Source organism: Halichoerus grypus, chromosome 14, assembly GCF_964656455.1.
Source record: "Halichoerus grypus chromosome 14, mHalGry1.hap1.1, whole genome shotgun sequence".
NCBI classification, from domain to species: Eukaryota; Metazoa; Chordata; class Mammalia; order Carnivora; family Phocidae; genus Halichoerus; species Halichoerus grypus.
In genome coordinates this window covers 83,675,725-83,916,057 of record NC_135725.1, presented here as the reverse complement: position 1 = coordinate 83,916,057, position 240,333 = coordinate 83,675,725, and the positions used below count along the sequence as shown (strand labels likewise).

The following is a 240,333-nucleotide window of genomic DNA, read 5'->3' as shown; positions in this document are numbered from 1 at the left end:
GGCACCTGGGTGGCTCAGTCGGTTAGGTGTCTGCCTTCGGCTCAGGTCGTGATCCCGGGGTCCTGGGATCGAGCCCCACATTGGATTCCCTGCTCCTCGGGGAGCCTGCTTCTCCCTCTCCCTCTCCCTCTGCCCGCCGCTCCCCCTGCTTGTGCTCTCTCTGTGTCAAATAAATAAATAAAATCTTAAAAAAAAAAAAAAAAGAAAAGAGAGAGAGAAAGAAAGGCAAGTTCTGGAAGGCCTAGGAAAGCCATATGGTCCTGACACGTTTTAGAACCCAGAACTGAGGCTATGACCCAGAGGATCCATCTCCTCTGCCCCCTCCCCCTCACACCACACTAAAGGCTTTCCTCCCCCCATCTGGGGCTGGGGAATGGTGGTAGGGAAGCAATTAGCTCAACAGAGCTGTAAGGGAACGCAGACAGGATCTAGATTAGATGTCCCCTGGTGGGAAGTATTTAAAAACATGTCCCTGAGGATATATTTGAACAGGATCTTGAAAGATGAATAGGAGTTTGGGAGTGGGTTGGATGAAGCCAGCAGAGTTCCAGCTTGAAGGAGCCAAGGTTCAGGTTTTGATGTCCGACCCACTAGGGTCAAACTCACTAGGTTTGGAATCCCCATCACTGCTGGGTGACTGCATCAGTGTATCATAGAAACAATATTGGAGCTACCTCATAGAGCAGGTGTAAGGTTTAGACAACATAGTTTTAATGTAAATCTCTCAGAAAAGTGGCCAGCACTTTTCTGATTAAAGATACAATACAGGTTAACCAATGTCGGTAACAGCCACCTTCAAAGTGCAAGGAAGCGTTGCAAAACATCCTGTGGAGCAGGTGAGGGAAGGGGTGTGATGAGAAGCGTGGGCAGGGGTCAGACCAGGCAGGCGTGTGAATGCCAGGATAAGAATTTTTAAAAAATTAAGCAAGGAATGAGATGAGGCAATGGATTGGTAGGGCGGGATTCAGGGGTGGTGAGGAAGGGGCAGCCATGAGGAAGCTGTGGCATGACCCGGCAGAGGAGAGGCGGGCAAAGCACCAGAGTTCTTGTTCTTTGTCTTCAAACAGGCTAGGTAGGGCTTAGTTACACCTGGGGCGGCAGCCAGGATGAGTCCTTCCCTGAGAGGGTCGCCGAAGGCGGTTCCCCGGGCAGGCCCAGAGGCTGGTGGCCGCGCGCCACCTGGTGGCTGCAGAAGTTAGGCTCAGTCCGGAGCAAGGGAGACCGCAAAATCCGGCATTTTGCTCTGGGAAACTGAGGCGGGGAGCGGGGCGGGGGTAGGGTGGGGTTTGTGATATTTCGATTGGACTTCGTCCCTATTCTAACCCCATTTTACAGATAGGGTAACCAAGGAGAAGGGAAGGCGAACAAGGCTGGGTAAGGAGTTTCTCAAGCGGAGCGTTTCAAGACACCAGGAGTCAAGAGCCTGAGAATTTCTTTAATGGCATCAATGGCCTGGAGGTTTATTTTCCATTCTGTTGGGCAGGGGAAAATGAAAGAGGAGGAAGAGAAACCGTTGTCTTTCCCGCCCACCCGGAGGTAAAAGGCTTTTAAGAGTACCCCGGAAAGCAGAGTTTTATAGATTCCATTTGCATACGAACGTAGTCACCTGGAGTTAAGCTCCGGCCCTTTAATCTCTGGTCCAATTTGTCCCGAAGCCGCGGAGGAAGTCCCTCGTGAATACCTCCAAACTCCGCCACCATCTAAGCCCCGCCCACAGGGCTGGGCTTCATTGCACGTGCTCACCCAGCTCCTTAGCGATCCGCCCCTAGGAAAGACTCATTGTCTAGGTGGGGGGATACGGGTAGTCGTAGGGTACTTTGATGTTGGAAAAATCAAATAAAGAGAAGGGCCCTGAAGTAATCTTTGTTAAATTTCCCCCGAAGTTTTTATCTCGGTTCATGACATTTACAGGCCTTGGCCTTCACTTCTCAGCGCCGCTTATCCTTCTTTCCACCCCTTCAATTGGTGGGGTCCCGCGTGGCCGGCCTCGCCCGGCGGACTTCAATTCCCAGCGTGCCCCTCAGGCCCTTGCGTGGCAGCGGCGCGTGACGTCGGGGGAGGGAGCTGGCCAGTGCTGAGGGGGCGCGGCGCGGAGGGGCGCGGAGGGGCGCGGAGCCGGGCGGCTCGGGGCCCAGAGAGCGCCGCGGCCGGGAGCCCGCCGGCCCCTGACAGCCCCCTCCCCCCGGCGGACGACGACGACGAGAACGAGGGCGCCGGTCATGGCGGAGCAGCGAACCGAGCGCGGGCCCTGAGCACCACCGCATGGAGCGGGACGAACGGCCGCCTAGCGGAGGGGGAGGCGGCGGGGGCTCGGCGGGGTTCCTAGAGCCGCCCGCCGCGCTCCCTCCGCCGCCGCGCAACGGTGGGTGAGGGGCGTGCGGAACCCGGGCCCAGGAGGAACCGAGCGCCTGTCCCTTGCCCCTGGGGTTCCCTTCCTCTCAGCCGACTCTCTGGGAAGCCGTAGCGGCTCTGGGTCCCCTCAGCGTGGACCTTCACCCCGGTCCCCTTAGCGCGGACCCTCCCTCCTCCCCCGTGTTCCTCAGTGTGGACCCTCCCCCTCCTTCCCCGTTCCCCTCAGCGCGGACCCTCCCCCTGTCCGGTTCCTTCAACCGGGACCTTCGTTTCCCCCTCCCCCATGTCCCCTCAGCACAGGCCTCCCCTCCCCCCGTCCCCTGTGCGCGAATCCTCCTCCCTCCCCCCAGGTCCCCTCAGCGCCGAGCCCTCCCCTTCCCCTGGGTCCCTTCAGCGCGGACCCTCCCCGGCCCCCCACCTCCGGTCCCGTCAGCGGGGGCTTTCCCTTCCCCTCGGTTCCCCTGTGCTCCTAGCCTCCCCTTTCTCTCCTCGGAGGGTCCCTTCAGCGCCCTCCCCTCCCCCCCCGTCCCCTCGGCGCCCTCCCACGCGGGTGCCGCCTCCCTCCGCGGACGCCACACCCTCGTCCCCCGTCGTTCTCTGTGCCCTCACCTTTCTGGAGCCGCTTTCCTACTCGTCTGCAGTCCCGCGCTTCCCCTGCCACCCCCGGATGCACCGCCAGCCTCCCCCTCTGCCCCGACCCCCAGTTCGTTAGCTACCCGCTCAGCGCTTCATTTTCGGACCTCTCGGTGCCTGCTCCACACCCCATTCCTCTGCTTCTGCCCCCGCCCGGGCTTAGCCCCCTTCTCTGCTGGATCAGATCTCTGGCCCGACCGGGCGCTCGGGACACCTGCCTCTTCCCTCCCTCTCTCCCTCCCTCCCAGCCGGCCGTCCCGGTCCGCGCTTTCCCAAGCTCAGCTCTCCCCTTTCCTCTCGCGGTCCCGGACCCGCACGCTGAGAATTCCTCACCTGGCCCGGCCCTTCCTCCCGCTCTCCCCCTGCCCCCACGTCCGGGCCAAGTCCTCGGGTTCCTCCGGGCCGACTTGCCCTACCCGCCCCCCCGCCCCCCCCGCCCCCCCCCCGCCCCGGCTCCTTTTCTCTGCGGGGTGTTTTATTTGTATCTGTTTGATATTTTCCCCCCTCGGTGTTTGCCGCGGAATGTTTTTATTGGTAACGTGTAAGGAGCTTTTGTGAGGTCGTAAAAGGTGAACTTTTGAACTTGGAAAGCGCCCTGGAGCAATTAGCGCAGGCGATAGCCCCGGGAGGCCTGCATTACAAAGGGTGCTCGTACCGGCCGGCAAACGCTCCGGCTGCAAACCCGATTTATTTATTTATTTGCCCTGCCTTCCACCTTTCACATCTCCTCATTTCCGAATAAAGGGCAGGCTCTCGGAGATCGGCGCCTCCTCCCCTCTCTGCGCCATAAACTCGCAATTCTCTGAAAGATCTAGGACCGAACAGTGTCTAACAAGTAACAGATTTCAAATTGAATGCAAACACCCGGGACAGTTAGGAGGCACTAAAAATTAATTGCTTCAGCAAGAAGTTTCTCAATCGGGACAGTGACCTGGCAGGTGTGAGGAAAGTAACCTGAAAATAGGTCATTTAGGCGCTCAGTTGTTCAATGAATGAGGAGTTACGGAAGGGGAGAGATTTGGGGGTGAATCTGCGCCTTCGTGTACTTACAAATTCATCAGACATTTACTGCCAATTCAGTAGATCTGGTATTTTTACCAGTTAAGGGAAAAGTCGGTTTAGAAGAGAGCCTGGTTAATTTCACTTGCTGTTGCTGCCCAAATAGTGGTATGTTTCAAAAGCTCTTGTCCTTTTTTAAGATGTATGTGATGTGTGGTATCTAGGTGGCTGGCAGTCTCGTGGGATGTCTTTGGAGAATAATTTCTGAATGTGAACATGTTTGAGATCAATAAAATCCCGTGTCACAAAGGAGGAGGCTGGAATCCATTGAGTGTAGAAGAAGACAGTATCATAGGAACAAAGGATTTCTTTAACGCTTTTGACTTTTTAAGCTTTTTTAAGTGGAGATTTGTTTTGGTATTGATGTATGAACGTTGTAAATCCTGATCTAAAATTTATTATGCTGATTTTTTACCCAACCTACATCTATCTTATAGCCCATATTAAGGGCATGTATTTTCATGATGTCTTTCTACGTGTGTGTACTTCCTGTACCCACCTGTGCATAACATGTAGATGATCGATTTTACTGCAGACATTACTTTCAATTCTACTTGAGAATGTTGTAAGAGAAGCCTAGGAACTGCATTTGCTATTAATTATTCATTAGTACATTTTAAAGAACTCAATGGTAATTTTAACTCTTAATCAAATTTCCCATTCATAGTCTCATTTCCTCAATTGGTCAGAACCATTTAAAAGAATGTTATTGAACATTCCATTTAGGCCAGGGTGGCTTTAATATTTTACATCAGTCCATTTTAGTGCTACAAATATTTCCTTTTTGTTGAAAACACAATGGGACTTTGGGCAGTTTGGGCTTAAAAGAAAATACACGAAAAGTTAGACTGCTGTGGGATGTTTTATTTTTCACTGAGCATTGTGTATTGTTTTACAATTTATGTTCATTATCTCTTGCATTTTAACATGCTTACAGAAGAATTACCAAAGTGGAAAAAAATAAAGTTTACCTTTGGAATGGTGGGGACTTTTTTTCCCTTTTATACTTACTAATATTTTTCTCCAAAGCAAATGAAACTGCTTAAGTTCTAAGCAGAGTAAATGAATTCTCCTGGCTTTTTATCCTAATGACTGCTTTTCATTTTGTATGAAATATTTGCCATGAATAGCTATCTAGATAGGACGTCTTTTGGTTTGGGTCATGAAGAAATAAACTGGAGGTGGAATTTTAGAAATGTTTTCCTGCCGGAAACGCCATTAATGCTGAATGTACAGTCTTTTAGATTTTTTTTTTAATTATTCTATCAGAACAGAGTTGCTAGCCTTTTGATGCACCATCACCCTTTCAGGAATTTCATGTGCTGGCTGCACCAGATATTTTCAGTTGTTGCTGTAGGTTTTCATAACAAACACAAGCTCATTTAGTCATAATAGAAGACTGCTCCCTTTTTGGGGTTTCAAAGGAAGATGATTTGAGGAAGTATATGCTGAATATTACATTTGTTATATTTTAACAGAATGAAGTAGTAGTCTTTTCGATATTTTAAGTAAAAGGAAGGTTAATAAGCCATTATCAGTAATTAAAAGCATGTTTTATGTAACTATACTTGGGAGGAAATGGGGAGAAATTCGCTAGATAACTTGATGCCTTTTTCCTGCTATGACCGTGTCATGAAAATCTGAAAATATCAGAAAAATATCCGATATTTTCCATGACAGTTTAACTTTTAGTTCTGTGACTTTAAAAGTTAATTCTGAGTCACCTCAGAATTTTCTTTCATTGGAAAAAAAACAAAAAACATACTGTGGTATTGTTGTTTACAAAGGGCACATAGGTATTTTTAGTAAGTTCTGTGACCTCAAAAGAACACTGAAAGGCAACAGAGAATGAACAGATTGACTGGTGATTTTGAGCACTTGAGGTGTGAGATGACCACATTTCGGATCTCATATTTACCATCCATCAAAATCTTTGTGAGCATTTCTGTTTCTTGTAATGAAAATATGATCGTGACATGCTTCATAATCTGTAAATTATTCTGAATTACATAGCAAAAAGGTATGTGGTGTGTGTGCATGCGTTAGCATGTGAAAAGAAGTTAGATGGGGAGCTAATGAAATAAAATGGTAGATTTCCTAAACTGTGGCCAAATCATGCATTTCCATTTTATTAATAATTTCTTGGTTTTTCTTTTTTTCCCCCCTTTTCCCTGAGGTTTTGGGGCAAAGGTAAAAAATAAGCTTTAGATTAAAATACCTAATTTTAGGTTAGCGGAGGATAGGGGTTAGAAATGCCAACTGCTACTGTGATATTGATAAAGAAGTTTTTTATTTTTTATGCCACTTGTAGTGCTTGTTGTGCAAGTTGCCTTCAATTGCTAATGAATGTGTGTTTGGGGGCCTGGGGCTGTGTAAGTGTGTTTCATCTTGTATTAAGACACCATCACTTAGTTTTTATAACTAGGTAGATATTTATTGGTTTATGTTGTATAAGCTGGTCCGTTGATAAATTGTGTTCAGGTCGCAACCTCTGGCTTCAGAATTTCAAAAGCCAGGATGACTCCTTCTATACCAGGAGACTTAGTTTTCAACAAGCTCATTTAGATCTTTTTGGGCCCTTGTCATAATTTTTAGTTTTATATTTACCTTTGTGTTGTAGCCAAGTTAAAGGACACTGTCTCTGTTTAAGTATTTGTTTCCATGTATATAATTAGGTTGAAAGTTAAATTTGAGAAGATGCCCTTTAAGAGTTCTACATTCTTGGTCATATCCTTTTAAAGTAGGACAATAAAAATGTCTTATTTTGTGTGAACCAATCACCTTATATGTGAAAATGGGTCACAGTCAGAAAAATTAAAGTTCTGAACAACAGATAAACAAAACTTGCATTTCTGCAAAAAAAAAAAAAAAAGTCCTTGAAACAATTTTAACAGAAGGTAGCTACTAAATATGCCTATTACAAATACCTAATTCTTTGCAGTGCTTTGAAAGTATTTCCCAAACCAAGACATTGTAAAAGAAAGTGTTTTGTTTCAAACTTTTTTTTTTGATTATTCAAATTTGTATTTTTAATGTCAACTTTTCCTGGCTCAGGTAATTTCTTAAGGATTTATGGATGCTTTTGATTGATAACTAGAGTTCAGAAATCCCAGAATTATTAAAAGTCGGCAAGAAGTCCTGAGCAGGTAATTGATTTTCGGGTGTTGAGCCCCTGTTAGAGCCAAAGTTTCAGATTTATCTGAGCTTAACCTTAAAAAAAAAAACAAAAACAAAACTCTGGGTGTAACTTTGATATATACGGTATTACTAGAATCAAGCCCAGTATTTATTGCTTATTTTCCAACACGGCTTGTCTTTATGAAAAAGATAAGGCTGTTAGACTACAGATGATGGAAAATTAGAAGAAAACCATTGTGACATGTCTTACCTGCTGCTTTTCAGTATGGTTTAGAACTAATTGTAAAAGAGAGAACTTTGTTTGAAAGAATAAAATATTTCCGACTTTATTTCATCCTTCCCTTACTACCTGCTATTAAATAGAAGTCTGTGTAGAATAGCTTCTCAAGAAAACAGTTTTTTGCTAGTTATGATTATTTAAATAAGACTTTACTATGTAACTCGGTAATTCTAATTAACAGTGATTTAGTTGGGGAGCGAACCAGGATTTCCTCAGCTGGCTGCTGGGGAGCTGAATTGCTTTTTTCACCACCCCCAGCTGCACCAAATCTTTTGATCCCTAAGCTACAGTGGTTGTCATTTGAGAACGCAAACTGAGAGAAAATATGTTGTGAATATAGCCTACTTTGAGGCTTCACTTGCACTTTTGAATTTTTGTTTTTGAAAAAATTATAGGGATAATTGAACCTTCAAAATTTGTCTTGAATGGAGCAAATTCTCATGTCTAAGTAGAAAATTCCTTAAAAATACATTTCTTGCTTTAAAAATTTGGGGGTTGTTTTAGTATTGACAGTCACTATTTCAAAAGAGAAATTCTAAATTCACAGGAGACATTCAGGTGTTTTGAATTTCTTTAGGAATGCATGGGTGTTTGGGGAAAATGAGCCTTTATGCAAGGGAAAAATTTTCATTCAAGGTAGTTTGTGGTTTCTCTATCAGTATTAAATAATAATTCAAATAGAGAATCACAGATTCTTATTTCATATACTAAATAAACTCTACAATTTGTTATATTAAGAGTTAACCTAAAAAATATATTCAAATAATGAGGTCTTTGGTCCTAATTGCAAACTGTACACCCTTCAGTTGTTTATATCAGAGAAGCTATTCAAGCATAAACCACAGATGGCAGTAGTAGCATATTTTTCTATTTTCTGGAGGGATTCTTGCTTTTAACTTGGTGTCAATTCTGTGGGCACTGTTGATAAGTCAGCTGGCAAGTGTAATGTTTCCAAAACCCAATTCCCTAGGCAGCAACATGTAATGTATTCCGGAAACAAATCCGAGCATTTGATTTGAAGATATACTCTGTGGGTGGTTGGAACCAGAATAGTGACTTTGTCAAAGGGGGAAATTATAAAAAGAAGTTGTTAATAATGATAGAGGGCATTGTTTGAGTAATAAGCACATTGGAACTGTAGCTGTGGTATTAGCAAAAGATATACTAACCATAGATATTTGCTTGAACAACTATTTGCATTGGAAACAATTCATAATTCATTTAAGAAATACTCAAGAATTATAATTTTGAGAGAAGTGCACAACCAAATTCCTCATGTGGAAGAGGTAGCTAGCCTTCTCAGCTTTTATTTACAACTTACTACATTTCATATTATCATGGAATTCTAGTCTGTCTATAAAAACATTTCAGAGGTCTATGAGTGGCTTCTGCTTGCTCTTCTAGTCGATCACCATAGTGTCAAGATTTCTGTGTTCTTAATTTTCTCCTTTAAAAACACTGATTGATAAAGGACATAATCGATTAACCAAATTTTTAAATCTCCTATGATATTTCGTCTGAATCCAAAGGAAACAGAGGTATAATCACATAGTTTAAGACTTTGGAAACATTTCAGTAACAAATCTGTGCCAAAATGAAGGACAGGCTGATTCAGTGAAGGGAACTGCCTTAACCTATATTTAGTTTTCATTAAAAAAATTAATTTTATGTAACTCATGCACACATTTCAATCCTGAAGCTGTGTCATTTTGGAAGGATTAAAAATTCAGTCTTGTTACCCATTTTTGTTAACTTCTTATAGATCAAATGCAGTGTTCTTTGTATCACAGTTAACTCTATTCAATTTAGTTTTTCTCACAAAAGAAAAAGAGGACACAACACTTTTATGAAGTCTTACACATATTCTGCTTCCTCATCTCTTGCCTTTTAAAATTTATAAATGATTAATGACATAGTACTCAGTTGGATTGTATTATTTTCTATCATTCATCATTTGTTGATCATTCATTACTGGATTGTTTGTTCCAGACGTAATTTCTTCCCATTCATTGAGTCCTTAACTCCGTTATTTATTACATTATCTAAACCAGTGGTTTTCAAAGTATGGTTCAAGAACTTCTGGGAGAGTCCTGAGACCCTTTCAGGAGGTTCTTGAGGTCAAAACTACTTTTATGTAATATTGGCATTATTTGCCTTTTTCACCATGTTGGCATTTGTACTGCTGTTGCAAAAACAGTGGTGGATAAAAACTGTTTGAGCCTTAGAAGAAATCAAGGCACCAATTATTATCACTAATATGTATAATATATATAATAATATAATCACTATTAACTGTACTAGTAGTCATTGTATTTGTCACCTCCATGCACTTGTATTATTTAAAAAAAAGCCATTTCACCTAAGTCTGACTTTGATGAAGGGGTAAAAATGATTAATTTTGTTAAATCTTGACCCTTCAGTACACATGTTTTTGATATTCCATTTGAGGAAATGGCAAGTAGGCAAGCACACACGAAGAATTTCTGCTGCATACCAAAATAGAATACTTGTTTTAAGGGAAAGTATTTGTGCAGTTATGTTGTAAGCTGAACTAGAAGCTGCTTTTTAGTGGAACACCGTTTTCACTTGAAAGAAAATTGACAAACTATGGTTTATTTAGACTTAGGTATTTGGCAGTCCATTTTTTTTTTGGAAAACGAACAGTGAGTTTGTTACATCAAGGAAAAGTGGCAGTATTTGTTGCTGGTGAGTAAAATCTGAGCTTTCAGATGACAATTAGAATTTTGGAAAACTTGTGCCTGCCACTTGGAGCTTGACAGCTACCCAATATTTAAGTCCTTTTCTGATGAAGAAAAGTATCACTATTAACAAATTTGATTTTTCATTGATATTGTATACTGAAATGTGCTAACATTTTGAATATCATATTTCAGTGAAGGAATATTTTCCAGATCACTGGTGTATGATACAAAATCCTGCATGAGTAAAAGATCGGTTCAAAATGTCAGACCAATGGATTTTAAGTGACAGAATACACAAAGTGCATTGATACAGTTTTATATTTCACATTGAACTAACTTTTTTTTTTAAAGATTTAGAGTGCGGGGGTGGGGAAGGGGCAGAGGGATTCTTTTTTATTTTTATTTTTTAAAGATTTTATTTATTCATGAGAGTGAAAGAGAGAAAGGCAGAGGGAGAAGCAGGCTCCCTGCTCCAATGCGATGTGGGGACTTGATGCGGGACTTGATCCCAGGACCCTGATCATGACCAGAGCTGAAGGCAAATGCTTAACTGACTGAGCCACCCAGGTGCCTGAGGGAGAGAGTGTCTTAAGCAGTCTCCACGCAGAGCCGGATGTAGGGCTCCATCTCATGATCCTAAGATCACAATCTCAGCCAAAACCAAGAGTTGATTGCTTAGCTGACCACGCCACCCAGGCACCCGTCACACTGAACTAACCTTTAAGAAACTACTTCCAAAACACTTACTGAGTTTTGGTGGATTATCAAAGAAAAATATCCACAATTATTTTAATAAGCAAATACTTCTTTCTTTTCCAATTATAAATCTGTGAGGCCAGATTTTCTGCCTATACTTCAAAATGGTTTATCACAACCTATTGAATGCAGACACATATAGGAGAATTTAGCTGCCAAAATTAAGCCAGATGTTAAAGAGATTACCAAAAATATAAAACAATACCATTCTTCACCAGTTTTTTTTTGTTTTGTTGTAAAAGTTATTTTTCATAAAAACGTTACTCATGTAACATGTGATGGGTTTGTTACTTTTAAATGAATAGATATTTTTAAGGTTTCATAGTTTTCTAGCATGATAAATTATCGATCAGTAGCTATAACCCACATATATATTAGCTCTTTGAGGTCCTCAATAATTTTGAAGAACGTAAAAGGGGTCCTAATCGCTCAGACCCAAACTGTGTGAGAACCCTGTTGTAAATGAATGAATCTAAGGTGTAAGAAAATGGTAACCTCACAAGATCCTATTGTTAGTGCTTTGTTACTTTGGGTTGTCCTTTCCTTGCCCTTTTTTTTTTTTTCCCTGCTGAGGGGAAAAAAATGAAAGAGCTCATATTTTAAGTTTTCTTTGCTTGAGACTAAATGAAGTGTGTCATAGTTCACCCTCACTGAGTTCTCTGATAAGGCTTTTGTTACCTGTTACATGAAACCTGTTGCTTAACTTAATTATCTTGTGGTAGAAATTTTCCAACAGAACCTGTTTCCTCACTAAGGGGAGATTTATAATTGTGGAAATAAATCTTATGACACACAAATACTTAATAAAGAGTCATTCCTGTTAAAAAATGGAATATTTATGTGGGATTTAAAAAGATCCTATCTTGCTTTTTAAAACTTCCAACAATAGCTTGCTTATTTGCTTTTAGACAAATTTGGCTTTCATTGAGTCTTTTAAAGTTGTGATTTTGGCAATGTCATTTTGTAGATTGGTTTGCCTTTTAACCAGGTTTTCACTGAGAGAGGTGGTAATAAAGCCTGTATAGAAGAAGCATCTCCTCTTCTGGTCTTAAGAATACCCTTTCCTAGTGTGAGTAACATTTTAGTGTAAGTCAATTACTGTGTTGTTAAAGAGTTAGGGATTTACTCCTAAGGGTAGTTGCTAGGTAGAACTCATTCTGTAGTGAGCTTGCTAGCAGAAGAAATGTCACATAACAATGTGAATAACAAGGAGTTACTGGATCAGAACTTATGAAGCTTGGTGGGGGATGAAAGATCAGTGAGATATTTGGGCTTCCTTCCTTGAGAGCTCTGTAATTATCTTGATGTTCTTGGAGTTTCACGTAATGTACCTTTTATTTTTTTTATTTTTTAAAGATTTTATTTATTTTTATTTGACAGAGACAGGAACACAAGCAGGGGGAGTGGGAGAGGGAGAAGCAGGCTTCCCGCTGAGCAGGGAGCCCGATGTGGGGCTCGATCCCAGGACGCCGGGATCATGACCTGAGCCGAAGGCAGACGCTTAACGACTGAGCCACCCAGGTGCCCCCGTAATGTACCTTTTAAAGCATTTTTGTATTCTGTGGGGGTTGCAGCTTAGTCATAAGATATGTCTTCCCTTTTTCATTTTAATACTTTATTTCAAGTTTCAGATGAAAATCTTGAATTCATCCTTCATTAATTGATGTAAATTGTTTTAATTACTAAAATTAATAACTGAGGCAGATTAATTTTTCTTTCATATTCTTGCTTTACCCTTGAAATCTAACCTATCGGGAGACTTCCTCTCTAGCCTTAACAATCCTTCCTCCAAAATCCCTTTTTAGCAGGATAATAAACCACCTGGGGGAAACCCCCCACTGATAACTATTTAGAGGGCTTTGTTTTTTGGAAGTGGCAGTAGTTTCTGTCAGGGAGGAAGGATTTTGGTTAGATGGTGTGAGAGGCAAAGAGCATGGACTCTGGAGTGTGGCAAACAAAGATCACAGCTATGTGACTTTGTCACTTGACTTCTCTGAACTTTGGTGTTCTCATTTAATAATTATAGCAGCTAACATTTATATAATATTATAAGCACCTTACATATATTAACTCAGTTTATCCTCATAACTCTATGAATTAGGTGTTCTGTTATCCTCTCCATTTTGCACATGTGAAAATTGAAGCCTATAGAGGTTAAGCCCCAAATTTTATAGTTAGTAGCATTGTAAATAATTGTTTCCTAGATTTAATTCCTCCCCACCTCCAGGTTATTAAGGGTTAGTGACAAGGTCTGTAAAGTGCCAAGAAAAATGTCCCAAAGTAGACACTTGTGAATCCAGGCCATTTATAGTTGTTGAGGAGGCCCAGAACTCAGCTTCCTGTATATAGTCACAAGATCCACTTTTAGAATACCAAGTGACTTTTTTCTTTCTCTCATGTTGGCTTTAAACAGTATTGTGGAGTCAGGGACAATCCTTGGTGGCCCTAAGGGGTGCTAAGGAAAGAAAGGGTTTTGAGCTACTCAAGGCAGGGATAACATATCTTGTATCTGTGTCTTCAACACTAAGCACAAGGAATTGGTGTTTTATGGATGTTGAATGAATGAACGAATGAATGAAAGAACAGTTCGGTCAGGAATCTGAGTCTTGATTTTATCAGAGACCTTTGAATCTGAGTCCTTTGCTGGTAGAGAAAGTCTACAAAACATACGGGAAGAGAATGATGTGCTTCTTAGTCACTTGGGAAGATTGGGGCCAATATCTTTGTCAAGCAGTGTGTTAAAAAGCTAAATCCAAAGTTTGATGGGCCCTCGAACCAGAATGTAGTTTGTCTTTGGAAATGTGGCTCTCCTTGTAACTAAAATGACTAGATACACCGGATTAAGATGAGATGGCCAATAAACTCCTGGCTGTTTGTTTGACTGCATTGGGGGATTCAGTTTAGGAAAAGATGGCTTTGTCCTTTGTACCTTTTTTACTTCTGCCACACAAAAGCTTGCTGTATGGAGGAGAGGAGAACCAATCCAAGAAGGTTGATGTAACTCGTTGAAAATGGAAGTATAAGATAGCCAGTTGTCCAAAGCTTATAAAATATAGAAAGTGATTTCCTAGCAAAGAGAGATACAGTGAGAAAAATGTGGCAATGTGGGTTAATAGATTATGGTAGCAGTATGGTCTGAGTAGGAAAGGATTTAAGAGGCCAACCAACCACATTATTTGGGGAGGTAGGATGCCCAGGAACTAGTTGATAAGGCCTGGGTTTTGCCTGGGTTCTGATTCTAACTTGTTACAAAGTCATGTCTCTATGTCACCTATAAAATGAAGGAGCTAAATTAGATAATCCCTAAAGGAATTTTCCAGCTTTATGATGGAATGAATTGGGTAAAACAGGAAGTTGCAATTTAGGAAAGCCCTGCCTAAAGCAAATAGCTATGATATAGCACAGATTATCTGGGAGGATTTTGATTTCCGATACTGTTCAGTCATCCTTCAACGTTTGTATTTACCATACATACTCCTGTTTCCCTGTTTTGATTTTAGATCACCTGGCTGCTTTAAAGTCTGTAGGATCACATAATTTACATGCAAATTCCATTCTCTGTGTGCACTTTTATACAAATGTTTACAATTAAAGTTATAATGCTACAATTTGTAATGTAAACTTGAAATTAGATGTAGTTTTTTTTTTTTTTTTTTTTTTTTTTTAAAGATTTTATTTATTTATTTGAGACAGAGAGAATGAGAGAGAGAGAGCACATGAGAGGGGGGAGGGTCAGAGGGAGAAGCAGACTCCCTGCCGAGCAGGGAGCCCGATGTGGGACTCGATCCAGGGACTCCAGGATCATGACCTGAGCCGAAGGCAGTCGCTTAACCAACTGAGCCACCCAGGCGCCCTAGATGTAGTTTTTTTTTTAATATGATCACTTTCCTTCCCATTTATAACCCTTCCATGTTACACTTTCTCTTTTTTAAGTACAATTGCATTCATTGAGTCAAACCTGTAGTTAATTTCAATTTTTCCCTCATTCCTTGTAAATGGATTTTTATCTGCAAAACTAATTCAGCTGTCTTGTCCTTTTAAGATTAAATACCTTGCATTTGAGAACTTGGATTCATTAAGGAAAATTGCGAAACCTCCTTAAATGCTGTAGGTCTGTAAAAAGGGAACCCAGCAGGAAAGGGGCAGTAATGCATGGGGGAGGGGAAAATGGGGGGGGCAGTAAGCAAAGGAGCTGCAGTTGAAATATTCATCAATCATTTTACTGGCACCAGGAAACCAATCAGCCTTTTAGAGGAGAGAACTTAATCAATCACCTAATGTGGGAAATTACAATTGCTTCCCCCCCACACACAAAAATATTCTCTTACTTGCTGACAGGTCAAATCTGAAAGATAGTTGGGCTGGCCAGAATCCAGAACTAACCGAAAGTACTACTGTGATGAAGAAATGCATTTAACATTTGAAGATAGAATTTCCTGTCTGTTTTGACATATTTCAAAAATATTTCAACATGAGTTTGCTTTTCATACAGAGTGTTCCATTAGTAAGAAACAATTACTGAGCACATATGGGTAATACAAAGTGTGTGAAATACTGTAGATTTATTCTCCAGTGCTAGTTTAAGAAGCATAGATGGGGCTCCTGGCTGGAGAATACCCAGTGTTTCCAGTACCTCATTTGGAAAGCAACTTTAGAGCATTGTCTAAGTGACACATCCTGGGGAACACAGTTGGAAGTGCTTGCATATAAATAAAAGCAGGAGGGATTTAGCTGTATCTTGCATTTAGATTTTAAGTGGTGTGATCCCTGAACTGTGTGCTTGAATTGCCTATGGCCCTTAGATACTCAGATGTGAGCTGCCTGGAAATCTAATGTTCTTAAAATTCGAAATGCATGATCATTGTAGAAAATACAGAAAATGAGGGAAAATTACATATATTAATCTTGCCTCCAAGTAACTTTCATTAATACTTTATTTTTCTTCTAGACTTTCTTCAAATCCTAGTTTTTCGCTTGTTGGAATCATACAGTGTATACCGTTATGTTTTATGCTTCTTGTTTAATTTTAAGCTTTTTTCTCATGTTAATAAACTTTACTCATTCAACATGAATTAAAACTGTTAATAGTATATCACAGCCTATTGTTTTTAATTGCTGGACATTTCTCACTTCGTAACAATACTGCTCGGACAATTTTGTGCTTTAATTTGGCTTATTTTGGAGGGATAGATTTTTAGAGGTATATATCTACCTCATTGTATCTTCTTCAACAACCAGTTTCATTTACAGTAAGATATCTTGTATGCTGACATCTAGGTCTGTTAGCAGTCCTTTTTTTTTTTTTTTTTTTTGCCTGGTGCTCAAGATAGAATTGAGACACTGTGATAGGCTATTCTGTTCTCATTTTTTAGAAAGAAAAGTCATTCCCAATGCCTTTTGTCTCCTGAATCTTTTAGATTTCTGGCACCAGGCCTCCCATGCACATTGCTTTCCACCTCCACCTCCACCCCAGTATCTCCAACTTCATCAGAGGAGTGTTTAGGGACCCTTCTGAGGCTGCCTTCTTTCTCTTATAGATTATTAGGGAATGGGTAGCAGACACTTTTGGAGCTTTCACTGGTTGCCTCTAAAAATCTCTGAAGGATGGATTCGTGTGTGTGTGTGTGTGTGTGTGTGTCCCCCTTTCTCTCTATTCCAGTACAACTATATCACTCACCTTCCTCAAAGTCTTGAATAGATCTGGAAACTTACAACTGAATTTGATTAGAAACACAGGGAAAGAGAAGTTAAACTTGCAATCCTTTAGAAATCTGCGTAATCCTCCTGGGTTCCTCAGTGACTTTTATCCTGATCCTGCATAGGGTTTGATGGTGAAAAAGACCTAAATAAATTTTGTGCTAATTTGAAAGGCATTGGCAGTTTTTAAGAGGGCTGGTTTCAGAATGGAAATAGTAACATTTTGGGAGGCTGACTATCTACAAATTTTGAATTAAAGCATAAATCGTATTTGCGGAAATTAAAGAGTTTTCCAGTAATTTGTAAAATTATGTTGATTGAGGGTAAACACAAATGTTTGAAGATCATTTGCTCTGCTTCTTTGTTCTCACCACTGGTGGTCAGAGAACTTGCAATTTGCCAAGACACAGTTTTTATAATGCTTTTTAATAAGAAAGTGAATAAGCCAGCTGCTCTTTCCCTTAACTATACCAATTCCAACCTCCTCCAGTCCTGGTTAGTAATTAAAAGCCTTGAGATGACCTTGAATCTAACTGAACCACAAAAAGCTGTATTGAGTTAAATTTATAGCTTTTGTTGATTTCAAAAGAGATTAGGAAGAATCGCATTCTATTTGCTAAAAACATTAAAGGTAGCCTTGGGTGGTGTACATTGAAGATGAGAAATAATAAGAGGCACTATTAAAGTGCAAAAGAGAGGCCTGCAGTGGACTAAAAGAAAAAAAGTAAGTTTGTCATCTCTTCGTTGAGCATTTAAAATATGTACTTGAAAAGGTTTAAGATAGGTTGGCATTTTTCAAACTGTCAGTTTGTGCTATTCAGATTTGTTAGAAGATCTGTTCCGCCCCCATCTTAACATCAAAGAGATGTTTGAACCCAATGGGAAATCAGAAGAAATGTTTAATGCTTTTTTTTTTAAAGATTTTATTTATTTATTTGACAGAGAGAGACACAGTGAGAGAGGGAACACAAGCAGGGGGAGTGGGAGAGGGAGAAGCAGGCTTCCCGCGGAGCAGGGAGCCCGATGCGGGGCTTGATCCCAGGACCCCGGGATCATGACCCAAGCCGAAGGCAGACGCTCAACAACTGAGCCACCCAGGTGCCCCTGTTTAATGCTTTTTAAAAGTAACGGTGTAATTGGTTCTTTTTTTTTTTTAAGATTTTATTTATTTTAGAGCATGAGAACATGAGTGGGGGGAGGGGCAGAGGGGGAGGGACAAGCAGATTCCCCGCTGAGCAGGGAGCCAGATATGGGGCTCCATCCCAGAACACTGGGATCACTACCTGAGCCGAAGTCAGATGCCTTACCACCTGAGCCACCCAGGTGCCCCTGTAATTGGTTCTTAAAATATTTTACAGGAGTGGGAACTTTGTCAGTAAAAGTTTGATTATACTGAGGTGCAGTGTAAAAGTTAAAAATATTAATATTTTAAAAATGCTTTATATAATGGGCCATATCATAAGATCTATGAATAGAGAACTGTTCTGCCTACCAAAAAGGGCAGAATACATTTTTAGTTGTTTAAAGAGCCTTAAACTACTATCTTATTGATAAAGGAAGCTTGAAATTGTCACTGTTAAATCAAGTTTTATATGTCAATTGGTGAGATAAGACATGTCTTCTAGCATCAAAAATGTGATAAATCCGTGAAGAGTCTAGTCATAAGGCAAATAGTTTGAGCAAGCACTAATGTCTTATATGGATCTTATAGATTTTAGGATTATTTTGGTTTTTACATTTATTTAATGAGACTAGCCTACAGTTTGATCAAAATAATTATAAAATTGTATACTTCTTTGTGCATGTGTGTGTGGGGGGGAGACAGACGCACCAAGATAATTTAAAGTTGTACTGTACAGTAGTGATGGCCAGTCTGGGATCCTTAGAGATGGTAATGGGGATTCTCAAGCAATTGCAGTTATTTAAAATTTGATCTGAAATCATATGAGAAATAAAGTTGTCCAGGCTAAATAAATAATAAAATCTTTTGACTTTTGCCTGAAATTATTCCAACTTAGTCTGGCAACACTACCACTCAACTGTTGGATAGCAGATAGAAATTTTTGTAGAAAAGGGTAGAGCAAGTATTGTAGTATGGTAGACAAACTGCACTGATAATTAAAAATGATTTCAGTGAACTATTATTGTGATGTAGTGATAAGTTAGGTGTGTTAGAGCTTGAGCTTCAGAGTTAGACCTGGCTTTAAATCCTGTCTAATCTACTTTTTTTTTTTTTTTTTTTTTTAAGATTTTACTTATTTGAAAGAGAGCAAGAGAGCTGGGTGAGGGGCAGAGGGAGAAGCAGACTCCCCGCTGAGCAGGGAGCTTGATGCCGGGCTCCATACTGGGACTCCAGGATGGTGATCTGAGCCAAAGGCAGATGCTTAACTGACTAAACCATCCAGGCACCCCTAATTTACTTTTGTTGGGGTTTTTTGGGGGGTAGTGGTGGTGAAGGAATGTTAGAATCACCACACACCAGATTACTGGTGAATGAAATGATGTTGTTTGAAGAACCTAGAGTATGGCTGTATTACTTTAGGAAAGTTATTTAACATTTCTCAATTTCCTTATCTGTAAGTTTAAGATCATCTACTTCATAGGTAGGCAGGCAAGTTCACCAAAATCTAAGTCATTGAAACTAGTTTGCCAATGTCCAGTTTACCCAATATGAAATTCAATAAAAATCAATTTGCTCAATCTTATTTGTAGAACTTACAGAATTTGTTGTCACTCTCATTCTCCTTAATTGCTGTCTTACCATTTTTCCTTATTCTCCCCTTTTCCTGTACCATATCTCTCCCCCATCATCTGCAGCCCAGACCCGGGCTGTATCTTTCCACCAGCAGAGGTCCCCTCTCTGCCCTAGTTCTTTGCAGCCACAGCAGCAGAGAGCTGGGGTAGAGACAAATTAAACATTATTGAAAATGCTGCTATCCTGTCGATCTTAATTTGGCAGAAATATTTAAAAGCTAATTAAACCATCCCATTAATACGAATTGTTATAAACTGTATAAATAGTTAAAACGAGTTTTTGGTAAATTTAGAGATTTGGCCATTTGGTGAATTGACTTGGAACTACCTCACATGGATGTTTGGAGAAATTAGGGAATATATGTAAGAAGTGACTATTACTACACAGTGGTTGGACTTTAGTAGGTACTCCGTTGGGGTTTCTTTTCCCAAAGCATTTCTACTCAGGGAACTGGAGCCATGCTCCCCACCCCCACCAGCCCCACCTGCCCCAGTTTTCTCACCTGTGGGTTCTAGTTGGCCAATAGCAAGTGATGAAGTGATCGAGTCTGGTTTATGGACCACCTAGTGACTTCCCTTCAACTTAGTCTGGCAACATTACAGCATTGTTGAATTTGCCCAAATGAAATACCTTCTTTTAGCTTGGACATCTGTTATAAAATGGCCTTGCCTTTGGTACCCTCTGTGGTCTCATTTCTCATTGATTTAAGATATGTACCACTTTTCTGAAACACTTTATTCCTAGTCATTTGTAACTAGAATTATGAGCCTTAGAGAGTAAACTGTAGCCTTATCAGGGTAAAATGCAAGGCCAGGTCCCTGGAGGTTCTTGATGGGACATATCATGATTAGAGCAAATGCTCTTGTCTCTAATTCACAGGAAGCCTTGCTTGCCCACCCCCTATCCCAAGCTTCTCTAGAGGTCTTTAAAAAGGCTTTCTGGTAATACCCTTAAAAAAGGAAGGGAAGACTGGGGCATCTGGGTGGCTCAGTCGGTTAAGCATTTGCCTTCAGCTCAGGTCATGATCCCAGGGTCCTGGGATCGAGCCCCTCATTGGACTCCGTGGGGAGTCTTTTTCTCCTCTCTCCCTCTGTAGCTCCCCCTGCTTGTGCTCTCTCACTCTTGCAGATAAATAAATAAAAATCTTTAAAGGAAAAAAAAAAGGAAGGGAAGAAATGATTGTTGAATGCTCAGTGTGTGCCAGGCACTGTACTACACTGTCTAATGTAATCCTTTCCATAATTTTTCGTTGCTGGATGGTGACAGTCCCATATTACAGATGAGTTAACTGAGGTTTAGTGTTGAAAATAACTTACCACTACTTATACCACTACTCCACCAAACCAGTATTTTCCAGACTTTAGTCTTTTTTGTATCATCATCATGATTTTTGTCATTTCGTACTATATTGTTCACTTAATATTTTAAATATTGTGTAGTTTAAATACTTTGCAACCACAATTTATTTTAAAAGGAAATTTTGTTACTATTCTAAATGGAAAAATATTTGCCATAAATAGAAGGTAACAGTAAAAAGTAGTGGAAATAATACGGTGTTAAATTCTAGCTAAGAGATTGTCTGCCCAAGTCTCTCATCAGGCCTTTGTTAGAAAGGGAGATTAGCAAGCATTAGAGAGACAATGGACAAACTAGTAAAACTGAGGTTTTTTTCCTGATGTAATTAGAAGGATTGAAAAAATTGAAAAGGTAGCATACAACTTTGGAATGTTTTAAAATGCTTTCTGTTTGCACCACTTAAAATCTTCCAGTGATCTCCTCATTTTGGGAAACACTGACTAGATGATGGTATGCTCATTTTTTTTTTTAAAGATTTTATTTATTTATTTGACAGAGAGATAGTGAGAGGAGGAACACAAGCAGGGGGAGTGGGAGAGGGAGAAACAGACTTCCTGCCGAGCAGGGAGCCCGATGTGGGGCTCGATCCCAGGAAGCTGGGATCACGACCCGAGCCGAAGGCAGGCGCCCAACGACTGAGCCTCCCAGGCGCCCCGGTGTGCTCATTTTCTACATGAGTAAACTGGGGAGGAAATTTGTTCAAAGTTGAACCCGTAGTCTCACAGACCTTGTCTAGGCACCCATCCCCACCACCCCTTTCCTTCTCTCCTTCCTCTTTTCTTCTCCATCCTCTAGGAGACTTCAGAAGATTTTTTTTTTTTTTAATTAACAAAAAATGTTTTTTAGATTTTATTTATTTGAGAGAGAGAGACGGAGATAGTGAGAGAGAGCACAAGTGGGGAGGAGAGGGAGAAGCAGGCTCCCCGCAGAGCAAGGAGCCTGATGTGGGACTCGATCCCAGGACCCCGGGATCATGACCTGAGCCGAAGGCAGATGCTTAACCGACTGAGCCACCTAGGCACCCCTTCAGAAGATTTTAGATGGATTTTTCTGATTTTTTTTCTGAATAAATCTAAAGACATCATAAACCTTCCCTTGACTACTAATTAGATAATGTTGGAAAGGTAAGTTTGAAAAAAGATACTGCCAGTAGTTTTGAAACAGGTATCTCAAGTGCCAATAAAAGGCAGTTTCTTTGATTTTTGTCTTTTATAGTTTTGTAATTTACATTTACAATAATTATAAATTTAATTAACATTTTATTACATTATGTTCCCATGGAGACAATAGGTACTTGATATAACTGTCATAACTGGAGTCTAGACTATGGTTTGAATTTTTTAAAGTTCATTTTAAAAAGATTGTTTACATTTTAATTTGATTTTTATTTAACTCTCTGAATAAGAAACTTTTTTTTTTTTTTTAGGATTTTATTCATTTGAGAGAAAGAATGAGTGAGTGAGCGCGCATGAATGGGGGTTAGGGGCACAGGGAAGGGGAGAAACAGACTCTCCTGCTCAGCAGGGAGCCCAACGTGGGGCTCGATCACCCGAGCCAAAGGCAGACACTTAACCAACTGAGCCACCCAGGCGCCCCAAGAAAAACTTTCTAATACCACTTTTCTCTTATTTAATTTTGTATTGTGCCAGTTGCTACAAAAGGAATTTTGTAATCCTATTGTTGAAAAAGTTTGTTTCACTGCTTATTATACAAGAAAAATACTTGGTTCTGAATTATTTTGTTTTGTTTTATTTTTCAATAATCTCTACACCCAGTGTGGGGCTCAAACCCACAACCCTGAGATCAAGAGTTGCACACTCTTGGGGTGCCTGGGTGGCTCAGTCAGTTAAGTGTCTGACTTTTGATTTCCACTTAGGTCATGATCTCAGGGTCGTGGGATCTAGCCCCGTGTCCGGCTCCAGGCTCAGTGTGGGGTCTCCTTGAGATTCTCTCTCCCTCTGCCCCTCTGGCTCACTCTCCCACTCTCTCTCAAATTTTAAAGAAAAAGAAAAAAGAGTTGCACGCTCTACCGACTGAGCCAGCCAGATGCCCCCTGAATTATTTTAAATAGCATCTTTAAAATTCTTCATGGAAACACTTTGTATTTGGAAAGAAATTATGAGGAATTTTCTTAGAAATCACAGTTATGAGGGGCCCGTGGGTGGCACAGTCAGTTGAGCATCTGACTCTTGGTTTTGGCTTAGGTCATGATCTCAGGGTTGTAAGATCGAGCTCTGCTTGGGGCTCCGAGCTCAGCGAGGAGTCTGCTAAAGTTTCTCTCTCCCTCTTGTTCTGCCCCTTCCTGTGCTCACTCGTGCGCTCTCTCTCTCTCACTCAAATAAATAAATCTTTAAAAAAAAATCACACGGGGCGCCTGGGTGGCTCAGTCGTTAAGCATCTGCCTTTGGCTCAGGTCATGATCCCAGGGTCCTGGGATCGAGCCCCGCATCGGGCTCCCTGCTCTGTGGGAAGCCTGCTTCTCCCTCTCCCACTCCCCCTGCTTGTGTTCCCTCTCTGGCTGTCTTTCTCTCTGTCAAATAAATAAAACCTTTAAAAAAAAAAAAGAAATCACGGTTATGATAATTCACAGATCTAAAATCATAGGCAGAGTTTACTTGGTGACTTGATTTTCCTATATCTTTTATTGTACTTTATGTAATGTCTTAGAATATTTACTATGGATTCTTGATAAATCATCGTGTGACACCTATTCCTAATAGGTGTCTAATCCCAGGGACCAGGCTGGTGTAGTGTATGGCAGGCCAAACTTGGTTCAATGGATATTTTAATGAAATTTTTCTAATACTTGGTATAACCCAAAATCTATGATTCACTGCTCTATGACATTTTGAATCCAGGGTTTTAACCCAGGGCTTAGCCCAGGGTAGGATATGTCTTTGTGTTCAGGTATATGAAGTAATGGAAACTTCAGACCAAAGAGTTTGAAATTTTATTATTAAGCTCAGATGTGCTATCATTTAGGATTTTACCACTTAAATTTTAAATAACAAAAACTTGATTTCTCTCTTGTCTAGAGTATACACTGAAATATTTGTGTTCTTCCTGTTAAAAAGAAAACTCTTTGTTTCAGACTGATTTCTTAGCTGAATTGTGTATTCATGTGTAAAATTGGCCAAATTAGTACTTAATTTGTGACCATTGTCTTTCTCTGAAAATTTTATAGTTAAGGGTTTTATTTTTTCTCAATCTGAAGTTTATTGTGTGCTCTCTTGGTGCTAATTATGTATAGCAGTCTTACAAGGGAAGTAACATTGTCATTTTTGCAGATGAGGAAACTGAGAGCATTTAATGTGACTTGGCCCAGTCAGTAGGAGAGTTGGGATTCAAATCCAGGTCTAATTCCAGCACTCACACTCTTGGAATCTCAGCACTAGCTTCTGGTAGAGGAGGATCCCAAGGGCCATTTGTATCCTAAAGAGTCGAATATTTAGTAGACGTTGCTTTAATAGTGGATGCAAAAGTTAGAACTAAGATTCAGGGGCACCTGGGTGGTCCTAGGATCGAGCCCTGCGTGGTAGTGGTGGGGTGTCCCTGCTCAGCGGGGAATCTGCATCCCCTGTGGGCCCCTCCACCCCACACTCTGTCTCTCTCTCTCACTGTGCTCTCTCTCTCTCAAATAAATAAATATTCAAAAAAAAAAGATCAAAATTCAGAGTACTGCCTCCATTTTTTCAGGCATAGGGGACAGGTGTGCTCTTTGAAAATTACTTGCTTAAAATTCTTAACCTTTTTTTCTTAATTGGTCATGATTTTTTTTTTTTTAAGATAACTTTATGTGTTTCCAAGGAAAAGAACAAAATCCAAAGCCAACTTGTGGTGTTAAAGAAGGATGTTATGGGGTTTAAGACAAATCCTTGCCAATAGGGAGGCAGTGCTGGCTGTGGGCATGTGACACAGAATCAGATCTCTCTGTGTGTAATGGGAGGGAATTTTCATACTTAATGCCTTTTAGGATATAAAGCAAAATAATATTAGGCTACTTAAATATTATTTGGAACAAGATAAAAAGTGAATAATGTAAACTAAAAACATGACGACTAACATGGTAGAGACTGTAAGTAACCAGTGTGTCTACACAGCTTCAATTTCCAGGTCAGCTTGTATTTCAGTTCTGCTTTGTTGACCTTACAGATATGCTCTTCTCATTTGACATGGTTAGCCAATACTTGCTTCTGAATACTATGGTCATTTTGACTTATTCAGGAATGTCAGGCATATTCAGAGAGGATTGCTAATGTCAGATCAGAACAGCTGTATACCAAATAATGGGCTCTTCCTCTGGAAGCCTGAAGTTCTCAGTATTTCACTTAGTTTTGAGCTATATGGAAGTAAGAATGCTACTTTAATATTATGTTTGTGCTAATGCATATGCATGATAATGCTAGAAGAGGAACTTTACCTCTAAGCTGATAGAACTTCCAATAGGTATCAAAAGCTATAAGGAAGGGTGCATTATACAAGTAGAGTGTGATTTTAGTAGGGCAGGGTGGACTAGTATCTGTAGCTCTTAAACATGCCCCAATCATTTATTTCATTCATCTGGTGATCTGAGATCTTAATGGTTGACACAGAGGTCAATTTTCACATGAATGCTGTAGCCTCACCAAGAAGCCAACATTTCAGTAATAGTGCTGAGTGGTGACTTAATAAAAGGCTCTATTCCCTGTGTATGTATAGAATGGAACAATTTCCCTAGAGCTGCTGCAAAGTTGTTTATATTTCTTAATAAAGAAGTCTATTTTCCAAGTATCCTTGTATTTAAGGTTTGGAAGGTGAAGATTAGAATGATTGTACTTACCAACTCTGATAATGATGGATAACCCTTATTGAACATTTACTGTGCACCAGATAATCTCTTGAGTGCTTTAAAATTTTTAAATTTCATTTAATCGTCTCAACAGCCCTATGATGTGTAAGTACTGTTGTTCCCATTTTCTGATAAGGAAAATTCTAAACCCTCTAGGACCATGATTAGTGTTTATTTTATTTTAATTTTTAAAGATTTTATTCATCTATTTGAGAGAGAGAGGGAGCATGAGCTGGGGGTGGGGGAGGGCCAAAGGAGAGGGAGAAGCAGACTCCCTGCTGAGCCAGGAGCCTGATGACCAGGAGCACAAAGATGACAATGACGATGATGGGACTCGATCCCAGGACCCTAGATCATGACCTGAGCCGCAGGCAGACACTTAACTGACTGAGCCGCCTGGGGGCCCCATGATTAGTGTTTAAGTCGCAGATGTTACTGTCTTTATACAGCTTCTCCTGTCTGTAAAATGGAGGCTAGGATGGGATGGTAGAGATTAGGGATGGTTTAAAAAAAAAAAAATCTTAAGAATCTTGGCAACCCCTCAAGTGTTAACATATGATTTATGCGCCCTAGAACATACAACTGAAAATTTTTGTAAACTCACAGACTTTAAAGCTGATAGGAATATTAAGAAAATTGGCCAGACGTCCTCCTTTTACTGAAGAGAAAATGGAGTACAGAGGGAGTGATACCAGAGCAGGGTTGATGTAGAGGTGTCTTGCCTCCCTTGTGTATTACTTTATTGCTGTCTGAATATTAGGAAATTGCTTTAACATCAAAGTTGATAATAGACATTTTTAAAATCTCTATAAAGAGAGTTTGGAAATAGGAATTTATGTATTAATTACCCTTTTCAACCTTCAGGATGTGTCAGGGAAATAAAGGTTGCAAAAAGTAGCTTTCCAGATTTTGGATTTATTCCTATAACTTAAGGCCATGAATGTCATGCTAAAGAGTTGAAAATGGGGAGCCAAAAGAGGAATTTTAAGTGGATTAGAAAATCTAAGTTCTAGGAAGTGAGAAAAGAAAGGTAGCAGGGAGAACAGTTAACAATAGTCTAAGATTCTAGTGTGGTGAAAAGGCTTGAATTAGGTCTGTAAGAGATTTGAGAGAGAATGAAAATGCTTTGGTGATTCAGTAGATTAATTGGGGTGGGGATGTGGGGGAAGAGGATGGTAAAGTGGCAGGGATTTTTGGCTTAGGGGATGAGAGTTGGTGTTATCTGGAACTTGGTACAGGAGTGGAAACACAGAAAAAGCAGGTTTCAAAGAGAACATAATAGGTTCAATTCAACATGTTGAATTTGATGGAGCCTATGGGGTATCCTGGTAGATATTGACAGTAGGCATTTGGATAGGTGGATCTGTGTTTTAGGAGAATAGTCTCATCTGAAATCGAAAGTTTGAGGGTCATCAGTTGGGAAGTATAGGTGAAAATGTGTGTGGATGAGACCATCCAACCCAGGATGAAAGGTTAGTGTATGTGTTGAGATAGGTCTTTCTTGCCCTCTTGACTTCATTTAGGGAAGAACATGTCTCAGACAGGACCTTTATAATCTTCATCTGTTAGGATATGACTATTTCTCGGGGAAGTATTTGCCAGCAGAGTGGGTAAGGACATCTAAAAAATATACATGGCTTACTGAATATTATTGACAGTCTGTCTATTTACATTCTCCCTTTCCTTCCTGACTAGCCTGATTCAAGTGTACCACTTGCCATTAAAGTCTTTTCCAGTTCCCGCTAGGAAGAAATAAGTGCTTTTTGGCCACTGGCGCTAGTTTCTCCATTAGGACATTGCTTCATAATTCCCTGTATCCAGCCAGTTATCTATTTTTCTTTTTAGATTTTAAGAATCTAGGGGTAGCCAGCTTCATTCGTTTTTGTATCCCTTATGTAATCTAGCACAGTGCCCTATACATTCAAATTGCTAGGTAAGTATTTGTTGAATTTAATTTTGGGATGTAGGAAAGTTTAGATCTGAGAAGCAGCAGGAGGGCGCCTGGGTGGCTCAGTTGGTTAAGCGACTGCCTTTGGCTCAGGTCATGATCCTGGAGTCCCGGGATCGAGTGCTGCATTGGACTCCCTGCTTAGCAGGGAGTCTGCTTCTCCCTCTGACCCTCCCCCCTCTTCTGCTCTCTCTCTCTCTCAAATAAATAAATAAAATCTTTAAAAAAAAATAAGCAGCAGGGGTTTTCCACCTATAATCCTATTTATGAAGTATCCTTTGTATTTATGTAGTGCTATAAACATAGGTTGGTTGTTGCTCTTTTATCTTGACTTGAAGTTTGAATAATTTTTAAATTTCTTTTGGGGTTATCGATATGATTAACTAGATTTGCTTCAGGTTTGAAAGATCCTGGGGTGAAAGGTTAAAGATATTTTATCCCTTTGTTGTCACACAATGGATTTTTGAAGTTGGGAGATCAGAGATGGTACTGAGCTTTAGGCATTAATGACTAACTAGTATGTCAGAAAGGTTAGTGTCCAGAATTGTGTTTCTAATAAAAAGTAATTTAGAAGTCATTTAGAGAGGGGCACCTGGGTGGCTCAGTCGGTTAAGTGTCTGCCTTCAGCTCAGGTCATGATCCGGGGGTCCTGGGATCCAGTCCCACATCGGGCTCCCTGCTCAGTGGGGAGTCTGCTTCCCTCTTTCCCTCCGCTCCTGCTCTGTCTCTCTCCCGTGCACTCTCTCGAATAAATAAAAAAAATATTAAAAAATAAAAGTCATTTAGAGAATGTCTGGTAGGTTTTTTTCTTTTAAGTGGTCAATTTTAGAGAATTAAGCCACATTATTTTGTTTTTAGGATTTCTTTAAATGTACATTTTTCTGTTTATAAAAACAACTTATTTTCAATCAGAAAAGTAGAATGGAGGGAAAAAAATCAGACATAATTCCCACACTTAGAGATAATCACTGGGATAAAATAGACTAAAATGTGCTTTTTCATGTATGCATGTATCAGAATAGCTGAGCTCATTCTGAGAATACAACTTTACATTTTTTTAAAGTGGCATTTGCCCATTATAAAATCTTGATAAACATTTAAAATGCTCGCAAAATACCCTCATTGGATAGGTGTGCCATAATTTAATTAGTAATTCTCCTATGGTTGGATTTTTAAATGGCTTTCTATTTTGTACTATTTATTTCTGGCCCTTTTCTTAGGATATATTTCCAGGATTGATCCAGAGGGATCAAGGCCCTTCATGCATCCATGTTGTTCTATTTTTATATGGGGGTTTTCAAAGAGAATAAAGAAAAGGTACATTCTGCTGCTTGTGGGCATCTCTTGGTTGCATCTGCTTCTTACTAATGGATTTCCTGAACAGAGCTGACTTCTACTGTTCCATCAAACCATCTGTTGAGGATGGTATGAGACACTTTCTAAGATGACCTCAAAAGCTTTCTGACCACGTTCAAACAAACTCCTTGGTCTGTAAGACTCTTTTTCAATTAGTCAAATGAATGAACAAAAAAAATCTGTCACTCTCCCTACTCTTGCTGGGAGCAACTTAAAATTTTTCAAAAGAAGCTAGTTCTTGCCTAATTATTTATTTATTCATTCATTTAAAGTTTTATACTTTGGGTTTCACCTGGTTGGTAAAGTTACTCTAGCTGCTTCTGACATGGACATCTTGGATTATTCAAGAGGAAGTTTCTAAGTGGATCCATCTGAGGTGTGGATTTCTTGGACTCTAAGGCCCTGCTGTTTTGGGAATGTCAGGGTTTATTCTTTGATAATGTCCATTTCCCATCTATCTGGGTGTTGCAAAGCACATAAGTGCAAAGGTAGGGTTTTTATTAGCCCTAATGCTCTAAATACAAGTTCTTTTATTTTGCCTTTGTCGCTCTTTCCGTAAAGAGTAACAGAGTACGATAATCTCTTTAAATCTAGAAGATGGAGATAATACTAGCTACTTTCAGTAAGAATTCATATAAAGCACCAAGCCATTGCCTGGAATAAAGATTCAATAAATGACAACTGACAGATTATTTTACATATTTTCTTAAATGTATGCATTTTGAAATTTCTTTAACTTCTAGGCCGAATGAAGAGTTATCAATAATCCTTTCTGTTACTTTAGAGAACCAGAAATTGTAAAAGAAAAATGTCAGAGGTTCATCAGTACATGCGGTTTTCTGAGAAATGCCTGTACTATATTTCCATAGAAACACTAGTGACCTCTGACTTCTCAAATCGAATTGCCTTCCTAAACTGTTTTCACCTTCTGATTCTGTGGCCACAGCCTTGAAGCTGTGTGTACTGTTGTTATTTTTTTAAAACGTCATAAAATTGAAATGTCATAATCTTGGGCTAGATTTTCTGCCTTCAGTCTGGTTTCAAGGCTATAATTACAAAACTAGAAGCCTGAAAAACTATGAAAGGTGATGCAGGTCGATTAAATGGAAGTTACTAATGTTTCCATAGAAATATAGACACTTCTTGTGACATTTAAGCTGAGCAAATATGTGGGTACAATAGGTTATATAATTGAGAATCCTTGGCTTCCCTTCCCCCTACTCTTTTTTGCCCCTAAGATTTCACATTAAAATGATGTTGGGAAAAGGGCATTGTTTTTGTTGCAGTTTTTAAAATGTGACCTTGACATTTGTAGGTGGAGAAAAAGAAATACGACTTGAAGCTCTGCCAGCCAGCTAGCTTTTGCTGTATGGACTTGTGGTGCTATGTCCCTGCATTCAAAAGCATTTTCTTTTATTTCTGAAGTATGGTTTGTCAGGTTGCCTATGAGAAACAAAAGCTAATGGCCCAAGTGGCACTCCGCTCACTGGATAGAAAGGAAAGAGGCAGATGTGAATTTAGGCTCAGCCAATTCAAAGAAAAGTGTTTCGGTATCTGCTTAGGTCTGGGGCTCGCTTACAGGCTGCAAACCTGGTTGTAGGGCAGGCCCTGGTCTCACTAGCTAATGTTTGCTTATCTCCTCCTCCCCCTGCCACCCTCCCCAACACACACATTTCTTCTCAGCTTCTGTCCAAGCCATTCATTGTACCAAAAGGAGCCTAGAAGAAGTTGGGCAAGAACCCTGAAAAAATGAGAAGAGTTCCTAGAATTTAAGGAGCTGAGGATGGTTTATCATGTTTATGTTGGCTACCCCTGCAGAGCTCTTTTTAAAATTTTTTTAATTTTTAGGGGCGCCTGGGTGGCTCAGTTGTTAGGCGTCTGCCTTCGGCTCAGGTCATGATCCCAGGGTCCTGGGATCGAGCCCCGCATTGGGCTCCCTGCTCGGCGGGAAGCCTGCTTCTCCCTCTCCCACTCCCCCTGCTTGTGTTCCCTCTCTCGCTGTGTCTCTCTCTGTCAAATAAATAAATAAAATCTTTAAAAGAAAAAAATAATAAAATATTTTTAATTTTTAAAAATTCCTTGCACTTTTAGTTTCCTGGTTACATTTTTAAATTTTTATTTATTATTATTATTATTTTGGTTGAAATTTTAGAGCCACTGTATTGAAGTAGTCAGAGTTGGGCTGGCATTGACGAACTTCCTAGGTATATACATATATTTCCTTTCCTCAGTGACTCTTTTGCCTGTAGAATAAAACCCCAAACTCCTCATGTATGGCAGTTAAAATCCTTTGTGATACGGTCCTGGCTGGGGCTTCAGTCAAATCAAGTTACCAGGTAACATTCTGTTTCTGCTCTCTCTGTTCATGCCGTTTACCTCCAGCTTCCTTTGCATATGTTTCTCAGATAGCCCCGTTTGTCTGGTGAATGCTTATTCCTTCCACATGCCTCTAGCCCCATGGATGCTGTTTCTGCTCTCTCACTAATATTGATCACAGCTATCAAGCACTTTCCACTGACCTAAGTGTATTATCTCATTGAATCCTTACAACAATCTATAGATGAGGAAATTGACTCAGAGGTGAGGCCACTTCCTGAGCTAACATAATTAGTAAGTTATGGTACCAGAACTCAAATCTATTCTGTACCAAAATTCTCTGTACTACTTCCAGTTGCATATTGTCTGTCTCTCTCCATCTGTCTGCTACAGTGTGGGCATGTACTTAATGACATTTGAAGGAATAAGTGTATTTACAGGCTGATGGAATTATTTTTCTGATAATATATATACTTATAAATTGAATAGTAAGTAACACTGGCCTACACATTTCTGTATTTTGGTTTCTTTAAAGCTGTAACAGAATCCAAAAGGTGGCATAACAAGTTTAAAAGGAGGGATGACATCTTTTTAGCCTTTTTTATTAAGATTGTCCATCTTAATAGGGACTGGCCTTATTAACTACTTTAATTAAAATGAAATAAAGTTTATGGGGCACCTGGGTGGCTCAGTCATTAAGCGTCTGCCTTCGGCTCAGGTCATGATCCCAGGGTCCTGGGATCGAGCCCTGCATCGGGCTCCCTGCTCTGCGGGAAGCCTGCTTCTCCCTCTCCCACTCCCCCTGCTTGTGTTCCCTCTCTCTCTGTGTCTCTCTCTGTGAAATAAATGAATAAAATCTTTAAAAATAATAAAATGAAATAAAGTTTAAAATTCAGTTCCTTAGTCACACTAGTCACTTTCCAAGTGCTTGGTCAAATGTAGCTAGTGGCTACTGCATTGGAAAATAGAGATAGAGAACATTTTCATTATTGTTGCAACTTCTATTGGACATTGCTATTCTACATATTAAAGGCAATTTTTTTTTTAAAGTGAAACTGTGTTCTCTCAGAATTTGCTATTGTAAGAAATTCATTGTTGTGGCACTGTGGTTTAGTACTATTGCTTTTTGGAGAAAGAAGCAGTTCCTCAATATTTACTGTGCAGCCTTTCTTGAGATCCAGGGACATGTCTCAATTTTCGGGCTAGAATATAATTAGGGCTGAGACCAGATCTGACTGAAAGAAGGACACAAGTTTCATTGGGCACCTATTCGTGATCAGAGGAGACAAGACAGATGGGAAACGGATACAAATGACTAGAGCTGGTTGGTTCAGAAAGGAGCAGTGAATGACTGTTATATATCAGTACAAATCCTGGGTAAAAATTTTTAGCTTTTTGGTGGGGACTGTGGAGAACAATTTCTCTAGAAGCTGAATCATGATGTGCTGTTGGAAGCACAGAAATCTGGAAGCGCAGAGTAGAGACATTAACTAACCAGAGCAATTTCAGAACCCTTTTAGACCCCTCTGACTTCCTTCTGGAAGTTCTGTTTCATTTCATATCTTACATTTTTTTTTTAAGATTTTGTTTATTTGAGAGAGAGCGCGTACGCAAGCAAGCAAGCATGAGCGGGGGGAGGGGCAGAGGGAGAAGTAGATGCCCCACTGAGCAGGGAGCCTGGGCTCCATCCCAGGACTCAGATCATAACCTGAGCTGGAGGCGGATGCTTAGCCGACTGAGCCACCCAGGCTCCCCCATATCTTACATTTAAAACAATGTGTAGAACTTGAATTACAGTTGCCTGAAAAAAAAATCAGATTTATTTATTTATTAAAACATTTAATGTAATATTTGCTCTGTTTGTTTGTTTCTTGGATTTTGAAGCCAGTTTTTTTCTCCCCTTATCTTCAAAGGTCCCTGAAAAGCTCATAGATTCAGTCATTGTGTCTCTAGTGCCTAACTTGGACTTGAGTGGGTGTGGGAGAAAGAGGGGAAAGGATTGGAGACCTGACCTGAGCCCTGACATCATAATGGTAAGAGCAGGCTCAGGTGGAGAAAACTGTGTGCAAAGGAATGGAGACTAAAGGTAAAGAGGATGTTGAATTTAGGGAGCTACAGTATAGTACCATGTGGCTGGAATGTACTCTGTTGGATGGGATGAGAAGCAAGAGATAAAAGTTGAAGTGGTAGGCAGATCATGAAGGATATACATGTTTCCTGTTTTGGGGAAAGATGTGATGTTTGGTTAGAGTTGTAGAATTTTGCCTTTTAAGAGCCTCACCTTAATTTTGCCTTGTGCTGCGGAGGCTTCAGAATAGACTGAGTGACTGACATGCAGTCATATTAAATCAAAACATTCCTAGAATATTTAACTTGATTTTGTAAAAGACACATCATAGATTAAAATTGACTACAATTTCACGCTTCAGTTTATTTACTGGCATTACCCATAGCTTTTATTTGTTCACATTTGGATAAAAATGGATACTGATAGTTTATTTAGGATCCTGTTGTGGTAAATACATGATTTTATCCTCAAAATGGTAACTAAAGAAAAAGATCAGTAACTTTATAATTTGTCTTTGTAGCCAGTCAGATTGAGGAGTCACTGATCTTTTTCTTTTCGCTAAATGCCTGTTGGAGAAAAGCTTGTCAACTGGATCTTCCTTTGTATAAAAGAAAATTCCTAGACTTAGAGCCATTTATTGATGATTACTTGCCACGAAGTAGGTAATTTATGGATATTCACCAAATCTCATGACAGTTGAACAGGAGGATTATTTTTATCCTCAGGAAATAGGCCTAGGGTAGTAAATTAAATAAAAAGAGCGGCAAATCCGGGATTTGAATCCAACTCTAACTCAGACCTATGGTAAGTCAATATAAGCTTTGCCCTAAATTTCAGATTGCTGTGAGCACACTGACTTGGTGATTCATACTGTCTTAGGAACCGATCTGTTTCTTGTCCCTTTTTAAAACAAGTCAGTAGCCAAAGGCCTTGGATTTCTCAGAACATTTCCTAAATTTGTTTACTGTGTTATATTTTGTGAGGCAGATGGTTTTGGGGGGTATGTTCATGTATTTATGTGACTTAGGAATCTTTTTTTTACTGAAAACTCTGATATCCTTTGCTGTTGTGTTGAATGCATTGAACATATATTGGGGTTATTTCCAGCAGTGATTTGGATTCTTCTAGCTAAAAATCATTTTGCTAGCTAGATCTGGTTATTGAGAATGTGGGCAAGACTCTGAGAATGGTAGCCAGATGCAGCCATTCATTCCATTGACTTGTTGTCAGGAGGTAGGATTAACATTGTTTCACGTATCTCCTCAGGCCTCCTGCACTAGTGATGATCTGCAAAACCAGAGACAACATTATTAGCCAGTGGTCTCAGGGCTGGATGGAGGGAATGTAGATACAATTACTGACATCCATAATCCTTGTGACCATTGGAGGAATTTGTTTTAGGACAGATAGAAAGACTCCTCCTTTCCTCAGGGGGTAGCATGTATCTGGAATTGCTGCATCAAGCACTTTACAAGCTCAAAATATTAAAAGGTTCAAGAATCACAGCAAAAAAAAAAAAAAAGTAACTAAAGTGACATTACGGTTCCATCCCAGGGCTTTGAGGATGAAGTCATGAATGGGTCAGTGGTTCTGCTCTTTGCTACCACGGACACAGCACTGGATTGGATGGACCCTAATGATTGCTTAGTAGTAGCTCACATATGTTGAGCTCTGACTTTGTCAAGTACTGTAAAAGCCTTTATTTATTTATCTTGTTTTATTTTTTAAAAGATTTTATTGATTCATTTGGAGCGGGGAGAGAAAGTGCGTGTGCACAAGCAGGGGGAAGGGCAGAAGGAGAGGGGGAGAGAATCCTCAAGCAGACTCCCCGCCAGTGCAGAGCCCAATGTGGGGCTCGATCCCAGGACCCCGGGATCATGACCTAGGCAGAAGGCAGATGCTTAACCATCTGAGCCACCCAGGCGCCCCTCATTTATTTCTTTTAACAGACCTATAAAGTAGATCCTGTTGTTAATCCCAATTTATAGCAGGGCTAGGGGCAATCCTCCTTGGGTCATATGGACTGAATGTGTAGAAGGGATAAGTCTCCAAAGAAAAATCATGATGCCATTAACAGAAGAATGGGGGGAATGATTGCTACGCAGATAAAAGCAGTAGATAGCCACTTTAATGATTTTTGTTAGTATTTTCTTTGTTTTTTTGACCCTCTATTTGTGTTTGATCTAGTTACTTTGAGTTCAGAATATTGTTTTCAGCAAATGCATTAAGTTTTGTCCTTTCTTGAGACTGCTAGTATAGTTCATTTAAGATTCAGAATCTGAGGTCCAGCATAGGGAATGTCTTGCCTAAAGTCATATCACTAAATCAAAAGAACTTAGGAGAGACCTAACTTTCCCATTATACTACCCTGCCCTCCCATGCTTTTCTCCTGTTTTCGAGTCAGTTTATATTAAGTAAATACTTATTCTCAGTTTCACTTCTGGCAGGATGTCCTGTATTGAACCCATGTGTAATGCTAAGTTATAGCCTTATTGCCTTGCATCTCTCTACAACTTTTCTTTTTCTTTTCTTTTTTTTAAGATTTTATTTATTTATTTGACAGAAATTGAGAGAGAGTGCAAGCTGGGGGGAGAGGCAGAGGCAGAGAGACAGGGAGAAGCAGACTCTCCACTAAGCAGGGAGCCCAATGTGGGGCTCGATCCCAGGACCCCGGGATCATGACCTGAGCCGAAGGCAGACACCCAACCGACTGAGCCACCCAGGCACCCCTCTCTACAACTTTTCTGATTCCCATCACCTTCATGTATGTAGAAACGCTTTGAAGTTACTTTGAGGTGAGCCTTCTCAGGCATCTTAGCCGCTTTTACAGCTTCCAAACTGCTGTCCCAGGTCCGATTCCCTTATTCAGACCTTCCACACAGTTTTTGTGCTAGGCTTAGATTTTCTAATTCTGTGACTATGATGTAGAGGTAGGGTTGTGTTTTCTGTTTAGTTCTTCCTGCATTTGAGCACCTTCCATAATGTATTGGCAACTGTTCTGGGCATAGAAGCAGCCTTGCAAATGGTGGGGCATGGTTCCTAACCTTGAAGAGCTCACTATCTCGTGGAGGAGGCAGTTACTGAAATTGTTCCTGGGGGGCCTAGGTGGCTCAGTCGGTTGGGTGTCTGATTCCTGGTTTTGGCTCAGGTCATGATCTCGGGGTCCTGGGATCAAGCCCATGTTGGGCTCTGCGCTCAGCATGGAAATCTGCTTGTCCCTCTCCCCTGCTCCCCCCAACCCCTACCCCTCTGCTTGCGCACATGCGCTCTCTCTTACTCTCTCTCTCTCAAATGAATAAATAAATATCTTTTAAAAAATTATTCTTTTATCCTTTCGTGAATGCAGGATGGGCCTCTCGTGTTTTCCATGTTTCATAGTGGTGGTTGATATTTGAGCTGGATCTTGAAGGATGAATAGTTCTTTACCAAGTGGAGGGAGGAGAAGGAGGAAGCACAGGTAGGCAAGAAGAGATGTGGCATGTTTAGTGAATGGTGTGACCCAAACAGGACTATAGAAGACTTTAAAAGTTGTGGTGCTTAAATGGTGTCCCTGCTGTTTGAATACCTCTTTTCCACATGACTCCCAGTGGCTGGTCTGGCTTATGATGGCCTAGATACGATGACAGAAAATGCTCTCATAGGGGGTAGGAAAAAAAGGAAAAAAATAAAAAGAAGAAGAAAAAAAGAAAATGCTCTCGTTTCTAGTTCTAGTTCTGCTCCTTTTGTTTTTTTTAAGTAGGTTCCATGCTCAGTGTGGAACCCAATGAGGGGCTTGAACTCACAACCCTGAGATCAATAGCTGAGCTGAGATCCAGAGTTGGACGCTTAACTGACAGCCACCCAGGAGCCCCTGCTCCATTATTTTTGAATTGACCATTGAGATATTATAGTTGATGTTTATTGAACAGCTTTGTGCTAGGCTTGTGAGATAATTTGGATATAGTTGTGAACAAGACAGGCCAGGTCCCTTCTTCTGTAGAATAGTCTCATAGTGGAGTTAGACATTGAGCAAGTAATTTCTTGTTGATGAGTGCACAAAGTGTTATAGATAATTATAATAGGGTACTTTGACCTTGTGTAGGAGACAAGGGTATAGGAGGCAAGAGAAGCTTTTCTGAGGAAATATTTAAGCTGAGGATGAATAGAAAGCAAACTGGAGAGAGTTATCAGTTACATATAGAACACCTACAGTATGTTTGCTCTTCACTGTGCTTGATTTTTCTCCTCAGTGTGATAGCTACACACCAGTCAGACAGATATAGCTCAGACTTTTTGGGCCTGAAATGGGCTTTGAGAGGTATTTATTCCAACCTGAACTGCATACTTACTAATGGAAAATTGCTTCCATTTGTGTGTGTAGGTAAAATTTTCAGCATTTGTGAAAATTTTAAGTAAAATTACCCTGTTGATATTTTTCGTAAGTTCATATTTTGTATATTTTGCTTTCTTTTGGAAAATAATTGATAACATTAAGTAGAGCATGTCAGGTATTTAGTAAATTGTAATCTTTCTATGAATTTTTATTCCAACTAATATTGACATGCTCACTCAGGCCTCATCACTGCCTTGTGGTAAGTGCAGTTACTCTTTCCATTTTTTCATATAATGTTGATGAAATGGAGGCTCAGGGAGGGATATAAAGTAGCTAAATGTAATAGAGGTAGGATTCAAATCCAAATTTGACTTCTCAGTCTGAATTTTTGAGTGACCTTAGAGTACTTCATGAATTATAATCTTTTTTCCCTATTGTTTTCTCTTTAGGTTTTTGTCAGGATGAATTGCCAGAGCTTGACCCAGGCACTAGTAAGTTCTGAATGTTCCCCAGTGTTCGTGAGTAAGAAAAAGACATGTGTGTCCTTTTAAATATATAACTTGAGGGTGTCATTGGTGGTCATATTGACTCAGATCTTATTTCACTTTGGTTTATAATTATGGGGAGGACATTCTATCTTTTCTTGTTATGCTTTCCTTTTTTTCTCATTATTCAGTGGTCAGAAATGTAATCATTTAGTAGAAAATTGGTTTGCTAAAAATTTCTATTTAATATTAATCTCCTTTCCCTGTTCTCCATCCTCCGTGAAACCAACAACAAAAACTGTGCTTTCATTTATGCATACATACAGCCATGTAATATATTCATAATCACTTCTCTAAAGTACTGACTGAGTTCGACATAATTTTTTTTTTTTCTGAGGTGACAGAGGGGTTGGGGAGGAGGACATAATTTTTTTAAAGGAGGGATTATGCTTGGTTTAGGTATTTATACTCAATGACCTTTGCACCACAGTTTAATTTCTACACCACCTTTATCTACATTAAGGTTAAGGTTACGGTTATGAGGGTGACTGTTTCAAGGTCTAATTAAATGATGCTTTTAAGGTCTCTGTCTTGATCCTAATCATCAGTGTTTCCAGTTGCTCTCAAAATGTGGCATGCACCATTCTGGGATATGGTTATAACTATTAGAAATAGGACATGGGAATATCCAGTTATAAAGACCTTGTTTTGCTATAATGCCGAAAGGTTGAATGATAATTCAGATTTGAGAATTCATGAGACTATCTAGAGTTATTTTTTCTAGTTCTAGTACTTTTTAAGGTCATGAGACTGGCTATTTGTCACCAGTCTGCTGTTGATATAAGCGGTAGAGTTTACCTTCTCACCATCCTAGCTAATATCGGCTCTCTGAGGGTGTGGACCTTTTCATATATTTTTCCCACGTACCTTAACAGTATAAAAATTCATGTCTGTTTAACTAGTAGTTAGTAATTGCAAGACAAAAGAAGTCCTATAATGCTTATCAAACAGCAGGAAAATAGAATTGTCTTTCTAGAAATCGTAAAGTTCAGAGTCAGCTTTGTAGGTAGTGTAGGCTGCCAGTACCAATGAGTGAACAAAATATTTTCTCTTTGCCCTTCTCTTACGAATAGCCTTCATTTAGGAGGAGGAGGAAAAAGGTAAATTCTTCAGTCACTGTCCTTTCTTGGATTTTTTAACATAGGAAGGACATTGAAATGCTCTGAAATCTTTCAGACAGAACTACACAAAAAATGTGCAAGATAATTGAGAACTCTGCAAAACATTGCATGATGTCTCTACTCCAGGCTTAGTTCTAGGTTCCAGAGATACACAAACAGGTAAGTCTGGGTCCTGTCCTCACATATTAAGTTTATTGGAAAGTATTTACTTGTCTGGAATTACTTGAAAAAGCATTTTTTAAACCTCTAATTTAGTACATAATACTCAAACTTATTCTCCTTTTCTGCACTTAATAGCAGTTGAAAATAGCTCCTGCCCATTTTCCAGGAAAGGCCCTCATTAAGATTATTATTGAATTATTCTTCCTTCTGGGCCAAGTAATCCTAACTCATTTAACATTTCTGCATAGAATTTCTAGCCAGATGTGATTTCCACACCTCTCCATTCCATGAGAAAGAACAGATATTGAATCATAATTTTATATATCAGTGTAGAATAGGAGTCACCTAAAAAAAATCACTTTTCTTTTAAAAAGTGTGCTTAGCTTATGTGGGCAATATTCTCGATAATCCCCATTTATCTTGGTGAAATTAATAGTGTTTTATTCCTCTCTCTTTTACAATATTATTATAATACTATTATAATAACAAACGTGCAGATGTAAAAATTTATCGTCTCTGTCTCAGCCATCTTGGGGTTCAAATGAGCATGACCAGCCATAACAAGTGATAGGAGACCTCAAGACTGATACAGACTGTATGCGTTGTCTTAAGTTGGTTATGAGTGTTGATACTGCAAATTCCATGGCTTCTGACTGGGAAGGAATAATATTTTCTATGTTAATGTTTTAATGACCATTAGATTGAGAACAATAGGGATTTCTCTCCGATGTCTCTTTGGAATTTAGAGGCCCCAGTGTCTCCTCTACCCCTCAAATTCTTGATAGGGAAGGGCTGCTCATACTTGCTTATTTTCGAACAGGAAATACCATTGTTGCTGATTTCCCATTGTGGTTGGCAGTGGTTGTAGATAGCAAGTTTGGGACAACAGGTAGGATGTGTTGGAACATAGATGAGGGAAAAATTTGATTTTGTCTTATTCAAATGGCTTTTTTCCCCCAACCTTTTCTGTGATAGAGCAGATGGGTAGCCATGCTTAGAATATGGGCAGCTGTTCACACTCTGGCTGCCTTCTTATGATTCCTGGGCTTCCTGGAGTCCAATGTTATGGCACAGGTTCAGGCTAAGTTCATTTCTACAAGAAGCATCTCTGTACCCTGCCCATTAGCATAAGCTAGGGACAAGGGCAGTCAAAGGTCAAGAAAAGTTCAAAACAGCATAACCTTTCTGTGCTTCTGTTTCCAAATAACCCCAGTCCGCCCTGCTCCCCAAGTTTTTTCCTCAACCATCGTGTTTACCGTGTAGTTGTAAAACTCAAGAGAACAAGGACTGACTTGATACAAGGGAAGTTAGAGAATAGAAGTCATTGTTGCTTAAAACAGGAGAAATAATTGATTTATGTTTGGGGGCCAATTAGGCTATAAAACAGGAACAGTAAAGGGACCTATGACTTTAGGACAGCTACTTGCTCTGATTTCTGTCCCACAGACAAGGAGCTCCCCAATAAAGGCTGTCAGCTTTCTAGGCTAAATTATTAATTCCTTTCATGCCTCTCAGGGATTGTAAACAGCACATAATACAGGAAAACAATTGATACTGTTCAGTTATTGGCCAGATAGAGGGTCAAAGGGTAAATAGTTGGATTAGCACCAGCTGTTCTTCCTCCTCCAGTCAAACTTTTGTTCCTTATTATCTGTTTCAGCAAAGTACTTCCTTAGTTTTTGGCCTCTAAATAGTTAAATCCATTTCTTTTCTTGTAAATAATTATTGATCAGAATTGAAAATGCTCATATTTTAATTCAGTTTCCAAAGTTGAAAATGAGCATTCTTTTTGGTATGTGCTGACTATGTTGTTTGATGTTCAAAAGGTATCATCCAGAGGAAAGTAACTACTTGGAAGTTAGATTAGAAGTTTTTTAGCTATTTTTGCCAACTGCTTGAAGATCTTGGTGTAGCTTGATTAAAAGAAAAAAGTTGCCTTTGTTTAAACTGATAGTAGTAGGATAATGCATGTTCATTGTGGAAAACACTAAAAGAAAAATATAAACACCCCTGATCCCACCATCTGGAAACAACCATTGTTTCTTATTTGAGATTATGTCCTTCCAGCTTGTGTCTGAGTTTGTTTTTTACATAATTTGGAATCATAATATATGTACAACTTTGTATCTTGTCTCTCCCCTCCCCCCCCATCATTACATTGTGAGCATTGGTCCAAGTCATGAAACATTTTTCATAAATATTTTTTTTAAAAAAGATTTTATTTATTTATTTGACAGAGAGACAGCAAGAGAGGGAACACAAGCAGGGGGAGTGGGAAGGGAGAAGCAGGCTTCCCACCGAGCAGGGAGCCCAATGCGGGGCTCCATCCCAGGACCCTGAGATCATGACCTGAGCCAAAGGCAGTCGCTTAGCCAACTGAACCACCCAGGCGCCCCTTTTCATAAATATTTTTAATGGCAGGATAATTCATTGTAAGGGAATAACTTTACCATGATTTATTTAACCATTCTTCTGTTGTTGGGCATTTAGGTTTCCAGGTTTTTCTACATTCTGTAATACCACAGTAACATGTTTTTGTATAAATTTTTTGTCTGCATTTCAAATGAACCCTTTAGCATATAAACCAAAACTCTTCTGAATTAAGAGCATGGCCTCTGGCTCAAGATTATTTGGGTTCTTTTTGGCTTCAGTATTTACTAGGTCTGTAATCTTGGCTAAGTTATTTAACCTCTCTGGGCCTCAGTGTTTTCATCTGCAAAATGGGGACAATAAAAATTTATTTCTACTTTACAGGGCTGTTGTGAGGATTAAATGAAGTAATATATACACACACATATATTTCTATTTACATTTAAAACCATGCTTGGCAAATGATAAACACTGTTAAGTATATGCTATTCTAGGCTGTGTAACATAGTGTTGAAATTCTCGGTCTTTCTGTATTAATGGGCTGTTGTAATTGCACTTTATTCAATTAAACTAGCCTATGTTTCTTAATGACACAAAGATAAATCATTCCAGATGTTAGCAGGTGTAAGTTACTGCTTCAAGTAAATAATTCCCTCAGAGGAGCAGAGCTCATATATTGCTGACTACTTTGGCCAAGACTGTTCTTTACCATCTGGTTGACTGTTAGGGCATTTTGGTCCCCTTCCCCCAGCCAGCAGCAGGTAACCTCCCAAGTGACCATCTGCCAGCCCATTTATTTAACCTCTTAGGAAACTAAAGAAGTTAACCCTCTACTTATTTAAAACACATACTCAGATTATGTACTCTTTGGTCAGTACCATGCTTATGTTGGGGAAAAAAAATTTATACAATTAAAAACCTAACCATTAGTGTTTTTAAAACACTGCATCCTTGGGTTTCTTGCTGCCTCAGACTAAAAAAATATATACGTATATATACATATATATATATATTTCCCCCTACTGATCAAGGATCTAGATATAGATAAATGAGCATTTAAAAAGAGACATGAGGGGAGCGCCTGGGTGACTCAGTCAGTTAAGCGTCTGCCTTTGGCTGAGGTCATGATCCCAGAGTCCCCAGATCGAGCCCCACATAGGGCTCCCTGCTCAGTGGGGAGTCTGTTTCTCCCTCTCCCTCTGCTCCTCCCCACCCCTTGTGCTCTCTCTTTCTCTCTCACATGAATAAAATCTTTATTTTGTGGTTTTTTTTTTTTTTTTAAGATTTTATTTGACACACAGAGAGAGCATGCACACAGGCAGGGGGAGTGGCAGGCAGAGCAGGCTCCCCGCTGAGCAGGGAGCCCTATATGGGTCTTGATCCCAGGACCCTGGGATCATGACCTGAGCCAAAGGCAGCCTTTTAACCAACTGAGCCATCCACGCACCCCTCAAGGAGACTTTTTGTGGATCCTTCAGACTATAAAAGAAGAATGTGCTTCTCAGCTAGAGTCCTCTAGGTTCTGTCCAAAATTCCATTATTCTGTACCATGTCTTAATGGGTTCATTCCTAGTTGTCAAACTATATGTCACAGTTTTTGATCTCAGAAGACACTTCATATGAGCCCAAGTATGGTCTGCAGAGAGTGAATTTAAGGCTGGGTGTTAGAGATCAAGGAAGGAAAGAAAATTAACATTTACTGGGTATTCCTTCTGTTCCAGGCATTTTGCATATTATCAGTAGGAATGAGGATTATATCCTATAAAATTATCTAATTTTAAATTTGACTCTGTAATACCTAGTCTGTTGTTCTTTTCTTCCTTCCCCACTTCTCTTTTTCTCTTTGATGTGTGTGCCAAGTTATGACAAGCTATGACACAGTTCATGCCCTGAGGGACTCTGGTTTAATCAGGAAAACAGACACGAAACTTGATAAGTGCCTTCTTCTACTACTACTACTATTACTACAACATCATCATCATCGTCATCATCATCATCACTAATATTTATTACACGCTAAATGCTTCACATGCAAGCACTCATAAAACTTTTGTTTAAAAAAGATACTATCGGGCGCCTGGGTGGCTCAGTTGGTTGAGCGACTGCCTTCGGCTCGGGTCATGATCCTGGAGTCCCGGGATCGAGTCCCACGTCGGGCTCCCTGCTCAGCAGGGAGTCTGCTTCTCCCCCTGACCCTCCTCCCTCTCGTGCTCTCTCTCATTCTCTCTCTCGCAAATAAATAAAAAAATAAATAAAAAAAATTTAAAAAAAAAAAGATACTATCCTGGGGGCGCCTGGGTGGCTCAGTCGTTAAGCGTCTGCCTTCGGCTCAGGTCATGATCCCAGGGTCCTGGGATCGATCCCCACAGAACCCCACATCGGGTTCCCTGCTCAGCGTGAAGCCTGCTTCTCCCTCTCCCGCTCCCCCTCTTGTATTCCCTCTCTCGCTGTGTCTCTCTCTGTCAAATAAATAAATAAAATCTTTAAAAATAAATAAATAGGGGCGCCTGGGTGGCTCAGCTGGTTAAGCAGCTGCCTTCGGCTCAGGTCATGATCCCAGAGTCCTGGGATCGAGTCCCGCATCGGGCTCCTTGCTCAGCGGGGAGCCTGCTTCTCCCTCTCCCTCTACTGCTCCCCCTGCTTGTGCTCTCTGTCAAATAAATAAAATCTTTAAAAAAAAAAAATTAAAATAAATAAATAAATAAATAAAAAGATACTATCCTGATCTTACAGATGACAATGTTGAGGCCTGGAGAGGTTAAAAGACTCACGCCAAAGTATATAGTGGAGAAATATCTGAGATTTGAGAGCTGTTTTTTAAAAACTTATTTTATGGGGGGATGGGTTAGCCTGGTGGTGGGTATTAAAGAGGGCACATATTGAATGGAGCACTGGCTGTTATACGCAAACAATGAATCATGGAACACTACATCAAGAACTAATGATGTAATGTATGGTGATTAATATAACATAATAAAATAAAATAAATAAAATAAATACGAACAAACTCGTGATTACCAAAGAGGAGGGAGTGGGAAGATAAATGAAATAGGTAAAGGGGATTAAGAGCTACAAAATTCCAGTTATAAAACAATTAAGTCACAGGGATGAAAAGTACAGCCTAGGGAATATAGTCAATAACATTGTAATAACCTTGTATGGTAACAGTTGGTAACTACACTTATGGTGGTGAGCACTGAGTACTGTATAGAATTGTCAAGTCGATATGTTGTGCATTGAAACCAATATAACATTATATATCAGCCATATTTAAATAATTTTTTTTCAAAAAAATTTTATTTTATTAAAATTCAATTAATTAACATAGTGTATTATTAGTTTCAGAGGTAGAGTTTAGTGATTCATCAGTTGCATATGACACCCAGTGCTCATTACATCAAGTGCCCTCCTTAATACCCGTCACCCAGTTACCCCATCCCCCCACCCTCTCCCCTCCAGCAACCCTCAGTTTGTTTCCTGTGGTTAAAAGTCTCTTATGGTTTGTCTCCCTCTCTGATTTCATCTTGTTTTATTTTTCCCTCCCTTCCCCTGTGCTTCTCTGTTTTGTTTCTTTTTTTTTCTTTTTTTTTTTTTTTTTTTTTTTTTTTTAAAGATTTTATTTATTTATTTGAGAGAGGATGAGAGGAGAGAGAGAGCACATGAGAGGGGGGAGGGTCAGAGGGAGAAGCAGACTCCCTGCTGAGCAGGGAGCCCGATGCGGGACTCGATCCCGGAACTCCAGGATCATGACCTGAGCCGAAGGCAGTCGCTTAACCAACTGAGCCACCCAGGCGCCCCTGTTTTGTTTCTTAAATTCCACCTGAGTGAAATAATATAATTGTCTTTCTCTGATTGACTTAATTTGTTTAACTCCTCTTGTATCCTGTCTCTAGTTTTCTTGACTGTGACAAGTCTCAAATGCTAATGGAAGAGGTTAAAGCAGTATAATGATTTATAACATACGTAATGGGTTTTTTTGTATGCAGAAGAATATACTATTTTCTAAGTGTCATTTGGGCTCTTTTGCATATATTAGAATGATTTGGACACAAAGTCCTTTTGTGGAATAGGTTCCCAAAGAGATTTCTTCTGTGGCTCAGGTTCAGGGTTATTCCACTATTTTTCAGACAGGTTCTTTCCTGAAACAAATGAAGATAAATTCACAAATTTCCCTTGTTTTTCCCTTTGTGTTCCCTTTCCTTCACAATACTCGGTTAGTGATTTAGTCATTTCACATTCATAACTGTTCCAAGAGCCTACTTCCAAAACCAGCTGAATCTGCTAGATCACTGCTAGATCAGGTCTCCTGAATGTGGCCTTTTGCTGGGGAGTTCTTTTCTGATAAGGATTCTTTTGAACAGGGTAGGGGTGGTATGAGATTCAGAGCTTAGGCTGAGCTCTCATCCCCTTGACCTCTGCCCCTATTACAGAGTTTATACTGACTTGGTAAGGACTCCCTATGGAGCCAAGAGTTTAGGACTTGTTTACAATTGATGAAAAGATAGTTGCATTCAAAGGCTGTTGTTGGGTCCTTGGATAGTCATGGATCTCTGCCATTATCTCTGGTGGGTGTGGGGAATGCTGGGACATCTGGGTCTGGAGATTTGTAATGGATGACTAAGAAGGAATGAGCACAAACCAAAGCTAGATAGGTTGCTGCAGTTGTTCTTTCTATAGAAGCGGTATTTGCAGTAACATTTTGAGAACAGGGAAAGATTTGTGCAAACCTATACTTTATTTCATTTAAAAAAGCTGAAAGTGGTTACAATTCCAAGTATGATAATAAGGGAGATGTGTGGGAATTCTTCTCTTCCTTTTTGATACCTCATCAGAAAATTTGCTGTTAAGCAAATATATCAGGTAGTAGAGGGAAACACTAGATTATTATTTTTTTTTTTTTAAAGATTTTATTTATTCATTTGACAGAGAGAGACACAGCGAGAGAGGGAGGGAACACAAGCAGGGGGAGTGGGAGAGGGAGAAGCAGGCTTCCCGCTGAGCAGGAAGCCCAATGTGGGGCTTGATCCCAGGACCCTGAGATCATGACCTGAGCCGAAGGCAGATGCTTAATGACTGAGCCACCCAGGCGCCCCTGAAACACTAGATTATTAAAGCCATCTTCTTCAAGAGTTATATGTAGTTTTATAAATTAGTATTTTCTCTAAAATTCTTGTGGTGCACTAATTACGCTGGGGAGAGTATAGCAACTCAGTCCCAAGAGTCTTCATACACCTTTTCTGGCCACACTTTGATCAACTAAGATGACACTTTTTAGCCTCAATACCTGAAGGTACATATCTTTTTTTTTTTTGTCGTCTAATATTTGTTGTAGGTGTGGATCTGGAAAAAAAAAAAAAGACAAGCATCTTCCTTTGAAGGGTGCTGACAGTTACTATGAACCAAAATTAAATAAATACATCCTCTGTTGGTTAGCATAGGAAAACAAACTGCATGAATAATAAGATTCAAAGTGAAAATACGTGGGGCGCCTGGGTGCCTCAGATGGTTAAGCGTCTGCCTTCGGCTCAGGTCATGATCCCAGGGTACTGGGATCCCCCAAGTCAGGCTCCCTGCTCGTCAGGGAGCCTACTTCTCCCTCTCCCTCTGCCTGCCACTCCCCCTACTTGTGTGCGCGCTCTCTCTCTCTCTCTCTGCCAAATAAATAATCGTTTAAAAAGGTGAGAATACAATGTTATATCTTTTTCATCTCAGCACAAAATTCCATGTGCTAAATGTAGTCTGGCCTTTGGATGTATTTTGTTTGACTAACCAAATATTTAAATAAAACATTTTATTATTTTTTTTTTTTTTTAGATTATTTATTTGACACAGAGCACAAGCAGGGGGAGCAGCAGGCAGAGGGAGAGGGAGAAGCAGGCTCCCCTTGGAGCAGGGAGCCCGATGTGGGGCTCAATCCCAGGACCCTGGGATCAAGACCTGAGCCCAAGGCAGCCGCTTAACTGACTGAGCCATCCAGGCGCCCCTAAATAAAACATTTTAGTTGTCAACATTTAAAACCTGCAAGATCTTCATAAAAATTTGGAGTTTTGGCCTTCTTGATAAATTGGAACTAGATTTCTACATGACATCTGTTGACTGGAACAGAATAGTGGCTGCCCTCTTGATGTGAACATGCACTCTCAGGTTTGTCACAGATCCAAATGGGCTCCATCCAATTATGTCTCCTGCATCTTCTGTAGGCAATGGAGTTTGTAGCTCCTGTACTAAAGAATAGTCATTGTCAGTGCAGATGAAGGTGTGGGAAAATGGGAGCTATTATGAATATAATCTAATAATATCTGTCAAAGCTGAAAATGTGCAGGTTTACTTTTGCAGATTTAGTGGTTTAAAATTTAAAAATTAAAAATTACAGATGTAGGGGTGCCTGGGTGGCTCAGTTGTTGAGCATCTGCCTTTGGCTCAGGTCATGATCCCAGGGTCCTGGGATCGAGCCCCACATCAGACTCCCTGCTCGGCGGGGAGCCTGCTTCTCCCTCTCCCACTGTGTCTCTCTCAAATAAATAAAATCTTTAAAAAATAAAATAAAAATTACAGATGTAGCAATTCACGTCTCAGTCTTTATCCTGTAAGAAATGACAGGTATGCAAAATGTATAGTCAAAATATATTCCTTTCAGCAATTATAATAGCAAAAAAATTGGAAACAGCTCAAAGTTTAATAGAGGACTACTAGTTTAATGGATTGTGATTATCCATGCAATGGAGGACTATTATAGAATTGCTAAGGAAAAGGCAGATTTTAGTCTGGAAGGATACACTGAACTGTTTGTTAACAGTAGAGTATCTTTGGCCAAATGGGATCATAGGGCAACTTTCATTATTTTAATTTTTAACAAAGCTCTTTTATTAAAAAAATACATATTTTATTTTTTGAGAGAGTGCATGCATGGGGAGAGGTGGGGCAGAGGGAGAGGGAGAGAGAGAATCTTTTTTTTTTTTTTTAAAGATTTTATTTATTTATTTGACAGAGAGAGAGACAGCGAGAGAGGGAACACAAGCAGGGGGCAGTGGGAGAGGAAGAAGCAGTCTTCCCGCTGAGCGGGGAGCCCGATGCGGGGCTCGATCCCAGGATCCTGGGATCATGACCTGAGCCGAAGGCAGACGCCCAACGACTGAGCCACCCAGGCGCCCGGGAGAGAGAGAATCTTAAGCAGGATCATGACCCAGTGTGGAGCCCAACGTGGGGCTCAATCTCACGATCCTGAGATCATAACTTGAGCCGAAAAAGAGTTGTATGCTTAAATTAACCCACTGAGCCACCCAGGCATCCCAAAAGATTTGTATTTTATTTTATTTTACTTTATTTTATATTATTTTATATTCTTAAAGATTTATTTATTTTAGATTGAGAGCAAGTGAGCATGTGGGGGAGGAGCAGAGGGAGAGGGAAAAAGTCAAGCAGATTCCGAGCTGAGCATGGAGCCCAACCAGGGCTGGATCTGATGACCCTGAGATCACAACCTGAGCCAAAACCAAGAGTCTTAACGCTTAAGCAACTGTGCCACCGCTACCAAATTGAGCTACTCATGTTCTAGTTTCCCACCTTAGATCACAGATTTTTACATTCAGAATTCTCTTATCTTGAAATTGCTCTAAGGAAAGGGAATCAGTATCCTCAAGTAGCAGGAACCATCTCGAAGCCTGAGTACAGGGTAAAAGCCTAGAGCAGTGTTTTCAGGCTTCTACTTGCAGGTCTCCCTCCATTCACAGTTAAGCTATCAAAATTGACCTGCTTTTCAGCATCAGGATTGGCATACCATACTATCGAGAATAAAGGGATCCTTAATCGCTTCTCATTTGATTGTGTTGTCTTGGCAGTTGCAGGGTTACATTGCTGGAAATGACCTTAATGGAAGATAGTATGGTACAGTGGAAAAAACATGAGTGAGAGTTTGCATCTTGACTTTTGCCACTTCTTTGCTGAGTGACCAGTTTCTTTATCCATAGAACAGTAATTATCCCTGTTAGGGGTTGTTTTAAAAAAATAAGTGAGGTAATATATAGGTGAGTTCTCCAGCATCTAGCTGCTCTAGCCAATCCTCTATGTTTCTTTACTGAAATACATTAGGAAGGGTTTCTAACTTTTTTGGGTAATATTCAGTGAGCATTTACTGTATGCTAATGGTTTTAAAACATTATCTCATTTATTCTTGCAGTTCTTATGATGTTTTCAACTCTTGTTCCCTCCATTTTACAGATGAAGAAACTGACAATTTAACACTTGGCCAAGGCCACACAGCTGGTAACTGGCAGAGCTGGAGCTTGTGTGATTACAGAAACAATGTACTTTTTATCTTTTTAAAATAATGGCATGATTTACATACAGTGAAATGCATAGACATTAAGTATAAGGTTCAAGCACTTTTTACAAATGCATGCGCCCTTGTAATCCATGTTCTGTCAAGATACAGAACATTGTCATCCCTTCAGAAAATTGCCTTATGCTTTTTTCTCAGTCAATTGTACTGTTCTACTCCAAGAAGCATTAACTTCTGATCTCTGTCATGTGATAGATTGGTTTTGCCTGTTCTAAAATGTCATATGAATGGAATCCTACAACAGGTGCTCTTTTGTCTCTAGTGTTTTACAGCATAACGGTTGAGACTTACCCATGTTATTCCAGGTTTTAGTAGTTTATTTCTTTTTATTGCTACGTAGTATTTCATTGACTATATCACAGTTTATCTATAACACCTGTTGATAACCTGGGCTGTTTCTAGTTTTTGGCTATTATGAATAAAGCAGTTGTGAAAACTCTTATACAAGGTTTTTTGTGGCTATATGCTTTTATTTCTATTAGACATATATCTAGGAATTGTTGGATCATATGGTAGATGTATGTTAAGCTTTATGAAATTGCCAGTTTTCCAAATTGTTAGTATATTTTACAGTTCCAGTAGTGTAGGAGTTCTAGTTGTTCCACATCTTTGTAAGCATTTGGTGTTGTTAACTTTTAAATTTTAGTCATTCTAGTGGGCATGTAATGGATTGATTTTTTTTTTTTTTTTAAGATTTATTTATTTAAGAGAGAGAGAGAGCACATGAGAGGGGGTAGGGTCAGAGGAAGAAGCAGACCCCCCGCTGAGCAGGGAGCCCAATGCGGAACTGGATCCTGGGACTCCAGGATCATGACCTGAGCTGAAGGCAGTCGCTTAACCAACTGAGCCACCCAGGCGCCCCGATATTTTTTTTTTTTAAAGATTTATTTATTTGAGAGAGAGAGTAAGCACGAGTTGGGAGAGGGGCAGAGGGAGAGACTCTTCCGAGTAGACTCTCTGCTGAGCGTGGAGCCTGATGTGGGCTTGATCCCATGATCCATGAGATCATGACCTGAGCCAAAACCAAGAGTCAGACACTTAACGTACTGAGCCACCCAGATGCCCCATTAGTTTGCATTTCCCTAATGACTAATTATGTAGATCACCTTTTCATGCTCTTATTGGCCATTCGTATATCACCTTTTAGATACGAAGTGTCTATTCACGGGTGCCTGGGTGGCTCAGTTGGTTAAGTGGTTAAGCATCTGCCTTTGGCTCAGATCTTTGGTCTCCGGGTCCTGGGGGTCCTGGGATCGGCTGAGTCAGGCTCCCTGCTCAGCGGGGAGTCTGCTTCTTCCTCTCCCTCTGCCCCTCCTCCCGCTTATATGCTCTCTCTCCCTCTCTCAAATAAATACAATCTTAAAAAAAAAAAGTGTCTATTCAAAGTCTTTTGACTATTAAAACAAAATCATGTTCTCTGTCCTATTATTGAGTTGTGTTTTTTTAAATTAGGATACAAGTCCTTCATCAAATATGTGGTTTGAATATTTTCTCTCAATCTGTGGCTTTCTGTTCTACTTCATGAATATGCTTTTTTGATTAGCAGAAGTTTTACATTTCTAGGAAGTCTAATTTATTAATTTTTTCTTTTATCGTTAATGCTTTCCATGTTCTAAGAAATCTTGGCGTAACCTGAGGTTGCAAAGGCGGTGTTCTGTGTTTTCTACTAGAAACTTTTTAGTTTTTACATTTATGTCTATAACCCATCTCAAATTAAAATTTTGTATGGTATGTGATAGAAGTCCAAGTCTTTCTATATGAATATTCATTTGTTTTAGCACCATTTGTTGAAAAGAGTTTCCTCATTGAATTTTTGTTGCTCATGCTGAAAAATAATTTGATATTTATGAGTCTATTTATAGATTGTATTCTCCTCCATTAATCTGTCTTTTTACCAGTACTGCAGTATCTTGAATAACATTGCTTTATAATCAGTCTCGAAATCAGGCAGTGTTAGTGTTCCAACTCCATTTTCCCTTAAAGTTGTTCAGGTTATTTTGGCTATTCTACGGTGTTTTGTTTTGTTTTTCATTTCCCTAAAGATTTTAGAATCAGTTTGTCAATTTTTTCTTTTTTAAACAAAGAAGCCTCCTGAGATTTTGATTGGGTTGTATTGATCCTATCAATCTGGGGAGAGTTGTCATTTTAGAACTGAGTCTTCTATGAATTTAGTGTATCTTTTCACATATTTAGAACTTATTTGTTTTTTCTCATCAAGTTTTTGAAAGGTCAATGGTATTATTTTAAAATGTTGTTTTCCCATTGTTTGTTGCTAGTATAGAAAAGCTATTGATTTTTGTATATCAAATTTGTATCATATAACATTGTTAAGTTTGTTTCCCAGTTCTAGTAACTTTAAAAATAAATTCCTTGGGACTTTTTATGTGTATATCTTTGAATAAAGGCAATTCTGCTTCTTCCCTTTTGATGTTTATGAGTTTTGTTTATTTTTATTACTATATTGCATTGGCTAAGATTTCCAGTCTAATATAGTAGATAAAAGTGGTGAGAATGACATTCTTGTTTTGTTTTTGATCTTAGGGGAAAGAGTTCAGTATTTCACTCTCAAGTATGTTGTTAGCCATAGATTCTTTTAGATTCGTTTTCTTTTAGATTCGTTTTCTTTTAGATTTAAAAATTGTGATAAAATACACATAACATTTACCATCTTAACCATGTTTTAAATGTACAGTTTAGTGCCATTAAGTATATCCATATTGTTGTGTAGCCATCAGCACCGTCCATCCACAGAATTCTTTCATCTTGTAACACTGAAACCCTGTACCCATTAATAATAGTTGCCCATTCCCCTAGGCTCTGGCAACCACCATTCTACTTTCTGTCTCTTGTGAATTTGACTATTTTAGGTATCTTATATAAGCTGAATCATAGTATTTGCCCTGTTGTGTGTGGCTGGTTGCTGCTGCTTTTTTTTTTTTTAAGATTTTATTTACTTATTTGAGAGAGAGAGAGCGTGAGCAGGGGGAGGGGGCAGAGGGAGAGGGAGAAACAGACTCTCTGATGAGCAGGGAGTCCGACTCGGGGCTCGATCCCAGGACCCTGAGATCATGACCCGAGCTGAAGGCAGATGCTTAACCGACTGAGCCACCCACGTGCTCCATGTGTGGCTTCTTGTACTTAGCATAATGTTTCCGAGGTTCATCCATGTTGTAGCATGTGTCAGAATTTCTTTTTAAGGCTGAATAAATAGTCCGTTGTATATATATACTACATTTTGTCTATCCATTCATCTGTTGATGGATACTTGGGTCACTTACACCTTTTGGCTATTGTGAATAAAGCTGCTGCAAATATGAATGTGCAGATATCTTTTAAGTCCTTATTTTCAATTTTTTGGGGTATATACCCAACACTGGAGTTGCTGGAACATAAGGTAATTCTATTTTTAATTTTCTGAAGAGCCACCATACTGTTTTTTACAGTGGCTGTGTCATTTTACATTCCCACTAACAGTGAAGAACAGTTCTAATTTTTCTACATTGTCACTAATACTTATTTTCTGTGTGTGTTTTTTTTTTAAGATTTTATTTATTTATTTGAGAGAGCGAATGAGATAGAGCACGAGAGGGGGGAGGGTCAGAGGGAGAAGCAGTCTCCCCACTGAGCAGGGAGCCCGATGCGGGACTCAATCCTGGGACTCCAGGATCGTGACCTGAGCCGAAGGCAGTCGCTTAACCAACTGAGCCACCCAGGCGCCCTATTTTCTGTGTTTTTGATAGTAGCCATCCATATGGGTGTGAGGTGATACCTCACTGTGGTTTTGATTTGCATTTCCCCCATGAGTAATGATGTTGAACGTCTTTTCATGTGCCTGTTGGCACATGTATAGATACATGTATAACTTCTTTTGAGAAAAGCCTATTTAAGTCTTTTCATTTTTAAACAAGTTTTGTTGTTCTTTTGAGCTGTAAGAGTGTTTTGTTTTGTTTTGTTTTTGGGGGGAGGAACAGAGGGAGAAGGAGAGAGAATCTTAAACAGGCTCCATGCCCAGTGCACAGCCGAAATCAAGAGTCAGATGCTTAACTGACTGAGCCACCCAGGCACTCCTTGTAAGTTATGAGTTCTTTATCTATTCTGGATATTAGCCCTTTATCAGATAAATGATTTGCAAATAATTTCTCCCATTCCATGGATTGCCTTTTTACTTTGTTGATTGTGTCCTTTTATATACAATTTTTAATTTTGATGTAGTACAGCTTTTTTTTCTTTTGTTGCCTGTGCCCTTGGTGTCATTGGCAAATCCAACATCATTAAGCTTTTCCCTGTGTTTCCTCTAAAAGTTTTATGCTTTTAGGTCTTACATTTAGATGTGCTTTGAGGTAATTTTTGAGTATATGGTGTAAGGTCCACATTTAATTCTTTTGCATGTGGATGTTCAACTTTGCCATCACTATTTTTTGAAAGGATTGTCACTTCCCCATTGAATGATTTTGAAAACCTTGTTGAAAATCATTGACCATATATGTGAGAGTTTATTTCAGGGCTCTGTCCATTGTTTTGTCTGTATTATCTCTTTTTATGCCAGTACCACACTGTTTTGGTTACAGTAGCTTTGTAGTAAGTTTTGAAATCAGGAAGCTATGCATTTTTTGTAGATGCCCTTTATCAGTGTGAGGAAGTTCCCTTGTATTCCTAGTTTGCTAAGAGTCAATGCCTGGGTTAAGAGGTTCTTAACCTCAGGCCACTACCTCCAAAAGATATTTATTTAACTCATTATTTTGGACATATTCCTTTTTATTTTATTTGTGTGAATCTATTTTTTGTGTAGTCATAACCAACTAACTGGTTTTCTAGATTGGTTTGGGAAGTCTCTTCCTTCAGACTTGAAGTCCCCATCTAGTGGTCTTACAGAGGAGAACCTGTGGTAGTGCACTGGCATTTATTCCCACTTAGTCCACAAGGTGGCAACAGGCCCTAACTGAAGAGCCAAGAACAAAGAATCAGACTGAAAAATAGAAGAAAATGCTTGTAAAATTCATAATTAACAGAAAACCAAGATTTTGTGAAAAGTAATACAGCTAAACCTCAGAATCTGAGAGAAGGAATGAGTCTTTAGCTCATTGTAAAAGCATGCACGAAAACTCTAAAATATGTCAGAATCCATTTTGCTGCCTCCCTTTCTTTCCTCTCAGACTTCAAAATCTTGGCCTATTCAGTGGCTATCCAGTTGAATATTGGGGGCTTAGAGGAGTAAGGTGATAAAGCGAACCATTAATGCAAAGGGATCTGAGTTTGGGGAGTGGGGACAAGAAGGATGTGCACTTATATCCGAGAGTTGAAAATCTACAGGAAAATGGAGGAAGAGGCATTAATGGCTCCATGCTGTCCTTTGAGTCTAAGACTCCTTTCCTTGGGCATTAAAAAAGGAGGACTTTTTATGAATGTTATAGTTTAAGGTGTGGATTTTTCTTATAAAAATGGAAATTGGGAGAACAGAGATCTTCCTGGACAAGGAAATAAAGATAATGATGAAGGAAGAAAGTCCATTAAGGGGATATGAGATTCCAAGAAATCTTGGGCAAAATATATGGGGCTCAGAATATATGGGGTGAGTTTCTAATGGTCCTTGAGGTAGTTTAGAGAAGAAGTTTGGGAGGACTACTAGGCTGGAAGTAATGTGACCTGGCATCCTAGAGCAGCTTGCTTGGTTATAGCAGTGATGCTAGCTTTTTTGACCTCAGCCAACTTAGGCAGAACCCCATTACCTACTTAACCTGAATGTTCCTGTTTTGTATTGGAAATGGACTATTATGTACAAATAAATTTAGGGTAAGGATGATAAATGTGCTTTAACAATTGAGGTAGGACTCCTGTTTGAAACATGACATGAACACATCAAAGTCTAATCACTGGAAAATTTAAAATAAGGATACTGTTGATGCAATACCCATCGTCGTACACAACATGTATCAAACTGATTTGAAAATGACGTTGCTAGGGTGGCTCAGTCGGTTGAACGCCTGACTCTTGGTTTTGGCTCAGGTCGTCATCTCATGGGTCTCATGGGTCGTGAGTCAGGCTTCGTGCTTGGGGGAGTCTGCTTGAGATTCTCTCCCTCTGCCCCTCCTGTGCATACACATGTGCTCTCTCTCTCTCTCAAATAAGTAAATCTTTGAAAATGACACCGCTGAATGAGCCATAACTGAAGATTAAAAAGCAAGAATAGCAGCAATTGAAAACTACCACTAATTATTTCAACAGTGATAATGGAGTTCTGAGAACTGCAAGATTTCCAACTGATTTTATATGTTTATTTGCAGTAGGGTTTTTGCAACATTGTCACCCATTTTGTAGCAGCCAGGCTTCTTAATGGAATACTGAAGAGTCTTTTTTTAATTTTAGTGCGTAAACACAGAATTTTGTTAATGGTCAACAGTTTACTTAAAATAGCCTTTATTCATAAGTAGAAATAGTTGAACATCAGCCACTCATACGGTGAATGAATGTTGGATTAATTCACCAAGAGGATCTTTAAGTTCCAATCTTGAGAATCCTGGGGCTAAAAGATTGGGAAGGAAGAGGAGAAGGTAGAAAAATAGCCACAGGCTAGCTAGAAGGAGGCTCAGTGCAATGGGCCTCTGGAACTAGGTATGAAATAGAATAAGAGTGTTCTTCTGAGACTTAAAGCAAAATCTGACCATTGTGTCTATGTATGTATGTGGTCATTGTGTATGCACAGATGTTTATAATAATAGCTCTAATACTGTTGATAGAATTACTCCTCATTATGTGATCACTCCTGTTGACAATTATTATTTGTTATGTGAGTCTAAAACCAAATGATTTTTCTAGGAATTGTTTTTCCCTATGTTGAATGGAGTAGATCTGTATAATTGAGAAGGAAATAAAATCCTTTATGTAATGATTTTTGTGCTGGGACTTTTGTTGATTTGTTTAGCGTCTGGATTATTTAGCACCTCATTTGTCCAGGAATCTGTCAACATAATTATAAGATGCAGTAAAAGCCAAGCCCTAAATGTAATTTTTATCAAAATAACCTTAATTGTAATATTTAGTCTCTGTCCCTTTCTCTTTTTCTGTTAGAGGTTTTGTTAGACAAAAACTTCAAATTAAAATGCCTTATACCCTTTCCTAATAGTAATGTTAATTTTGGCCCTTGACTATAATTCACTAAAAATATAATCTCTTCACATAAGTTTAATAAATGTGATTTTTGACCACTTAGTTTCAATCTCTGACCTTTGGTTTTTTGTTTTTTTGTTTTTCCCCAAACAAACTGGTAAAAATATCAGTAAGCAAACAAATCTCATAAGCAGCATTGGTAAATTATTAAAAAAGATCCTACAAATGCAGGTGAAAGAGCACAGGGTCATTTTCAAAACTTCAGAAATACAATGGGACTAGAAACAAGTTTGGGAGAAATAGATGTTGATTGGGAAGTTGGTATGGCTGCTCACAAGTTGTGTATTAAAGTGCTATCATGTGAAAAGAATACTACCCAGCAGAAATTACTTTTGATTAGTCTTCTTGATATACTTGGTGTCTTTCAGATCTTAAATATTAGTGAAATAATTTTTACCTAATGTTCAGAATGTACAAGTTTAATTCATGTAATACTGAAAGAAACTACCTTTAGTGGGGCTTGCCATGTGTCAGATGATGTGACAAAGACTTTATTCTCACCTTATATAATTCCTGTCACAACCTTATGAAGTAGGTGGTGGCTCCTAGGTGAGAAGCTGAGGCTAAAAGGTGAGGATCACACTACCTCTCATTGCCAAAGAAAACTCCAGAGCTTAAAGAATAGGATCTAATCTTAGGGGTTTGTAAAGAATCTTGGTATAGCCAAAAAGACATGGGTTGAACAGAAGGAGCTGTGTGGTGGAGAAGTAACTGGTCTAACCAGAGTGTGAGTGATGTGGGTTTCTGGGAAATATAGACTGGTAGCCAGGGAAAAACCAGAGGTGTTGAGTAGTTCAGTTGCAAGGAACAGAATACCCTCCCCTCCCCTCCCTCTTAAGCTAGTTTAAAATGGGGACATTGGTGGAAAGTACAGGGTTTCTCTTGAGGCTTAAAGGACGGAGCATTCTTTTGAATTTCATAAAGGGTTAAGACCAGAATTTCTTTCCCATCTCTCCGTGGTCATATGGAATCTTATTTCTGCTTTTCTGGTGCCTCTGCTTCCTATTTTCTTTTCTCCTTCAAACTGATCTCTGCTTCTGTATCCAGGATGGAAAATGGCTGTCTCTGCCCTGCCTTGCCGTGTCTTTCCAGCACCCATGCTCAACACAGGCTAACTGAAGCATTTGTGCTCAGATTTTAAATGCTCAGGAAAGAGGATAAGCCCAGCTTGGGTTAGGTGTCCATTTGTCTTGTCGGGGCTGTAGCCCATTGACTACAGTAGATGGTAGAGATACATTTTAAGGAGAATATGAATAGAGTAGACAGATTATCTGACATAACTTCAGTCAGGTAGCGGGCAGGTTGGAGGTTGTGAAAATTCACCATTAAGTCTGGCATTGAGGGACAGTGTATAGGTAGGGCAAATTCAGGGGCATGGTTGATTAGGAATTATTTGTCAGCCCTGGAGTGGGAAGGCATGCGGAACTGGCAAATGAAGTGAGAATCCAGGCATTAGGTGATGCCTAAAGTTTGGCAAGTAGAATAATTTCAAACTAACCAGTTACTGGCTGGGAGTACAAGTATTAAGACTCAGGAGTTTTAGGCCTTGGGATGGTAATGACCAGAGGGGCCAAGAGTTAAGCCCAGGCTAGTGAGCAAGGGACCCATGAGATAGACACACCCAGGCATGCTATGGGCTTAATTGCAGTGGCCAGGGCCAGCTGTAGCACTCAGTGTCCTTCTTTGTATAAGACCTGTTTGAGTACCTACCTGGTGACAAGATCTGAGGCTGTCTGTGTACTCCTATCCTAGCCATGATTGGCTTTAGGATTGTTCAGATTGTATATACATGTACAGAGTACTAGTGACTCCAATAGTTAGGGCTTTTGGGAGGTGGGAACTGAAAATAACTACCTGATATTCAAATTTTTGTATTATTGTCTTCTGGAATTGAAAATAATACCAATATTCTAGAGTAACTTTATTCCTCTGCCTTCCCCAGGGAAGTTTTTAGTCGTATGTATATTTTTGAATTGAGTTGTATTTGAGCAGTTTAGGTATTATGGCACTTGGGTCTAATTCCAGGAAAACAGATTTGATTTCAGACTGTTTGGCTTTACCAAGCCTGGGATTTTATTACTTAAGAGATTTATAAAAACATGTCTGAGGAGATTCATTTCTGGCATGAGTAAGTGAGTAGGTCAACAAATCCTGCCCCCAATAAGCAACTATAAAGCTGGAAAAAACTGTCAGAAACAATTACAGGCTTATAACAAGTTGAGAAGTGTTTATTCATGAAAACCACTGAATTTTGTATAAAACACAAGTTTGTGATCTTACCCAGGATTGCTCCCTTTTTTTAGCCCTGATAGTGTAGTAGTTCTACTCGGGTGAGGTAGGCTATGAAAACGAGCAGCTTTATTACTCCTGTGGGAGGGGGCTCACTTGATTTGGAATATTATCAATTAAAAGTGATGATCTTGGTGGCGAGTGAAATAAGGAGAGCCAAGCAACTTTACTAGCCTAAAGTTACAGTCCTGTTTGGGGCAAACAGTGGAGCAGCAAGACTAGACAGGGCTTTAACAGAGAACTCTGGGAGGTGAGGCAACTACAGGAAGTTTGATAAGCTCTCCATGTATCCTGGGTTGCGTGGAGGCTTCATGCATAGTAGAAACAGTGCAAGCCCAAGCCATCTACCCATTTTTGGCCAGTGCAAAGGATGTGTGAGAAAGCCCAGCAGTAGGTAAAAATTATAGTAGACTTGAAGGCCTGAAGTGAGAGTATACTCCCCATCCCAACCACAGATCGATCAGCAGGGAATAAAAGGGCTCAAGGTGAGCACTGCCTCTGACCAGCCAGTAAGTTATGCAGCTAGAGGGGCGACCCTTAGAAGCCAGGCTTCAAAATAAAAACAAGGGAAAAAATCCTGAGGTACCACACATTGTAGGAGAGACACATTTCACAGATTTATTCCTGGAAAGTTAGTAAAAATAAAAACCCACCACCATCACAAAACCTTAGCTGAGAAAAACTCAGAATCTAGAGTTGTGAGTAGTACCTTACTTTATGTGTTCAGTATTCAACAAAAAAGTTAAAATACATGCAAAAAATTGAAGTGTAATCCATACTCAGGAAAAAAAAATCAGTAGAAACTCTCTAGTGATACCAGATGTTGGATCTGGCACACAAAGACTTCAAAGCCCCTATTAGAGATATTTCAGTGAAATAAAGGGAATCATGCTAAAAGGATTAAAGGAAACTATGATGACAATGAATGAATAAAGAATCTCGAAGAGAAATTTTAAGAGAAAATGAAAGTGCTTGATTTGAAAATTATAGTAACTGAAATGAAAAATTAACTAGGCTGGACTCAACAGCAGATTTAAGATGGCAGAAGAAAGAATTGGTGAACTTGTAGGCACGTCAATAAAAATTACTATGACGAACAGAAAAATGCTGAATAATGAACAGAGCCTCTGAGATCTGTGGGACAACATCAAATGTATACCTAAGAATATACATATATAAAAAGAAAGGAGTGAGAGAAGAGCAGAAAATACTAGAAAAAATAGAGGCCAAAATCTTCCCAAGGAGACTGTCCTTGAAAACAGCAAGAACAAAATGATTCATCACATACAAGGGAATAACAATAGGATTTACGGCTGACTTCTTATCAGAAGCAAGGAGTTCTGAAGGCAGTGGGATGACGTAGTTAACATGTGGAAAGGAAAAAAAAACATTAACCAAGATTTCTTTATCTAGCAAAACTCTTCTTCAAAAATGAAGGCAAAATAAAGACATTCCCACATAAAAAAAGCAGAGGATTTGTTGATAGCGGGACCTGCCTTAAAATACTAAAGGAAGTGACAGCAATGGTCACTCAAATCCATAAGAAGAAATGAACATTGGAAATGGTAAGTGTATATTAAATACAACTATATTTTTATATTATTCTTTTAATTTTTAAAATGACAAGATTGTCTAAAGCAATAATTATAATACTGTATTGTTGAGTTTATAACACATATATAAAAGAGATGGAATAGGAAGGGCGTCTGGGTGGCTTAGTTGGTTAAGTGGCTGCCTTGGGCTCAGGTCATGTCCTGGGATTGAGCCCCGCATTGGGCTCCCTATTCAGCAGGGAGCCTGCTTCTCCCTCTTCCTCTGCTGCTTCCCCTGCTTGTGCTCTCTCATACTCTCTCTTTCAAATAAATAAAATCTTTTTTTTTTTTTAAGATTTATTTATTCATTTGACAGAGAGAGACACAGCGAGAGAGGGAACACAATCAGGGGGAGTGGGAGAAGTAGAAGCAGGCCTCCCGCGGAGCAGGGAGCCCAATGCGGGGCTCGATCCCAGGACTCTGGGATCATGACCTGAGCCGAAGGCAGACGCCCAACAACTGAGCCACCCAGGCGCCCCAAATAAATAAAATCTTAAAAAAAAAAAGAGAGAGATGGAATAGAAAATATATTGGAGCAGGTTTCTGTATTTCCTGGAGTTAAGCTAGATTGTGATAAGTGAAAGATTTGTGATGCCTGGAGCAACCACAAAGAATATAACAAAAAATAATTGTGAAAAAGTCAACAGAGGGATTAAAATGGTATATATACCAGAAATTTTTCACACACAGAAAGATAGTAATGGAGAAATAGAGGCTAAAGACAAAGACATGAAATAAAAACAGCAAGGGGCGCCTGGGTGGCTCAGTCCTTAAGCGTCTGCCTTCGGCTCAGGTCATGATCCCAGGGTCCTGGGATCAGCCCCACAGAGCCCCACATCGGGCTCCCTGTTCCACAGGAAGCCTGCTTCTCCCTCTCCCACTCCCCCTGCTTGTGTTCCCTCTCTAGCTGTGTCTCTCTCTGTCAAATAAATAAAATCTTAAAAAAATAATAAAATAAAAAGAGCAAAATGGCATACATAAATCCAAACATGTCAATAATTATATCAAATGTAGATGGACTAACTGCCTATTCAAAAGGTGTAGGGATTATCAACCTGGATAAAAAGGCAAGATGCAACTCTATGCTGTCAATAAGAGACATACTTTAGATTTAAAGACAAATAGTTGAAAATAAAAAGATGCTAAAAAAATAGATCATACAAACAGTAACCATAGGAGAGCTGGAGTGACTATATTAATAACAGATAAAATATACTTTAAGAAATATTACTAGAGAGAGGGACATTTCATAAGGATAAAAGGATCAAGGTGAGGAAAATATAACCATTATAAAAATATACCTAACAACAGCACCAGAATACATGAAACAAAAACTGACAGCAATTAAGAGAAATAAAAAATTCAACAATAATAGTTACAGATTTTAATACCCGACTCTCAATAATTGATAGAAGAACTAGACAGAAAATTAGCAAGGTTACAGAAGACTTAACACTGGCAACCAACTCATATTTATTGAATACTCTGTGCAGAATATACATTTTTTTAAGGGCACATGGAACAGTCTCTAAGAATATTCTGGGCCATAAAATAAGTCTCAATTATTTTTAAGGATTGAAATCTTACAAGGTATGTTTTATGACCACAACAGAATTAGAGATCTATAACAGGAAGAAATCTAGGATATCTCCAAATATTTGAAATTAAATAGCATACTTATAAATAACCCATAGGTCAAAGAAGAAATCCTAAGGCAAATATATACATATATTTAAATATATTTTGGACTAAATGAAAATGAAAATATATTTCACGGAATGCAGCTAAAACAGCGCTTAGAAGAAAATTCATAACTTTTAAGTTTATAACTATATTAGGAAAGAAAAAAGGTCTCAAGCGTTAATCTAGGCTTCCACCTTAAGAAACTAGATAAAGATGTTCCTGATGTTGGGGTGGTGGGATCTGTGGAGTCTGCTTAAGTTTCTCTCTTCATCTCCCTCTGCCTCTCCCCCTTCTCTCAAGTAAGTCTTAAAAAAAAAAGAAAGAAACTAGATAAGAAACCAAACCCGAAGCAAGATGATCATTTTGGGATTTAAAAAAAATATATTTTATTAACATGGCATGGTACAAGAGGTCAACAAACTATGACATAGGGGACAGTTATTTTTGTAAATAAAATTATTAAAGAATTAAAACTTTTTACATAAATGATATAATCTCATATTTACAACATATTAGAAACAAGTGGAACTAATTGAGTTTAGCAAGGAGGTCACTCGAAAGAAGTTAAAAGGATTGTAAAGGAAAATCATGAACAACTTTCTCTCAACAAATTAGACAACTTAAATGGAGTGGACAAATTCCTAGACACAAATGCCTAAGGCACGAATTATTAAAACCAGCTTCAAGAGGAAATAGAATATATGAATAGACCTATAAAAATTAAAGAATTGAATCAGTAATTAAAAATATTACTGCAAAGAGGAGCCCAGGCCAAGTGGCTTCATTGGTGAATTCTATCAAACATTTAAAGAAGCACTGAAACTAATCCTTCACAAACTCTTTTAGAAAGTAGAGGAGGGAGGAACACTTCCCAACTCATTCTATGAGGACACTATTACCCTGTTAACAAAGCCAGACAAAGATACCATAAGAAAACTGCAGACCAATATCCTTTATGAATACGGACACCATAATCTTTAATAAAATATTAGGAAACCAAATTTAACAACATAGAAAAATGGATTATATATCATGATCAATTGGGTGTTATCCCGGGCATGCAAGGTTGGATTAGTATGTATAAACCAATGTAACATACCAGGGATCAGCAGATGTTCTCTTAGAGAAAAAGGCTAGTTGGTAAATATTTTAGGCTTTCGGACCATTACAGTTTCTGTTGAAACTACTCAGCTCTCCTGTTGTACTGCAAAAACAGCCATAGACAATATGTAAATAAGTGGATGTGCCTCTGTTTCAGTAAAACAAAATAGCTAGCTCACAGGTCATAGTTTGCTGTCCTGTAATAAACCGTATTAATAAAAGGTTTAAAACAAAAACCCACATGATAGTAGACACAGAAAAAGCATTTGATGTAATCCAACACTCATTCATGATAAATGTCGCAACAAACCAGGAAGAGTAGGCAACTTCTGTACCTTGATAAAGGGCATCTGTGAAAATGCTAAAGCTAACGTAATATTTAATGGTGAAATACGAACGCTCTTCCCCTAAGACTGGCAACAAAGTAGGTAAGAATGTCCACTTTTAAGTCTACTCCTACGACTTCTTCACTGGAGTGTTCTACCTAGTGCAATGGGGTGAGGATGGGGAGGCATCTAAATTACCTAAGTGATTCACAAAAAAAAACAAAAATAGATCTGAGTTTAAGCAAGGTCACAGGATACAGATACAGAAAAAATCAATTTTTTTGTATACTAGCAACAATCTAGAAATGAAAGTAAAAAAGAATTCCATTCATGATTGGCATCAAAAGAATAACATACTTAGGAATAAATTAACAAAAGAATTAACAAGATTTGTACACTAAAAACTGTAAAATATTGTTGAGAGAAGTTTAAAAAGACCTAAATAAATGGAGAGACATTCTATCTTCATGGATTATAAGTCTAAATGTTGTTAAAATGACAATTATCCCCAATTTGATGTATGGATTCAATGTAATCTCTCTAAAAAAAAAAAAAAATCCCAACTGACTTCTTTGAAGAAATTTAATCCTATAATTTATGTGGAAATGCAAAGGACCTAAAGTAGAATAGCCAATACAATTTTGAGAAAGCACAACATTGGAAGGACTTTCATTACATGGTTTCAAAAATTACTATAAAGTGGGGCGCCTGGGTGGCTCGGTCGTTGGGCATCTGCCTTCGGCTCAGGTCATGATCCCGGGGTCCTGGGATCGAGCCCTGCATCGGGCTCTCTGCTCAGCAGGAAGCCTGCTTCTCCCTCTCCCACTCCCCCTGCTTGTGTTCCCTCTCTCGCTGTCTCTCTGTCAAATAAATAAATAAAATCTTAAAAAATTACTATAAAGTAATAATCAAGACAGGGTGATATATTGGTGTAAGGGTAGGTACTAGAACAGGATTGAGAGTTCAGAAATATATCCTTACATATGTGGTAAGTTGATTTTTGACACAGGTGCCAAGACAGTTCAGTGGGGGGAAAGGGTAGTTTTTTCCAACAAATAATGCTGGGAAATTGGGTATCTACATGCAAAAACAAAACAGAACAAACAAAAACCCACCCAAAAACTCAGTCCCTTAATTTATACTAGACACAAAAATTAACCCAAAGTGGATCATATACCTAAATCTGAAACCACAAAATGTCTGAAGAATATCTTTGTGACCTTGGGTTAGGCAGTAACTTCCTAGGACATGACACCAATGGCACAAGCTATAAAAGAAAAATTTGGTAAGTTGGTTTCATTAAAATGTAAAACTTGCATTTCAAAAGACATTATTAAAAAAATGAAAAGACAAGCTGTAGAAAGATTTGCTTATCTGGTAAAGGAGTATCCAAAATAGGGGCGCCTGGGTGGCTCAGTCATTAAGCATCTGCCTTCGGCTCAGGTCATGATCCCAGGGTCCTGGGATCGAGCCCCGCATCGGGCTCCCTGCTCAGTGGGAAGCCTGCTTCTCCCTCTCTCACTCCCCCTGCTTGTGTTCCCTCTCTTGCTGTCTCTAATAAAATCTTTAAAAAAAAAAAAAAAAGTATCCAAAATATATAAAGAACTCTTACAACTCAGAAGACGATAGTTTTTAAAATTATTTTTTTAAATAAAAGTTATTTTTTTTCATGATTCCACTTACATGTGATAATTAGAATAGGCAAATTCATAGAGACAGAAAGTAAAATAGGGGAAGTGATTAAAGAATAGGTTGCTTAGGGGAAGTGTGGAATGAAGTTACTGTTTAATGGGTAGAGAGTTTTTGTTTAAAATTGTGAAAAGGGGCTCCTGGGTGGCTCAGTCGTTAAGCATCTGCCTTGGGCTCAGGTCATGATACCAGGGTCCTGGGATGGAGCCCCATATCGGGCTCCCTGCTCCGTGGGAAGCTGGGAAGCCTGCTTCTCCCTTTCCCACTCCCCCTGCTTGTGTTCCCTCTCTCGCTGTGCCTCTCTTTGTCAAATAAGTAAAATAAAATCTTTAAAAAATAAAAATAAAACTCTGAAAATATTCTGGAAGTATATAGGTAGTTGCACAGTCTTGAATTTAATGCCACTGAATTGTACACTCAAAAATGTTTAAAATGGTAAATTTTGTGTTATGTGTATTTTATCACAATAAAAATAAATGAAAGAATCAAAAACATGAGACAAAAGGCTTGAACAGACATTTTATCACATAAAGGTGTTCAAGATCGTTCGTTATTAGGGAAATGCAAATTAAAATCACAATGAATTTCTACTGCATACCCTCTGGAGTGGCTGTAGTCAAAACAACTATAAAAATGTGTTGGTAAGGATGTACAGGAACTGGAAACCTTGTGCATTGCCATGAGAATGTAAAATGGTACAGTCACTTTAGAAGTCAGTTTGGAAATTTGATAAACAGTTGCACATAGGGGCGCCTGGGTGACTCAGTCGGTTAAGCATCCAACTCTCAATTTCAGCTCAGGTCATGATCTCTGGGCTGTGAGATCAAGCCCTGTGTCGTGCTCCACAGCCTGCTTAAGTTTTCTCCCTCTCCCTTTGCCCCTCCCCCAATCCGTTTCTAAAAAAAGTTAAATAGAAACTTACCATATGATGCAGCAGTTTCACTCCTAGGTATCTATCCAGGAGGAATATAAATGTATGTCTACACAAAGACTTGTATATGAATGTTTATAGCAGCATTATTTATAATAGCCAAAATCTGGAAACAATCCAAGTGTCCATCAGCTGGTAAAGGGATAAACAAAATGTGGAATATCCATATAATGGAATGCTATTCAACAGTAAAAAAGAATGAACTACTAACATGCTACAACATGAATAAACTTCAAAAACATGCTGAATGAAAGAAATCAAACTCAAAAGGCTATGTATTATATGATTCCATTTATATGAAATATCTAGAAAAGGCAAATTTATAGAGAAAATACAGATCAGTGGTTGGGTCTAAAGGTAGGAGTAGAGTTGATTGGAAACAGGCTCAAGGGGAGTTTTGGAGTGATGAAAATATTCTAAAATTGGATTGCAGTCTTAGTTGCACAACTCTATAAATGAGTGAATAAAGGTCATTGAATTGTGCATTTACAATGGATCCATTGTATGGTATATAAATTAAATCTAAGTAAAGTTGTAAAACTAAAAAGTACCTAAGATTGGTTGGAGACTTTTGGAAAAAAGTGTTTTGTGGGTTTTTTTTTTTAATAAAATGGTTTTAAGTTTGTCAGGTGATGTCCTGTTGATTTGTGATGTCTCATATTAGTCTTTCACTTGGAGGCCTAGACCCACCCTGCTCCCAAAGACTTACCCTATGCCCTGTCTCACTAAAGTCCATCAGAAAGAATTTTCTCCTTGTTTGGGAGAAGTGACTCAACTGTTTGGAGTGTGGCTCTGATGGACTGTCTAGGCAGATGATACTTATATAGAGAAAAATGCTTACTTTCAGCCCCAGGTTATAGATTAGTCCCAGCTAGGCATCTTGCAAATATGTGCTGCAGATTGACAAGTAGGTGAGAATTTGAGGAATGAGGGTATCTTGTCTGCTGAAAGAGGATGGAGTGGGCTCACATACTAGGATGCTTTGGGCTGTATTGCTATGTCCTGTACTTTTCACTGTTTTTTTTTGTTTTTGTTTTTTGTTTGTTTGTTTTGCTGAGGCCTCACAATAATCCTGTGAGATAGGAGAGGTATCCTTAGTCCTCATTTTACAGAGAAGGAGGGTTTACAGGGTGACTCACTTGTCCAAGAGCACACAACTATGGCAGGATTGGACTTAAATTCAAGTTTTCTGACTCCATATCCTAAACTACATCTTTTATACTCTATGTTTTGCCTCAACTGTTTACTGGGAACAGGAGCAGAAGGGGCATGTGATTTTGACTGATTGCACATGTTTTCAGTAGATTTAGTCTGAAGAAAAGGAGGGGAAGTTACACTAAAGTGTAAGTTCAGGGGTTCTATAGCAAGTATAGTAATCAAGGACAAATCTGATATCTGGTGGTTATTAAAATTATACCTGGGTTGGAACTATGATTCATGGCACAGATGGTTTGAAGGTATCCAGTGCTTGGTTCAAGGAGCAGACCACTTCCTGAGTTTTAAATATAACTGTGCCAGAAATCATAAGGAAATTCATTTGACAAACATTTACTGAGTGTCTACTCCATGCCAGGCTCCTTGCCAAGATACAGGATCACAAGGTCCAGTTGGATCCTGTTGAGATACAGCCTGAGAGAACAGAAGTAGGCTGGAATTTCCTTCATCATTTTCATTCTCTGAGGCTGATGTGTCTGCCCTCCAAAGTGACCACATCCACATGGACCTGGAGCCTGTCACTTTCTACTATCCTTGTAGCTGTGCTTTCTACAGGTTCCCTTTCTTGATTAAAATAGTCCATCTTTTCTTCCTTTTCCACTGTGGATTCTTCCATCTGCTTTTCACCCAAACATAGGTAGATCTTGCATCTAAAAGAAATCTTTGCTTTAAAAAAAAGACATTTAAAAATAATTTTTCTTAATTGTTGAAATAGTTTATGCTTATTGCTAAATACTTGGAAGGCATAGATGAGTTATAAATAATAAACATAAAATCACCTTTAATTCTACAACTTAAAGATTTCAATGGTTAACATTTTTGCTTCTAGTCTGTTTGAACTTCAGTCTGCTTTTTACTTCCTATCAGTCAGTGTCTGCTTGTACATGTTTGTGTACGCACATTTTAGTGTTTTGTTGTGTCAAGCTCTGTGTGAAATAATTTACCTGTATTCTTACTTCACAAGTAGCCTTGTGAAGCAAATACTGTTATCGTATCTCCTATTTACAGATGAAACAGATTTAAAGGTAAGTACTTTTCCAGGTTTACATAGTTGATAAGTCATGTAGCTGGAATTTTTACCCTTATTTAGCTCAAGCTCTTCACCACTACCTTTCCAGAAATCTGTTTTCTTCTGTGACTATCACTCCAAGACTGTCAGTAACTTTTTAAATTCCTGCCTTATCCAGCCCCATTTCCAGACCTCTTCTCTATCTTTTGTGTGTTTCAGCCATATTTTCAGTTTGGTGCAAGTACTATGCGCCTTTGGCCTATAGGTATGCCATTCGTTCCCTTTGCTCAGAATCTTCACCCCACCTCTTTCACCCAGGTCATTACATTTATCCTTCAAGTCTTCACTTAAATGTCACTTTCTTGAGGTCACTTCCCAGGCCTTTCTCACCCTCAAGACTGGATTGGTTCCTTCTATTATTTGCTCCCATAGTATCTTGATTTTCCTTTTGCAGACCTTTTCACACTTGAAATTATTTGATCATTAGAATTTGGTCTGTTACGTACTTTTCATTTTCACTATGTACTTGGTTCCCTTCACATCTTCTGGCTTCAGTTGCAGTCCAGGTACATGGTATGTGTCCAGTAACTATTTGTGTTCGATAAAAGAAAAATCTTTCTTTCTGTACTTAGCTCATTCACTTTTAGCTTTATGCTTGTAAATCACAAATGTGCATCCTCTGTTCAAAAAATGAGCTTGTCTTTTTTCCATTTTAAAATTGCTCATTTCTTGGGACGCCTGGGTGGCTCAGTTGTTAAGCGTCTGCCTTCAGCTCAGGTCATGATCCCAGTGTCCTGGGATCGAGCCCCGCATCGGGCTCCCTGCTCCGTGGGAAAGCCTGCTTCCCCCTCTCCCACCCCCCCTGCTTGTGTTTCCACTCTCGCTGTGTTTCTCTGTCAAATAAATAAATAAAATCTTAAAAAAATAAAGTAAAATTGCTCATTTCTTAATGCAGTCCAGGCTCCTAATTAGTCAAGAAAGTTAGGCACCATTCTTGACTCCTTCCTATCTTTTCTGTTTGAGCCAATTCGGTCTATTGACCTGGAAAGATGGCCACAATATTTTAAGTGAAAAAAGGTTTCAGAACAATATGTATAATTTGTGCTATTTTCCTCTAAATACAAATACATGTATTTTCAACATCTCTGATATATCTATTTGGGAGGATATTATACATGCAACAGAATGATGGGAAGGGGCCAACTAGTGGACTTTAATTTTCTCTCTTTTGTATGACTTTTTCAGTGACCACATAGTACTAAAAAAGAAAACAAATCTATTTTGAAAAACAAAAAACAACCAAAAACAAAAGCAAAAATGCCTTTTGGAGATATCCTTTCTATTTTTTTCCACTCCTGCTGCCTCAGTTTTAGTTCAGCTCATTTGTGCAACAGATTTCTCTCTCTCTCTCTCTCTCCTTTCTCTCTCTTTTTGTCTCTGTCACATCTCTCTTCCTTTCCTCCCGCTTCATATACCTGGTCAGTCTTCTCAAAGTCTTGGTTTCATTGTCTCTTTTTGGAGCTCAGCGCTTAAAGTGGCTCCCTGTTGCACTAATTCTAAATATTTCTCCCTGGCTCACAAGGTCTTCTGTAATTTGTCCTTTTACCTTTTCAGTGCTGCTCCTCATGACTCCCTAACATAATCTCTGGACCATTCTCCTTATGTTCCCTATACATGCCACATGTTTTCTCTATTGCGTGTATTTATTTACAGTCTTAGCTGCAAAAAATACCCTTAAACTCACATAATTATTTCCCTTCCTGTAGCATTTAGTTTTTTGTTGTTTGGGTTTTTAAAAAGAATATTTTATTTATTTATTTGACACAGAGAGAGAGAGAGAGTGCACAAGCAGGGGTAGTGGCCGCCTGAGGGAGAGGGAGAAGCAGGCTCCCCGCGGAGCAGGGAGCCTGACAAGGGTGGGGGGCGAGGCTCAATCCCGGAACCCTGTGATCATGACCAGAGCCTAAGGCAGATGGTCAACCAACTGAGCCACTCAGGCGTCCATGTAGCATTTAGCTTTATCCAAGAGAAACTCCATAGGATTTTGGTGGCTGAAATGGGTTATTTTTTTATTGGCATATTTAAAGACTATTGATTCTCCTGTGTAAGTAAATAAGTGGCATGCTTGTTCAGGTATACATTTTTCAAAGAACGTGTTGGACGTTCTTTTCTAATGTTTTCAGAAAATTTGGAAGTAATTAATTGGTGGTTGAAAAATAATGCCTAGAGGGGCGCCTGGGTGGCTCAGTCGTTAAGTGTCTGCCTTCGGCTCAGGTCATGATCCCAGGGTTCTGGGATCGAGCCCCACATTGGGCTCCCTGCTCCGCAGGAATCCTGCTTCTCCCTCTCCCATTCCCACTGCGTTCTCTCGCTGTGTCTCTCTCTGTCACATAAATAAAATCTTTAAAAAAGAAAAATAATGCCTAGAATGCTTGGTATAATAAAATACAGATTCTAGGACCCTACATCAGGTCTAGGGTAGAACTCAGGAATCTGCATTTTTTAAAGCAACTAGTCTAGATGATTCTGATATACAACCAGATTGGGAAACACTGGCCTGAACCTTCTGTTTCTCCTGAATTCTTGTCATTTTTTTTGCATTTTCTCTTGGCTTTGATTTTCTTTTTAGTTCTTGTGTCACTACACCTGTACTTCTACTTTCTTCTTATCCCTGGTTTTGGACGCTAACTTGATAAGACTCTTTTCCTACTGCTTTATTTAATTTGACTTTTGCTATGAGAATCTGTTTTTCTCTCAGACTTAAGTGTATGATTAAATTATTGGTGACCAAGGTTTGTTTTCCTATCATTATCATGAAAGATTCAGTGGCTCATCTCATCTTATGTTATAGAAGTCAGAGAATTGGTACTACATTTTACATTTTGTTTAGAAAAATGATGGGCATTTCCCATTTCATTTAGGTTCTTCTCCTGTTTGAGGGACATGGTTTGCAAAGGTCAGAATGAATGAGCCTCATAGTTTTGGTCAAAAGAGATTAAGTACATTTGAATGATAATAACCAGGGCCTTCATACTGGGGCATACTATGTAGTCATTTAAAAGAACCAGTACAATATAGCAAGATTGTTGCAGAATGCTGTCTATAATTGCTGTCTAGTATAGCTGAGTGAAAAAGCAATAAATATAAAATGAGCTCATTTTTGTTTAAGTCACCTCTCAAAAGCCCCACAAAATTATAGATATGTATCCATTTGTATGTGCATGGATGAAGGTCTCTGAGGACATAAAATAAGTGTATAGTTTATGATATTTATTATTTTAATAATACTAGATAATATAAATAAGTTTATTATATTGATTATAACAAGTTATTAAACTTATTATTTATATTTATAGGTGATTTCCATTGAGGAAATGGAAGATGATGAAGAAAGGGATATTTAATTTTTACTTTATTTCAATATTTAAATTTTAAATAATGAGTATGTGATTTTTTTAATTTAGAAAATTATGAAAGCATTGGTTTTTTTAATACAGTGTGATGTCAAGGTATACAGTTTGTTCTTCCTATAAAATACCATTTCTTTTAACTCTAGAACATTTTTTTTTTTTTAAAGATTTTATTTATTTGACAGAGAGCACAAGTAGGCAGAGTGGCAGGCAGAGGGAGAGGGAGAAGCAGGCTCTCCGCTCAGCAGGGAGCCCGACGTGGGGCTCGATCCCAGGACCCTGGGATCATGACCTGGGCCAAAGGCAGACGCTTAACTGACTGAGCCACCCAGGCGCCCCTACTCTAGAACATTTTTTAAAAATAAGAAAAAGTAAAGCACTAGGAACTTAGAGTACTTATTTCATACTAGAATCAAAGAGAGCAAGAGAGGCTTTAGCTGGTGTGTTGGAGACAGCAGCAGCTCCCACCCAGCATGGTAGCTGATGCACTCAGGTGACTGCTTTTGCTTCCCTTAGGTTGTTTGGTCCGCAGTTTGCATTCATTGATCAGTGAGTTGATTCAGATTCAAACCCACCGACAGCAATGAATGTTGAGTGCAGCCATCAGTGTTTCCATTTGGTAGAGTTGCCTCGGCCCTCCTGGATTCCTGGCTCTTCTTTACCACACTGGTTCTTTGAGATCTGGTATCTCTCTTAGTAGCCAATGATTGAGGGCCCATATAATTATAGGTAACATTGATACTAGAGCTGGGAGATTCTTTACAATGAGAAGCTATGGTTCAGAGACTAGAAGGAGCTCATGGAGAAGCTAACAGGTAGCTCTGCGACCACACAGGCAGCGCTTGCATACCTGGTAGATACCAACAAGAGTTGAGGGTCCTAGCTCTTCCTCTCTGTTTTGGACTGAGAAATATGAGTACTTTTCAAGGTAAATTAGCACAGGTTTTGTTTTGGGTGAAATAATAATAGTAGTTTACATATATTGAGTGTTTGCTGTGTGCTTGGAATGGTACAAAGCACTTTATATATTATCTCGTTGAATCTCAAAACTCCATGAAGTAAGTGTTCTTATTATCTCCCATTTTATACATGAGAAAACGGAAACTCAGATACTTGCCTGTGGTCACATAGCTAGTTAGGGAGTTGAACCAAGATTCCTCCCAGATCTCTGACTCCAGACCTGACTTTTTACTTGCATTTAACAAACATTTATATAAGCATATGCATGGATAGAAATAGTGAGGCAATAGTTGCTTTCAAACAGCTCGCATTCTAACAGAGCTGTCAAAACTTAACCATATTAACTGTAATTGGAGGTAGAATGTGATAAGAGTTGTACAGACCTTAGACAGTTGTGTGCTGTTTTTGCTTATTAAATCCTTCTCTTGCCCTTAATTAAAGTTTTGAGGGGATGTGAGAGAAATGCATGTAAAATACTTAATTGGATTTCACTCAAAACCGAAATACATATTTTTAATGTCTCTCTTGCTATATCCTGTTTCTCACCAGAGTGACATATTTCTAGGGGACATTTTTAAGTACATTAGGTATTATAGTGGAGTTCTCCTTATCTTGTTGAAATGAAACACTTGTTTGTCAAAAACACAACACAAAGCAAGGAACAATGGGCAATAGAAATAGGGGGAGCTCTTAAAAAACTCACTGGACCACGTTTGGGGGACAGGCAGCAGGACTGGTTCTGGTGATCTTATGTGACATACAACCTGCTCCTTTGCTTCAGGAAATGTAGTGTTGTTTGTAAGGACCCCAAGGTACAGTCAACGGTCGGTGGTTTTTTCAAATCCCAAACTCACCGACAGCGTTGAATGTTCCTTGGAGTCCTCTGAAGGCTGGGTTCTGGCCCTGGCAGCCCTTCTTCAGCCTGTACCCATGTTCCAGGAGCCAATGAGCAGTGAAACCACTGCTGATAGAGGCTCTCATATTCTTTTCCAGGTTTCAAGTTGAGGGTATTTAGATTATGAAATCAATTTGTGTACAGCAGAGAGCTAATGAACTTAATGAACTTGTGAGACTGCAGTTATTTATACAAGCAGACTCCAATGGATGACTGAGAAAATGGCTTTGAATGGTATTATTTTTTTAATTCTGAAAATGTCAAGTGCCTCATTTTATAGTAGATTCATTATTAAAGGGCATGGGTAAGAAAGAAATTAACACATATTGTGGGCTCTGTTATGTGCTGGGCTTTGTATATTTTTATCTCATTAAACTCAAAACAACCCACTTGTACCTCATGAAAAAACTGAGTCTTAGATGAAGTGATTTGCACAAAGTTACATAGCTAGGAGTCACTATTTTAAGCCAGAACTTGAATACTGGACTTCATGAATGCACAGCTCACTGATCATATCACCTCTTTCCTTGTCCACCACAAAACTTACTGTTATATATCTGGAAGTAGCATCTTCAGTGAGAGCTACATAAAACTAGTAAACATTTTCTCCTGTTTGCCTGTATAAATAGTAGGTGGGTCTGTAGGCGAAGTTTTTCATAGAGGACGATGAAAAAAATTGACCTTCATAATTGGTGATCTCTCTAGCAGAGATCCTGGATCACTAAGTTGCCACAGAGGTTCAGTGGTAGTCTACAAATTATTTCCCATATTGAAAAAACAAAAACAAAAAATCCCATCACCTAGTAGAAAGCCTGTATTTCTCCTCTGTAAGGTCATAGTAACTAAAATGTCAGGTGTCTTTGCTTTGGCATAAAGAATATTGGTGCATTATAGACATACTGGTTATTTTTTATTGGCTACTGAATGTCCTTGATTAAAAATCTGGAAAATGAATTAATTATATGGGTAGGGATTGAGGATTTCAGAATGTAGGGTTTTATTATGGGATGGATCAAGGAGTGCCCAGTAGAAGAAAGGCTTACAGAACTGCTGGCTGAATTAAGGTTAATCTTTAATCAGGGATAGTTATTGTCATTTGCTTTGGGTTTAAATATTAAAGGTTGACTCTTCTCAAATTCATTTTTAAAGGAGCCAAATGGTACACATTAAAAGAAGAATCAACCACTGAGAATTTGGTTTGAATGTAAACTGTTTACATTCTACATCAATTTAATTATTTCACCCTCTGTCAAAACACTCCAGTTAGCCAGCTTTGTTGAGTTCTCAGTGTTATGACAGTGAATTGTATACAAATGACAACAAAAAATCAAGCAACTGTTACTATGTAGTAGTTTAAAAACTCTTTAATGTGTTTACTTTAAACAGTCTTCCCCTTGGTCTGATAGTATGAAGAGATGTGAATGCCTTACACCATTTGGACAGATGTTCAGACTTTAAAAAAATACTGACTTCTGCTGCTCCAAGCCATTAGATGTTTACAAAATACCATTGCTTAAATTCATGGCACTCTAAGAAGAATGCTTTTCATAGATTTGAAAGACCAGAGCAGAATGAAAGGTAAGTTTCTAGAATGACATAGGGGTATTTCCCATTGTGTTGGAGATAATTAATTTCCATGGCAGGGAAGGCCACCATCATCCTCACTCCTTTAATTTGCTTTAAGTCCTTTGAGTTTTAATCATCAGGCAAGTTTGAAGGACACACTGGGTATTTTAAATGAGTTTGCTAAGGGGTTTATGTATTTAATGCAAGGATAAAGTCTAAGGGTTAAGAACATTAAGGGTTAAGTTAGCCAAGAGTTATAGAAACTACAAATTTAATAAATTGGCCTATTTCATTCTTGATTTAGATTGGTTTTGAGTTTGTCAAAATTCACCATGCCATCTTTTACCGTTTCACTTACCTCTTTTCCTTTTCCAGAGGTACTACGAAATACTGAAACCCACATTGCTCCAACTTGGAGATGTAATTGTTTTCATATTCCTCTTGAGGCCTCTTGATATACTTGAAAGAAACAAGAATCATAAACTTAATAAAACAATATATTTGAGGGATTAGTAGCATAGAAGAGAGGAGGAGTTACTATTTCAGGTGGCTGTCTGTCCAGACACTTCCCAAGCATTATGCAGGGAGCATCTCTAGAAGTGTTTGGGGGTAATGCTACTAACTTTGAGGACAAATTCTTAAGTTATAAAGATGACAACAGCATGTCAGCATAAATCCATGTTTCTCTTAGCCAGACTGCTAGTGTTCTGCTTTATCCTTTTGCTAATTCGGCAGTGAAATCCTAGGATCCTTTCTCTTACATATAGCCCTTGCCATCATGGAGCCCAGTGTCTGCCCAGGGAACTAGACATAGACACAGCTGATAACAAAGAGAATGATTGCTATGCTGGTGGAAAGGTACAAATCATGTTAAGGGAGTTTAGAGAAAAGGGTTAATTCTGCCCAAAAGTGTCAGGAAAAATATATCTGAGGGTCACATCTGATCTGGGACTCAAATGTATAGTTGAATTTTTCTAGACAGAGAAGGACAGATATTCCAATAGAGGGAAAACTGCACAGGAAGTCACTCCTCATTACCTGATTACAGGTTACATCAGGTAATGATGAGTGGTGAGATTAACCTCTCAGCATCAGTTAACTCATCTTTAAGATGTGGGACAAATAACACTTGCCCTGTGCACACAGCTGTGAAAATCAAATGAGGTTGTGCATGTGAAAGTAGCATGCAAATATAATTTCTAGATTTGTCTTTTCTCATTGCTCTTGGTTCATATGTGCTAAAATAGAATATATGAAACATGATAGACTTTTCCAGATTGGATTCTTATTTGGCTTTTCTCTTTTTTTCCTTTAGAGTGGCCATAGTTTAAATTTTTCATATATTAAGTGTTTGGAGAAGTAATAGTATAGTAAAGAGTACAGATTTGGAGCCAGAATTTTGACTTTGCAGCTTACTAGCCATGTTACCTTGGGCAAATTACTTAACTTCTCTTTTTCTCTTTTTCCTTATCTATAAAATGGAGATAATGATAGTGTCTACCTCATAGAACTATTGTGAGGGACGCCTGGGTGGATCAATTGGTTCAGTGTCTGCGTTTGGCTCAGGTCATGATCTTGGGGTCCTGGGATCGAGCCCCACATCGGGCTCCCTGCTCAGCGGGGAGCCTGCTTCTCCCTCTGCTTGCTGCTCCCCCTGCTTGTGTTCTCTCTCTCTCTTTCTCTGACAAATAAATAAAATCTTTAAAAAAAAAACCTATTGTGAGAACTAAATGAGGTAATATATGTCAAGTGTGTAAAACAGCACATGACACATGATGGGTGCCTGGGTGGCTCAGTTGGTTAAGTGACTGCCTTCGGCTCAGGTCATGATCCTGGAGTCCCAGGACAGGTCCACATCGGGCTCCCTGCTAGGCAGGGAGTCTGCTTCTCCCTCTGACCCTCCCCCCTCTCATGTGCTCTCTCTCATTCTCTCTCTCTCAAATAAATAAATTAAATCTTTAAAAAAAAAAAGCACATGACACATGTTAAAATTTATATGTATTTCTATATGTTATAAAATCATTTACAATGTATTATGTAATTAATTACATTGTATTATACAATGTATTGTACAAGTAATATGTATTACATATTACTAATTTAAATTGCATATTTTACCCATAATCTGGTTTTAGTCCATATACACTAATGTAAAACCCTTATTTTATAGTTAAAATAACTTCTGAATAGCTATTACATTGCATATGTATATATGTATATGCATGTTTCAAAGACTTTTTTTTTTTTTTTTTAAGATTTTATTTATTTATTTGACAGAGACATAGCGAGAGCAGGAGCACAAGCAGGGGGAGTGGGAGAGGAAGAAGCAGGCTTCCCGCAGAGCAGGGAGCCCGACGCGGGGCTCGATCCCAGGACCCTGGGATCATGACCTGAGCCAAAGGCAGACGCTTAACGACTGAGCCACCCAGGCGCCCTCAAAGACATTTTTGAAATCAATTCTCTACCACTTTCTTTGTGACCTTAGGAAAAGTTTTTATCTCCCTTGAGCTTCAAAATCCTCAATCTGTTAAAATAAGAATAATAGTATAGTACTACCTCTCTCATATTGCTTCTGAGGATTAAATTAGATAATATAATTAAAAACTTTCCAGAAGTCTGTAGATTCTCTCCCTAAATAGATGCACATAAACACAAAATTTTGAAAGCAGTTTCAGTTACAGAATCCAAGAACCCATCCATAGCCTCCCTATGAACTTCAGGGTAAGAAATTCTGAACAGAGCTGTAGACCAAGATTTCACCATCTAGTCTTGTCACTGCTGTAATGTTGGTACTTTTACAACCTGTCACCATCATCTAGTCACATTGTTCCCTATGCTATAACCTGTGTGATATAACTGGACAGTGACAACTGAACAGTGATTATCCCTGGAAAAGTAGTTATCAGGCTTCATCAATTTCTGTACCCAATCGCAGATACCAACCATTAATTAGTAAATCTGCACTTACACAATTAGAATTTCTAAAAGTTGCCAGATGAGAAGTTACACAAATATTTGAATGAATTTAACTTACTTTGCAACAGTTCCTCTCCTCTCCCCACTTCCCCAGCAACCATTTTTTTTGGATCTGATCCCAGAACTATGACTACTAATTCTGGCCTTAAGTTAGGCTGAGAGAATGTGTTGTTTCAAGGCAGTGCTTACAACACACTGGCTTTTACAAAGCCTGCTGGATCCAGAGTGTTTACTTGAGTATTAGGGAAGGGGAAAAAAAAGAGTATGCTAAAGATTGCAGTTGTATATGGAATTATTGGACATTCTTATATTTAGCCTGCTTGAGGTTTTACCAGACAATTGAGAAGTAGAAAGAGAAATTTAAACTTTGTAGCTTGGAACATTCTACATTTTGACATGGCAACTTTATATCAGGTTATTTCAGATATTTTTATGAGTTGGGAAGACAAAAGGAGGTGAGCAGGCCAATTCACTGAAATAACAAATTGGCCTAGTGCCAAAAGACAGTATTTCTTTTCAAATAGGACATTTCTTTTCAAAACCTATCAAAATATTCTAAGGGCCACCTGAATTTTCCATCCCCTAGTTACAGTGACTTAATGTGTTTAAGATATTACTATTTTAGATTATTTTACAAACCCACGGGAAGCAGGACTTCACTTTTCCATGGTAAATTAATTCACAGGATATCTGTAATCAGTGAACAACTCTTCTAAGTAACTCTGTACTAAGAACTGTTGTTCAGCTGACCTGAATGAGTGAGTACATTAAGTGAGTTGGGAATATACAGTCATAGAAGAAATAGGAATCAAAATCATGTGGTAGTTAATATTCATGGGCATTAAGGAATGAAGTGGAAAATCTTGGGTTTTATTGCATGTGTGAAAAATGTTGGCAGAGATTTTAAAAGTCCTTGAAAGCCAAGAGGCATGTGTTTTGCAATAACTAGTTAATGAAATAAACAAGAACAGTGATCCAAGAAGGACTCAAATCTTTCCTTTTTCACAATGATGAAACCCTGATGATCTATCAATAATATAAGAATACGTATTTCTTCCTCTGACCTATTTTAGCTTATTGGGTTAAATTTAATCATATGATACTTTATATGCTTTAAAAACTAGATGTCTGGGGGCGCCTGGGTGGCTCAGTCGTTAAGCGTCTGCCTTCGGCTCAGGTCATGGTCCCAGGGTCCTGGGATGGAGCCCTGCATCGGGCTCCCTGCTCCGAGGCAAGCCTGCTTCTCCCTCTCCCACTCCTCCTGCTTGTGTTCCCTCTCTCACTGTGTCTTTCTCTGTCAAATAATAAAATAAAATCCTTAAAAAAATTAAAATAAAAACTAGATGTCTGTTTTGTTTTTTTTTTAAAAGTGGAATTTCTTTTTTTTTTTTTTAAAGATTTTATTTATTTATTTGAGAGAGAGAAAGCATGAGAGGGGGGAGGGTCAGAGGGAGAAGCAGACTCCCCGCCGAGCAGGGAGCCCAATGCGGGACTCGATCCTGAGACTCCAGGATCATGACCTGAGCTGAAGGCAGTCGCTTAACCAACTGAGCCACCCAGGCGCCCTAGATGTCTGTTTTTATAAAGTTTATTATTGTCTCAGGTAGATTATAATGTTGTGTTAAGACATTATAAGTTATAGGTAATTAGACATATTCATCCTATAACTAACTTATTATTTAGAACATTTAGGGAAAATGCTTTTTATCATTTTTGTATTATGTATGTAGGCTACACACCCAGCATGGAGCCCAACTCGAGGCTTGAACTCACGACCCTGAGATTAAGACCTGAGCTCAGGGGCGCCTGGGTGTCTCAGTTGGTTAAGCATCTGCCTTCAGCTCAGGTCATGATCCCAGGGTCCTGGGATCGAGCCCCATATCGGGCTCCCAGCTCCACAGGAAGCCTATTCTCCCTCTCCCGCTCCCCCTGCTTGTGTTCCCTCTCTCTCGCTGTGTCTCTCTCTGTCAATAAAATAAAATAAAATCTTTCAAAAAAAAAAAAAAAAAAAAAGACCTGAGCTGATATCAAGAGTCGGACACTTAACCAAATGAGCCACCCAGGTGCCCCTAGGTAAAATGCTTTTTAAATGTTGGTGTTCTTGGCTATTTTCAGCAAATAGTTGAATCTTTGCAAATATGATGTCTTAAAGGATTTATTTTTCAATGTATATTTTCTAGAAAAGCTATGTTTAGATCTACCTCATACTTTCATAAATAGTACTTTATAGATTGGGTAAACTATTAATATGTGGCATACTGGTTTTAGACTTATTTCTCCATTGCTAACCTGAAATTGGACAGTCCTCATATTTGCATAGGAATGCTAATCGTGGCTAGGGGAAAAATCCTGGGATGAAAGAATAGAAAATAAGTTCCAATCTATAGTTTTATAACTTTCAAAGCTATCAGGAGTCTTAGAGGTCATTTAATAGTGATTTCCAAATATGACTTTGCATCAGAATTAAAAGTGTGGTGATGGGAAAAGTGGGTTGATAATAATTCCTAGGCGTTGCCCTAAACTTAGTAAATCAGATACCCTAGGAATTGGTTTATAGTTTTCAAAATCCTCCAGGGTTTTCTGATATCGCCATTTCATGGACATTTGGGAATCTCTGATTTAGGCTAAGATTTCTAATTAACAGATGAGGAAATAGATTTAAAAAAAAAGATTTTATTTATTTATTTGACAGAGGGGGAGAGGGTACAAGCAGGGGGAGTGGCAGGCAGAGGGAGAATGAAAAGTAGGCTCCCAGCTGAGCAGGGAGCCTGATGTGGGGCTTGATCCCAGGACCCTGGGATCATGACCTGAGCCGAAGACAGATGCTTAACCAACTGAGCTACCCAGGCACCCTGAGGAAATGGATTTAGAAGGGAAATGAAGACCCGAAGTCATATAGTGGGTCAGAATTAAAATCCTTGACTGTGATATTAACTATATTAATAGTTTACCCAACCTGTGATTTTAGTAGTAAAATCCTTGACTAAATGTGACTGACACACACACACACACACACACACACACACACCTCTTTACTTATATGACACTGCCTCTCCATCATGAAAAAGCATGCTTTTTGAAGAAGTTTCCTTATGTCCTTTGGCCATCTGAAAAGTACTTCAAGTCTGTCTGCCTGGCAGGTCAAACATCTCAGCCTTAGGGATACACCCAGAACAAGTGCAAATGGACTTGAATTTAGCATCCTGACCTGAAGTATTTGACTAAGTAAACGATGCTGAGTGGTGTTGGCATAAAAACTGTCCATGGTATGAAATGAGGAATAGCTGTAAGTAATCAAAAGTCTATGAAGGCTCTTCAGGCTCTGACATTTATCAGCTGCTGCTACACTTTAACACTTTTCTCTAATCAAAGATGACTACCACTGGATGGAAGAGGCTTGCAGAGCCTCTGGCTGTTCTCAGGGGAGGAATTTATTTTAATTGCCAGTGAGAAGGTAGGAATGATTTCAGTAAAGATCAAGAACCTCAAACTCCACTTCAGCTTGGGCTCCTGGCCAAGTGTCCATCCTCTGGAGGGAGTTCGTGTCAGCTGCTGTCTTGTGACTTGAGGTATTTCAAAAAAGCCAAAGGCATTACAGAAGCTTTTCCTGAGTTGGCAGGCAGGAATGGCACCAAGAATCAAGGCCTGACACATGTCATCAGCCTGGAAAAAGTGGAGTTTGGACACTAATGATGGCTCTTGTCAAGGCTCAGTGTGATAAAGCCAGGAGGACTCAGCTTGGGGGTTTGTTTGCATAGAAGAGGAGTTAAAGCTTAGAGAACACCTGCCAAGAGTTTTCCCTGCCCCAGCTGTATGTCAGTGACAAATACTTCACCCTTGACTCCTGTCACTTCTTTTTAATGGGTGATGGTTGAGATGCTGGATGGGTAAGCAAGAGAGGCAGCCTAGTTATATCTAGCACATTTCCCTCTTTGCTTGTTTTCTTGCCATTCTCTATGTAGAACTAAATTTGTGTGGCCATACTCCAGGCTAGTGTTTTGTTCTGTCTATATCTGACGGTGTGCTGGGCCAGAGTCTCAGGTCCTTTATTTCCATAAATGCCGCTGCTGATGACCACACAAATGTTTTGATTGGCAGTTATGAGAAAGCTTTTTTGCTGATATATCTCTTTGTTAGAAGTGTTATTTTCAAATCCCAGATTTGCCATGTAGTAGCTGTGTGATTTTTGGCAAATGGTTTAACCTCTGTTTCTCATCTGCAAAGTGGAGGTAAGTAATTAATTGTACCTATACCACTGGGTTGTTGTGAGAACTAAGTGAAAGCAGGAGTATAAAAATACATGACATGTAACATTCAAATTTCAGTTATTGTTAATATTGTAATTATTTAGTTGAACTTCCTGCCAACTGGGAAGAATTCAATGAGGGTTTTCTTTCTTTTTTTAAGATTTTATTTATTTATTTGACAGAGAGAGAGAAAGAGCATACAAGCAGGGGGAGCAGCAGAGGGAGAGGGAGAAGCAGACTCCCCACTGGGCAGGGAGCCGGACGTGGGGCTCGATCCCAGGACCCCAGGATCATGACCTGAGTCGAAGGCAGCCGCTTAACCGACTGAGCCACCCAGGCACCCCTGCAATGAGGGTTTTCTAAACCATTGTCTTAGTGAATACAGGGATCGTGGTGTAGAATGAATGTAAAATTGAAATCAGGAGATCCAGATTCAAGTCTTGACTATGCTGTATGTTACTTCAATTTCCATATTTTTTTAAAAAATTATACCAACTAAAACAAACAAAATCAGGATCTCTGAGATCTCTTGCCACACAGAAAATAATTACATTCATAAAAATTGAGGTTCCCAAGAGCTTTTGTTTATGTGGGTTATACCTATCACCTTTCACTGTATTAGAAATTAAAGTTGAGAAATTTAAAAATATTTATTAATTCATTTAAAATAAAAATGATAAACCTGTTACATAGCAACATAAGTAACATTTTAAAGTAAAAATAACTATAAAAATATCTCTAGTTTCCCCCAAAAAAACCCAAACAAAAAAACCAAACCTTAGAGAGAAGAGTGACATTATTTTGTATTTTTGTAGGTCCCTTTAATGTCTGGCTTTGTAAAAGACAACTGAATTTTCGGGACACCTAGGTGGCTCAGTCAGTTAAGCATCTGCCTTTGGCTCAGGTTATGATCCCAGGGTTCTGGGATTGATCCCTGCATCCAGGGCTCGGGCTCCCTGCTCAGCGGGGAGCCAGCTTCTCACTCCCTCTGCCTGCCACTCCCCCTGCTTGTGCACTCTCCCTTCTCTCTGTCAAATAAATAAATAAAATCTCAAAAAAAAAAAGACAACTGAATTTTCATATCTGCATATATCTGCATCTGCATTCTATCTGTTTCAGTATGTTTTGGCTGAAGTATATGAAGAAAATCTGGCCTCTATACACAGATATATATGGAAAAAGAATTTTAATAGTTTGGATAATTGTGCATTTTCTTCTTTGATGTATATTAGATCTCAAAAGTTGGTAGTTTCTTAAAGGTTAGTTGCACTGTGGAATCTGAAACCATATCAATGAACTTTTCATTCTCTATTCCATTAAAAATCCCCTAGTCTGTCTTACAGTTTGCATGGGATTTTTACCCATGAATGATTTTCTAACGGCATGCTTTGGTCATTTGGAAAATACTGGTTTAACAAGTTATATAGATTTTCTAAATATGGACATATTTCATCATATAAAATCTAATAAATCAATTTTCTTAATATCACCACTAATCTCCTGGGAAGCACCTCCTGGGAAGCTGTGAGGCTCACAGTAGCAGATACAAATTTTCCAAAATTCTAATTTTTATTTAAAGGCTTAAATTTTATCACTGGCAACAAATACTGCCAGTTGTTTTCCTTGAAATGACATGCTCACTTTGTTCATTTTCAAGATAATAACTGTCAAACATCCAAGTCTGAATAACCATAATTTTCTGTCATTCTTTCAAGTAAAATGATGGCCCATGAAAAAATTCGCTAGTTTACCTTACAACCCAAACAGTAGCTTACAGTGCATTTCCTTGAGACAGTCAGTGTAGAGTAGTGCTTTAAGTGTGTTTTCCATTTTGTCACACAAAATATTAAAAAGTTGCATGGTCAAGGCATTGAGATTTAAAATCAGTAAATTTTACTGCTTCATCAAGGACATTCTTAAGTTAAAATGGCTTTTCTTTTCCCCTGTAGTGTGTAGTGGTGGTAAATACAATGACTGTCAATACATTTTGGTGGCACTGCTTTGATTAGTGCTAAAGCCAGCAATTTAACCCACATTGGCCTTGTACCATCATTGTAAATGTCAACATAGTGAAAAAGGCAAATAATGTCTTATAATTAGTACAAAAATAGTTTTGACCTTGCAGACTCTCTGAAAGGGTTTTGAAGACATCTGTAGATCACACTCCGAAAACCACTGATACAGAGTCCAAATGGTAAGAAACTCTAGACAGGGGTACCTGAGTGTCTCAGTCAGTTACGTGTCTGACTCTTGATTTCAGCTCAGGATATGATCTCAGGTTTGTGAGATCGAACCCCGAGTTGAGCTCTGTGCTGGGCATGGAGTCTGCTTAAGATTCTCTCTCTCCCTCTCCCCACTTCTCCACTCTCCCCCCTCCCACCACCACCGCTGTGTCTGTCTCCTTCTCCCTCTCTAATAAAACTCTAGGCAAATGGTTGAAACTTCCCTAATCCCTTAAGGGTTAAGACTCATAGGGTTGCAGTGGGCTGTAAGAAAGACAACCACCGGGGTATTGTTTTGGCATCCCCTTGGGGCTTAGCATAGTATTAAGGGGCTTGCCCATAGTGGAACCTCAGTGAAGGTTGACAGTCAATGCAGATTGCTTAATTATTGTATTTAGCAACTTTTTTCTTCTATACCTTATGAACTCAATTTTTTTTAATTTATTTTTTATTTTTTTAAAGATTTTATTTATTTATTTGACAGAGAGAGACACAGCAAGAGAGGGAACACAGCAGGGGGAGTGGGAGAGGGAGCCCGATGTGGGGGTAAATCCCAGGATCCTGGGATCATGACCTGAGCTGAAGGCAGACACTTAATGACTGAGCCATCCAGGCGCCCCCTCAATGTTTTTTTTTTTTTAAGATTTTATTTATTTGACAGAGAGATCACAAGTAGGCAGACAGGCAGGCAGTGGGAGAGGGAGAAGCAGGGCACAGAGCTGAGCACAGAGCCGGATGCGGGGCTCCATCCCAGGACCCTGGGATCATGACCTGAGCCGAAGGCAGACTCTTAACCGACTGAGCCACCCAGGCGCCCCTGAACTCAATTTTTTATGTTCTTGTATGTACCGTGTACTTTCTGAGTCTTACTGATTTCCTCTGTTAGTATTGTACAATATTGTTACTGTATATATTTTTTCTCCTTGGGGGGGCGGATACGAAGTAAATCACATGGCATTTGCTCTTTTATGATCTTGGGAATATAAAAGCAGTTAAACAACATACCACACAGTGTCCAGACGCAGAAGCACTATTAGCATGGCATAGGATTCAGCATTTAGTAAATGTTTGTAATAACTACCTCCTCTTGAGCATCCTTTCGGTGTCAGGCATTTTGATTTGTATATATGTAAACACACATATGTATATATAAATATATGTATATTCAATATAAGTATAAATCATAGGGGCGCCTGGGTGGCTCAGTTGTTAAGCGTCTGCCTTCGGCTCAGGTCATGATCCCAGGGTCCTGGGATCAAGCCCCGCATCAGGCTCCCTGGTCCACGGGAAGCCTGCTTCTCCCTCTCCCCCTCCCCCTGCTTGTGTTCCCTCTCTCGCTGTGTCTCTCTCTGTCAAATTAATAAATAAAAATCTTTAAAAAAAAAAAGTATAAATCATATATGTAAGTATATATATACTTAAGTGTATATATTTAAGTATATATATGTAGATAAAATATATAGATATATTTGTATACAGATATATGTATTTATATATGCAGATTGTATATATAAATTTATTTACATAAATAGAGAAATCATTCACATTTAATTTTCTCAACAGTCCTGCCAGGTATTTGGTATTATACTCACTTTGTATATATGTAATGAGACTCTAATAGGAGAGAGATTTGCTCAAGGTCACAGAACCTTGGTCCATCTGGTGCCAAACTTTTCAGTAAATGCCTAGGTGCTCAGAGGGGTGAAAATAATATGGGCTGGATTGGGTAGAATTAATTATTTTCTCAATGCCAGATCCTTCTTAACACCTTCCCAGATTTCTCCCCAACATCTCTTCTTTCCTCCTTGGTTCTATAGCATGTCTCATGGTGTACCTTATTTTAGAATTGTGTGCAAGGCTTTTCTACTCTAATATAAACTCAGTGAAAACAGACCCATTTTATTTAGATACACAGTATATCAGGCACTTGATAAATGTTAATATTAAACTGTAAGTGCATGTCCCTTGCTTTATTCATTGTTTATCTAAATAGTATATAAATGTCCTTTAAATATATCGATTTTAAATAAATGCAGTATTTCCTTTTGAGATGTGAATAATAACCCTGTAATCTGTCTATTCTAGAAATTGCATTGTGTATCTATTTTGGGGGGGTGTCAAATGTCTTATTTTCAGCTCCTAAGTTAGAAAATCAATGGAAAATGTGAACATTTTTTGTTCATATTATTGTTAAGTCGTAGTACCTCTTTGACTCCTTAGAGATGGCTCTACAATAAGAGGATGGGGGGAGCTGACTTGAGTTGATACATTTATTTTTTTAGATCAAAGCACATGGAAGAAAGTTGTAAAAGTCTAGCTCTTTTTAACAAAGGAGATAGTCAGTTTGCAGCTTATAAATCAATTTAGAGATCAAAGCATCCTCTGTAAGATGTCCATCACAGTAAAATCAGTAACTGGCAGGTGATTATTTCTGTTTTCAAAATAAACAATGATCAGAAGTAGCCAGTTATGATAATTGCTCTATTTTTGTATAGACTCTATAAAAAGATTATTTGAAGAGTAACATCTGTAAAAGGGACTAACTATAAATGCTTAGCTAGCATCTTGAGTGGAAACTTGAGATTTGAGTGTAGGAGGGAGAGTGGTGGTCATTTCTTGGTAAGCCACATGCAATTTGGGTACCTTTGCTTCCTGATATGCCCTCAGCATATCTTTTGTTTCTAGGAAGTTCTTAGGACTGAAGCTCTTCCCTTTGGGGCTTTCTTACCACCTTCTCAAATTTTTGTTTCCGCAATGGTGTCTTAATTAGGTTATGTGAAAGCAAACTCATGAAAGGAATTTATCCCAAAGTTCACTTCTTAACTCTTTCAGAGATATTTGGCTCACAAATGAATTTGTGAAAGTTTTGGCTGTTAGAAGTAGAATCTTTATTTGTGCTGCTTCAGGATATGGAGGTGAGGAGAGGGCATTTCTGTCAAATCACAGCTTAGTCCATGTAAGTTTAAGGGGATAAGAACTGCTGAGGAGGTGAGAAAAGTAACACCCTTTCTTTATGTTATCTTAATGCTCCCAACAACCCTTCTGATAAGGTAGTGGTTATTGCATTTGTCTCTATACCAAGATATTTTGTTCCACTCCATTGTTTTCCATGTACGAAAATAATTTAGTCACATGAACATATTAATTGAACAGTAGTACATATTGTTGAATGTATCAGATCAACTAGGTTGTGTTGTTTGATTCAAATATTAAATTCTACAGTTGCTGAAGGCACTTTACTCCCTGAAAAAGCTGCTGATTAGGGTACTTTTCAAATTTGTGTATGTGTACTGGGGCTAAGGTTATGTAGAAATCTGGCTCATTTAGGAAGACTCAGCTTCTAGGCATGGGAGCATGGCCTTAAAATGGTTGTAAACTTTAAAGAAAATATTTGGAGTGGGATTTATTCAGACACTGACAGGCAGTAAAAATTAACATATTAAGGGTTTACATTTTCGTTGAATATTATCTTAAATGTGGTTTAGACATGTATACTGATTACAATCTTTCTTATTTAAAATAATGCATTTTTTAAGGATTTATTTAAAAGTGAATTCACTTTTCCCCTTGGTCTCTTCTGTGGTACTCTTCTCAGCCTTTTGCTCCTTTCAGAATGTTGGGGAGAGAGGGGCTTATGTGCATTCTAAATATGTGGACTTTTTTTACTATGGTTTTTAGGTGTTTTGCCTGTTTTTACTATTACTACTGATATTAAGGTCTTATATAAACTTTTTTTTAATGGGGTGTATAATCAAAATAGACACTGGCAATCTAGGAAAACAGAAAAGTAAAGGCTATTATCTGATTATTAGTAGTAGAAGGAAAACCTAACAAAATAATGCTATCTGAGTTCAGAATAATAGACAGTTTGTGGGGAGAAAGGTCACATGAGGGAATCTTGTGAGCTGCTATAAATATTCCCTAATTTGTTCTGGGTGGTGGTTATGTGTTATGTATACATATGTAAAAATTCATCATACTTAAGATTTGTTTACCTTACCATATGTAAATTTTACCTCAGAAAATAAAATAGTTATCATCATATCTGAGGCAAATGTGGCAAAATCTTGATCATGACTGTATATGAGGGATGTTTCATTTTACTATTATTACTTTTTTTTTTAGATTTTATTTATTTTTTGACAGAGAGAGAGAGACAGTGAGAGAGGGAACACAAGCAGGGGGAGTGGGAGAGGGAGAAGCAGGCTTCCTGTGGAGCAGGGAGACTGACGCGAGGCTCAATCCCATATTATGACCTGAGCCGAAGGCAGACGCTTAATGACTGAGCCACCCAGGTGCCCCTATTATTACTGTTTTTATGAAAATTTGAAATATTTCATGATAAAAATGAAAAAAAAAATCCCGTCACTCTAAGCATGTCAAATTATACCTAATTCATGAGAGCTTAGGTTTTTTTTTCTTTTTTTCCTTTAACCTATCATTTTTCAGGTTTGGAATTTTGTCTTTTTCTTGGGTGTTACTGGAGAAGTATAGAAAATGAAGTCTTGTTTTTCTGATATCACTTGTTTAAAGAGGACAGATCCAATCTTGCTCTTGAAACCAGCTTATATGTAATTTTTTTCCATTCTTGAATCTGACTGGAGAAAAGCCAGATCACTTAGCTCTTTTAAGCATATGGTAGTTCTAATTAAACACCAATTTTAAAGATTTTGTCTTTCATAAGCCTACCTAACATTTATTGAAGGTTTGCCATGTACTTGATATTGTGAGAACTGTCTTGTAGGGTGATGTTACTATTTCATTTTGCATTTGAGGACCAGAGAATCTGAGTTCTCATGGATGAAGTAAGGAGGGCCCCCCATTCTTGGCCTCTAAAGGGTACCTAAGCTGCCAATGTCAGTATAAATATGAAGGTAATTATCATTTTTTGTAACTGACTCTTTATTGCCACAAATAGATCATCACTATTTTAAGAGACATTCATGTACTGTTTTAGAAGTCTTTTTAGAGCTTGTATTGAATGGTTTTTAAAATCTCAGAACTATTTCCAGCACTTTCTTAATAACTTAGCAACATGGCTTTGTCCTTTAAAACAAAATCTGGAGTAAAGAGAAATATTTTCTTTTTCTTGTTGTATGAAAAAAGGCTATTTGTAGGTCATCTTTTTTAAAAAGGCAAGAAATTCTCTCTCCAAACCACATTAGAACCCATGCCAACTTGGTACAGGGCCCTTACCAGAGTAATGATGTAAGAATTTGAAAGAGTACATAGTACAGCTGCCAAAGCTCACACTGTTTATATCAACACCGTCTGTCTTCCAGAGTCCACAGCTCCATATTTTTTTTCTGTATGTACTGACTTATAATCACATATATTTATCTCTTTGGGGGTGGGGAAATAAAGAGTTATTGTTTGATAAACTTAGTGCTTTCTGAGGTAATGGTGCTCTTTTGCTTCTCATGCACTTCTGAGCATTCCTCCTCGACTAACTCCCAAGTATTTATTCTCCTGGGTAGATTCTTCCAAAATGTGACACAGAGGGGCAATTCACACCTTGCCTAGTTTATGTTTTGCAAGGAAACCCTTCCCTTGCGTGGTTCTTTGTTCAGGAAGACCCACGTGCTACATTCCATCCATTTGCCAAGTCTTGGACTCTTATCCAAAGTACAGTATTTGAGTATGCAATTACACATACACGTACTGGCAACAGCATACTTTTTCCTGGCCTCTCTCAGAGAAAGCTCAAAGCCAGAGGAGCAAATCCAGATGTTCTTCAGTCTGGCATCCTCAATTCAGAATTCTAGATGGCAAGACTTCATTTGGAAGTGTACCAAGCTTACTCAGCACCTGCTTTTGCTAACCATCACATTTATATGACCAGAGATTCTGGAGTTTGCCTCCTTTGTTGAGCAGAAAGAACACCATATCAGAGCTGCATGCGAAGTGACTCTCCATCATTTGAGAGAAATAGTTGATTTGCTTCAGCAGGCATGCAGAAGAGGCTAGCCTTGCTGTGGGAATAAGTCTGGGATGAGAGCAGGTGCAACTGCAGCTGCAGCTTCTTCACCAAATCTGGCCTTGTTTAATTTTTAAATAGTCTAAAACATTTGGCATTAGTATAAGTGAACCATTATGGGCTCTCTGGCACCTAACATAGTACCTTGCACAAGGGGGGAGGCGCTCACTGACTATATCCAGTCACCATTTATTGAACACCTTCCATGTGTACCAGGCTATGTACTAGAGACTGGTGATGAATAAGATCTTTTTTTCAAGAACGCCACAGCCTTGGTAGGCATAGACTCTTAAACAGATAAATTACAATTCACCAATTTTATTTGTTGTTGATGCAGTTTAGTATTTTGTTCACTTCGTAAGTTAGCTACAGAAACCAATCCACAGGATTGACTTCATGACCTTGTAAGAACAAGCATGGGATTTCCCTTCCAATTCTAAAGTATGGTTACTTGCTTGCATTTTTGCCTCTCTAGATACCTCTTCTCACTTGTCCAGGGATGAAGATTTGTGGAATGTGGAAAGAAAATGCTAGTATAATGCAGGAAGACATTTCTAAGAAGTCTTCCAGAATTGGTTATTCTGTTCTAAGTGATGTTTCTTTTATATAAAAATGATGTGCAGTTGCATCAGTCCTTCTAGATATGTTGGTTATATGTAAGGTAAGACTAGGAAAAATGATTTCCTTCTTTCTGTGGAAAGTAGGCTTCCTTCATCTGAATTTTTGCATAATTAGGGCAGAACCAGAAAGCACTTTTTTTTTTTTCCACAACTGTTTTTGGATAGATGAGGTCACATTTATTTAGTAATGGTGTATTTCCTGTGTTTTAACTTGTTTTTCTTTCAGCCACCCCGCCTAAATTTTTGAGGATGAGTATATGAGTATTTCCATTGGGCTTTTCTTAACCATAAAAAAAATGTTAAATTGCTTTCATACAAACTAATTTTCTCATTTCTTTGATGGAAAACAGTCTCAGACAAACATGTACTATTAAAATAAGAAAAGCTAATACTTATATAGTACTTATGTCCTAGGTTTTGTTTTTTTAGGGCTTTATATATAAAGTACTTAAAAGAAGGGTTGTCTAATCCTCACGACAACCCAATAAGATAGGTACTTATTCTTTTTCCCATTTTACAGATGAAAACAGGAAGGCAGGGTAGGCCTGAGTGGCTCTCTCAGTTAAGCATCTGTCTCTTGATCTCAGCTCAGGTCTCAGTCTCACAGTTATGAGTTCAAGCCCCAAGCTGGGCTCCATGCTGGGCATGGAGCCTACTTTAAAAAAGAAAAAGAAAACAGGAAAGCATAGTGAGGTAAATAACTTGTCCAAGATCATATAGCTAATAAGTAGCAGAGTCAGGATTTGAACTGAGGAGTTCCAGACCCATTGTGTTCTTAATCAGTGCACTGTCACTTCATACTCAGTTTGACGTTGAATGATACAGAATTCCCTAAAAGTAGGGGACAATGATATCTACCATTTGAGTTCCTGCCGTGTAGCTAGGCATTACATGTCATTTTACTTCTTTTCAGTCTTATGGGTATGTGAATTGGTCCCATATTACAGATGATAATATCAGCTAACATTTATGGAGCACTTCCTATGGATCAGGCATTGTACTAAGTAGTTTACTTGTGTTATCAGTAATTGTTCACAGTTCTGTAGGTCATTACTGTTATTCTCAAAGGTGGAGAAGGTCACTTGCTTGTAGTCAGATAGCTGAGGAGGACAGAGTTAGGATCTGAATGTAGGTTTGCCTGACTCCAGACCCCAGGCTTTTAACTATCATGTAATATTTGGTGAGAAGGAGTACTTAGATATTCCAGTGATGAGGTGAGTCTCAGAAGACAGAGCCCAGCTCCAAATCTTGTTCCTCATCCTTAATCCTCATATATTGTGTTGATAAATAAATTGTGGTATAACCCATAAAATGGAATGCCACATGACATCACTCTGGGAGTGATAGATCTAGTCAATATCACTAGCTATCAGAAAAATGAAAATTTAAAAAAAAAATGAGGGAGTACTGCATACCCACCTGAATGGCTAAAATTAAAATAGCAAACAAATTGACTACTTGAAGTGTTGGTGAGAACAACCCAAATACTCAACCTCTGTCAGCAGAAGTGGAGTATAAATTGAGGCAAACATTTGAAAGCTCTTCAGTAATATCTATGGAAGTTGAACATAGGCAGTTTTATTTCTAGGCATATACCCAACAAAAATGGGTAAAGTATGAACTGAAAGACATGTATAAGAATGTTCTAGTAGCATTATTTGTAATAGTCCCAAACTGGAAACAACTAGATATCTCTCCACAGTAGAATGGATAAATAAATTGTGGTATAACCCATAAAATGGAATGCCACATGACAGTGATACCAACAGACTATCACAACATGCAGGAGCATGGATGAATCTCCTAGACAATATGTTGAACAAAAGAAGCCAGACACAAAAGATTACATAATGTGTGATTACCTTTATATAAAGCTCAAAAATAGGCAAAACTAATCTGTGGTGAAAAAAACAAACTAATCTGTGGTGATAGAAGTCAGAATGGTAGTTACTTTTACTGACAGAATATAATGACTGGGAGGAGGCATAAAGGAAGTTTCTGAAGTATTAATGTTCTAATCTTGATTTGGGTGTTGTTGATTCCACAAATGTGTTCACTTTGTAAAAATTCATTGAACTATATATACATTGGAGATAAATTGTGTTTTATTGTATGTTTATACTTGAATAAACAAATTTATTATTTTTAAAAGCTAAGCAGTTGCTTGGTTAAAAAGTTTGAGGGGAAGCACAGGTCTCAAGGACTTGTGTCAAAATACCATCTCTAGTTAATGGCTTTGGATTAGTCACTTAAGAGTGGCCTTAAAGGGGTGTTCTGGGTGGCTCAGTCATTAAGGTCATGATCCCAGGGTCCTGGGATCGAGCCCCACATTGGGCTCCCTGCTCAGTGGGAAGCCTGCTTCTCCTTCTCCTGCTCCCCCTGCTTGTGTGCCTTCTCTCACTGTGTCTCTCTGTCAAATAAATAAAATCTTTAAAAAATAATAATATTTTTTATCAAGCTTTAAAAAAAAAAAAAGAAGCCCATGACATCGATGGAGGAAATGTTAAGTAGCATAACAAGTAATAAGGTAAGATATTTGGTGCCATGCGGAACTTTGGTGCCCTACAAATCAGATCTCTTTTAGCCATGTTCATTTTACAACTTGGTACGATAGCAAGAGACACTGCTCAGAGGTTGAATAGAGCGAAATGTTAAACCAAACCAAATGAAACAAACAAAAAAAGCCTAGCCTCCTCTTTGCCTTTTTAAAAAAAATTGTGGTAAAAAACATATAAAATTTATCATTCAGTAGTGTGTAGTATATTTATAATGTTGATCAACAGCTCTTGCAGAACTTTCTCATCTTGGAAAATGGAAACCCTGTACCCATTAAACAACTCCCCATTTTCTCTTCTCCCAGCCCCTGGTCACCACTATTCCATTTCTGTTTCTATGAATTTGACTACTTTAGATAACCCATATAAGTGGGATCATACAGTATTTGTCTTTTTGTGACTGGCTTATTTCACTTAGCATAATGTCCTCAAGATTCATCCATGTAATAGCAAGTGACATCTTTATTGCCACTACTGTGGTCAAAATCATCATCTTTTCATCTGACTGCAACAGTCCAAGTGGCCCCCTTGCCTCTAGTCTTGCCCACCTCTAATTCATCTTCCACCCAGTGGCTAAATTCAAATTTGACTTGACTTCAGAACTTGATGCCCTGACTATCTTTAGATAAAATTTAAATGCTTTAACCTGACATGGCTTTCACTGTTGGGCCCTAATAAACTATTTCCTAAGCCACATCATTTCCTCATAGCTCCCAAACTAGATATACTCTCTGCTTCATCCATTCTGAATTTTTTCCTTGATCATGCTGACTGTTTTATGTTCTCAGTCAGTATTTGTTGACAGTGAATCATGAATGAATCATGACTTTTACTGAAGCTTACTATGCTTGTCAGCTGCCTCTGCATGGAACTAACTTAGAGACTTAATGTCAGAATGTAATAATTTAGCAATAAAATACAGACTTCCCATTTTTAGAGCTTTTCTCAACTAAAAATAGTCTGATCTGAAAACAAAAGAAACTTAAGAAATATGTTGACCAAATTTACATGAAGGGGAAAAAACGATAGGGAATTTTCTTTATATTAAAGTCTTCGTTTCACTTGGCCCTTTAATAAAGAATACATTAAGGCTTCTCTCTCTCTCTCACTGTAATTTAATTAAGTATTTATTGAGGACCTCCTATGTATTTAACCTGTGAGTCAACAAAGTAAAAGTCTGCCAGAGAAGTTTGCACATCTTGAGTAGCTATGCATATTTCAGTAATTACCCAGTTCAGATAACTTCTTTGGTTTCTCAAGTAGTATTTTCTTTTCTTTCTTTATTTTTTAAAGATTTTATTTATTTGAGAGAGAGAGAGACAGAGATAGCGACAGCACAAGCGGGGAAGAGAGGGAGAAGCAGGCTCCCCACCAAGCAGGGAGCATGATGCGGGGCTGGATCCCAGGACCCTGGGATCATGACCTGAGCCAAAGGCAGACGCTTAACTGACCAAGCCCCCCAGGTGCACCTCAAGCAGTGTTTTCTGACTGCTGGATGGAAAGTAGCTAGTGTTCGGAGTTCACATACCCATCATAAAACCAGGTATGTTGTATGGTTTTGTTTTTTTTTTAGCTAGTTAGATTGAGGAGGAACTAGCACATTAGACTCTCAAATGGGACTGAAATCACCCTCTTTACACAAGTTTAGTGAATTACTGCATGTGGCTGGAATGAGTGTCACAGCTTGAGCTTGACAAAGGAAACCCCTTCCTGCCTTATAAGCCTTCTCTATTCCCCCTGAGCTCCAGCCACATTGCATATATAGTTTCTCAAATATATGATTTGGTCTCTCCTGGCAGTGCTCTGCTCCTACTATTCCTTATGCCTGAAAAGCTCCATATCTTGTTCTGTTCTTTTCTACAAATTCTGTTTATCTTTCAAGACTCATCTCAGATGTTTCTCCTCCAAGTTGTCTTCCCCTTACCAGGTTAAGTGCTTTTACTTTCGACATCCATAAGCCTGGGCTTTCCTTTATCATATACTTAGAGCACCATATTATCTGGTTTTTTTTTTAAGATTTTATTTATTTGACAGAGAGCACAAGTAGGCAGAGAGGCAGGCAGAGGGAGAGGGAGAAGCAGGCTCTCCGCTCAGCAGGGAGCCCGACGTGGGGCTCGATCCCAGGACTCTGGGATCATGACCTGAGCCGAAGGCAGCTGCTTAACCGACTGAGCCACCCAGGCGCCCCGTATCTGTTTAAGGTTTGTCCCTACTACTAGGCTGTGAGCTCCTTTTGAGGTTTAAGGCATTTTTGTGCTTAGCTTGCTGCCGCTTAGGTGCTCAGTGATTCTTTGAATGAATAAATTGTATTGTTACTGAATGATTGATAAAAACGTGTGTGACTGAAGGAATAACAAAAGCCTAATCCCAAACCTACTAAGAAGCCAAGTGATTTCTAATCATAAGTTTTGGGCAATGCAGTCCTTGTTCCTATGTAGGCCTTATTCACCAGCAAACTTGGACATCGTCTGACTCTTACAAATCCCTAAAGGGAAGAGAACTAACAATAATTGAACACTACTTTGTGTTGGGCACTAGGGACTTTGTCATTTAAAACTTTCATTTAGCTGTTCGAGGAACTTAGTATTTTCCCTTTTTACAGCTAAGGCAACTGAGGCTGAGAGAATTTTAGTTAGAAATTTAGTAATGAAACTTTGATTAAACCCTTGTTATCTTACTGTCTGTGCTTTTTTCCTCCGCATTTTGCTGTCTGCCCAAAATTAAGGGTCTTATCTGGTATAGCCTAGTCATCTGTTATCAAAAGTTAACCACAAATTTTAGGAACTGTTTTAGTTTATTTATTTGAGAGACAGTGAGCACAAGGAGGGGGAGGGGCAGAGGGAAAGGGGGAAGCAGGCTCCCCACTGAGCAGAGAACTGGCCTCTGGGCTCCATCCCAGGACCCCAGGGTCATGACCTGAGCCCAAAGGCAGACGCTTAACCCACTGAGCCACCCAGGTGCCCCTAGGAACTGTTTTAAAGCAGAATGAATGCTTTAATAGAGTATTAATGATAATTTTACTTTACCATTTACGAAGGGCTTTCACATTCACATATGATAATCTAGAGATGCATTCTTTTAAGATATAAATTCTTACAAACAGCATTAAAATATTGGCACAGGGCATTGGCGCAGTGGAGACTGTAGTGTCTTTTAGCAAATACTGTATTTCTCCAAATTAGACTAAATTGTTTATAGTTCAATAAATTTTTTAAAGAAATCATACAGTTTTTCTACTTGAAGCCTAATAAATATATGATATCTAGCTATTTTTAGAAGTTCCATGCAAAATTTAGACTGTATATACTTGCTAACATCCCAGAAATCTATTTTCATCGTATGTGAAATTGCATTGTATTGACCCATGTTCTTGTGATTTTGGAAACTAGTTCTTCTGAAAGCCAGGAGCAGAAAAAATTTTATCTGGTCTCTGACAGGAAAAAATTTAAAGGAGGGAAAGTCCCACCAAACCATAGAAAATCAAACTGCTATAGTGAAATGAGCAGGTTCCTAAGAGCCAGTCATCTGCGTTCAAATTTGGACTCTGTTGTTTCCTAGCACTTTTGACAATGGACAAATAATTTATTTTCCAAGTTCAATATCTTCATCAATAAAATAGAGGCTAATAACAGTATCAGGTTTTTTTGGTGGTTTTGATTATGAAAGGACATGTTTAGAAAAGTATTGCATAAGGTCTGATACATGGTAGGCCCTTGATAAATGTCACTTGCTATTATTTGGGAGAGGGTGTATTTCTGAACCGTTTTAGGTATATGCAAGTATCAAAGTCTTTTAGCAGATGCAGAGCTTTCTCAGAAGGCAGAGCTTTCTCAGAAGTCAGACCTTTCATATTGAGCTGATCAGCTTTTATTTCTGGAGCATGAAGTTACTGTGACAGTTTCTCTCCTGTGTGGTACAAACATCTGCAGGAAACTGGGGGCATTATTTTCTGTTAAGGAGAAATCTCTCTTGTAACACTCAAATTAAGCAGGATTTACAGGGGAAATTACAAAGAAATGAAAAATCATACTAGTTTTATTAGTTATTTTGTGGAAAGTAGAAGGTATTTTTCTTCCTGTCAGTATTTGAATTCTTCTTGATCATAGGTACTTAGGTAAACATTATTGTGTGCTGGTATGAAGCCGTGTGAGTACAATCTATTCAGTTGGATTATATGACTTTGGTTGTTTGTTGTTATTGTTGTTGTTTTTTCCGTCTTAAAGAATTTTGATTTTTAAGTTGATCACTCAGTACAGTGTCCTGAAAGGTTTTCCTTTTCCAGCCATGGCCTGAGATATGTGATATTTCAACAATTAGGCAGGGCAAATATTACATGATGTTAGAGGGCCAGATTGTGAAGGATTCTAAAGGCAAGCTTTTTTGAGGAAAGAACTCTTCTTAACAGCTTTGGTTCTCTTACACATACAGTTTCTGAAACAAAGTTGTCATTCCATAAAGATTTTTTTGAATCAATTATATTCTTGATTATCTTGCCTTGGTAAGAATTTATAGAATTTTCTGTTACATTTGGGAAATCAAAAATATATATGCATATTTATATCTTTGCTCCTAAAATTTGAAAATAATTTCTGTGTGAAAACTGGTTTTTGTGCATCTTAATTTATCAGCACATTTTTCCATTTCGTTTTTATCCCAAAGGTGGAACTGATTCTTGATTCATGGTATTGTTTTCAAGTAATGAAACACATCCACGAGATTATTTTTGTTTTGTCTTGAATTGATTGTTTTTGTTTCTGAGACTTTTGAAATCTGATGTTAAACTTCCCTGTGTCCTCTTGAAAGGTTTTCAAGATTTCTGTCAACTCCTCAGCATGTTTAGGGATGTCTGTTTTATTTTACTATGGAGATTCTTCTATTTTCTTCCCCTATTTGAATTTTCCTTTAAAATTCTCTTCTCCTGAGGTATGTGTAGCTCAGTCTGTTAAGCATCTGACTTCAGCTCGGGCCATGATCTCAGGGTCTTGAGATCAAGCCTGTATCAGGCTCCCTGCTCAGTGGGGAGTCTGCTGGAGATTCTCTCTTCCCCTCTTACTCTCCCTGTGCCCCTCCCCACACTTGTGCACGCTCTCTCTCAAAATAAATAATTAATAAAATAAATTTTGGGGCACCTGGGTGGCTCAGTCGTTAGGCGTCTGCCTTCAGCTCGGGTCTTAATCCCGGGGTCCTGAGATCGAGCCCTGCATAGGGCTCGCTGCTTGGCGGGAAGCCTGCTTCTCCCTCTCCCACTCCCCCTACTTGTGTTCCCTTTCTCGATTTGTCTCTGTCAAATAAATAAAATCTTTAAAAAAATAAAAAATAAATAAAATAAAATTTAAAAAACAAAATCTCTTCTCTTTTCATTATTGAACAAACAACTTTATTGTATTTGGGTGGCAGCTAATTATGTATAGCACATTCTCAGTGTTTGTGAGCTTAGGGTGAGACAAGTGCTATCAGTCCCTGTTGGTAGGAGTATAGATTGGTCAGACCAAAAAAAAAAAAAAGATCAAGAATGTGGATAGCGATTTTTGTATAAATATGTTCGCTACAGTATTATTTATAATAGAGAATAGGTGGTAACTACCTGGTTATCTAAAAAGTCATTTTTTTTTAAGGATTTTATTTATTTCTTTGACAGAGAGAGACACAGCGAGAGAGGGAACACAAGCAGGGGGAGTGGGAGAGGGAGAAGCAGGCTTTCCGCAGAGCAGGGAGCCCAATGCTGGGCTGGATCCCAGGACCCCGGGGTCATGACCTGAGCCGAAGGCAGCCGCTTAACTGACTTAGCCACCCAGATGCCTCTCCCCTACCTCTGCTCATGCTCTCTCTCTCTCTCTCAAATAAATAAATAAACTCTATAAAAAAATAAAAAGTCATTTTAATGACTTTTTAAAAAAGTTTATTGGATGCGTATGTTTTTTCCTTTTTCTTTTTTAAGACTTTATTTGAGAGAGAGAATGAGCAAGAGGAAGAGAGAGCGCAAGGGAGCACATGAGCAGAGGGAGAGGGAGAAGCAGACTCCCCTGCTGAGCAGGGAGCCTGATGCAGGGCTCCATCTGGGATCCTGGCATCATGACCTGAGCCGAAGGCAGATGCTCAACCGACTGAACCACCCAGGTGCCCCCATTTTAATGACTTTTTAAAAATACTTACTTGTGAACAAAATAGAATATAAAACTATAGAGAATTGATTCCACTGTGTATGAACTACATCAAGATATTAATGAAGATTTTCTCTGTGAGTGGAATTGTGGATGACAAGTTTTCTTTATCTTCTTTATTATGTAGATTTTCTATATAGATCATGTTATGTATAATGACAGAACTACCAGTATTTTAAAAAAATCACTAATATATTAAATAACTACAAAATAAGACTAGACGGAATTTACTAAATGTTGACAATGGTTATCTTTAGATAGACTATGAATAGCTGTTTTTGGATTGTGAATAATTTTTTTTGTGTTCCTAGTTTTTGTGCTTCCCAGTCTATCTGCAGTAAGATGAGATGAAAAATAAGTTATTTTATAAGGTATAACTGCAGTCAGCTAGGAATTTGCCTTCAGAGAATTTTCTTTATGAGACTTTTGTAATAATCTTTAGAGGAAAGACATGCTTTCTTTGCCTTTTTTGGTGGCTATGGTAGATTTGATATTCTGAATCTTTTAAATATGTTTTTTCTGTACAATTTCTGATTAAATTGTCAAGTAGTAATACTACTAGTGATAAAGTGTCCTACCCTTTGAAATCTGTGTGATTGTGACCCTCCATTTCACTATTGATATGCCAACTTCAAAGTATTTTTCTTTTATATTCTTGCTATCTTGTATTTAGCATATGCAGCTAGGAGCTCTTTAATAACCAGAAGTAGCATTTCATCTATAAATGGCTTATTCTGCTAAGCTGTTAACACCTGAAACAAATATTTTAGATACACTTAAGCCTTTCAAACCTGATATTTTAAAAAACTAGAGTTATTCTCATAGATGAATATGAAAGCAGGATGGATAATAGTAATAGATATTTATAAAACTATAGCTCCTATTTGTCAAGCATCTTGGTGTTCTAGGCACTGTATCAGACACTGACAAACATTATATAATTTTCACAACAGCTCTGTGAAGTTGTATTACTTTACCTTTTTTCCCTGTACAGGAGGCACCTGCGGTTCAGAGAGGCAAATTTGTCTAGGGTCACACAATCAGAGAGTGCTCAAGCTGAGACTAGATTCAAGTCTTTGTGACTACAGTCCCAGGTATGGGACCTTTGTCTTGTTTCCTATTGTATATCTAGTTCCTAGAACAGGAGCTTTCATATGCTAAGCACTCAACATATATCCTTCGAATGAATGAGCTGTATACCTAGAGGCTTCTAAGTGGCCACCCAAAAGAAATTGTTCTGTTCTAGTAATACAGAATTATATAGAGAAGTGAGGCTGAAAAAATATAATGCTATTAGCCAAATGGAGGTACTTCTACCAAAATCTAGGTCATAATAACAAATGATCAGATTGGGATCCTCTTTTTTGATGTAACTGTCTAATTTCTTCTGAGTACATATGCTAGATCTCTTTTTTTTCACTTGACTTTGATATCCAGTGAACAAAGAAAAGGCAAAAGACATATGAGATTGAATCTTTACCAGTGAAAAAAAATCTGGGTGGAAACTCAGGTTCTATAAGTTTCAGAAAACTAGAATGGGAATTTCTTGATTGGGACATTGGGAACCTCGGTTTTTGTGGAAACAACATTATGCCATTGTGGTACATGGATATACTTTATTTCATTGGTAACAGTAACTTCTTTTTATAGTCCTATGACAGCGAAGACTAAATTCCATTGGGAAGAAAGGTTAATATTTAGACATCTTGTAAACATAAGTGGTTCTAGTTTTTAAGATGAATCGTTACAGAAGCCTAGTTGTGACTCTAACCTTTCCTTCTCTTTGTATTTATCATTCATGTCTCAAATATTCTTGGTTGCTAAGAACTAGCCGAGTCATGGGTTGAGTACTCTGAGTACATTAGCTGTGTAATCATGGTGGTCATAGCATGTGCCATTAAAGGAATGCTGGGTGCTACAAACATAATATTAGGGAAGGGGGTGAAGGCAATATGTATCACATTATATCTCCAGTGTATCATGATTCCTGGAATGTCATTCCATGCCTAGACCCCTGTACTGTCTCCCCTGCAGAAATTATCTTGTTCTTAATCATCCATCAAAAGGAGACTGAGTTTTTGCATGAGATAGTGGTTTACCACAGATCTGAGTAATGGTCATTTGAAACCAGCCTATGTGTTTGAAGGTATTTCATTTCCTTAATGGTTTAAAAACTATTAAGATCTTGTAGTTTAGTGTATCTCTTTGCTTGAATCAAACACAGCTGAGAGTGCGTTCTTCCATATTCTTATGGACTATGTTGGTTCAGCTTCAAAAGATGGCCAGGCACTTCTCCCAAATCACTGGGTTCGTTCTCAAAGTTTCTCAGATCCCTACCATTTTTTAAATGATAGGGCTCTGGCCATGGTTATCCTAGTTTATAGCTTGTCAGCCTCATGAGGGCAGCTAATGTATCTGTTTTGTTCATCACTTAACCTAGGTCTAGCACTGTGTATGATACATATTGGGAACTTAATATTTATTGGATGAATGACTAGAAAAAGAAGGCTCTGCTTGATCAGCATTTAGTAAGAACTCAGAAACACCTGCCTGCTGAGGAACATTTCCTTTGGTTACCTTTTGTGATTTCTTTATGTATGCTAATGGCGTCCATGGAAATCCTTGCAATCCATTCTTATCTATCTTTATTTAACTATCTTTCTTGTCTGTCTAATCTATCTGATTAAGCAGTCCTGTAAAACCTTTTATGGTAACTAGACTTTGCACAAAGAGACTAAATTTGAATACACTCCGGCCAGTCCAAATTTCTCACCTCTTAAGTGCTGTCTACCCTTTAGCCTCTAGTATGAATGGTTTTTTTTTTTTTTTTTTGGACCACTGCTGGTAACAAGGACTCAGAAATGACTTGTTAGAAGTCACCTAGCTAGGGGCGCCTGGGTAGCTCAGTCGTTAATAAGCGTCTGCCTTCGGCTCGGGTCGTTATCCCAGGGTCCTGGGATCGAGCCCCGCGTTGGGCTCCCTGCTCGGCAGGAGGCCTGCTTCTCCCTCTCCCACTCCTCCTGCTTGTGTTTCCTCTCTCACTGTGTCTCTCTCTGTCAAATAAATAAAATCTTTAATAAAATAAATAAATAAATAAAAGTCACCTAGCTAGATAGCAGCCGAGCTAGGATTTGATGTCCTCTATCTAATCTAGCCCGTTTCTTGGAGACAAATCTATCTTTTCAGATGTCTAACTACACCACACTATCTCCCTTATAGTTCTTCTTCTTCATCTTTTTTTTTTTTTTAATCTGCTTTCTGTACTCTGAAAGATTATGTGGCATGTCCAACATTTTTCAGTTATTTGGCATTAAGAAACATCTACTATTCCTAGTTCTACTGGATTATTTTCAACTTTAAAGTGAGTCTACAGATGTAGTAGGAAAACATCTTACCCAGGAATTCCTTCTATGGCTTTGATTTTAAAAGTAATGAATTTTCTTTCCCTTACATGCAGGAGGCTGTTTTCTTGATTGGGGGCAGTATTTTAGAACTTTCATATTTTTGTTCTAATCACCAAGAAGAATGAGTGGAAATCTTACTCCAAAAACAAATATTATTTCTTAATTTAAGGAAATGATTCTTACATATTTAATAACATTAAATTAGTATCAGTATTAAATTATATTTTGTAATATTAAAATCTGAGGTTCTACCTCACTTTTCAGATAATTATCCTGTATTTATTCAGTCAACTTATTTAATATCCATGTTCCTATTTTAAATGATTTATTTATTTTTAAAGATTTTATTTATTTATTTGTCAGAGAGAGAAAGCACAAGCAGGGGAAACAGCAGGCAGAGGAAGAAGCAGGTTCCCCACTGAGCAAGGAGCCAATGCGGGACTTGATCTCAGGGTCCTGGGATCATGACCTGAGCCCAAGGCAGATGCTTAACCGACTGAGCCACCCAGGTGTCCCGATTTATTTATTTATTTTAGAGAGAGCATGGGGGGCAGGGAGTGGCGGAGGTAGAGGGAGAGAGAGTCTTAAGCAGACTCTGCACTGAGTTCAGGGCCAGTGTGGGGCTCTCTATCTCACAACCCTGAGATCACGACCTGAGCCAAAACCAAGGGTCGGACGCTTAACTGACAGCATACACAGGTTCCCCTAATATTTATGTTTCTAAGACTTGAGACTCTTTGTGCAGTGTTGACAGCTTTTATCTTCATGTTTGTTTTAATTAAAATTTAAAGAAAGAATGGCCTGTGCTATAAATCAGCCTGGAACCCTTCTATTTCTATTTATGTTTGGGAAGAGTCAGACAGTGAACCAGACCTCAAGACCTTACTGTGTTTTCACAGAATTGACATTTCCATGAGTGGTTTCCATGTGCCAGGATGTTCAAGATGTTTTATGTATATGATCCTTGATCTTTAAAATGACTGGCAGGAAGGCTTTAATATTCATATCTTATGCATAAAGTGTCTGAGACAAAGAAAGGAATTGACTTATTCAGGATCACATAGTAAATAAGTAGCAGAAACAGGATTCCAACCCATGTTCACTTGACACTAAGACCCATGATTCTTGCACCTAGCAGGCATAGAATGGGTTGAGAATGATATCAAAATTTAAGAACCTCATATCCTTGTTTATCATGTCCAATTTATTTTAATGGTATATTTGAAAGTTAAGACGTGGTCATGAAGGAATCACTTGGATTTTTTTTTTTTTTTTTTTAACCACTAAAGACTTGGGGAGGCATCACTCATTGCATCTGGTCTTGACCAGATACCAAGTTCACAATAATTAAAGGCAATAAGGCATTGGATGTTTTACTGGTTCATTATTACTATTATATAATCTGAGTTACTTAAACGTTCCTTGAAAAAAAGCCTCAGTCCAATACTTGAAAAAAAGATTTTTATTTACAGTTTTTCTCTGTGCTTCAGTCATCTCAGCAAGGGAGAATGAGGTTTCTTATCATTGCATTTCTAAAATAACCTTTTCCAGGACACCTGGGTGGCTCTGTCAGTTTAATGTCTGCCTTTGGCTCCGGTCATGATCCCAGGGTCATGGGATTGAGTTCTGCATCGGGCTCCTTGTTTGGCAGAGAGCCTGCTTCTCCCTCTGTCCTCTGCCTGCTTCTCCCTCTGTCCTCTGCCTGCTTCTCCCTCTGTCTGCCACTCCCCCTGCTTGTGGTTTCTCTCTCTCTGACAAATAAAATAAATAAAATCTTAAAAAGAATAAAATAAAATAACCTTTTCCATTTTCTTGAACAGGCATCTGATTCCCTATTTGGAAGCCTTTTTTTTTTTTTATATATTCACCCAACAATGTATGCATCCCTTGGTAGAGTTCACTTTTTAGCTATAGAACACTGTCCTCCTATATAAAACCTAAGCTCAAATCCATAAATATAAGACTCTGAACACACAGGGACTTTGCTGGTTATTTGAGCCAAGTATGACATGAGATTGTTCTAGTATAAAAGCCAGGCTTCGTGGAGCAGTGTGGTCACATATTGGCTGGGGAAAGCTGTCTAGCATACAAATATTTCCATTTTATTCCAGCTGATTTACTGAATGGCCGGTGTTAGTATTTTAGGATACCTGTTTATGATAGCTTGCTTTGTGTGTTGAATAGTATTTGTCTATCTACAAGGAGTCACATTATAAAGATTTAGGGGGGGAATATATTAATAAATAATAGCTACCCTTTTTAAAATTCCCACTACCTGCCTGGCACCTTACTCTGGATGCTTTATATACTTTATTTTTTTAAAAGATTTTATTTATTTATTTGACAGAGAGAGAGACAGCGAGAGAGGGAACACAAGCATGGGGAGTGGAAGAGGGAGAAGCAGGCTTCCTGCTGAGCAGGAAGCCCGAGATGGGGCTTGATCCCAGGACCCTGGGATCATAACCTGAGCCGAAGGCAGCCGCTTAACCGACTGAGCCACCCAGGTGCCCCTGCTTTATATACTTTATTGTGAGTCCTTCCATACCTCATGCAGGTTGTCTATTTCTCCATTTTGTAGATAAGGATACTAAATCTCAGAGAGGTGGATTAATTTGCCTAATATTCACTAGCTAGTAGGGTAGGTACTAGTAATCAAACCCAGGTCTGACTTATTTCAAGCCCCTTGTTCTTTGCTGTTCCATATTGTCCATGACAGTCATGTGAAGGAGACCATAGAATTATTTGCTTCATATGTTTAGGAAGAACTTTCTTTTTTCTTGATTTTTATTTTTTATTTTTTTATTTTTAAATAGGCTCCACGATGCCCATTGAGGGCCTTGAACTCACGATCCTGAGATCAAGACCTGAGTTGATATAAAGGGTTAGACCCTTAACTGACTGAGCCACTCAGGTGCCCGTAGGAAGAACTTTTTGATACTAAGTACCATTCTGGAACATTTTAATTACTCTGGCAACTCTTACCTGTCTGCCACTACTGTCTTAATATTCTTCATAACCTCTTCATTGTGGACCAAGAAAAAAAGAAACCTTTGGTATCAAAATGCTTTTTTACACGTATCTCAAGTATCATGGTGCTAGCTGCCTTGTCATACTTGTCATATTTTTTACTTAGAGATTAATTTCTTTCATGTCCAGCTGGATGTGTAGTTGAAGATAGGTGTTCTGGATTGAGCATAGTCTAGATTATTGCTGTCCAGTAGTACTTTTTTTTTAAAAGATTTTATTTATTGGAGAGAGACAGAGCCAGAGAGAGAGCATGAGCGGAGGGGAGGGGCAGAGGCAGAAGCAGACTCCCTACTAAGCAGGGGGCTTGATGCAGGGCTCGGTCCCAGGATCCTGGGATCATGACCTGAGCCGACACAGACACTTAACCGACTGAACCACCCAGGCGCCCCCAGTAGTACTTTCCGATACAAATATCCTATATCTGTGCTGTCCAGTATGATAGCCACTCGTTACATGGGGCTAGTGAGTGTTTGAAGTGTAGCTAGCATGACTGGAGAAATGAAATTATTATTTTATTTAATTTTGTTTAATTTAAATTCAGATAAAAATAGCCCATGTAGCTGGTGGCTACTGTACTGCACAGCAGCACAGCTTCAGGTCATAACTAACGCTTGTGTTTGGTGGGTAATGATAGAATTTGAAGAGATCCAGTAATTGGTAGTTTAAAAGTTGCTGATTTGTTTTCCAGCAGCATTAAATTTAGCAGGCATTCGTCTTAAGGCCATGGGACCAGAGTAGAACAGTTCATGTTTCCAAGACACTTTTTGATCATTCGTGATCTCATTTGATGAATATTTCAGGTATGATACCATTTAGGATTTGTGTGTGCGAATGGATCACAGAAGAAAGGCTCAAGAACAAAACCATTTATAACATCCTTGTGTAGGGTCTCCTCCTGTTGAAATGGACACCATTCTGGCCTATTGGTGCTCAGGTTGCAACATGAGGGCCTGGATGGGAACCTATGCTCATTGATTGAGATTGGAGAAATACGTTTCTCCCTTCACCTAGAATGTCCATTAATTTTATTTTTTAGGTCTAAAGAGAGGGAAGTAGAGGCAATTTCTAAATTTAGCCATAGAGCTACAATAATTTGATAACCAACAAAAGAAAATGTAGTTTTCCTTTCTAATATGCCAAAATAAATCCTTAGGGCTTTGATTTTAGTTCTTTGTTTTGGAAAATACAACTCAGAACTCAGAAATATTCTATGTAAGATTAGTTTTTAAATTGATATATATCTTCTGGAGAAACTTTTGATTGAATTAAGTAATAGATTTTATATGATATTTTGAAGAAAAATTTGTTTCCCTGGAGTCTTGGTATATTTGGTTTCATTTTGATTGGTCTTATGAAATAATTTGTAAAAGATACTAATTTTATTATGTGTCACTTGTGTCACTAAGCATATTTTTTCTCTGACATTTTATTTGCAAAATATTCTTCTCCTTTCTATCAAAGCTTACAACTAATCAACTCTGGGTGCTTTTGATTTTTCTGACTGTGCCAGGGCATTGAATGAAGTTCCCTATAGTGAGAAAAGAGAGCACATGGGACTCGTGACTTTATGTACTCCAACAATAGAGCTTTTATGACATTGGAGGTGGTTAAAAAAGCTAGAAGTAGCTCTTAAACATGGCATCGATGTGTTGCCTTTTTTTTTTTTTTGTATTCTCAGAGCTGCCAGGAGTGTATCGGGCCTGTAATTTCCTGTTCTCTGAATCCCCCATCTTTCTGCAGCTCCAAGCTTTGTGTCCCACAGCCTGTGACTCTGTGCTAACAAATCGCTATTGTCCAGTGGGGCGAATGGTGGCTGGAACTAAAGAATTGCTGTCTGGTTTCTATTCAAATCCAGGTAGTGAGATATATGAATGGACTTTTCGAATCGTCATGTGAATAATGTCTGCTCGGCATGAAGGCTCAGAGCCACACTAGGAAAGATTAACTCCTAGGCTGACCACTAACATCCTTTGTGGTAGGAGGTAGAAACATTCCCAAGTATCATTTCATTCACACTTAATTTTCCATTTTATCCTCCAAAAGTAGGGTTAACCATTCAATTATTTGGCTACTTTTCTCCCAAGTTTTAGTGTTTCTGTTGATAGTATGGAAGTTTGGGAAAATGCTAAGTTGTTTTTCACTTAGAAACACTGTATTATTTTCTGTCAAAAGTTTTCTACCTTACGTTTATTATGGCATAAAGTTCTCTTTATAGTATACATACAAAAATGAGAAAGAAAGAGCTGCTTTTTCCAAGAAACCAACCCTTGAAACTGCTTTTTAACCAGTGAAGGGAAAAATCCTTTTTTTTTTTTTTTTGTGCATTCTACTTATTTACATTTTCCCCCCAAAGTCCAAATTTATACAAAGAAAATAGAAACAACTTCAAATGCAGTATACTAACCAAACAAACAAGCCTTATTCAAATTAAGAACCAACTTAAGCATTTGTAGGTATAGCAGAATCAGGATTTTTTAAAATCAGATTTGGAAGCCAGACTTGAAGTCATAATTCTCATTTATCCTTGGGAAAATATTATTTTATCTTTGTCTTGTATACCTGAGAAAATGTCCATAGGCTAGAAGGGCCATGCTTTTTTACACTCCTTCCATATCACAGGTACTATGGAACGGAGAGCCTTTTATGTTTCTTTTTGTCTTAAACTCAGACAGCTTTGTAAGCAGTAGTGTGTAGATTACAAGAGTTAGACAAAAGCAGGCGCGACTGAGAAGAGTTGCGGCGGGGGGGGGGGGGGGGGGGAGCTTGGGGCACTTCCTGTCACTCAACACATTCCAGATCACTAAAAAATTTCCACACCCTCTGCATTCCCTCTTGCCCACCCCAGATCCCAGTATTTTCTGATTCCATATGTTGTGGTATTCATCACACTCCTCTCTATCACTGGGCTCTGGCTAGACTGCTTTAGAGGAGATGCATTCCTTTAGATTGCACAAAGCATAGCTGGGAAAATGGCTGGCAGTTTCAGAATCTAGTCACGATCGCACGCATGAGCACCTCACACATCCATGCCCCTTCCCCCCCCCTCCCGCCCCTGCAGCTGGCTGACCTGTCTCACCCACTGCTGGCCTATCGAACGGCCAGGACTGTCTGGTTTTGGCTCATGCCTTTGTCCATGTCTGGCTTAGTTCCTCTCTGTCTACGCTTGCCACTACCCCCACCGCCCCAGGCAGCACAAGTGTTTGGCCACACAAAACTACAGATAGAAAAGGTGGTAAAGACTTCAAACTTTTTTCTCCAACAGTTTATTCTTTTGTGAATTTCTCCCTTTTTTATCTACTCTGTTTTAAGAAAACAAATACAAAATTAATTATCTAAAGGCAAAGAATGCAAAACAACCTTTGTGTTCCTTATAATAACTGACTTCATAACTCTCTCCAGCTGCGTTATGGGGTGTGTATAAAAAGCTTCTGTTCTGAGAACAAAGGAGCACGTGCAGAAATGAGACTAAAAAAATCCACTGACAGTATTTCACTACACAAATTACTTAAAAGATTTTAGTTAAGCTTCTCAACAGATTCAATGTTAAAATGGTTTTTAGTTTAAAAAAAAAAATTGAAAGTGCTTACCCAGTAAAAGAACCGAAGTAGTCCTGAACTGTTACGTAAGACTTTTTACAGTTGGATCTTTGTCAAAAGGGGGTGGGGGTGATGGGAGAAAGCAGCAACAACAATCAAAAAAGTTCGAGCTGCTGTGGCTAGAGGACAACTTCTGTGTTTCCAGATAGGATTCTTGCTGTAGAAATGGAACTTCCAGCCAGCACAGCATCCTGTCCCGGTAGAGAAATGAGTTTGTCAGTAAAAAAAATTAGATACTGGAACCCAGGCTAGACGAGGTATTGAACCGCGCCAGATTTCCTTGCAGCCCTGTCTGCTCAGCTCGCATTGAACTATATATGACCCAGATGATGGACAGAAGCACATTCAGTCATGTGCACTCTGGAAGAAAGCGGATTTGCTGGTCCCTGGCAGTGCAGGGGTTTGTCTTCTGATTGGGCTGTGCCCTGATCAGTGAAATGTGAAGCCCTCACCATTCAGAGGCCATAATTCAGGACTGGCAGTTTGAGTGTCTGGCTGCCTCTAGTCACTGAGAGAGACTTTGAAGGTGTTGCTTTTGTTTGGTGGCATTACCCACCCAGAGGTTCCTTACACCTATGTACTAGTGTCAGGAGCAGTGCCAGTCTTTCTGAAATGCGAGAAGGCAGCTGACTTTGCCTGAATCCTGTCATCTTATTGTTGATGAACTTGGCCCAAACTTAAACCAATTATTTGATGTGAGAATTGTTGTGATCCTAACCAAGGTTTATATCCACACCACACCCTGGCCTTTATTTTAGGGTTTGATAAGGTAAAAATAAAGGTGTATTTGACTTCCTAGATGATACAAATTGCTCTTAATGAAAATTAGATGGATGGATAGAAGAGAAGTTAAGTTTTGAATTCTGGAGTCTTGAACATACTAGGAAGAAACTTTATCTCTTATTATCCCCTTTGTGAAGCTGTCACTCTTATCCCAGTCCTTAGTCACATAGGGGACTGCTGGGGGGAAGCTTCCAAAGTATAGACCCCACTGAGCTGTGACATAGCCTTTAATCATGCAAGACAGCCAGAGTCTACTCTCTCCAGTCTGTCTGAACTAGGGTCCTTGGGATTTATTTACCATCTTTCTGGGGCCACTAGGAAACCGGGTCATTGAATAGTACTGTCAGTTGTGACATTTTTGTTTAGTATATAAAAGTTGTTTGGTTTAATGCACATTAGCATGATTTTTTTTTAAATTTCAGGCTGTAAAGTTGTGTTATGGGACCTTGGTACTGATATACGAAATCCACTCCACATGGGCCAGTCATTTTTTTTCTGGGGACTTATCTCTTTAGGAATTAGCTTATATAATCCTTAACTGGCTTTTAGACATGCAATACTTTATTTTTCGTTTCTTACACTTGTAGAAATAAACCTGTAGTCACTGTATAGAAACTGTCTATTTTGCTGTAAATTCTGGGTTTGGATGTTTGTGCATTTGTGGTTTCTTAGGTGTTGACTACATTATACAGGCTCATGTGTTTGAGGACTGCCCCAAATTCTTCTCATGTTTTAACCTGGGAAAAGCTGGCTTGATATGCTACCAGGTATACGAATGACCAAAGTCAGAGAACAGGGGATGCGTGCCCTCTCTCTTGCTATAAGTCATAGGACAATTATTCTTTTTTAAACTGTGGTAAAATATACATAACATTTACCATTTTTACCATTTTTAACTTTACAGTTCTGTAGTATTAAGTACATTCACATTGTTGTACAACCATCACTGCCATCCGTCACCAGAACTTTTTCATCTTTTTCCCCAATTGAAACTCTGTATATAACACTAACTTCCTATTCTTCCCTCCCCTCCAGCTCCTAGCAACCACATTTCTACTTTCTGTCTCTATGAATTTGACTACTCAAAATATCTCATATAAACAGTGCTTGTCTTTTTATGACTGCCTTACTTCCCTTTGCATAATGTCCACTGTGCTCCTCCATGCTATACCATGTGTCACAATTTCCTTCCTTTTAAAGGCTGAATAATATTCCATTGTATATGTACCACATTTTATTTATCCTTTCATCTGTCCATGAACACTAGTTGCTTCTACCTTTTGGCTGTTAAGACAATCATTCTTGACCATTCCTCTGACAGTCTTATGAGGGCTTCTTTACAGAGCTGCTCTGACCCATCTCGGAAGCTATTCCATTTTATAAGTTGGAAGGGTTTTGGTATACCTGTCAACTCTAGAGACTAACCAGGACCTAATATCAGGTTTGCTAGAAAAGGGCAGATTTGTTTCAGCCTTCCTGGATGAGATAATACATACTACACTCCTAGTAATTCTTTTATACTTTTTGTTTATGGGTTTATCTTTCCTATTACACTTTCAGCTCTTCATGGGCAGGACTGCAGCCAGTTCCTCTTGAATTGTGTCTGCGCCCCTGTGTAGGCTCAGGACCTATAATAAAGTAGACATTAATATTAGTTGGAAAAAAGAGAAATGAATGAATAATAATAATTTTTACTGGGTTTTATTATGTACCAGACACTGTGACAGGTATTTTATATACATAAGCTTATCTAATTTTCAAAATAATCCTATGGTATAAGTACCATTACCTTCATTTAACAGATAAAGGAACTTGCCTAAGGCCTCACAGCATGTAGAAGATTTAATGGGGATTTGAACTCTCTTTCAGCTCCAGATCCATTATACTAGAGGCAAATTTCATAGTCTTCATAGGTGATGATCAGTGGGTTTTAGCCTAAGCATTGATTCCAAGTCAAATATTCTTTCAGTGGACATCAGGAGCTATAGCCCTATGATCGATATAGTTCATGAGTAGATACTCAGAGGAAAGCTTGACCCATTAGTAACTTGGACCTTTTATAGATTTTTAGCTGAACAACTGCTTGTTGAACTCAATTCACAGATATTCCTGTGTATGAAAATTCTTTCTCATATTATTTTGAAAGTGCAGTTAAATGGAATATACTGGAACGAATGCACTGATGTTCTTCATTTTTCATTTGGCAGATACATACCCACAAACATGTATATAGGTATACATATACCATATGTTTATGGTATATATGTGTATATGTATATAAGTGAGTGAGTAAAATCTAGGTGCCTAAGGAGAGATCAAGAACAAAAGATTTTTTTTTTTTTAAGATTTTATTTATTTATTTGACAGAGAGAGACACAGTGAGAGAGGGAACACAAGCAGGGGGAGTGGAAGAGGGAGAAGCAGGCTTCCTGCGGAGCACGGAGCCTGATGCAGGGCTCCATCCCAGGACCCTGGGATCATGACCTGAGCCGAAGGCAGCCGCTTAACGACTGAACCACCCAGGGGCCCCAGATTCTTTTTTTTTAAGATTTTATTTGTTTATTTGAGGGAGAGAAAGCGAGAGACAGAGCATGAGTGGAGGGGGATGGGCAGTTAGAAGCAGGTTCCCAGCTGAGCAGGGAGCCCTGATGGGGAGCCCATCCCATGACCTGAGCTGAAGGCAGCTGCTTAACTGACTGAGTGACCCAGGCGCCCCCAGAAAAGATTCTTATGGAACTTATATTCTAGTGAGAAAACAGAAAATAAGTTAACAAAGTAAAATGAAGTAAAACAGAAAAGCATGCCATGAAGAAAATAAAATAAAGAATCTGAAACTGACCAGCAAAAAGGAACTTTCTCAGTATTTTTAAATAAGGTTGTATTCAGATATTCTGATTCTAATAAGATTAATTGCTAATATTTGGCCCACATTATTTTTCAAATTCTCAAATACTGTGAAACATACAGAAGATAACATTATACACACCTGATAGTCTCATTTTATAAAGGCCAATGGCTTTCAGTTTTTTTGACCATTTTCCACTGTAAGAAAGATTTTATACTGCAATTCATTATACACCTATTTGTGTGTATATATCTACATATGAATATATATATACCTGAAACCATAGTTTCATGAAATAGTACTTATTACATGTAGTGTCATTTTTACTTTAAATGTTATTTGCAAGCCACTAAGTTGGTTTTACAACCCACTGGAGGGGCAACCTGAACTTTGAAAAATGGCTCTGAGAAGTTACGACTTGTCCACTGTTCACATAGCAAGGAAGTGGCAGAGCTAGGACTTGAATCAAAGCTTGATTCTAAAGCCCTTATTTTTTCTACCACGTTATATAGCTTCCCTAGTGATACTAACCTTTAATGAAACTGAATGATAATAAACCACAAATGACCTTTAATAACGATTATATAAAATGTAAATTTCCCAAAGTAGAGGCTACAGGAAGGAGCAAAAATAGTATTCCTCTCATCGTTGCCTCTGCATTTTTCAAAGAGCTGTTGGCCACTTGGAGTTGTCTGTCCATATCTTGAACAGAATGCAGTTGATAGTACTCATTAGTTATGCTGGGAACCCACAGATTTCCAAAGCATTTGTACCTCATTACTCAGCCTAGCCCTGAGCTCATTGTGGTTCTTAAAATAATAGCAGTGTAAGACTTAGCTTCTGAGTGTGAGTGTGTGGCCTTCAAAAGTGAGGTGTTGCTGTGCGACTTGGAGTCAGGACTCATATATGGGAAAAGATACCTAGAGTCTGAGTTCAGCCCTGCCCTCTCTGACCTGGCTGTGGTACTGGTTAATTTTGTGCAAAGGAAAAATCATGCCCTCCTTTCTCCCTGGAACACAAGGCTATATCAAAGGGAGAAGGAAAGGGAATTAATACCTTTTGTCTACTGTGAGCCATGCATTGTACTCTGGGCGCTTCTGACAGGGGTTTTTAATTCTCAAAACAGTTCTGTGAGGGGAATGGCATTTCCCTATTTTGCAGAAAAGAAATGTTGAAAGAGAGGAGAAGTAATTTTTTTTTTAAAGATTTTATTTATCTATTTGAGAGAGAGTGAGAGCTAGAGAGAGAGAGAGCACACACACAGAGGGAGAGGAAGAGAGAGAAGCAGATTCCCCGCTGAGCAGGGAGCCCGACCTGGGGCTCTATCCCAGGACTCTGGGATCATGACCTGAGCCAAAGGCAGACGCTTGACTGACTGAAGTACCCAGGCGCCCCGAGAAGAAATGATTCTTTTTTTTTTTTTTTTAAGATTTTATTTATTTTTTTGACAGAGAGAGAGAGACAGCGAGAGCAGGAACACAAGCGGGGGAGTGGGAGAGGGAGAAGCAGGCTTCCCGCAGAGCAGGGAGCCCGATGCGGGACTCGATCCCAGGACCCCGGGATCATGACCTGAGCCGAAGGCAGACGCTTAACGACTGAGCCACCCAGGCGCCCGAGAAGAAATGATTCTTAAGAATCACAGTCAGGCAGTGGCTGAGGCTGGTACAGGAACTCCACTACACCTTAACTTTCCAAATCATACCCTTCACCTTAGAGCTAAATGAGAGCTCCAAGCTAATGAGACTGTGTAGACGGGATATTTGTAGGTCTTGGAAATGAAGAGTTATGTCATAAGATGGAAGCCTGTGAAAACCTAATTGTGTGGAAATAGAGCTGCTTTCTTACTGCTGTGCAATGTAGGGTTTGCCTTGCTAGTTTTTAGTCTTCATGCAGGGGCTTTTCAATGAAAAATAGGAGTTTAATCTGCTAGTTTCATTAACCAGCTGGATTGTTTTTTGGTTTTTTTTTTTTTCTCCTTTTTCTGCCATGACTTGGACATAGTTTTTTTTTTTTTTTTTTCCTTTTGGGGCAAATTAGGTTGGCTCTCCAAAGCTTCTGGACCTCCTTATTTCTCGGGTAGGCAAAAATAGGTGCCAGTGTCTGCTAGGGAAAAGGGTAAAATCACATGGGCAGGATTGGATTTAAGGCACAGACCATAAACCATTACTCCTATGGCTGCAGGAATATGCTCTTTTTTTTTTTTTTTTTTTTTTTTTTGTGAAAAAGAGACTGACCCAGTGTTAATCACTTGATTGTATAATTAAAGCCAAGGATTTTGGATAATTTCTTTAGATACATATATCTGAAGGCCTATTTTTTTCTCTTCCATCTTGCCTTCCCATGGATCACATCAAGGGTAAAGATGGCAATGTAGATTAGACAAAAAGAGACGAAACCACCATGGGCCAGACCCTATGGTAGGTGCTTTGCAAAACTGTTACTTTGAGTTCTTACAATATTCTTATTAAATTGGTATTGCCATTTCCTCTTTTTTTTTTTTTTAGATTTTATTTATTTATTCGTAAGAGACAGACAGAGAGAGGCAGAGGGAGAAGCAGGCTCCCCGCCGAGCAGGGAGCCCGATGCGGGACTCGATCCCAGGACCCTGGGATCATGACCTGAGCCAAAGGCAGACGCTTAACCATCTGAGCCACCCAGGCATCCTCCCCCCACCTTTTTTAAGATTTTATTTATTTATTTATTTGAGAGAGAGGGAGAGTGTGTGCACACAAGCCAGGAGGTGGGGGCAGAGGGATAAGAAGACTCCATGCCTAGCAGGGAGCCCGATGCGGGGCTCAATCCCAGGACCCCAGGATCATGACCTGGGCCGAAGGCAGATACTTAACCCACTGAGCCACCCAGGTGCCCCCCATTTCCTCTTTTATATAAATGAGAAAACTGAGATGTGGAGAAGTTAAATAACTTTTTCAGGATTCAGAAGACAGAACCAGTAATCTAACTCAGATTTTTTATAGGTGGTTTTATTTTTGTGGCTCCAAAGCTCACTTTTTTTTTTTTTTTTTTAAGATTTTATTTATTTATTTGACAGAGAGCATAAGCACTCGGAGCAGCAGGCAGAGGGAGAGGGAGAAGCAGACTCCCCGCCAAGCAAGAAGCCCAGTGTGGGGCTCGATCCCAGGACCTTGGGATCGTGACCTGAGCTGAAGGCAGACGCTTAACCAACTGAGCCACCCAGGCATCCAAAGCCCTCTCTTTTTAAGCCCTCTCTTTTTATTACCTGTTTACTGTCTTCACTAAAGCACTTCCATTTATCTCAAGGGCATTACCAGGGTTCAGAGAATGTTGGCGGTGATTATATCCCTTAGGACAGACTTTTCAGAGTTGGGTTATGATGACTTCATCATTTAAAATTCAGGCCATCAAGGGGCGCCCGAGTGGCTCAGTCAGTTAAACGTCCAACTTTTGATTTCAGCTCAGGTCATGATCCCAGGGTCATGATCTCAAGGGCATGAGATCGAGCTCTGCCTTGGGCTCTGTGCTGGGCATGGAGCCTGCTGAAGATTTCCTCTCTCCCTCTCCCTCTGCCCCTCCCCCTTCTAAAAAAATTCAGGCCATTAAAATCTTCAGGAGCTGATTATAATAACATGGATGGACACAGGGCCATTGAGACCACTTTGGTCTGATTTCCTGTTTGTAGTGGCTTCTACTAGGCCTCTCTAAGCAGCTCTATTAACCTTTTATACAAAGATCTTGTCCAGGAGATATGTGACACCAAAATTAACACACTTTCTAGAAGTTTACATGTTCACTATTCATGTTAAAATCACAAGTACCCATTGAGTAAGATAGCAGAGATTAATTAATTTAAGGAATTTTTAGGGAGCCATTTTTAACTTAAACATTTCTGAATATACAGTTTTCTTCTTTATAAAATTTGTAACCTCTCATTTTTCTCTAGGCTTCTAAAGGCAATAACTATTAATACTTGAAAACTTAGAAAATTGGTATTTTTTTCTTTCATACATATTTTAATTAATACATTTTATTTTTTTAGAGCAGTTTTAGGTTCATTTCAAAATTGAGTGTAAAATACGGAGACTTTTCACATACCCCCTGTCCCCAACATACATAACCTCCCCACTGTCAACATCAAGTACCAGAGTGGTGCAGTTGTTAAAACTGATGAACCTGTACTGACACATCATTATCACCCAAAATCCGTAGTTTACTTTAGGGTTCACTCTTGGTGTTGTGCATTCTGTGGATTTTGACAAATGTATAATGACATGTGTTACCATTGCAGTATCATGCAAAATTGTTTCACTGCCTTAAAAATTCTCTGTGTTCTGCCTGTTCATTCCCCACTCCCTCCTAACAACTGGCAACTACTACTATTTTTACTGACTCCATAGTTTTGCCTTTTCCAGATGTCATACAGTTGGAATCATATAGTAAGTATGTGACCTTTTTTGATTGGCTTCTTTCACTTACTGATAGGCATTTTAAGTTTTTTTCCATGTCTTTTTATGGCTTGATAGCTTATTTATTTTTAGCAATGAGTAATATTCCATTGTCTAGATATACCAGCTTATCCATTCACCTACTAAAAGACATCTTGATTGCTTCCAAGTTTTGGCAATTATGAATAAAGTTGCTGTAAACATCTATGTACAAGTGTTTGTGTGGATGTAAATTTTCAGTTCATTTGGGTTAATACCAAGGAGTATAATTGCTGGATTATATGGTATAAATATGTTTAGTTTTTTTTTTGAAACTGCCGAACTGTCTTCAAAAGTGGCTATACCAGGGGCACCTGGGTGGCTCAGTCAGTTAAGTGTCTGCCTTTGACTCAGGTCATGATCCCGGGGTCCTGGGATAGAGCCCTGCTCAGCAGGGAGTCTGCTTCTCCCTCCCCCTCTGCCCCCACCCCTGCCCCTGCTCATGCTCGCTCTCTCTCAAATAAATAAATAAAAGTCTTAAAAAAAAAAGTGGCTATACCAGTTTGCATTCTGACCAGCAAGGAATGGGGGAGTATTTATTACTCCATATCCTCATCAGCATTTGGCATTGTCAGTGTTTTGGATTTTGGTGTTTTGGATAGTAGGTGTATAGTGGTATTTCATTGTTGTTTTAATTTGCATTTCTGTATTGACATCCAACATTGAGCATCTTTTCTTTTGCTTACTTGCCATCTGTGTATCTTCTTTGGTGAGGTATCTGTTCAAGTCTTTTGCTATTTTTTTTTTTTTTAAGATTTTATTTACTTGCAAGAGAGAGAATGAGAGACAGAGAGCATGAGAGGGAGGAGGGTCAGAGGGAGAAGCAGACTCCCTGCTGAGCAGGGAGCCCGATGTGGGACTCGATCCCGGGACTCCAGGATCATGACCTGAGCCAAAGGCAGTCGCTTAACCAACTGAGCCACCCAGGCGCCCAGTCTTTTGCTATTTTTTAATTGGGTTGTTATTTACTTTTTGTTGAGTTTTAAAAGTTTCTTTTATATCTTAGGTAACAGTCTTTCATCAGATGTGTCTTGTGCAAGTATTTCCTTCTAGTCTATGGCTTGTCTTCTCATTCTCTTGAAATTGTCTTTAGCAGACGAGAAGTTTTTATTTTTAATGAAGTCTAGCTTATCAGTGATTTCTTTCATGGATCATGCCTTTGGTCACTGTCATACCCAAGGTCATCTAGGTTTTCTCCTATGTTATCTTTTAGGAGTTTCATAGTTTTGTGTTTGACATTTAGGCCTATGCTTCATTTTGACTTAACTTTTGTGAAAGGTGTAAGGTCTTTGTGTAGACTCATTTTTTTACATGTGGATATTCAGTTGTTCTGGCACCATTTGTTGAAAAGACTATTTTTGTTCCATCATATTGCCTTTACTCTTTTGTCTTAGATCAGTTGACTCTATTTTGTTAGTCTATTTCTAGGCTCTCTCTTGCATTCCATTAATCTATTTGTTCTTTTCCTAATATCACACTGTCTTAATTACTGGATCTTTACAGTAATTCTTGAAATCAGTTAGTGCTAGTCCTCTGACTTTGTTCTTCTCCTTCAATATTGGTAGTGTTGGCTATCCTGGGTCTTTTGCATCCCCATATCAATTTTAGAATCAGTTTGTCAATACCCACAAAATATTTTGCTGTTGTTTTTTTTTTTAAGATTTTATTTATTTATTTGACAGAGAGAGAGCAAACACAAGCAGGGAGAGCAGCAGAGGGAGAGGGAGAAGCAGGCTTTCTGCTATGCAGGGAGCCTGATGTGGGGCTCGATCCCACAACCCCGGGATCATGACCTGAACCAAAGGCAGACGCTTAACTGACTGAGCCACCCAGGCGCCCCTGTTTTTTGTTTTGTTTTGTTTTGTTTTGTTTTAAGACTTCTTTACCTATTTTAGAGAGAGAGAGTGGAGGAAGGGGTAGAGGGAGAGAATCCCCAAGCAGACTCCCTGCTGAGCACAGAGCCTGACAAGGGGCTCAATCCCACCACCCATGAGATCACAATCTGAGCCAAAACCAAGAACCAGACACTCAACTGACTGAACCACCCTGGCACCCCTTGCTGAGGTTTTGGTTGGGATTATGTTGAATCTATAAATCAAGGTGGGAAGAACTGGCATCTTCACAGTATTGACTCCTCTTTTCTGTGAACATTGAATATATCCCTGTTTATGTAATACTACTTTGATATTTTTCATCAGAATTTTGTAATTTTCTTCATATAGATCTTGTACATATTTTGTTAGATTTAATACCTAAGTATTTCATTTGGGAGGGAGTGCTAATATAAATGGTAATGTATTTTGTTGTTGTTGTTATTTATTTATTTATTTATTTTATTAACATATAATGTATTATTTGTTTCAGGGGTACAGGTCTGTGATTCATCAGTCTTACACAATTCACAGTGCTCACCATAGCACATACCCTCCCTAGTGTCCATTACCCAGCTCCCCTCCACTCCAGGAACCCTCAGTTTGTTTCCTGAGATTAAGAGTCTCTTATGGTTTGTCTCCCTCTCTGGTTTCATCTTGTTTCATTTCTCCCTCCCTTCCCCTATGATCCTCTGTCTTGTTTCTCAAATTCCACAGATCAGTGAGATCATATGATACTTGTCTTTCTCTGATTGACTTATTTCGCTTAGCATAGTACCCTCTAGTTCCATCCACGTCATTGCAAATGGTAAGATTTCATTTTTTTGATGGCTGCATAATATTCTATTGTGTATATATATATATATATATATATATATATATATATATATATATACACACCACATCTTCTTTATCCATTTGTCTGTTGATGGACATCTAGGCTCTTTCCATAGTTTGGCTATTGTGGACATTGCTCCTATAAACATTGGGGTGCAGGTGCCCCTTCGGATCCCTACATTTGTGTCTTTGGGGTAAATACCCAGTAGTGCAATTGCTGCCTTGTAGGGTAGCTCTATTTTCAACTTTTTGAGGAACCTCCATACAGTTTTCCAGAGTGGCTGCACCAGCTTGCATTCCCACCAACAGTGTAGGAGGGTTCCCCTTTCTCCGCATCCTTGCCAACATCTGTCATTTCCTGACTTGTTAATTTTAGCCATTCTGACTGGTGTGAGGTGGCATCTTATTGACGTTTTGATTTGTATTTCCCTGATGCCGAGTGATGTTGAGCACTTTTTCATGTGTCTGTTGGCCGTTTGGGTGTCTTCTTTGCAGAAGTGTCTGTTCATGTCATCTGCCCATTTCTTGATTGGATTATTTGTTCTTTGGGTGTTGAGTTTAATAAGTTCTTTATAGATTTTGGATACTGGCCCTTTATCTGATGTGTCTGTCATTTGTAAATATCTTCTCCCATTCTGTCAGTTGTCTTTTGGTTTTGTTGACTGTTTCCTTTTTTTTTATCTTGATGAAGTCCCAATAGTTCATTTTTGCCCTTGCTTCCCTTGCCTTTGGTGATGTTTCTAGGAAGAAGTTGCTGCGGCTGAGGTCGAAGAGGTTGCTGCCTGTGTTCTCCTCAAGGATTTTGATGGATTCCTTTCTCACATTTAGGTCTTTCATCCATTTTGAGTCTATTTTTGTGTGTGGTGTGAGGAAACGGTCCAGTTTCATTCTTCTGCATGTGGCTGTCCAATTTTCCCAACACCATTTGTTGAAGAGATTGTCTTTTTTCCATTGGACATTCTTTCCTGCTTTGTCGAAGATTAGTTGACCATAGAGTAGAGGGTCCATTTCTGGGCTCTCTGTTCTGTTCCATTGATCTATGTGTCTGTTTTTGTGCCAGTACCGTACTGTCTTGATGATTGTAGCTTTGTAATAGAGCTTGAAGTCCGGAATTGTGATGCCACCAGCTTTGCTTTTCTTTTTCAACATTCCTCTGGCTATTCGGGGTCTTTTCTGGTTCCATACAAATTTTAGGATTATTTGTTCCATTTCTTTGAAAAAAGTTGATGGTATTTTGATAGGGATTGAATTAAATGTATAGATTGCTCTAGGTAGCATAGACATTTTCACAATATTTGTTCTTCCAACCCATGAGCATGGAACGTTTTTCCATTTCTTTGTGTCTTCCTCAGTTTCTTTCATGAGTATTCTATAGTTTTCTGAGTACAGATTCTTTGCCTCTTTGGTTAGATTTATTCCTAGGTATCTTATGGTTTTGGGTGCAATTGTAAATGGGATTGTGGTAATGTATTTTTAATTTCAAGTACCATTTGTTCAGTGCTGGTATGTAGGAAAGCAATTGTCCTATTTATTAACCTTGTATCCTTTTTTTTTTTTTTTTTTTAAGATTTTATTTATTTGACACAGAGAAAGAGCAAAAGAGCAAGCACAAGCAGGGGGAACAGCAGGCAGGTGAGAAGCAGGCTCCCCGCTGAGCAAGGAGCCCGATGTGGGGCTTGATCCTAGGACCCTGGGATCCATGACCTGAGCCAAAGGCAGCTGCTTAACCAACTGAACCACCCAGGTGCCCCTTAACCTTGTATCCTGCAACCTTGCTATCACTGCTTATTAGTTCCAGGAGTTTGGGTTTTATGTGTGTATGTGTGTGTGTATGGATTTTTTCAGATTTTCTACATAGACTGTCATGTCATCTATGAACAAAGGCAGCTTTATTTCTTCCTTTCCAATCAGTATACCTTTTATTTCCTTTTCTAGTCTTATTACATTAGCTGGGACTTCCAGTACAATGTTGAAAAGCAGTGGTGAAAGGGGACATCCTTGCATTGTTCCTCATCTTTAAGTATGATGTCAGCTGTAGATTTTCTTTTTTTTTTTTTTTTTTTTTTAAAGATTTTTTATTTTTTTATATGAGAGAGAGAGAGCACATGAGAGGGGGGAGGGTCAGAGGGAGCAGCAGACTCCCCGCAGAGCAGGGAGCCCGATGCGGGACTCGATCCCGGGACTCCAGGATCATGACCTGAGCCGAAGGCAGTCGCTTAACCAACTGAGCCACCCAGGCGCCCCTGTAGATTTTCTTTACCAAATTAAGGAAGTTCCCCACAATTCCTAATTTGTTGAGAAGTTTTAGTAGGAATGGGTGTTGGATTTTGTCATGCTTTTTCTGCATCTACTGATATGATCAAGTGATTTTTCTTCTTTAGCCTTTTGATAAGATAGATTATATTAATTGATTTTTAAATGTTGAACCAGCCTTATATATCTGGAATAAACCCCACTTGGTTGTGATGTATAATTCTTCTTTACATTGTTGGATTTCAACTGCTAATACCTTGTTAAGGAGTTTTGCATCTGTATTAATGGGAAGTATTGGTTTGGAATTTTCTTATAAGGTCTTGGTCTGTTATTGTTATTGGCATAATGCTGGCCTCACGTAATGAGTTAAGAAATATTCGCTCTGCTTCTAAATCTCTTGTATATTCTGGAAAAGATTATAAAGAATAATTTCTTCCTTAAGTGAACCCATATGGGCTTGGTACTTTTTTGGGGGGGAGGTTATTAAATATTGATTCAATTTCTTTAATAGATAAAGGCCTCTTTAGATTATTGCTTCTTGTGTTAGTTTTGGCCGATTATGTCTTCAAGGAATTGGTCCATTTCATCTAGGTTATCAAATTTGTGGGCATAGAATTGTTCATAGTATTTCTTTATCTTTCTAATGTCCATGAGATCTGTACTGGTATTATACCCTCTTTCATTTCTGCTATTAGTAATTTGTGTCTTCTCTCTTTTTTTCTTAGTTAGCCTAGCTAGAGGCTTATTGATTTTATTTATCTTTCCAAAGAACTTGCTTTTGGTTTTGTTGATTTTCTCTATTGATTTCTTGTTTTCAATTTCATTGATTGTTTTTCTAGTTTTTATTATCTCTCTTCTACTTGTTTTGGATTTAATTTGCTTTCCTTTTTCTAGTTTCCTAACATGGAAGCTTAGATAATTGGTATTAAATCTTTCTTTTTTTCTAATATATAAATTTAAATTGCTTTAAATTTCCCTTTAGCATTGTTTTTGATGCAATCTACAAATTTTGATAAGTTGTATTTTCTAAATATTTTAAAATTTCTCTTGAGTTTCCTTCTTTGACCCATGTGTTATTTAGAATTGTGTTGTTTAATCTCCAAGTATGTGATTTCCCAGCTATCTTGCTGTTATTAATTTATATTTTAATTCCATTGTGATCTGAGAGCAGATATTGAATGATGGTTTCTGTTCTTTTAAATTTGTTAAAGTTTGTTTTGTGGCCCAGAATGTGTTCTGTCTTGGTGAATGTTCCATATGAGCTTGAGAAGAATGTATAATCTGCTGTTGTTGGATGAAGTAGTCTATAGATGTCAGTCATACCCAGTTGATTTATAGTGCAATTGAAATCAGCTGTGTCCTGGGGCGCCTGGGTGGCTCAGTGGGTTGGGTGTCTGCTTTCTGCTCAGGTCATGATCCCAGGGTCCTGGGATCTAGCCCCACATCAGGCTCCTTGCTCAGTAGGGAGCCTGCTTCTCCCTCTCCCTCTGTCTGCTACTCCCCCTGCTTGTACTCTCTCTCTCTGTCAAATAAATAAATAAACTATTAAAAAAAAAAAAAAGAAATCAACTGTGTCTTTACTGATTTTATGGCTTTTGGATATGTCCATTTCTTTTTTTTTTTCTTTAGATTTTATTTATTTATTTGATAGAGACAGAGAGAGAGCATGAGCAGAGAGAGGGAAAAGCAGACTCCCTGCTGAACAAGGAGCCCCATGTGGGGCTTGATTGATTCCAGGACCCTGAGATCATGACCCAAGCCAAAGGCAGATGCTCAACCAACTGAGCCACCCAGGCGTCCCTGGATATGTCCATTTCTGATAGAGAGGTGTTAAAGTCTCCACTATAATAGTGGATTCACCTATTTCTCATTGCAGTTCTATCAGTTTTGGCCTTACATATTTTGACACTATTGTTAGGTGCATATCTAATAAGGGTTGTTATGTCATCTTAGAATATTGACCCCTTTATCATTATATAATGTTTCTCGTCATCCCAGATAATGCTCCTTGCTCTGAAAAATGCTTTGTCTAAAATTAATATAGCTACTCCTGTTTTCTTTTGATTGGTGTTCCTATGCTATATCTTTGTTCATCCCTTTACCTTTAATCTACATATGGGTTTCTTCTGGCCAACACATTGTTGGATCTTGTTTTTGGATCCAAATCTGACAATCTCTGTCTTTTAATTAGTGTATTTTTTTTGAGGAGGGGAGGGGCAGAGGGAGAGGGAAAGAGAGAATCTTGAGCTGGCTCCACACCCAGTGTGGAGCCTGATGTAGGGCTTGACCTCACAACCCTGAGATCATGACCTGAGCTGAAGTCAAGAGTTGGACACTTAACTTACTGAGCCAGCCAGGCGCCCCATTAATTAGTATATTTAAACATTGATGTTTAATGTGATAATTGATATAGTTGGATTACTATCTACCTGTTTGTTACTGTTTTCTGTCTGTTGTCCTTCTTTGTTCCTGCTTTTGTCTTCCACACATTTTCTGCCTTTTTAGTTTTAATTGAGCATTTCATATGATTCTATTTTCTTTCCTTTCTTAGCATAACAATTATATTTTTTTTACCTTTTTTATTGGTGGTTGCCCTAGAGTTTGCAGTATACATTTACAACTAATCCAGGTCAGCTTCCAAATAACACTATACTGTTTCACAGGTAGTGCACATACCTTATAACAAAATATTTCTAATTCCTCCCTCCCATCCCTTATATCATTGTTGTAATTCATTTCAGTTATATATAAATATACATAATAGAATACAACAATAGAATACATTGTTGCTATTATTACTTTGATCAAACTGGTATCTGTTAGAACATTTAAGAATAAGAAAAATAGGGGTGCCTGGGTGGCTCAGTCAGTTAGATGTCTGAATCTTGATCTCAGCTCAGGTCTTGATCTCAAGGTTGTGAGTTCAAGCCCTGCATCGGGCTCCTTGCTCAGCAGGGAGTCTGCTGCTCCCTCTCTCTGCTCATGCTCTCTCTCTCTGTCTCCCAGCGTGGAGCCTACTTAACTTCTATTTTTCTTATTCTTTTTTTTTTTTATTTCACTTTCACCAATTCATTCTCCAGTGTTCTTCCTTTCATTATATAGATCTGAGTTTCTGACCTGTATTGTTTTCATTCTCTCTGAAGAGATTTTTTTTTTTTAAGATTTTATTTATTTGACAGAGAGAGAGCACAAGCCAGGGGAGCTGCAGGCAGAGGGAGAGGGAGAAGCAGGCTCTGCACCGAGCAAGGAGCCCGATGCGGGGCTTGATCTGCAGGACCCTGGGATCATGACCTGAGCCAAAGGTAGATGCTTAACTGACTGAGCCACCCATGCACCCAATTTTTTCTTTATCTTTAATTTTCTGAAGTTTGAATATGATATACCTAGGTACTTTTTTGGTATTTATCCTGATTGGTGTTCTCTGAGCTTCTTGGATCTGTAGTTTGGTATCTGACATTAATTTATGGAAATTCTCAGTCATTAGTGCTTTATTTATTTATTTTATTTTTAATTTGTCAGAGAGAGAGCATGAGAGCACAAGCAGGGGGAGCAGCAGGCAGAAGGAGAAGCAGACTCCCCACTGAGCAAGGAGCCCAATGCAGGACTTGATCCCAGAACCCTGGGATCATGACCTGAGTTGAAGGCAGACACCTAACCGACTGAGCCACCCAGGTGTTCCAGTCATTACTGCTTTAAATACTGCTTCTGGGGACGCCTGAGTGGCTCAGTTGGTTAAGCAGCTGCCTTTGGCTCAGGTCATGATCCCAAGGTATTGGGATCGAGCCCCACATCAGGCTCCTTGCTACGTGGGGAGCCTGCTTCTCCCTCTGCCTGCCGCTCCCCCTGCTTGTGCTTGCTCTCTGTCTGTCTCTCCCTCTCTCTGACAAATAAATAAATAAAATCGTTAAATATATATATATATTCTTATTAAATAAATATTCCTTCTGTTCCTTTCTCTCTTTTCCTTCTAGTATTCCCATTACATTTATATGATACCTTTTGTTGTCCCACAGTTTTTGGATATTCTCTTCTTGTTTGTTTGCTTTGGTCTTTTTTCTCTTTGTTTTTTAGTTTTGGAAGTTTCTGCTATCATATCTTCAAACTCAGAGATCTTTCTTTAGCCATTCCCAGTCTACGTATGAGCCCATCAAAGCCATCTTCATTTCCATTACAGTATTTTTGATCTCTAGCATTTCATTTTTATTCTTTATTAGAATTTCCATCTCTCTGCTTACATTACCCATCTGCCTTTCATGTTGTCTGCATTTTCCATTAAAGCCCTTAGCATATTAATTATAGTTTTTTAAAGTTCCTGGTCTGGTAATTCCAACATTCCTGCAATATCTGATTCTGATACTGGTTTTGCCCTTTTTTTTTTTTAAGATTTTATTTATTTGAGAGAGGGAGAAAGCAGCAGCATGGGTAGGGGCAGAGGAAGAGGGGGAAGCAGGCTCCCCGCTGAGCAGGAAACCCAAAGAAGGGCTCAATCCCAGGACCCTGGGATCATGACCTGAGCTGAAGGCAGATGCTTAATCAGCTGAGCCACCCAGGATGCACCCTGGTTCTGCCTTTTTAAACTGTTTTTTTGCATGTTAGTTTGCCTTGTGATTTTTTGTTGAAAATCAGATATGATGTACTGGGTAAAAGAACTATGGTAAATAAGCTTTTAATAACATAGTGGTAAGATGTAGGGGAAGGGAAAGCATTCTGTAGTTCTTTGATTAGGTTTGAGTCTTGGTGAGCTTCTGCCCATGGACTGTGGAATTCGAATACCAGTGCTTCTCACTTTTTTTTTTTTTTTTTTTTTAACCTTTTAGGCAAGAAAGAATGGCTGGAGGGGGCTGGAGTGTTGGGTATTTCCATTTATCAAGTAGGTTAGGCTCTAATGAAACTTCAGCAAGTTAGGCTGCTCTGGTAAAATAATTTATCCTGAATGCTCTGATACATTTAAAAATGGTTCCTTTTCCCCTCCCTCTACTAGAAGCAACAGGGAATTTTTCTCTGACACTCATTGTGATGTCCTGGTAGAGCTCTTAAGACTCATGAAAGTATGGGACCCTCCTGTTATTAGGCCCCCCTGGAGTTTTTAACTCTCAGAGCTGTCCACACTTAGCCTCCAGCAAGCATGTCATCAGTTGTAGTTGAGGTTTTCTTATTTCTTATTTTGGCACTGGTTCCCATGGAGTTTTCTGCTCATGAGTTTCTGCTTTGGTAAGTTGTGATTCTCTGTTATCTGTATCTGTCTCCAATTTTGGGGGCAGTCGTTTGCCAGGTGACCTCACTTCTCTGCCAAATCTAAGAAGAGTTGTTGATTTTTCATTTTGTTCAGCTTTTTCTTGTTGTTAGGACAGGGTGGCAACTTATAAACTCCTTATATGGCTGTACTGGAAACTGGAATTGACACTGGTTTTTAATAGAAGTTGGGATAAAGATATCTCTTTTCACTTTTAACTTTATCCAAAAAATTGTCATTTAATTTAGAGAGCTTCCTGATAAGACATTTGGTTTTTGCTCCCGTCTTTGGAAATTTGGTATATATACGTTTACTCCATGACAAAATGGGAGTCCTCAACTATAGGGAGAAAGCTCACCATTTAGATTTCTGCAGATTCTTTGTTTGGAAAATTTTATTTTCCTCATGACCATCCAAAGAGTTCAAGGCTTTGTTTTTTTTCTCAGACCTTGTCTCTGGAAATCCTCGCCCTTAGCATAACTCTTCTCTCTGGCATCTGCTGCTGCACATCTACAAGGATCACATTATTTGAATCCCAAATTGTAACAACAGATCTCACAGAAGGATTTTTTTTTTTACTTTTAAATAGACTTTTTTTGAGAGCAATTATAGGGTGTTAAGTTTATAGCAAAATTGAGCAGAAATACGGTGAATTCCCATAAATCCTCTTCCACACATACTATGCAACCTCTTCCCATTAATATTCCACATTGGTGTAGTACATTTGTTACAATCAATGAACCTACATTGACACAATATTATCACCCAAAATTCATAGTTTTGGTTTTTTTTTAAGATTTTATTTATTTTGGGAGAGAGAGAGTGTGAACACAAGCAGGGGGAATGGCAAAGGGAGAGGGAGAAGCAGGCTGCCCACGGAGCAGGGAGCCCAGTGTGGGGCTCCATCCCAGGACCTGAGCCAAAAGGCTTTCATCATTAAGTGACCACTTTCTCCTCTCTTCCTCCCCTGCAACCATTTTTTAAAGTTATAGTTACTTCTCACTGTATATGTCAGAACTGTGACAAATGGTTCTCAACTGGAGTTTATTTGGCAGTGTCTGGAGACATTTTTGATTGTCACAACCTGGGGAGAGGGGATAGTTAGAGACCAGAGATGCTGCTAAATATTCCTGTAATATGCAGGGCAGCTCCCCCATAGAAAGGAATTATTTGGCCTGAAATGTCATTAGTGTAGAAGTTGAGAAACCTGAATCATGTTAATTGTGTCACATCTTTAGTTCCCACAATAGCTATTTACATGGGTTGTTTATTTGTTTTTGTTTTTAAAGATTTTATTTATTTGACAGAGAGAGAGCACAAGCAGGGGGAGTGGCAGGCAGAGGCAGAGGGAGAAGCAGGCCCCCTGCAGAGCAGGGGGAGCCTGATGTGGGACTCAATCCCAGGACCCTGGGATCATAACCCGAGCCGAAGGCAGTCGCTTAATCAACTGAACCACCACGCGCCCTTACATGGGTTTTATTATCCCCACTTAGAGATGATAAGACTGAGGCTCACATGGTTTAAGTAATTTAGTCAGAGTTACACAGCAAGTAAGTGATGGAACCAAGTTCAAACTTAGGTCTGTATGACTCAGTCTGAGCTTATAGTCATGATAGGCAGTTTGCTCATAAATCAGGCCCTTAACTTTTACCTGAACCATGATAATGGGCCCTTACCTGATCCTCTTGCCTCTTGTCTCTCCATTTAAGTCTGTCTTTTTTTTTATAATTCTTTTTTTTTTTTTTTTTAAGATTTTATTTATTTATTTGACAGAGAGAGACACAGTGAGAGAGGGAACACAAGCACGGGGAGTGGGAGAGGGAGAAGCAGGCTTCCCACTGAGCGGGGAGCCCGATGCGGGGCTCGATCCCAGGACTCTGGGATCATGACCTGAGCCGAAGGCAGACGCTTAACGACTGAGCCACCCAGGCGCCCCATTTAAGTCTGTCTTAAGCCCAGCATGAGGCTCTAATTATACTGCCTCTCTGCTCACAGTCTTCCATTGCATATAGAGCGTAGCTTTGGTTTTCCAGCCTGGTATTCAAGGTCAGGGCTAGTGCAGTCAGTCCCTGAACTATCTTCCTAACTAATTTTCCACAATTCCCTTCTTTTCAAAGTTTCTAAGACACGCTTTATTTTCTCATATTAGCTTCTTTATATTTTTATAGTCTATAACATTGCTTTTATAATTTAAAAGGTTATTTTTACTGGCAGAAGAGGGTAATTGAGAGCCCCTCTGACAATTTAGGGATTACAAAATAAAGTGATCCTATTTTTACTTAAGATACTGTATGCATGTATCGTGTGTGTGAATAAAAAACATCAGGTAATTGCCTTACGCACTGAAAAGGCTAAGTGTGAGATCTGGTTCTATTGGTAACTAGCTGTGAGACCTTGAGCAAGTAACCTAACTTCATTAAGTCTGTTGCTTCACCTGGAAAATCATGAGGGTATCTAGCTCACAGGTTTTTGGAATTCAGTGACAGCTTGCATGTAAAGTGCTTAACACAGGGCCTGGCACAATGTTGAGTGGGCAATGAATGTTAGACTGTCATAGACCCCATTATTGTTACTATATTATTTCACTACTTCTTTAATTCATTCACACCTCTGTATCTCTAATAATATTGCTCTGGAGTCACAATTTTTGCATTTAAAAATCCTGCCTCTACCACTTACTAGTTGTGTAAACTTAAACTACCTAGGCATCATTTGCTTCACTTTCCACTCTATAATAAAATAAAACTTGTTCCATAGGGCTCATTTCAGTATTAAATGAGATAATATAGATAAAACACCTAGACTAGGTCTGGCCCATTGTTAATGCTCAGTTATGTCAGCTTATTATTACCACTCTTCTAGCACTTAATACTTCTTACCAGTGTTACACTCATTTGTATACTTGTAGCTCCCTTATCTGAAGGTTAGCTCCTTGAAGAGAAGGATTATAAAATATTCATTCTTGTGGCCAGAACATTGTTTTAAACTTAGTTACAATGTCAGTTATATTTTACTTGATTAAGGACTTTCATAGACATCACCTCATTTAGGCCTCACAAAAACCCAGTGAGTTAGGTAGACAGAATGCTAGCTAAGTATGTACATAAGTAGGACAGGAGGGTTTGGTTACCTATCATGCTCTAAGTATCGAGTCCTTCCTTTATGTTCTTATGTGTAATTTTCATAGCTATCCTGAAAGGTAGTGTTTATTAATACATTATAAATATAAGGGAGCTGAGGCTTGGAAAGTTTCAGTAACGTGACCAAAATCAACCAGCTAATAAGCTTCAGAGCCTGGACATGTTTCCACAAAGCCTTGTTTCCTCATTACTGAATTTTCATGGCCAGGTGTCACATTTGGTGGTGTCTAAGCCACAATCTCATTCTGATCCTGTCTCTGTTTTTGGAAGTCTGGCTACCTTGCCTCCTGAAAGCTGTTGATGTCAAATACTGAAATAATGTCAGGAGAGAGAAAACCTTCAGACAAGGACCACTGGAAAAATTGATCTTAGGTTTCTTAGCTATCCCTGTGTTTTAGAGACTGTTAAGAAAGAGTAGATGAATGTACTCAGTTTGATGCCAGTGATTTCAAGGGCTCCTTGAACATTTTTATACCACTCAGTTGGTTTGCTCTAGAGCCAAGTGAGAGTGTTCTGAAACTTACATTATAACCTGTAGTATATTGGAAGAGCCCTAGGTTTTTTGAAGTCAGGAGACCTAGAGTTGGAATCCTTTTTTGGTGAGATTTTGTGTAGTCTTTGAATCCAAACAGCTCTGATTTGAGAAAGTTAACCTGTCTTGAGCCTTTGTGTATGTACAATTAGGCGAAAAATACCCATATGGGAGAGTTTTGAACATTAAATGCAGTAAAGTATATAAGACACCATGCCTATTACATTGTAGGTATATAATAAAATAAATAAGCTGTAATAATAATAAATGTATGTTATTAATTACAGGAAGAAGTTTAACTGTTTAGCCTGGTATATAAAACCTTTCCTGGTCTGGCCTTCCTCAGCATCCTGTAATCTCTTCTCCTGCCACTCATTATTGTGTGTCTTAAACTCTAGCTACACAAAATCACTCATGTTTTCAGAACAACCAATGCTTGTATGCTGCTGTGTCTTTGTACATGCTACTGCTTTTGCCTAGAATGCACTTTCCACTCCCTCCCCCTTCTCTGCCTATTAGAAGCCTACTCCTTCAAAACTAAGCTCAGTGCCACTTCTGATTGTAAAGTTTCTACCAGATGTCTCCTCACTCCCACAGATTTGTCACTCCTGCTTGTGAGTTCCCATTAGCACCTTGTTTGTGCTTTTCTTGTGGCAGTGTAGATCATTTCCTGGTCTGTTTCCCCCACAGTTTCTGGAGGACAGTGACCTTATCTTAGTATTTCTCTAGAATCTGAGGTAACAGAGTTCATTACTCTATCCCACTTGGGGCTTCCCTTTCAGTTTGAGTTCTAGATGTGAAAAATGTGATGGTTGTTCTCTTTGTTTAAAACTTTCTGAGGTGTAGGCAGTCCACATAGAGGTTAATCTCATTGCTCAGATTTGGACATCACCATGTGTGCAGTTTCTTTAATCCTCCTCTAGCTATCAAAATGGATTTAGCAGTTGGCATCCTCTTTTTTCTGTCTGGGGCAATTGGAGCTTTGTAGAATTTGGCCTGGGGGATCAGTGACCTTGCCTCCCCGATTTAGGATGATCCTGGGGCATAGGACTGGATGTCATTGAGGACCTAGCATGGCCTCAGTGTGGGCAGTGACAGTACTGGGGGCCCTGCTTACGTTTATTCAGGAGACCGGGAATTAAATTTAGCCTCTGATTTAATTTTCTATGACACATTGAGTCTATGTTTTAGTCTACAGAACACTACAGCTGTGTCCTAATTCTCCCCACCCTACCCCTTCCCTACCTTGTGATCGTCATATCACTACCTTTTAAGGCATTGCTATTCTTGGCTGATAGTCTTGCATTGGAAGTCATCATAGCACAGTGGAAAAGACAGCTCTGAGTCATCCATGTAAACAGCAAAAATCACCACTAGAAAGGATCTGAGAGGAATGCCATGTGTTGGGATCAGTGGTAGGCAATCCGTTCTTGGGACTCGCTGGTGTTTCTCTACCAAGTGGGAGAGAGATCCCAATGAATAGGAACAGAGTTGCATAATTTGTGTAATGACCAGTCTGAAGAGCGGTAATTAAAATGATAACACTATTCTCTGAGGGCCTACTCCCCATCTAGCTCAATGCTAGGTACTAGAGGGAAAATAGGTTGGATAAGGTACTGATTCTGGAGAAATTTGCAATCTAGTAGGGAATACAGATTCGTAGAACTAGTTGTCATATTGCAGTATAATCAGCTTAGTAATGCTGAGAGGTACAGGGTGCTGTGAGCACTGAGGAAAGACTCAGTGTCTGAGACTTAAGAAGCAGAAAAGGCTAGGCCATTTTTTAGAAAGAAATCCTGTTTGACTTTTCTATGGATAGTTTGGCCTTTGCCTACCCTCATAATCCATTGTTTGAATATTTTCCCACCCCTCCCAGGCTAAGTTAGGTCTCTTCATTGTTACACATATCTCTTGCACTTATCACAGTTATCACACTTATCACAATTAACGTTAAATATTTCTTTACATAATTGCTTAATGTTTGTCCCTTCTACTAGCCTGTAAGACCAGAGACCATGCCAGTTTTGTTTGCTCTGAATCCCTATCGTGAAGATTATAGGCACCCAATAAATACCTGTTGAATGAATAATTGAATCCTCACACTCATCAAGTCCTTAGATTGTCTCAACAATGTATAGTGTGTCTGAGGTTTAGGAAAGAACAAGCTTATAATCTTGAGGGAGAAACATCCCATACCAGATTAATTGTCCTCACAGTGACATTGTTAGGTAGCCAAACCTGGGTCCTTTATAAGGAAATCCTTTAGGTTCTTAGCCACAGTGCAAAGTAGGCAACTCTGACACTAGACTTTCTTTCTCTTGCATTTTCCACTTTGTCAGTTTTTGACTAATGATGCAGTATTCCCTAAAAAGAAAACAAAAACTCACAAGAAACAAAAAAACAAGAAATAAGTGCTAAAAATGGCTGACATAGTATTTTTTTTTTAAGATTTTATTTATTTATTTGAGAGAGAGAATGAGAGAGAGAGAGAGCACATGAGAGAGGGGAGGGTCAGAGGGAGAAGCAGACTCCCTGCCAAGCAGGGAGCCCAATGTGGGACTCGATCCAGGGACTCCAGGATCATGACCTGAGCCGAAGGCAGTTGCTTAACCAACCGAGCCACCCAGGTGCCTGACATAGTATTTTGATTCCCAGTATCTTACCCAACAACTCCTCACTCAAACTCAGTATGTGATTGTTTTTCTTTGAAACTGCCAACTTTGCAAAGGCATTGAAGTAAGCTAGGTATTTTCCAGGTTTAGTCAGCATGTATTGAGTATACCAGATGTGAGGCTGAAACTTTTTACATTCTTTCTATTTGCCTTTTGAGGGTCAGGGTTTGGAATTGACCTGGGCAGGATCTGTGCCTGCGATGAGGAGATGCTGCTGAGACTCTTGTCAGGAGTGTATCTGTTCGGGGCACCTGGGTGGCTCAGATGGTTAAGCATCTGCATTCAGTTTAGGTCATGATCCTGAGGTCCTGGGATCCAGTCCCACATTGGGCTCCTGGCTCAGCGGGGAGTCTGCTTCTCCCTCTCCCTCTGCCCTTATCCACCTGCTCATGTTCTCTCTCTCTATCTCTCTGTCTCAAACGAATAAATAAAATCTTAAAAAAAAAAAAAGGAGTGTATCTATCATTAGCTCACCATTCTATCCCTCACATCTAGAAAAGTACCAGTTGCATAATAGTAGGTACTCAACTCAATAAGTATTTGAATGAATGCATTTGTAGCCTACATAGCACACAGGCTGTATTACCTTGACCTCTGTCCAGTTTCTTCAGGCAAATATCACTTTCCTCTCTTCTCACCAGAACACTTCCCACCCTTACTCATAATAATTGCCCCTATGCTTCTTTAACAGTCAGTAGAAAAGATACCGGAATTTCTTCTATTTACTTTTTAGGGTTGCTGAATCCTTGGTTAGATGGAAAGATTGCTTATGAAATTGAGACTGAAACAGCTCAAAACATAGCTTAGCTGGAAAGGGGTGTTGTTCTGTCTTCTGTTCAACATGTCTGGAAATTTTGAGGCTCAGAAAATCCTAGAGCATCATATCTGAAGGATAGCCTTATATGGATATCTCCTACAACTTTCTCATTATGCACATGAGAAAACTGAGGCCCTGGAGAAGAATGCTGTGCCTAAGATTATCTAGAACCCAGTGAACCCAGTGATCACATTGCCTTGTTGTTGTTTTTTTTTAAACACATTGCCTTGTTTTTGTTTTTAAGATTAAATAACTCTGGAAGGAAGCGTTCACAAAACAAAACTTTTTAAAATGGGCTTGTGTTGAAGTAGTAATTCCAGATCATTCATGACACTTCTGATATAAGCCTATTAAAAGCAGTACTTTGCAAATTTGGGAGATTTCACAGTCCTCACCAATCTTCAGAATTCCAAACCCTTGTCCTAGTCCAAAAAGAAAGCAGTAGCTCCTGGAATTGAACAGATTTCAGTTTTTCATCTTTACAGGAGCAAGTGCCAGTAGAGTTGCAGTGATCTCTGGGGAGAGATTCTTGGCCCCATTTTCCTTACAATGTATGCATCTGACAGCTGGCCCATCATTCTATTTTTAGACATAATCTATGGGATTACAGAGTGGTTTCATTTTTTTTTTTTAAAGCTGTGCTGTAGAAATGCAAGCTGTGTGGAAAATGGTTGTTCTTTGGAGCAATTTGGAGACTATTTAGTACATAGATTAAAAAAAATTTTTTTTTATTTGATCAACTAATGTAGATTCCTCCATACAGGTATTTCATGTTAAAGTCAACTTCCAGTTGTGACTGTATTCTAATTAATTCAGGAGAAATAAATGCTAAAATGCAGAAATACCAGAAGTGGAAATAAGTTTTTGCTTATTTAGTTAGTTAGTTAGTTAGTAGGCTCCACGCCATGCGCCAATTCAGGGCTTGAACTCATGACCCTGAGATTAAGACCTAAGCTGAGATCAAGGGTTGGATGCCTAACAGACCTGAGCCACCCAGATGCCCCAAGTTTTTGCTACTTTGGATCTTTTTTTTTTTCTTTAAGATTTTATTTATTTATTTGACAGAGAGTCACAGTGAGAGAGGGAACACAAGCAGGGGGAGTGGGAGAGGGAGAAGCAGGCTTCCCGCAGAGCAGGGAGCCCGATGCGGGGCTTGATCCCAAGGTCCTGGGATCATGACCTGAGCCGAAGGCAGACACTTAATGACTGAGCCACCCAAGTGCTCCTGCTGCTTTGGATCATATAACTGATTTTCATTTTCGTCTCTCTGGGTCATAGGAGGAACAATAGACATACTATTTTATTTGTTTGTTTATCAGAGAGAGCACAAGCAGGGGGAGCATCAGGCAGAGGGAGAAGCAGGCTCCCCGAAGCAGGCTCCCCGCTGAGCTGGAAGCCCGATGTGGGACTCGATCCCAGGACCCTGGGATCATGATCTGAGCCAAAGGCAGACGCTTAACCAACTGAGCTTCCCAGGCGTCCCTAGACATGTTGTTTATAGGGCTTTAAAAGCAATTCATAGTAAGCATTCATTAAGCACGTACTGCCATTTATTGAACTCATCTGTATCCCAGGAACTGTGCTTGTGCTTGCCTGATATATTTATTTACTTTCCAATAACCATAAAAGGTAAGGGATTGTATCCCCATTTTGTATGAGAAAATAGAGACTTTAAGCAATTGAGTAACTTGTCCAAGGGTCAAAAGTATGAAATAGTAGAACAAGAATTGGGACCCAGGTCTGTCTATCTCAGAATCCATGCTCTTTCCCTATAGTAGGCAACCTCTGCTGGTTTTAAGAAGAAGCTGATTGGCAGAACTAGAATGGCTAAGTTCAGAAAGGTGTAATAATTCAAACTATAATGCTGGGGGTTTTATGTAGGTGCTATATTATAATATAGAATTCACAAATAGCTCTGTGCTCCTATCCGTATTGATTTAGAACTGTCATTTTGCAGGTTCTGTTACTTTATCTCTTGATTACATGAGTGAAAAAGATTTAGAAAACATGGTTTACTACTTTAGCATTTCAAAAGTTTATCTGGAAAAACTTCTTGCTTTTAGTTCATAAAGTGTTTACAATTTAACGAATGATTGAGATAAAGTCGCCCTAAAATTTGGAGGGAAAAAAAATCAGTGTCACTGGAGGTTAATCTTTCCTGTGCTAGTGTCTACTTTATCTAGAAAATGCTAATGATTTAGAACTTGGCAGGCATGACTTTGTTGTTCTTTACATTGGAATGTTTAAGAAGCTACAACTACAGTAGTGTTTATCCAACATTGTACACAGAATGATGTGTTAAGACAAGACAACAGTAAGAAACCATTCTATCCTCCCAGGAAATGAAGGAAGTTAGAAGCAGCAATACATCTCAAGGAAGTGAGAGGCCTAATAAGACCTTGATAGCTTTGGGGAATGTCCTTCAGAAAGAAAAAAACACTCAAAACTTGGAGTCAGGTCCTAGTTCTGCCTACTTGGGCATTTGGCTCCCATTTTGAGTGTCAATTTCTTCATTGTGATAAAATGGGGTAATGATATCTTCTTACGGAGTGATTGTGAAATCATGTTTATGTGGATTTTTTAAAGATCAAGATGAAGGAGTATGCTTTGAAACTTTACAGTGATGTAATTCCAACAATAATTACATTTAAATAACCAGCAGTCACACTTTGTTACAGGAAAATACCTCTAATGTAGCTAGTTTCTACTTGGCCTATTTTAATGTAGTCAAAATTGAGCTTATTTGGCCCAGTAGCAAACAATTCTTGTTTCCTTACTCATTGTTATTCTGCAGGTTCCTGTCCTTGGTTGGTGGGCTCTGCACAACAGTTCAAAATGCAGAATTAGTTTCCCCTTTTAAGTGTATGCATTTGTGGCAGGAAGAATGTGAAATAAGGATGGATCCAGAAAGGCCATCTGAGGTGGGTAAAGGGAAGCACTGCATGAAACAAAGGCTCTTTGGCCTAGCTTTGGCTTGACTTGTCACTTGCACTTGAGGTGGTCAACACACAGAGGATGTGCTGACCTGTAAAGATTAAAAACAAAGGCCAAACAGGGTTCCCCCAACACCATCTTTCCCCCATCTACATTTAATTTATTAGGACCACTGTACTTCCTGTTGTTTTCCTTCAAAAAACAAAAACAAAAACCTTTCTTGGGCTGCCTGACTGGCTCAGTCAGTAGAGCATGCTACTCTTGATCTTGGGATTGTGAGCTCAAGACCCACATTGGGTGTAGAGCTTACTTTTAAAAAAAAAAAAGAGCTCGGCCGCCATCATGAACGACACAGTAACTATCCGGACCAGGAAGTTCATGATTAAGCAACTACTTCAGCGGAAAGAGATGGTCATTGATGTTATTCACCCCGGAAAGGCAAGAGTACCTAAGACAGAAATTTGGGAAAAACTAGCCAAAATGTACAAGACCACACCAGATGTCATATTTGTGTTTGGATTCAGAACCCATTTTGGTGGTGGCAAGACAATTGGCTTTGGCATGATTTTATGATTCCTTGGATTATGCAAAGAAAAATGAACCCAAACACAGACTCACAAGACATGGCCTGTATGAGAAGAAAAAGACATCAAGAAAACAGTGAAAGGAACGCAAGAACAGAATGAAGAAAGTCAGGGGGACTGCAAAAGCCAATGTTGGTGCTGGCAAAAAGTGAGCTGGAGATTGGACAACAGAAGGAGTAAAGATGCTGCAGTGGCTTTATCTGTGGTGGTTGTGCAGATTTTTCATGAGAGGATTAATAAACTAAGAATGTTAATGTGAAAAAAAAAAAAAAAGAACCTTCTCCTGTTTGTGAAGATGTCACTCTTTACATCCAGTCTTTATGGAACTGCTCACTTTAACATTCAGCTGAAAACCCCTCAGCCTGTGGATTTCCAAAGGCTGCAGTAGCCCAGTGCTTCTTGTTTTCTACCTTTTGAGCTTTTTGCCATTCCACATCTAAGAGTGGGTGAAGGAAGGGAAAGAGGTACATCACCTCCACCTTTTGTTCTTTTTTGTCTTTTTTTTAAAATAAAGACTATTTATAGTATGTCTGTTCTGTAGTCTGAGACAGGTCAGTGGTGTCTGTCTGATCCCAGCTCTCCCACATTTTTTTTTTTTAAGATTTTATTTATTTGGGGCGCTTGGGTGGCTCAGTCGTTAGGCATCTGCCTTTGGCTCAGATCATGATTCCAGGGTCCTGGGATCGAGCCCCACATCGGGCTCCCTGCTCAGCGGGAGGCCTGCTTCTCCCTCTCCCACTCCCCCTGCTTGTGTTCCCTCTCTCGCTGTGTCTCTCTCTGTCAAATAAATCTTTAAAAAAAAAAAAAGATTTTATTTATTTGAGAGAGAAACAGAGAGAGTGAGAGAACCTAAGCAGGGTGAGGGGCAGAGGGAGAAGCAGACTCCCTGCTGAGCAGGGAGCCTGATGTGGGTGGGGCTTGATCCCAGGACTCCAGGATCATGATCTGAACTGAAGGCAGACGCTTAACTGACTGAGCCACCCAGGTCCTCCCCAGCGCTACCACATTCTAGTTGTGTGATCTATGCCAAAGCATGTCATCTCTGAGCTCAGTTTTATCATTTGCACAAATGGGAAACATTGTCTTTGTTTTAGAGGTATTAAGTGTTGAATAAAGCAATATATGTGAAACACCTAGTACAGTGCTTATTGGCACACAGAAGTACTCAATAAATGTTGTATTCTTTTCTTCCAAAAGCATTTTCTAGATAGAGCAATACTGATTTTTGCACTTAGTCAACAACGAATGTATTAGTCACTGTATTAATCATTCCTATAAGGATAGCTTCTCAGTCTTTTCCTTACATTCCATTTTATTATTGAGAAAAGCCTTTTAAGTTCCAGGCAGCTGGCTTAAAAGGGACTTTGGGAACATATATAATTTATAAATCAGGATCTGTTATGCTGGAGCAAAAAAATCTCTGGAGATAAACCTCTGGATTTAATTTGTGTAGGACATTTCTGTTTATTATTAGAGCATAGGATGGTCATTGTGACTTCTAAGCAAAACTGTATCCTAGTTTTACTAGTCAGGATTCTCCAGTGAAACAGAACCAACATGGGGTGAATGTGTGTGTGTGTAGGTAGGTAGGTAGGTAGGTAGATAGAGATTTGTTGTAAGGAAATGGCTCACATGATTTTGGAGTGGACCAGCAGGTTGGAGTCAGGAAAGCCAATGCTGCGGGTCCACTCTAAAGGCTGGCAGGCTGGAGACCCGAGGGAGCTAATTTCCCAGGTCAAGTTCAAAAGCATTCTCCTGAAGAATTCTTTCTTGCTCAAGGGAGGCCAGTCTTTTTGTCTGTTTAGGCTTTGACTGATTGGGACTAGGCCTACCCACATTGTGAAAGACAGTCTACTTAAAGTCCACCAGTTTAAGTGTTAATCTCATCCAAAAGTGCCTTCATGGAAACATCAGAATAACGGTTGACCAAGTATCTGGATACCCCTGGCCCAGCCAAGTTGACACATGAAATTAACTGTCACACTAGATTTAACAAAGAATACAAGATTAGAGATTCTTGTCAATATTGGTCATCATTTTTGTGCCTGTTAATAATAATATGGCTGCAGCTCTTTCCAAAGTATTTTCACATACATTACCTCAGTGAACTTCATAGCAGCTCTTGTGAGGTTATCAGAGTAGAGATAAAACCCCATTTGTTTGAAGAGGGTATCAAGACAGACAGATTAAGAGACTTGGTCCAGTTCTCACAGCTAGTGAATGGCAGAGCTGCAATTTGCCCAGATCTTATAACTTTAAGCCCAGGTATTTTCCCCTTGGCCATTCTCTCTGTAGCAGCTGAAGAATTCTGGAAATGGTTTTGAGAGTGTTGTGTCTTTTCTTCTTGCAACTAGTATCATACTCTTCCTTGGAACCATTTTGTGATAGAAAGTTAACAAAATATATGTTGGCAGAACCTAAAGATCTTCTTTTCAGATGACTCTAATGATTCCCTGAGGCAGAAAGAAAGGGGAGGGGAGGGAGGGAAACAAAGTGGGGGGAGGGAGGGAGGAAGGACGTTAGCAAAAAGAGTAATGTCAAAAAGTAATTAGAGCAGGACAAATGGATTGTGCTGCCATGTTCAAGGCTGTTATTTCTGTAGGCAGTGAGGAGGAAGGGCACTAATGCAATGTGACGGATCTGGAGCAAAACCCAGGGCACTGGGCAAACTGTAGAGACTCAACCAATGGCAAGGCTCAAATTGCAAGGTTTGACTGAATAATATTTAATATCTCAAAGAGTTGTTTCATGTTGTTTGGAGAAACTATTGTGTCAGGGGACCTACTTTCTTGATTTCAGCTTTTGGAAAATAGCCTCATACTTCTGTGTAGGTAGTCAGTGTGTCCTAGGATAACTCCCATCCCAGCATTCTGTCTTTGCATATCTCTAGGTTAGGCAGGAACATGATGCCAACAGGGATTTTGGAAGAAAAGATGCCTAATATGAAACTAATTAGGTATTACTTATTTAGAGAGAATGAAATAAAGTATTATCAATATGCAACTTGGTATTGGAAAATCGACCTATGAAATGGCAGAAGGTAATAAATTCATCAAAGGACAGGATGCTTTGATTTGCTAGCCTAGCCAATCTGTGAGTGGGATCCCACTGCTGCCACCACGTACAAGGAAACTGCCATAGCCCTCAAGAAAAAACAGTACTTCATTTGCCTAGAAGAAAGTCTTCACAAATAGATCGACTCTCTCCTCTGTAAGTCACCATACCTTTGAGGTCTATTATTAATTGCTGCCACCACTATGGCATGTTACTAAGAGCTTATGCCTCAGTATTAGTACTTAGACATTCTTGGGTTCATAATCTAGCTCTGCCTCTAGCTCTAGCTCATAAAGTGAGCTGTTAGAACTTGGGAACTTGGGGGCGCCAGGTGGCTCAGTCGTTAAGAGTTTGCCTTCGGCTCAGGTTATGATCCCTGGGTCCTGGGATCGAGCCCCACATCGGGCTCCCTGCTCCGTGGGAAGCCTGCTTCTTCCTCTACCAGTCCCTCTGCTTGTGTTCCCTCTCTCACTGTGTCTCCCTCTGTCAAATAAATAAATAAAATCTTAAAAAAAAAAAAAAAAAAAGAACTTGGGAACTTACTTAACCTCTAAGCCTCAGTTTCTTTATCTCTAAAATAGGGATAATAAGCTTACTTTCAGACTTATGAGATTTTGGTGAGATGATACACAAAACATTTAGCACTGGTGCCAGGCACAAAGTAAGGGCCCAGTAAGGGCAGGAAAAAAAGACATCAGTAGGGAGTTAGACATCTGTTCTTCAACTCTCTGGTCTAAGCAGACATAAATGGTTTTTCCCTGAAGACCCCACATACACATAGCCTGATATAGGACTAGAATGATTAAACCAGGCTTTCTTAATAAGCAGTAGGAAGGGGAAATTAAAGCAGTATTACAATTCTAAAAAATTGAGCTCAGAAGGTATAGATAATTGCTCTTGGCCATCTGAAGAGAATCGCCTTTCCTTCCTAGCTCTTAGCTTGCCTGAATTGCTGTCCACTCCCTACCACCACTCCCACCTTTAATTAACCCTGTGACAACTCAGAACTGACCAAAGATCAGGTCTTGACACCCTACCATTATTTCCTTACCTTTCTTCAACTAACTTCATTTTAACAATTCTTTTCCCTTTTTTGTCATGCCACCCTCTCTGCAGAGTCCTGACTGCAAAGAAGGACAGAGAGAATCCTGCCACCCCCTACAGAGACACACCTCTTATTTGGCACACTGCAGAGGGAAATGTATTTCTGGACCTTTACATACTCTTTGTTTGGTGCTGGGTTCATAGCCCCCTAATTATGACTCTCTAGTTTTGTTACAATGTGAGTCTTCTGAGGTACCCCAACAACCATGGGTTTATGAACAGTTTTCCAAGGTATCTTTGTCTATGTATAAAATCATGTAAAAATTGAACCCACTTGTAGGTTGTGCCTTGCTTGTTCAGGATCTACATCTCTATGAGAAGGCCCCAGGAGCCAAAGTTGAGTCATTTCCTGCTTTTTGGTTAGATTTTCCAGTACTTTTCTTGGTCTGCCCAAAATTCCAAAACCCCGCTGTTTGTTTATGGCTTGTAACTTTTTCCATATAGCCTTCACCTTCTCTAGGTACCCAGACCATAAAGAATATAATATTAGATGTGAAGACAGGAATAAATCCCAAATATGTTAGAGTAGTCCAGGATTTGTGATTTGCTGATCTTGTATCTTTCCTAGTTGGAACAAAAGAATGTTCTGTATGGCTTATGGTTTGAATTTTATCTCTTGTCCTTTCTCTGCAGTCTTCTTGTACAAAATGAAATGCGGGATGCATTTAGAATAATGTTCAAATTAAGCTTTTTAAAATTTACAATTATGGGGCGCCTGGGTGGCTCAGTCGTTAAGCGTCTGCCTTCCACTCAGGTCATGATCCCAGGGTCCTGTGATTGAGCCCCGCATCGGGCTCCCTGTTAGACGGGAAGCCTGCTTCTCCCTCCCCTACTCTCCCTGCTTGTGTTCCCTCTCTCGCTGTGTCTTTCTCTGTCAAATAAATGAATAAAATCTTTAAAAATAATAAATAAATAAAATTTACAATTATTTTTCGTAGACATTAGAAGCGTATATTGAATCCCCACTATGTGCTGAGCATTTTATGAGTTACTGAACTGAAACTTCCTTGTTGCTTCTGGGAATGATCTCATGTTTAGCCAGAGTGTATAAGGGGGAAAAAAGCATCTTTAATGAAAGATTTCTTACGTTCACATTTATTCAGAAAGTTAAAGAATTTTTAAAAACTCCTGTCCTTCAGTATTAAGGTATATGTAGGTATAAGTATCAGTATATGGTGATTATCCCTGGAATCTTGCAGTCTTTGCATATTTTTACTGCCATTTATTGATGTACTCATGTTTTGGACCCGGGCTTCAAATGCTTTACTTGCTAGCAGTGGCTGTGGGCTCGTTATATAACTTCTCTGAGCATCATTTTTTTTTTCTCTTTGAAAGGCATGATCCTTACTTTGTCTGCTTCACATGATGTTTGTGAGGGTCACATTGGATAATGCAAGTGAAAGTTCCTTTTCCAAGGAGCAAAGCATTTTATGAGAATGAAATAATGCATGGTTCAAAGGATCTTTTTTCCAGCTTTTTTAAAATGACTTCATTGAGGCATATTTTACTTATATAATTCACTCTGATTGTACAATTCAGTAATGTTGAGTAAATTTACTCAAGTTGTATAATCATTACCATAGTTCAGTTATAGAACATTTCCATCATCCCAATAAGATCTTTTTTGTCCTCGTATTGTTAATCCTATTCCCAACTCCTGTTCCAGGTAATACCTAATCTGTCTCTCTAGATTGCCCTTTCTGATATGTTGTATGAATGAAATCATACATGTTCTTTGTGTCTTCTTTCATTTAGCATGACAGCTTTGAGGTTTGTCCACGTCATAGCAAATATGAGTAGTTTGTTCTTTCTATTGCTGAGTAGTATTCCATTGTATGGGTATATACCTTACATTTCATCTATCCATTCATCAGTTGCTGGACATTTAGGTTGTTTCCAATTTTTTATTATTATGATGATGCTGCTATGATCATTTACATACAAGTTTTTGTGGGGGCATATGTTTTCATTTGAGTATAAAGGTATCTTTTAATTATAAAAGTAATACATGCTTGTTTTGGAAAATTCTTTATATACTGAAGTATAAATGTGGTGCATTAGTCACCTCCCTAATTATGCCTCTAGATGTGGTGATGGTAGTAATGATTAAGAGAAGTAATGACTCATCATCTTCTGAGTGTTCTGAGCATTTACTGCATGTCAGGCACTGTTCTGACATGTATGCATGTGTGTTCATTTCAATTGATTATTTCACATATATATCTTAACTTGATACTATTCCCCCCCCCCCCCCCCCCCCGTTTTATGGATGTAGAAACTGAAGTTTGAGGATTCATTGTCAAGTCACACTTCTAGTAAGTGGCAGAGCCAAAATTTGAACTTGGGCAGTCTGGTGTAATGTCTTTCAGACTTTCCAAAATACACAGTTTTTAAAAGCAAAAGTTATATACTTATTCTGAATCTTGTTTTATTTTACTTAACTTGTCTTAGAGATTGTTTCATGGAGTTTTATAAATCTGTCTCATTTTTTATGGTTGCATGAATGGATATGCCAGGATTTGTTTAATTAATCTTTTGTTAGTGGATATTAGGTTGCTTTTATTTCCTATTATGAACAGAGCTTCAGCGAATGTCCTTGTATAATATGTGACTTATTTGTGGTACTGCTTTTGCAAATCCTGGAAGTAGAATTTCCAGATGAAAGAGTTTGTACATTTAGAATTTAGCGTTATTAAAAGTTCCCCTCCCCTCCAAAAGCTGGTAAATAACGCCCTCCTCCCTTAACTCCCTCACCCTTGCAATCAGGATTTAAGAGAGCCTGTTTTTCCACCCTCATCCGTGCTGCATTATTATCTCTGTAATGTAGGCTACAATCATATAAATGTTTCAGAGAGAAGTTAACATATCAGGGCAGGGCAGTGGTGAATAGCTGGTATGTCAACAGTAGTTTCCAGTCTTTTGATAGGTAAGGATTGTCATTTATCTAGGCTCTCAAGAGCTGCAGTGTTGGAGTAGTCCAGACTGTAGTTCAGGTTAATTTAGAATGACTCACTTGGTTGATGATCTAAAATGAACATTGAGACGTTTCAGCACAGTTGTTTCCATTTTCTTTGTTCTGTATCCCAAATACTATGACCTTTCACCTCATTGCTGCCTACAGTATTCTTGCCTTGCCTCCAGCTCAGTTTAAAGTGAATCTGAGAAGGCAGTAGACAAGAACTTGGACATCTGTGATAGGTAAGTGTGTTTGCCCTTTCCATTCTTTCCTTTAACAAAAACTGCCAAAATGAGGCCAATAGACCAATACTATTCCTTTTTCAATCTCCCCAGGGGTAAGGCTCCTATCATCTTTGTTGCTGGCAGGGTCTCTGTGGCCAAATTGGCATGGTCTCTGTGGCCAGTTAGCACTATATAGATAATCTCTTTAAAGGGAGGTAAGTTTGACATTATGGTGCCAGTAAAGGAATCAAAGACATGAGTGTTGAATGTTGCTATTTGTGGATGATCCCATTATCCTGCAGGAGCTAGGGCCTACCACACCTTCCAGATCTTGGGAGCCCTGGCTAGCCACTACTATGTGGATTTTGCTTTTGTGTTTTGACCATCCCTTTTCCTCTCCACTCCTCAAGCTTGGTGTCTTCGTTCTGAGGCCCTGTTAGTTTGGGGGATGCTGCCCTCTTCTGTTGGCTGCAGGATATCCACAGCAGTTTGGATAGGTCTGATCTTAGGGGAACTGACAAGGCTATATGGCATCAGAGTCCTAAAGCTTTCTTTAGTGTCCAACATCATGAACCAGTCCTAAGACTTTGTTATGAAAATAATTCAGCAGGCACTACAAAATATACAAGTACAGAGACTCACTGTAACATTATCTATAGTGACAAAAGAATAAAACCTAGATGTCCAGCCTTTGGGCTTGTGCTAAAATAGGCTATGTAAAAAGACAACATAGGGACACCTGGGTGGCTCAGTCGGCTAAGCGTCTGCCTTCAGCTCACGTCATGATCTCAGGGTTCTGGGACTGAGCCCCAAATCGGGCTCCCTGCTCAATGGGAAGTCTGCTTCTCCCTCTCCCTCTGCCTCCTCCCCCCTGCTCATGCTCTGTCTCTGTCTCTGTCTCTCTCTCAAATAAATAAATAAAATCTTAAAAGAGAAAAAACAACATAGAGGAATGAAAATATTTATCACAAAACAAAAACCATACAGAATATACCAATTACAGCCATGGGAGATATCTCTCATGTAGGATAATGGCTAATCTGCAATCCTCAAAACTAGTTGTCAAAGCTAGGATGATTCTCTTTGATACTTCACTTCAATTATTAGTAAAACAGTATGCTCATACATTTCCTTAGTATTGTTATGTATATATAGCTGTCTTTTCTCCTGAAACAAATAGTTGATATTTGAGTGGCCTGCTACAAACATCTCTGTGATGTGTGGCCCTCCTCCAGGCCTGATTTTTCTGTGACGGTAAGGTGGTACCTAAAGCAGGAACACCAGCTGTAACAGGAATTTCCTAGGCAGTCTTTTTACCCATGGCATCTTTTATAATGGAGGAGCCCCGATAGAATGTAGATACTATTTTGTGTGATTTGATGGCCTGACTGGTTTCTGTGGTGTGGGTCTCTGCCTTAAATGATGCCCAGTGGGCTGGTGACAGCCTACAGGTTATCTGATATTTCTGAGAACTTCCTTTTGGTAAAAAGCCTTAAGGAGGGAAAGGAACCTTTTGAAAAACCAAAACTTCTGTTTTCTGAAACTCAGCATCTCATTATACAACATTTATATGGGAATAAAAAGTATTAATTCATATGTCTTAGTCCTTTTTATTTAACAATTATTCTTTTTTTTTTTTTTTAAGATTTTATTTATTTATTTGACAGAGACACAGCGAGAGAGGGAACACAAGCAGGGGGAGTGGGAGAGGGAGAAGCAGGCCTCCCGCAGAGCAGGGAGCCTGATGTGGGGCTTGATCCCAGGACCCTGGGATCATGACCTGAGCCGAAGGCAGACTCTCAACGACTGAGCCACCCAGGCGCCCCACAATTATTCCGTTTTTAATAGGGCCAGGACTAGAGTGAGGCAAATGAAATACCTACAGTGCAAAATTTAAGACAGCATTCATTCTCAGGATCACACAAGTGCAAGATCAGCCCTGTTTCTTAAACAGTCCCTGCATACATACTGTGTCAGGCCTTGTGCTCAGCTCTGGGGAAAACATCATTCCTGGTGTGATGGGATAGATTATTCATTACCCTTTCTCAGACTGAGCCTAGGGGCCTGGGCCCTGGAAGCAGCTGTTTGGTTGAGTAGGTTTTGATCAATCACTTGGCTTTCAGCTGCAGGTTTAACACAAGGAGAAGTAGCTCACTAGTGAGTTTATTCTTGAAAGTGTATTTTTTGGGCGCCTGGGTGGTGCATTTAGTTGAGCGTCTGACTCTTGGTTTCAGCTTAGGTCTGATCTCAGGGTCTTGAGATCAAGGCCTGTGTCAGGCCCTGTGCTCCAGGGGGAGTCTGCTTAAGTTTCTCTCTCCCCCTTCCTCTGCCCCTCTCCCCCGTGCACTCTCTCTCTCTCTAAAATAAATAAATACATCTTAAAAGAAAAAAAGAAAGTGTATTTTGCACTTGAGATAGTCTTGTCCTGTGAAATCAACAGATTGTTACAAATTTCTCTAAAAATCACTGCCAGCACGTACTACCTACCTACTTCTGACACCCTGCCCCAAGATATGCTTTCCTGCGTTTCATTCCGTTTTCTTTTCTTTTTTTTTTCTTTAATAAAGATTTTATTTATTTATTAGAGAGAAAGAGCACAAGCAGAGGAGAGGGAGAAGCAGGCTTCCTGCTGAGTGGGGAGCTTGATGTGGGGCTCGATCCCAGGACCCTGGGATCATGACCTGAGCCGAAGGCAGCCAGGGTCCCCTTCCATACACATACTAATTTGTTCCTCAGAACACTCCTGAGTTAGGACAGTAGGTATAATTCTCCCTATTTTATAGGTGAAGAAATTAAAATATATAAGATTATATATAAGTAATAAGTGGCAGAGCTTTTCTGACTCCTGTTCTAGCTAGAGCGCTTTTTAATTATCTTAATTCCAAGAACATTTGAATATTGATATATAATCATTCTTCTATTGTTCATCTCTTTAAAAAAAGATTTGTGGCTCATCATCTGCTTACAAGGTTTTTGCATCCTCCTGAAAAAAGAAAAAGAATAAAACTTAAGTTTCACAAGTGTTTGTTAGGTGCTTAGTCAGGGACTGGAGAGTGTTGGAAGGTTGGGATTACTAGAATTTAATGAAATAGGACTTTCCTGGAGTTGAAATAAATATTGTGTTGCTGCTTGTTTAATAGACTTACAGTTTCCAGTGTCTGGGCTCTAGAATTCACCATATACATAAATTTAGAATTTTAAAGGAGTGGATGGTTTTTTAATAGACCAGAATTTCACCTCCTGTTCTCTGTACCTGGCTCCCACTCCAGAACCCCAACTATATACCTGCCCCAGCTCCCTCTCAGAGGTTTATCCTGTCAGTATCATTTTGCTGAGTGTTAATTTGCAAATCACTGTGACTCTTGTAGTGAAGCATTTACTGTAAAAAACATCTTACCCATTTTTTTGTTTAATTTCTCTTTTTTAATAAGGCCATTAAAATGGCATTGCATTCAATGCAGCATCTCAGCCTGCAAGTTTAGCAGGTTTTTTATGCTGCATTCACCTGAGAATTCTGTGTTACATGATAAAGGATCTAAGCTCTCCAATTTTGTATTAACTTGATCTGAAAATAGATGTTCAGTGAATCCAAGTTTCTTATTTGTGTGAAAAGTGAACTTCGCCAGGACTGAGTAAACACCATTAAAAGGCAATACCAGACTTTGAATCCATAATTACATCATTAGGACCAAAAGGGCAAATAAGACTGTGAAGAGCTGTTTTCCAGGAATAAGCTCAAAAGGATTGCCTTAATGAATTTGAGTGTCTCTTGCAAAGAAGATACGGTGAATGGGAAGGTCTGTTCTGGGCAGAGTTGTAGAGGCTTGAAAAGCATCCAAGCAAAAAGGGAGAATTTCAGTGTGCTGACCAGGTCGTTGAAGAGGGGTGAAGATGTTGTTATCTTCACAGTCATTTTTGTGCTAGGCTAATTTAAAAAGGGGACTTATGCTTTTAGTGGTAGATTTTGTCTATGTCAAGATGAGCCTGAGGCAAAGTTTATTTTTAGGATCTATTCTCTGAACCTGTTGGACTTGCCTCTCTGGTTTCTGCTGACTTTATCCATCTCTCATCCCACAAACCAACCATCACCACTTGTCTTAGATTCAAACTTTAATGGATTAAAAAATGACAAGTAGCTAATCTCAGAAACCAGTCAGTGCTTTTAGGTGACTACCTGAGGGCCAGGTGTCAGGGATATATGAATACTAACCAGGATCTTCAGGAAACAAATTCTCATCTTGAAAGTTTTCCACTCTGGCTGGTGAGAACAAGAACTATTTCTGGCCCTGTATGAGCCCCCAAAATCATTTCCTCTACTCCTTTTGGGTGGTTCTTTTCCTAGCCTTGTGTCCTTTCCTCACACACACGCACTGACTTGTCCTCAGCTGCAGACTGAAGAAAGCCCTCTGCAGATCTCAGTCACATTCTCTGTGCAGTCCTCTATGTTTCCCCTCTCAGGAATCACTGACTGTCCTTTGCTCTGCCTAAAGTCCAATACTTGACAAAGTATATAAAATAATGATCTTCAAGTATTATATATACACACGGAAAAAAAAGATACCAGAAATACAACAATATGTAACTAATATTTCTTGTTGTTCTGTCTAGGTAGTGAGATTCAGAGTGTTTTTTCCTTTATATATTTTTGTTTTCTGGTTTGGTTTGGTTTTGTGTTTTAAGTAAGCTCTATGCCCAACATGAGGCTTATGAGTTTAAGAAACATTGTTAAGAAACATTGTCCTAAATTATATTAACTTACTGTATGGCAAGCATCGTGTTAAACATTTTTCATAAGGTTATCTCTTCTAAAGATTTTATTTGTAAGTAATCTCCACACTCAATATGGGGCTCGAACTTAACAACCCCGAGATCAGAGTTGTTCACTCCACTGACCGAGCCAGCCGGGTGCCCCAACATTATCTCTTTTAGTTCTCAGAGACTCTATAGAATAGGTACTATTAACTCATTTTATAGATGAGGAAATTGAGACCGAACTTGTGCAATTTACCTAAAGTCATAAAGCAAGTAAAAGCAGGATCCAAAATTTGAATCTAGATTTAACCCTAGAATTTGTGCCGACCCTTTTTATTCTGTTTTCCTATTAAGCAGTAGTCCTTCACATGAGAGAATGGGAGTTGAGTTCCAGCTTCAAGATGTGCTGGAGCAGCATAGAAGGTTTATTGTCCCTTGTGCTGGAGTATGTGTCCTATATATCTGTTCCTTTTAGTCAACATGTTTAAAGGTCAAGTTGGCAAAATTCTGAGTTCCAAAGCCCTGGATTGGATCATAATTCAGCATTCGTCAATGAGGAAGATGAGTGAATATACACAGAGATGCAGCAAGTAGTAGGAAAGTATCAGGGAAGCAGTGCCCCTTTCCTCAACTTGCCAAGCAGTGGTAGTTTGACCCTATTGATGGGAAGGATGACCAAGCCTGTGGAATTAGATAGGCTTCCAGTGGGAAAGTGAGGGCACAAAACTCATGGTTCCTGGAGTTTGCTAAATCTTCTGTGATATGTGAGCATTGTGTTGTGTTGTTAAAGATAGTTCTAGTTTCTTTGATCTGTGTACTTATTTAATCAGTAACCCTGTGGAGTCACTGTTCCCATTTAATGGGTATGGAAACTGAGCTCAGAGAATTGACAATGCCCTGCTGAAATTTACCAAACCTGTGCAAGTCGTGTACCTGGTATTTGATTTTGTCTAACTCCAAAGCATGTAATTTCAGGCTGCTTTTTATTTTAATTAGCTGTTTCTGTAGAATTGTGGATTTCTTGGAAGCCTAGGCTTTTTTTTCCCCCCCAATTCATCAAAAGTGAATCAAGTATCCATTTTGTGCTAGTCTCTGTGGTAGGTACCAGGAATACAGAAATGAATCAGATCTTGTTCCTGTTCTTATAATATTCACAGATCCATGGATAGGCAGGCATACGAAAAGATGAAATTGTAAAAGTTAATAGGATTAGAACCATTAGGGCAGGGAAGAATTGACAATTGTAATGTCTGAATTAGCTGAGAATTAAATAATTCATGGAAACTAGCCAGGCAGAAAGAGCAGTACATGCAAAGGCACATTGAGGAAACTGCAAATAACACTATTTGTTTAGAGCACTTGGGAATATGAGGAGAGAATGGAGAGGTTGACGAGGGGCTTGATCACGAAGGCCCTTGTAAGCTTGGGAAGGTGTTTTATTCTGAAAGCAGTGACAGATTTGAAGTGGGAATGTCAGGGTTTTTTTTGAGTTTTAGAAAGCAGCCAGAGTAGAGAATGGAATGGGGGGTGGGGGTATGATGAGTCAGGGATGGAGAAAAGAGATGTAGAAAGAAATAGGAACTAACAAGACATACCTATAATGAAGCTCTTGAAATAAACCAGGTGAGAGAGAATGGTGGCCAAGAATAGTACAGTGGAGATGAAAATAAATATATGGATTCAGGAAGATTTGTTTTGCTTTATATTATTAGATTTTATACATACATTGAAATACATAAAGTAATATAATGAACCCATGTACCCAGCCTCAATAGCTATCATCCAGTGTCTAATTCTGTCTCATCCATACATCCACTCACTTTCTCCCCTTCCATATTATTTTGAAGCAAATCTTAGGTATGATATTATTTCATCCATTAATATTCCAGTGTATATCTCTAAAATATTTTTTTTAGCTACAGATTTCTCCTCCATCTTTTTTTCCTTCTAATTTAATTTAAGAGATTGAGTAATTTGTCTTGTTGAGTTTACCACAGCCCAGATTTTGCTAATTGCATCTTTGTGTTGTAGATGAACATGTTCCTTTGTAGTAGTTTTTTTATTTTAGTAGTTGGATCTAGAGGCTTGACCATCTTCAGATTCAACTTTTTTGGCAAGACTACTCTTTCATGGGGGTGTTGAGTTCTTACATCAAAAGATATATTACTGCCTTGCTCTTTTTTTTGTTAGTTTAGCTGTTGGTGGTCAGTATGTAGGATCTATTATTTCATAGTAATATTCTAATTCCAGTATTTTTTGTTCATTTATTTGCTGCAGTGCTTCTATGGAGAGAAATTTTTCCATTGTTATTTATTACCCTGTGGTATATTTCACCTAGGAAAGGCATGATTCTTTCCCTTTATATAAAAAAAAAAAAAAATGTTTTTAAAGACTTATTTATTTATTTATTTATTTGAGAGAGAGAGCACGCACACAGAGGGAGAAGGAGAAGCAGACTCCCCCAGGAGCAGGGGGCCAGACGCAGGGCTTGATCCCAAGGACCCTGGGATCATGACCTGAGCCAAAGGCAGATGCTTAACGACTGAGCCACCCAGGCGCCCCTTTTATGTAAAAATTTTCAAAATGCTGTATTGGTTCCCTAACGTCTTTCAGTGGTGGCAAATTAATTTTTTTAGAATCATTAATAATTTTGGATTTAAACATTTGTGCTTCCGTTAATTGTAACTTTTTTTAAAAGGATACTTAAATTGTCCCATCTTTGATAAGAGAGTGGCTATTTTGGCAGCTTTTTGAGGGGACAGAAAAGAGGAATGATGACAGGTTGAATGTGGGTGAGGTCAAAGGGGAGAAAGGAGTCAAGGAAAGAGTCCTTTTGGCTTGGGAATTGAGGCCATTCACTGAAACAGCACAGAAAGAAGAGCAGGTTTTAGAGAGAGGATGTGTCTGGACATGTCTGAGGTGCTTATGATCTCTAGGTGGAGATGCCCAGAAGGCAGCTAGGTATATCAAGATGTAAGGCTCAGGGGAGCAATCCATGACTCCAGGACCCAGGATAGGGCTCAGTTGCTATGTGTAGTTGACTCAGATTAGGATTATGTGTGTTATATTTTGTTTGATAAAAATCAGTTTCTTTGCTATCAGAAGCCACTGTTCTACCCCAAAGCAAGATTAGTAAGCCCCTATTGCTTTCTCTTTTTGTTGTGCCTATCCTTAGAGAGTCAGGTTCAATCTCTAGTAGAGTAGGAAGAAGGGGGTTGGTTGCAGGTAGGATTGCCACCTGGCTGGTTTACAACCGGTCCTGTTGGTTTTCAGGTTTATTACACCCAATCCCTCAATTAGAGAAGAGCTGTGTGTATGAGTAGGATTTACTGAAGTTGGAATTGAGGCTGGGTGAACTGGTTTTAGCTTTGCAGGAATGGCCTAGTGTAACCCTTTTTGTGAATATTTGTATTCCTGACATTTTCTTTTCTTCTTCCATGTTCCTGCTCTCTGAAGTGTAACTATTTTCCTTTCTTCCTTCCTTTACTCAACAAATATTCATTAAGCACCTGTTTTATGTCAGGCACTGAGAAAACACTGGGAATATAATGGTGAACAAGAATAAGGGGCACAGTCTCTGCATTCATGTAACTTGGAATCTAACAGAAGATATACATGTCAATCAAAAGATCACCAGCAACATATGACTCCACACTAACATAGGAACTCCACAGATAGGACATGCTGGCTAGAAATCTTTTACAACCAGTGCTGGACCTTTATTTATTGGAAGATTCAGTGTCACATAGGCTTACAAATCATAGAAAACAAAAAGGGCCTGCCACCTAAAGGACTCTGAAGTGGAGTTCTTCCAGGGGAAAAAACTTCCTATGAAGTAAGGTAAAAGAGTTAGAAAATGTGGAAATTAAATGGAATATTAACACATGATTAAGTTTAACAAAAGAACTGCACACTATCCACCCACCCACACAACACATACACCAAGAGCCTTCTGATTGCTTTAACATTTATGAATGCCTGCTATCTGCTAAACCCAAGGCTGGACCCTGGGATTACCAAGGCTTGACTCTTTGGGGGGTACATTCAGATGACTAAGGAAGATAGAACTATAAAATAAAAATACTAAGTGATTTGTATTGTCATGGTATATTTTAGGGATCCAGGCAGAATGGAAGAAAGGTGTGATTTGACTCTGATTTGGGGGCTGAGAGGATGGAGTCTTAGAATGCCTCACAGAGGAGGTGATATTTAAACTGATTCCAGAAAGATGAGTAAGTGGTAGTGGAAGCAATAAGGAAGTAGTAAAAAGAGTTATTCCAGGCAGATGGAATAGAAGCATGCTTGCACTACAAGTGGGTCAGTATGGCTAGAGTGATGTGCACTTACAGAGAGTGGTGATAGATCAAGCTAGAGAGATCAGCAGGGGCTGGATTGTAAAGGGTGTGGGGAGCGTGGACCTTTATTCTATAGGTGAGATTATGCCACAGTTATTGGCAGTGGTGGGGAGGAGGGTGATAGTGGTAGTGGTGGTGTACCATACAGGCCTTTGCCCAGATTCCTCTCTTACATAGAACTTAATTACTTATTGGCAGAAACCTCTTGGTTATCTGACTTTTTTCCCCCTCTGGGTTAGGCAGATGGATGGATAGAAAATGAAACCATTTGAGAAGTCAGGGTTGAGACCAGAGTCTGTCCGGAAACTACTGGGCTTCAAGTGGTTTTCCTTTTTAGAAGCACCAAAAAAGAAAGGTTCTCTGTCCATTTGACCTGTCCCTAAATCTTGTTTTTACTACTTAAATCTCTCTTTTTTTTAAACTTCATTTGCACATGCAGCTTAGTAAGAGTTTGAGCTATTGCTATATACAGAGCTACAGTGTTTATTTCCATTATTCTCTGGCTTGGCCTTGGTCTTAATTGTGAAGAAGATAAAGGCAGGCGTGCTATATGGGATGACTAAATCCCAACTTTTTCAGACTTCTCAGGAGACATAATAGTTGGCTACATTTTTGTTTGTATATATTTTGTTTGTTTGAACTGTATATCTGGTTCTTTTTCATCCAAAATGGACTAATTTATTCATACTATAATCTGTTCTTGATTGTGATACTTTACAATTTTACATACAAAATCTTGATTGGAGAATTATTTTTTGTTGAAGATTTTATTTATTTATTTGACAGGGAGATAGAGCCAGAGAGCCCAAGCTGGAGGAATGGCAGAGGGAGAAGGAGAAGCAGCTCCCCACTGAGCAGGGAGCCCAATGCGGGGCTCAATCCCAGGACCCTGGGATCATGACCTGAGCCGAAGGCAGACGCTTAACTAAGCCACCCAGGCGTCCCTATGGAGATTTTTTTTTAATGGAGGGAGGGCTTACTCTTTCCAGGTTCTTCAATCTGTGGGTGGGAAACTGATCTAATTAAATGCCCTACCCATATTTAAATTGCCTTGATTGTCTCAAAAAGTCTTTCTACACTTGATTTGTGCAAATCAGGATCCAAATAAACTATATACATTGCATTTGGTTGTTATATATAAGGTGATTTTTAAATCACACCCTGTAGTCTTTTCTTCCTTAAGCCAGTCAGGTTACTTTTCTGCATAGATTTCATTCCTGATTTAATTGCGTAGATATTAAAAAGTCTTTTGAAATCTGCCCAGTTCTACTCATCCCTTCAAGTCCTGAAATACTTTTGCTACCTGTCTACTTGCAGAACTACAAGGTTCAGCTCAAATGTAAGGCCCCCTCTACGGCTTCCCACTCCAATCTAATGAATTATACGTTCTTCTGTGTTTTCTTAACACTTGGTACCCACTTCTGTTACACCACTCATAACATCCTATTGTCAGTTATCTGTTTAGTATGTTTGTACTATAAGTGGGTTAGTGTGGAGTGGTAGAAATGACGCTGGAGAAGTCAGCAGATGGTGAGCACCTCTAGGGCTAGGATCACATAATATTAATTTCAGTTATCTCAGGCAGCATAGTGCCTAGCTTATAGGAGACACTCAACTAATGTTTGTAGAATTGGATGAAAAATCCCAATTTCTGAAATCTTTTTAGTTTCCAACTCTGAGGGGTTTTTTTGTTTCTTGTTTCCTGAACTATGAATTCCCTTCTCCAACTCTGTGATAAAAGGCAAAATTGGAAATCATATCTAAGTATGTTCTTTGTTGTTCTTGTTATTTTTCTGCATTCAGGAGGTTTGCTTGTTAGTCGTAGATAGTATGGATTTCACCTGGCTGTGTTTCCTTGTTCCTGTTCAGTTGAATTCAGCTCTTTCCCTTGCCATAGGGGAAGTCTATCAAAGATCTGACAGATGAGAAACTGAGACCTTGGACTCTTGTTTTTCGTTGTTTGCAAGGTTAAAAAGGAATGTAAAATATTCTCTGCATATTTCTTGTTTTCTGAAATGGATAGAGATTTTCTAACTAGTCCTCCTCCATCATAGTGGTCACATGGCTTTCACTTTGCATCGCACTTTTGCTGAAACTTACTAAGTCTGAACTGATTCCAGTGATTGTGTGGCCATTAGAATGGCTCTCTTGTTTTACGTTGAAAGACCAAGCATTATACCTCCCTTTATTTTTTTTTTTTAAGATTTTATTTATTTATTTGACAGAGACACAGTGAGAGAGGGAACACAAGCAGGGGGAGTGGAAGAGGGACAAGCAGGCTTCCCGCAGAGCAGGGAGCCCGATGCGGTACTCGATCCCAGGACCCTGGGATCATGACCTGAGCCATTAGCAGACGCTTAACTCTGTTTAACGACTGAGCCACCCAGGCGCCCCTTGATACCTCCCTTTACCTTCAGAATCTTCAGTCATCTTTGAAAGCTGCCATTTGAATAATAAACAAACAGATGGGAAATAATGTTGAATAGTAACATCTAAGAAGAGGGTTTGTTTTTTTCTGTTCAAGATATGTGGTATAATGGAATAAATAAGGGATTAGGATATTTAGTTTTCTTCTTTGTTGGTCTTACAACTCCTGCCTCTTCCTTTCATTGGGCTTCAGTTTCCCTATCTATAAAATGAAAGTGGAACCAGTTTCTTGCAAGATTAACTAAGGTTCGGCCATAATTCAGACTTAACTTTTGAATTCTGTTAGATATGCAGTATGTAAATGGTTAGATGTAGAATTTTGTTCATCTATTTTTTTCTACATTACAAAGCTAGTATTAGGAAGTAAAAATGTTACTGGTTTCTTTTCTTTTCTGTCCTTCCCATTCATAAATTATAGGAATCCCTTTAATCTTTTAAAATTATTTTTCCTGGGATGCCCGGGTGGCTCAGTCGGTTAAGCAGCTGTCTTCGGTTCAGGTCATGACCCCAGGGTCCTTGGATTGAGTCCCCCATTGGGGCTCCTTGCTCAGTGGGGAGTCTACTTCTCCCTCTGCCTGCCACTCCCCAAATAAATAAAATCTTTTTTTTTTTAAGATTTTACTTATTTATTTGACAGAGACAGTGAGAAAGGGAACACAAGCAGGGGGAGTGGGAGAGGGAGAAGCAGGCTTCCCGCTGAGCAGGGAGCCCGACGCGGGGCTCAATCCCAGGACCCTGGGATTATGACCTGAGCCTAAGGCAGACGCTTATTTAACGACTGAGCCACCTAGGCGCCCCAAAATAAATAAAATCTTTAAAAGTAAAATAAAATTCTTTTTCTTATATGCAATTGTTTTTAACAGTCTTACTGGGACCCCCAGTTAAGATTTACAGTTTGTCTTTTGCATTCACGTGGCAAATGAGATGTAGGTTCATGTTCTATTTCCCCTTCCTCCCAGTAGAACCTATAAAGGACTTAAAAAAAAAAAAAAAAAAACCTGTGGGACTGAGGATGCTGAAGAATGTGATTCTGTATCCAAAGATTAAGATTTACCCATCTTTGGGATGCCTGGGTGGCTCAGTTGGTTAAGCGTCTGCCTTCGGCTCAGGTCATGATCCCAGAGTCCTGGGATGGAGTCCCGCATCGGGCTCCTTGCTCGGCAAGGAGTCTCCCTCTCCCTCTGCCTGTTGTTCCCCCTGCTTGTGCTTTCTCTCTCTCTCTCTGACAAATAAATAAAATCTTAAAAAAAAAAAAGAAGATTTACCCATCTTCTTAAGCTATGTTAAAGATTTGTTCCCAGGCTTATGGGTATATCAAAGATTATTACTAAGACCTGCCCTTAGGGGTGCCTGGGTGGCTCAGTCGTTTAAGCGGCTGCCTTTGGCTCAGGTAATGATGCCAGATTCTGGGATTGAGCCCTGCATTGGGCTTCCTGCTCGATGGGCAGCCTGCTTCTCCCTCTCCACCACTTGTGCTTTCTCACATGTGTTCTCTCTCTCTCTCAAATAAATAAATAAAATCCAAAAAAAAAAAAAGACCTGCCCTTAAAAATCAAGGGCATTGCTTCAGTCTTGATCTGGGAGCCAGACTAACAGCTTCCCGTATCATCTTTCCTCCAAAAGTTGGTGCAATAAAGCAAAGATGCTTACTACATGTACTCTATTATATGCGGGTACTGAGTTTTAGATATACCTGTATCCTTCAGGGAGACAGAGAGCTGCCCTGTGAATGAGTGTTCCAAATTGAATAGCTTTTTGCTGGTAGACTTTCCCCTTGTTCAGGTTTTCCCCCTCATTCTTTTTATAGTCACTTTACTAAAATTATAAGAGCTGCATTAAGTTCCACAGGGACTGAGAAGAAAATCTCTGTTAATCTCTTAGAGGAGTGGGAAAACTGGCTGATATGTTTGTATTGGGGTGAGGTGTTTGGTGGCAGTGGCAGAACATATATTTTTAGGCAGACAAAGAAAGCATAGCCTTTTCTCACCTAAATCATTGGTTACTTTCTCTTTAGGTCCTACTTTGTAAGATGGCCCTAATGGTCTCTATCGGTTGGAAAAACCCTGTAGTAACTGTGGTAGCAATATTTACCATTCAGTTATATGTCTGCCAAGTGACAGATTCCACTCCCACCCCAAGAAGGGTCTCCTCTTTTTTCTGGAACACTGCTATAAAATGTGCTTGGCCTTAAGTTATTCCCAAGGCTAGGCTAGAGAGAAAGGGAGATTTCATAGGGTGAAACATTTTGCACAGTTAAAAAGAATTTATCCCTGAAATCAGTTGGTCTTTAGGTCATACCACCTTCTCTGAGGAATTCGCCCTGTGATTAGTGTTCTGCTATCTGAATGGATAGCTGAATGTTTGACATCGTATGTCATTAGCATATGGCTCAGATTTGCTGCTGTGTGGCAAGGTTTGATCATATATATGCATGCACGTACTCTGCTATGTTACTGGTGTGGTTCACCATCAGGGAGGCCTAGCACAAGATTGCTTAAAATCTTAGGAGTTTTAAGGGAATGAAGCAGGAGGCTTACTTTAAAGATTTAAGCTTTTGGCTGGGGGCAGGGGATGATATTTCTAACCTTTGTCCTTTCTAAAAGGATTTTGCAGACCTAGTTTTCTTTCCCTACATTCTTTCAAACTAGTGTGTATAACCAGAGCATGGAAATTAAGGGCCAGAATTAAAGTGAACCCTGCAAAATAACTCAGAGCTCCACGTTTTAATTTTCTCAGAAGAATTTGCCTTGTCATTGTTTATTATAATGACAAAAAGCAGGGAATCCCAGTCTTACCCTCCCCCCCAAAGTACATGTATAACATGAAGTTTTTGTTTTGTCTTTTCCTTGTACCAAATATTTCAACTCTAAATTTTCTAATCCAGAATATAGGAAAATAGAGTATAGAATAGCTCTTGAAAGAAAAAACGGAAAAAACTCCATGTACTAGAACTCTTTTAAATTAGATGAAAGCCAAGTCTTCTAAAATGCTGCCTTTTAATTTTAGGATCTTAATTTAAAGAAGACCAGAGGGGTATTTCCTATTAAATGTTCCCACGGTACTTTTCAGAGAGACATTCTAGGCAGTATTGTTAACAAAAGAAAATAAGTCTATCAGTTCCACTTAGATAACCTTTGGTAATAAACGAACTCCATACACGTTGTGACCTTAGCGCCTGAACTTTCTAATCACATGACCGGCTTGTAAACTGACCTGTGAGGAAGACTGTCGTAGTCCCAGCCAAGAGAGAAATTGGCCAAGTGTCGGAAGGGTGGTCATCAAGCTGGACTTGTCCCGTAATCTCTGTTTCTTCATGGCTGCAATAGAACTTCTCAACAGACTCCCAGAAGCATGAAATGGAGACATGGGAAGGTAAGGGAACTGACTGTTTAAGTCTGGGCCCAAATCTGAGGTTTAGAAATTTTCTTTGAAGGCTTAGAACAAATAGTAGCCTTGAGGGAGGAGGGAGGCAGTTCACTCCGTTTTTGTGTCTTAGCAGATTTCAGCCAGCAAGTTTTCATGTAAGCAACTGGCTATAAATGTTTTGGATTGGAGAAAAGTGAGGGAGAAATGTAGTAAATTGATTGTTGTGGTTGATGATTATAAAAGAAAGAACAGGCAAAAAAAAAAACTGGATTTAAATTTTACAGTGACTTGAAAAAAAATTTTAAACTTCATTTTGCATCACAGTCCTTAGGTAAAGTTTACATTTTAAAAAATTGTTTTGTTTACCTCTTGACAAAATTTGTTTATATTTTAAATTCCTTAATCCAGTTCACCATCTGTGAAAGCCTTATTTAGTACTGTAATTATAGATAGTATTGGGGTCATGAGGCCGTTGATAAGGCAGCCTCATTTCCTTTGGGGGAATTTAGATATTTTATGGTTGGGGGCATAAGACTAAGCCATTGCTAATTTCTTTTTAAGTAGGTTGCTTTTAAAATGGGTAAATTCGTGTGTGCGTGTGTGTAATAGCAACTAGTTGGTATTGCAATGTGTATATTCAGAGATAGGCTCCTACTTGTGTGAGAAACCCCCAGTGCCCCACAACTTTATTATTTGGGCCAGATACACAGTTAAAGAAACAGCTAGAAGATGAATCTTAGCATTAAAGATTTGCTGTATTTATAAAATATAGAGTCTAAGACTTTGCCAGAAGTTTGGTTTCTTGTAGGCAAGCTCTGTTGAGCTATAGCTAGGAGAGTTTCACATTTGAGGTAGTTAGTACATTTCCAGGACATTAACTAGTAAAATAGCTAGTCCTAGGAAAGCGTCCTAGCCCCGTGCAGCATGGCTAACATCTGCCACAGGCAGCTTTGCAGTTTCACTCTCACTCTGAGGATGTACAAACCCCGGGAAGGGGGCTGATCTCCTCTCCAACAACGTTATTCTTCATCCTAACACTCCCTGTATATTCTCCCCCAGCGCCATGTAGGTCAGAATTATGACCTCATTGGTTTTTAGTGTCTATTAGTGGAAACAAAAAAGTTTGTAGAAATTATCAGTTACATGCAAGCCCTGTTATTTTTAATTTTGAGCTTCCTCTTCTTCCCCCAATATACACAGAAATTCTTTGTATTCTGGATATACTAGCTTTTCCAGAAAGGAGTCATTTATGAAGTAAGATTTGCTCTGGATACATTGGAATAGGAGTTTAAGGGCAGGCAGAGATACCAGAGCAGGGGTTGCATAAGTTTGGAAGAGATAGCCCTGGAGGATTTGGATATTTTTTCCAACCAGCTTGAATCTCTTAGTGCTGTATAGTCTACAAGTTCTGAAAGAGAAAAAAGATTTGAAGAGAAAGTTCTCCCTCAGTTCTTATTTAATTAAGTATTGAAACTTTGATTTTTCTTAGGTGTTCAATGACAGAAAATAACTTATGGTAGTAAAACAAGAACTTTTATAAAACGAAGTGAATTTTAAAATTTTCAACTGAATCTTCCGTATAAAATTCCAGTAAAGCAAAACGAATTATCCCAGCTGAAGATCATCTTTGGAAGCTTAAAAAGCAAAATCAGACTACTTACAAAAGACTTGAGTGAAAATGCTACTGTAAAAAAAGTGTTGCCTGGTTTTAGATATTGGGCCCTTGTCCATTTAAATTAACCTTTGTCACAGCTGGGCATACAAATGTTTTGTTTTAGTTCACAGAGGGTTAACTCTATTCAAGCTTTCACTGTGGCAGGCCTGATCTGTGGAGTCATACAATCTGGTCTTTCAGCCCTGCCAGTCGCTAGGCAGGAAGTCTTATTTCTTAAGCTATCTTTCAGAATGGGGGGTTGGGATTTGGAGAAAGGTGGGGGAAGGGCCTTGGAGCATCTGTAAGGATCAATAACAGAGAGCGAGCCGCAAGAGAGGCCATTGTGCACACTTCAAGATAGATGCAGCCCTTGTGCATGGCCCCTGCCTGGCAGGACAGACACCTAAAACCAAAACAATGCCACCAAATGAATTCCTTGTGAAAATCAGATTGCTCTTAAAGGAGAAAATACTTAAAAGAGTACCCTTTTAATGTTGGGAATATTCTCATTCCTCAACTTGCTAGGATCATGCAATCCCCACTAGAAATAACTCCAAATTGATTTTTAAACGCCTTTTGTCCTCATGCTAATACTGTATTGAATTGGAGAGGGTGATCATTTTGGTCTTAGTCACATGCATCAATGCATTGAGTAATCTTTTTCTTTCTCTTTCTTTCTTTCTTTCTCTCTTTCTCTCTCTCTCTTTCTCTTCCTTTCTTTCTTTTCCCCTCCTCTTCCTTTCTTCTTTCTTTTTTATTCTAACGTTTGCTTTACCCTACTGGGGTTGGAAGCATCATTAAGGGAATGAAAAAAACAAAATTTGGTTAGGATTTGAGTAACACATGTGTGAAATCCCTCCCCCAACAGCTGGTATTGGCTCTTGAAACTTCATCTGAACTAAACAGATGCTCTTAGTGTGTTATTTTGAAATCATTTAAACCAGACTCATAGCCAGGAAATCTACAAAAATCATAGGTTTTATTTTAAAATGCATTTAACTCATATCATGCCACATCTTAATGCCTATTATATATGGGTGTTGAGCAGAGATACCTGAGCTTGGGAAAGTGAGCATTTATGAAATTATGATTTTAAAAGCACTACCAAGTTTGTGGTAATTTTACTCCAGTTCGGATTTTCAGTTTTTGAATTCTTCTTTCCCAAGCCCACCTGTAACTTTCCTTTTTTACTGTATCCTTTTTCAGAGGACTAAGGCATTTAGTTGTTCAGTAGGTGCTTTTATGATGCAAATTCTTTATGGCTGTTGGAAAGAGTAATGGAGTCATTGCCACCTCTCCCACTAAACCCCCAAAGTATTGGTGACAACTGATGGTAACAGCTGTGGAAAATGGAATCATAAAGAGTCTTTAATATCATTCTCGCCATTTGAAATCTTTCAGGAATAAATGCATAAACCAACTTGGGGTCCATAATGTGACGTGCAGACATGCTAATGGAATAAGGGCAGGGGTGGGGGGCAGGGAGAAAGACCTGCAGTTGAAATGAGCCCCAAGTTTAATTTATTTTATGCTTCTTGAGTTGAGATGACATATTCTCCTGGACAGTTTTGAGGCTTGAGAGAATATGTAGACACTTACCAGGATCATCTGGATATTTTTAACCCATCTCTCACCCCTTTTTCTGGGGAAAATTATATATGAAAGAAAATCTAAGTTAATCATCACAGTACCTCCTTGATACCATTGTTTTGCCTCTCTGATACATTATAATTCTGCATTAATATTTAAGCCATGGGATCAGTTCTTTTAATGGGCATTTTCCAGAGAGATACAGATATTACTAACAAAACTTTGAAGTTCAGTTACCATTTACATTGTATTAAAATGGGGTATGAAACCTACCATGACCCTTTTGAACAATGTGGTCTTTAATGTGCTTTAAGGGGGAGGGCCTACTGAAGGAAAAGCCATAAAAGTCTTCAGGGTTCAAGATGAGGTTGGGATTTTAGCCCATTGCTTTTGTCATTTTCACACACAAACATCACTGCAATCATGTTTGATTTAGCATCCTTAATACAATGAGGTGGGAGAACAAAAGAATATTAGAGGCACAAGTATGGAAATCAAACATTCCCCTTCCCCTCCAAATTTTTTCAGATGGTTCTCTTTTCCCTATCTCCCCTGCTACTGGATTTCTTTTTAAGCCAAGGAAATCAGTGAGTTTGTAAGAATCTTCTTTCTGCACGCCTCAGTGGTTTGCTTGGGCAATTGAAAAACAAGCCACTCCTCAAATATTTTTTTAGCCATGTGAAAAGTCCTGTCCCAAAGACTTAGGAAAAACACCATAATTAGGAAAAATGCATCTACTCCTATTTCAAGGTTGAGAATTTGGGGGTGTACCCGATGCACAGCTGTTTTACATATTTTGAAAAGCCTGATAGATGTAAAGGTCATTGCTAACTCTAGCAAGGTCTTGATGCTCACACTGTCATCCAAGGACCTTGCATTAATTAGGATGAGAAGCGTGGAAGGTCAGGAGTCAACTGACTGGTGGGCCTCTGTGGATTCTCACTGGGGCCAGTAAGAATTCCTATAGGATTTTTAGTCATTAAAATCAAATAAAAACAAAAATAAAACCTGCTGCTGCTTTCATGGCTTCTGAGCAGACCTCTTGATCTGTATGTAAGGACTCATCCTCTGTTGCCCAAGTGGCTCCTAAAAACTTCGCTGCATCCATTGCTTTGCTACAGGATTCCCAGTGTTGGGGAAAGAATCTCAGCAGCCTGATTCTGTCACTTGGCCAAGTCACTTGACCTCTGTGAGCCTCAATTTCCTCATACGTACAACAGGGGATAGTAATACCAATCTCACAAGGTTGCTATAGGAATTAAATAAGAGAACCTCTGTCACAGTGCCCAGCACATGCTTAACATGCCTTGAAATTGAAATGAGTTTTACAGAATGGCAAGTTTAGGGAGATTAGGAAGGAGAGGATTCTTGGGTGAGCCTGTGGCTGGTACTGTTTAATATTCCAAGTAGAAAAGCCTGCATGCCCCCCAATGCCTCCATTCAGTGAACAACATTCAGGGAGGAGCCCTTTGGAAATTTAGCCTTGAAAATGCTGTATAACCAGTGAGACGAGCTGCTGAGTCCTCTCCTTTACAACTAGTTGTTGTGCTAATAATCTATTCCTGGGCTAATAAAAATAATTAGCAATGAGAGTGTCTCTGCAAAATTTGTGGATTTTTTTTTCCCCTAAGAGAGTCTTTTACAGTTGTGTTGATTGGAAGAAAAAGGAGAGAGGATGTGTTCTTAGTGAGCACGCAGATTAAGTAATTAACAGGAAAGGAAGGGTAGTCAGGTTGGTCATCTCCTTCTGTGTGTTTGCTAGATAAACAGATGCCAAGACAGTGGCCATGGCCATGTTTAATAGCCCCTTCTCAGAAGCTTTACCATGAAGTGGTAAATTTGGGAATGTTAGCATGCTAATCACTGCCCTACTTAACTTTGGAATCTTTGGTGTCCCTGCCTTTTGGGGGTTGAGAGCTTATATCAGTGGCTCATTATTCTGATCTCTGTGTATAAAATTATAATTTATGTAGCCAACATTCATTGAGCATTTACTGTGTTCTAATCCCTGGGAACACAGGTGAATTAGAACTGCAGCTCTCTATTTTGAACCACAAAGAGGAAATAATGTTAATTGCTTAACAGATATTAACAGTTATGGGGAGACAAGGAACATTTGGCTGCAAAAACATTATTCAAAACTGGCAGAAGGATTTGTTTTCAGTTTGGGGCCCTGTATTTCTTTAGCTTTTTTTTTTTTTTTTTTTTTACTAAGCTTGCACTACATTTCTTGAAATGTTTTTGTTCTTCCAAATTTATGGCTCCAAAATAGAATATTCAAATATTTTTCTTAACATAGTAAAATTAGAGTCCTGCATTGCAATTGGCAAAAGTGGGGAAATACTCTAAACATCATTACTCTGTTTGCATCCTATTCACTGTTAGCAAAAACATTTTCGTTTTGTGAGGTTTTCAGCATGTTCCCTCAGAGTGATGGCTACGGCAACCTAGCTTTGCTTTTCAAAGGTGTGATAGGTTATGGATAATTTATTAAACGTCAGTTACAGTTCATTAAATAACCATTCTACAGCAGATACATGTTTTGGACATTTAAAAAAAGGAAAAATAAACACCATCCCAGTGGCCATTTAATCCCAAAGTGCATGCACATGAGTCAGTGTGGAAAGAAAAGGTGTGTTAAGAGAAAAGCTTGGCACCCAATAAGTGCTAGTCATAGAAGTCTTGGCTACTGTCACTGTCATAAGACTGTATGTACGTGCACACACACTCATATGCATTGATGGCTTTTGTTTTTTAAGTTTGCCACAAGATAGTTGTTAATTGCTTCGGATTCTAGGTTCCCTTTTGAATATGTAGAAATTAATTCTTCCTCAGCACCTTTGCTTTGGAAAGTGCCTACATGCCTTTTGGAATCATGTACATTAAATTATTTGCCATGAGCTTACCAATCTGATGCCTTTTGGAATCATGTACATTAAATTATTTGCCATGAGCTTACCAATCTGATACTAGAGAGAAACCACCCACCATAGAATAGTTTTAATATCGTAAGTTCATCATATGTCATATGCTGAAAAATGTTTGGATTCAGTTTCTTTATTCTTTATTTCTACCAACCATTAGTCTTACCCCAAAGTAAGAGAATGATGAATGTCTAGGGAGGAGTAGGGGGAGGAGTGCTAGTTTTATGAAAGTATTGATTTAGTGCCTCAGGGAAGCAGAACCCTTTGGCTACATTAGTAAAATTGTGTGTGTGTATAGTGTGTGAAGGAGTGCATATATTCCTTGTTTAAGTTTCATGATTTTTGGTCCTAGTGATGACTGTAGAGAGACTACCACTTATTCTGAACATTGTTTTACCCGTGGAAGTGGTTACAAACGCACTTTTTGGCAAATAGTATGAGAATCTCTAATAATGCACATGTCTCTTTTCTGGCCCCATTAAACTAAATCTGGTCAGAAGATTTCCTTTTGGTAAGGCAAAAGAAAATGTGGCGAGTACATTTTCCACTCTCCTAGAACATATGGTTTTACTTAAAGCATGCTAATTGGTCTCTCTTTCACCAAGACCTTAGAATTGGGGGGACCTAGGGAGCTGAGTACTGAGCTTTTAAGTATTGGCACAGTGTACCTGGGCTGGCCCACTAGTTTGTCATCTAGAGTCCTTATAAACTGTGCACTTTGATTTGCAAGTAGAGAAACTATACTCTTCATTCATTCAACTGACATTCACTGGTGGTTGCTCTGTGCTTGGTATATATTGGGGATGCAGAAAAAGTAAGAATCTCTCCCTGTTCTGTGGAGCATACAGTCTAGTAGAGGGAAATAAATAGGTAAGTGCAATGAAGTGTTGGAGGAACAATGATAGCAATCCTGGAGGGAACAGAGGTTGTGCAGAGATAGGAGTGATCATTTCTGTTTGGGCTGTCAGGTTAGACTTTACCCGGGAAGGCATCACGAGAGATGGGTTGACATTTGCCAGGCTGGTAAAGTGGGAAAGTGTCTCCCAGGCAGAAAGAGCAGCATGAGCGAAGGCATAGCAATATAAAACAACCTGACAGGGTATCCCGTGAGTTATAAGTAAGGCCCATAAAGGTTCTAGATGCAAAGGAAGCTGTAGAGAGAGCTTTAGTCTGTGAATGGATGCCCTTACCCCTGTTGAGTAGAAGAGAGCCCTCTTCACATTCCTCTTAATCCACCCCTTGCAAATATGTTGAAGAGATTAATGTAGTACTTTGCTAGAAGGGAACACAGGTCTGCCTCAGAGCTGGAAGCCTCTACACCGCTGCTGCTGGGATTTAGGGAGAATATGCTGTAACCTTACTTAACCTTGTTACAAATTGCCAGGTCCTTTAAGAGGGAGAGGTCTTGGTTAAATGGTTTTAAGAAGTTATACTCCCTGCCTAGGGCCATCTGTGCTCTGTGGGAATGTTCCAAACAGAAGTGGGCTCTGTTGTATTTCTTTAATGAATGGAGAAATAGAGTCTTAGTAATATCTTAATAATATATTATCTTTTTTTTTTTTAAGATTTTATTTATTTATTTGACAGAGAGAGACACAGTGAGAGAGGGAACACAAGCAGGGGGAGTGGGAGAGGGAGAAGCAGGCTTCCCATGGAGCAGGGAACCCGATGCAGGGCTCGATCCCAGGACCCTGGGATCATGACCTGAGCCAAAGGCAGATGCTTAACGACTGAACCACCCAGGCACCCCTTAATAATATATTATCTTAATAATATCTCTTTCACTAGTTAAGACTAAAAATTTTCTTTTAGTTTTCTAGGGCAAGTTGTATATGTTTTTACTAAGATATTCATTGTAGTTTTACTTAGATATTCGTGAAATAGTTGATAATGACTAGTGACCAAAGTATTATAATATTTTTGGTTAAGTACCATTAGTTGTTTTTGTTTTTAATTTTAAATTTTATTTTAAAATTAACATGCAGTAAAATTGAGTTTTTGAGGTGGCTTGTAGAACTACCACTATAGTCAAGATATGGAGCAGTTTAACCCCCAGAAACTCCCTCATGCTACTATCCCTTCCTGGTTATAACCTCACCTTACTCCTAACCCCCTAGCAACCACTGGTCAGTCTGTTCTCTGTTTTCTATACTTTTATCTTCCTGACAATGTTATATGAGTGGAATTATACAGCATGTAACCTTTTGACGCTGGCTTCTTTCACTCAGTATAAATCCCTTTGAAATTCATCCGAGTTGTTACCTGTATCAATCAATAATTGATTCTCTTTTTTATTGATGAATAGTATTTCATTGTATGGTTGTTGAGCCATTCATCTCTTGAAAGACATTTGAGTTATTTCTAGTTTGGGTTGATTATGAATAAAACTGCTATAAACAGTCATGTACAAGTTTGAGTGTGAACCTAGGCTTTCATTTTTCTATGATGAATTACAATTCTAAGTGTGGACTTAAAGGGTCATATGGTAAGTATATATTTAACTTTATAAGAACCAAGAGAAGTAGAGAGACCAGTAGTAGACCAAATGGTCATTTAAGTGGGAGATGGTAATAGCTTAAAGTAGTGCTAACAGTACTAGAGATGAAGAGTAGATTTGAGATCTGTTTTGGAGGGAGAATTGATAGGGTTTGCTGATGGTTTGGATGATGGAATATAAAAGTAAAGGGATTAAGGAGTGACTCCTAGATTTTAGGCTTGAACAGCTAATGGATATTGGTTTCAGTTAGTAAGATGAAGATTACCAAGTATAGGAGGTAGGAATAGAATCTAGAAGTACGTTTAATAAATTTAAGATGCCTGTTAGAAAGCTAAATGGAATGTTAAATAGGCAGTTTAGATATCGAAGTCTAAAACTCAAGGGGGGTTTTTGGTTAAAGTGTACTTTGGGGGAATTATCACAATATAGATGGAAGACTGAGTCCTTTAAAGAGAGAATATTGATAGAAGGTATCTCCAAGGACTAACCCCTGAAGATATGCCAACATCTAGGAGTTCCAAAGATACTCAGTAAAAGAGATTGAGAAATTAGTAGTCTGAGAGAAAGTAGGAAAACGTGGAGAGTGGTATTCTGAAAGCCAAGGGAAGAAAGTGTTTCAAAAAGGAAAGAATTCAGATGCTTGTCCAGTTTCTTTCATTCATTCAGCAAGCATTCCTGAGTACTTTCACTTTGTAAAACTCCACGGATAGACCCCACAGTGATTAGGACAGATAAAGTGCTGGTCCACATAGAGTTTACATAGATATCTTAAGGATTTCAGTGTGGAACTATATAGCAATTCTGAGGACCCATCTATATTCAATTCTGATACTTAAATTTCAGAAAGTTGCCTTGAACGCTTTAACACTCAAGATTCCATAGTATTCCCAATTTCTGCAAAGAGTTAACAGTTTACTAGAATAGAAAGTTTGGTATGCAAATTCAGGTGATCCAGAATAGCAGCCATTGAGTGTTGTAGATAGATAGGTCATCTAAAAGCCAAATGAAATGCAGAAGCAGCTTTGGTGTAGAGGTTACTAAGGCAAACATGCGCAAGTTACTTTAATTCTCTGGACCTCAGGTTCTCCATCTGTAAAGTGAGAATGAGGAACTGGTGTATTTCTAAAGCCCCCTGTGGCTTTGCAATTTAATGACTACATAATCCAGGATCAAGTAATCAGAGAAGTCACAAATGGCAAGATATGTAATAAACACATCAACTCTCAGAGTTAGTAATATCCTCATCAGTGGAAGCTTCAGTAGCCAAATCAGTCTCTAATTCAGTGTTTTGACAGTGGAAGCACAAGATTTTAACAGTTGAAAGCTATACTATAACGAAAGTCCCTAGGAGTCTCTTTGGAATAAAGGCAAAGACAATTTTGTGTATGCACACTTTCCTAAAGGAGATTTTGACAACTCTGGCTTAACTCTTTGGTATAATTCCACTGTGTGTGTTTTACCTCTCTAACAGGGACCTGTAATTTAAGCTCAAATTCATGGAAGATATTTCTTTTCTCTCTCTCTCTCTTTTTTAAGATTTTATTTTAAAGTAATCTCTACTCCCAATGTGGGGCTTGAATTTGCAACCCCAAGATCAAGAGTCTCATGCTCTATCAACTGAGCCAGCCAGGTGCCCCATGGAAGATATTTCTAAAAAGAGCTATGGACCCTGGATGGAGAAATAATAACCATAACATAATAAAATGCAACTACATCTTTGTTGTTCCACATCTTCATTTCTACAGGTCTTTTATATATTTTAATTCCTTCATTTTCACAACAATTCTGTAAGATGAATATTTTTATCTTTATAGAGAAGGAAATTGAAGCTCAGAGAGATTATCACACAACTAAAATAGTGACTAGCTAGAATGCAAAGCTGGGGTTGCTTTTGCTTTTGACTTTATAATTACAGTAAAAATAAAATATACAAACAAAAAACTTTAAGGACAATTTATTACAAAAGCCCAACAAATAAATTTTTGGTTCTCTAACCCAAGTAGTAATCTCCAAAACTGAAGGTAGTTATAGAGGGGAGCAATCATGCTGCTGAAGAAAGCGAGATATGTGAAGCTACTCACTGGTAGGCAAACCCAGTAGGCCCCAGGCATGCCAGAGTTAGACATCACTCAGGTGAATTCCCATCTTTCTTCATAGGCACCCTGAACTTTAGAGCTTATATAGGGCACTTTCTTATATATTCCTATTTAGTCCTCATAGGAACTTTTCAGGGGGAATCACTGACCTGATTTTACTGATGAATATCCTGAGAGAAACTAGTGATGATATGATGATAGTAATAATAATAGCTCACATTTATTGAGCTTTTTTATTTTTATTTTATTTTTTTTTAGAGATTTTATTCATTTATTTGACACACAGAGACAGCTAGAAAGGGAACACAAGCAGGGGGAGCGGGAGAGGGAGAAGCAGGCCTCCTGGCCGAGCAGAGAGCCCGACATGGGGCTCGATCCCAGGACCCCAGGATCACGACCCGAGCCGAAGGCAGACGCTTAACGACTGAGCCACCCAGGCGCCCCTGAGCGTTTTAAAAAATTTATTTAGGGATTTTATTTTTTTAAGTAATCTCAGCATGGGGCTTGAACTTGCAACCCTGAGCTCAAGAGTCACATGCTCTACAAACTAAGCCAGCCAGGCACCCCTATTAAGCGTTTATTATGTGTCAGGAATTTTGCATGTTAACTCTGTTTTAAGCATATTACATGTATTAACTCAGTCCTTACAGAAACCTAGTGGTATAGGTCCTGTATATCCACATTTGCAGATGAGGGAACTGAAGCAATATGACCATACATTTAATAAATGTAAAAGCTGAGATTTGAATCCACACAGTTTGACTTCATGGCTCATCCTCTTAATCACTGTATTTGCAGTAATTATTTCACAGTTAATATATAAGTGAGGTCATTATGCTGTACACCTTAAATGTATATAGTGCTATATGTCAGTTACATCTCAGTAAAACTTGGGGAGGGGAGTATAAATGTAAAAACATAGCTAAAAAAATAAAAATTTTGATATAAAAAATTACCCTTACTGTATTATTTTTTGATATATAGAGAAATGACCAGCCTAAGATCACAAGCCTAGCTTAATCCTTACCTATTTTGTATAAAAGTTGAAGTACAGATGTGGAATGTGGGTCTTGTGCTTCTGTTGATCATCCAAAGCTAGGAGGAAAAGCTCATACCATCTTAATAATCAGGACATCAGGGCAACTCAAACAAGGCAATAAACAGTCTTGTATTTGGTGCCAAGGCCTAAGCTTGCCATTACAGGATGTGAATGAGGCAGCTTAGCAGCAAAACATGAAAAAAAGCTGAGAGGCTCGAGTTCCTGTATACTTAGTACTGATCAATAATATTAACCCATCATCTTTTTATGCAGTCATACAGTGTATACTTTCACAAATACAACTATCATAAAGGTGATAGACTATATTTATATTAATTAAAAACATATTCGGGGCACTTGGCTGGCTCAGTCAGTGAAGCATGTGACTTATGATCTTGGTGTTGTGAGTTCAAGCCCCACTTTGGGTGTAGACCTTACTTAAAGAAATTAAAGAATCTTTAAAAAAGACAAAACAGGGGCACCTGGGTGGCTCAGTCCATTAAACGTCCCACTCTTAGTTTCGGCTCAGATCATGATCTCTCAGGGTCATGAGATCCAGCCCCGCATTGGGCTCTGCGCTCAGTGCACAGTCTGTTTGGGATTCTTTCCCTCTGCCCCTTCCCCTGCTTGCACACTCTTGCTTTCTCCCTCTCTTTCTCTCTCCAATAAAATAAAATCTTTAGAAAAAAATAAAACAAAACATAGTATACCAAAGGGAGTAAGAAGAATAGACTCCCTCTCTGTTCTGTACTCATCAAGCCACAGTAGTTTTGTTTTTTTTTTTTAATTTCATTTTTAAGTAATCTCTACACCCAACGTGGGGCTCAAACTTACAACCCCAAGATCAAGAGTCACATGCTCTACCAACTGAGCCAGCCAGGCACCCCAAGCCACAATACATTCTGAACAATTTATTTTCATAGGATTCTTACAAGCAGGAACATGTCCAGAGGGAAAGGCAGATGACCAGTATGATAAGGGGACTAGAAATCATGTAACTATGTAAGTCACTTGTTGAGACTAGTGGTATTTAACTCCAAAGGCTATAAAACTCTTGGTGGAAAAGGGAGGAGGTAGGCTTGTTCAGGCTGGGAGTGTCCACAGATTGAATTGAGACCAGTATGTTTTAATTACATATTTAAGCTTCAGGAGCCATAGCAACTACTCTCAACCCTTATGAAGTCATAAGGCCCTCTGCTTCACTTTATCCCACCCCTCATCACCACCACTACCACAGAGATGAGGATTCTCTCCTTTTCTGGAACAAGGCCATCTCATCAGTCACATTCACAGTTTCAGGCTCATCAGAAGCTAGTAATTTTGTGTCCTCATTATAATATCTTGGGAACCGAGAATTTCATTGAACCAACTTGGGCCATTGTCTTTTTGTAGTCCAGTTAGCAGTAGCCATTATCTCTTCTGCTCCATTCAGCTCATCTAGCAGTGTAAACTAGGTGCCTGACAGGCCACAGCAGTGGCTGTTCTCAAAGGAAAGAGGATTGGTGTGAGCTGAGCAGACAACCTAAAAGTTGTCTATTACAGTTTCTATTCTCTTACCGTACACTGCCTTCTGGCAATCTCATGCATGCCTACAGACTCCCAAGTCAGTCTAACTCCAGAATTGCATGTTCTAGCATTCATCAAGGCCTTTCTCACCTCCCTCTATCTCAGATAACTACATTCCTCTAAAATACATTTAAATACCGACAGCCAGCAAGCCTCTTGGCCTATACTGTTCCCTCTGGCTGAAATTCCCTTTGACATACTTCTGCTCTAAGGCCCAGTTCAGGTGACACCTCTTCTAGATAATCTTTCCTTCAGCTTCCTCATCTAGCACTAGAATCACCCACTTCTCTGTGCCCAGTATACCTTCTCTTTCTAGTTTAGTGTTGACTGCTCTGTATTGAAATTATGGGAATGATGTCTGTCTCCTACACTATTGTGAGGTAATATGTGAAGAGTGCAGAGGAACTCTCAAATGTTTATTCAGTGAATAAATGTCACAAGATGATTTGAAGCAAGAAGTAGTAATTATTACATAGTGAATCATTGTCTACTTTATTATTCCAGCTTCAAAAATATGTACTTGTTTAGAGCTCTAGTGCATGGATCCAAGCTATCTATTAATGAAATATCTATATATTTGTATTTTTTCAGAGAAGACATTCCAGGCTCAACCAACTCTTATTTTTCCCTAAATGAATAAGGGATCCTTAAAAGGTCCCAGTAGCAATCCAAATAGGACAAACCACAGATTTGCAGGTTCTTATCTCCATCTGGAAAACCTGAATTTACAGGAATATGAAAACTGTTTCACCACAAATAGAAACTTGATTCCTAATTTGAAGGTTCCTACACATAAGAGATAGGAAGGAACTAGGGACTGTGGTCTGAATTTTTATTTTCTTGGCCCCACCTGTTGAATGATGGGGTAGCATTTTCCCTGGATTCATTTCCTGTGGCTTCAGCTAATTGTAATTTGTGAACCATTTCATCTTTGTTTTCAGGCCTAAGCAGTTAATGACGGTAACATTTTCTTTGTTTTTTGTTTTTTGTTTTTTAAAGTAAGTTCTACAGGGGCACCTGGGTGGCTCAGTTGTTAAGTGTCTGCCTTCAGCTCAGGTCATGATCCCAGGGTCCTGGGATCAAGCCCCGCATGGGGCTCCTGGCTCAGCGGGAAGCCTGCTTCTCCCTCTCCCACTCCCCCTGCTTGTATTCCCTCTCTCGCTCTGTCTCTCTCTGTCAAATAAATAAAATCTTTAAAAATAAATAAATAAAAATAAAGGAAGCTCTACAGTCAGCAGGGGTCTCAAACTCACAACCCCAAGTTCAAGAGTTGCGTGCTCCACTAACTGAGCCAGCCAGGCACCCCTCTTTTTCTTTTTCCCATCTTTTATTCGGTGACCTGTAAGGATAACTCCTAAACATTCAGTTCATACCAATCTTGTGAATTGCTCACTTGTTTTCATTCAACTGATAATACTTTTTAGAAATGTCCTCTGAGGTACTCCACATGTGGCCTCTGGAAATTGATTTTTATAGTGGTTTGTGCAGCAGATGAGAATTCTTATGATTTTCACTTATTTCTGTTTAAATTCTATGTTTTCAGATGAAATTTTGAGGGTACCTCTTCCTAATTTCAAGGACTTCATTTCAGATGGTGGTGACCAATGAAACTGAGTGGAGTCAGTAGTACTTAGAAGAATGTGCAGCTGATCAGAGGAGTTAGAACCAGTAATCCAGTTGAAATTGTTTTAAATTCCCCTTTGTTTTAAATACCTTTTAGCTAGGCAAGTTCCAAATTGCCTTAGTTGTCAGTATAATTTTGGCCAAGTAAGCAGCTGTACTCTCCATTTCCTAAATCTGGCCTTCATCACAGTCTGAAAAGCAGGTTTTGATAAAAATCAGTTCCAGTTGTAATTTGCGTAACCTGAGCCCTTGGAATGAGTAAAATGTCCTTCTTGGGGTGGGGGAGGTATTTTTGTAAGAGTGGGTCTGAGAGGAGAGATGAGCGCAAGAGAAATTTTGTAACAGGCTTTCTTCTATACTTACCCAAATTAAAGTAGAACTAGTTGCTATATGGAGGTAACTAAGTGATCACTCACAGGATGGTAAGAATACATCTAGTTAGTTCTTTGTTGTGACTCCTGTTGTTTCTTTGGGGAAAAAAAGGCAGCAGTTAACACTGAGGCTCAATTTTGATATATACCATCCTTCTCTTCCTGCACCCTACCTCTATAGGAGTTAGTTTCATTTAATGGGAGGTCTGTCTTTGGAAAAGTAGTAAGGTTATAGTAAGGTCGAAATAGCTCCATCACTTAACTCACTTTGTGACCTTGGGTGAATCACTTTACTTTTCTGACGTGCCCAAGTAACTTATCTTTTTCCTAATAAAAATAAAATAATAAGAAAGATTTAAATATTAAACTTTTTTTTTCATACAGATTTTTATTTTGAACATATGTCTGAATTATAGTTCATTCTTCTCTTAAAAGCCTTTGTTCTTGGGGCGCCTGGCTGTCTCAGTCGGTGGAGCATGAGACTCTTGATCTCGGGGTTGTAAGTTTGAGCCCCAGGTTGAGTGTAGAGATTACTTAAAAATAAAATCTTAGGGGCGCCTGGGTGGCTCAGTTGTTTAAGTGTCTGCCTTGGGCTGAGGTCATGATCCCGGGGTTCTGGGATCGAGCCCCATATCAGGCTCCCTGCTCAATGGGGAGCCTGCTTCTCCCTCTCCCTCTGCAGCTCCCCAGCTTGTGCTCTTGCGTGCACGCGTGCTCTCTCTGTCTCTCTGTCAAGTAAGTAAAGTCTTAAAAAATAAAAAAAAAAAAGCCTTTGTTCTTTTTTTTTTTTTTTTTTTAAAGATTATTTATTTGACAGAGAGAGACACAGCGAGAGAGGGAACACAAGCATGGGGAGTGGGAGAGGGAGAAGCAGGCTTCCCGCCGAGCAGGGAGCCCGATGCGGGGCTCGATCCCAGGACCCCGGGATCATGACCTGAGCCGAAGGCAGACACTTCACGACTGAGCCACCCAGGCGCCCTAAAAGCCTTTGTTCTTATGTTTATCTTCTTTAAATGCATATGAATCTCCCCTAGTTAAAAAAATTAACATCTGTTTAAAAGCTGTTGCTTCTTCCTACAAAATGTCCTTCTATTACTTTTAAATGGAGTGACACTACTCAATAAAACACTGCTTATTTTATTTATTTACCACTCAGCAATTTTTGTTTAAGATTTTATTTTTTAAGTAATCTCTACACCCGGTGTAAGGCTTGAACTTACAACCCTGAGATCAAGAGTCACATGCTCTTCTGCCTCAGCCAGTCAGGCGCCCCACCACTCACCTGTTTTTAACTCAGTATGATTTTTGTTCTAATCAGTTTACTGAAAATTTTATTAGTGGTGACCTTTTGAGCCTTTTCTTCTTCCTCACACTTTTTGACCTGCATTGCATTTGACAGTACTCTCTTCTTTATGAAACCCTTTTGTTTCTTATCTTTCTCTTAATTGTGGATTTATATTCCACCTATGTCTTCTTTGATCACGTAATCTCACTTCATTCCCTAACTTCTTACCTTCCCCTATATCTCATAGAGTTCTAATCTATTGACATAGCTTTAATTTTTCCATGTGTTGACTCCCAGATTTTTCATCCTAGCTTTAATCATTGTCCTCTAAATAACTACCTTTGAAATATTTCTACTTGACTCACCTATCATCCTCTCTTAAACTAAAGAGAGGATGATTTTGTCCCTCACACAGCTTTTACTTTCCTCTTTTCTTTTAGTGATACCACATTTCTCACAGCCACCTTGGTGTAGAACCTCAGGTTCATTTTTGACCCTTTTCCCATTCCTGTTACCCATAGCCCATGCCATTCATCTTGTCGCAACCTGCACATCATTGTGAGATTGATATTCCTAAAATACTATGATCCCGACATATCTCCATTTAAAAAATCTCAGTAGTCTTTTTTTTTTTTTAAGATTTTATTGATAGGGCGCCTGGGTGGCTCAGTCGTTAAGTGTCTGCCTTCAGCTCAGGTCATGATCTCAGGGTCCTGGGATCGAGCCCCACATCGGGCTCCCTGCTCAGCGGGAAGCCTGCTTCTCCCTCTCCCACCCCCCGCTTGTGTTCCCTCTCTCGCTGTGCCTCTCTCTGTCAAATAAATCAATAAAATCTTTAAAAAAAAAAAAAAAAGATTTTATTGATTTATTTGAGAGAGAGCACAGGTGGCGGTGGGGAGCAGAGGGAGAGGGAGAAGCAGACTCCCTGCTGAGCGGGGCACCCAATGTGGGCTCCATTCCAGGACCTGATCCCAAGACCCTGAGATTATGACCTGAGCTGAAGGCAGATGCTTAACCGACTGAGCCACCCAGGCACCTCTAAAAATCTCAGTAGTCTTTTTATCAGTAGGATAAAATAAATTACAATCTGGGGCGCCTGGGTGGCTCAGTCGGTTAAGCGGCTGCCTTCGGCTCAGGTCATGATCCTGGGGTCCTGGGATCGAGCCCCACGTCCGGCTCCCTGCTCAGCAGAGAGCCTGCTTCTCCCTCTCTCTCTGCCTGCCACTGCCTACTTGTGCTCTCTCTTTCTCTGTCAAATAAATAAATAAAATCTTTTAAAAAAATAAAAATAAATAAATTACAGTCTATTCCAAACAGTTTTCTAGACTTCTCTCTGACCATTCTTCTATAAGATCTCTCTGCTTAATTATATATCTACATAGTTTGCCCAAACACACCTTATATTTGTTTTCCTTTTTTTTTTTTGCCATTGCTGATTCCTTTCCCTTACCTGAAGTGCCCTGTTATCTTTTGTTTTCAACTTTGTTTACTGTGAAATATAACCCTTGGGGAAAAGTACATAAAACACCATTTTACAGCTTAATGAATTAATGTAAAGCAAGCATCACCCAAGTCAAGAAATAGAACATTGCCAGGATTCAAAAGCTCCTCTCCACTTCAGCACTATTCTCAATATGTCTCTTTATTGTTGGAGCCTGTTTTTATTGTTGTTGTTATTGTTTTAACTTATTTAATATGAATGGAATCCTATGAATAGTTTGTTTTTTGGGGTTTTTATTTGATCTGGCTTCTTTTACCTAACAATGCTTGTGCTAGTCATCCATGTTGTTGCAGTAGCTCAAATACTTTTACAGCTGTATAGTATTACATTGTAGGAATGACACTGTTCATCTCTAGTAGTACTGATAAATACTTGCATTTTTTTTTAAAAGATTTCATTTATTTATTTGAGAGAGAGAAAGAGCAAGTGTGAGCATGAGCTGGGGGGGAGGGGCAGAGGGGAGAGGGCGAAGCAGACTCCCCACTGAGCAGGGAGCCTGTGGGGCTCATCCCAGGACCCCAGGATCACACGACCTGAACCGAAGGCAGACACTCAACTGACTGAGCCACCCAGGCGCCCCATATTTGGGTTATTTTTAATTGCGGCTTTGACAAAGCTTGTCATTATGAACATCCTCAAATTTGTCCATTCATACACATGTGCATGCATTTCTGTTGGGTCATATATATCTGGGAATGGGTCATAAGAGAGGTATATCTTCAACATTAATAATGACACACTGTTTTATATAGTAGTTGTACCAATAAACACTTCTACCAATAACATATGAAAGTTAGTTTTTCCAAAATTGGCACCATAACTTGAAGTCTTTTTTTTTTTAGCCATTAGTATGTCATTGTGGTTTTAATTTGCATAGCCTTGATTACTAATAGGTTTGAACATCTTTTCTTAAGTTTATTGATGATGTGGATAGTCTCCTCTGTGAAATGCTTGTTCAGGTTTCTTGCCCAATTTTCTACTGGTTTGCATTTCTCTTAATGCTATATAGGAGTTTTACATATTTTGAATATGAGCTCTTTGTAGGTTGTATGTATTGCATATATCTTCTTGCACAGTTTGGCTTGCCTTTTCACTCTCTGAACATTCTTCATTTTATTTATTTTTTTATTTTTTTAAAGATTTTATTTTTTTGTCAGAGAGAGCACAAGCAGGGGGAGCGGCAGGCAGAGCAGGTACTGGGAGAAGCAGGCTTCCTGCCAAGCAGGGAGCCCGATGCGGGACTCGATCCCAGGACCCTGGGATCACGACCCGAGTCGAAGGCAGACGTTCAACCAACTGAGCCACCTAGGCGTCCCATGAACATTCTTCATTTTAATGTAGTCTAATTTTATTAAAGTTTTCCTTTATGATTAGTGCTTTTTGTGGACTATTTTAAAAATCTCTTCCTAACCCAAGGTCGTGAAGATCTGTTTTTATTATCTTCTGAGAGGTATATTATTTTGCTTTTGGTATTTGGGTCTTTAGTCTAGTTGCGATTAAATATTTTGCGTGGTGTGAGGTAGGGTCAAGTTTAATTTTCTTTCCTTGTAGATTAATTGTCCCAACACTGTTCACTGAAAAGACTTGTCTTTTCCTCACTGCTCTGCAGTGCCACCTTTGTCGTAAATTAAATATCCCATTACATGCCTAGTTATGTTGTGGTATGGTATGTCTTCATTCAGTTCCTTTGGTCTGTTTGTCTATCCCTGAGCCAATAAAACATCACCTTAATTACCATAGCTTTAAAATGAATATTGATATATGGTGAAGTCTTATTTTTCTTAAATATCTGTGCTGTTTTTGTTCTTTTGCTTTTCCCACATACATTTTACAATTAGCTCAAGTTATACATGAACACACAGAGTTGGGATTTCACTTTATCTATTGATCTTTACAGTAATAACTTGCAGTCTGTGAGCATAGTCTTCCTCTCCAGTTACTGAACATCCTCCATTTATCTTAGAAATATTTTATATTAATTGTTTTACAGTTTCTCCATAGAAATCTTACATGTCTTTACTGGGTTGTATCCTATTTTTTTTTTTTTTTTTTTTTTGGTACTGTTGTAAGTGGCATCTTTTAAAAATTTCATCTCTTTGTGGATGGTATAGAAATATGGCTAGTTTTTGTATATTTCTTACTTCACTGTGCATTCTAGAACCTCCAGTACTTCCACTTTGGAATGAAGGTGTTGACAATGGACCATCCTTGTCTTACTTCCAATCTGAAAAGAAAAACTTTTTGTAAGCATTTCATCATTAAGTATGATACTTGGTATAGGTTTCTTTCGATAATCTTTATTATATTAAGCAAGTTTTTTCTTATTCCTAGTTTGCTAAGAGTTGAACAATAATAATGTTGAAATCTATCAAAGACTTTTTTTTAACTAAAGCATTATTTATTGCTTTTGTTTAAGATGGATTTTTTTTAAACAAAGTACAAAATATTTCATAAAGTTGCAAATTTTATCAGGTTCTAATCTTACAGAAGACTTGTCTTTAACAACAGTAGCACAACTAACATTGATTGTGTGTTTACTATATATTAGGCATTGTATTCAGCAGTTTAGTTTAGTGTGAAAGGTCTCAGATCCTGGTGCAAGATTGTCTGCTTAGAATCCTGGCTCCCCTGCCTATTAGCCAGGGGACTTGGGGCATATTTCTTATTCTATGTCTGTCTCAATTTTTTTCATCTGCAAAATGGAGGTAATAGTAGTATCTACTACATAGAATTGTGAGGAAAGAGTGAATTATGTGTGATGCATAAAGAACAGAACTTGTTGCATAGTACCAGGGTACATGTTATTATCATTGTAACCTATATCAGTTAGTACCTAGTAAGTCCATGAAGTGAGTACTATGGTTATCTCTGTTTTTCAGTTGATAGAGAGACTTCGAGAACTGAGACATGTGCCCACAGTTACAGAGCTGGGAAGTGGCAGTGCTGGAATTCATACTCACTGTGTCTTCACTACCAAGCCAATGTATTTCAAACTTTTTACACTTTTACATTTTTCATTTATTTTTTCAACAAAATTAGCATCTTCTCTGTAGCAATCGTGGTGCCAGATGTTACTGTTAATGTCTGTGATTGACGCTTAACCTGCAGTGTAACTTCGGTGAGGTACAAATAAGGGGCCCTGCCACTCTTACAAAACAAGAACCTAAGTATTGTAAAATTCTGGTCAGATTGATGAACAGATTAGTTTAATGAATGTCTTTGTTCTCATTTACTTACTGTTCTTGCTAAATGATGTAGAGATGGGAACATCCATTTATTTGAGCAGACACTTGTCAGTGTGCTCTGAAGAGATCTTCTAGGGCTCTGTACCTGATTCCGATTGTTATTGATTTTCTACACCAACCATGTCAGCTGCTTTATTCATCATTTTCATTATTTCATTTGAATTTGACATATCTGCCTCTAAAAATTAATCTGTGTCCATAGAGACCCCAACTGAGCTCTGCATTTACCCTTATCTATCTCAACAGGAGTGTTAAAATTTGAAGAAATGAAACTTAATGTGATAGTTCCTGTTACCTGCACTAGAATAATTACTGGTTTAAAAAAAATTCTTGGGATGCCTGGGTGGCTCGGTTGGTTAAGCGTCTGCCATCAGCTCAGGTCGTGATCCTGGAGTCCCGGGATCCAGCAGGGGGTCCGCTTCTCCCTCTGCCCTCACCCACTCATGCTCTCTCTCTCAAATAAAATCTTTTAAAAAAATTCTTAAGATTATTTCTAAGGTTTGAAAAACCAGCAAAGACAAACGTTATCTTTTTTCTAATATTGCTTATGTATGGTTACATTTATTTATCATGAATACCCAGCAAGTTCCTTTTAGAATATTGCACAGGAACAAAATTGTGGGCAGGTCATGACTCTTTTACGTATAGAGGGGTAGGACATAATCTGATAATATATCTGTGGACATTTCTGTGTAACTCATCTTGATAGTCTTGCTAAAGTTTAATGAACTATATTGTCTGTTTTAGAAAGGAATGAGATTCTTCTCAGAGGAAACCCAAGTTGGAGAGAGGTTTCCAGCTCCATTTAAGACATGACTTTATATCCCAATTGTTTCTTCTTCCTTTACCCTCCTCTGCCTTCATTTGTCTAACTGGTAATCATACTTCTGAGCTCACCTCCTAGGAAATTTGTCATTACGGTCTCCTGCCACCAGACTAACTGAATAATCCTCTTCTGTGCTAATTTCTTAAAGTTTTTTTTAGGTTAAAAAAAAGAAAAAAGGCAGGTAAGCAATATTACAAAGCTGTTTCATTCTAATACCATGAGGAATCTAGAGCTCCATGTCATTTATAGGCAATCTGTTAACTCCTTGATTCTTATAACAGTTATTTGAAGAAGGTACCATATTATCCACATTTTATAGACTAGAAACTGAGGTACCTCTGGAGAGGTTAAGAAACTTTCCAAGGTAACACAGCTAGCAATTGACAGCCTAGATTTGAGCCCAAGAGTCTAACTCTAAAGCCCAAGTTCTTAGTCTCTATGTTCTACTGCTTATGTTCAAGAGATTTGGAGAGCTGACAGTTGTCTCTTTCCTTTCCATCCCTGGGTTGAGATTTACCTTGCCATAGACCCTGAGATCAACTCGACCTCCCCGTCCAACCCCGTTCTCCTGACTGCCAGGCTGATCTATTCACCTAGTCTCAATCTTTTCAATTAAAGTTTAAAGTTCTTAAAAAACTGTCTTAGTTTCCACCCTTCTCTCTTCTTTTACTCTTGGGGACAGGGGCAAGAGAAAGATTCCAATAGTTTTTATTTTTAGTGTTTGATTTTTCCCTTAATACATAAATTTTCAGAATAATGAATTGGTGTCCTAGCAACCTCCATGGTAACTAATGAGGTTTTTCTTTTTAATATTATTGTGAATGCATTGATTTTTATATTTGAAGTGTTTTAATTCATTGCTATCATTATTCTTTTTGATGCATAGGTTGCTCCATTTTAGGCCAGTGGGAGGCTTTTTATGTTGTTTCCTATATCCTTTTGACATGACCCCATTATTAGTCTTACGTAGCACAACATTCAAACCTGGAATCAAACATTTCTCTAAGAAGTCTGGGCTCCTGTTTATAGAAAATGGTATTTTCAAAGTTCACTATCTGAGTCCTTCTAGTACTGCTGATCAAGATAAACATTCAGCTTCTCTGATAAATTAGTAAGTCTTCCCTCTCCTACAGTAATTTTTACCCATTGCTATTTTTGCAGATAGCAAACTACTTGTTCAGTTTCAAATACCTATCATTTTTCAAATCCTCAGCTTTTCATCAACTCCTCTGTCTCTTATCTTACTGACTTCTGAGCAGTACAGTTCCTATGATCCATAGTCTCCAATTTGAAGTACTTATTTGCCTGATTTTCTTTCCATTGTGTTTTAGGTAGAATAATACAGATTAATGACAAAGAATTAATAGATTAACAGTGCTGAATTAGGGACGGTTATGAACATTTCCTTTGTGTTAGTCTCACTCTTCAGAATGCTGTAGATGGTGTATGAATCTGAAATTTCAGTGAGTTATATGACACAGTCGTTTATGATATCCTTACAAATAAGATAGAGAAATGCAAGCCAAACTAGAGTGTCTACTCTAATTAAGAGACAAAGCTAACTGAGCATCTATTTCCAGAATGTTAATGGTTAAGTCAGATTGGAAAAGGGGCTCTTAACAGCTTGCTAAGGCCATATTCTGTATTGTTTTAAGGATGGAAATGAAAATAATCTAATACCATATATGGAGAAAAGGAGGTGGGAGAAATAACTAGTATACTGGATGGCAGGACTGGATCCCTAAAGATTTCAATAGGCCAGAATGACATACAGAATTTATTATCTAAAGATAAAATTGATCAAGGACAAATACAAAGTCCTACCTTTGGGTTCAACATTTATCTTCCCAAGAATGGAGTAAGAAAGACATGGGTTGAGGCACCTGGCTGGCTCAGTTAGTAAAGCATGCGACTCTTGATCTAGGGGTTGTAAATTTGAGCCCCATGTTGGGTGTAGAGATTACTTTAAAAATAAAAAATCTTTAAAAAAAACAAAAAGAACTTCGTGGGTTAATAGTATATGTGATAAATGCTTCAAGCTTTAGATGTCTGTGAACCAGATATGAATTAAGTGTAGGGAGGGGATTGGAAATAAGAGGTATGGAATTCTAATTCCAGTTCTACTGCTGACTGGTTGTGTAACCAAAATTAAAGTTCTTTACCTCGTTAAGCTTCAGTTTGCCTATTATAAAATGTGTGGCATTTTTATAGCACCAGTAATTATAAAATACGTTTGTTTACTGGTATTGATAGCTGAAGAAACATATAAACAAAGCTAATTGAGTCTTAAATTATATTAAGAACCACCGCACCCCCCCCCCATCCCCATTCAGTTCTGGATACTTTAAAGAGATTTTGATACTATATGATTCATTAAGAAATAGGAGAAGAAAAAATTTACAGTTGGGAACCCCATTTACCTTTAAATCTCTGAATGGTTGATATATGAACTAGGTTAGATTATACATTTATTTTTTGCCCATGAGCACATAACTCAGGGCAGTGGGGAAAGCTTCAGGTTAACAGACTTTGGCTTAGTGTAAGAAAAAGCTTCTGAATCATTAAAACTGTCTAAAATGAAATGAATGGAATGAAGTATCTTATTGAGTCACTAAAGATGTGCAAGTAGAGTGTGGAGCAACCCCTTGTTTTGGGATATCCTAGAGGGAATTCATGCCTTGGGTAAAGGTCTGCTCAAGGCAATTTCTAAGGTACTTTCTAACTCTAAGATTCCACGTTTCTGTAATATGGGGATAATGATACCTCTCAGTTACTGTGATGAATAAGTAAGGCCATCCATGTAAAAAGTTATTGAATGTTGCATGGGACACAGTCAGTACTCACTAAATGTTCTTTGTGGTATCTCTAAGACTAATCCTTGTCCTGGCCTGGTACAAGTGAGATAATGAATATAAACATGCTTTAAATATCCTTCAAGTCCTTTACAAGAATAGGAGATGCAGAAGTCTATATCTGACATCTGGCAGGGCACCATTGGGACATTTTGCTTCAATTTATTCATTTACAAAGGGCTTGACTTTTTAACTTTTTTTTCCCAAGTAGGGAAGGGCCTGACTTAACCTGCATATAGTATAGATAGATTTGCCTTGCTGTGGCTACAGCATGTGGTGATTAGGTTCATAGACTTTGGGGGTTCCAGCCCAGCTCCTATACTTACTAGCTGGTGACTGCTGGAAAGTGATATCACCTCATAAGCTTCAGTTTCCTCTTCTGTAAAATAAGGGTACCTTATTTTTTATGATTCACCACAATAACGTGTTAAGTGCTTGGCACAGAACCTAGTACCCAAGTGGTCCGTTAGCAATAGGTTCTCCTGTTTTTATGATCCTTTCCCACATGTTGTGAGGGAAGTTTGTAAAGTGCTTCTGTGAGGGGCTTCACAGTTGATTGGGAGAGGGCCTTTCTCCTGTACCTTTGAGAGACTTCCTTCTGAATTAGTTCCTGGTCTGTGGCATAAGCCAGTGCTCCTTATAGAAACAGAAAATGGCAGTAAGAATAGCTATGAAAGAGAAGCAGTCACAGGAGTCAAAGGAAATCCAATCTGTGCCCATTGGTGGAGAAATAGTCCCACCTCGTCTTTGATCTCATCGTAGCCTTTTAAGTGCTCATGAAAAGAACAAGCAGTGTTACAAGACATAAGCAGATACTTAATAGTTCTGTATTTGATTGTTGTTCAGTGGGTCCTTTGCCCTGGATCCAGATGCTGCACACAAAGCCATACGAATGCTTTCTGAAGAGGTTACTGAACTCCAGTTCTGATATTGGCAGATTAGGGTCAGCCACTTCCTAAATGGACAAGTTCCTTAACTTTTTTTGAGATCTCCATTTTCTCAGTTACAAAAATGGTAATAGCAGTTGTATCCACCTTTGGGATTATGAGAATTATGTGACACAACACGAAACACGGTATTTAGTAATGGTCTGTACTCAGTGAAGTCACAACTCTGAAGAAAGGGAGAAAGAGATGGTGTGGTTCTTCTAGATATTGATTAATTATAACTATTTTTAAGTCTATTCTAGTAGACTTCTGGTTTATATTTTAATGTGTGTGTATATATATATATGATATGTATCCTATATATGGTAGAATGTGAGATATATATATCTATAAATATATAGAAAGGTCATATATAATATTGAAGGTTTGAATTTAAAATGAGAAAATTTAAATTCTCTGTATCCAATCTAGATTTTTTCACAACATTCCATGTTCGTTCTATTTCTAAGCCCAATCAGCAACTCAAGCCCAGCACTCCAGGAAATCACATCCCACACATAGTACTATTGTTATGTCATTCATTTTGCCTGTTTGGCCTTTCCTGTTTTAGTTTTTTAATTCTCTATTGTAACTTTGCTCTAATGTTTACCTTGAGCTTCCTTTGCATTCTTATTTATTTATTTTTCCTGTGCATTTTTAAAAGGAAAAGAAAAAGAATGGTTATTACACCAGGGCCATTTTTATATTTTAACCAAATTTCTTTTAGTTGCAAATAACAAAAACTCATTTAAGTTAGCTTGAGAAAGAAAAAATAAAAGAAGGTATTGTATTACAAGACATGGGAATGTCAGTTTGTCATGGTATGTCAATTTGCCCGTAGTTAGGAAGTTCATCCAAGCCTTATAAAGTCTTGGAAAGGTCTGTAACTAGGAAATACAGAGTCCTCAAGAACCTTGGTGTTTCCTCTCTCCTGTTTCCTTAGCTCTGTGGTCTCCTGTATCTGCTTCTCTCTGCATAACTGCTATTTGCTGTGTGACTTTGGGCAAGAGCCTTAGTATGTATGTCTGTTGCCCTGTATGAAAAAAATATTGTGTATTAGCTTCCTGTGCTGCTGTTAAAAATTACCACAAACTTGTTCTCTCACAGTTCTGGAAGTTCAAAAGTCATGTGAAAATAAGGTGGGCAGAGCCACACTTCCTCCAGAGGCTCTAGGGGAGAATTCATCCCTTGCCTCATCCAGCTTGTAGTGGAAGCCATTCCTTGGCTTCGGCTGCCTTCTGCCTGTTTTCACATCGCCTTCTCTTCTGTGTGTACATGTGTGTGCGCATGCAGGCGTCTTTTCCTCTTCTGTTTATATCAAATCTCCTTCTGTCTTTCTCTTTTTAAAGACATGTGTGATTGCAAGTAGGGCTCACCTTTATAATCCAGAATAATCTCCCAATCCAAGATCCTTAATTAGATCACATCTGCAAAGATCCCTTTTCCTTACAAGATAACATTTACGGGTTTCAGGGATTAGGACCTGATATATTTGGGTGGCCATTATCCAGCCTACTACAAATAGGGATCATAAAGACATCTCAAAGTTGGCATATAATAAAGGTTGCCTAAATGCTAGTCTCCTGCCTTCTCTACATCTCTATGTATACTGCCATGCTCCTCCTGTAACATTGCTTTCAAATGCTTTTCTTTTCAGGAATGTTATTATCACATTAAGCGTGGATCTGTTAGGATAATAATGATAATGAAAATAATAGTTGTCATTTATTAAATGTCCATTGTAGCCCAGGCATTGTGCTGAGTACTTTATTTATGTATGTAGGTACCGTTATAATCCCCATTTTACAGATGAGAGAAACTAGGTTCAGAGAGGTGAAGTAACTTAATTTGCCCTCGTTCAGTCAGCTGGTTAAGTGTCAGAACTGGGGTTTAAATAAAGATCTGGGGTGTGTTCTTAATCATTATATCTTGCCTGTTACTCAGGAGTGTGGTTCAGATCTCTGGTTTCTTGCCTTGGCCTCTGATCAGAACCTTTTCTTGGAGGTTTCTTGTACCTGCTAGCAAGTTCTGACATCACAGTTCACCAGGGCACTCTTTTGTCATATGCCTGTTCTTTGGCGGTAGCTTGATCCTGAGTAAGTGAAATTTGAGGGAAGAGGAAGTTAGAGAGTTATATTCCAGCCCGAATTTCCTCTTTGACTAACTTGTTTGTTGCGAGGCAGTAAGTTCCTTGACTGTGGGGGTCACGATGATTTACCCAGTACCCAGAACCAAACACGGGGCCTGGACACAGAGTAGATGTTCTGCTAGAACGTAAGCTTCACCAGGGACTTTCATTCACTGCTGTAGCCATGCCTTTTACAACAGTGCCTAGAATAGAATAGTTGTCCAATATCTATTTGTTGAATAGGTGGAAGACTGGTTGGCTGGCTGGGCCTGGTTAAAACTTCTTCACTGGTTGGGCGCCTAGGTGGCTCAGTCGTTAAGCGTCTGCCTTCAGCTCAGGTCATGATCTCCAGGTCCTGGGATCGAGCCCCGCATCAGGCTCCCTGCTCAGCGGGGAGTCTGCTTCTCCCTCTCCCTCTGCCTCTCCCCACTGCTCCTACTCTCTCTCTCTCTCTCTGTGTATCTCTGTCTCAAATGAATAAATTAAAAAAAAAAAAAATTCTAAAAAAAAAAAAACTTCTTCACTGGTTAATAATTATAACTTTCATTTACTAGGTATATGCCATTTGCTGGGCACTGACATAAATTATCAGTAATCACCTTATCACCTTTCTACAGGGTAGAAGTAAGTGATGGGCTGTGGCTGAGGAAGGTGAGGGAGAGAGAGGAGTCAGGGCTATCTCCCAAGTTTTTGACCTGGATACTGGTCCAAGTGATGATGAAACCCAGGGAGAGGAGCATGAGTTATTTTTAAAATAGGCTGTGTTTGTGATATCTGCAGGTAGATGCAAGGGTCTGCTCCTAGGACAAAGGCTCTAAAAATGACCCCTGTTTGCCAGTTAGCCGGGAAAGAGTGATGTTCTTGATCTTCCCAGAGCAAGGTTGCTTATTTTATTTTATTATTTTTTTAAAGATTTTATTTATTTATTTGACAGAGAGAGACACAGTGAGAGAGGGAACACAAGCGGAGGGAAGTGGGAGAGGGAGAAGCGGGCTTCCCGTGGAGCAGGAGCCCGATGCGGGGCTCGATCCCAGGACCCTGGGATAATGACCCGAGCCGAAGGCAGACGCTTAAGGGCTGAGCCACCCAGGCGCCCCAAGGTTGCTTATTTTAGAACTGCAGGCTTAAAGCCATTATTTCCATGTGTTCTAATTTGAGTATGTTCAGTTTCTGTTCCAGATGATCGGGCTGAACAGCGGACCTGCCTCATTTGTGGGGACCGTGCTACAGGCTTGCACTATGGGATCATCTCCTGTGAGGGCTGCAAGGGGTTTTTCAAGCGGAGCATTTGCAACAAGCGGGTATATCGGTGCAGTCGTGACAAGAACTGTGTTATGTCTCGGAAGCAGAGGAACCGGTGCCAGTACTGCCGCCTGCTCAAATGCCTCCAGATGGGGATGAATCGGAAGGGTGAGTGGTGCTTGTGGCTCGACTGCCCACTTTACCATCACTTTACCTTTAGGGTTAGCTGTTAAGCCGTGGAGTTTTTCATTTCCCACCATATATTTGGGTGGCCATTATCCAGCCTACTACAAATAGGGATCATAAAGACATCTCAAAGTTGGCATACACAATATTTTTTTCATACAGGGCACTATATGCCAAGTCTTGTACTGTGTACTCATAAACCCAAGACACATTTGACACAGTTCCTGCCTACAGGGATTTCCCAGAGTAGGTGGGGAGAAAGACTAGTGAGATGTTAAGGATTCTGTGAGAATGAATTCACAGGTTCCAATTGGCAAGACCCCAATTAACAATCAAGTCCTAACTCGGATTAATATACTCCACTAATTCTTCTTTCAGAGCATTACGACAGGAAGTAGGAATTTTAGATGAAGAAGCAGAAAGGCAGTATGTCACCTGAATGTGATAACATTTTGCTTGCTAGAATCATGGCATACTCAGAGGTTAGGTATGCCCAGAAATCTGCTTCCCGGTTGGTGAAGAATTTGGGATTTATTGGGAAGCTTTCCGAGAGCCATTAGCCTGAGATTATGTTAATAAACCAATATTCTAAGAGGATTAATCCAGGAGGCAGGCTTTAAAAAATGGATTGGTGTGGGGAAAGCAGAAAGGCCACCTAGAAAGTTTTTAGAAGAGTCCAGAAGAAAGATGTGAAGAATCTGACAGAGGGGCAGGAAAGGTGGGGAGATGTGGAGAAGCTTACCTGATAGGAGTTGATAACATACTGGGTATTGGGCAACACCAGAAGTTGAAGTTGCAGGTTTGGATTAATAGTAATGACCCCACCAGAAAAAAAAAAAATCAGCCTAAAAAGCAAGTGGGGCAAAATGTTGGCCTTGGCAGTGCATTGTTTAAGGTATCTAAGAAGGACACATACAGTGTCCGCCAGGGAATTTGGATATGTAGGACTGGAACTGAAGTGAAAAGTCCTGCCTTCAAGTAGAAGTTTGTGGAACTATTTGCAATCAGATGGCAAAATTTTGTTTGTGGGTAGAAATCACCCAGAGAGAACTTGGATACAGAAGAGGAGAGGGCCAATGTCAGAAATTAAGAGTATTCTCATAGAGGGTAGAGAGTAGTACAGTACAGTTCAGTAGAAAGAATGGAGGCAGAGGTTGGTGACAGACTAGCTCTGTGACCTTGCACAGTTTGCTTTATGTCTCTAATGCTCAATGATCTTACTTTTAAAATAGTATGATAAAACTTAACCTTTCAGAGTTCTGTAGAGGATTAAATATGACAACATATATATGAAATACTACTCAGCAAGGTACTAGGGGTTCATAATAGTAATGCATAGGGGTAGGAGTTAGATTTAGTGAACTATTCAAGTTGGTTTTGTCACATTAATAAATGCAGACAACCAGATATACTTCAGACTGTTTTTTTATTATATGTGGGATAAGAAGAATCTTTTGAAAACTTGCCCATTAGGAAGAAAGGTAAGAAAGTTATAAAACAGCATTTAGATAAATTTAGGTCATTTATAATTTATTTATAATATTAATATTTATTGATTACTATGTATATCAGAAACTTATACACTTTCTATGCATTATCTCCTTGAAAATGCACAAACCTATTATTAAATATTACCGTCAGTTTAGGGGCACCTGGCTGGCTTAGTTGGTGGAGTGTGCAACTCTTGATCTTGGGGTCATGAGTTCAAGCCCTACGTTGGGTGTAGAGATTACTTAAAAATAAAATCTTTAGGGGCGCCTGGGTGGCTCAGTCCTTAAGGGTCTGCCTTCAGCTCAGGTCATGATCCCAGGGTCCTGAGATCAAGCCCCACATAGGGCTCCCTCCTCAGCGGGAAGCCTGCTTCTCCCTCTCCCCGTTTGTGTTCCCTCTCTCACTGTCTCTCTCTCTGTCAAATAAATAAAATCTTTTTTTTTTTTAAAGATTTATTTATTTGAGAGAGCGAGAATGAGAGAGAGAGAGAGAGTACATGAGAGGGGGGAGGGTCAGAGGGAGAAGCAGGCTCCCCGTTGAGCAGGGAGCCCAATGCGGGGCTCGATCCCGGGACTCCAGGATCATGACCTGAGCCGAAGGCAGTCGCTTAACCAACTGAGCCACCCAGGTGCCCCCAAATAAATAAAATCTTAAAATAAATAAATAAAATAAAATAAAATCTTTAAAAAAATACTCCCCTCAGTTTATAGATGCAGGTTGGGGAGGTAAAATGACTTACCAGTAGATAGGTTAGTGGTGATTATATTGATAATAATTATTAGGTTTGTTATTAATCAAGCAGAGCTTGTACTTAACCACATGGACAACATGTCTACCGTATGGCATAGCTACTTGCATGATGGAATGCCCTGTGTTTACTGGATGATAAATACCTATAAGAGGGCATTTAAAACTTAACAACTTTGTCCTCTGTGTTTCTAATCTCATCTTCTGTCTGGAACTTACTGTGCCTCAAGCCTGCTTTGCATTATCCTGCCTGTGTTCAGGTTCTTTCCTTTGCCTAGGAGTCCTCTCTCTTCCCTACTCTTTCCCAGCCATCAGTACCAAACAGGTGATGCCTTGAAGAGAGAGTCTATGGGCATCTACCCCCTTTCATATGATTTGGTCATGGTCTCGTTTTCTCATTTCCCTTTGTTGTCTTCACTGTATTTTACCAAAGCATATTTATGGGTTGCCTTCTTCACTACTCTCTGATGATTCATCCTGCTTATTCAGTTGGAGTGTGAGATTCTGGGGCTTCTAACCAAACTCTCCTATTTCAGGGAAGAAGAAGCTTAACTTCTTAATTCCTGTAACCATAGCTGGGAGAAGATGACACATAGAGTGTGAGGGGTGGGAACTGCCTTCCTGTGTCCCATTTTCCTGCCTTGCAAGATGGCTTAGTTGCCTTGTGAAGGCTGCCTCCCAGAGAGAAACCCTGCCACCTCCTGGCTGGTGCTGAGAAAGCAGAATTAAAATTACAGTTGCCATTGAATATTTTTGAATTGATGTAACTGTCCCATATGGAACTATAGTGTTCGACATAATTTTATGCATTTGTCAAAACCTATAGAAATATATGCCACTAAAGAATTGAATTTTACTGTATATAAATTTGTTTAAAAGCAACCAGTATAGGGGGAAAGACAATGTAGACTGTGATAAATGAATCTAACTGATGTTACAAATAAATCACATAGCCACACTGCAGGAAATGGGAGAGAAAGGAGCTGACCTTGGGAAATAGTGTTTTGACTGTATCCTGTATACCGTAGGGCTGAAGATAAAAAGAACTGTATACAAACAAAGCTGTCTAGTTTGTAAATTTATTTCTGTCAAGGTTATGGGTTGGGAATTCTGTCACTACTTTATTTGTATACTCGGGTTGAACAAACAAGTGAACATATATATTGTTGATAATGAGAGTCGAGTTTCTCACATCAGAGAAGAAAGTTAAAAATCAGGAAAGGGGAAGGCTAAACTGAAACCTCTGGTGCTAGATTGGAAGCATCAATATGTACTCATGTTTAGAAAAAAAAATTTAGAAAAACCAGATCTTGGTTTCCAAATATCAATAAAGGGAATCAGGACTCTTTGGAGAAGGGGTTGATTCTAGGGTTGAGGCAGGGAAAATATAAGATGAGCCTGGAGCGTCTGGTGGTGCCAGAAAGTTAGGATGTGCTATATTTTTTTTAAAAAGGAGGGGGCAGGGCATTATCAAAAGGTCATAGACGTCAACCTGAAAGCACTTTCAGTAGCCAAAGTTGGAACAACTTGAGCAACAAAATAACTATACATTAGTTTATAACCCAAAGAATAAAATATCCATGAGTTCATACTGATAGAACTAACTGAATAGAGGAGTGATAGTTCTTTCTTATAGAAGAATTCCAATTAATAAGTGTAGAAGGCATGAGGGAAATAGAAAATCACCATTAAAACACACGATAACAATTGCTGTAGGCAGGATTGACTTATGGATGCTAAAAGAAGAGCATAGTTTTAAACAGAAGCAGAGTATTTGCATAGCCCCAGAATATTTAGTAATTACACAAGGAAAAATAGTAAGTTTCAGTAGAGAATTCTGACAGATACCACTTTAGCCAAGTAAGCAAGGTCAATATCACCAGTGTATTTACGCTGGTATCATATGCCCCCTGATATGATATAGTAGGGGCATGTATACACACAGGGATGGATTCGTTCCCAGTCTACTCATGAGAAAACAGGCAAACCCAAATTGAAAGACATTCTTCTAAATAACTTTTTTTCCCAAAGATTTTATTTATTTGACAGAGAGAGAGCACGCGCACACACGCACAAGCAGGGGGAGCGGCAGGCAGAGGGAGAGGGAGAAGGCAGGGAGCCCAATGTGGGGCTCAGTCCCAGGACTCTGGGATCATGACCTGAGACAAAGGCAGACGCTTAACTGACTGAGCCACCCAGATACCCCTAAAATAACTGACATTATACAGAATACTCTCAAAAGTGTCAGGGTCACAAAAGACAAGGAAAGACTAAGAAAGATTGAAGGAAACTATGGAGACATGACAACTATATGCAATGTGGGATCCAAGATTAGATTCTGGAACAGAAGCGGACATCAGTGGGGAAATCTGAATAAAGTTTATACTTTGGTCAATATTATTATACCAAAGTTAATTCCTTAGTTTTGATGAATAGTCTGTGGGTTATATAAGATGTTAACAGATGGGGAAGCTGGGTATAGAGTATATAGGAATTCTCCACCTTTTTTTTTTTTTTTTTTTGCAACTCTTCTGTAAGTCTAAACTTAACTCAAAATTTAAAAACTTTAATGTTCAAAAAAAATTCCAACTGACATGTATGAGTCAGCCTTCTCTTGTCCCTCATCTCTGGACATAGATATCTCTTCATACCTGGAATTTGGCTAGTCAGGAAATTAATTAGCAAGACAGTGAGGGAAATTTAAATAAGGGTAGTGAGTAGAGGCTGGGCCCCATCTGTCCATCTTCACTACTACTCCATTACCCCCCAGACACCTACAGCTCACCCATCTTGCAGCCTTCAGGATAAATTCTGGCTCCTCAGAATGATTTTCAAAGCCCCTCTGACCCTGGCATCAGCCTCTTCATCCCTTCTGCCTTTGCTGCTCCCCATACAATTCACATTCCATCTTAGTTCTCCAAAAACTCAATGATGTTTCATGTTTGGGGGGCTTTGCATATGTGGTTTCATCTTCCTAGAATGATTTACCCCCTCCTCTTCACGTGGTTATATATACTTTTCTTTGGAGGCTCAGCTTTTCTTTGTAACATCCTCTAAGCAGCTTTCTCTGACACCACCCCTCACCAGAAAGCTGACCCTCCTGGACTTCCACAGCCCCTTTTGCCCTCTGCTATAGCCCCAATCACCTTGTGCTATCTTTCTGTTCCCCCCATTATTAGACAATGTGCCCCTCAAGGGCTATGTCAAGTCCCGCTTTCCTTGTGTCCTTTACCAGTTAACCCAGTTAGGTAAGATGCTTTCTGGTTTGGTGGATTTACTCTGGTGGGGGGCCAGAGCACGAAGTGGGATAGGGAAAATATTGTTAATTTCATCAGCGGCAAGAGGAAGATAACTGAGCCTCATGAAGGAATTTAGTCAGTACAGAAATTATGTGGGGAAAAAAAAGAAATTATTTGAGAATATTTAAAACTCCTTTAACTTTGTTGTCTCATAACTTACTAGTCAACTAGTTAAAAAGTAAAAAGTTAAGGAAAACTTCTTGGAAGAGGCTGATGTTTGTAGAATGGCATCGTGAGAATGACTCTGTAGCGTTGCCATACTGCTTTACCAGGATTAAAATGGAGCCCCAAGAAATCTCAAGCAGAGAATATTTGAGCAGAATCTTGAAGGCATAGAAGCTCAGGCTCCTTACAAACTTAAATAAGTATTGATTTGATTGATTGGTTGTAATCTCCACACCCAGTGTGGGGTTTGAACTCACAATCCCAAGATGAAGAATTGCATGCTCGTCCGACTGAGCCAGCCAGGCATCCCTTAAGAGCTTTTTATTTTTTTTTTATTTTTAATTTTTTTTTAAGATTTTATTTATTTGACAGAGAGAGACACAGCGAGAGAGGGAACACAAGCAGGGGGAGTGGGACAGAGAGAAGCACGCTTCCCGCTGAGCAGGGAGCCCGACGTAGGGCTCGATCCCAGGACCCTGGGATCATGACCTGAGCCGAAGGCAGACGCTTACGACTGAGCCACCCAGGCGCCCCCCTTAAGAGCTTTTTAAAAAACAACTCCCCTCCTCCCTCTCTCCAAACATGAGAGAGAGAAAAAGGAAGGGGGGGGGAAGGGAGGGAGAGAGAGAAAGTGTATGTGTTTATATATTTTTTCTTAACTATTTGGGAGGAAGTTAAAGACATCGTTCCTCTTTGTTTTCTAACATAACCAGAGCACTTATTATCAAATCAGGAAATTTAACATGGTATAATACTGTAATCTAATTAGCAGACCTTATTCAAATTTCACCACTTATTTCAATATCCTTTATAGCAGTGTATTTTTTGTGATCTAGGAGCCAATCCAGGATCATGCATTACATTTAGCTTTTATGTCTCTTCCGTCTCCTTTAATCTGAAATGATTCCTCATCCTTTTTTTTTTTCTTGAATAACATTGTTAATTTTGAAGAAGACAAATAGAATATTCCTCAACTTGGGCTTGTCAGTTTCCTCACAGTTACATTCAAGTTATGCATTTTTGGCAAGAATGCCACAACAGCAACGTTGTGTCCTTTTAGTGCATTCTATCGAGAGCGCATCGTATAGCTTTGCCCTACTATTGGTCATGTTAACTTGAGTCACTTGGTTGAGGTGATGTCATTTGGGTAAGGTGGTGTTGCCAGATTTTTCCACCGTAAATTTCTGAGTAGAGGCAACAACATGTGCGGAGGTAACACTGTAAAACAGCATGACATGTTCAAGGACTAACAGATAGTTGTCTGTCGGGGCACCTGGGTGGCTCAGTCGTTAAGCGTCTGCCTTTGGCTCAGGTCGTGGTCCCAGGGTCCTGGGATCGAGCCCCACATTGGGCTTCCCTGCTCTGCGGGAAGTCTGCTTCTCCCTCTCCCACTCCCCCTGCTTGTGTTCCTTCTCTCGCTGTGTTTCTCTCTGTCAAATAAATAAATAAAATCTTAAAAAAAAAAATGATAGTTGTCTGTAGTTACAATGTAACGTTTGTGGCAAGAGATGAAGATGGGGAACCCCAGAAGAATGAGATCATAGGAGTGTCTTGAATGCTAAGCTTTAGGGAGCTTGGGTTGAGCCCATAGACCAAAGGGAGCCACCAATGGGTTTTGAGCAGGACTTTGATGTAGTTAGCTTTGTGTCTTACTCTCCTTTCCGTTTCTGGGTTTGGTTTGGCTGCCCAAGCCTAAGTGAGGAATGGTAGGTACAGCAGTTCCAGAGCAGAAAAAGCATTTGTACTTCTTTTAAGCAGATAGAAGAACTATAGCTGCTGCCACTCAGACTTGGATAAGAGATACAGCAAAACCATTCCTGTGACCTTGCACCCAGAAGCCCTTTGTTTTTGTTTTTTTTCTAAATCAGTTCAGTACAAGAAAGATTCTCAGCGCCGCTGAGAAACTTGCTCTTAGCTCAGTATAGCATCAAGGAATAAGCAAAGAATCAGAGGACCTAAACTAAAATTCCCCCGCTCTGTCAGTTCTTCCCTGAGTGGTCTTGAACAAATCCCTTTACCTCTCTGAGCTTCAGGTTTTTTCATCTCTAAACTACATAGATAATAATAATGTACACCTTCCAAGAATCAAATGTGATATCATATTTATGAATACATTATAAGCTTTAAAATATGATCCAAGTTTTTGTTTTAACAGAGGCACTGTGACACATTGTATTATTTCCCATACTTCAGGCAGTTTCATGCCATCTTGACAAATTTTACAATCTTTGACCAAACCAGTACTATTATTTATATTCTTCTTTATTTTTTTAAAAGATTTTATTTATTTGAGAGAGAGAGCAAGAGAGAGTGAGCACGAGTGGGGTGAGGGGCAGAGGGAGAAGCCGACTCCCCACCGAGCAGGGAGCCCGATATGAGGCTTGATCTGGGACTCTGGGATCCTGACCTGAGCCGAAAGCAGACGCCCAACCAACTGAGCCACCCAAGCACCCCTATATTCTTATTTTGTTTGTTTGTTTGTTTTTTAAAGATTTTATTTATTTATTTGACAGAGAGAGACACAGTGAGAGAGGGAACACAAACAGGGGAAGTAGGAGAGGGAGAAACAGGCTCTCCGCTGAGCAGGGAGCCAGATGCGGGGCCCGATCCCAGGACCCTGGGATCATGACCTGAGCCGAAAGCAGATGCTTAACGACTGAGCCACCCAGGTGCCCCTATATTCTTCTTTAAATCAAAATTAAAAAAAAAAAATCAAAGTTAATTTTCAAAGGGGATTTTTTATCACCTCAGTGAATGGAAAATCAGTATATTTTAATGCACATTAGGGTAAGTGTATAATTAAGAGTTTATGTACCACCTAAAATTTTGTTTCTCCAGTAGTATGCAGACACACTATGGGAAAAACTAGTTGTGGAAAGAAGTCTGGTCTTAGTATAATAGTCTGGATTCCAACCCTGATTCTGCTGTATAGTTTCTGTTACTGTAAACAAAGTACTTCATTTTCCTGAGCCTTACATTCATCTGCTCAATGGGAGTGATACTGATAACTTCCCTCATGGGTTTGTTTTACCCAAGATATACCTGAAACACAGTACATGTCCATCATGTGTGACTTTCCTTAGTCCAAGGGGGGGTTGAGAGACAACACGAGCTTTTAAATATCAGAACAAAAAATTGGTTAAGTTGTAAATCTTTAAGATTTGTGGCCCTTAAAAAAGAAAAACGTGTTGAGTTCCTTCCTCACCTCCAAGACAGTGAGAGTGAGATATCAAGTAAAATGTATTCAGTGTTGGATCTGCTGATGATAGATCTTTATTCTGCACCTGTGAGCTGAAGCAAAGACATAGAGAACTCAGTATTGGAAATGGAAGTGTCTGAAGACTGTCATTGACTCTAGAACAGCAGAGAGGGAATTTTAAGGATTTTTAGAACTTGAAATTAGGTTGAAAGAGAGCTCCCAACAAAAACCAGTATGCATCTGGCTCTAATATAAACTGTATGTTTCCCACTCCAAATTCACAGCAGCCTTGTAAAGCAGACTATGTTGTCTCCATTTCACAGATGAAGATGTTAAGGCTCCAGCAAAGCTGGGAATGGAACCTTGGTTTTTTAATTACTGTGTACATAGAAAAGAGGCTGGGTAGAGGGAAGTATTAGTTATTGAATACCTACTTTATGTGCCAGGCCCTATGCTTGGTGCTTTAGCTATGTTATTTTATATGTGATCCTCAGAATACCCTATAAGATAGGTTCCAGTAGCCCCATTTATTCTTCAAGAAACTGAGGTTCAGAGAGGTGAAGAAACTTGTCTGTAGTTACACAGACCAGGCAAAAACTGGATTTACTAATTTATTTTAAAAAGATTTTTTAGTATTTATTTTTGCGAGAGATCGCGCACAAGTGGGGGGAGGGGCAGAGGGAGAAGCAGGCTTCCCGCTGAGCAGGGAGCCTGATGCGAGACTTGATCCCAGGACCCTGGGATCATGATCTGAACCGAAGGCAGACGCTTAACAGACTGAACCACCGAGGCGCCCCAAAAACTGGATTTAGACCCAAGCTTGTCTAATGCTGAAATGTGTAATCTTCTAAGGATACCAAGGATGATGTCTGCTTTAAGGAAAATGAACTTCCTGTTAACCTTTCAGTTACCACAGGAACTGAGTGTTATGCTTGGAACCCTCAACCCTGCCCCAAGAACTTTCTAGATTCTTCATGTTAATTTTTCTGGAAGCAGGTATATTATTTATATATGTATATATATACATGTATATGTGTGTGTGTGTGTGTGTACATATATATATATGTATATGTATATATAGCAAAGCTTACTCTCATGATGCTGTTAGCTTATCTTCTGTTGTTAACATTGCCTCCTCCAAGCTAGCCTCCAGAGAGGCCATCACAAAGATTTTTCGAAAATGCCAACCTGACCACATCCATCCCCTGCATTCCATCTTATCCTCAGGTTCCTCTGCTGACATCCATACTCTTACCCTAACATTAAAGGCTATCTATGATCTGGCCCCAGTTGGCCTCTCCAACATCCAGCTTCATCTCTTGGTACTCTACACACAGGCACGCACACACACACACACACACACACACACAAATGAGTTGAGGGGGAGGGGCAGAGGAAGAGGGAGAGAGAGAATCCCAAGCAGGCTTCACATCCAGTGCAGAACCCTACACAGGGCTCAGTCTCACAACCCCGAGATCATGCCCTGAGCCAAAACCAAGAGTCTGATGCTTAACTGATTGAGCCACCCAGGCACCCCTTTACTGACTGCTTATATAGAGAGAAACGAATCAGATCAAAATTTTGATTAATTTAAAAAAAAATTTGTTCTTCTCATCCTATAAATTAGACTCAAACTTAGCCTGGAAATAAAAAATACTTTCTTTAAAAATGGAAATATTCTTTCTATCCCTCTCTTTGAATTTACTGAAGCCTTCAGATGCCTCATCCTGGTGGGATATTTGTAACTGTGCACAGGACTATTAATAATGCTGTCACCTTTGCTGAGCATATTAAATGCATGCAGGGTGTGCAGTATGTGTCCATTGCCCTGGGGGCCCAGAAGTATCTGTTGCCTATGACGTAGCCTAGAATAATGGAAAGAGTATATACTTTGGGTCCAGAAAGACCTCTGTTTTGATCTTGATTTCACCAATTATTACCTTGTGCTTTTGGCCAAGTAAGTTCTCTTTTTGTGCCTAGATTTCTGTGGGTATGCTTTTGACCATCTTGACTTATGTTTCCTTCCAGCAATCAGAGAAGATGGCATGCCTGGAGGCCGAAATAAGAGCATTGGGCCCGTCCAGGTGAGTTCTAGGCCTGTCTTTTGTGATACATCCTGGAAGCCCAGTGCTTCTGGTGTTCCTGTAGCTGCTTACCTTGATCTTCTCATCTCCTGATGGGGGGAGCCATCTTGCTTTCATTCCCATAAAATTGCTTTTAGAGCCTGGTTATGAAAGTGCTTTGAAAATCTTAAATATGTAACATAATGATTAAAGCTCTTCTTGTGATTCCCTTAACCGTTCCCAAGGATTTCACAGGAAGTGAACCCAATTCTGGTTCTAAACCATCCAGAGGATTTTTTATGTCAGTCACTCAAGGTTGTCGATAACTTAGCCTGGCAGAAATCAGTAAGACTACTTTGCTGTTCAATGTCTGTAAAGATATATCAGCAGAAAGTTCATTGCCTTACTTGTAGGGTAGGAATGATAATACCCATTCAGTCTCACAAATATTTAAGTACTTACTGTGGGCAGGTCCTTTGTACTGTGAACTCAGTCTAGTGGGAGAGACAGATGTGTAAACAGACATCAGAGTATAGTGAGTGGTAACAGGGGATGCCCAGGGAGTACAGAAAGGAGGGACTGCTTCTTCTTTTTTTTTTTTTTAATTGGAGCCGTGGTTGGGAACTGAAGACATTCAGGGAAGCCTTCCTAGAGAAGGTAAAGTTTGAACTGAGTCTTGAAGGAAAAAGGAGGAATTAGTTATGCTGGGAAGGGGTGGGGAGCCAAATATCTTCTATTCCTGCTAGACAGAACAGACTTTAAAAAGACCACGAGGTGAATCTTTAAGGAATCACAGGAAGTTGATGCGGTCAGGCTGGAGCGCTGGGCACGTGTAGTGGAGTGGCAGATGAGGCAGATTCCTTGAGTTTGGAATCTGTTCTCTAAAGAACGGCCTTCAGCTATCTTTGATTATAACTTCTTGGGTAAAGCCTTTGTAGGGCCAGCCTATGCCAACTTGTTCTTACTTGACAACAGAAGAACTTCACAAAGGTAGAAAATTGGATCTGTTTATGGGCCGATAAGTGAGTCCCTCAGCACACTAGTGAGTAAGACCATGCCTCAAGGATTATTGGTGTGGACCAAGAGACAACTACTAAAAGCTTTTAGGTAGAGAGAGAGACGTGGTCGGATTTGCATTTTATTTATTTATTTTTTTTTTTTTAAATTAAAGATTTTATTTATTTTTTTGACAGAGACACAGAGAGAGAGGGAACACAAGCAGGGGGAGTGGGAGAGGGAGAAGCAGGCTCCCTGCTGAGCACAGAGCCCGATGCGGGACTCCATCCCAGGACCCTGGGATCATGACCTGAGCTGAAGGCAGATGCTTAACGACTGAGCCACCCAAGCGCCCCAGTCAGATTTGCATTTTAAAAAGATCATTCTAGGGGCATCTGGGTGGCTCAGTGGTTGAGTGACTCACTCTTGATTTCGGCTCAGGTCATGATCTCAGGGTCATGGGATCAAGCCTCACATCAGGCTCCTTACTCAACAGGGAGTCTATTGGAGATTTTCTCTCTCCCTCTCCCACCCGCCCCCCACCATGTGCTCTCTTTCTTTCTCTAAAATAAATAAATAAATCTTTTAAAAAAGAAATTATAAAATTACAATTAAAAAAAAAAAGAAAGAGGGGCGCCTGCGTGGCTCAGTCGTTAAGCGTCTGCCTTCGGCTCAGGTCATGATCCTGGGGTCCTGGGATCGGGCCCCGCATCGGGCTCCCTGCTCGGCAGGAAGCCTGCTTCTCCCTCTCCTGCTCCCCCTGCTTGTGTTCCCTCTCTCACTGTCTCTCTCTCTGTCAAATAAATAAAAAAAAGAAAAAAAGAAAGAAAACTTTTAAAAGAAAAAAAGAAAGGGGTGCCTGGGTGGCTCAACAGGTTAAGTGGTCTGCCTTTGGCTCAGGTCATGATCCCAGGGTTCTGGGATTGAGCCCTGCATCAGGCTCCCTGCTCAGTGGGGAGCTGCTTCTCCTTCTCCCTCTGCCGCTCCCCCTGCTTCTGCTCTCTTTCTCTCTCTATCTCTGTCAAATAAATAAAAATAAAAAAAGAAAGATCATTCTAGCAATAGAAATTGTTTGTGAAGAGCTGGGTAAGTGTCCATGAAACTGGGAGCAAAGAAAAAGCAGTTTAAAGGGTTTTACAGAAGTCCAGCCAAGAGATATAGATATAGATAGATAATAGATAGTGGTTTTAAGTAGGACAATGATAGTACAATTTGAAGGGGAGAGAATTAGGTTCAAGAGAGATTTAATAGGTAAAATTGATAGGATTTATCCAGTTGAATGTGAGGGAATGAGAGAAAGACAGAAATTCATAGTTGTTTTGAGACATATGCTGATGAAATATGGGGAATTTCCTAGCACATATATGCACTCACTCAGGCTGTGGGTATGTGCTGTGTTCATTTCTTTTTTAAAAATCAAACATTTTTATTCATGTTATAATAAAAATTAATTTATTTTGGTCTATACCCATATGTGTTCTTATGTGTGTGTGCAGTAAAAAACATATAACATGAAATTTATCTCCTTAACAAATTAAGTATATGGTACAGTATTATTTACTATATGTACATTTTTGTACAGATCTCTACAATCTTTTCATCTTATGACTGAAACTCTATACCCATTGAGCAACAACTCCTTATTTCCCCTTCTCCCAGTCCCTGCAACCACCATTCTACTTTCCCTTTCTAAGAGTTTGACTACTTTTGGGACGCCTGGGTGGCTCAGTCGGTTGAGCGGCTGCCTTCGGCTCAGGTCATGATCCCAAGGTCCTGGGATTGAGCCCCGCGTCAGACTCCCTGCTCATCTGGGAGCCTGCTTCTCCCTCTCCCACTCTACCTGCTTGTGTTCCCTCTCTCGCTGTGTCTCTCTCTGTCAAATAAATAAAATCTTTAAAAAAAAAAATAAGAGTTTGACTACTTTTGATACCTCATTTAAGTGGAATCATGCAGTATTTGTTCTTCTGTGACTTCCTTATTTCATTTAGCGTAATATCCTCAAGGCTCATCCACATTGTAGCATATGCCAGGATTTCTAAGGCTGAATAATATTCTATTGTATGTATATACCATATTTTGTTTATCCATTCACCCATCAATGGATATTTAAGTTGTTTCCATCTCTTAGCCATTGTGAATAATGCTGCAGTGAATGTAGGAGGGCAGATATCACTTTGAGATCCTGGTTTCAGTTCTTTTGGATAAATACTCAGAAGTGGGATTACTGGGTCATTTGGTAGTTTTATTTTTAATTTTTTGAGAAACCTCCATACTGTTTTCTATAGTGGCCACACCACTTTATATCCCCACCCAGCATTGCATAAGGGTTCCAATTTTCTGCATCTTCTGTGGTACTTCTTATTTTCTGTTTTTTTCTGATAATGGCATTCTGGATAGTTGTGAGGTGATACCTCATTATGGTTTTGATTTGTGTTTTTCTGATGATTAGTGATGTTGAGCATCTTTTCATATACATGTTGGCTGTGCTGTTTACATGTCTTTGGAGAAGTTTTTTTTTGGTATGTCTATTCAAATCTTTTGCCCATTTTTATTTTTTTTTTTTAAAGATTTTTTTATTTGTCAGAGAGAGAGAGGGTTGAGAGAGAGAGAGCACAAGCAGGGGGAACGGCAGGCAAAGGGAGAAGCAGGCTCCCCGCTGAGCAAGGAGCCTAATGCGGGACTCAATCACCCTGGGACCATGACCTGAGAGCTGAAGGCAAACGTTTAACCTACTGAGCCACCCAGGCGTCCCATTTTTAAATCAGGTTATTTGGGGTTTTTGCAGTTGAGTTGTAGGAATTTCCTATATCTCTTGGGTATTAACCTTTATCAGATAAATGGTTTACAAATATTTTCTTTCATTCTTTAGGTTCCTGTTGACTGTTGATTGTTTACTTTGCAGAAGCTTTTTATTTTTTTATTTTTTTAAAGATTTTATCCATCTACTTGACAGAGAGAGACACAGCGAGAGAGGGAACACAAGCAGGGGGAGTGAGAGAGGGAGAAGCAGGCTTCCCGTGGAGCAGGGAACCCGATGCGGGGCTCGATCCCAGGACCCCAGGATCATGACCTGAGCTGAAGGCAGATGCTCAACAACTAAGCCACCCAGGCACCCCATTGCAGAAGCTTTTTAGTTTGATGTAATTCCATTTGTCTGTTTTTGCTTTTATTGCCTGTACTTTGGATATCATATTCAAGAAGTCATTGCCAAGGCCAATGTCAAGAAGCTTTTTCTCTGTGTTTTCGTTTAGGACTTTTATAGTTTCAGGTCTTACATTTAAGTCTTTAATCTATTTTGAGTTGATTTTTGTATGAAGTATAAGAACAGAATCTAATTTCATTCTTGTGCATATGAATATCTAGCTTTCCCAGTATCACTTGTTGAAGAGACTATTTTTTTTTTTTTTAAAGATTTTACTTATTTATTTGACAGAGAGGGTGAGAGAGCACAAGCAAGGGCAGCAACAGAAGGAGAGGGAGAAGCAGGCTCCCCGCTGAGCAGGGAGCCCGATGCGGGACTCGATCCCAGGACCCCGGGATCATGACCTGAGCCGAAGGCAGATGCTTAACCATCTGAGTCACCCAGGCGCCCCTGAAGAGACTATTCTTATGTTGTCTTGGCAGATTTGTCAAGATCTTTTGACTATATATGTGTGGGTTTATTTTGGAGCTCTCTATTCTGTTCCATTGGTCTGTAGGCCTGTCCTTATGCCAGTACCATACTGCTTTGATTGCTGTAACTTTTAATATGTTTTGAAACCAGGAAGTGTAAGGCCTCTAGCTTTGTTGTTCTTTGTCAGGATTGTTTTGGCGATTTGGGGTTCTTTGGGTTTCCATATGAGTTTTGTGATTGTTTTTTTCTATTTCTGCAAAAAATGCCATTGGAATGTTGATAGGAATTGCATTGAATCTGTAGATCAACTTGGATAGTATGGACATTTTAACAATAATTGTCTTTTAATCTGTGAACAGAGGATGTCTTTCCATTTATTTATATCTTTAATTTCTTTCAGCAGTGTACAAGTCTTTCATCCTTTTAGTTATGTTTATTCCTAAGTATCTTATTCTTTTTGATACTATTGTAACTGAGATTGTTTCCTTAATTTCTTTTCCAGATTCATTGTTAGTATATAAAAATGCAACTGATTTTGTGTTGCTTTTGTATCCTGAAACTTTGCTGAATTCTTTTGTTAGTTCTAATAGTTTTTTGGTTTTCTATTCATAAGATCATGTCATCTGTGAACTGAGATAATTTTACTTCTTTCTGATTTAGATGCTTTTTATTTCTTTTACATGTCTAATTGCAATGGCTAGGACTTCCTACTGTGTTAAATAGAAATAGTGAGAGTGGACATTTTTGCCTTGATCCTGATCTTAGAGAAAAAGCTTTTAGTTTTTCATCGAGTATAATGTTAGCTGTAGGCTTTTCATGTATGGCCTTTATTTGTAGTCATTCTTTTTATATTTAGATGCAGTAGAAAGTTTATCTGTTGGAAAAAATTCTTAAGCATTTCCTGAATGAAAAACCTTCTTCAGCATTACTCAGTGTCTTTTGAGTACCCTTCTCCCACCATGGCAGGGATCTTCAGTCACTTACGTCTCTACACTTTATGTTCTCTCTAGAATGGAGGGAGCTGATGCTCAGAGAAACCTATTTCATCTGTCATTGTATTTGACTTTTTGATACTGAGCATATAATTTTCCTTTTGTCTCTTACTTTTTTAGGTAGTGTTAAGAAGAGAGAGCTGTGATCTCCCAAGTTCTTAACTATGTTTAATTATAATTAAAAATTAGGGATAGAATTATGATTTATTGAGTACCTGTTGTGCACTTCATCACTTTATCTTAGATTAACCTCAAGTCTGTCTGATTCAGTTCTGTACCCTAAGAGGGAGCCCAGACTACTAAGTGGGTGGTATTATCTTCATTTTCTATGTGAGGGAACTAAGGTTCAGAAACTTGAGTGACTTGCCCAACAGTAAGCACCCAGTTAGGAAATGACAGATGAGATCTGAACCTAGATACAAGCCCTCCTAATATGTCCCATCCCCTTAATGCATCAGTGACTGCCCAGTGTCCTCTGGGACCCATATGGAGAGACAGATGCAGTCCAACTTTGGCTCCCAGCTGGAATAATCTGGTTTATCAGGACTGGTTCTTTTCACCTAGCTCAAGCACTTTCATGCCCTCCAAGCTCTGGTATTGCTCTCACTACCATCACTGAGGCTGCTTCTCAGGGTCTCAGTAGATGTCTTGTAGTTTGATGGCGTCTTTTGTCTTTACATGTCTTATAAAATCTGAGATTTCAGTGTTCTAAAGATCCCTAAGAGAAAAGGTTTGTTTTGTTACATGTAATTGAATAAAGAAAGACTGCCCCTCTAAGTATACAAATAGAAGTTTGTTAAGACCAATCACTCAACTTCTGTACCAGTTAAATGTTTCTTGTTTTCCCTCCAAGTCCTATGTGCTGGCTGGCTTCCAATTCTAAATGCCTCCTGTATTTATGATCAGAGCAGCTCAAGGTTTCTTCACAGGCTGCTGGAACAAAGAGTCATGCAGGTTTGAGTCAGACAGACTTGAGAGAAAATGTCCTCCCAGGCTTTCTATAGGAACAAGAAATAAAAATTTATCTGGCCCTTACTCCTTCCTATTCATTCTCATTCTGTGCTGAGTTTAGCCAGTTAGGCTTCAACTCTGGGTTAAACACTTTATAGAAGATGTATTTATTCACTCCCTTTATGGTATGGTAGCTAGAGCCATGGACTGAATACTTGGGTACTTTGGCCTCTTCCTCAAACTCCTCCTGACCCATGGGCATACAGTGTGATCTTGGGCAAGTCAGTTCACTTGTCTGACTAAAATTTCTTCTTATTTCTTCTGTAGGCTTGGGAATATCTTTCTTACTAAGAAAATCCATGTGAAGTTTCATGGACAGTGCTTAATAAGTGAACATTTGTTTATTTCTCCAACATGCATTCTTTGAGTACTTTTTTCTGGATTCTGTCATAGCCTTAGGTCTGATAGAGGATATTTTTATGATACATTACCATAAGTGCTATAAAAATAACAATAATGATGGTGAAGATATCATTGTCAACTTTCCATAATTGTTGCTATGTGTTAAGGCCTTTTCTAACCATGTGATAATGTATTAACTAATTTAATCCTCACAACAATCCCATGAGATGGATACTATTATTTTCCCTACCACACAAATAATTTTTGTTCAGATTTTGAATTTAAGTTCAAATAGTTAAATGACTTGCCTAAGATTGTACAACTAGAAAGTAGCAGAGCCTGTATTGGAACAAAGGTGGTCTGACTCTAGAATTCATCCTTTTAATCACTGTGCTATTCTGCCTATCTCAGAATACACAGAATTAGAAGTGGATAGAAGAAGGACCTAAAATTTTGTCTAGGTAGTGATAGAAGGATTCACAAAGAAGGTGACATTTGAATTGGGTCTTAGAAGGCAAGTAGGAGTTTGTTCTTGAAGAGTGGTGTTTCAGGGGTAGGAAAGAATAGACTCAAAGAGAAAGAGTGGTGAAGAACGTGAAGAACGTGAAGGCTTTGTGGCTTGAGAGGAGGGTAAATGGACAAGAGGAAGGCCATAGTGAGCTATGGTGCTGGGAAACAAGCAACTGAGCTGTCCTAAGGTTAGTGAGAGACTCTGGAGTATGGAGGTGGAGGAGAGGGAATCTGGATGTCTCTCTAGAGAGTTCTGGGAATCCTTGTGAGGTTTAAATAAATTCTTGGTCCTAATGAAGGAACAGAGGATATCCTGAGCACCCAATCTAACGTGTCAATTCCTTGTCAAAGATATCAGAGGAAGAGATCGAAAGGATCATGTCTGGGCAGGAATTTGAGGAAGAGGCCAATCACTGGAGCAACCATGGTGACAGCGACCACAGTTCCCCTGGGAACAGGGCTTCAGAGAGCAACCAGCCCTCACCAGGCTCCACACTGTCCTCCAGGTGAGCTTCAAGGCAAACCCAGCATCATCTAGGGACCACCCAAAGAGTAGACCCACAAGGAACGTCTGGGCTGGGTATTCCTGCCAGTCTGTCTCAGCCATTGTACTCTTGTTCCCTCAGTCTTTGGGGTAGGGGCTAGGATGACACAAAGCAGCATTTCACAGCCTACTTTTTGCTAAAGACCTTGAAAATGTCAGCAGTCTCTTCTGCAGGCTAATAAAGTGATATAGCTGCTGTCTGTGCCCATATGTTCTTTACCTAACAGAATACCATTTTTAAATGTAGCTCTTTTCTCATATTTAATATCACAGAAATAAAACAAACCACATTGACTATATTGAATTAAGTTCTCATTTCTCTGTCTCAGCAAGAGTGAAGATTTTCACTTTATAAATTTTAAGAAACTGAAAAATTTTAAGCTAATTAAATTTGCTGCTGTCATGGAATACCAACTGGGAGACTCTTGGTTCAAGAATGTTACCTTAAGTTAGTCGTTAGGTGTAAAATGTAGCCGTCAGCTACCAGGGTAGATTTCCTTTTTGCAGAAATCTTTCTTATAGGAAAGGGATTGATGAACTTTTTCTATAAAAGCCAGATAATAAATATTTTAGGCTTTGCAGGCCACACAGTCTGGGTCTCAAATACTCAGCCCTACCATTATAGTGCAAAAGCAGCCAGAGACTATGTAAATGAATGAATGTGGCTGTGTTCCATTAAAATTTCATTTACCAAATGGGCCATAGGCTATAGTTTGTCAACTCCGGTTACAGGAAATGCATCTAGGTAAAGCCAGAGGATTTTTGTTGTAGGTGACAGAATGGTTAGATTTCTCCAGGAAAGGGAAGAAGATAAGAATCTGCCTTTCTCTTGGTATTTTATTATACCTTTTATTCGTTTGATTGTTCCTTTTTTGTTACTTCCTTTAAATGTTTAGGGAGTTCTTGCCAGATTCCTTGCCAGATTCCATGTCAGAAACCTTGCTAGGTGCTGGATTTGTTTTATGGCCTGGCAAGGCCCTTAGCCTGTCTATGCCTTAGTTTTCCTAGCAGTAAAAAAATACATACCCCCACCTTTGTGGATCATAGTCTGTGAGTATCCATTAAAATCTCTTCAAATGTGACACCTATATAAAGAATTTATTCAACCACTCTTTATTTAGTACCTATTTTGCCAGGTCCTGGGTGTCCAATGATAAATCACACATACAGACACCTGCAGAGAGTCCCTGTCTAGTGGGGGAGACATGCATGTAACCATTAATTATGTCCCTGATGAGGACAGACTGCATGGCCAAAAAACACCTTAGCCATCTTGAGCAGGCAGTAGACCTGCCATGGTTCTGCTTGACATGAGACTTTTCTCTTCAGTAGGTCTGTGGAACTAAATGGATTCATGGCATTCAGGGAGCAGTACATGGGGATGTCTGTGCCTCCACACTATCAATACATACCGCACCTTTTTAGCTATTCCGCCCACTCGCCACTCCTGCCCCCACAAGCTCGCAGCCTGGATCCCCAGTCATACAGTCTGATTCACCAGCTGGTGTCAGCCGAGGACCTGGAGCCACTGGGCACACCCATGTTGATTGAAGATGGGTGAGTGCCCCATTTAGCCCTTGCAACTTCAAAATGATCCCTGCCCCACACCCACCTTCATCCCTGGCTACTAATACCCTAGGCTTTGGAATGAGTCAGGGGGGTATTGAGTAATGACTCAAGCATCAGAGGACAAAATCTGTATTTATCTTTGAAGTCAGCGGTCCCTTGTTTTTCTCTTGAGCATCTTTTTTCCGAGTTGGGACTGTTTATCAATCCTTATGGAATTGGGATTAAAGGACTTTTGTTTCTGCTTGGGCCTAGGTAAGCCAGGCCCTGAGGTGGTCTGAGTGCTTCTCTGGCTCTGAGCCAGAGATGAGCTGTAATTCTGGGAATAATTATACATCAAGTCCAGGCTCATTAACAAGGCATTCAAGGCACTAACTGGTTGTGGACTGTCTGCATCCCTAGCCAGTGTGCCCATTGGTAGCCTGGTGCCACGTGCGCTGTGTGCAGACCTGAGTGGGTGGAAGGAATACTCTTGTCAATCCTCTGTCAGCTCTACTAACTAGATACTATTTCAGCCTTTAGGCCCACCAGTTGCTGCACCCATTACTCCTTTGGCCTGAGGTATAGGCTGTTTGTTATCAAGCTTAGACCCCCTAGGATATATCTATCCTGAGATTTCTTAAGCTAGTCTCCAATATCAGAAGAGGAAATTCAAAGATCTGCTTATAAGAAGGCCACACAAAATCTTTATAAACCTGGGTGTGGGGGTGTGGAGATGAGTCATGCCAAGGGGCCTTGAGGGAAAGAAAACTGGGACCCTGTCTCATCCAGCCCAGAGATGAGAAATGCCCTGTTCCTTCCATTCAGCAGTAGCTTACAGGGGCTGAGCAACTTTAGTTTCTGAAGTCTCACCACCAGGGGGTGCAATGAGAGCAGGAAAATCTTCTGAACATGCTCTCTTCTCTTTCAGTCATATGGCCTCTGACTCATTTCTGTGCCAGTCCCTGTATTGGGTGGGCACCAGATCCGCCCTACAGGAGCTCTCGTTGCCAAAACTAGTGCAGGAGTGATGGAATTTTCTCTAACACATGGAACACTAGTGGACACCAACATTAAAAGTCATATTCCCTAATAAATTGCACAAATTTCCAAGCCTCCTTTCCTTTCTACAGCCTTTTCTCACCAAACCCACCTCTCCAGCCCTGAGCTTGCTGCTGGCCCCAGTCCTGCCCCTTTATCATTAGACTCAATTGAATGGAGCTGGAGACCCATGATCAAGGGCAAGGAACCCACTGCTAGAGACCCTTTTTACTCTTAGGAGTACCCTTTCCCTCTGCCCCCCCCATCCTCCCTCTCTGGCCACTGGAAGTGATTTTTCACTGTCCCTACCCCCAGGTATGCTGTGACTCAGGCAGAGCTGTTTGCCCTGCTTTGCCGCCTGGCTGATGAGCTGCTCTTTAGGCAGATTGCCTGGATCAAGAAACTGCCTTTCTTCTGCGAGCTCTCAATCAAGGATTACACGTGCCTCCTGAGCTCTACCTGGCAGGAATTAATCCTGCTGTCCTCCCTCACCGTTTATAGCAAACAGATCTTTGGGGAGCTGGCTGATGTCACTGCCAAGTACTCACCCTCTGATGAAGAACTACACAGGTAAGGGTTGTTGGCTGGGGAGGAAGTCCCAAGCAACCAAACCACCGTCATCCCTGCAAAGTGGGGATGGAGTGCCCCCACTGACCCTCTAGAGGATAGGAATTAAAGCCACACACAGGGCTGGTTTTGAATCCGTAACTCTGCCACTGACTAGCTTTGTAACGATAGTTAAGTCTCTGATTCCTACGTTCTGAATTTATAAAATGGGATAGATAATACCTGTACCTCCCCAACAAGGTAGTTGTGAAAAATAAATGATACTGTGCAGCGAGCCTTAGCAGAGTGCTACACTATTATTATTTTTTAATCACATCTGGATTACTGAGATAAGAGAATGTATCTGGGCAAAACAAAAACCTAAACTCTAAACTTCATCTATAAAGTGAGAGGCTCTGAGTTATAGTTTACGATTCAAGGACAAGCTCTAGAAGTCACAGTGTACCTACTGTATGCCGGGCACTGGGCTTGGTATTTCATGTTACTGTCTTACTCTTTTCTCATAGCCTCTAGCATTATAGATGTTGTTACGCCTATTTTATGGATAAGAAAACTGAAGTTCAAAGAGATCCGCCCTTTAATGTTTTGGGTTTGAACACAGAGCCTTGATTTGAACCTATGGCTGCCCAGTGTCAAAGCTTAGGCTCCTTGACTGCATCTGAGATGCACTGAGGTGGTAAGAGCATGGGGCTAAGAGACCGAGCCGCTCTCTTCAGTGTTTTCTGGCGTAACTTCTCGTCCTACTTAGCCAGGATCCTAATCTCCCTGTCTAGCACAGATCTTTCTCTCACTCACTTTGGTTTTTTCTGTTAAGATTTTATTTATTTATTTGACAGAGAGAGATACAGTGAGAGAGGGAACACAAGCAGGGGGAGTGGAAGAGGGAGAAGCAGGCTTCCTGCGGAGCAGGGAGCCCGATGTGGGGCTCGATCCCAGGACCCTGGGACCATGACCTGAGCCGAAGGCAGACGCTTAACCGACTGAGCCACCCAGGCGCCCCTCACTCACTTTGAAGACCTAGAGCACATGGTGACAACCCCAAAATCAGGACAAGTGATCTGTTGATACACCTTTTCTGGCTTACTAATTTATCGTGTGAAAAATAAAGCTTAAATCACATTTAAATAGACATTTCAGTAATTCACCTTTATTGAACATTTTTTAAAAATGGAAGTCCTGGGATTCCAGAACACCAAGAAAGAGGGGAGAAGAGGTACCCCATCAATGAAAACTGGAGGAGATGGGGTATTAGCCCCCACAATTCTCTACACAGGACCAAAGTGCCTCTCCTCTGTCACCCAATTGCCATGGAATAAAGACAGGCTAAGTGTTAGGCTGAGGCTGAAAGTAAAGCTCCAAGACCCTCAGGGGCCCTTTGCACAGCTGACGGAGGGAGGAGTCTAGATGCTGACACTCTCCCCTGGTTTTCTAATATTTCCTTTTCAGTGATGCTTACTGGCTTCAGAGTTTTGAACCCAGCTGACACTTTGTCCTGTAAACAGAGCTATCTGATTTTGCAGATGACCGAACCCCCTGTTTGAGCCTCTAATTCATTGTTTCCATCAAATTCCTATCTCCAGCTCCTTCATTCTGGGCCAACTGAGTGCTTGAATCGCAGTCTGCAGGTTTTAATATTGTCAGGGTTTGCAGAGCTGGCCCAGTGAGTCTGGCTTCTTTATTCGCCTGGAATCCACCAGTGCAGCCTGGGGCTGTCTACAAAGTCGACCTATGGGCTCTAGTCCCTATAGAATGATGGCTTTTCCCAGGCCCTCTGCAGGTAGGCAGGGATCATTGGCCATGCAGGGTTCTTTGTGGCTTTGAGCTTCATAAAGCACCCCATCCCACTGTATCCAGCCCCTTGAGCCCCAAGAGCAAGGCAGAGGCTAGTAAATTAGTGAGGGAATGTTTATTTCTAGGAAGTCTCCTTACCTAGGAGAATGTAGAGCTGCACTGTCCAGTATACTAACTGCTAGCCTCAGGTGACTTTTTAAATTTAAGTTAATTAAAATTAAATAAAATTAAAAATTCAGTCCTCATTTGCACTAGCCACATTCCACATGCTCACTAGCCACATGTGCTTAGTGGGTACTGTATTGGACAGTGCAGATATAGGACATCTCCATCATCTCAGAAAGTTCTGTTGAACAATGCTGATTCTAGAACATGTATTAGTTCTGAGGATAAGAAATAGATGTATTGTCAGGACTTACTGCTCCATGCAAGAAGCATATGGAATCCTTCCATGGGAAAAACGAGTTAAACTTCAACACGTTAGTTCTGATTCCATGCCCATGTACCTAGGACCCTGTTGTGTGTGTCAGAGGGAGGGGAGTTGGGATTGAGATGGTGCAGACATGGTTTCTGACTCTGAGGTGAGAGCCCCTATTCTTGGCTTAGGGGATTGGGAGACAAATAGAAACAGATAACAATCTATAAATCAGGTGGATACTGATGGAGATCGAGGGGTATATGAGGGACTGTGTAAGCACAGCCAAGGGAGTAAGTACCTCTACTTGCATAATCCAGTAATGCTTGCCAGAGGATAAGACATTTGAGCTGCAACAATGAATCATGGAACACTACATCAAAAACTAATGATGTAATGTATGGTGATTAACATAACAATAAAAATTAAAAAAAAAAGACATTTGAGCTGCATCTTGAAGTGGGTTTTTCTAGGTAGATTATAGAGAATAGGAGGAAGGCAGGAGATAAAGTCCTAGAAGTTAGAGATCCTGGGTGGTTGGTTTGTGCAGGGAACCAAAAGCAATCCCATGGATTAGGGTATAGAGAGAATTTATCTGAGAGACAGAAATGAGGGGAGAAATGACTGGAGAAAAAGATACAAAAAGGCAGATCATAAGGTGTTCAAATGCCAGTCTAGGGGCACCTGGGTGGCTCAGTAGGTTAAGCGCCCGACTCTTGATTTCAGCTCTGGTCATGGCCTCAGGGTCCTGGGATTGAGCCCCACATTGGGCTCCCCACTCAGCAGGGAATCTGCTTGTCTCCCTCTCCCCCTGCTCACACGCGCACTCTCTCTCTCTAAAGGAAATAAATAAATCTTAAAAAAAAAGATTCATTAAATGCCTATCAAAAGAATTTGGGTTATATTATGTAAATACTATTAAATCATGAGATGTTTTTATGTGGAGCAATTACATGGTCGGGTGTCATTTTAGAAAGATCCCTGTGGCTGTAAAGCTCAAGATGGATTGGCATGGACGACACTAGAGGATGGTGGCTGGGTAGGAGGTTTTTCCATAACCCAGGTAAAAGAAAACAAGGCCTGGACAAGAGAGCAGTGTCTGTGGGAATAGAGAGGGCTGCACAGAGTTACGAGATAACAAGGAGGTATAGTCAGTGGGACTTCAGTGAGGCAGAAGTTGGGGATGCTGCCAGGCAGGTGAGTGCCAATTCTCTTAGCCAAGATAATGGAGCCTGAGAAGAACAGGCTAAGCAATGAGCCACTCTGAGTTTGGTTTGGAGTCTGTTGAGCCTGATCAGGCATGAGCCTGAGAGCTCAAGAGGTCGGAGGAAAAGGAAGTATGAGAACCTCTGGAATCAGGTACATCAGAGTAAAGCATTCCTTACCCTGCTAAAAACTGGGGTGTGGAGTCCATAATTGGCCATAGCTCTTTTCTACCTTGCCTGCTCCTGCATTACTCCTACTCCCCCAAAATGCCTTTACTATTTCACGACTCTTGAGTGCAAGTGAGTTCCTGCTGTCATGAAAAGGCCTTTCCCTGATGATACATGACCACCTCCTTTTCTCTTCTCAAATATTGAATCAAATTTATGGTACCCATTTTCCTTAATCAGGCTGTTATCAGACAGTGAGCTGGGCGAATTTGATTTAAAGCAGATTGTAGCACCAGCCAGTGACTGCTCCTGGCCCTAATCAAGACTCCTTCACTCTCAAGAGAAGATGCCTTGCACTAGATGGGTTTTAATGGGCACTTCTATCTCATGAACACTAGCTCCATTTCTGCCAGATCTCTGGAAGGTTGCCTCCCAGCTTCTCTGCTCACACCCTAGCTGTAAGGTTCAAGAAACAATCTTTTCTTTTTGTTGTGATAACAGGAGCAATGATGATGATGCCATTAATAATGATAATAGCTAACAATTATGGACTGTTTATTGTGCCAAATTCCATCTCAAGTGCTTTACAAACATTTGGTTAGTCCTCACCACCACCCCAAGCAACTGCACTGATGTTATCCTTGTTCCACAGATGAGGAGCATGAGGTTCAGAGAGGTGAAAAAACTCAAGGCTACAAACCTAGAAAGAGATGAAGTTGAGATTATCACCTAGATCTGTTGTGCTCCAAAGCCCAGAATCCTTACTATTACCCTCTACTAAATTATTTAGCCTTCTAAAAAGTTCAACTTTTCTGGAATGTGTCCTAGAGTTGCAGTCTTACTTTCAATCTTGGAGTGTTTACATGGGTGCTGAGATGACAATTCCTTTAAAGCCGATGACTGCTCCTGGGGGTAGGTGCACTTAGCTGAATGAAAAAGAGACGACTGGGCCTCTCAGCCCCCTTAATGGGACATAACTTACATAGTGTCAGCTTCAATTGCTGACTGAATGGTCCAGTGGTTTGGGGGATCCTGGCAGGAATGTTTTCTTTGTCCCAGCATGCTTGTGTAATGGGAACCTCGAAGAAGAATGGGTGTGTTTGTCCAACTCTCTGGTTTTAAATGCTGATAATTTGCAGACAGGGAATACAGGGGCGTTAGAACTGTGGAGTGGGCAGATGTGGAGGAGGCACGGCTGCAGGAGAAAGCAGGCCCATGGAACAGAGAACAATTTGTTTATCAAGGGGTGGGATGCGGGGTGTGGAGGAAAGCTTTGCAGTCGGGCTGTGGAGACTGAGTGGGGGCACTGGGCTGGCTGCCAGCCCCCCACCACCACCACCACCACTGCCAGGGATCCATGATGGTTGCCCGTCCTAGGAAATGTGGGAAAGAAGGTACGTGCTGTCCCCAAGAGAAAGGGCAGGTTTGGGACATACGCTCACGCCAGGCACTTGGGAGCTCCTTTGTGCCCCTCACATCAAGACTCAGCCAGCAGTAAGTTCACCACTGCCGGCTGGGGGTCTGGCTGATAAGCACACACCTGCAGGTTCTGCGGTGCCAGAGGGAGCACTTGGGGCCAGCGGCTGCTGATTAAGGGAGAGAACGTTATCTTTGTTTGCTACACTGCTCGGCCACAGACAGATGCTGGCATTGCCGCTCTGCCTGCGTCCTCCTTTCTGATGCTGTACCCCATTTCCTCCCCACACCACCCCTCCAGGCAGATACTAGAGGGAATTCTCAGTCAAGACCTCTTTCCTCTCAAGAACAGAAGTAGCCATCAGAGTCCTGTGATGAGTGCTCTTCACTCCCAGGCCCACTGCCTCCCGCATGTCTCAGCATCGTGGAGGCACCGTAGCAAACCCGACACCCGACTGAGTTGGGCCCTGGGCTGAGTCGCTGTGGGAACACAGAGCTCCTGAGGTCCCCTGTGGTGGCATGAGGTAGCCTTTCCCAGTTACCAGTTAAGAACAAGATAGGGAGTAGACACTGTAGTGCTGAGAAAGCGAGAGGCTTGGAATTAGAAGACTTGGGTTTAAACTCTGGCCCCACCCCACCGCCACTTATTTGCTATGCAGCTTTGGGGTAGGCAAGATGCTCTTCTTTTGCTTCCTCATCCCTAATGTGCAGTGATCTTACTTATCTCACAGGTTGCCAGGAAGGTAAAATGTAAGAATGCAGTAGGGGCACAGTAAATAACCTCCCTGAGCTTTGTTTCCGCATGTGAACGAAGAGGGCTATAATACCAATTTTGTAGATTTATTGGGAGTATCCTGTGAAATAATACGTGTAGAATATTTAACAAAGTAACTGGCAAGTAGCAAACACTCAACAAAGGATAGAATGGTAGATAAGGTTAGTATAGTAGTTATTCAGTATAAATTTGTCTATCAGCCAGTTTGGGGAAGTATTAATAAAGTTGTAAAAGCCATTGAGCCAGGTACAGAGAGAAATTGAGTCAGCCCTCATTGTTCACATCAGCGAGTGGAGGAAAGAAGCCCCAGGCCGTGATGGGGCTTTGAGGCAAAGGGGTCAGGCTGTAGCGATGGCTAGCTGCTCCTGTAGCTCCCCCTGGTGCTTGGGAAGTGCAGATGCCACAGATGCCTCTGGCCCCAGTCAGAGCCAGGCTTTCCCCCCAGGAAGAGAAAATGTGCTGCTTGCCCAGAGGCCAAGCCTTTGCAAAGCCTTCAGAGTCAACGTAGAAGGCAGTAGAGCCCAGACAGCAGCAGTCCGTCCCTAGGTGTTCAGGACCCTACCCAATAGGGACTTCTTGCCTGGCATAGGGCTGCAGTACTCGGCTCTGAACATGTCACCGGGAAGTAGTCCCAGAGCTGAGCATCTTCTCTCCTTGACTGAGCTGTATCTAAGGCCTATCTGGAACTCTCCTTAGTCCACTCCTAGAACGGGGCTGAGCCTGACCCCAGCTATTATAAACGCTTGCTTCCCCATTGAGCTTTTTAAAGCCTTCTTGGTTTGGTGGTATCTCCACCTCTGGTATGGAGGTATTCCCCACTGTGACCCAGAGTATTAGTCCCCTAACCTGGGGCTCCTTTTTCTGAAACTTGGTTCTTTCCCCAAGGAGCTTACTTCTAATCCAAAGAAAGAAGCATGGTCCGCATTGAGTCTTATCTGCTACAGTATGATAATGCCCTTAGATATCGGGAAAACCAAGGGCTTGGGAAGTTAGCCTAGGTTCCAAGTTCTAGCTCTGCCACCAACTAGCTCTGTGCTTGTGGACCAGTCCCCTCTGCTCTTTAAACTTCAGTTTCTCATCTATACAGTGGTAATGATAATCTCACATAGCCCATAGAGCTGAGAAAATTAAATGAGAAAATGCACATAAAGTGCCCAGCACGGAGACTGGCATGGCATGGAGGTTCAGTTAATGTTTCCCTTCCTCCCTAGCTAAAGTCAGGGATGCCAGTAAAATTTCTCATTGTGCATAACCTCAGCCCTGCTGGAAACAGTAAACCTAAAAAATACAATCACCAGCTTTTCCTTCACCATGGCAGAGGCTCCGAGTCACCATGGCAGCTGACATTGATACTGGAGGCTGCATCTCAACAATAGCAGTATCTTAATAATGTCATATTTTTCCACATTTACATTTCAGACCGCCTTTGGCCCTTGTTACCCCAAGCAGGCAAGCATTACTATTTTACAAAAGAGAACCTCAAAGCTTAGAGGGGTCAAATGATTTTCCCAAGGTCTTACAGCTTTCATATGTTGGAGCTGGATTTGAACTTAGATTTGATTGACCCCACCTGACCTTAGAAAAAGCGGCTTGTGTGAGCTGCCTTGCCTCTAGATAAACCATGGATCTACCTGTCCTTCATAATGGTTCTGGATTCCATTTCCCCCAAGCTCAGCCTCTTTTCTATCTTAGATGCCTTAAAGAGCTGTAGGAGACCTCTGTCTCTTCCCTTCTTTCACCTCCACTGGTATCAGAGCCCACTCACACCTCTGTCTGTTCCCCAGATTTAGTGATGAAGGGATGGAGGTGATCGAGCGGCTCATCTACCTGTATCACAAGTTCCATCAGCTAAAGGTCAGCAATGAGGAGTATGCTTGCATGAAAGCAATTAACTTCTTAAATCAAGGTAAGTAGCTGGAGGTGAGAAAAGGGGATTTTTTTTTTTTTTTTTTTTTTGCCGGAGAGCAATTTCCCTCATGTTTCACACACCACCTCCCACCCCTTTGCCCTCAGGACTGTCGCACAGAATCTGTCACACCATGTGGGTACCAATCCTAGAAGGCCTATGCTGTCCTCAGCCTGCCCCTCTGTAGCGCAGGGCATGCTTTGGATTTTTTTCTTCAAACCTAAATGCCACAGTCTCTATAACTCATAGAGGAAGGAAGAGGATTCGCTTTGTTTAGTCAGTTTTAATGCATTTAAACACAGACACCAAGGACAGTACATGCGTCATTTAAAACATGTACCAAGTTTACCAGTGGCTGAAGAAGAGCAGGGTGACTGATGAAACTAGTGGAGATAAGACGTCTATGACAGGCTGGCAGTGGTTCTGACGGCTCTACAGGGCAGAGTGGGGGGTATACAAAAACTCACACAACGTGGGGCGCCTGGGTGGCTCAGTCATTAAGTGTCTGCCTTCGGCTCAGGTCATGATCCCAGGGTCCTGGGATCGAGCCCCGCATCGGGCTCCCTGCTCGGCGGGAAGCCTGCCTCTCCCTCTCCCACTCCCCCTGCTTGTGTTCCCTCTCTCACTATATCTCTCTGTCAAATAAATAAATAAAATATTAAAAAAAAAAAACACCTCACACAACATGTATTGAGCATGGCTTTTAATTAGAAGAGTGCTAGATGTGGTTTATGTGGAATATTACCTGCAAAGTGGTGCTTGGTAGCTGCTAGTTACTGGAGTATGGAGAATTTATATTCTCTTTTTTCCAAAGTAGCATATGAGTGCTCTGTTCTCACAGTAGAACTGGGGTATCTTGCTTCCTGTGACATTGAAATTGCTCTGTTACTATATTCAGTTTCCTAGTCCAGAGACTTCTGAGCCCCTCCTCTTTGAGTACTCTTCCTGCTGCTTCTCCACTATTCATTCATCTTCTCCATTCATTTATCTGCTGTTCCATGTGCCTCCCCTAGATTAGGCACTGTGTTGAACATTAAAGACATTAAATAAAATAGATCCCAGGTCCCTGGCTTCAAGATGTACACACTCTAATGGCACTTGACACATTACTGGAACCTCAGATTGGGGGGGAGCAGCAGCAGCTACTTGGAGGAGAAATCTGAGCTGGGCCTCAAAGGCTGGGTAAGATTTATATAGAGAATATTTATATTCTATTTTATATATAAATTATATAGATAAGTTATATTTATATTCTATGTATAAAAAGGAGTTGGTATGTGCATGTATATATATACACACATACATATGCATTATATATATACACATACACATTTATATATAAATAAATGAGAGAGAGAGAAATCTATATAGAAAAAAGCTAGAGTAGACAGCCCAGGTAGAATAGTATGAGCAAAAGCACATAGGAGACCATGTGTGAGTATGTGTAGGTATCAGCAAGCTTTCTGATTGGCTCCAGCAAAGGGCCAGTTTAAAGATACTGTGAAGGATACATTGTGAAAGGTAGGTTACTCAGTTGTTCAAGATCAACTGGTGCCTGTTTTGTGTCAAGCCCTGTGCTGGGAGCTGTGTAGGAAGTTGAGAAAGATACAGCCTACGCTCAAGTGTCTCAGTCTAGTGACTGTCCTTTATAATCTTTTTCCTTCTTTGTCTGATTTCTCTTCCCTTATCCAGAGTTTTGTTCCCCCATGATAGAAAGAGAAAAGATCTCCTGTTGTGACAATGTTGTATAACTTTTAATCGAAAGATGCACACATTCAAGGAGCTGGTGTTTCTTCCACAGTAGAAAGCCCCTCCTTTTCCTGTGTGTTTTTTTCACAGATATCAGGGGTCTGACCAGTGCCTCACAGCTGGAACAGTTGAACAAGCGATATTGGTACATTTGTCAGGATTTCACTGAATATAAATATACACATCAGCCGAACCGCTTTCCTGACCTCATGATGTGCTTACCTGAGATTCGCTATATTGCAGGTAACATTCTTGGTGCTGGGCTTCCAAACCTTCCTTGCTTCTCTTGGCTTGTGAAAGAAATGAGACAAGTAGTGTTTTCAGGATGCTCCTTCCAGGCTCATCACCAACTGCATAAAAGAACTACAACCATTGCCCTCAGAAAAGTTATATTATAATGAGAAGTTTGTGTTTTCTTTGTAGGGAAGAGAGTCTTAACATTTCCTGAGTGCCTGTCATGGGCAAGGTGCTTTGTGGCCTTATGTTGTTTAATCTCAGAACAAACTCTGCAAGGCTGGTTGTTGGTGATATTTATGGTCCTTCTATGGATGGGGAAACAGGCTCAGAGTTTCTCAAATTAACTTAATTTCCTGAATATATACTAAATATATACTTTAAAAGGGTGTATTTTATGCTATGTGAATTAATTATATCTCAATTTTTAAAATTAACTTCATTTCATAGAATTTCTTATAGATTTTTGGACATCATTCATTTAAAGCAATATCTTTAAAATAATTCTCAAGAATCCTGCCTTTGCAAAGGAAGTTTTGTTGTTACTGCTTTGTAGTCTTGACCCCCTTCTGAGCTTCTTGACATTTAAATAGGTCCGTTCCAGTATGAAATCCTGGGTTTTGTTGTTACTGTTATTTTAGTTTTTCTGGTAAAGATTCTTGTATATAGTAATCCAGCACATACTGAGGGAAAACTCAGAAATGTAACCTCTAAGATAAAACTGTTCCTGTCAAATTTAGCCACCCAATTTTGAAGGAAAAAATTTTCAGTCTGACAAAGGAATTTTTTTTTCTACTTTTTGGACCTAGATAGTCTTGCTGATCTGAACTGGACCTAAAATATTGGAATTCTAGGGGTGCTTTGATAGTTTATGGCTCAGCCTTTCCAAATCTATGTTTTACGGAATAAGATATTAATCAGATGCTCTCTGAAATAAAGGGAAGTCAGTAGTTAATACCCCACTCTCCCCCCACAGAGCTGGATTCTCAACTCTGGCAACATTTTGAATCACCTGGGAAGCTTTTAAAAAATATCTGTGCTTGGATTGCACCTGCAGAGATTCTGATTTAATTGGTATGGAGTGGGGCCTGGGCATCAGTATTTTTTTGAAACTCCCCAGATGACTCTAAGGTACTGGCAGGGAGAAGAACGACAGCCTCAGATATTTACAAAGTATATTAGCACACTGAATGCTCTGAGAAACCTTCCAATAAAGAAACCTGTATACGTTTCTTAACCCCAAATTTCTCAAATTTATTTGCCCCTGTGACCACCACCTCCTTTTTTTCCCAGTACTTTTATTAATCCATTATACTATTCTAAAGAACAGAATGCTAGAGAATCTACCAGGAAAAAAAAATAAGATATGTTTCTCAGGGTATTTTAGCTCAAAGAGAACATCTAGGAATACCTTTCAGTGTAAGTTTCCTCATCTATAAAATGGAGATAACAAGTAATATCTATTACATGGAAATACTGTGAGAATTAGATAATGCATTTAAACACTTAGCACAGAGTAAGCAGATGATAGCAATGATTATAACCTGAATCATTACTGGACTCTCTAGGGTACCAAAATGGGTCTGGGTATCAGGATGTTAGCACAGTTTTTCTGATACTCCTGTCTTTGTGATACTCCTGGCACTGTCTCGCTCTAGTCCCTCAAAAAGGCAACATTCTCCCTTCCCCAGCCTAAGGAGGCAGACAGCTCTTCCAGTACAGCCACTACTAACTCTTCTTTTCCTGCCTTGTTACCAGGAAAGATGGTGAATGTACCCCTGGAGCAGCTGCCCCTCCTCTTTAAGGTGGTACTGCATTCCTGCAAGACAAGTGTGGGCAAGGAATGACCTGTTCCCAGCGCCCCTCCTCAGGCCAACCACAGCGCCTTGGGTGGGCAGGACAGGCTCCAGAAGAAAGAGCCAGAGAGACCAAGATGGAGGCTGTGGAGCAGTGTTTCCAGTTGCCTCCATAGCAAGAAGAGTTTTTGTTTGTTTGTCTGTTTTTTTAACCTCATTTTTCTATATATTTATTTCACGACAGAGTTGAATGTATGGCCTTCAACATGATGCACATGCTTTTGTGTGAATGCAGCCGATGCATTTCCTTGCAGTTTACAGAATGTGAAGATGTTTAATGTTATAGTGTTGTCATTGTTTAGAGATAGTTCTTTTGTATTTTGAGGGAGAGGGTGGGATGGGGCTGAGATGAATATTTCCATAATGTTGACAAAGACGACTACCTCAGTGGAAAGGGAGGGGTGTAACCATCCCTACTTTTTCCACATGTTCTCAGCAGACTCCTACATTAGTCTGTCAGAGAGCAAACTGCCTTTTTCTAGCCACAGAATTGCCAGGTAAAAGTAAAAGAGCACACCCATAAAGGGGCAAAGTGGTGTTGGGAGGTTTATTAAGCAAAGTGGGTGAAACATTGGAAACAGGGCAGGAGATGAGGATTTAGCCATCTCTTTTCTTTGGAAAGCATGATAGTTGAGGGAGTAGGGTACAGTGACCAAATCTATGTTAGATGTCCTCCCTTCAAACAACTCTTCAGGGAGAAGGGTTTCTGTTCTCACACCATGCTGTGGGCTCCCCCCACCCCCACCGTCCAAACCACCACTATTAGTTTCTGCCACTGTCAACTTTTTATCCATACATGGTCCTGGCAGTAAGTTAATTCTTGGGACTTGTCTACCAGCTCCCTTGGAGCTTGCAGCTACCTAGTGTCTTTACCTGGATCTACCAAGGTCTACCTTCCTGAGACTCCTTGCCTCTCTCCTATAAATTTGACTTCCTATTGGCCCTTTGAAAAAACAACTGAACAAAATGTCATGCTCTGAATCCTGGTGCCCACTACTGATTTATTCTCCTTTCACCTTGCTTTTTTCAAAGGTTAGTGGGACAAAGGCCAGACTGCTAAAAGAATAAACAATCTTCCTTTGCCTGTTCCTCCCCTCACCCCATCCTGTCTCATTCTCAGGACTGAATCCAAAACCAGCAGTCTTTCATACAGTGGGAAGGACCATTCACCCATCAGCTGAACAGAAGTTTTGCCCCTTCATTCTCCTCCCAAGTTCTCCTAATCTCTCCAAAATGAGACCAGGTTTCCTTAGAACAGAAAGCCCAAGTACCGGAGGAGTGGCCCACCTGCCCGTTAGATTATCAGTGGCCTGGCTGACAAAGGCCTGGAGGGCTGGAGTCCAAAGCACCTGGAAGGGGAGGGGGGCCTGAAACTACCTCATGTTGCTAAGGGCCTGGCTGCCCCCCTCTGCAGATACAGCCTGGACCTCCTATTCTTTCACTACCTACCCTACCTAGTTCTGGGAAGTATTCCTTACCCTCTTGGCTTTGGCCGGTGGCCACACCATGTCTATCTTAGAACTCTTTCAGGTGCTTTTCCTTTCTCTGCCTTACTGTAGCAGTTGTCCTTGCCCATACCCAGGTACCTCCCACAGCCAGTGCAGCAGACAGACCACCTTAGCTGGGTGCCTCCCTGGGTGGACTTGAGGGGCCGACAGCATTTTGTTTTGCCTGTTTAGTCAAAGGCCGTTTGCTCTCTTCCAGCCCGGCCTAGCAGATTTACCTAGTGGGCCACCACACTGTGTGCATACCAGGTAGTCTGTGTCGGCCTAGCAGATTTACCTAGTGGGCCACCGCACTGTGTGCATACCAGGTAGTCTGTGTCGGATTATAATTTTTTCTTTCCAGTGAAATGTTACGGGTACCAGCAGAGTGATGACTTTGTCCCTTGATGGGTCTAAAACTCAGAGCATTACTCCTTAATGCCATTTCCCCAGCTGCTCTGAGAAAGAAAAAAGAGACACGTTCCTCAGGAAAAGCTCCAACCAGAATGTTTTTCACATGTTGATGGGAAGATTTTTGTGTGTGTATATGTTTATTTCTAAGTTCACAATATTTTTGTTTCCCTGAATTTTTTATTTAACCAACCAGATCACATTCTTTGGCTACAGGTCAGACTCCGAGCTGCTTTCCTCAAGATAGGGGAGGAGACACATATCAGAGTCCCCTTTTCCAAGACTACTCCTGTGTGCAGTATCTTTCTTTGCTTAGACCTCCATCTGTCAGATTCTTATTATTTTTTGAAATTGCTTTTCTCTTAAATTAAGCATTTTCCTGGTTGTGTTGGGTATCAAAGGAAATTGTTCTCTGACAGGACAAGAACATGTCTCTCCAATAATGCAGCATTAAACAGAGCAAGTTGTTAATTTGTGGAGTGGGGGAAAGGTTCTGCAAGTTGCCATTGTACAAATCCATTTTTACAAATGTTCGCAGCAGATTCCACAGAACAAAGAGCCCATTCTTTGCCAAGAGCCCTGCAGAATCTCTGAGCCAAGTGGCCGTGTGTTCCAAGCCGGAGCCTGACCTGTGGACAGCCTTTAATGTCTTCTGCACCCAGTCCTTTTATGACGTGGGCTTTTTTTAAACAGGGTAAAGTGAATGTGTTGCATTGCAAACTCAGGTATTATGAGGAGAAGGTAGGAGTGTAGCTAGCAGTGTGGAGACATTAGGTCAGCCACTAGATGTATTTGTGAATTTGGTTTGAAGGACACAGAGAAAGGTTGGAGGGGGAGGTTTGGTGTGTTTGTTTTTTGCCTTTCTTCCCATAATGTTTGGTTAACAGGTAGCCTTTTTGCTAGTGGAAGAAGAAAAAAGTTGTGCACGTTGTCTCTAATTCCCCTCTCTTCTGTCCTCTCTCTGATCCCCTGCTACCAACAGCGCTCACTTTGAGTGAGAGTTTTTCCACCATAAAAATATAACCCTGAAAGCTGTGTGGTAAAGGAGAATCCTACCTCCTTGCACTGCATTGAAACACACAGGCTTTTCCTTTCCTTTCCCTTTAAATGTTTTCTTGACCCAAGACAAAAGTTTGGAATCTTGGAACTTCACCTACAACTTATGCTCTCTGGCTCCTTTGTAGAATTTTGGAGTCTTTTACAAGGTTCGGTGGTCTTGCCCTTAGTCTGAAGAAACTCCCCAGAACCTGTCTCAAAGCACTCCACCTGGCTCAGAGGACACCCAGCCCCATGCTTAACACATAATTGAGGTGGGAGAACCTCCAGGGATAGAAGGCAGCATGCAGGAACCTCCTTGTCTTGTTCCCCAGAACCAGAGGATGGATAGAGGGAATCTAAGGGTCTCTACAGTGTTGCTGACAGTCACCCGCTCCACATTGACCTGCCTCTCCCCAGCCACCCCTTTTCAGGGATGTGAGTACCTGCCATGGCCAATATGTTACCAGGTCCTTAAAACCGTGGGCTCTCTGAGCTGCCTTGCTCTGCTCCCCATTTCCTACCTTTGTTTATTCTTGATTTCCTGGGGAATGGGACAGATGGAGACAGATGGACAAACCCAGCATGGGCAACATCTAAGCCATGCCCAAGGTTGGCCAAAGTAAGGGGGCCCTGGCCTCCCAGGAGGGCAGGAAGTTGAGCAGTGGTTCCAAGTCTTTAGGTCTGGGCCCCTGGTCTATGTCTTTTTCCTTGTTGCTTTTTAAAATTTTGCAATTATTTTCAGAAATCCAGTCTTTTAGATTCAGCTCTTTTATTAAACTTTAAATTTTTCTTTATTGATTTTTTAAACAAACAAACAAAAAAAACTAAACAAAAACACCACTGCTCTTACTTTCCCCAGTTTAATCCATGAGAATCCCCTACATTCCCCTCTGCCTTTGCAGTTGATCATTCCTTCCTTTTTTCTCAGCTCGAAGCATCTATGGCCAGTGTCTGTGAAATGATGTTTTATCTGTGTCTCAGGATGAGAAACGGCAATCATTCCACCAGGTGCTGGAAACTGATTAGCCTCGAGGCAAGGGTTTCTAGGGCCACAGCTCAGGGATGTGTATTTAATTACAGGGTCCCCAGAAACCCCTCTCTTGGCTGCCACAAGCAGCAGCTTCTTTTTTGGGCTTGAGAACCGGACCTGGACTGTTTGCTCAGAGGCAGGAGCCCCAGAGAACATGCCGAGTCGAGGAGCACGCTGGGGCTTCCTTCTTGGCTAGACCTGGGCTACCTTGAAACTTGAAGACTTCTGGCTCTCCTGCGATATGAGCCACAGTGGCCCTGCCTCTACCAGCTCATAAAATGCCTGGTGGCTCTGCCCACTCCAGTGCCCGTCTGGCCTCTCTCTTCTGGGCCTGCAGCCCTAAATGGAGCACAGCCTGCTCAGGAGTCAGTTGCGGGCTCGAGGGGAAGATGTGCGTTAGGCCAGAGCTTGCTCCACGCCCAAGAAAAAAGTTGTGTTACTGGTGGAGCTAGTCTTCCAAATCCTGGAGCCAGCCCTGCCAGCCAAAGGATCATTTTTGCCCTTTGGTGACCACTTTTTTTTTTCTTTCTCTGAAATGTCTTATAATAGGTAATAATGTTGTTGACTCAAATTTCCATGAAAAATAAATAAATAAAACTACCTCTTGAGTGACATCCTGATCGATTCCTCTCTGAGGAATCCTGTGGGAAAAGAAAACTTTAGCTCCTGCTCTGTTTACATGTTTCTGTCGGGAAAGAAACTCTGCCTGCCCTGGGGTGTTGGTGTTTTTGTCTGTGTTGCCATCCCAGGCTTGCGATAGGGGCTTGTGGCTGCATTGTGATGTCTGGGCCATGTCTGGGGAGTCCCAGCCACCTGCCCAGCCATGGACTGGCCACCCCCTTGAAGAGGCCACCATTTCTTTCCTGTGAGCCAAGGCACAGGGAGCACCACCTCTCACAACCCCCCCTTCAGGGGCTGCGGTGGCACATGCATCACTGAGCATATCCTTGGGCTACCTACGCTAGGCCCGCTTGCACCCACAGTCCAGTGTAGGAATCGCGTAAATGGGATGTCTCTGAGCCCTTGTCCCCAAAGGGCCGGCCAAGGGCTGCCCGCCAGCCTGGCTCCATCAACCCTGCATGACCAAATAATAGTTGGTGGGCTCTGCAGGCTGCCCAGGCCCTCGGCTACCTCCCACCCTGCCAGCCGGCGAGGGATGGGCCCTTTGCTGTGAATTGACTACCTGTGGAAATGTGACCAAGTAGTGTGAAATGCATGTTTAGCGAATGTTAGGTACTGTATTTGAACCAATAAATGTGAATCCTTCTGCACATGTCCTCTGTCTGTGAAGCTTGTCTTGGGTTCTAGGGAGGGACAATGGGGTGTCCTAAGGAGCTGGCTGGTGTCTCCAGACCTGTTGGTCCTGCTTGTAGCTCACACCCACACCGTTCCTATTGCTGAGGGTCTGACAGAGGGCTCTCTCTCAGGGCTGCTTGAATCCGTGAACCAGTACTGAATAAGGTGTCTGCTCTGTGTGCCAGGTATCGTGTTGGGACTTTTCACAAACCTGAACCTCCTTGAACTTCAAAGATTATTACCTCTATTTTATTGAAGTGAGGTGAAGGGACTCATTCAAGGTCTCCCAGTTAGAAAGTTGCACAACTAGAGGAACTTAGTCTGGTGGGGGAGGCAAACACAGACCTTTGTGGTACAGTGGGACTGAGCTGTCATTAAGGACATGAGGTTGTAAGGATCTAGAGGAGGGAGCTGCTTGTTCTACTCAGGAAGTGCTTCACAGGTGAGCATTGAAGGCGGCTCTTGAAGAAAGGCACTAGACAGAGGAGGCTAGACCGGGGAGAGGCGAGAGGGATCAACAACACATTTGAAGGCCCACCTGGCTATGAATCAGAAACATGGAATATTCGGGTATAACAAGGGACTGCCATGGCAAGAATGGTGGCAGATGGAAGGGATAGCAAGACTTGAGGTTGGAGAAGCACTTGGGGACCTTGAATGCCACGTTCAGAAGTCTAGGAAGGAAAGCCATCTGCTAAGTCTCCAGAAAGAGAGCTGCATCTCCGTGACAGCGGTGCGCTGCTGGTGGCCTGCCTATTCTGTCACTATGGTCCAGCCGATTAATACCTGTCTTTCCAGGAAATAGATGAGGTTTTCTAGAGCTGAGAAAATGGAGGCTCTGAGAGATCAAGGGATGTGTCCGAAGTCACACAGGAAGTGTCAGAGTTAAGACTTGAACCCAGATCCACCCAATTTCAAAGCCCAGCCGCCCTGTAATCCTGCTGTTCATATGATCAGAGAAGCGGCAGAGTTTGGGTTGAGGGTTATATGAAGACAGGAAAGATGAAGGCTTCTCAGTTTGAAACCATAAAGGCTGAGGAGAGTCTGATCAAGTCTATTAAATCCCCATGTGTGAAATGAGGGGAAGCCCAGCTGCCTCCCCACACCTCAGCCTCCTCTAGCACAAGGGACCAGAGAGCCCTTGAGGTTTGAAAGAGATGGCTTTAGAACAAAGGAAACACTGCAGAACTAATTAATAGACTCTTCCTTGCCCCACAAGAGGGGACAGATAAGACACAGAGGTGTAAGGAGGAGAAGAAACACATTTGCTGAGCGCCCCGTGAGTGCCAGGCCCTATGATTCGGCGCTTTACGTGCATTGTCTCCTGTCATCCTCGTAACCGTTTTACAAGGTTCAGGTCTCAGCCCCATTTTACACATAAGCAAATTGAGGCCCAAAGAAATTAAGCTGTTTGCCTAAGATGACACATGAGTAAGTGGCAGAACTTGCTTTTGAATCCAGGTCTATCTGATACCAAAGTTACAATGGGCTTCCTCCCTGCTCTGCCTGGGAGCAGTTCAGTAGTGCTGAATATGAATGTCTGGAGTTTGTAACAAAACTCAGTAATGGCCTTTGGTTGAACTTCTTGCTATTAGCAAAACAAAACTATTAAACTAATAAAGGATTAATTTCTGTAAGAGGTGACTGAATAGACCCAACCAAATTGATCTGAAAAGCGGTGCTATCCCAAAAATACGTAGAATGCTATAGACACCAAATCTGTGGTTTCTCAACATAGACAACCTAACAAGATGGCTTCATGGAAAAAGTAGGAATTCCATTGCCAAAAATCTGGGAAACACTGGACTCCCTCTACCTTCCTCTTACTGCTTCCCAACCTTTGTTGGCATATTAAAGGCTCTGAGAAGTCTTGCCTGAAGAAAACTAATTCTGTCTAGTCTAGGGCCTACCAAAAAAGTGTTTAGGCATGGAACACTTTTTTCTTCCTGTTAAAATTCCGTTGGGAGAGTGTTCTGTGGAATAAAATTTAGAACACTGCTCTAAATTTATGAATTGGTACTGAACTAATGCTGAGCTTTTGATTTCCTTGAGTGCCAGGCAATAATCTGAAAGAATAGTGAACATATATGGAGCAATGCAAAGCACGGTACTAAGCGTTTTACATGCATTACATTACTGTTTCCTCCAAGCCACCCTATGAAGTTGATGCTATAAAGATCCCATTTTACAGATAAGAAAACCGAGACCCAGAAAGTTAGGTAAGTAATTTGCCCGAGGTTACATAACTCATATGTAACCTCAGGAATGAACATAAACAAGCACTACTGAGTGCCTCCTGTTAGGATCTGTGCTGAGATCTTTATCCTTACACAACTCTCTGAGGTAAATAAGATCATCTCTATGGAACTGAAGAGGAAACAGAGCTCTGGCATATGTCAGAGTCTGAAGCCAGAAACTCCCAGAAATGAAGGCTTACGGAGGGTGTTGGGATCGGGTTGGATGTGGCTACTGGAGCCCACTCTCAAGGACCATTTTCCTGAGGAGGTTGTGTGACAGAGGCACATCAGGAGCTCTCACCATCCGAGGTCTAATTCTAGCTCTTCCCCTTACCAGTTGTGTGTGGCCTTGACCCAGATAGATACCTCTCACTTTCCTGGTCAGATAAATGGAGATGACATGCCTTTGTCTTAGGAGTTAAGGAGAACTCACTGTGGCTGGTTCAAAGTAGGGGCTTAATTAAGTCAATCCATACGAAAGCTGCATGAGGAGCTGCAGCCCCTGACACCCCAATAACCAAAACCCAGCAGAGCCAGAAGCTACCTCTCTGGTTTGCCTGCCCACCAGGGTTTTAGGTCCACCACGGTAGTAATCAGTCTGTCTGAGATCCTGTGGCAAAAGTGCCCAACTGTCAGACCCAGGGCTCTTGGAGTCCTGTTCCCTTGGCAACAAGTCTCACCATGGAGACCACAGCCCCATCCTTGCCCTCCCTGCAATCTCCCTCTCCACAGACCTTCCCTCTTCAATACCTAGTCCTAGGGGAAGTGTAGGAACTGAGGAGCGCTCCGAGGAGGCCCTTCCTCAGAGTGAGGAGTTTGGGGCACAGCAGGCAGACAGGCAAAAGGAACTCCCATTTTTGTGTCCGCTCTGTGCGTGGCAAGGTTCTGAGGAGTCTACATCTTGTGGTCTCTTTTAGGTTAAAAGCCCGGCACTTACCCTATCTTACATAGTGGAAACCGAGGCTCAAGGAGACTCCATGGACCAGCCCGAAGTCTCCCAGCTGGTCATTGTTGGAGCGGACACTCGAATCCAGGGTTTCTTTCTCTGCAACTCCCCACCCACAATGTCGAGGCACGGCCGCTGCAGACTGGGGAAGGCTGGGCAGTTGGGTGAATCCCCCCCCACCCCCACCCCCCACCCCGCCCTAGGCCCTGGCTGTCAAGTAGCAGCCAGCAGCCCTTTGAGGCCTGGGCCGGGCCCTGCAGCAGGAGAGGAACGGCACTATTTTAAGCCAGGGCCAGCAGGCCCCATGTGGGCACAGGGAGGGTGGCCTCGGGCCCTTGGCCAGCTTCCCGGAAGTCACCATGGCCTCCCTCCTCTCCCCTGAGCAGCTTTCTGAGGCAGCCACTTCCCAACAAACAGGAAGGAGGCCCTCAGGCCAGGAGACCTCCAGCCCCAGCTCCCTCCTCCTACACCAGCCCCCCCAGTCTTCTCTCCATGGGGGAGCCCGCCAGCTGCATACCCTGATCAGTGTCCCTTATCTGGGCTGACTCTCAGCGGGTGGGTGGCAGGGGAGGTTCGGGACTTCTACTTGGGCCGCCCCAGTTCACCCGTTACAGGCCTAGGGCCTCCACTTGTCCAGGCCCTTTGCCCCCTTGCCCACAGCCTTGTTTCTCACATACATTCCCACTGAAGTTGGTCACTGTAAGGCAGAGAGCAGAGCAGAGGGATCCTCAGACTTGGCCCCGCTCAAGGACCCGAGAGAGAGACAGACTAAGGACTGAAACAGAGAGAAACAAACTGGGACATTCCCAGAGAAAGACTGAGGCAAAAATAGTGGTAGACACAGATTAATCATGGCAGAGACAACATTAGAGAGATGCTCAGAGACAAAAGCAGAGAAAAACAGAGACAGCTGCAAAGGGCCGGGGCCAAGAGGTCAGCGAGATGGCTCTGAGTGGTTGCTCCTGACCACCCCCCAAGTACAGGCCATGTCTCAGGGCTGTGGGGGGCCCACTGGCTGCGTGGCTGGAGAGGAATGTGGGGAGCAAGGCTGGGTCACCCCTTGAGGGCCAAGCGTGTGCGCTGAGAGATAAACTATCCCAGGCAGGGGGCCCCAGCTGCGGCTGCACGCTCCAGGAGCATGGCGGAGAGGCCCAGGCCCAAGGCTGAAGCCCCAGCCCTGCCAGACACCCAGCTCCTGCGTCTCCTCCCGAGGATCTTCACCAGGCATCGGATTCTAGAAGGTCCCAGGTCCCTCAGTCCAGCCCTTAAGGGCATGCAGATTCCGTGAGTGTCCCCTTTGTAGAAGAGCAGGGTGGGCCCTGGGACCCCTGCCAGCCACAGAGCCCTACTTCTCCAGCTCCAGCTGCAGCCCTGGCTCAGGTGAGGGGGTGACCAGGCAGAGCAGGGGGGCTCCAGCCGAGGAGAGCTGCGCACCCGCCTGTGAGTGGTCCCCTCATGTGCACCCATGCGGGTCTGCGGGCCTGTGTCCACGTGCTTCCACACACGTGGGGGCTTGCGCACATGTATGTGTCCACGTGCTGCCGGGAGCCCCACTCTGCCTCCACAAGTCCCTGCTCTCGGCCCAGAGAAGTAGCCCCCACGGGCACCTGGTGTCCCCCACGCCCCCCATGTGGGCCAGTCCAGAGAACCAGGAGGCACAGGGAGAAGAGCAGGCAGGTCTACTGCCGTCCCCCAGCTCCCCTCCCCAGCCTGCAGCTGAGGCTCCCGCTGGCCACGGCCTTGACCTGGCACTATGGACTTCTCTGACATTGGCATCGGATCTGAACATCTGGCAGCAGGCTGATAAGGGGTGCAGCGGAAACAGCCTCCACTGCTGCCAACAGCCCCGCCCCCTCCACGGCCCTGCCGGGGTCTCCACGTCCACAGCCCCTCTGCCTCCCGCTCCCGGCCCTGCCCTGCTCCTTTTCTCACTCTCTGCCTCAGTCTCCCTCTCCCCCATTTCTCCTTTCTCTCATTCTAAATGGCTCTCATTCTTTCTGCCTCTCCCTCTCTCTCCTTCCTCTGTCCCACGCTCTCTCTCTCCCTCTCTCCCTCCCCAACTCTCTCCCTTCCTCTCTCCCCCCCGCCCCCCTCTCCGACCATGTCTGGGTCTGGTATGCTGTCAGTGGGTCTCTCTTCTCTCATTTTCTGCCTCATCTCTCTGTGGGTTCTTTCTTTGTCTTTCTACACTGTGCCCCAACCCCAGGCTGATTCTCTCTTTCTCCTCTCCATTTCAGTTTCTAGGTCTCTAGTTTGTTTGTTCCTTGTTCCATCACCAGGAAATAGGCCTGGCACTTTGGGAAAGTCCCCACTTAGAAGAGAGACCCTGGGCTTTGTTTGCTTGGGAGGGGGGGAGCCTGGGTCACCCCTTCTCCTTCCCCTCTGGGTAGGTCTCATGGCCTGGGACCACCTGGGCTGGAGCTTGAAGGAAAAGACAAATGGGCCACCCAGGGGCTCTGGCAGAGGGGAGAGGACGCTGACTCTGCAAGCCCACTGCCTGGATTTAAATCCTAGTTCCATCACACCCTTCCTTGCTTTGTGACTTTGCGAAGATACCTCGTCTCCCTGAACCCGAGTTTCTTCATCTCTCAAATGCTGCTCATGGAAGATGAGGGGAAAATACTACCTACCTCCCAGGGTGGTGGAGGCTGACCACAGGTGTGGAATAGCAGGGGACCTGGCGCTTAGGCACCTCCCTGCCTGCCTCACCCAGTAGGGGTGAGGGCCGAGGAGGGGCAGCGCAGAGGAAGGGGGTGCCCATAAACATATCCAGGGCGATCAGAGGGGAGCAGTGCCCAGCCTGAGTGGTGGAAAGTGTCTGCCGACCGCCTACAGAAAAGGCAACAGGACAGGAGGGCCGGGCGGCGGAATTCCACCCCCACAGGCAGCATGTGGGGCCTTTGGTGCAGAGGCAAGTGGGCATTCAGCAGATGCTCACTGACGCTTACTCTGGGCTGACCCCTGTGGACCCAGAGATCAGTCAGCCCTGCCTTCCTTGAGGGTTCCCCAGGCTGCGGTGAATCACTCTATCACAGAAGGGCTAACAGTGCTCAGGCTGATGGTGCAATCTCACACTCCAGACCGAAAGGGCCCCCGAGGGCAGACCCGCCAGGCCCGCGGCTTGGTGTTTGTGTTTTGCTAACATTGCGTACACATGACAGACCTGGCAGCCACTGAGCGTGGTGCATGCATTGTCTCATCTTGTCCCCATTTCATGGAGAGGACGGGAGGCCCAGAGAGAGAAGTGACTGGTCCCAGGTCACACAGCTGGGAAATGGCAGAACTGGGATTTAAGCCAGAGTCTCCACCACTAATCCCTCACATTTCTCCTTCTCAGGACTCGGAGCCTCACCAGGAGACTGACCAGGTCAATCTAGTTCTTTCCATGGCACCACAGTGTTGAAAGACCCTGTTTAAGAAGGCAGTGAGAGTAGACCCCATTTCACAGTCTCCCATCAAAGGAGGTGCAAAGGACTGTGACTGTTGTCGTTACATGCATGTGACATGTCGGTGAGGTAAAGGTGCTTGCCGAGATATTTCTTTTTTAAATTCAGAGGATGAATGGTATTAATCCAGAAACAAAATCATTGCATTAAAATGGGGGAGATTAGTTAGCTTCAGTCAGATGCAAGAGAAATATATCTTGTAAGAACTTCAGTGGGTGAAAAAGACATAATTATGAGGTCATGCATGTTGGGAAATAAGTTATATGTTATGTCATACGTAGAAATTAGAATTAGAATATAGTAGTCCCCCTTATTGGCAGAGGATGTGTTCCAAGACCCTCCCCCCCTCCCCCCCTCCCCCGCCCCGGTGCCTGAAACCATGGATAGTACTGAACTGTATATACACTATGCTTTTTCCTATACATACATCCCTATGATAAAGTTTAATTTATAAGTTAGGCACAGTAACAATAACTAATAATAAAACAGGACAGGTATAACAACATACTGGTAATAAAAGATATGTGCCTGTGGTTTCTCTCAAAATATCGTGTACCGTACTCACCCTTCTTCTTGTGAGATGATAAAATGCCTGCGTGATGGGAGGTGGGCCGAACGGTGGAGGCGCTGTGACGTAGCGTGAGGCTGCTTCGTGCTGACCTTCTAAGAACACGTCACAAAGAAGATCATCTACTCCCTGACCCCGGATGATCACAGGTAACTGAAACAGTGGAAAGCAAAACCACGGATAAGGGGGACACTACTGTGTATTTAATCCATAGAATCAGTTACTTATGACTGTCAATGAGATTTTTGTCTCGTATGTATTTTCACAATAAAAAAATGTGTTGGGGACGCCTGGGTGGCTCAGTCAGTTGAGCGACCAACTCTTGATTTCGGCTCAGGTCATGATCTCAGGGTCGTGAGACGGAGCCTGGCAAGGGGCTCCGTGCTCAGCAGGGAGTCTGCTTCTCTTCCTCTCCCTCTGCCCCTCCCCCTGCACTCTCTCTCTCTCTAAACTCTCTCTAGGGGCGCCTGGGTGGCTCAGTTGGTTAAGCGACTGCCTTCGGCTCAGGTCATGATCCTGGAGTCCCGGGATCGAGTCCCGCATCGGGCTCCCTGCTCAGCGGGGAGTCTGCTTCTCCCTCTGACCCTCCTCCCTCTCATGCTCTCTGTCTCTCATTCTCTCTCAAATAAATAAATAAATAAATCTTTAAAAAAAAAATAAATAAAAAAAAATAAACTCTCTCTAAAATAAAGAAATCTTTTTTTAAAAAATGTGTTAAGTGGCACAATGAGGAAGACACTCTAGGTTTTAAATATAGTCGACTTCAGTTATCCAGAAAATCCCTCTCCTCCCAAGCCAGATAAGTGAGATGTTGTACGATGGGCCTGTTTCCTCAAATGAAGGAGTGTGGGGAGGGTTCTCAACAGTGATTGCCCCATGGCCCCCTGTGTCCCTCCCCAACCCCCAGGACCCATACCTATAGGACAGAAGGACAGAAACTTCTTCCTTTTTCTTCCCTTTTCCCCAGTGCCCGGACCAGTGCCTGGCATCTAGTGTGCACTCAGGAAATGGAGATGAAGGAAGGAGTGCACAAAAGAGGGTGTCATGCAGCAGAGGGGTGCAAAACAGAACAATTGGGGCCCTATGGAACCAGGACAGTTCAGGACCAGTCTGGGCCTGGAGGTTGGACAGGAACATCCCTGGCTGTGTGGGGAGGCCCGGCCTTCTAGACAAAACCCCCTGCCCTCTGCCCTGCCCTATCCTGGCCTAGCTACCCACTTGGCCCAACCTGCGACCACCATAGGCGACCACCTGGCCCTGGAGGCAGTCTCAGACCAGCCTCAACTTTCCCAGCTATCCACTGGGAGTATCAGCAGCCCCCAGCAGATGGTGACATTCAGAGCAGCCAACGTGGAATGCACACGGGAGGTGTTCGGTCAGCTCACCTGCTTGCCTTCCATTCCCTTCTTCCTCTCTTCACCTTCTGGAAGAGTAAAAAGATCAAGCCAAAGCAGCAGAGCCACCTGGTCAAGTCATCCATGCCCCTGCCTCTGCTCCAGCCCGACCTGACTCCACTCCCATGTCTGGGCCAGGCCGGACCCCGCCGGGCCAGGCCCCAGGGAGGTAGCCATCCAAGGGGAGAGAGGCCAGGCTGCAGGCCTGGTGGGGGAGCCGCCCATAAATCAGGCCCCACTCCCACCCAGTCACTAACAAGCGGGGCTGCCTAACCGCCTACATGGGGTCCCTGCCTCTGGGCTCCCACAGCGGCCTGGAACATCCAGCTGGCCAAGGCCTCCAGAGTGCCTTGGCCTCCACCCCCACCGCGGCCCCCAGATAGATAGGGGTATTTTTTTTTTCTTTTAGGAGAAGAAAAAAATAGGCCTAAATGAAGAGAAACACCAACAAAGAAGGAGAGAGGCCTGCAGAGTCACGTGGGGGCAGAGACCAATTGCGCCTCCGGTGGCCCCCCCCCAGGGCGGGGAGGAGGAGGACGGACGGACAGGGCCAGCCTACTGTCCGCCTGCCGCCCGCCGTGGCGTGAAGGAGTTCCTGTGTGCCCACGGTCACCACTGCCCCACCTGGGCTGCCGGAGCCTTCCCTCGGACCCCTGGTGCCCACTGTCCACCCTCATCCGGCGTGAGAGCTCTCCTTCCGCTCCGTAAGTGAGGGCCTGGGCCCAGGCCTCTAATGGCCAGCCTCCCGCCTCAGTGCCTCCCTGCGGCCTGCGCCGGCCACTGCCTGCTCGGCTGAGGGACTGATGCCCGCTGCTCTGGGCAGGGAAGGGGCCAGAGATTGCCCCGGACCTGCCCTCCCATCATGCTACCCCCTCTTCTTCCCTGGGCAGCTGATGGGAGGAGCTAGGCCTATGGGGACAGGCCCCATGGGGGTCTGCGGTGTCCCTCTGTCTACTAGTGGCCGAGCGTTCATAGGGCTGTGTTGGCCCAAGCCTAGCAGTCCGTGAATGTGTCCATGGTCCCTGGGTCTGTCTTTGGGTCTCTGGGTCTCCCTGCTTGTGGTTCTGTGTTGTCTCCGTGGATTTGTATGGATTTGTGTGTCTGTCTTCAATGTCCGTCTGTCAGTTCTCGTTCCGTGGCTGGTCCAGATCAATGTTTCCTTCCCTGGGTACGTGGGTGAGGGTGGGTGCAATGGAGCCTGGGTCAACCTCAGGGCTCCCAGCCTGGTAGTGTAGCCTCTGGAGAAAAAGGAGCTAGAGGTGGAGAGAAAAGGGGAGAACGGGCTCTGGGCCCAGCCCCCTAGACCACCTGGGTCCCCAGCTGAGACTCGTGCTTACTTTGCCTGAGTTTTCCTCAGCAATGTCCAGGAGACTCCAGCCCTCCCCC

General features: G+C 40.3%; 1 protein-coding gene and 1 long non-coding RNA gene across 5 annotated transcripts; one reads left to right on the top strand and one right to left on the bottom strand.

Moving 5' to 3' along the window:
* Nucleotides 1-2,059: 2,059 nt before the first annotated feature.
* Nucleotides 2,060-230,333, top strand: NR6A1 (nuclear receptor subfamily 6 group A member 1). Of its 4 annotated transcripts, XR_013443838.1 has the most exons (11): nt 2,060-2,362; nt 38,006-38,047; nt 191,197-191,439; nt 202,387-202,442; nt 210,237-210,391; nt 211,759-211,986; nt 213,331-213,585; nt 221,137-221,258; nt 223,098-223,250; nt 225,000-226,851; nt 226,911-230,333. XR_013443838.1 is itself a non-coding variant. In XM_078061746.1 (10 exons), the coding sequence occupies exons 1-10, from the start codon at nt 2,263-2,265 to the stop codon at nt 225,086-225,088; spliced, it is 1,440 nt and encodes a 479-aa protein (XP_077917872.1). In that variant the 5' UTR covers nt 2,060-2,262; the 3' UTR covers nt 225,089-230,333. The 4 variants fall into 4 exon arrangements, 3 of the variants coding, with proteins under 3 accessions (XP_077917872.1, XP_077917871.1, XP_077917873.1); XM_078061746.1 differs by having other exon boundaries at nt 211,762-211,986; nt 225,000-230,333; XM_078061745.1 differs by having other exon boundaries at nt 225,000-230,333.
* Nucleotides 62,519-110,999, bottom strand: LOC118549987 (uncharacterized). The gene is made up of 5 exons (XR_013443836.1): nt 110,699-110,999; nt 76,281-76,381; nt 66,859-66,999; nt 63,920-64,024; nt 62,519-63,125 (listed from the first exon to the last, which is right to left on the bottom strand). It is a non-coding gene; the product is annotated as an uncharacterized LOC118549987 (long non-coding RNA).
* Nucleotides 230,334-240,333: the final 10,000 nt, after the last annotated feature.

Coding starts and splice junctions, on each gene's coding strand:
- NR6A1 (XM_078061745.1), top strand. CDS start 2,263: ATGGAGCGGGACGAACGGCCGCCTAGCGGAGGGGGAGGCGGCGGGGGC. Junction 191,440..202,386: donor GATGGGGATGAATCGGAAGG/GTGAGTGGTGCT, acceptor GTTTCCTTCCAG/CAATCAGAGAAGATGGCATG. Junction 213,586..221,136: donor TCTGATGAAGAACTACACAG/GTAAGGGTTGTT, acceptor TCTGTTCCCCAG/ATTTAGTGATGAAGGGATGG.